The sequence below is a fragment of the Drosophila gunungcola genome, unplaced genomic scaffold (genome assembly GCF_025200985.1).
Source record: "Drosophila gunungcola strain Sukarami unplaced genomic scaffold, Dgunungcola_SK_2 000106F, whole genome shotgun sequence".
Lineage (NCBI taxonomy): Eukaryota > Metazoa > Arthropoda > Insecta > Diptera > Drosophilidae > Drosophila > Drosophila gunungcola.
Genome location: NW_026453268.1, coordinates 1 through 265883, shown reverse-complemented (window position 1 = coordinate 265883; position 265883 = coordinate 1). Strand labels below are relative to the sequence as shown.

General features: G+C 38.8%; 4 protein-coding genes across 9 annotated transcripts; 1 reads left to right on the top strand and 3 right to left on the bottom strand.

Moving 5' to 3' along the window:
• Nucleotides 1-74378: 74378 nt before the first annotated feature.
• LOC128265263 (uncharacterized) lies at nucleotides 74379-76856 on the bottom strand. Its single transcript, XM_053001145.1, has 3 exons — nucleotides 76560-76856; nucleotides 74971-75225; nucleotides 74379-74865 (listed from the first exon to the last, which is right to left on the bottom strand). Exons 1-3 carry the CDS (start codon nucleotides 76654-76656, stop codon nucleotides 74744-74746), a joined length of 474 nt encoding a protein of 157 aa, XP_052857105.1. The 5' UTR covers nucleotides 76657-76856; the 3' UTR covers nucleotides 74379-74743.
• A 21567-nt stretch (nucleotides 76857-98423) lies between these two features.
• On the top strand, nucleotides 98424-107803 carry LOC128265266 (trithorax group protein osa). Its single transcript, XM_053001154.1, is given in 4 exon segments — nucleotides 98424-98786; nucleotides 104005-105192; nucleotides 105357-106803; nucleotides 106806-107803. Coding segments are annotated over 4 exon segments (2997 nt in total). The 5' UTR covers nucleotides 98424-98783; the 3' UTR covers nucleotides 107165-107803.
• An 11344-nt stretch (nucleotides 107804-119147) lies between these two features.
• On the bottom strand, nucleotides 119148-241788 carry LOC128265264 (zwei Ig domain protein zig-8). 4 transcript variants are annotated; one of them, XM_053001147.1, is made up of 9 exons: nucleotides 241706-241788; nucleotides 205350-205418; nucleotides 192865-192958; nucleotides 182764-182895; nucleotides 166574-166743; nucleotides 141375-141585; nucleotides 131211-131338; nucleotides 129906-130074; nucleotides 119148-122360 (listed from the first exon to the last, which is right to left on the bottom strand). In XM_053001147.1, exons 4-9 carry the CDS (start codon nucleotides 182810-182812, stop codon nucleotides 122035-122037), a joined length of 1053 nt encoding a protein of 350 aa, XP_052857107.1. In that variant the 5' UTR covers nucleotides 182813-182895; nucleotides 192865-192958; nucleotides 205350-205418; nucleotides 241706-241788; the 3' UTR covers nucleotides 119148-122034. The 4 variants fall into 4 exon arrangements, with proteins under 4 accessions (XP_052857107.1, XP_052857106.1, XP_052857108.1 ...); XM_053001146.1 differs by lacking the exon at nucleotides 192865-192958; XM_053001149.1 differs by lacking the exon at nucleotides 192865-192958 and having other exon boundaries at nucleotides 122220-122360; nucleotides 129894-130074.
• LOC128265265 (uncharacterized) lies at nucleotides 213555-214526 on the bottom strand. Of its 3 annotated transcripts, none has more exons than XM_053001151.1 (2): nucleotides 214443-214526; nucleotides 213555-214368 (listed from the first exon to the last, which is right to left on the bottom strand). In XM_053001151.1, the coding sequence occupies exon 2, from the start codon at nucleotides 214364-214366 to the stop codon at nucleotides 213617-213619; it is 750 nt and encodes a 249-aa protein (XP_052857111.1). In that variant the 5' UTR covers nucleotides 214367-214368; nucleotides 214443-214526; the 3' UTR covers nucleotides 213555-213616. The 3 variants fall into 3 exon arrangements, with proteins under 3 accessions (XP_052857111.1, XP_052857112.1, XP_052857113.1); XM_053001152.1 differs by having other exon boundaries at nucleotides 213555-214375; nucleotides 214443-214519; XM_053001153.1 differs by having other exon boundaries at nucleotides 213555-214371; nucleotides 214443-214517.
• Nucleotides 241789-265883: the final 24095 nt, after the last annotated feature.

The following is a 265883-nucleotide window of genomic DNA, read 5'->3' as shown; positions in this document are numbered from 1 at the left end:
GTGTTTAATAAATATTCTTAAATGAGTAATGCTACCTTTTGTCAAATCATTGTAAGCATAGTTATTTCATTCAAGTTATACAACAAATGGTTTGTCATGGTTTAAATAAGGACGAGTTAATTCCCTTTCATGGTCTGATAAATGTAGTCATGCAATGAATCCGGCTCGTTTATATTAATTTTCGGTAATCAGCGAAGTGCGTGTACATTTATGAGCCTATTGAAGACGGTTTTAACAACCTCATAAATAATTTTTTGAAACGAGTCCAACGATTTATATTATTGTTGGGAAGTGAAACGGCAAATTATCGATTTATGAATTCCAAGCGAAAAGGAGTCGAAATAAGAAGAAGGATGGCGAATGGCAAATGGACGCGGGATAAAATGCCTTCAAACATTTATCGATTTCATTTTCGGGGGATTTTAATGGTTACGAGTACATCGACGGCTGTTGCTTTTCTTCGTTTATTTGGGGCCCTCGATCTATGGTCCCCGTCTCCCCTCGATTTCCCAGACCCCTCGAGCCATTTCAATGGCCACTTGACGCGCACCGCATGTTTAAAATTTTCATCGCTCCAAACACACAAATTGTTGGTAAATTAAACGCAAATATTGCGGCGCTTGGCATTTGATTGAAGTGGCTGAGGGGGCAGAAGGGTGCTTTCGGACAAAAGGCGCCGCTTTTTTGGGTGGCAGCTTGTCGCTTCGTTTTCTGATTTCTCTTAGCTACCCACTACCTCGACGAAAATGTTTTTCCTGCCCCCCTCCTCAGTTTCCTTCGTGTTGTTGGCCCAACTGTTTGGTGTTTCGGCTGCCATAAATTTTTCTACAATATCGCCCGTTCGTCTTTAATGGCCTCTCAATACTAATTACAACATTTTTGTGCCTCATGCTAATGAAGTCGTCAATTAAAATTTAATTAAAGACGTTAAGTATTTAAAGAGACTCAATGATACTTAGAGAAGAAGTTATCCCATTTAATATTTGTATATAATATTTACATAAGATTCACTAGCTTGTTATTTTCAAATCTTATTTATAAAATGGACAACTGTATCGAATGTGTTCAATATGTTTATTTTCTTGCAGTTTATTTTGTTGAACAGTTTATGTGATTGTACAAACATAAAAATAGTCCTAAAATGTTGGCCATGCCCTTTTTAACATAAAACTTATTACCTTTACGGTCACTGACAGAAATACATTTTTTCAAAGCATTAATTAGAAATAATTTATAATTAAAATTAATCACATCAAATATTTTGCAACTTAGCGCCTTGTTTTGGACAGTTCATTATTTATATATACATAATTATTTATCTTATGCAAAGTGGAATTATAGGAAATAAAAAAGTGGTTAAAGAAATGTATAATTTGTTAATTTCATATTTGATGTCTTTGCTAGTTTTGTAATTCGTAGCTTATTACCCGATTTTCCAATGCCCCCTACTTATGGTCGCCCTTTTGTTGGCTTAATCGCAATGGCAATACAGCGGGCAAGCCTCGGTAGTTATGTATAATAATAATAATAATAACAATAACAATAATAATAACAAGGGCCTTGGGCCTTGGGCGGTGGGTGGTGGGTGGTGGTGCTTTGTGGTGGGTAGATGGAGCATGGGTGGTGCAAGGTTGGTTCGTGGGTGGTTGCAGCTTGCACATTTACGCCATTTGCGCTAATTGCGCGCCACATGCACTTAACAACGCCTTCGCCATTGCCATCCGATGGCCAAATCGGAGTGAACCACAGCCTGCCAAGGCATTGCAGGATGTGGGGATGCAGGATGTTGGATGTTGGATGGAGAACGCAGAACGCAAAACGCGGAACGCAGAACGCAAATCGAGCTTATTTGCCATAATAAATTTCTCATTAACATTTCATGTAACATGAAATGGGCGGCACAACCACAAGGAGGCGGAAATGTATGGGTGAATTGGGTGAAATGGAAACTATGGCAGCCACATGAGCACTGAGCACTGCGCACTGAACACAAACTTTGAATTTGACGAGTTGAAACCGTTTTCGGGCTTTCGAAGAGTACAAGACTTTTGGCTTCCAGTGTCAAGTGGCAAGTGGCAAGTGTGAGTGCTTGTGCTTGTGCACGTGAATGTGCTGACATCTAAGTGCATCATCAATGTCGAGTGAAGTGGCTGAGGAGCTGTTCCTTGCGCTCCATCGAGTGGATTTGTGGGTAATTACCAAGTGCTGGCCGAGCTCCCCAACAGCATTTCTGGCTGCAAGGACCAAATCTGGTTTTTGAACACTTACAATCAGATTGCTTATGGTTATACTATAATTTTGTATTTATTTATTTACTTACATGGCACTTCAGCGGAAGTTTCTTAACATGATTTTTATTGAAAACATACAAATAGCAATACTAAGAAATAAAATAAATATGTTTTTACATACATTTTTATGAATAGTAGCTGCTTATGTAGAATGAAATTTAATTTAGATATTTAAGGAAAGAGTAACTAAAATAAATATTACATATTCAAATGTTTGCATTGCATTTCTTTGAATAGAGGGTACAAAATAGATGTGCAGTCAAATTTTAAATTTAAATTGACTTATTAAAACAAAAAAAATGTTTTTTTGAACTAATTAAAAAGGTAACATCTATTAAAAAAACGTAAATATAGATAGATATTTATTTTTTTAGAAATCTGCATAAAACACACAAAGTCCTCTTTCCTGTCGTGGCTAACTAAACATTTAATATTTCATATGATTATTAGGAACTAATTTTATTAATTTCTTTGTTCCCCAGAAATGCTTTTAATCTTAAATAAAAATAAAAATATAAGTACAGCTCTAGGTCTTTTAAATACGAAAATGTATACATACTTTTAGTAATTTTTTAGTCAAATCTAAGGAAACATAAACTAAATCAAAATGTATTTCCGCCCCAGAATTTGTTCACCATCCACTTGCCATAGTGACCTGCTACGGTTTCTGGATTAGTCAGTTTTGGCTAACTAGCTGCAAGTGGAGCGCCCCGACCTTCGTCCTTAAGAGTCCTTGTCAATCGCGACAAACGGCGGGCAATCAACGCCAGAACTAGGCTCACATGTGGATGCGGTGTGTGTTTTATGAAGATTGAGACACAATCGACTCGGCAGAAGGCTGACAAATTTGCCAATTTCCGACTGGTCATTGGTCCACGCCCCATCATGTCGCCGCCTTCTGCCTCCTACCGCCCCCTGCCACGCCTCCGCCTGCCAATTGCAACAACGTAGGGCTACGCCACATCATCTTTGGCCAGGACCCGCTGCTGTTGTCCTCGTCATGTTAATTTCTTGTTCGGCTTTCAGCTCACGTTCCCGCCGACAAGAGGCAGTCAAATTGAGCCGAAATTGGGGGGTGACTGTACTGTGACTGACTTCTGTACCTGATATCTCGAATGCTGTTTCAGTACCAAGAGGCGGTGACAGGTACACTGGAGAGTATCTGAATTTCTGTATTCAAATGTTGTGTACTCAAACTTGATTTCTTTAAATAGCAACATCAAACAGATGGATGGCTGGATAACATCAGTTAATTTAAACCTTTCCTTTTATATCTCCATATGTAATTTATGTATCAATGCAATAAAAGTTAATAAATAATTTGATTTGCAAGCATTTATTAAGTTAATAATTAAGTTAATTAAACATTTTTGGCAAGTAGGTTGCATTCCGCCCGTAATTTTAAAACGCCATAGAATATATTACTCTTTTTCTAGTTTTTAAGAAAATTTTTCAATCAAAAGTGAAAATGGTGAGATTGAATAAGCATATATTTTTTTCTAAGACTGAAGGCGATTTTTTCTTTATTTTATTACCCTTGCAGAGGGTAGTTTTCTTAAAAATTATGTCGATTTCCTTTTATTAAATTAACGGCGAATCCGCTCTTGATTTTCGAAAATTCTATAAAGAAGAAATTATCCTTTTTTGTATATTTAAGCGTGGTCTAGCTGGTAAATACGGCCATTTAACTTTTGTGTAGAAGACCAAGAGCTCAAATCTTGTCGTGCCAAGTTCCAAATTAAAATTTGTCTACTATATTTTTTGGTTAAGTTAAGAAAAACATGTAATTCTTTTTAGAAAGGCCTTTCTTATATTTAAGAAAATCATTTTCTAAAATGAAAGGCGATTCGCCATTGGCTGAAATTCGTCGGCGATTTTCTTGAATCAGTGGCGAATTTCTGGAATCAAGCCCGATTTTTTTTCTGGGTTTACTTTATAAAACAGTTCTCATAAATTTTAAAAAATATATAAGATTTTATAGTAAAAACTAGAAATGAAGTTTTCATCGCAAATCGAAAGTTTTAACCATTTCATCTTATTTTTAGGTTATCCAGTTATCCAGTACCTTAACAGATACTTCCCATCGCTACTAAAAATTGCGATGCGTTGCCTTATGCAGCGCCTAGTTGGCCAGCGAACTAAAGTGGCCAAGTTAACAAAAAACTCGGCTCGGCTAATGGGCAGCGGAAAATGGATAGTCGGTGGATTTCGAGGTCCCAATTGGGCGGTGGGTGGCAATCAATCAAGCGTGGAGTGCACTGATCAGCCAAGGAGATCGATCGCTTTTCCCGCGGACACTGATTATCCATCCGATTGAAAGTTCGGGGAAAACTTGGCCCCAAGTCCCACCCGAGAAAAATCAACTTTTCACGGACAATATATTCTGAAAACGTTTTGCATGTACCAATCTCCTGCTGAGTGGCTTTTTCACCCGACTTCGCTTTTCGCTTTTTTCGTTTGGTCTTTGCCCAACAACTTTCTAACTTTCACCAGCTTCGGTCCGTATCTTTGGCTTTGGCCTTCGCCTATTTGTAGATACTGCCGCTGCCAAGGCGGCAAGTTTATTAGCCACATCAGCGTTGCTAATGCCAGGTGAGCTACACGCAATTAACCCGCATGCACACACACACACACACACACACAGAAGCTGGTAAAGTAGGGGGCGGGACAGACAATTGGGTGGTAGAAGTACGGTCAAAAATGCTCACAGACGAACCAAAGGGGCTATTTCAAATTATTTAATATCTGAGTATTACCATAGACTCTTTCATTTAAATAAATATTTGTTTATAATGTAAACGATTATTAAATGTATAATACAGATCCGCTTTAAAATAAGTTTAAACTTAATTGAGCAAATTTAAAACAGGGTGATTATATTAAAATTGCAGTCACTAAATAAAATTAAAGTTATATATTTATAGTATCATCAAAAGTCTCGCTTTCTGCCATCATTACTTGATTAGTTTCAGATTTAAATAAACAGTTTTCAATGTGATAATCATTAAACACCAGGTTTTATGCACAAACTCAAATTTTATTCATTTAAATATGTTAGGACTAAGAGCGTGATATTTTTGCATATTTAACATATTTTGCATACCAAGAATATGTCCAGAATTCTTTACCAAAAAATAAACAGAATTAAGATGTTATTTTTGGAACCAAAATCTAGATCTAGCGTCATATAGAAAAACACGAGCAAGGTTGTAACCATGTAGTTCTCAATATTTGCGGCTATTAAACTTAGATATATTTTGCAAATTATATTTTGTATTGTTTTTTATTTGAACACAAATGAAGTATAATATAATGTTTATATCCAAATGTTGGTGCTATTTCTGGTCCAAGGCCTAGCCATCGCGTTTTAAACTTACCGATTGTTTGGGTTGCCCATTCGAGGCTTCACTGTCCCATCGTTCGCTTCTCTGGTACAACCTCTCAGGTGTGTTGTGAAAGTGAGGGTTCTTCCTTGTGCTGCAGCTTCCTCCCGTTGAAAGGATTTGTTGTTGTGCTCCTGCTTTCGCAGCTAATTAGAAAAGCAGTCACGCTGCGCTTCGCACACACTAACAGCTTCAGTTGCCACATCATAGTGTTATTAATTCGCAGCAAAAGTTTCGGGACTTCGGACTTTCACAGAGAAGCCGGTCAAAAGTATTACGGGCCAAAACATATTTTTTATAATTGCTTTCACTCATTTTACAGGGACTCGTCTTGAGCAGCTGGATTGAGCTGGAGTTTTTGCCTTTAAGCCGACAATTAATGTGCATTTGTCTGGCAGCGCAAAGTTTTAACAAAATACCGTGGAATGGACGGCACTTTATTGTTATTGTTGCAAGCATCAGAGCTGCTAGTGTTCTACAAGTAAAACAAAAACCTTTTTGCTTTTACATATTTATGAAATCCTTCTTTTAAGGCTTCCTTTATTTAATAACATTTTTGTTTTTTTGTTCATTTGGGATCGACTAAGTCGAATAACCATTTTGTGCATTGAAAAAGTAGAAGATTATTGGAGATGTTTGAACAAGAGGAAAAGAAATTAACATCAGTAAAGAGTTGTTTATAGACACTTTCTTTTTAAAATAAATTATATTCAAACTAGCCAAATAACGTGCAATTAGAACACTAACATCAATTATGAAAAATATTATATATATTGTAAGTACTGTTAAAACTAAATATATATTTGTACACTTGTACATTTTATAATTTTTCTTTTTTTCCTTAACTAACATTTTAATTTATTTTCCATTGCCAATTAAAGTGTGCATCTTAAATAAATAAAAAAAAGATAAGTGTTGAAAAGGGGGTATATAACATAAAATGAATATATTCGTTTCGCACTCAACTGTAGCACTTGACAGTAGAGATTTTGCTCTTCACCTTGAATTATTTTATATGCTTATGCACTTGATTCAAGTTTAGGTCTCAGCTTTTCTTTTCAGTGTCCGATCAGATCAGACTTTGTTTTACTTCCCATTTTCCTGAAGAGTTGAGCTGAGTTGGCGATTGCAGACCGCAAGTAAACTACCAAGCGCCTCAGCTTATGCAAGGTTTTTGCCAATAAAACAAACTGTTCGTTGCAATGGAAGGGGGGATCATAAAGAGGGCGGTGGGCGTGGCACGCCGCATGCGGTTGGCTTCCCGCGTCGACATCGTAGTCGCTGCTGCCAGCAAACTAATTAAGTTTAGCAGCCAAAGACATTGCTGTAGCAGCAGCCGGATGGGGAAGCCGATGAGGAGGAAAGCGGGAAGGGGCCTCATTTTGCTCATTTTGGCAGCGTGCATCATCAAGAGCGGCAGCATGGCTGCTCGAATTTACTTGCCAACATTCACAACTAAATTAGATGCATAAACTTTTGTTTATTGTTTGGTTTATGTCTAGCTGACGTGAGCCAACTCGCTCACACAAGCCGATTCCCAAGCACAGCCAAAGTCCTTTAATCCAGATTGCGATAGCAGCTTTAAGGTGCACAGTAAAAATTTTGCTTAAGAAATTTACTTATAAAATTTTCGAAAAACATAATTATTTATCCCCAAAAATGACTCAAAAATACTTTTATCGCATGAATCCATTGAGATCAGTTTAAAGTAAGTGAACAAGCATATAATATGTGTGTCAAATTGACCAATACAAATATATTCTTAGACGAATTTAAATTAGTTTTTGGTTGGAAAGAGGGACAAGAAATATTTATTAACATTTATAAGTTTCCAGTTTCTTTAATTGTTGCAGTAAAATAGAAACTTAAGCTGTTACGCTTTAAAAATATTCAAAAAATATTGGTTATTCGCAATGTTGGTCCGATAGGCATCAAATTATTATATTGGAAAAAAATATTGATAGGCAGAAAACTATTGCATTGGTTAAAAATATTGAAAAGACGCTAAATATTGCTTATCCGCAATGTTGGTCTGATAGACATAAATTTTTATATTGTTTAAAAATATTGAAAAGACACTAAATATTGCTTATCCGCAATGTTGGTCTGATAGGCATAAAATTGTTATATTGGTTTAATTTAAGAGTTTCGGGGCCTAACTAAACTTTTTACCTTTCAGTTATTTTCCTTTCAAAAGCAAGGAGAATAAAAAGTAGTTAAATTTTCTGACTGTGTGCCATGCATTCCCCTTTCTTGGCAGCCTCTCAATTAGTCTGCCTGGCATATTGTTTTCGCATTACAAACTGTCAACGAACGGCGTTCCCAAACTCTTTCGCCGAATTGCAAAGGGGAAGAACAACAGGGGAATCGGCGGCGAGGGGGTACAGTGCGTGCCTGTGGTTCACAGTGCGTGCCATGCACATAATTCAAAGCCAAAATCTGCCGCTGACACAAAAGCAACAGAACAGCGGAAAAATGTGCAACTTGCTATAGTTTAAACAACAAACTTGGCAGGACGCACATGGGAGCCCGGGCATGTGCGTTTGCGTGTGCGAGTGCAAGTCATTTCGATTGCAACAGTGTTAGCCGTGAAGTTCCGAATGCATTTTCGCGCAAAAACAGGGCCAACTTGGCCGGCGACCACAATGTTGCCTGCCGGCGGATCAGCGGAGTCAATCTCTGACGGAGTTGGTTCTGAGTTGATTTTTTGGACTGATGCCGGAAAGAATACCCGTGGCCATTCATCCTGGATTTATCCCAGGTTGTCCCAGGGTATTTCCACTTCGCCACCAGTCTATGAAATTGCTGCAGTGGCTGCAACAAACTGCTGCTGTTGCCGCCTGTTCGCCAAGTGGTCGGCCATTTGAGAAATGGCGCCCAACGTGGGGCCTTAAAGGGGGACTGACGTGAGCTGACAGGCGCCAAAAAAGAAACGGCAGCCGTCTATTGAAAGCGACTGCTGACTGCGCCGCAAGTGTGAAATATTTCCCAAAGCGAGAAAAGCGAACGTGCTGGAAAGGATTGCCCCGAGCCCATTCCGTTCCCATACCCATTCCCTACCCAAGTTGCATCATAGCCCCCACCATTCCACTGGCAACCGCAGCAGGTTGGTGGCATAAACTGGGCAAAAACGTGACATCTGCAATCTAACAAAAACTATAATAATATAGCCAAATTATACCTTTTAGTTGGAATTAGGCATTCAAAAAAATGGAAATACTTAGATTGCATTGATCATACGAGGAAATTGTCAAGCCTATTAAACATAAAATCATTAGAACATCTACAAATTCGTATAAAAATAAATAAGTAGCATAAAAATAAATTAAAATTAGTAACATTAATGCAACATAGTATTTTGATAGATTAAGAAATATCTTAAGTTATCAAATCAATTTTTTTTATGTTTTGACTAGTGCAATTAATTAGGCTCAACCTTTTCGCACTAGGAATGTAAATAAATAAATATAAATATAAATAAATATATACATATGTATATCTGTTAAATCTGAAAACAGTATATTTTCAATTAACAAAAACAAAATAAATACATTCGAGTTTTTCATGCGAAATGGTCCCAACTAATCTAGCAATGTCAAATTGTTATTGAATTAATGGCTTATATAATACGTAAAACAAAAAACAAGGCATGCATCAAAGATTTTAAAAAACTTTTTATCAGAGACAATTTATGTGTATTGCAGCCACATGTTAAAATAAGTTTTTTAATTTAAGTTTTAAAAAATTAAAAAAAAAACAGCTTATTGGCAATTTATAAAATGTGCTGGAAGAAATACTTAAATGTGACGCATTAAGAGTTATTACTATATATGCCGCCAGCACGATCCCTGACCCTTTTAGCGTTGATAAAAAGTTATATCATAATTACAGTTTGATTTTCTTAACGAAACCCACAATTTGTTACCAAAGCAGTATAAATTTCGAGAGAACTTGAGAACTTAGTTGATATATCCAAAACAACTATTCTGGTTCTCACAATTCTTTTTCTCATTTTAAGCATAACTTGACTTTTTTTATAACACAATTTAAACTTAAAATTGTTCTCTGAAATTATTTTTCTTATTTTTGCCAAAACCGCATTTTTATATCGGTTGTTTCCAGTGCAGCTGGCAATGCAGCTGCAAGTGGAGTCGAAACTAAAACTGAAGCCGTGGCTGTGGCTGTGGCTGTGGCTGTGACAAGCGGCCCAATGCCTGCCGAATCACGGAAATTGTTTTGCCCATGCCCCGCCATCTGGACTCGTGTGGCACGTTTTTCCGCCCGCTGTGCTGGTGCCATGTTCAAGGTTCCTTTTATCCCAATCCCTCCCTCTTGGCACTTTCCAGGACCTGGCCAGCGTCAAATGCATCCCGAATCGCCAACAGTTGCAAGGAAACAGACACAGACACAGACACAGACACGCACACGGACACGGACACAGTTACAGACACAGACACAGACGCTTTTTGACAGGACACATTCAGGGACGTTTGTGTGTGTGGGCCATTGTTTGTGTCGCGCTGGCAAGGACAGCAAAATACAGGGGGAAAACCGTTTTCATTGACTTGATTTTGAAGAGGGACTTTCGGGTTTTGGCCATGCACTAACATTGTTGAGATAATTACAAGATTCTACCACCACAGCACGGACCACTCCCCTGCGTTGGGCGCCATTCGACAAAATCCCTGCCTTCTTTCAGCCAGCACGCCAAGTTAATTAAAAAATCATTTTGCCACATCTGCCTCGAGTAGCAAGTTTTTCGTGAAGTAAGGCTATCTATTGTTTTCGTGCAAAAGTAAGTGCAACCATCCTTGAGCATTAAAATACAGATTACATTAGAAAAATGAAAGAAATTATAATAAACGTTAAAAAAACTTACCTGAAACTATGCATTTTTGTATCATACCTCAACGAAATAATTTCATAGATTTTGTGGACATTGATTCCCATTTCAAAACATGCAAAAGAACTTAAAATTTTCAGCATAATTTGTTTTAATGTAGGCCTTCTTTAACTCAGGATACGATTAGTTAAGGTATTGACTCTAAAGTGTAACTTAGGATCACAATTTTTCAAGCTATAGATCATATGGAAAATTGGGTTAAACACTGGCCAAACTGAATATCATATCACCTTGCTGCAAGCCATCAAAATCTTTGAAGTTGCTAACTTATTTGTTTTCTAAATTTAGAAATTACCACCATAAAAACAACACTTAATAATTAAAAAACTTTATAGTTAACATAAATATCTGACTATTTATATTTATAAATATCTGACTTTTTTATATTGTGTTTAAATTAAATTTATAATCATTATATTAAATACAATGCAAATTAAATTGCATGATTTAGTATTTAAATATTTCTATGGTAAATATAAGATTTAAACTAGTTCATATTTAATTTAAATGGATTTTATTTATTTTAATAAAATTTTGTATAGTCCAATATACAACATTAAAAATTTGTCATATATTAATTTTTAAAATAATTTTAAACAGCAATCAATGAAACTCAAAGCGAAAAATATTTAAGTTGAGTACAAAATATTTGGGCTTACTACGTTTTTTTTGTAATAATAATAACAATTTAATTATCTGCTCTGGAATCCCATTTCTTGGATACTGATAACGTGACATTAGTAAAAGTAATTTTCTTAAATTGGTTCCATTGGGTCTATTTGAGTCCGATCAAGCCTGCACAGTGTGGCTAACTTGCAACCGCTTGTTGCACAACTGATTGATTGGACTTGCCCCATTCACTTGCCATTTCCCATCGTCTTTCAGCGCCAAATTGTCGGCCATCAATGCGAACGGCACTTGGCACCTTATTGGCCCGGCTTAACCCCTCGTCCCCTCGGAAGTATGTGTGTGTGAGTGCTAGTCCGGCAGTGATTGTGTTGTGCTAACCCCCTCGAATCTCCCCTAGAATCTCCATTAGAATCTCCCCGAAGGAACTCCCCTTCTCACTGAAAACGCCCTTTGACCTGCTCTAAGCATTCCAATTAGTTTCAATTTGTTTAGCGCGCTTTGCGCTGAACTTGAACTTGCTCGACTCGGGCAAAATGACTGAGCTGAACGGAACTGAACTGAACTGAGCAGCTCAGTTAAGTTAAGATAAGTTTCCTGTTCGCCAAGGAGCAGCCCCTTGCAGTGCACTGGAGGAAACGTCTGGTTCTTATTGGTGTTTCTGGATTGAATTTATTTTGTTTTTTTGTTTATTCGAGTAGTTACTTTTCGTTTTTCATGCCTCATACATTCTGTTAATATAAAGTTTTTATGCCAAAGGGTTACAAGGCCTTTAAATAACGAACGTTGTGGCCAAAATTTTAAAAAAAGTACAAAAATTGTGTTTTTGTTGGTTAAAGTTCCACAAAAATTTCAAATTTTGTTGTTATTTAATTTCTCAGATCCCCCTTATATGTTAAGTTATATTATTGCTAATTAACAGTCTCATTTTCATTAACAAAACGATTTGTCACTTTTTGTGATGTGACATTTTTATTTGGCTCTTGGCACAAATAATCCAAATTTGATTGCAAGCATTTCATTAAAATACTAAGCAAGCATGTAACTAACATAAAATATATAACTTAGAAATGTTATTTTAATATTACCCAGAGTAAAAATAATTATTAAAAAAGTGCCGTAAAACTATTTTAAAATGTAAAGAATGAGCCAGATAATTCATTACACAGAGTGTAACAGTATTTGATTTCTGTATTTTAATAAGTCCATTTATCTACCACTTGAAGATAACTGTTAGTATTATTTTATTATAATTAAAACCTTATTGTTTGCAACTTATTTGTATTTTAAATAGCTTTTCAAAGCATAATTTTTGATTTTTGACGTACAACTTGGTTTTATTTTTGCTGTTAATAGTAGTCAAGATACAAATCCAGTTATCTTTCCTCTTTTTGAGTAGGAAACTCCAAAGTGCTGGCGAATTTCGCGCGGTGAGGATGCTTTCGGTCGTTGCGGCTGCTGATAATATGGCGTCTAACAAAGTTATGGGCCAAGCCGAGCAGATGCGGACAAGAATGGAAAGCCAAGTCAAAACTTGGCCACAGTTGAGCGGAGGGCGGGCGGAAGGAGCTAACTAAATTCATTTAGCTGCCAGTCTACTGCCATGGGCCACAAGTACGAGTACGAGTGAGTGGGCGAGGACGAGGACGAGGACGACGATATGTGAGATGGCATCGGTTTGGCCACGGCCAAAGAGTCGAGTCTGTTTGGATGGAATTTATTTTCGTGGCTAAAGGTGCAACCGAGCAGTGCTGGCCTGCATCGATGTCGTTGCCACATCATTATTTCACTCGGTGAGCAATTGTTGTTTGCCCAAGGACACGAGGACGAACGGACGCAAGGACGCAGGGACACAAGGACACAAGGACACAAGGATACTCCCCTCTGTCGTCCAGACATTGCGCATCATTGGCATCAGAAGGAGCGAATTTATTTGCTGTGATCTCATTTTTATTGCCACCAACTAAGCCATGACTACAAATCGCTCATTTCTAATGGACTCGCATTTATTCCGACCACATGGCAAGCGGCTGCCTGCTTATTACAAGTGATTTATTTTCCTGGGCCAAGGACGATTAATTGAAATTTAAATTGAAAAGGGACCACTTGGAGTCGGTGTTTGATTGAGAGTTGCCTTTAATTAGACTCTTATTTAGATGGAACCTTAAAGATAGAACATCACTCAATTCAGAAAGCTCATGTCTGAAATAGCCAGAATATTTTGAGAAATGATTAGTCAGAGAAGGTAGTTTAAACTTCGACGGACTTACCTTTTGATCTTCGACTGTTTTGAGGAAAACATTTTCAATGCCGAAACAACGAGAAACTCTTTACTCTGTTAACCAATTTATTTATAAATATGCTTTTATTATAATGGTGTCAATTGAACTTGTATTATTATTATTTTTATAATTTATTATTAGCAACGACATCCCAAATTTTGGCGAAATACATAAATAAGATGCGGTGCATTAAGGCGTATTAATCTGTTCTGTTTTAATTATTGAGTTAATAATAAAATATTTGTTCGGTTTATAAAATTGCCATTAAAATAAGACAATATTATCACCTAAGCAGAGTCATTTTTACTGAATTATTTTTAGCAAGATTTTATTTTTTTTTTAACAAATATTTGAGCTTTGCAATTGCATTTGCAAATTGCAATTGACTGCACATAACATACTTTACTTAAATTTAGAAAGCAGGAATTTATTCAGTATATTTTTAGCGCCGGAACATAATACGACCAAACCGGCAGTGAAAAATTGACAATTTTGTAATCAAACAAATTAATTTTAGTCAAAGAAAACGGCTATGCCGAAGACCAAATCAACTTACGTGCTGCGCCACAATCATCTTGCGTTCTCGATCCACAATGCGTCTTTAAGGGGCCTTACCAGAGTAGCTTTATATATTAAATCCAATTTTTTTTGCCTTTTTATCTTTTGAAAGCGGCAAGTCTTTTCTAAAAAGCTTTTGAATGGAAGCGTTCTAATGAGCAACCGCTCGCAGGCACACACCGATGCACCTGAAACTTAAGCCGCATTTATCTCGAAATAATTACATTATAAAATATATATTAAATAAATAAAAAAAAAGTTAACAATTGTATATTTTTCCTTCTGTTGAGTTTTATAACCTTTTATCAATAATATTCGTAACTCGAGAGTTGACAAAAATTTTAACTAAGCAGTCAAATGTCGTTTGACGACAAATAGAATATGAATTACTAGAATTTGTGTTCAAACAAAAAAAGCTTAAAAAAAAAACTGGACGATAGTATGTGATATACAAACATTAAATAGAATTTAATTTATTTACATACTTTCTGAACAAAACTGACATATTTTTCATATTTTTTATATCCTTGTTTTTCAGCTGAAGCAGTCAAATCGAAATTAGAAATTGACAGGAGAACTTGAAGTATACTTTTGAATCTACGATTCAAAGAGTAGGATTGTGACTATATATATCGTTATGGATATCCTGGCTTGATGGTGTTTTCTAAGAAGTGGCAGCCTGGTATTCCAGTGGGACATTTCGAGTTACATCTGTGTGCTGTCTTAGGAGTTCGATATCCGGAGCTTGGGGTTCGGAATCCTGATGTCGGAGTCTCTGACTGGCTGGCACTCGATTCAGCGTGCTTTGTGTCGTTGCCTTAATTGAAAGCAATTAATAATATCGATACTGGGCCAGGTGGAAACATCTGCACATCCGCACATCCGCACACCTGCGTGCGCCAGTCACCTACAAAAGACACAGATATTTTCTGTCGCGAGTGTGTGGGCGCATTGACAAATGGCGTTTTTAATTAAAGGTAATAAATATGTTTGAGTCGTGGCGAAAGAAAGAAATAATGAAAAAAATTGCAGAAAGAAATCCAAAGCGATGTGCATGGCGCCCGCAGGCATAAATCATAGCGGCCAGCGATGTACTATATAAGAATATGTACAATATACTATATATCTGCCTGCCCATCTGTTTGCAATGCGCACGTGTACATATAGAAAAGTCAACGTGGAATGGGAGCGCCAACGGTGACGGCAATCGTGTGCAAAACTTCAAACAATTTCCATTAAAAATTAAATTTCCTTTGCATAATTAAATAAACTGGCACCACACACCGACGGTTTGAGGTGGTTGAATGATGGCATTTTGATGCTTCAAAGGATAAATTTGTTTTGCCATCACCGTTTGTGTGTTGTGAGTGGGTGACCAGGAAATCTTATAAAACATCAGGAAGCTGGATTGAATAAGTGGGAAATCCATTAGACTGGGGGCTTATAAACTACTTTTAAGTCGAGATGTCAAGCCAGTGGATAAGGAGGGATTTCCTTTTATATCTCGAATTTATTAAAATATAATTCATATTGCAGAGTGATTAAAACTATGTTCAAAATTATAAAAAAAATAATATATACTCGAATGGTAGTGCTAATTAAAAATGGTAAGTTATATTAAATACTAAGTTGAAATGCCAATCCAGACAATATATCGTCTTTGCCTTTTAGTCCTGAAATTATATTTATGTGACAAATTTCTTTTAATTTAAACGGATTTTATTATGTGACACCGCTGGCACCATACTATGAAAGGGTTTTCTTTTAGCCTTGGATTTCTAATTGAGCTATGAATTATTTTTGTTTATTGTATTAAATATTTGTTAAATTTGAACTGATTACAAATGAAATTAAGCCCACTAAGAACATACAAATATTCAGTCAGTCACTGCGATCAACTTATTAGTAACGACTTCCGGATTTGGCGTTCCCAATTGCAGGTCTGTTATCCACATCGTCAGGCCTTTGAAGGACCCTCTGCCACGCCCTCACCGCCCCCTTAAGCCGGCCAAATTCTGATGCACAGCCGAGTGGAAGCCACTCAGAGTGACGACAAGTGGGGACGTCAACAATGTCGGGTCGCCAAGTGGAAGGGTTTTTGGGGGCAGGACGAAGGATGGAGGTCGAAGGACGAGGGACGATCTCCCAACAGAACGATGGAGTCATTGCACTTCGTTTCCGTTGCACAAAATGTTTCAATTTGCTGGGGCATCGCGCAAATTAGAAACGAAATAAAACTGCCGTTGCACCGAGAATCCATCCCCTCGCAGGATGCCCCCTCATGAACCCCCGAGTGAGAGTGTGGCACTGCCGCGCACTAGAGATGTCTCGCAAATGGATTCGGATGGCCTCTGCAAGTATTTTTGGGGCGGAAAACTTTGGCAGGCTCACGGGAACAGATATATGTATGTATGTACCTCCATCCGGCCCCAGAAGTCCAGTCCTCCCGTTGTCGGCACTCATTCGATGGCAGTGCCGAGTGCCGGTGCCGGTGCCGGTGCCGCTTTCAAATGCGTTTAATATTTAAATGGCGTAACGAAAACGGCAATGGCCGAACACTGCAGTCCCTCCTCCATTGCGTCGTCATCGGTTTTCTGGAGTTGCCCGGAGGCCAGGGCCAATCCACCGCTCACATGCAAATTTGCTTTTCGAGTTTGCCCCAGGAAAGCACTGCGAACAAAATGGGACGTAGAAGTGTTCGGCCAAGGCGTTTGCTATGGAAACACCAGAAAAGGCAGAAGTTATTGCTCTGACAAAAGAACTACATGGCATACTTGTATCTGGAGGAAGCTCTCAGCCATTGTTTCTTACAGCAACTAATCAGTCGATCGACTTCCTTCGCACTTATTGTCGCCGCCCATCGCCCAACTGATCCTGACCTCCATGAGGTCCATCATGACTGAAGATTGCACCGAAATTGGCCGACGTCTGGCTCAGCTGGAAGTGATCACATACGGCAACGAGGACTCTTGTGGATGACTAAAAAAAATAACTCATAACCATGGCTGTATTGTTCAATATCAATATAAAAATCAAAATAATTTTTATCGGTTTAAATCAAATGGCAAGGCTTTATATATATTCTAGATAAATATTTAAACACATTTTAAACATAAGATAGATGTTTCTGATATTATAGAATATTCAGATTATACAATTTGGTTTGACTGGGGTCAAACTAACCAAAAGGCATTTATTAAATGTTGTAAGTCGGTATATAAGTTATTAAACTGTAAATAGTTTCATTTTGCAAATTGGAGGCCTAAATTCTGGTAATGAAAACGATCTGGTCAAGATTGAATCACATAAGCTTGTTTCTTGTATGTTGGTTTTAAAATCAAAACTTGACTGAACAAAAAGTTGCTAAACAGAAACAAATTACATCATATTTCTGTTGAACGAGGTGTAAACTAGACACGAATCTTTACATTTTTTACACAAAAAAAATAAGTTTCAAAACGACCTACAATTTAGGAAAAATTACCAAACATATATGCCAAAGGTAAATAGTTGTTTATTTATTTTGTTGCTCATTTGGTTTTATTTTTTGGCATTTTCGGCCAGTGCTGGCGGAGGCCACAAAGTTCGTACTTTGAAACAAGGCTGAGCGCCTCACAACTCCGCCCCTGGAAAACCAGTGGGGGTTTTCTTTACCTCCCCAACCTGCCCAATCTTCCCAGCCATGCCGCATATCTAGTGTGGCATTCAGTTGGCGTGCTTAAGCTGCTTAGCGGCAACTGCTCGTCGTCATTTCCGGTACAGTGGCGCACACTTGCCTTTGGCAATGGCTGCCATTCCCGTTCTCCCTTCCCCCAGCAGGCCACCGCAACTTCGCCGAAATGCAACTGACCACATTTACTCAATTAAGTTGCAAATTCATACGCACAGAGCGCAAAACCGAAAAACCGAAAAACCCGAAAACCCCGAATGTCCGCTGAGGAGGAGAATGGAGTTGTTTGAGCCTGACCAAGGTCCTGGGTCCAGGACTCCACATCCTGGCCGGTTGACAGGGCGGGGATTACGCTTAATATGGTGTGAACATTTATTTAAATGCCTTAAAAGCATTGCCACCGAGGCAACTAATTGAAGGTGAAGCTGCCGACCCAGAAGGCGGCGGTCATAAATAAATGGCGAAACTTTAAAGGCCACTAATCCCCTGCATGGAAGTTGCCCCAGTCGAGCAAACCACGACTCATATATCATCGGAATAATGTACTGGATTAGGAAACTCGAGGCAGGAGCTCAAAGTATCAAGTTTTGGTATAAGTATTTATATAGGGCATTTCAAATTAAACCAAAACAATTTAAAGGCGAAAAAATTAACATTTAGAGTGGTAAGATTTAGTAAAGGTATTAATTGAATTTTTATTGCCCGGCTGCCAAGCTATTTCAAATTATGCCAAACATATGATCTTACATTCTTTTAATGCTGAGCCATAAACGGGGTCAAATAATTTTCAATTAATTATGGTAAATAATATCTGTTATTTGTAATGTTCATAATATGTAAGAAATAACACGATATAAAATAATAAGCCAATGGAATTGTACATTTTTATTTTAGTTTACTGAGTAGAGATGCAGATTTCTGTTGACTTGATCTACACGAGAAAACTTTCAAAATTATCGAGTTCCAAGTGCTGGAATTGCATTTGACATGGCTCCAGTGGCCTACAGTCGTCAAAGTTTCGAATGCATTGTTTTTGGTCCTTGGAAGCTGGGGTAAACTGTGGCCAAGAATTCCGTCTTGAACATTCGCTCACCTTTTCGGGGCAATGGCTGAGGAAAGTCCGGAGAAAGTCGGTGGGAAAGTGCGGGGAAACTCTGCGGAAAAGGAGCGAGTGACTCGAAGACGAGGAGAGTAAAAGTTTCCCATGCTGCATTGTTTGGCGTAGCACAAAGTGAGCAGCCCTGAAAGTTTCTGCGTCCATTCATAGAACATTTCCCTGCAATAATTATTTTGTGGCCGCAAGTTGGCAGGCGCATGCAGAGGGCAGCTGAATGGACGTGGTCCATTCCATTTTACACCGAGCCAAAGTGTTTGCAACATCAATGACAATCCGGGATTCAAGTGGACTTTCCTTGTTGTTTACCTTCGTTGTCTGCTGAAAATGGCAAAAACAAGGTTTTTCATTTAAGCTGAATTTGCCTGTCAATTTTCCACTTCTCGAGTTTAGCAAGTAAATAAACTATGAGCCATGCCTACATATATGGTCATAAAAAGTTTTAGAGTACATCGATAGCTGATGTGTCTGTTATTATGATGTCCTATTATTGTCAAGTTCACCAATTAGTTTTTGAAGTGTGCTAAAAGCTAATTAAAAACCTTTTTTTTTAAACCTATAATCCTTGAGTTTAGCTTAGCTAACACAAAAAATGTTTTCTTAAGTAATGACCCGTTGAAATTTTTATTCCGTAGATTCATAAATTGGTTTTTGATATCTTACAATGAAAAGCTAATTAATAACATTTTATAATTAAAACAGTGATGTCTAAAATATTTAAGAGTGTAAAAGAATAAAATAAAAAAATCTTGTATGTTTAGGAACCTCTTTTAAGCGTGTGTTTTAGGCTTTTCTTACTTGAAATATAAAAGAAAATAAATTATGTATTGATTATGTTTTATATCAAAGGATTTTTTTGTATTAAATAAATTAAAAAAGAAAATTATTGGAGGTTTTAAATCAAAGGACTTTTTTATATCAAATTTAATAGAAAAACCAAAGATTATTGGAGGTGCAAAGTATGCAAAGTATGCAAAGTATGCAAAACCAAAAAGAACAAGAACGTCATCTTTCGTTTAAAGTAAAATATATTAAACATTGCATACTTTTAGAAAGTGATTGCAAAAACCTAGTAATTGCCTTAGATCCCCTCTGTAAAATAGTTTATTTGAACAAAGTTTGATCGCACTATGTATTTAGCATCGCTCTTCTTTCAGTGTAGAGCTCCGACTCGTTTATGTGCTTTTAATTAAAATAACCAACACAACACGCAGCAGTGGCGGAGGAGGCACAATGGATTGGCATTGGAGGAGGAGATGTAGATTGAGACGGAGATGGAGATGGAGATGGAGAAGGCCAAGATGTGGGAGTGAAGTGGAGCGGGAGAAAAGGAGCCGGGCCAGAAACCAGCTTTGTCTTACTCTAATGAACTTTTTGGCAAATTTAGAGGCCCACAACGGATGGCGGCTGTGGCAAGAACATGTTGAAGGACCCTTTCTTCATTTCCACTCGGACTTGCGGCCGAACGGCAACGTCTTCATTGCCACATTGCCACATTTCGAGAATTTCATTAATTTTTCGTATTCTTTGCGGCAATTGTTCATTTGTGGTGTTGGTCAGCCGGCCGAAAGGAGCAAGTATTGCAAGTTAATGTGCTGCATTCGTTTGGCATTTTATATGCGGTCAGCGTCTCTATTTCAAACACAATGGCATCATTTATTCCGCTCCAAGGGATCTAAGAACTCTACTTTCCTATTTTCAGCCCAATTTCGGCCCATTTCCATGCCCTTACGCTTCCCTGAGTGAATCGAAATTAATTTGCATAGATACATTTCATAAATAAATTGCAGAACTTGTCGCACAACATCATTCAGCATGTTTCATGCTTTAATTTCAAAAAGCCAAAATGTGCAACTGATTTATGCAATAATTTGAAACTTATTTGTCACCGATAGGGATCTTAAATGAAAACAGAATTTCAATAAGTGAAAATCTGTGGCTACTTTATTAAAGAATTTGCATTTGCATTCCCATCCACACTTGTCTGCTTATTGTAATTAATATTGCTGTGGAGCAACACATCACAGCGCCTAAATTATGTCGCCTCCAAGGAGAAGGCATTGTGATATTTATTAGTCATTTGGAGCGCAAAATTTAATGTCAAAATAATGTTGGCCAGGTTTGCCTAATATTATTGTATAGAAAAGATACAAAAGAACATCAAGGATTAATACAATACATGGGGTGACTTTTTGAAAAGAAATTTGAAAAATGTACCACTGTGACTTTAAGCCATGAGCAAATTGGCACGTAGAACTCGATGATATATCAGCCTATAGATTGGGGCTATCGCAAGATTTAGAAACGGTCAGAAGTTCATACAAAAATGAATATTAAATTGCATCAGCCAATTTCAAAGGAAATATATTCAGCCAAAATGAGAGGCAAACTTGTGTGTTGAATAATATTTGGTTGCACCTTCGATGACTTGTCAGCCTATAGATTTGGATAGATTTGATAGATTTAATCAGAGGATTTATAAAGGGTCAGAAGTGCATGTTCAAATCAACTCATGTTTTCATCACTTACCAAAAGGAAACACATATCAGCCAATATATAATTTTAGTTCCTGTGGGGCAAACATGTGTATTGAATAATATTTAACTTGCCCTTTGTGAAAGAAAATTAGAGGTGCGACATTTGAGAAATTAAACATTAAATCAACAAATCTAAAATTATTTTACCGCTGCATTTACCTGCTCGACGATTGGAATTCAAACTTGACTCTAAATGTAATTAATGCATTTGAACAAAGATACTCGACACTTATTAGTTACGAACACAATAGCTTGAAATTCTCAAGGAAATTGAAACTAATACTCTTTAATTAAAATAATGAATACCGACAGAAAACATACATATATTTGCATTAAATCTTTGAGAAAGCTGAAGTTCAATTATGGTTTTTAAGAGTATGTGGTGTATATGATAGAACCTAAAAGCAACACAAATTATCCTGACCATGCAATAGATATGCGTTAAAGTGTTCATATACTTTTGTGCCACAACTGATGCACATAGGATTTGTCTGTTTTTTTTTTGGTCTTTTCAAAAACCCATTAGTTATTGCTGCCTATTTGTGGCAGTTGAGTCGCCTAAATCACATCGTGTCATAAACAACTTTTACCGCATCGTATCAAATTTGAGCCACAAATGATATGTCCCCGGTTTTCTGTTTCCACTTTCCAGTTTCCAGACCCGTGACCCCTGACCCCTGACCTCTGACCCCATCCTTAACCCCCTGTCGGGGCCATAAAACATGCGACATGTTTGGCTGCTGTAAACAGTTACAATTACTGGGAGGGAAACAGTCAGTTAGTCGAGTGGACGATTAATTGCCGGATTGGCTGGGTCTGCTGGGTTTGTTGGGTCTGTTGGGTCTAAACCCCCTTTGAAAACCCCTCGGTTGCCCCTCGGTTGCCCCTCGGTTGCCCCTCGCATACACTCCGCCACATACTGGCGCACTAAAAATGCTGTTAAGTTTTCAATTTGCATAAACGGGAGCGGAGAAAAAGGAGGGCGGCAGTGGAAAAGCAGCTGCCATTTTGTTTGGCACTGGCACACGGCAAAATTTATTACCTCTCCATAACAATAGAGAGCGGAACTAGTTTGGCCACAGAGAACAGGGGCTAAATTCTGGCAGAGATGCTGCGACTAAGCCTGCTTTATGACGCACACATGGCACTCCCTTAATTTCAGCCATAATTACCTGGCCTAATGATGGATTAGGCGGTCCGGAACGTGGGGGTTGGGCTTGAAATGGATCTGTTTTGAAGCCCATCACGTATTTGCATTGTTATCGTTTTTATTATTGCCACTTTTACGTGCCCAACCAGTCGCAGTCGTCGTGACCCCAACCACTTGCACCCAACCACTCAACCACCTAACCCCAATTGTCTGTGTCTGCGTCTGCGGCTCTTAAATCTGCCCCTCTTATGGAACTCCCCACGTGGTTTTTTGTGTTTTTGTGGGTGGTGCTTCATAATCCAAAGTTCCAAAGTCAATTTTTGCATAATTCCCGACCGGGTTTGCTGGGGAGCAATATGTGAATGCCAAGTCTCTGACAAACCCACACAGTTTGGCTCTATGGTGGCCCAAAGAAAAACATGATGGACACACTTTTTAAGCCATGTCACTTTATTGTCAACGAATTTGACAGGTTGTCACAAAAAAAAAAAAATAATCACTAGTCTTGGGGAAGCTATTCGCAATCGCAGACACAAGCTGAATCAGATATGCCCTGGAAATTGTAACTTGTCATACAAAATAAAAATGATAAAATCCAGTTGATGATACTTTAGTATTTAACAAACTCTACAAAAAATTTGTTTTAAATATTAAGAGATAAATTGCTTAGAACTTAAAAGGCTAGCAAAGTAAACCATAAAGACAAGTTAAAATAAAAGCTATTTGAACCAAACGTTGCCATAAATCACTACCGAACTGGACCTCCTTTGAACTGTGTTTTCTTTAAACGCCGCAAGCCAAATGGCTCAAATGCTAATACCCCAAGCAAAGGGTGGAAAAATAAATTTGATCCAAAGGTTAAACGCATCAGGAGCCGGGCCATGTGGTGAGGGGAAATCGATGGAGTGAAATTGCGGCGCACTGGGATTACCAATCGATGAAACTCAGACGACGCTGGAGGCTGTATGGCTGTATTTTTAAGCCAGACATGTAAGTAGCAAATCGTAAGTTTTAGATAGTTTGAGTTTTGATAATGATGCCTGAGCTTTTCCACCTGCAGTATTTCCAGAAATTTACAGGCAGGAGGCTCGATTACGGGATAATGTAAATTATATTTAATCGGATTAACAAATAATACAATTTTCTTACATATATTATGATTATGGCATCATCACCATGCCTGAATCAAACAAAAATATCTCCTAACAAGGTGAAATTAATCGTGACGATCGCACTTCCAATCCACAAAATTGCTGATATGAACTTGTGTTTGATTTGTGACGAAAAATTGTTATGCATTCTGCTTCGTCGCGCTCCAACAAAGATTTTAAGCTTTTGTATCTTTCGAAGGAGCGTGCCGAATGTATAATATATATAATGTACTGCCGTCCATAGTGATATTAAATTGTTATGTAGCATTATTGCTAATCAACGAAAAATATATCCGGTTGTGTTTCTTTTGTTAATAAATTCACTTTGGATTTAAATTAACATATTTTATTACGCACGCTAAATATATGTATATACATTGTATAATGGCTTAAAATCTATTCACACAATCTGTTGACTGAAATGAATTTAGCTATGTTGAAATGTTAATAAAGGTGGTAAATCTGATTTAAAATTAAAAATTTAATGCCAAACGCGTTTATGTACTTTTGAAAATGTTTCATGAGTATACGAGTATTTAAGAAGTTAAGAGCATTGTTTCGTTTAAAATGAATTATCTCGAAGAAAAGTATTTTAAAAAACTAAGAGAACGCTTTTTATTAATGCCTAAACCTGGAATAATAAAAGTATAGAGGGAACAAATTTGAAAACTTTAAATAGCACACATACTTTGGTCTAGCCTAGACTAACCCTAATACATTAAACATAAATTTTATTAAAAAGTGATTCATGACTTCAGAATATGACTAAATCGCCTTGCTTGTGTATTTTGCCGAGTAACCATATTTCGGCAATTAATCTCCCGATTTGCCGATTCGCGAACATTTTAATGCCATTTGCAATGCTGTTCGGTTGCGGAATGCTTTTGGTCCTTCTGCCACTAAAACCCTTCGATTTCATTCCCTTTTTCCCGATAGCTTCCTTCAGATGCGCGCCACCAGCAGCCAGACAACTTGGCTCAAGAAATGAACTTAAAAGTTACTTTGGCTTAGGGCGGCTTAAAAGCGGGCCATGTGTGAGGATGGGGCTGTTCCTTCTGCTCGGCTTCCCACTTTAATATTTTAATAAGTTATTTATTAGAAAGTTTTCCCCGGCTGGAGTGTAGGCTTGTTTTTCCAGCGCAGTTCAGGCAAAAGTTTCCATCTGCCAGTTGTCAACACTTGGGGCTTATCGCCAGCTGGCCCGTCGCCCCCTTTTTTCCACACAACCGCCTCATTACAGCAGTTTGTGTTTTTATCCTTTTGTTCTACTATCCATCCTTCTATTTTCCCATGGATTCTTGCTATTTATTTTCTAGACCGTTTCCTTGTTGATTTTGCCTGTGTCAAGTTATTGACTAGGGCTAAGCTGATTTTCAAATGATTTGCCGGGCGTGGCATAAATTAGTATTACCATTGCCATCACCATCACCATCGAAAAAGAAATGGAATGCATAAGTAAAAGTAAATTGTGAAATGTAAATGCAACTTAAAAAGCTCGGCTAATAAATTTAAATTAATCCGCAAGCACAAAAACTACAAAGTATCTCTCGCACAGGGCGATGTCTGCTCAAGTGCTGCTTAATTTCAATTAAAGCTGAGCAATTTTCACAGTTTGTTAATCTTAACTAGAAGTCCGCGCTTATAATTAATTTTCCTTTTGCGAACAGAGTGTGGACAGTCGCTTTGCAGGGGGAACTTCTATGCCCTCCCATTTCCGTTCCCAATTGCCATCTTTCATTGGGCTTAAGGTACCCAGAGCTACTTGAAACTTTTAGCACTTAATAACGAATGTTTTCCCCGCATCAAGTGCTGGGTAAACGTAAGCTTGGAGGGGCCGGCGCTTTTTGTTGTTGGTCCGGCTTGAGTTATTAGAGTGCATAAAACGCACTTTTCGACGCTGAAAATTTATTGGGGGCGCATTAGAAAGTTCACCACGACATACGAAGGAAACCAGCATCCCATGCTCTGAGTCCTCCGATCCCCAAGCAAAACACTTAAGACAGTGGCCCACATATCCGAGGGATGGGGGATGAGTGGTCATTGGGGTGATATAATTAAATGGAAGTACTTTATGCACACTAGGGAGCAGGTCTGTAAAATTTGGATTAATTACTGAAATTAAGACCAAAGCCAGAGGTACACAATTTTAAGGGATTTAATTTTGTTAAGTAACATACACTATTTTATTACTCAAAGGATTCGAAATTTTTTATGTCACATAAGCAATTAAACTTCAGAAAGTTGAGGTATGGATTTAAATGAATTTCTGCAAATAATGCTTACTGTAGTAATTTTTAATAATAAAATAATCAATTAGATTTGACAAACAAATAAAAAACTCCATGGACCTTTTAGTAGGAAGAGATACGAATTTAATTGATATAAAATCAGAATAAGTTAAAAATATATTTGCTCTTTTGATACTAATACAAAAATGATGCAGTTAAAAAATATATGATTAAAAATTATTCCTTTTTATAGTTGTCAAACGAAAAATTTTAAAAATAACTAAAACCTAAAAATAATTAAATTAAAAACAACTTTTTGGACTTACTATTAAGTTTCTTTTTTTTTTTACCAGTGTAGGGTTATATAACAGAACTATCTCAAAAAATCGTCAAAGATTAGCACAAGGAGTCTTATTTTCCATAAGAAAAATACAAATTATCGACAATCATTACTTATAATATTTTTTTGCTCCAAAATAGTGACTATATTCAATACTTGTGTCGAACGTTATAAAATCCACAATATATTGTTTTTTTTTTGTGAATTTTCTAAAATATAAAAACTTTTAAAGATTTACGGTAAAAATAATTGCTTTTAATAAGAAACTAAAATATGTCATTAATGAAAAGTTAAGTAATGGGACATGCTATGCTATTTAACGCAAATAAGCATTAATGTCCTCGAAATTTAAAGAAGCATTGCTATACATTTGTTTTATTGAAGAGGTTTGTCATTGTTATGTTTTCTTAGGGATGTTGTTCAAAGAATCTCTAAATGTTTGCCAAAGTGTTTCGATGGATGAGTGTAATTATTCGTGTGTGTTTGAAACTGACTTGAGAATGGCTTGGTAGAATGATCTGCACAGTGGGGCCTGTAAAAAAAACGCACGTTTATCTGGGGCTGTTTGCTGATTTTAATTTTACCTTTGACAAGGTGTTGACCACGCCCCCAGACCGCCCATTGCCCCCTAGATCGACCAAGTTTGACACCAAATGTCTGCGTGCGAAACAGTGTGTGTGAGTGTGAGTGTGTCTGGCCCAAATCCTCTTAAATGTCAAGGCATTTGCCGTTAGCTGCTCTCCACCCGAGTAGTCCTGGATTAGTCCCGGCTCTTTAGCAGTCAATAATAAACTAGGATACGTTGGTGCGACTGTGACTTAGTAGTGATATTGTGTGTGTGACGGTGTCGGTGTGTCTTAATGCATCATTTGAACTGTCATCTGTTTTGAAGCTAAGCTCTGCTATCAACACAAACGGCAGGGAAATAGATACGGCAAGCGGATGTGGACACCTGGCCATCTGGCATTCCAGCACTCAAGAGAATAACACAGTTTTTAATTCTAAAATATTTTTAATTCCAGTCTTTCAGATCTAAGAAATTTCACCAATTTAATTTATTTCTTTCTCATTTCCTGGTGCTTCAAGGACTTCCTTATAAAATGATGCTCTTATAAAATTCAATAAAATAAAAATGTGCTGTTTTCTACTTAACTTAGTTGACAGTTGAGTTATATGCTTATATCTTACATATAATACAGGCAATCGCATTGTAATAACTAAATGCTTGTTAATAGGAAGTGTTGATCTTAAAATACATATATGCATTTATAACGATAGAGTAACTGCAATTCTGATTTTACTTTCTAAAATAACTTTTCTAAAGTAGGTACTTCGAGCCCATTTGAATTTTTCTGTCTATGCTTGCGTTTGTATAAGGAAACGTATTAAAGATTAAAAGCCATATCAGCATCAAAATAATAAAAAAACAAACTTTTCCAGAAAAGGGTTAATAGTGTGTTAATATATATTAGAATTTCGGGTAAATACCATGTAAAAATTTTAAGTCAATGCAGCTTGTTATTTTGTTTTAAATTTTTAATGTTATATATTTACTGTTTTCAAAAGGTTTGTTTTTTACAATTCGGTTTGTTTTTGTCCATATCTAATATTTAGTTGATGATAGGGCTGTTAAAAAATGAAGTTAAGTTCAATCCCTTAAGTCGCTTAAACATAATAATTTACTTGTTTCCAAAATTTGGAAATAAAATTCGTACTAATTATTAATTTAATCATAAAATCAGTCAAAACTGCGTGTCCAATGAATGCTAATGTACATATAGTACATATAGTTTCCTTGACTTAGTGATGATTTTTATTCCGAGTGAATGGGACTTCCACGTTCAATGCGTCATATGTTGACAGCTTGTAAGGCATAATACTTGCTGTCCATTCCACGCACCCAATGAGCTAAGGTCCTGCAGCTTGAAGTTTTGGCCGTTCGTAAAAGCGTTTCAAAAATGTCCTAATTAAATGCACAAAATAATCAATAAGTTGCGATGGAGAAAGTGCAACAAAACGGGCAACAATTATGCCTGATTGCCATTAGTGTGTAATTAAAGTGTGGCAAAACTTATCCAATTACGACTTCTCCCTCGCCGCCCAAAAAAAGCATGCCAGAGAAATTCTAATTTAAACAGCAATCACCGCTCATGGCACTTGTGGGCGATTAAAGCTTGGCAATTATTATTTAACCAATTATGGCCAGGAATTTGCTGCCGCCCGATTTTCGATTCATCTTGGCTTTAAGCATGGGGCCGTGCTAATTGCCGCTTTGCCGCAAATGCGATCTCTGCAAATAAATGCCCCAAAAGTGTGCTGCACATATTGGCATCTCCATCCCCATCCCATTCCCACCGTCCAAAAACCAAAACATACTGGCTGGCTATAGAAAATTATTTGTTTGCGGCAAATCACGTTTCAGTTGGCTAAAAGTTAGCAAACCGACAACAGCAGCCTCTCATCTCATCCGCCTGAAAGCGACATTATTTGCGTACGTGAGCGGCCCTTAAACGGACCGAAAAGGGGGCGGTGGAGCGGGGGAGGCGTGGCAGCGGCCATTAACGGGCAGCGCGTGCGCCATTGTCCTCCACCGTCATCAGCACCAGTTTCCCATCCAAGGTCCCCATTCCCATCCCCGATTTCAGCCACGGAATTAGCCTCGTCCCTACAGTGGATTACTTACACTCGTTTCGGTGGTGAAAATCAATTGCTCCATTGCTCCACTTTGAACTCGCCATATAATTTGATCTTTATGCGAAATCGAAAATATCACTAATCCGCAAAAATTCTTTCGTTACATAAGGCCAAGCGATTTTTCGCCCTAAAGCCATAAAGTGTAAGTCAAACGAAAAATCATTATAGTTCATGAATTTTCAATTAAACCGACTTAATGTCTTAAAAATCACTTATAAAGGTGTCTAAAAATATGCAACATTATATATTGAGCACGGTAGTCCATTGAACACAAAGTTATATATTTCACTGCATACTTAAAGGTAGCTTCTATGTCATTTCAAAGCACTAGTGACTTCAAAGCCAAATTAAAAGACTTCGTTTGATTTTTTATTATGTACTTTAAACATTTTGCATTTTGTAGCTTAAATTTTGTTTTTAAAATTGATGTTTTCAGAGATAATGCATTGATTAGGAAAATAGCTTACGCAAACAAAATTTAAACTTTCTCAAAAAGAAACTGTTTATATTTACCAGATCATTTTAAAATTATTTTAAGTCAAAAATATATGACTTTGCTAGTTCTGTTACACCACTGTGCGCCGGGATAAAAAACTTTCATGTTCTTGTGGAAATTGGTAGGTACACAAGCCGTCACAAATTACCCGATAGGAATCAATCGCTTTTTGGCTACATTTTAAGTCAATTTTTCAATTAATTTGGTTTCCTCGATGCCGGAGATTACCGTTACCGCTTCCTTCAAAACAAGCCAATTCTGATCACTATTATATCTTGTTTGTATTAAGATTCTTTTCATTATGGCTGCTTTAGAAGCAATAACAGGACACATTTTCAAACCGCTTCCATTCAATTTTTACCATCTTCATTTATTAAGTGGTTTTGTTTGCAACACATTATCGTTCTATTTTTATTTTCTTAGATCTTTAGTTGCACTTTGCTAAAGGGGGAACTATTTTTTTCATTTGCCTGAAATATAACTATTTAGATTTGATTATTTTTATTTGCGATTTTGCACATTTTTTCAGAAAAACCAGCTTTTTAAGGCCCACTGTTTAAGTCAAATGCCTGCAGCTTCTGCGGTGCGTGCAGACAACTAATGCATGCCTCAATTTTGTTTGATTAGCGGATAAATGAATGAACGAATGAGCACGACTGGCGGGCGGAGAATCCAACCCACTAGCATCCCATTTGCAATCCAACTAGCCGACTGACTGACTGACTGACTGAATGGCTGACTGACTCTGACTGCTCAAATCGGAGGACGAAGGCAGTAAATTCAAATTTGAAAAACGAGGCAACTTTTCGCCAAGCGGGAGAAATGGAGTATTGTTGGATTGCAACACTAGTGGACTTCAGGACTGGGAACTAAGGACCAAGGACTAAGCCTGACCAGAACCATTTTAGCTAGCCGCACACGCGACTGGCATACTAAAGAGGTCCTGGCCGAGGAAAACAGAGCGGTGAGCAGCCATCTGGAGGTCAGTCAATCAGTCAGTCAGTAAATCCACAAACAGCTGAAGTTTCATTCCTCAGCACTTCGGAGCGAGGGGGCAAGCTTTTGGCTTTGCTTTTGCCTTAGACTATTGATAAGAATGGGAAACGTGCAAATTGAAATGGGCTACAAATGGGGGCGTGGTCGGGTTATATGTGAGTGCACAGTGGAACTCAATTAAATAGCACTCTTTAGTATTTAGTCAGCCCTTTAAATTCTCTGAAACCATTTCCAGGCTTACGCAATAAAAAAAAGAAGCTATTAAGTGTGTTCTTAGGTCTAACAAATATAAAGTGGCAATTGATTGAACTTTCTTAAAAACATTAAAAAAATTAAATGATGAAGTGTATTCTTGAGTGTGTGCAATATACAAATTTATTGATTAAGCTTGTCTTTATATATTATTAATAATTACAGAAAAAACTAAAAGAAAATTTTTCTGTTATAAAATGACAAAAAGAGGTGCCTAAAAGTATGCAATAAGAAAAAAAAACGGAGGCTTTTAAAATTAGTCTTACGCACTTTTGGACTCTAAATATATTTTTGCATATTTTTAGTCTTCTTTTTAGGTAACGTCAAAACTCTAGAGATTACAGTTGTTTTTCCTGATTTTTTTATATCTAATTTATAGCTCCTCATGTTCAGTATTTTGCTTTTATATTGCTTTAAACAAAGACATTTTTATGATAAGAATATTTGGTGCTTCTGTTTTTACCTCTTCTGTGGATAGTCCCCACTTCAGCTGCATGTTTGTGGGTGTGGTTTTGGGGGAGAACACAGAATGCTATAAAAATCCTGTGGCTCAAGGGGTAGACAAAGCCAACGGGTGGGCACATCTAACTATTCGGAATTTACTTAGGGAAATTACTTTGACTTTGTTGCCATGCCCTATGGTCATTGTGGACGTTGTTTCCCCTGCCATTCCGTGTACACAAATATGCAATATAAATGTGCCCGACTGCAAATAGGCATTATTTGACGAACAACTCGAGTCGATGGCCCGGCAGCATAACACTTAAGTGAAAATCAATTTCGAATTTACTTCGGTATCGGGCGGGGTGGAAGTCGACAGGTTTGCAATTCCCTCTGGGCATTTGTAACTCCATTGCACATTTTCAGCGATTCAACATTTCACTCACATCAGTTTCACGTCAACGGATTTTATATGTGTTGGACAGTATTGCAACACTTGAGAAATTGTCTTTTTGCATTTTGTTAAATAAAGTTGCCACAGGTTGGGCACATCATTCATAATATTGCCGGTCAACAGGAGATGGAAAAATGCATAGAAGATTTGCTGAAACTTAAAATATGATGGATCGCCTAGAGGAGTCAAAGCCTAAGTCTTTATTAATTGGAAAACAAGAATTTATTCATAACTAATTTTTCTGATTATGATATATTGTTGTATAATTAAGTATATTGATTCTGATATATTCGAAAAGAATTAATGATACTCGTCATATATTTGCAAAATAACATATATTTAAGAGAGCGGGATCCTAGAATAATTATAAATGTTGGAGCTTTAAATAGTATAATAATATGTCTACTATAAGAAATTATTCATGCATAATATTATATTTCTTAGACCCTTTTCAGTTTAAGCTGTTATTTAATAACATTAAACGTAAATGAATAATTATGTTTATAATTTTTATGTGAGCTCAAGAGACAAATTTATTAAACACAATGTTGTCCGCCTTAGAAACAGTAAAATAAATTTTTTCCCTTTTCGACATAATTGCCCCCTCTGGTGGAGTGTCCTTTGATGTGGCCAATATAGCAGCACAATCTTGAGGGTGGCTCGACTAATTAATAAAATTGCCACTTGTTGCGTGAAAACAATTCGAAAAGCAGTCGACGCGAGAGAATCGCAAACAAACCCAAACTCAAACTTATGCCAATGATCCTGAAGTGGCCGAGAGAACTCTAAAAATTTTATGATCCCAAAAGTATTGCCATAAAATACAGCGCCTCGTATTCGCCGTTCGCCAATCCGCTCCTTCGAACAAAAGGCGTGCGAATGCTGTTAATTTTTATTTGAGCCTTTTGTTTAGTCTATTAAAATGACATTCTGCGGTGTATTTGCCTGTCAGCCAGCTGTCAGCGCCGCACAAATGAAGTCATTAAACGGAAAGAGACAGTGCGGCCCACATGGCGTGTGTGCGATTTTTGATGTTTGCTTAAACTCTTTATTTTCAATTAAAAATTCTCTGACGGCATAAACATGGCCATCAAGGCGGTGGGTGGCGACCGCCCACTCAGCCCCCTTTGAAGCGAATATAAAGCGGCATTGGGGCGTGGCCCTGGTGCGTGTGTGTTTGCTTTTTAATGAAATCGCGTCTAGACGCCGACGACAACGACAACGACGTCGTTTAATGACCGAAAAAAAACAAACAACGAAATATAAGATTTATGAATTCATAATTTAAGCTTCAATCTTTGAATTTATCCGAGCTTGATTACACTTTAGTGGTGGAAACTTACACCATATAAGTTAATAACAAACTGAAAGTCATCGGAAGTGGCAATTTGTTGTTATGACTACAAGGATGTACATTTATGATAAACTTATGAGCTAGCACTACAAAGTGAGCCGAACAATCAACTTTTTTAAGGAATCGCCCCTCCCTCGCTGTTTTAAAATATTCAGAATGCACATGACTACGAAACTTATAGCCGATTTAGGTATGATAAACAATATAAAATTTGTATTAGTTAAGGTTAAAATGCTTCCTTGTGTGTACCAATTGCAATTGTGGCTGAAATATTTTATTTTTTTTTTAAACGGACCCCAAAAGGTTGTAAAATATATTGAGAGAAGAGAATGAAAAATTGGGACTTTAAGTAACAAAAACCTAGAAGCTACACCACAATATTATTTTTTTGTACTTTATGTAACGCTGTGAAGGACTTTAAATTGTTTTCTTAATTAAAAAAAAAGTTTTACATTTTCCACTTCAAAGAACAAACAAATTTTTGGAAATAATTGTTATGAGTTTTGAACAACTTTGCCACCGCCAATGCAATGCCAACTATAAAAAACTGTACAATTTAATAAAACATGTTTCCGTGCTTAAGCGTCTTTTCTAAAAACATCGATATTGGGAAATAAACGTCGATTATATCACTGTTTTCAATTTTGTATCAATAGATTTCCAGTCCTGCAACACTGTAAATTCATTATTTCATTATTTAAAAAGGGGATCAGATAAACAGACATTCAAGAGAACCGAATTGATGTTTTTGCTGGTTGGCAATTAGCTTTTATGCTGTTGACTGCCTAAGACGATAGAGGAAAATGCCACGCTATTTTCACAGTTTTCCCATCCGAAAATACCCTTCCTCCCCCTCCCCCACCCCATTCGCTGTCCTCCAATAGTTTCATGTTGCCCAATGAATATGAAACTATGAAAGTTTTGCGCCAGCGAAACGCGAGAGTTGTGAAAGCGAGAGGAAGCCGAAACGAAAAGTTTTCAGGCAATTTACAAATATTTTATGCAACTATTTATTTTACTCATTATTTGCGCATTTAACGTGGGCGCCAAAGGGGGCGTGGCAGGCCATTAAGCGGCGCTTAAGTGAGTTGTGCATCGGCCAAAGAACTTAACAGAACAGGAGTCCTCCCGGATGAGCAAAAAGGACGAACAATGGGGCCAACTGAGGCATCAAATTCAAAGCATTTAAGAATGCAAAATGAGGGGATTTGGCCAAAACATAAGCACCGGGCCAAGGAGGAGGATGTGGAGGAGGAGGGGGAGAAATGCAAATGTGAAAAGTCACTGAGGTGCCGGAAATGGATAATGCCGGAAGCAGAGTCCCGATGCGAAGGACTCCGGATGAGATGGCCAAAGTTTGGCTAAGTGTGGACAAGCCTGATCTGCGATGCAAACGATTTGTAGATGAAGTTTTTCCCCTCGTAATCCTGTATACGGTTGCTAGTACGGCTGAGAGTTGAATGGCCGGATAAAGTGAGGAAATGAGTGTAAAATTCAACGAGCAGAGATCACTTCGTGGGCCAACGCAAATTTTAATTAGGGTGAATAATCAAGGTGCTGTAATGGGGAATGAGGCACTGCAATTAAGGACAAATCATTTTCCAAAATGAAAATAAGAAGCTTTAGGCATTTTCAAATTGCAATACTCCCTAAGTCAACATTTTTGTAAATAAACCAGGGAATAAAAGCGAATCATCTGTTTTGGTGAACGGATCCGTTTTGGCTCACGTTCTGGAAGAATTTTTTTTTTAAATCTGTTATTAAAAATCGTTAAAATAGCGATTTACGGATAGAGAAATACGTATTCAAAAAAAAAATGTTTATTCATTTTATGTCAAGTTCAAATATTTTGGGTTCTATTTCTAGAAAAGGAGCCAAATGCAGCGTTCATTTTTTAAACGTTTAGAAGCTTAAAAACATTTAGTGAAAATATTTTTTAATTGTATCTTCGCTTTCATAGAGTGAATGAAATTTGTACTCAAGACTTTAACCTCTTCTGAACAAATTGTTGCTTGGTATTTATAAATTGTAACTAATGGGATTTATATTGATTTTTTAATGTTTATTTCATAACATTATTTAAGTACCAAAGATTGTGTGTGCTATATGAAAAAAATAAGCAAAATAAAAAAACGCTATCAACTATGTTTAAAGTGGCTTTAAGAAACTATAGTATATTCGGGCCTAAAAGTAAAGAAAATCTTTTAAAAAAAGGCAACTTTACATGAAACCGACGAAAAAGGGCAAAAAGGGAATTTAAGATAATTGTAATAAATACAAATGAGCAATTTTTTGTGAAGTCTAAGGTTTTAACAGTGAACAATAGTTAGTTGATCAACTGTCAATAAATCTGCTGAGTTTTCCCTTAGCTGCAACGGAAAAGCCGATACAAATATATAGCAAAGTCGAACTCGATTGCGGGCTTAACCCGGCCACGAACACAAATTGGAAAGCTTAGCGGAGTAAGCCAACCACCACCACCATCAGTATCCTGACCCCGGAGAACATGCTTGTGGTCTAGAAACTCGCATCTCGACACGTACGCACGGCGATATTTACAACTTTTGGCTCGATTTTTATTGTGTTTTGCTTTTAGCCCGCACTTGTTCTTTGGGGGGGTGCATGCGTATCAATGGGTGTTTGGATGAGACTGCCAATACCCAGAGTATGGGTAGTATGGCAGTTTAAGTGCAGGGCACTTTTAATTAAATTGTTTTGCATTAAGTGCGGCGTTTGAAAAGGGGACAGGCACATTAATATTGCACGGAGGCTAGATGTCCTCGAAAGAACACATCCTCCTCAAGCTGCTTAACTTTCCAGGACTTTTCTGACCCCTGTCCGAAACTATTCCCATCCCGAATCCCAAATGTTTTGCCTATTTTAATGCCGCCCTTTCAGAGCCTCGGCTCACTTCTAGCAGAAAATGGGGCAAATGCCTTTGTTTGCTTTTATGGTGCGGATTTTCGTGACTATTGAATTGAAAAGTTTATTTACTTTATTTTGTCTGCCGACCCAACTCTCGGACCGGGGGCTCCACGCTTCCTGGCCCTCAGAACGCACCTTTCCACCATCCCATTTATTTCTATTTCCACCTTCCTTACCTTGACCATGACAGTCAATGTCCGATTGTGGATGCAGACTTATGTATACACACCCGCTTTTGGGCATTCATTTTGCCGGCCTCTCGGCCCACGACATTGTAAAATTTTTTGGCATAAAGTTAATAGCATTTTTGATTACTATCTAAATAGGTTTTTGTCCCATTGACCACAAAAATGTTTTGCCATGCTCTGCTTAGTGGTGGCTGGTTTAGATGTTGTTGTCGTAGTTACGGATCCATGCATGTCCTGCGTCCTGTGTCCTGCGTCCTGATTCCTAGGTCGAATGTCCTGTGTCCACTGCACAGGCATAGCCAGTGAGCCGAGCCAAATTGCGATTCCTCTTCTTTGCAAAAAATGTAGAGACACAAACATACAACGTAAAAAAATGAAAAATCTGCAATAGGATTTAAAGGGGATGAACTGGAGATACCCTCACTAGGGTCCTATCGTTTTTTGGGGCTCATATATTTTATTCACAGCTTTTAAATTCGATCTCTTAGTTTAGGTATCTAAGAACTCCTATTCAACGATTAAGCTTAAGATTACTATCAGGTTTTCTATTAGGTAAAAAGCATTGATTGTTTACAATCTCAACGTTTTTGAATCTTATTAAACAGTTTGGTTTTATATGTGTTTTTATTTATATTTTATTATATTTATATATATTATTATGTTTTTATTTATATTTTATATTTATATATATATATATATATATATATAATAATAACTAATAATGAATTTAAATTTTAATATGCTTAGATTTCTTATCCACAATAATTCTTTGCCAAAATTTAAAAGTGTTTCAAATCTTTCTAACACAGATATTGTTTTATGTTGCGAAAAAAAGCTGAAAATCAATTAATTTAAGTCCAAGCTAAATCGAATGGAGCTACTTAGTATGCCTTGTGAGATGTATGCAGTTATTTGTTTTAATTTTTAAGATTTTTATGTAAGGACCTCTGCCGAGTTTAGAGCATTTGAAATCCAAAATAACGAATACAAATATGTATGCAGGAAGGAAAAGGGACTGCGGAGGATGAAATCTGTGCCTAAGCCTAATTTTGACTCTGTTTTTGGGACAAAGGTTGGGTGGCTGTTGGAAAGAAGGTCACTGCCACTGCTCCCATAATGCCAGGACTGCCGATATATCCTGCATTCCCACTTTGCCGTTTCCCCGCCAGCCTTTTGTTACTTCTCCCTTTGCAGTCCATTTGTTTCATTCATTCTTTTTATTTTCGAGATATTTTTGCCTTGGGTATTTTTGAGTGAATGACTGAAGCGGATTGGCTGCAGCTGCAATTTGTTGGCCATTCGGAGGGATGCGGAGTGCTCGCTTATTTATGGCATTGCTGAAATTTTTATGTATTTTAAATTGCCGTCAATTGGCGCCGATAAAGTTTGCGAAATTGCCTTAAATCTTTGACAAACGATCGACGGGCAATGCGGGAAAATTTGAACTATCTGCGGGAAAACACGCGAAACTTTTTGTTAAATCTTGCGGGTTCTTTGATGGCTGTTTTAAAGAGGTTTTTAAGTATGGGGTAATGTTGATGGTAGCGAAATAAAATTCAATGAAATAAAAAACGGAAAAGAACTAAAAGTGCTTATGAATAATGTACAATAAATACTTGTTTAACATAAGAGCAGTTAAAGTTCAAGGTTGAAAACTTTATGAAACGATATATTTATATTGTTTCTTTTGTGATTTTGAGACTCGACAATTGAAGTTGCTCAGCACTTTTGCGAATTTAAAGCTTGATTCTTTAAAAGTAATTATTTCTTGAATAAGATTTTACCTCTTAATTTAATTTCATGTTTGGACCTTGAAACTATAGTTTCCAGCTTTTCGTCAATTGTAAATTTATCTGGAATAAATTGGAGCATAAAGAAGCTTTGATGCTTTAAAAGTAATTATTTCTTGTATAAGATTTTACCTCCTAATTTAATTTCAAGTTAATTTTTCTAACAAAATTGTGGCCAAGAAAATACTCTGTCAACACCTGTAAGCTATCCCATTATGAATTTGAACCCTAAAACTATAATTTCCAGCTTTTCCGTCAATTATAAATTTAGCTGAAATAAATTGGAGCAAAAGGAGTACCTTTTCGCTTTAAATCTTAATGTCAGACTGCTCAATCCAAGAGCTGAAAGGATCGTAACGGCCAGAGGCCTTTCTCTTTCAATCCCATGCCCATTTCCCATTTCGATTCCCGTTCGCTCCTTTGCCTCCTGGTGAAGTGGCATGATGAAGACCCTCGCCAAAGGTGTGTGTGTGTATCTGTCAGTGTGTGTGGGTGTGAGTGTGGAAAGAGGCGCACGTTTGTGAAAAAGGCATAAATCTTATGTGTTTAAGTCGGTTTAACATACGAGATCCTAAAGTGTTGATAGCGCCAGACTATAAACTATACGAGTCTATGCCTATTTGCAAGTGTGTGTGTATGGGTGTGGGTGTGTATGTGAGGTCCTGTGTGAGCCTGTCTCAAACTTTTCCAGCTTCTGCCCCTGTGTGTTTGCATTTATAACAGACATTTCATTGCCTCACTAACGAAAGGGAAATATTCAATGAAGCATGCAGCAAATAAAGGTGAAAACCTTTTTCTCTTCGCCAAAGGAAGTTCGGAAAATGGAACATCATTGCGAGATGGGATTGTGAAGTATATTGGAACCCCCGGTGATCGAATCACGTTAGAATTGGCCCAAATTGCTCATGAAATGAGCAGAGGAATGGGTCATGTGGGAAAAGTGCGGTTGCGATGGCCTCTGATGCAAATACGCTTAATAAAATAAATAATTCTGATGTATTCTACTTGATACCTGCATTGATTACCAGTCTCACGAAATACTGGGCTCGTTTTTTTAGTGTCAGACAGCAAATTAAATATCTTGGTAGCAATTAAACTTGGTTTGGCTTTAAAAGCAGACAGTTGATAAAAATACCAATGAAGTTGATGTTTGCAGTCCATTAGAGAGATTTTTTGATTAACCAACTTTTGTATTCATTAACTTCAAGAATATAAATTGTGTCCATCCTTAATTTTTATTTTTATTATGCAGTATATTAAATGCATATTATTATATAAATTTGAGATTTTGTATGCAAAAAGAAACTAAATTTAAACAGAAATTAACACAGTATTTTTTTAACTCGTTTGGGGAACTTGAAATAAGTTGTGAAGAATTGAATAATTTTACAAGCTTCCGCACTACAAAATAGTTCATAAAAACATAATCAGATTATTTGTGGAGCTAACTTTTTTGGAGAAGATAATAATTATAAAAAAATTGTTATAACTCAAAGCTTAAAATCAGATTATTTGTAAATTTTACAAAAATGATTGTTATTATTTCAAAAAAATTTTTAAAATGTGTCCGAAAGACTTGAAGTAAAATTCCTAGAAAATTTTCAATCGACCCAGAACTCCAGGCATAGCATTTGCAACTATTTGGCACATGTGGACCGCCCCCCTTTGACACCGTTGCCTCTTGCGCACTCGTTTGCCCAGCCGGCATCTACAATGCGTATTGGGCCATATTATTCACACCCATAATGAATAAGGGAAGTAAGTAGAGGGGGCGGGAGACAGAGGGGGGCGTGGCAGGTCAGGGATTCCAGCCACGATGACACAATGAAAGCTGTCCCGACTTCCTCTTGCCTTTGCACCCACACTCACGCTCACACTCTCCAGATGGCAGATATAGGCTTGTTGTACGGGCAAAAGCTAAAAATGCACCCAGAGAAACATGTCCTGGCCCAGCCGTCGTCCGTCCTCCGTCGTCCGTCGTCCTCCGTCCTGGCTCACTCCACTTGGAGCCGCTCAGTGCGGTCCCAGCGGCTCACTCACACAGAATGCGCTCAAGCGTTATTTAAGACACTTTGAAATCCTCTTATATCGTAGCTTATCAGTTGCTCGAAATAAAAATGCGAGACATGAGGCGAGGGCCCAGGACTCGCAGGACTGGCAGGACATTCCGGGAGAAACCTCAAAGGATCAGGAGGGTGCAGATGAGTGGAGCTTCGTTCGGCGCTGTCCTGCTCGGTTCGGTTGAGATGCGACGAAGGTAAAGACAAAGGCCGAATCAACTGGAGGCGAACAATGAAATAAATAAAAAACCGGAAACGGCCGAAACGGAAGTGTTAATCTGTGTGTGTTGGTGTGGTGTGGTGTGGTGTGGTGTGGGTGATTGCCGCTCTTTGTTTGTGTTTGTGTGTGGATGACCCTTGGCATGCTTCTTTTGCACAAGCAAAGCATCCTGCGCTTTAGTGGAAAGTTGAAGTTGCCGGGACTTGAGACGCGGGTGACAAAGAACCCACACACTCATACTCACACACACACACACACTAGCACTCCCATACAAAGGCGATTCGATTGTGAGCCCCCAAAGGTCAATAGCCACCCAGCAAAACCAACTATTTTGAAACACGCTGGAAAATACAGTGCAATATTACCTAAGTCCTTTTTAAACTAATTCCCCGTTTATTAAAGATGGCTTTTTAGAATTCAGTGGGTATTCTTAAACCTCTACAAAAATCTCTAGGGCTTTAAGAATACCAAAAAATGGGTTTGAGAGATCGTCGCAAAAAAATAAAAAAGAATAAAGTGATTTAAAATTTCCTAAAAAATTCTCGCAGTGCACCCCACAGTTTGGCTAGGCCAAGCAAATAAATTTCGACTCCTGCCAAAGCAGAGCACAATATTTATACGGCCCCCTGTGCTGGCCCTCCCCCCCCTCCCCCCTTAACACCCACCGCCCCCTTTTTCAGTGCATTGCCAATAAAAAGCTGACCAAGTGAAAAGAAAGCAAAGAATAAATGTTTCGCTGCGCTTTCACTGAGGTTAAAGTGTGGGTGGATCGGTGACGCGTATGGAGAAGAGTCTGCTATAAATCCATATTACTTGTGGCCTGCCAAGCGCTAGCTTTGATTTAATAACATTAAAGACGCCACTCCAATAGGGTCCCTTTCCTTATACATTTCCCAATTTGCTGTCCCTTCCCAGAGCGTACTTTTTCACCAACTTTGCCGCAGATAAAAGAACAGTGCGTGTCTTAGCTGTGACAATAAACCCAAGACAACCCCTTTGCCGAGGTCCTTCATATTTGGTTCAGACCTTTATATAGCCAAGTTGATTAAAAATCCCTTTTAGTTTATTTCTTCCAAGCTTAATTATTATAAGCTTTTTTGTGGACTTTAAAAGATAAATGGAAGTTTTTACAAGTTAATATACAAACTAATTAAATATTTTTGTTTTAATGTCATGAAAATTTAAAAAAATGGAATCATTATTTTTTTTTTTTCAATTTGTTTGCCATTTCAAGCTTAGTTTTAATAATGGAAAGGGTATTTCGACTTCGGCCTTTCTCAGTGAATACTTTGTGGCCCCTGAATTTTCACTCATTCACTCGCTTCTCTTGGCATTTGTATGCAAACTTGAGTAAATAGACAGACAACAGCCTAAATAAAGCAAACAAAGCCAAAAACACACATGCCCATAAAGTGGAGATGGGAAATTGGGAAAACTGATAAAGGAAGGGCAAGTACGCGCTCCTTGTGTCTCAGTTGCTTCTGTTGCCCCGGAAAATTGACGCTGAAAATTGATGCCATTGGCAATGTTTTTGTTTTGCATGCTTTGCCATTTTTCTAGCTCGCTGACTGTCGAGGCCAGCCCCCAAACCCCCCTCCCTTCACACACTGGCTGCCATGCACTTGGCGAAAAATGTACCTCTCAACAAAAAAAAAGCTTGTTCCTTTTATATTTACTAATAGCCTCACAAAAAATAGTAAGAAGATTTCAAATAATAAACTATTATTATTATTTTCAAAAAAATATGTAAATTAAATTTTAATTTAATTTTCTTTTGTATTTTATATATAACAATAAATTTTATTTAGTGACGTTTTTAAGAAATATATTTCAAAAATCAACAAGAAAACATTGCTCTAAAATAATTGACCCCTATAATTTATTAAAATTAAGAAAATGATTTTTTTAAAGGAAAATATATTTCATAAAAAAAATATATTTAGCATATGCTGCGGATAAAATTATTTCAAAATTGTCTTTATAAATTTTGTAAGCATATAAGAAATCACAATAAATGTTTTTAAATAGTGTTTTAAATTCCTTGCTTCCGACTTCCATTTCGTATGTTAATTAAGCGATTTTCTTTGACAGTGCATGTACCCGTCTCAAGATTCCCGCGAATGTGCCAGTTCGCGGAGGCTGCCTGTGGGTAAACAGACAGAGCTCATTGACAGTTTAATACAAAAAGTTCACTGCCTAGCTCACTTGACACGTGCAGAAGTGGAAAATTTTGAGGTGGGGGCTTTGGATTGGGGCAATGGCTATGCAGAGACAGAATCCGGAGTTATTGCCGGGAAATCTGGTCGGCCCAATTTTACAATTAGAAAAGTTCACGCTCGACTTTGGCTCGTTTATGCCGCAAATTGTTGTGTGTCTGTCAGCTGCAAAGGGATGGGGAATGAAACTTACACTTAACATGCAGCACTCGTGTGCCTCGGCGTTGTCTAGAAAGTTTTGCATTTGCAATTCACTCGACACAGCAAATAAATCAAACTGCTGGGCGTCTGGGTCGAGATGCACTCAACCATACAGCCAACGTCAAGATATTCGGTATTTAACTATCAAAAATTTGCAGCAAACTTAAACTAACTCAATTTGAGTTTACCATTAGCTATACTGATGGGGCAGTCGAAAGCACTGAGGAAAGTTAAAATTATTATAAATTTCAAATATTTGCCAACAACTTAGTTTTCAACTGATAATCTAAATATAACGAAATAGTCAAAGCTTAAACTACTTTTGAGCCAATGCAAATAGATTTATTTTAGGAATTGTTGATAAAAATCGATTACTTTTTTAAATCTTAAAAATGCACGATATCAAAGCTGTCAGAATATATAAGTCTATTGAATGCCGCTGTCTATTTGGCTAAGAAAATTGATGGGTCAAAATAACAAATGATCTTAATGAAGTAATACGTTTTTTTTTTTAAAGCCTTTTAAATTGAGTGAGTACTCAGACTCTAATTTATGTCTGATAAAAAAAAAGTAGGTATTTTATTTTTAACTTATTTGATTTTTATATCAACATATTTTAGCTCTGTCTAAATTAATTTCACTTTTGCCATTTTGTTATGAAAATATTATATTAGCTTTATTTTTTTGTTGAAGAACTTTTTTAAAAAATATTTAGACCATGAAAATTAAAATGGGAAAATTATTTTGTATCCAAAAACCAACACAAAAACGCTTATCACACAAATGGCAAATTGTTCTAGCAAGCAAAGATTTTAAAAGTTTTGATGTTTTAATGGCATAATGAATTAACTATGGAGCCCGCAAACATCATCATGTAGGAACTTTGAGATTGAATCGACTTGGAGTCTAAATATTTTAAATATATTCCCTAGGATCGCTATCAATTACATCTTTTGGTACTTAAATTGTACCCATTTTTGTATCAAGAGGCTTTCCTCTTTTGGTTGATTCTTAAGTCCAAATGCTATTCCCTAGTACCAAACCAAAATGGCAATGCAGTCTCCTGGAAAGTTTAATTAGACAACCCAAGAGGGGAGCTCAACAGCTAATCGATGAAGATGGTCGGGGGCGGAAATACTTTTCCTCTTGTAAAGCCAAGGCTGCGGAATTTATGCAACTTTGCTGTTGCATCAGCTTAGGCAACAATTACTGCTCGCAGTTGTGTTCTGTTCGCCATGCAAATCGCTGGGATCTGCTCGGCTGCCCTCATAAGTATGCAATGCTTTTTTGCTCCGCTGCCTTTTCCCCACCGCTTCCGTATAAATCATTCGCATTTGAACTTTTGGTCATTTGCACAATTTTCTTACCGCCACCGCGCAATGCCGCTTTCCCCACCTCCCTTTTTTTTATTTTTATTTTCTATTTTCCATTTTCCATTTATTTTGTGTTTTTTTGTGGTTGGCCTGCATATTTCGCGCTCTTTTGGCTCAATGGGAATCAAGAGTGCATAGCGGTAGCGGTAGCCGTAACCTGAAGCCTTGAGCGTTGCCGTGTAACGTTAACTAATGTAAAAAGTTGCCCAGCTTGATGGAGGGGAACGGGAGGTGATGGCTGGAGTGTCGGGACGGACTCATTAAGAGTTTGTGGCATTTTAATTAAATGCAAATTTAATACGCAAAGAAAATACAGCACACAAAACTCGCAAGTTGCACAACCTGCAAATGGCAGCGAAACGAAGGCGCCATGGGTCAGCGAGGGATCACCGCGGGGTCAAAGGTGGCCAGTGGTTGGGTGAAGGGGGGAAGTAGCTCGTATCAAAGCTGATTTCAGCGCTCAGCGCTTTAGCGGACGTGGAAGCTCCGCCTCTTGTTACAATGCACTTCCGACCCTCCATTTCCCGCAGGTGAGCCGGGCTACAAATCACCTTATCCACACGTCAGCTTGTCGGTTAATGTGCATAAGCGAGTGCTCCTCCTGTTTGTACACTTGTGCAATGTGGTCAAAAACGGGATTCATTAGTGAGTGGGATTGCAAACAAGTGTGGTTGCAAATAAGCAATTGTTTCCTCATGCAGCGACCGTTTGTTTTTATGGATATATCTTTAAATGCCGACTTTAAAAGCAGTAATGCTTATGACTGTCTGATTATTCTTTATATGGTCTATGGTCAAATACACGGCTTATTTAATATAGCTATATCAGTTTCAAGACACCCAAACCATTAAAAACAGATACATACATAAAGAACAAGAGTCTTTTTTTTAATTATCCGTATCCGTATCCGTATCCGTCTTTTTTTTTGTACAAGTATCCGTAATGTAAACCTTGTTTGTACTTAAACCACCTAGGTCAAAACATAAAAACATATAAAATGGGAGAATACAGAAAATCAAGTGGCATCGATTAAACTGTTTCATTCCTCAGTCAATTTCCGATCCCATTTGCAGTTTGAGTCATCTGCCCGATCACGCTTTATAATGCCTGGTAGGAAAATCATTTGCAAAAAACGAAAACAATTTTTAATTGCAGGCAGCATTGCGTTGCCATTGCGACTGCCATCGAATTTTTTCAGCGTTTAATTTGTAATGCGGGCGCGGGATAACGTCAAAATATGAATTAAAAAATAATTTCGAGGTTACTTACAATTATTTACTCACAATGACATCGATGATTATGATGTCGATTGTTATGGCTTTATTAACAGCAGCGCGCATGGCAGCGACATCGCCGGGGCGTCGTGCAACAAAAGCATGGAAGTAGCAATAATAATAATATTAACAAAAATGACACAAGCTAAATGAATGCCGTGGCCCGGTTCTGCGGAGCTGCGAATCAACCACATCTGCTCGTCTGACAATGGCCTCATTACAAAGGGCAACCTCCGTGATCTCGCTGAGCGACTGCACATATTGTTTATACAAAATGCATTTAAAACTTAATTGCATTTAAAGTGAAATAACAAAGCCAGTTGTCTCCTCTTGGCGTAACTAACCCAATTGGTTGAGTTTTAATCATATTTAAAGAGATAGTGCTATGGGAATATACAAATGGAAGGAATAATAATAATTACTATGATTAAAATACAAAAATACACTTTTTTTTCCAGCTTGTAAAATCCATAACAAAATCGATTTACCTCGTATAAGCTTTTTAAAATTAAAATTTTTAAAGAAAAAGTAACATTTATTTCGCATTATAAGTTTAGGTTAAATTAACCTAAGCTAGAGATTAAAAATGGGAATAAAATTATGCATTTTAAAAAAATCTAAGTTATGTTCCTAACGTAAATACTCAATTTTGTAAGCATCATCAAAGGTTTGAGTTTTATTAGTACCAATATTGAAAAATTAACACATTCCCTTATAAAAAAGTTTTACTTAAAATTTACTTATGTTTCTCTTCGAGTTCCTGCAGAACAATCGACACTAACACTGAAACGTTAGGAACAATATTTTTATTCTAACCACGACATCTTTACACTCCTTTTATTGTGTTTTTATGGCACTGGCTTTCATTCTTTTCAGATTCCTTCGTCGAATTCGGTAAAATTCCATGCAGATGCATGCCGTTCCGCAATCGATTTCCACTTGTACTATTCTTCTCATTTCGATTAACTGGCATCATTCATTCACTTCACATGCCATGCTGGAATTCTTCAACCCATTTTTGAGCCAACTTAATTCACCTGAAAACCATCGACTAGCAAAGCTAACGAACAACCGGATGAAACGAACATTGAAAAAATAGAATAACAATAAATGAAACGCGTAAAGCAAAAGTCCATGTAATCGTAAACAAATTAATGGCCATTGTGGGAATTGTGCGTCAATGAGCACGCCACAACATCAAAATCAACATCAACATCAACATGAGCATGAACATGAACAATAACAATGGAGTGCCCTTCTCTATTGGACTTTTGGGCTAGTAAAAAATAATGCAAAATTTGCAATCAGAAGTTCTGCCCTGCCCCCTGGCATTTGTGAAATATTTGCGGCAATTTGCTTTATGCAATATTTGCATTATGATTATTGCGATTATCATTACTACGCTTCGAATCGAATAAATTTAAAGCTTGCCCTGCAGAGTGGCAGCATTTTTCTTCTCTCCGCTGGGTTTTCCCGTTTTTTCCTCCCCATTTTTTATTTCCATTTCCTTTTTTTTGGCATATTCCAGCAAGTAGCAACCAGCGACAGCTGCAGAAGGAGGGAAAAAAGGATAAAAAGTCCTGCAAGAATCTGACCGACAAGATATTAACTGTAGGTGTAAGCCCCAAGCCCCTGGGGCCTGCTTTTGAATTATGGCTGGCCGACTCCAGATCCTGAATCTGCTGGCTCGACTTGAGAAGGATGCTCTCAAGGCAGGACGATGCAAGGACATTTTTAAGGGGCTTCGCCGGAGTCTGAAGCAGTATCCCAGCCCCGGGCCAGTTGGGAGTGGAAGTGCAGAAGTACTGAGTGCAACTTTCGCCGAACTTAACTATTTATTGGCCGCGGTCATCAAAATTAGATTGCCACAAAATGGACCCTTGATTGTTAGGATAGGGTGTGGTAACTGCTGCTGAACAAAAGGCCATGAATTATTAATAAATGTTCACGTTCTTTACGTGAGTGTGGGCAAGTTCTTTTTAATTAGCTCGAAAGGAAATTTTAAAAGGGTTTCTTTCTCTATTTCTTTATTCAATGTGAATTATGTTGTTGTGCTTGATTAAATTAGTTATACTTTGACCTCTAAAATGTTGATATTATTTGAAATTAGTATTAAGCAGCGCCTAAGAAACTTTCAAGGAAATGCCCTTTATTTTTTTTAAGTTTTAACATATGTATCTAACTATTTAAAATATTGTATAAAAACTATGCAAATAGGATAAAAAGTTGTATTATAATAAGAAAGTGGGCGGCTGACATGCTAACTTTGTCAACATGTTTCCATTGATATTTTTTGGCTCAATCTATTAATAACTGTTTTTTCTTTAAAAAAAAATACGATTTTTTTTTAATTTAGCTATTCTGAGAAATCATGCTTTATCAATCAATATGTAAATGGCAGACTCAAAAATATTCACCTTTATGAATATAAGAAAAACCTTTAAAGGTTTATCTATTTTAAAATCTATTTTATAAATATTTATTTATAATTGTAATTTTGTTCATAATTGCATATTTTTTTTTTTTAAAACCATTTTAAATAAATACAATTAGGCAATCCAACATAAAAAAGAGATTTAGCTGATCAAAGTAACTAAAAGCTAATTAAAAATTCGATGACTCAGAAACATTAAGATTTCTACAACTGCTGTGGCTTTTTCTTCAATTGAATTTGAGTTAACGAATCTTCTTGAGGACTCTAATGGTGAGAACTCTTTCCCATAGTACAGAACACCTATAGTTCGGTCTACATTCGACTTCTTTGGGTTATTTTACTGGTTTTTGTCAGCTCTTTGCAGCTCTTTTTTATGCGACTTCGTTACTGGCCGTGTCTGCGGAGGACTATTATTTATGAACTGAGCGCGCCTGCAAGCATGCAACGATTATAATAATTTTAGCTTATAATGTGTTTTTCCACGTCCCCGCGTCCCTCCCATCCCCCATTCCTCCTTTCCCCCCCCAGTCGCCGTCTCGTCTGGCAATTTGCTGATTTATTCGCACTTAGGTGACTTAAAGTATCCTGTCTAGAGGCTACATCCTGGCATCCTGGTGCTGGTGTGTGTGTAAGTGCATTTAGCAGCTCATAACTTTAGTGCTTACCTTGTTGTAGAGGCCAGGTTGCCCCACAAAAAGGGCGTCTGCATTTAAAAATGCATTAGCGTAAATCAATGAAAGCCATGCCCTTATGATTGGCACTAAATCTCTTTGAGCGGACCTGGGGCTTGAGCTCTGGCCAGCAGACTTGTGTCAAAGATCCCTGTCCCTGGGCAAGTGCGCTTGCACTTACAAAATTTTGTGGGAAATAAACTTTCCAGTCGAATGTATAGTCGTTTGCTTTTGCTGTTATGTTATCGAATTCCGGTGAAAATGAAAGTGTTCTATGTAACAGTTTGCAAACTATACATTTTGTTGCTCGAAATAAATGTTAAGTCCATAAAAAATCTTATTGAAAAATATAAACAATGGTGCAAGCTAGAAATATTGAAATCAAAATGGTTTATTTGTATGAGAAAAAAATTATTATTTGGTAAATATTTATACAAAATTTGTTTTACAATTTTTAGTTAATAATTATATATTCCTTAGAATATACATATATATTTTGAAATTTCCATAACCGAACCATATTGTAAATCCGAGATATTAGCAATTCAAATTATAATGTGAAAAATAATACAATAAATATGTGATTTAATATTTAAAATGAAACGTAGTCTAGGTAAAACAACAATTCTCCGGGAACAACTAAAATATTCTGATTTATTCCTGGTGATTTTTGATTTTATTTCGAGTGTGACTTTGTTTATCCTGGCTAATGCATTTCTTGGCTGAATTCATAGGAGCCTCTGCTGGCGTTTCAAGTGCAGCAAAAACAAGCTCGCTCGTAAATTCTGGCGGCGGTCAAGTGAAAAATTGCGAGGCGGTGAGAAGGCCAGAAGCAGCTGGCCCCGGGTGTGAAAAAGCCCATTTATACGAAAGTCTAACAATGGCAGGTCGACAAAGGGTTGCCATTGCCTTTGAACCCTTGGTTGCAGTTGGCAGACTTGCACTTCCTCCGATCGGGCACTTTGGCAATTTGATTTGACCAACTTTCGCCTGGCACTTTCACCTGATTGTCGCCACTTTCTGCCAAAAGCATTTAAAGTCGTTTAAAGTCCCGGCTTCTGTCGCTCCAGCAGATGGAGGCGACAATGCAATAAAGTTGTTAATTTTATTATACAACACGAACATGCCACATGCTCGCACACATGAAAGTGTTAATGATGCTTTAAATTTGGTGCTTCAAGTTTTCATAAGCTTAATTGAATTGAGCGGAGGTGGAGGCTGAGGCGGAGGCGGAGACGGAGTCGGAAGAGCAGAATGGAATGGGGCTGAGGCGAAATTAATTGAAAATGAGCGTGCGCATAGCTGCTACAGTGCGTTTCGGGACGAGCAATTCGCCCCGGCAAGCCGCAGCCACTTGGAAAAGCCCCAACCACAACGGAATATGCTGGGTAATTTTTGGAGATCCACAATAAAGAGCTGGTTAAATCATCAAAGGCACAGCAAATGGCTGATTTGGTAAAACGCATTTTACTATTTCATAACTTTGCTTTCTTGTCGAGAATATTTCTCTCCTTTGTCAAAGTATATAATTCATATTTGATTTTATTTGACCCTAGATTGGCAATTTTCCTAAGGCTCACACAATTTAAGAATTTCTTAATTTGACCTTAGTATAAGTATAAGTATGATGTCATATGTTTAGTATTATATTAACATGTGATAATATCTGTGAAAGCACAACTTTTGCTATGGCTAAATTTATATAAAAAGAATAAAACAAAACAAAAATAATGTTAAACGTTTTTTTTAAATTTATAACGCTTACGACGTATTCGTGAGACATTAAACTAAAATTTAAAAATTGTTGTACCTGAAGATTGCTTATCAATTTGCCGTGCAAATTGCTCCCAGTATACACTACCTAATTAAACTTGGTGGTCTTCGAGTTTGTGAGTAGCGTTTGCTCGTTAGAATTTCAAAGGCACCAAGCCGCACTCTATTCATGTAGTGTCTACATTGCGTGATAAAATATATTTATATAATCCAATTCGTATGAATTTGTTTTTGTGTATATGCCTACAGGGCGCTACCTTGAACACGATTTACAAGGGGCACGTAGCCAAAGAAATGCAATTGAAAAAGTTTTTAATTTATTTCGAATATCGAAAGACAACGAACATGGTTGCCTCTGCCTCTGCCTCCACATCCTGGCCCTGTTCGATTCGAATGCCTTGACTAGGCCTGTTGGCGCATCACTTATTTATCACTCATACGCCGCGTGTGGCGCACGTTCATACGGTGTAAGTTAATAGCCAGCACTCAACATAATATAACAAAGTAACAACAGCTTATATGTATACACGTATATATATATATATATATATATATGCCATATGCCCCTCGAATCTGTATGCCATAAAGAACACGCTTATTATGCATTCAAGCTGAGTTTTGCCAACTGAAAAACAAAACCAAACTTAAGTGATTCCAGACACACACGCAAAAAGGTGAAGGGGAGAAAGAGACAGGGATAGAGGCCAGCAAGAGATAGTAATAAAGCCAATTGAGACATTAAAACTTATGCTTATCTGCTCAAGCTCAAGGTAGAGCTGAAACCCAAGCATCCAAGGATGGAGAAAGAGGCCGAGGCTGCGGCTGAGCAGATGACCCCAGCATTGCCAAAAGGTGACACAAATTCACCAACACATGCCCACCTGCACACCCACATATGCCCACCATTTAACTCTCTGTCGCTCAAGGACATTGAGAAAAAAAGGACTCATAAACTATGTTTTTGATTCATGCTCAGTACTCAAGTGAATCGAACAAAATAAAATTTTTAATACCAATATATGCAGATGTATTTAAAGATTACATTTCTTCCCAGACAGAGATTTCGATTATGGTTTTATTTTTAACTGAAATAAATGAAAATTATCTTAGTTGTTTTTTAATTGTTATTCCAAATATTGACAGTATTCGTTTGAAAGCAAAAATAGCAAAAACTTAAAACTAAAAACCCTTGCTTTGGCTATTGTTACATAGTTATTGTTATTGTTATTTTGTTCTTGTTTGAACAAAAATTGCATTATTACATCAAGCACATAATCGCATTTTGGAAAATAAAAGCTTTTTTCTTAGATCAAGAAATTATGTTTTAATTTAAGAAGTAAGTAAGAAGTGATAAGAGTATGTACAAATGGGTTTTTTAATTGATACTCTAGATAAATGTATATATTATATTTGCGCAATTAAATATTTCAATTCAGATCCTAAAAAAATGTACTTAAAAATACATTTTTAAATACGAAATACTTAAATAAATTCTTAAATCCAGAGCTGTGTCCTGGCAACCATTTTCTCTGTGCATTATGGTCTACACTTCTTCATTTTTGGTCGTTGGGGATCCTGATTCGGGCTTGGTCTGGCATTCTGGCTTGGGCAGGCAGCTCCGTGGCTTCGAGTGTCCCAGGATGTTGGCATTATTTATGAACTTACTCAGCACACACACACGCACGCACGACGGTGTATGGAAATACACCCACACAGAAATGTGCACCGAAACACGTAGCACGACAACAATAATAACTCAAATATTCATTTATACGCACGACAATTCTGACATGAATCATATTTTTGGCTCAACGCCTCTGGCCACGTTTTGTTGGTGGTACAGGTGGTGCCCCGCACTCGCAGCACGGGAAAAATCGAAAAAGGAGGACAGTGGTCCGGGTCACCTTTTCGAATAAACAGGTGAATGAATGGTCATTAGGAGCTCGGTTCGAGTCGCGAATAAATCAACTGCGGCCAAAAACTGAAGCAAAACTTGGTCGCATTCAGTCCTAGTAACGCTTTTCTGCGACTCCGGGCAAAGTTGACACCTGAGCTATCTAAGCTGTCCCTTTTTTGTCGCTTTCTTTCTTTTAACTTCTTAAGTACACTGCGAAAAATGCAAATTGGCTTTCACTAATATATATTGAATATATAAATTTAAGGTAAATATATTTAATTAATATATATTGGGTTATGTAATATGTAGTTATACCCGTAAGTCGTATATTACATTCTTTGAAAAGTATGTAACTGATAAAACGTAGCGTTCAGAAACTTATAAAAAACATATATTCTTGATTAGGGTAAATAGTCGAGATTCATTCTTAAGACCAACCAATTTCAATAGCGTTTTTTATAATTTTTACGTTTAAAACTCGTAATGATAGGATGAAAGATTTAAACTCAATATTTATATAATCAATTTGAATTTGCAACATTTGTTGGGGGCATATTCATTAATTTAAATTGTATGTCTTATTGTGTTGCAAATGTAAAGGATAACAAATGAATAAGATGAAAAAATGTCTTTAAATATTGTTTATATAAGTCAATACCATCACTTTTTTTTTACATATTAAATGTATAGAAAAGATTTGTTGATATTTTTTCTGCGTGTGCCATGCCACTGGGATTTTCTCAGACTTTTCTGGGATTGCATGCAGTTAGCTTTGCCGAATTCTGGGTGGCTGCAATTGCTCGGGTCAGGTCACGCCAAGGCAAATTGCCGAAAGTTCGTCCTTCGTCCTTTGGCCCGCACAAATGAGCGCAATTTATGTAGCACACTTATTTGCGCGCAACTTCTATTTGAGTTGTGAACGTGTGTGTGTGTGTGTGTGGGGGAGTGGTGGGGGTTTCTTTTGGTGTGTGAGCATAAATTCGGGCTTCAGGCTCCTTGTCCCAGGATCCAGATGCGCTGGAAAAATCCACAAAATGGGTATTCGCCCAGGACCCAATCAGACCCGCTCCATAAACGCCCAAAGTCAGGAGCCCAGCCGCACCTTCCGTGACAGGAGGCCTGATAATTGCCCGCTTACACTTGTCTCCGTTTCGGGAGGCAGTTAATAAAAACCCAAAGCAACTGCCATCCTGCGTTCCGTTATCCTGCCATCCTGCCAGCCTGCCATCAGTTTTCAGCCTCCGTCGCGTGACGCGTTGTAATGCCAACTATTACCAGGATATGCCACATATGTGTGCCTTGTGTGTGTTTTTGTGAGTGTGTTGGTGTGTCTAAGAGCGTGAGTGTGTGTGATTGTGGACTGGTGTTTCCTTTGCCAGCGTGTCCTGTTTGTTGTCGCTGCCGTTCGTGCCGGTTATGTTATTGTACGCAGCTACGTGCTGCAAACTGTCAATTGCGTATTTGTCAATAGACCCAGTTCCCAGTTAGAGCCTCAAGCCAGCCCGATGAGAGTCAGTGATGCGACGGATATGAGCGACATTTACCTGTCCAGCATCATATCGAAGTACTAAATATCCTAGCTAGAGAGGTGGAGGAACCACAGCATGACTACTTTTGTTACTAGTTCACCTACAAGGCAACACTTGTCGCACCAACTAAATTAAAAAATTAAATTTAATAATAAATAAAGGTACAAAATTGTCAAAATGAATCGTTGTTTTAAAGGACTAAACATAGGAAACAAAAGCCAGTTGTAATTTTACTACTATTACTAAAAGAAAACTCTCATCATGAGAATTCCACTGATAATTATTTTGAAGGACTTTATAATTATGGGGAGTTAAATTAGAGAAACTGGCAATTAAAGTAACTAACTCTAGTGGCGGGTTGGTTCGTGAGTAAGATTTTCTGGTAATTACTAGGGAACGTATTCAAAATGATTAACACTTTGTTATTCGCAGATTTCCTCTGACTTTGTGATCATGAACATGGTGCCCAACTGAAGTAAATGGGTACCTAGAACTACAGTACTTCCCATCACTGACGATAACAAGGTGCCGGAGTCTCTTTGTTTTCCGGTAACTTGCGTTCGCATCTGGGTGTGTGAAGAGCCTGCCAGTTAAGTAGACAACAGCTGCGAATATGACAAACATGTGCGACCGTGTTGGATTGAGGAAGCCACTGGCAGCTTCCTTTGGAGCTCAGTGACGTTTTTCAGTCGCGGCGCCGTGAAGCATTGGCCCATTGAAAAGAGCCTGTTAATTCAGTTGTCTTGTTCACTGAAGTGAAATCCAAGCTGAAGATCAGCCATTTCCGAGACTAAATTGTACCCATTGTGGACATAACACCATTTTGAGAAAATTATGCCAGTATCACAGCAACAAATCGTTGATGAGAGCCACTTAGCCAACAGAGTTAAAAATCATGTGAATTATAAAATTTTACAATAAATTAAATATTACTTATGAAACTCGAGTACCGTAAAGAAAGATAAATTCCGAAATTGAATTGCCAAATATTAAACGCCGAATTGTCAACTGCCACCTGTTTCACACCTCCTTGTAAACAGTGTTAAATTGTCCAAACCTTACATATATTTGTGTGTTTTTCGCCGCCCTTTCAGTTTTTTTTACTGCTACGAGCGGAAAAGCGGAAATGGTGACTGCAGACGGAAAGGAAACATATTGTTGCTGCATGCCTGACCACGCCCCCTTCCAGATATCCTTCGCCCCGCACTACAATCGGTCCGTGACCCCTTTTCCCGATTTTCCCTTTGTCATATGTCTCTCGTCCTTTGTCTCTAATATGGCCGGCAAACCACTTCAGACTGGAGCAGCAAATTTAAGCTCGCTTTGCTCAGATCCATCTCTCCGTCAGGGGCGCACAAGGGGATGCTGCACCTATCAAGGACTTAGGATGGGAAAAAGTTAAGTTACCTAATCAAAATTTACTATACAACTGGCAAAAAATGCAGTTAAAAGTTTTAATATTAAGTAAGCATATTACTATATGCATTTTAAAAAGCAAAATTTCTGATGCTGCTACAAGTTTGGAATTAGGTGTTTGAAATATTTCACAGCAAGATGATTTCTTTGTACATATATATTTTATACATACCAGTTATACAAAATCCCTGAAATTGAAATATGAATGGCCTCTGATAAGTTTTCTAGGTAGTATGTTTCTTCCATATACAAGTGAATATATTAACCAATTTTAAATCGTTATATCATACTTAAATTTATATAACACCATAAGATAGTAGCCAAAATAACTGGTTAGTTAACTGAAATTTTACGTTATAAATACTGTTATTATAACTAACCCCCTTTTTTCGAAATCAAGACGGCCATAGAAAATTGAAAAGGAAAGCTTTTCAATTCATAAAGTAAATAATAGCGCACAAAAATAATAGACAAAATATTTGATAATAATAATAATAAAAATTAAATCCATTAAATTTCGTTGATTTCTCTATATAGAATTTTTTTCATATTGCCAAATAAATATATTTTGTACAATATATTTATTAAATTCGTATTGACAAGCCAACCCCCTTTTTCCCGAAGCCCAGCCTACGCCACTGATATTTGCCTCTGGTCTTTGTCTTCGTCACTGCGCTGCATGAATAAATGGCGCATGTTATTGTTGTTCTAAGTGTTTGTGTCAATTTCGAGCGAAATGAATAATATGTCATGTATGTCGCCGACGTTGTTGGCTTTTGTCTTCGTTATTTCCATACGCCGAGTCGAGTCCTCTGATCCGAGGACGAGTGGCTCTCTCTCCAGACTCTGGATTCCGTGGTTGTGTGGAGTCCTGCTTCGAAATCCTTTGGCCACGCACAGTGGGCACTCGCTCAAGTGGACTTGGCAGGATGGCCGCTCCTCGGGCATAATTTAATTAATTGGCAATTTGACATTTTCTTGGTGAAATTTCCGTGGCCACTCGGCCATTTGGCCATTTGGCCATTCGCTCGGTGGATGATTAATTGGCCGCTTTTGGTCTGACCCCCGCTCGATAACTTATCGACCAGTGTCCAGTCGTTCCAGTTTCCCAATTGTTGTTGTCCTAGTTGTCCTTGTTGTCCTGTCTGATGCTATTGTTGTTCTTGTTGTTGTAGTTGTTGCTGTTGCTGTTGTTACCCATGCACTCGAGTTGGCTGCTCCGATGATTTCGCTATCCGCTTTGTTTGACTTAGCTTTTGAGCAACTTAAGCATGCTTTTCATTACGTTCCATTTGCTGTGAAAATATTTATCTAATTCATTGATTGGCAGCCCACAAGCAAGTCCCTGGCGACCAGAACGGGGGGCGTGGCAGGGGCAGGGGCGTGCTGCGGGGCAGGCATTGTTTGTATCTAGGTGCTCGCTTGGTTACGTCTCACCACTCGTATGCTTAATATATTCTTAGTGCCCTTTGGACTAAGTATATGACTTTGGAGTTTCGCTAAAAAGGTTGACTTTTGTAATACTTGTTTATAGTATAATATACCTAGAACATACTCGCAAAATGTAAAATCGATCTGTTCAAAAGTTTCTGTATATCTATGGTACACCTATGGTACACCTATTAAATTTTGAAGTACTTCTTTTCAATGCCCTTCTTCTCATTGCTTGTATTCTTGACAAAACCGATACCAGTTCGAAAGGTTAAATGTGCTTTAATAAATATGCTAAATCGTTGAACAACATACAAATATATACATACAAATATGAGTTAAAAAATAATTATAGAAAACCACACATTAAAGTTTTTATTATTTAAGAAATAATTGGCTACATTATCTAGCAAAAATTCTCTTCCTTTTAAGGTGTAATCAGCTTGGATAAAATGTCAGGTAAATCAAAAAAATACAAAGCATATAGGCGATGGAGAAGAACTACCGATACTCCTTCCAATACATATCCCCTTTGGCCATATGGAAGGTCATTTGTTGCTCCTGCCGGAAAAGAAGAGCAGTGTAGGGAAGTGGAAATAGACGGCAGAGCGAGTGGAAGTCGAAGCAGATTTATAGCATTCAATATGTTTTCAATACTTCCGCGAAAACGTCAACGGCAGCAGCGAGAGCTAAATAACCGCTTGAGATGAGACACGCAGAGCGAAAGACACAGTACACTGAACAAAAATTCTATTTTTTTAAGTTTTAATTAAGTATTAGTCAAGTTCAGAAAAAAATAAGGTTTATCCATGTTCACATCAAGTAAACTATTATCTTGGCCTGAAACACATATGAAGTCATATAACTATTATTTATTTGTTAATTTGTAATAGGTACATAACAATTTGATTTATACAGGTACTGGTTACTTAGAACTAAAGAAACACATATACATTGCCACATTAATTTATTTTTACAAATTATTGAAAATTAATTTAAAATAATCAACATTGTTATTACAATCTATCATTTAATGTTTTAAAGTAAAATAATAAAAACGTATCAATTAGTAAATTAAATAATACAAGTTAGCCATTTTCATAATGTTATTGTTTTTACAACTATGCTCGTTCAAAGCAAATATAGTCCTGGTTTCTATCTGTGGATTTAAATAAAATAGTTGCCTAGGAAACATCCTGTCATTAAATTAATTTGGTAAAATAGTCCATATAAATATAAGTAAATTAATTGATAAATATGTAGCTACTACTATCCGATTTCTCTCTGTGCAGTCAACGGGGGTGCAGTTGGACACTCTGATATATTTCTAAGCGCCTCGTATTGCAACGCATCCTTCATGGAGTGCTGCCAACGGCAACAAGACAGAGGACCGCGGCAGAACGGTGGCTGGGATGGGGGGATCCTGCCCAGAGACGGATGTGTGGATGTGGATGGGCTTCGGCGGATGCGACTTCGACACATGTAAGCACACAATGTGCCCCAGTGTGTGTGGCAGTGTGTGTGGCAGTGGGCACTGTTGCAGGCTCCATCGGATTCACTGCTCGATGCACATGAATGCATTTTTCCACAAAATTTAACTTTTATGGTGGGGAGCACGATGAAGGGTGGGAATGTAAGGGGAAGGGGGATGGAAGGGGATGGAGCAGGGAGGACGGCTTTTGTCCTAGTCGCAGTCCTCGGCCCAGCATCCTGGCAGCCTTTTCATCCTGCCCCTGCCTTTTGTTCCTGTTGCCGTTCCGCTTTTTGCCAAGGACTCTGCGGCGGCTGTCAGGTGGTCGACATTGCCCAGACCCTGAATTCCTTGTCAACGCGTTTATATTGCAATTGCTGGTTGATTGGATTTGCCAGAAGCCAGACAGGACCCTCCCACCCCTCGACCCATGCATTTTCCCTTTCAGTTTGCTTATGAATTCCGAGCGATGCGGGAACTTAAAGCTGCGAGCAAAGGGACGAGAAACTATTTCTGGTCCTGCAAACGATGTGTTAACAAGCATGAAATCTAAATCAAACCGCAAACACGCGGCCCATTCCGTTGGGTCTGCTGAATCCCCTCTGGTCTTGCCATTGCAAAATGCTACAATTCATGATTGAAATTTAAATTGAATCTGTAATCTGAAACAAAATCTAATCGAATTATAGCAACAACAACGCCGCTCGCACTCTGAGAGTTGGGATTCAGGATCCTGGATCCAGCATCCTGGAGGTTGAAACTGGTGTGAGGGAAATGGAATACTCGACGAGGGAGCAACGCCACGCAGAAATCAGCAAAAGTTAAACCAATGCAAAAAGCAATGGCAATCAACCAGAGCCGGGCAAAAACAAACCAACACACATATGTGCGACAGGCGGATGCCCTTGATAAATTGGCAACAGATGGAGCCGGAAAAGGACCCGGCACTTTTAGTCCTGCAAAGGACTCACTCGAATAGAGACTACAAATGGGAGAACACAGTCCACACATATATTTCTGAGAAATTTTACTCACTCATTTCCATTTGATTCAGAGCATGAGGGGTAAAAGTCTAAGACAATTAAATCATCGACTTATATATTTCTTAGAAATATTTAACTTACTGTCAAAGAAATACATGAGAATTTCGTAAAGTATGATATTAAAAACTGCAATGTTAGCTCTAAATAATTTTTTTAGCTATACAATAAAGAAAAAAATTTAAAACAAATAAATATAAGTATTACTGCTAACATAAAAACATTTAAGAATGTAAATAATGGATAATTTTCTGATAAGACATCAAAAATAAAATTAATACACTTTTTCAAAATGTTTACGCTGAATAATTATATCTTTTGCACCCTTAGGAAATAGCTTTAAACGTTTACTTATGCGATTAAAAAATCTGAATAAATAGTAAGCTAAAGACCATGAGATGAAATAAAAATCCGTGAGTCTGAATACATTGCAATATTATATTGCCTGGGTTATGAGCTGGTAATTAAAAATGATGAGTGTTGTTTTCACAAATAATGAACCGGTTAAGATGCGGTTACGACTTAATTTAAATCAGTTTACAATTTTATACAGCTATTATTATGATAAATGCTCACGAATGGTTTTAAATAATAATTTCAAAGGCTTGAAACAAGTGTTAAGCAGCAGGCTTTGGCCAGTCAATTATTTTAGTGCCGTGGAATGTTAATCGGAAATGAGTGTGAGTCGTTTGTATGGAATAAAACTATTGTTATTTTCTATCCCCAACATTTCTAGTGTATTTTAAACACTCAACGCAAATGGTAGCTGCATCTATTAATTTTACCAAAAAAACCAAAAGAACCAACATAGCCAACAAACTCTTTTCGTCGAGTTCGAAGTTCGAAGTTCGAAGACATTGTGATGGAATGGGTCGCAGTCAAAAGGTTGCTTCGCCCCGAAAAAATGCCCATCTGCCGCTGCCCTTTGGCCAATTTAAGCAGACAAGCCCAAGATGGCAGCATCATCAATGCCAACTACCAGCAGACAGAATCTTCCATCTGGCCTTCTGTGCGTGTGTACTTCTGGTTGGGTATGGGTGTGGATGTGGGTATGGGGATTGGGGGTACCCAAGCCATATTTAAGTCAATTTACATGCAACAATCAATATTTTGGGCAAACAGTCAACCTATGCCAACCAAGACCAAACCAAGCCTAAGCCCAGGCCAGCAGTCAAACAAAATCCCACAGATTTGTACACAATTTTCAATCTCGACCGAAAATATAAATGGGCGGGTGCAGTGCGTCCTCTTTGATGGCCGCTCCATTTTGGTAGCCAAAAACTTAACTAATAACTCCTCGGTGTATCAGGAGACTAAAGCCACTCCCCGAGCGACCGAAATACTCGGGATGGGCAGGCCGGCACACAGACAGAAAAATAATTTACCCTCCTAACCATTTTTGTAAAATACTTTCATATCAATTTTTCCAAATTTTCTTAATTTGGAAATTAATTAATATTTTTTTTTTTTATAAAATAGAACGAAATATTAAATATCAAATTAATATTGGAAAATATCAATTTGTTTAATCAATATTAAATTTTAAGAACAATGTGATGTTTTTTTTTATATTCAAATTTCTAAATTAGACCAGAAAAGATTGAGACAATGTGAATAATGTTCAAAATGATAAATAATGAGAAATGATCAAAGACTTTTTAAGATGTGAGGCTTTACTTTTCACTTAAGACAATTGGCTCAAGCCCCAAAATCTTTTCTAGCTTGTTTTATTATCTCTATAGAAAATCCCATGTTATCATGTCTTAAATATAATTAAATGTTTTGTAAATAACAAAAATTAACAAGAATTTCTTAAAAATGTGATATTAGAAAATAAAATAGTATATATTTCAAGAAAGCTCATTATATATCTGGCTTTAACCTGGATACATTTTTTTTTTTTTTTAAAGGAATATGAACAAATTTAATGTGAAAAAAGTTGCAAAGCAAAATGAAAATTGGATTGATAATGGATATGCTCGTTACTATGATCAGTAAATACCTGTTGATAAGATCAGCGCCCAAAGCCCTTCCTTACTTTCTTTACCCCGCATAGAATCTGACTTCCTTTTAAATTAATTAAGTTTTTTAGGGAAATTCAGGTGGGATTTTTCTCCCAGTGGCGGCTGGCAGCTTTTGGCTCGAGCCCTTGCGAGGGTTGCCACAGCAATCCCAATCCGAACCTGCTGGATTGCGAGCTGGCCCAAACATTTCTCCAAGTCCGCCTCGCCAGCCAATTGTTTTCCTTGCAGCTTGGCCAGTGTCGGCTGGCAAAATGTGATTTATATGCTGGGGAAATTTATTTGGCCCGAATACACGGGGCTAAAAAGGCAAAATGAAATGAGAACTACCAGGCAATGTTCTCGTTGCTGCTGTGGTCTCGTTGTCTGTGCTTGGCCATTGCCTTTTCGTTTTGCAAGACAAGAAACAACAAACAACGAACAGCCGGCTCACAAACCGTCGGTCGGAGGAGGAAATGAAACTTGTACAACGTTTATCGTGGCCCAAAAGTAACACTGACCCAAATAGAAATCACCAATCTCCAGGCTGAGGGGACAATGACTGAGGAGAAGTCTGATGTGAAGGATTCAGGTAGTACTGACTACCGGATAGTTTTGTTTTTAAGGGTCTTTTATCCCCTCAAAGTATTTGATTATTATTTGAATCACAGGAGTACTACTCAAATCAATATGGTTTTAAAGCAGTTTCTAAAGGTGCCTAAAAGTATGCAATACAAATCTATCAGACATCGGCAGGAATTATATTGTATATTTCAACCGCCTTTAGACGCCTTAAAAAGAGATTCCATTCAACAAATAATTTAAAGTACAATTTCTCCAAACAAAGAAATTTTGTATCTGTTAATCGCTTCCACAACAGGGTACCCTTTCCATCGCTTCCAAAGGCTCCAAATGTTTAGACACTAGTTCAACCAAACAAACAATCTTGTAGCAGCTTCCACATGGCGCATTTAATGGACACTCTCCCCCACCGAGGAAATCCCAGATTTCCACCCCGCCCTCTCGAAAAATTTTCCCACCTGCTGCTCGACACATGCCTTTGTATGTTGGGCATTGTAAAATCCGCTTAAAGTGTAGCATTTAACGTCCGCTCGGGGCAAAGGAAGCTCGGTGAAGTCCGCTCGTGGATTGGTGGCACTCCAAAATGCCTTGTGTGTGGTTATTTTACGGTCAGCGGAGGGGAAATATTCCTGATGATAACTGCGGAGTGCGCTCGTCGGCGGTCGAGTGTATCGTTATCCTTCCCGGCTGCTAAGCCGCTTACCCAACACGTTTCTGGGCCAGGAAGCTGGGAGTCTCACCGAAATTCGCGACATTTCAATGATCTGTTGAAATTTAACTCAACTGAATAAGACTTATTTAATTGAGTACGCGACCAGGAATCAAAGGTATTGCGCGGCGATTGAAAGTGTTGTTCGTGAATAATTATATCCATAAAATGCGGGGTGCCACAGAAATCAATATTGATTTGAGCACTCTTTTAAAGTAACTGAATGTATGCAAGCATATTTTTTTTTAAATCGAGAGTTCCAGAAATACATTACAAAAAGGTAAGGCAATTATTTTACTGCAAACTTTTAGAAATACTGTAATTATTTTCATTTGCCACCCGCTTATATCTGATCATCAAAATAATTCCTCTGTGGGCATTTCCAGACAACTTCTAGTTTAAAAATATTTTACATTTTTGTTTTTTGCAATGAATGCACTGAATTATTGACTGGAAGTGTCCATATGCGCAGAACGATTGTCATTCGGGTCCTAAACAATTCGCATTCGATTTTGCCGCCTCGCAAATGGAGCCAGCTCGGCGTTAATCATGCGGGGAATTCAAGGCAGTATCTCCTATCCCTCGACCGCTGCAATTAATCGGCCGAGCACAAAAGTGCACACGATGCAAGGGCGAATATATTTCCATGTCGATCGCGGCGGGGAATTGCAATTTATGCCCGCCCCTCTTCCGTCGATGCCTGGATCCAGTATCCAGCATCGAGTTTGCAGTATGCGGTTTCGTGAATCAGGGCAACCTGTTTTGGCCAGGTAGCGGCAACGACGTTCGGCTGCAATAAAACTGTCAATAGTGTCAAAGCGAGCGGGCCCAAAACGCCAACCTTCGCCTTGCAGCGCCAGTGCACACAAAAGTTGGTAAGGAAAATGCAACGATTTATTGTGGTTTGGTTGCCGACGGCCGATTGCCTTGCAAGGACCTGTTCGCACAAAGGAATCCGACCGAAAGATTCATGGCCCTGCGAATTTAACAGCCATTCGCCATACCCAAGGCCTCCAATCCGCAGGAACTCGGCCAGAACACACCCGGGAATTGCCAACTTTGTGCTTCTGGCGCCACATTGCAGCGAATTCGAGGGCGGGCACTACTCGAGGTACCCTGTAATTGGGTCGTCATCTTCATCTACCCATAATTTTTGGAACTTAACGCGCAGGAAACTTATTCAAAAGTTTTACTACTCTTAAATAACAAGATATTGCTGGGGATATGAGTTCACAATAGTTAGGAATGGCTTAGTATTGATACATTCTGATAAGAAAAGTTGGAGGGGCTTTAGATCATTTACAAATACGCAAAAACATAGAAAAAATGTTCATTAATTTCAAGTTTATTCGACATATTTTTATCGGCAGCTCACCTACAAGCCACACCTTTAGACACACCATTTCCATACACGAAAACGAGGTACATCATTGATTGGTGTGTTAAGCAAGACCTAAACTTACTACAAGAGACAAAAGAATGCGTTTAAGAAAAAGTAACTAACTGATAAAAAAGATTTCATTTCAATTCCCATAATAAGAATAATGCAAATTATTATGCAAGTATAGTGTCAAAAATAAAAAATTTTAATCAGCTCTTTTAACTGAAGTGGGTTCAAAAAATCGCTGAATCCATAGCAACTACTAAATTGGCAGCTTATGACCTTAATTTTTCCAATCTAAGCCTATCCAACTAAAATTTCAGCATTTATCGATTTTCATACTATATTTGGGGAGCAAATACAAAATATACAATGGGCAAGGTAAATGATAGTCAAATGGAATTGGATATATCTCTGGCTCACCTACAGATGTATGGATAATTGATATGTGTCCATCCAAATGCAGAGTTATTTCCCCATAACGGTAAATTTAAACATCAATTTGGCTTGGCAGAAATGAAGTTGGCCAAAGAGTTTATGGGAAAGCAATGAAAACAATACGATTACCTTTATCAGTTTCAGGTTTCGTCCGCCTCTCAGAGCATGAAAATTCCAATTCTATTTTTTGCAAATTTGTTTTGAATGTTTGAGATTTGTATCAGCGCACACATACATGCATACGCATTCGCATACACATACGCACACTCACGCAAGGGGCTCAAGTTTGCCGTTTTGAATGCTGTTGCATACTTGTAGGCGAGGAAAAGTTTTATGTAACTTTGCCTGATTCAATGATATGAAAGAAAGTTTGACATGTGTAGCAACCGTCAACGACGGCAACGCCGGCAACGCCGCCACCATCGAATGCAGCGGCAGCGAAAAAAATCGTATTCCATTTGAGAAAAGAAAAAAAGGAAAAAACGATGAGGAAAATATGGAGAAAATGCTCAGGCGCAGGCAGCGGAAACTTTTTTCGTCATTTTCCTGAGGGAGGCGGAGCAGCAGCAGGCAATTGTCTCGTGTTCCGCCTGATAAAACACAACAAGAACATAATTTATTTCCACAAAACTTGAAAATAACATGAACGCAGAAAATGTATAAAAAAATAATAAGACGAAGGGGAGCCAGGCAATGAAATTTATGGCCAAGTTTGAGGCAATTCCCTCCCCTCCCCCTTTCTACACCAAGTACACCGAGAAATAAAACATATATTGTGATCTTATGTTAATTAATACTCGATTAACATAGGAAACTTATGCCATTTATAAATGTATTTCTATATACTTGTATTTCGAATTTCGGAAATGTACTTATTATTTTGTTTTTTTCTTTATAAAACAGAAGTCTGCAAGCAAAAAATTGTATGACTGGTCTTGTTAATCAATGAAGCTAATTATCCTTTGTGATTAAAGTCCTTATCTTTATTAAAATTTACTTGATGTTACAAAATTGTTTTTTAATTTTTCAGCATAGGAAAACAAAAACAATAATCTTAAAAATGAAGCCTTATAATTAACATTAAGGTTTTAAATTGTGTATATACGTTGAAAAAAGAAAAATAGGTTAAGCAAAGCATTTTAGTGAAAATATTTTAAGATATTCGAGATGGAGTTGGAAAAATAAAATGAGATAATAAATTACAAGCCTTATACCACATTTCCTAATTAAGAGGTATTCATTAACTGGATTATGAAATTTGAGATTTATAAATACGTATTTTTCAGTGGTTTTCAGCCCGTTTATGGGCCATCGTCGATTTCCGCCATTTGGTTTTGGGCGTGAGTCGTCGGACAAGAAGCCCACGCAATTCACGCACTGCGAGCAATTAGCACGGGATGGCCAAAAGTGGTGTGCTGCAATGGGCGCTGGGCGCTGGGCGGTGGGTGGTGGGCGTGGCCGGGCGGAACGGTGCTTGGGCAAACGGCGCTGACAACTTTTGACAATTAAGTGCAACAACGTGACCAGCAAACACAAGTTGGCAGCCGTAGCTGTAGCCCACAAAAATGCCGTCCGAGGCTGAAACAAAAAAAAAAAGAAGTTGCAGAGGACTGGCCGAAGAAGCGGCTTAAACAGAAGCGGCAAATGCAGTTTTTCAGCTTCAGTTTGGGTTTCAGTTTTCAGGATCTGGTGGCCATGGCATGGCATGATGCAGGAGCAAAGGAAGCCAATGCGAAACGCGTGCTGAAGGCATCGCCCAAAATGCGAAAATGTTAGCCATGCATCAGTCAACCGGACGGAGAAAGGGAAGAGACGGACGGATGGCTGACGACAGAGACGGAAAATGAGAACTGACCCGGTCCTTTTGGTCAGAGCTTAATAAACTATGGCAACTGACTAACGAGGCATCGCTGTCTGACATTAGACGATAGCCCTCTGATATTTTCCGCATTGATCCACAAACTTGATATAGTCAAAGACATTTTGGAAAAAATCCAAATTTAATTACTTGCTAGTTTACCTGCTCTTCTTATGCAGTTTGTGGGGTTGGTAGCTGATGTTTTTGCAGATATACAAACTTTACTCATTTGCAACATGACTTGCTAGGAAAACAATTTTTTTGTATAATAAAAAAAGATGTAATCAAAATAAGCGGTTTTCAAACAATTTAAAATATATGAAAAACTTAAAAAAGCTGTAGAAAATGATTATAATTACGATATATATAATTGTAATTACTAAACAATTTTTGCATGTAATAGCTGAAAAAAATATATATTATGAACTTTGCATTACAAAATTAATTTAGCAACAAATGAATACGCCACTGAGCCCAGCCTCCGACATTTTGTAAAGTTAAAAAATAATGAAAATTCAAAAATCTTGTAAAACTAAAATTCATTTCCGCAACAGTTCGGAAAAATAATAAGTAAATAAGTAATAATAATAAGTAAGTAAGTAAGTAAAAATTAGTTGGAGTATTCAGGATGAGCAGTCCAGTCTGCTTGAAAATTTCTCAAAAATGCTGCGATTGAAAGTTCCTTGTGAATTTCCGCGAAGCTCTTCCACAAGAACTATTTGACAACAGCTCACAGCGAGCCAAAGCCCAGCTTAGGTCCACTTTTGATTCGGCCTTCGCCGGGTGACCTTTTATCGTCGCTCTTTTGTCCTTTCGGTGACATTCGCCTGTCATTCTTATTGTTTATGAGACCAAACAAATTGTATTTTATTTGTGTAACTTTAGACGCGTGAAAAAGAATACGGAAAATAAGCAAACTTTGGCCGAAGTGGGGGTCAGATAATCAAAAACAAAGCAAGACGCAAGCGGAGACAAAAAGCGGAAAGAAAATGTAACGTAAACTGATTTGCCCTGGCCGGCGAAAAGGGGGGTGGGTGAAAGGGGGAGATAGTCGTCGGTGCAGGGCTTCAAGCCAGCGGTGAAAAATGTTTGCAGCTGGCGACTCGCAGGACATGACAAAGGACATGGAAGAATACACCGTCCAAACGAAACAAAACATAATAGAAAAATGAAATAATAATAATGCCTTGGCACTCAGCCCCGCCAAACATGAGCGAGGGGAGAGTAAAGGATGCAGCCGGCGAGGAGGCAGCTAAAGCCACTAGTCGTGTATTTGCTTAGTTGATGTCCTTAGGAGAAATTACATTCAGTCAGTCTGCCAGTTGTTGTCTTTGTTTGCATTGCTAAGCTCTTTGAAAAACACACGGGGTGCGAGGGCTGCAACAACGAAATTGCAGGCTGCACTGGGAGAAAATATCACCAATATTGGTTGTTATTTACTTAATTACATTCTGAATAGGGATTTAAAATTATAAGTTATTGAAATCATATGTTATTTAAAATACATTTGAAAGTTGTCAAAAAGTATGCAACAATATATTTGTAGTCTGAAAGCTGGATAGATTCATTTCAAAACACCACAAATATTTTTTGTTGCATACTGTTAGATACTTTTTAAATGATTTTAAGTTATGGAAAAGCCATCGTGATATTTGAATTCGGTATGTTTAGTTTTGCTTATTATTAATTGATAAAAAATGATGAACAATTTAAATAATGTCACTTTTTGATCAAGTTGACAAGATACAACTAAAGTTCCAATGTTTTTTCTCCCAGTGCGGCCAATTGTCCTTGTTAGGACCCTCAACCCAACCTCGACTCGCGTATGCACAGGGAAGAAGAAGTAAAAGAAGGGTCAAAGAACAGGCAAACGGCTAGAAAATGAGCGCGCCGCCAGGAAAAACTTTCACCCCATACCCATTATCCCCTGCCCCGAAAAAAACAAAATACAGACAATGAACATAGCGAAAAAGTATCTACAACTCAGGCTTTTGTTGTTGCTTTGTTTGGGTCAAAACAATTGCAACTAACAAAGCCAACGGAATACTCGAGATACTCTTCCGCAAGAATGATACAATGGTGTATTCGGCTGTTGCAAGAAGTATTTAAAGGTGAGGAACGCATTTTAATTTAAGTTTAAACATAATTAAGATAATAAATATACATAAAAGGGAGAGCTCTCTTATAACTTAAGTATTAATATTGTTTTAAATTCAAAAGAAATTAAATTTAAGTGGACAATTTAGCAGAAGGAAACAACTAAGCTCAGTTTGCTATTTTACTTGTCTCTCTTCAGTATTACAAAGTCCAGCAATTCCTGATCTGCTAGCTGCGAGGTACCCACTTCCGCACATGCTTCGGCACAGAAAGAGCCAGCGACATGTGCACCCACTTAGGGACGACTTCCTCTCCAGGACGACCCCATCTATATCTATATCTAAATCTACCCAGGCCCCAGACAGTTGATCTGTCTTTCAGCTCATTGTTATTGGGAGTTTGATGCACCTCCGGTCCAGGATGCTGTGTCTGCCCAGTTCCCCTTTTCATTGGTCATTGGCCAGGTCCTTTTGTGTTTTTGGACCTCTCGGCCATTAAGTTTCATAATTTGCCAAGGCTGACTCCCTAAGGCTGACGGCTATTATCGATAAGTGAAAGAGAAGCTTTGTAGAACTATATCTTAAAGCAATTATTTGATTGACCTAAATGCAACAATTAAACGTAAGTTTCAAAATAACAAAGCTCAATTAATTGGCCCTTATGGTTTTATGCTGTTCCGATTTGTAAGTCATTAATATTAAAACGTAAACATTTAGAGTAAGAATTTCCTTAACTCTTAGAACTGCATGCAACATTTTTGACACCCAATTAAATTTTTATTCGAAAGAGATTAAGTAAGCTTAAATACAAACCCTTTAAAACAAACATTATTTTGATTTCGTGTTTATTTTTTAAAATATTTTTTTGGATAAATCAACATAATTACAAAAACACAAATTGTTTAAATTAAAAAGTAAATAAATTTGCTTTATTAATGGTTTTATGCAAACGAAAATGGTTGATAACTCTAAAGAGCACATTTAGTGGTTATAATTTTCTAAGCTCCTTAAACTGCATACAAAATGATGATACACAAAAGCTTTTTGTCTGAAACATATTTGATTTGGTAAAAATTTGAATGCTGATTTAAGGTGTTTAATTTAAAAAATAATTTGTTATTACAATTTTTTAGATTGTTGAATAATTGTCGGTAGACAATTATAATTGAAAATTCTAGTATCAATTAAAGCACGGTTTCCCAGATACGAGTTTTTTAATAATTGCAGCATTTTTTACATTTAGTCTGATTACTTTTCGCTTGATTTGTATGCAATTGTTAGTTTAATGATTCATTCAAAAGTTTCGGCATCATTACTTTGACGTTTTTGCGTCTGTTTCTTTGCAAAGTCAAACAGCTCTCCTCGTCAACAATATCGCCGTCATTATCATCGTAGACGCTGGCAATTTTGCTGACTCGGCGCGATTGAAAGTGGTTATGGCCAGCTTTAAATGATCCCCCAAACTTACCAGCACCTAAAGCTTTTTGCAGTCTATGGTCATTTTAATGTTATCTAATTTTTTTTTGTACACAGGGAATTTGGTAAGCTGAATTAAATATATCGTAAGTTAAATCAGATGAAACCTTTCAAAGGAAGAGTTTTAAGAATTTTGTTTTTTAGGTTATTATAACAATTAATATTAATCTACTACGATATCAACGAATTTTTTATGTGCTTCTCTTTTCTTGGCTGTCATGGGCCATTGGAAGCAATTTGCTTTGTTTTGTCCAGTTTGTTTCGATTCGTTTCGGTTTCGGTTTCAGTTTCAGTTCGGCATCGTTTTTCTTGCTCATTTTGCTTAAGCGAATTAAATGTACCGAAAGTGAGAAATGGTCATGGAGACGACCGTTCCCGCATCCTTCACGCGATCGTCATTATAATGAGCGCCAATTATATTTATATACGTCTATATATATTCCAGTTAATGGAATCCTATTGTGGACCATTTCCCATCCGCCCCGTTGGCGATTTCTTTGTCAAATTGCACAGACGCAAGCATAATTTGTTTTCAAATGTTTATTTACTTTTTGGGGCGAATGAGAGTGCGTGGGCCTGTAATTGCTCGATGGGGTTGCATAACACCATTTGTGGTGTCTGCTCGCTGAAGATGATAACGATGTGATGCCTGATGTCCAATGTACTTCCCTCGTAATAGACAGAGAAAGCATAGCGGAAACCTAAAGCCTTAATAGGAAGTCGTTGGAAATGGAACGCCAAATCTTTGGTGCCGAATCAAATGCATAATCGACCGAAGTGTAGCTCTAAAAATATTTAAAAGGCATTTAAATCATATTGGGGTATTTTCTTTATATAACAAACAGGTGTATTTTATTTTCTACCAGAATATATGAGTTCTTATCAGTGATATGATTGTTAAATTGCTTCTTGTGGGACTTATAATAATTTGATAATTTTATATTTTTAATAGCCGTTTCACTTCCTTTTTTTACCTTAACTTATCCAGGTAAAAGCTATAATTTAACAAATGCCTTTATAACAATCCATTTTTTACATTCTAATAAAAAAAACATTCAAAATATATCAATTTTTAAGTTGCAACCTACTAATTTAGCATACTGTAAATCAACTTTCCTTTTATATAATTTTTTCATGCTTTTGTTCCCTTACCCAAAAAAATATTTTTTTTACACAAGTTTTTTTGATTATTTATTTTTTATCTTTAAATTTAACTTTTGTTTTAGTCAATATAATGCAAATCTATTCATAATCTGGCCAAAAGTGACCCTTAGTAAATTAAATCAATTTCCAGAGGTATCCAGTTTCCTAGATTTTGCTATTCTTCGCCATGTTAAACACACTTCAGTGCCATTATCCACAGCAACCTTGTTCAACAAATTTTCTGCATCAGATACCTGTCCAAATATTGTTTTCATTGTTTCGCCCGGCACTCGCAATCGCAATCGCATTTCTGCCCTCGGGATTGGAACCCTTTGACATTTTCCAAAAATGTTGTGAAATTTTTTCGCTTAGCCCGAGAAACAGCTTCCATCTGCGACTTCACCTGAATTCCGCTTTTCATAGCCAGTTACCCAGTTACCCAGTTGGACATAGTTCAATGCCGAATCATTCGCCTTTCCTGGGGCTCCGTGTTTTTCGCCTCGGCACTGAGCCAAATTCCCCAGCAGAGCCACATTCCAATGCTAATTCTAATTAAGCGCATTTGATGAAGTAAACGTGTCCCGAGTTTTTACTTCATAAAGAAGGCAACAAAAATCCGAAACGAAACCGAACTGAAACTAAAGAATGGTGGAAGGGACGGGAAAACCGGGAAAGCGGGAAAGCGGAAAAGCGGAACAGTGGGAAAAAGGAAAAGCGCAGAGGGTTGAGCTCACAGATAAAATTTCAACGCGCGCTCATTAAAAACTTTTGAAACGGCAATAAAAAAAAAAAAACAAAAACAACAATAGGGGCTGAAGATGAATAAATAAAATGAAATGTGTACGAGAGGCGAATAGCGGAGGAAAATTCATTGTCATTGTCAAAATAAATTTTTCTTTTGAAATCCATTAAAGGTTTCATTTGAAGCGAAATTGTTAGAAAAGTGCAAACGGCAAGCAAAAAATTCAGTCTGAAAAAAGGAAACACACAGTGCCAAGGCAAACCGAACCGCAGATGAAGGAAAGAAGTGGCCGGAAAAAATTGAAATTATTACAAAACTTTTGTGATTATCTCGAAGGCCCCTGCCGCGACCATGTCCTTTGCCCCGGACCTCTCCAATCAGCCCTCGTCCCGCGAAACTGGCCAGAAAAAAGTCAACTTTGTTTCGCCCAATAACTGTCAATGCGGCAAGCGTTTGGGCGTGGCCATTCGCTCAATTGCCCGGACAATTGTTGCGCCAATACGCCAAATCACCAAATGTTGCCCCAATCTAGCCAAAACAGGAAATTCCTGCAAGGACACAGATTATAAATGGTAATTAAAGATTCAAGGGTCGGCACCAAACGTTAATCCGAAATAAGGGTCGAGGATGCATCCTTTAGCTAAAATTATTATATTATACAAATTAAAATTATAAATGTTGAGCGAAAAATAAATGTATTAATTAAAATTGAAATCGTATTGCCAATGAGCCTAAACTTATTTTTCTTACATAATCTTACAATCACAAGCGCACTTAAAACATGTACCCCTTTCTGCCCTGCAAACTTCTACAAAAATTATTTTATTATACAAACTAAAATTACAAAATTATTATATTTTCTCACACTGAAAATAGAAATCGGAATTGCCAATGACCAAAATCTTATATATCTTATATAATCTTATAATCACAAGCGCACATAAAATGTACACCGACAAAATATATATATATATTATATATACATATATATATTATATACATATATATAATTTATATATATGATATATATATATATATATAATACCTTACCACTAGTAAATAGGAAATTTTTACCTAATAAATATTATTTTTTTACTTAATAAATATTATTAATAAGTTATGATGTTTGCGACCCACCTGAGCAAGTAATTTACTTTTTTTGTGCAAAGGGCCTAGAATGTTTTATAAAATGAGAGTAAAGCATTTATCCCGTAAGCCTGATATTTTCTATTAGGCTTACTTAAAGTTCATGCAATATTCAGTTTTATTTTGGTAAATTCATTGGATATAATTAAAAAAATAATATTATTATGTTGGTTTTAAATACAAGCAATTAAACGTCAAGCATTTCAAAATTGATGGTGGATGATAATTTATTTATTTTCTGAGTTGCCAGTTGAACTCATTGATTTTTCGAACGAGGAACTTGATGATATAAAAATCAACAGTTGGGCCGAAATGCGATCGAAGTGAAACGCGGATCAGCCTGCTTACTCTAATTAGTCATCGCACTGGAATTGGCTGAAACTAGGTGATAAACCTATTAGCGGATGCGTGGCATAAATCGTTGGATACAAATCTTTAATAAACAGCTGGCCGGTGGTGGGTGTCGCAAGCGGGGACCCAGTGTCGTAATGCCATAATACCCTGTGGCAAGGCTGTGGAGAAAGCTGAATGGCCTTGCCGCCTGTCGGTCGACCTCCCCTCACCCCACCCTTCCGTATTTCCAAAAAATTGGGGGTGCGGCAAGACGAGCCACTTAATATAGAGATTTATGCTAATCAAGCAAAAAGTATTTGCCGACGAGAGGGGTCTCAGCTCGCCTTCGACTTCGTCATCGCAGTGGCTTAAATGGAATGGAATTGAGGGAAGTGGAGTGAAGTGGGGTAAAGTGGTGGCCTCGTCACACTAAATGAAAGTGAAAATTCTTATGTAATATGCTAATATTTTTTGCCGCGCCTTGGATTTGAATTTTTGCTGTGTGGATTACGAGAGATTTTTATAATTTTAGATTTATGGAAAGAGGCTGCTGAAGAAAGCGACGACGCAGAGGAACTCAGAGAAGTTTTGAGCTGTTGTTATTATCTTCTGAATGCTTTTGTTGCTGTCATCTAATAATCGACAACGAAATTTCCAGAGATTTTTAGCTGGATTTGTTTTTATTTCAAGAGATGCGGAGGGGGGGAAGGCGAAGAAGAAATTATCGTATTTTTGTTTATTTGTTTCGGTTTCTTGGGCCCTGATTTATTCACAATTTGCCGTGTTTGTGCGCAAACTAATTAATTTACATTTAAATGTGCGTGTAAATGGAAAGTTTTATACTTTATGGCCGGGCTCTTGTTTATAAATACATTTATGTGATTTTTTCGTTAATAATTTATGGAGCCACATAATTTGGGATTAGATAATAAAAAAAAAAAACTGTAGTATCTGCATCGCCGTAGATTCGTATTTGTGTTCCGATTATGGCTGCGTATTAAAAATCAATTAATCTGGAGAGAAAACCTTCATTATGCTAATAGCATAGAGTGGAGCGAAACACGACAATTGATAAATGAGGCAGCGAGTAGGTGAAATGAAAACAAAAGCCATGAATTAATTGAACACATTTTTAATGCCGAATAATCCGGCGAACAAGTTATTTATCCATGTGCGACGCAGCGGAGAATGTATTTAATTAACGGCTTAGAAAAAATTAAATCATGACGAAAACCAACCAATGGCTAAAGTTTGACCAGCCAATGTAATTTTTCTCCGGCAATTTTGATAAGCCTATTAAACAATTATTAAAAGCTTTTTAATGTTGTTAGTTTTGTTTAAAAATATTTTCATAGCAAGTATTTTTTTTAAACAAACAAAACTATGTGTGGTTTGTTTACTTTACGAACCTATTAGCCCGTTTCCAAGTATTATTGCTACCTTTTCCGCATGTGATAGGTAAAGGTCAACGGTATAACAAAAAATTCAAAAACTTAAAGAATGTAGCTTTTGCATTTTTAAATTTTCTCCATTTAATCTGACGTTCTCTTAAGTTTTTTAAGGTAAAGCTGTGTTTTTGCGACAATAAAAATGTTTTCGTCGTTGTTAAAAGTACATTTTGATTGGCAAATGTAAACAACCAGTTATTGTAGCCCGCATAAAATAAGTTTAATTGTTTGCATTCCAACTAGTAATCCTTTTTTAGTAACTATGGTGAGCTTACTCTGACATTAGTCCTGAAAAGAGCATTCTCAGGTAAGCCAATTTTCAATTCGCATTTTAGTGTTCCGCCAAATAGTCCGTAGATAATGTCAACACAACTAACGTTCGGTTTTTCAAATAATTTACTTAATTTAATTTAGCGTCCGCTTGCATTAAGCAATCGCATGAATTTGATTTTAACATTGAGCTGTCCGCAGCGCACATGCATTTTAAATGGATTGAATAAATAAATTAGGCAGAAGGGCAAACAAATCACTTGGGTTGGCCGCTTTTCCGATAAATGGTCGTCAGTAGGGATTATTGCAGCAGCAGTTCTTGATGAGGGCGTGTTCGTAGCAGGATTTGGCATACAGCAGCGAGCAGTCGTAGTACAAACACTGGGGCGGTCGCAGTTGGGGGCCGGCGGAGGCTGCGGGTGGCGCCAAATTGAATAAAATTAATAAATGCAGGCGATTAAAAGCGTGCATGAATAATGTCGCCAAACGGCTTTGGGCCAAAGTCCTTGATTAATTACCTGGAAAATCGCAGCAACAGGCGTCGTGGACCATCTTGTGGGAGCAGTACGTGTACACCGACGAGTCGCACAGCGGGCAGCCTGGCTGCTGCTGCGGCGGTCCGTAGCCCTGCCCCAGTCCCTGTCCCGGATATCCCGTAGCTCCAGGTCCGGATCCGGGGCCCAGTCCGGGTCCTATTCCCGGCCCGAATCCAGACCCGCCTCCGAAGGCGGGGCCCAGGCCATTGCCAAAGTTCTGGCCACCAAACTGACGAGCTACACGGAATTTTGGAATGAAAAATTTGGAATTTAATATTAAGCTCACAGGTCATTTATAGAACACAAATAGGACTCTTGTAAAACAAAATATTTTCCATCGCAATTCAAATATTGTAGTATATAGCCCTGGCATTATTTAATTATATATATGATATGATATATACATATGATATTTATATATATATATGTCATTTTTATATATATCATACCATATGATGTTCCTTAACCTTTTATACAGTTCGTTTCTTAATGGAAAGCTTTTTTATTTTTTCTATATTCATTCAAACAAAACCACCTCTGAACGAGGTAAACAAGTCGTGACGATCGCACCTTCAACATACAAAATATCTAATACCAAATTTTGTGACGAAAAATCAATAAGCATTCGACTAAATAAATACACTTTTTAAATGTTCCCATTCGGACCGCTTCATCCAGGTCTTTTGCCTACAAAGGCATTTTTTTCTCAGCGTTACCTCTCGATCACTTCACTTACTGTCATCCATAGGATATGTCATCATACAGTATCGAGTCATTAGTACGTAGTCTATATCGATTCAAAGTAGATTCTTTAAACACCAATAAACTAAAAAAAATCTATAAGCCTATACTGATTAATAAATTACAACCCTTTTTTGTGTCATTCAAAATGCTCGCGTCGACCGATTAATCCGATTAGTTGCGCTGACAGTTTTTAATGTGTTGTTTATTATGAAACAGGGCATTAGTTTTTATATATAAAAATAAAATAGCTAATAATCTTTTGAAATTAAAATAATAAAATTTGAAATGTGTGAAAAAAAACTTTATTAATAAACTAAAATAAAATTTAAGGCTTAACATAAAAAAATTAACCAAATTAAGGAAACACTAAATGCTCATTTCTGAAAATAAGAATTTAAGGTGTAATATGGTAACACGTGTTGTTCAAAACGTGTTATTGTCTGTTATTCTGAATGAAAATAACGAAAAAATTTGAACTTCGAATTTGTAATCTTTAATGATCTAGTGATTGATGATATTTTTCCCTTTTTGTATCTTAAATAAAAAGTATATAACATAAAATATTCGGTGGTTAGTATAAAAAATATAGACTTGTCTGCATTTTATTGCACTATTCTCAACTTAAGTCCGAACACCAAATATAAAGCTCAAAGATGAACTTTTTCAGTGATAAATATGTTTATATCAAAAATAGAGTTAAGTAAAAATAATGCAAGTAAATGAATAAAAAAATTGTATGAGTTGGTTTATCTCATCAGAAGATAAACTTTTTTTTTTTTTCCGGCAGGTATGGTAATAGCTTACGGTGTTTTTTTCCACCTACTCACCTGCAGTTTCCTGTTTCGCTGTGACCAAGACAATTGCCACCAGCACGAGCAGTAGCACGTGGTCCACACTGCGTATGCGCAACATCAGTGATTTCATCGTAGAGCTGTCCTTCTACAAAACAATCGAGTGCCGAGTGATGATGATGCTGATGCTGGGACTGCCGTCCGTCGACTGCAACAAAGGAAACCTTTATAGAGCCACGATCGAGTGGCGATCGACGAGGCTTTCGATTTCAACTTGTGACAAATTCATATATAATTTGATTTGACATTTGATGGCTCTTCAGGCAGCACGACAACAAAGCCAAATGACACGACAGTTGATGCTCAGATCTCGGATTTCAGCTTTCCAGCACACCCAACGAAAAAATAAGAAAGAAAGAAGTTGAGTGAGACTCTAACGAAAGTTACGGGGGCCGTGATGTGAAGTGAACCAAATCGAAGCAGCCCATGCCGATGCCGATGCTGGGGTTTTATTTGTATTTTTATTGTTCGATTGTTCGATTAGTCTGACAAGTTGATTGGCAAAACTCAGCCGAAAACTCCCACGCAGTCAGATTCAAATTTCTGACGGTTGACACATTTCTCGATTGGCAGCGAAGCCTCGCCACCTGCAGCTGCAACCTTTTCAACTTTTACTTTTCCACTCCATCTTCTGCTGTTAATTGCTCCGTCTGCCGCCGTCCCAAGTTATTTTCCCAGAGACGCGGAAGCGCTTATGTAAAATTAATAAGACATAAAATAAATTTCGAATTATGCGCATAAAACAAACATCAAAATTGATTTTTGTTGGTGTTTTTTTTTTTGTTTTTTTTTAGTTCGGTTCGGTTCGGAGCTTCATTTGTTAATCGTTTAAAGCGAAACACGGAAAGCAAAGTAAAAGTGTTTCATTTTGATTGAGTCCGAGTTGCTAATTGATTTCTGGCCATTATGCTAATGGGTTGGGTTCAGAAATCACATTCTAGGAGGTGAGATGATCTCCACCCAATCTCGAACTCAATCTGAAGCTGAAGCTGAAGCTGAATGTGAATCGGCATCCCCATCCACTTTCTCCTGCAATGAGCTCGAAAGGCGAAAGTCCCTTTACCGCTGGCTCACTCAAAACTGCCGAAATGGCTCCCAAATGTAATTTCATTTAATTAACTGGCCCCGACAGCTGCTTCTGGCCAGTGAATTGAGCCCGGTTTGAGCCTGGTCAAGCGCAATTTGAATGCAGCAGACGAAAGCGAGCAAGAATTGCTCCCCCCAGGCCCTTGGAAAACAAATATGAAATGTTCATTTACATTTACATATACATTTTCATTTTCATTTTGATTTTATTTTCATTTTGATTTCCATTTGCATTTGCAACTGACTCGACTGAGTATCTGTCGGTACGTGTATCTCGTTATGTGCTCGTCGTCGCTCTGCGTTGATTATCTTGTAAATTTGTTGCACGTTTCTGATGCAAATCCGCTTGTCATGTCTACTCCACTACACACTATACACGCTGCACACAAAAAATTACACAAGTGATGTCATCACCTGCTGCAGATGCTGATGGCGATGAAGATGGAGATACAAAGATACAAATGCATACTTGTAGATAACAAGATGGATGGACCGCCCTCTATTTGGATCTCACGCACGCAAATGTCACAACTTTATTGCGGGAAAAGTAACAAGGTTAATCAGTAAGCCAGACAGCTTTCTCAAGCCCTTCCATTTTGTGTCTGTATTTTGGGGTGTACGCAGAAAAAATGCAACTTAGTTCGGCCAGTTTGGAATTCACTTAACATAGAGGTGACGACGGTAATTTGTGAAATGGTTATACCATTTGCTTATTTGATGGAAAATTTTGGATCAACTTTTTATTACCCCCTTTAGGGGAATAAAATACCTTTCTAAACACTATTTTAGCACCTTTATAATTAAGCATATAACATTGTTTCAGCTTGGCCATATTCTGTATTTGTATCCGCTTCCATATCTCAAATGCATCTAGGGTCATGCATCTCAAGTTGTAAGCTTAGCTTCTCCTACCCCAAAAACAATAGAAACAACAGAACAATGCGAAACCCTCTGCGCTGAACAGTGGATGCACTAGAGAATAAATATATAAATATAAAATTATCTATTTATATAAAGAACGCATTTTCAATTATTATACAATAATTTATTGTTATGATTGGTACCATTTTATAAATAATATTAAGCCTTTCAAATCTACCAAATGTTTTTTTATAAGTTTTTATGCTCGAATAATATTATATTCTGATGAAGATTGTCTACAAATAAAGCGGCTTATTATATATTTATGAATTACATCTGAACCTATAACAATATTTGGCTGCACTTATTTTCGTGTGTCCTTCTATTGTTATTTAATTTTTATTTATAAAAGTCCCAACATTGCGGTTTATTTGTAAAAGACCACTTAATTTATATGTTAATGAATTTATGACTTTGTACATATTTGGCAAAATGTTTCATACCTGGTTTGTAAAAAATAAACACATTTCTATATATGGTTGTCGGTCGGCAGAAAATTTTTTTTTTGTTGTTTTATGCAAACTAATAAAGGAATGGAATAGTGAAAATAAATTTCTGACTATTAAATGCACAATGTTATATTCAACATTAAAAATAAATATTAAGCCATATTATTAAATACCATTAATAATAAATTGCATAATTTTTTGATATTAAATATTAAATAGTTTCTATGTGATTTAAAAGTATTTGGGTTAAGTTTTCAATATATGAAAATCAAAGCGAAAATTATTTAAATTGAGTGTCAAATATTTGTATTTACTAGGTTTTTCACAAGTGTATAACGTTTTTGTTTTGTTTTTTATCTTAAAAAACTGTGTAGTAGTGAATATTAACATTAGTTAAAATATAAATACTTTTTGTTTAAGGCGGAACCAGTGTGCGCTTGCGATCGAGCATACGTGCGCGTATCTGATAGATACATGTGACGTAACCGCCTGCGAGACATTACTTTTACCACGCACGTCATCGCCATCGCGCCATCCCTCTCCCTCGCGCCGCAGCTTATGTATTGGACTTCGTTTCGCTGGAATTTATCTCACTCTCTCTCGTTTTGTATCTTTAAGTTCGTCTTTTGGGTAAACAGGTCAGTTCTGCTTCTTATGGTGGCTTGTGCGGCCACTTTCCAGCCCGCGACGAGTGACCTCAATTAAACGCCCGCCACGCCCAGATACCGCACCTGTACCGCCCCCCTTTCACCGCTCACCATCCCCCCTTCACCGACTACCTGTTACCACCTTCGATTGCTCGCCCATTGTCGACTGACCACAAAAATTAATGCCGCAACTGAAATTCCCTTCTGGCCACTGCCGATGGGCGGATTGGGAAAGGGGGTACTCGGGGGCGTGTCGCCGGGGCATATGCAAAATTAAACTCGTAAACAATGCACGCCGATGAAATGGCCATCGAAAACCCATTTGGTTTTGTTTAAAATATGTATTTTATTTGTGGGTGCTTTGATTTATATGCGGGCTAATAACCAATTGGCTTCCACCGAAAATGCAATGGGAACAAGTCATAACTTCCGCACGCAAAATTTTATATTTTAGAGTGTGAATAGAGATTAGTTAGTATCTGAGTATCTGGGTAATATATAAATATAATCAGAGTATATAGAGTCCACAAGCTTTTAGAAATCTGGCACTTGATTAATTAAGCTATAAAACATAAGCTACAAAAACTGGTCAAACACTGGTTAAGCAAAACGAAGTAAATTCAAGTGTTTTGTATTCAATTTAAATAGTTTCCCTTTGATTTTTATCCATTGCAGTTTTAAGATATTTTAAATATGAACATATCACAAAATTGTTAAATATTTATTTTGATTTAAATATCTGAAAATTTAAGTTTAAACCATATTTAAATTAAATATAATGCGCTGAAATTAAAAAGGAACTATTTTCAATCAAATATTAAATCTACATGATTTAATATGTATTTTATTAAATATTATAATTTCATATTCAATTTTTAAATGTTATAAATAACTATACATTCAGTAGTCAGTTATTTATTTTTACTATTTCTTTTTTTATCAGTGAATAATAAAATTATTAAAAAACATGCAGTCCCGTCTTTACTTTTGCTATAAATTTTAATTGGGTTTTGATCTCTCTTTTAGCTTAGAGAAATAAACCACAATTGAAGCAACTTCTTCAAAGCAAACTACCTAATCCAAAAACAATTTTTCTAGCTAATAATAATTAAAGCGTTAAAATTTAATATTATTTAATTAAGACCACTATTAACTACGCTGTTAAAATGACCAAAAACACCTTCTGAAAAACTCAAATTAGTGCACAATATATAATTACAATGCAAATTTAGTTTATTAAAAACATGTTGCCCAACAAGTGCTTTTGTTTCGCTGCTGTTGCCGCTGTTTTGTATTATTATCATTATTATTGTTATTTTTATTGCTCTAGTTCCCTTTGTTGTTGCTGCCGATGTTGTGTGCGGCACAAAACCAATAGTTGTGCTCGAATGTGTCGATGGTGCCACTGATGGGTTTGTTGATGCTTGCGCTATATTTGCACAGCTTATTTGCAGACAAAATGTATAAAAGACAATATTTAAACAATTTTAAATGATAACAAGGGCCGTTGTGATAAATTCAATTTTCAAAAAACCTCCAGTGCCTCATAAATCTGTTTTTATAAGGTAAGATAGCCAGGATTAGGAGTGTAAATTAAATTTAGCCTCATCTCTAAACTTGCCATCATAAAGATCCTTTTTTCACCCTGTGGGGGTTCATTATTAAGGCAGGCAGATAACAGTGATGAAATAATAAGTCGAATTCATATATGAAGTCCCGAGGAATGCGGAGCATCCTTAAAATGCCAGCAGTTGCCTGCAGCCGGAGATAAACTGAAAAACTGAACACTGAACACTGAAATCTGACTCATACATAGTTTTCCGAGAGCGGAGAAAAGAAAACGACAACGCTGCTCTGCGGAAAATATGCAAATTAGCTTTATTATTTGACAGTTTCTATAAAATGCAAAAGCCACAAAAGGCAGCAGCAGCTACAACTTCATCAACGTCAATGAAAACTTTCGGAGCGTTGGGGGAGTCGTAAGCTTGTCCATCCAAGTGTTTTGCGGCCCAAAGCGCCGCCCATTTCCCCATTTTCCCATTTCCATTTCCATTTCCCATCAACCATCTACACATTTACCATTTCCCCGGAAAGCACCCACATCGCTCTGGCTTATATGACAAACTGAAATGCAATAAACAAGTTGACAACTCTGACAATTTGGACAAGAGAAACATGTTAAATGCTCAGAATTATGACAAGAGACGAGGAGTCGAATCCAGAACGAGCAGCCAAAGTCAGGACCAAAAAAGGACGGGGAGGATATGGCCAAAATGAGAGCAAACAAACAAATGGCATAAAGAATAAGTAATAAGCATGCAAATGCGTCAAGAGAGCAACTCTCGAGATGCAGATACAGAATAATACAAAAGCTCGGTTACTGCCACAGCCGTTACAGCGTGGCTCCAGTGGATATCTCATGGATACGAGATACTTTTTCGGCTTAATTACTTTGAGTTGAGGAAGCCAGGCAGCCAACAACCAACAACCAACAACCAACAACCGGCAACTGACTCTCGGGACTGACTGCCATTGGCCCGTATCTCTTCATCCAAGTATGTGACTATCAGAGTATCCAGGCATCTAAGTAACCAAGTATCTAAGTATCTAAGTATCCAAGTATACAAGTATCTGCGTATTTGCCGTGGGCCCTGTCTGACTATAAAGGGAGCTTATACTGTTTCCATGGCCTCACCTCAAAAGTGACTTTCGAGCTCACTTTTTCTTTCTGGGCAAATTTATTTTCCCAAAAAAACTACAAATTTTGATTGGGATTGGTAAACTAATTAGCAGGCTTGAAAGCGAGCTTTAGACGGTCATAATTCACTAAAAAGTGTAAAAGAAAAATATGTACGAGCTGACAAATTGAAAGACTGCTATTAATAAAACTACAACATTAAAACATTTATTCAAGGTCCAGCTGTAAGCACGTAGAAGTTAAAGCACATCAAAATTGTCAATAATTCATTTTCTGTAACGATAACTAATTTGCGAGGCAAATTTTTAAAAATTGCAAAAATTAATATAAATAACGAATTTTTTTTTTCAGCCTCCAAACGAAAGTCTCACAAAATTCCAACCGGCAGACACCATTCGTTTAAGAGATTGTCTCAAGTGACCTAATCCTAAAATTTAAATCAAAGAGTTCGTTAATATTATTAGGAGTGCGAGATAAATAAATGTGTCATTTTGGCTATTATTTATAGAACCCTGCGACTCAACTCCTAATTCGTTTCTTCCAATTTTCACCGACATTCCCATAACTTTCTCATCCTTCGAGGTTTTTCCAAGTTTGCTTGTTGATTAAATGAACAAAAATGTACCCACAACAAACACATTCGCTCGAGATACAAGACATAAGATACATTTACGAACACGAGAACATGGACATGACATCACATGGGGGCCTTTTACGGCCACCGATAACAAAGAAAGTTGGCCTATCTCTTGGTCGGTTGTACTGAAGGCTGCGGGAATTTATTTGCAACTTGGGTCAAATTGATTTGCCGATTTAAGTGGCCTACTTGAGGACCGATTTATAGCTCGATGCAGGGCTACAAAACTATCACAGCCGGCTACTAAATAATTTTATTTGCCCACTATTGTTAGCTGATTTGTTTGTTGTTCGATGCTGGTGCTGCTGCTGCTGATGATGCTGCTGCCATTACAATGTCAACACAATAAAATTGACCAACGAGCGCGTTGTCATTGTCATCGCTGCCATGTTGCTGTTGCCACCGTCGCCGGGGGCAATATTTTGTTTGCCTTTTAATTGTTTGCCCCCCTTGTGTCACCAATAAAATTATGCAAAGCCCTGCCGCACAATCGATAGGCGGATAGGCAGACAATCGGCCGCATCGATAGCTCCGTCGGTTGCACAAGTTCCGGTTTCCGTTCCCCCGAGGGTTGAGCTGAGGCTCTGGGCTAAGAGAACCACTAAGTGCAGGACAGGGAATCATCGGTTCGAGGCTTCTAAGAAGTAGCTATAAAAAAATAAATAAATAAATTTATGACTAATTTCTATAAATAAAATAATTCTATAATAAAATAAAAAAATAAAATTGAAAATAAAATAAATAAAATAAAATACCATTGCAATTGTCAATAGACCAAGAGTTGTAGTAATACCCGTTACTCGCCAAGGTAGCGCAATATTTGGGGACGGTATCTACTGATTCAATCAACATCTATTAACACACAAAGAAGTTCCTAAATCGAAAAAGTATTTTAAAAGTTATTAAGAAATTAATTTTAACATGGTCAATGACGTCATCTTAATCTTAATATAAATATACCTTACCGCCAGATGGCAGCACATTTAGTTGTTTACTTTAATTTTGGAAAAATAATATTTTGTTTGGTTTAAACAACAATTTAAGGCTTTTGAAAATAATATGCACTTGCTCCTGTCAAATAATGTAGAAATTTGCAAAAACCCATTTGTCGCAGCGCCTCGATCCATGATTTCAGTACTGGTAAACTGTTAAAAGCGTTCGTTTCGAAACCACTATTTTCAAACTGGGAGGTCACGCTACGTCTAGATTCTAGACTATTGCACGGATCGATTTAAAATTGTGGCACCTTCACAAATACAATATTTAAAGAAGTACGTAGGCGTTTTTTTATTGAATTTAAATATGCATTTTTTTACAAGACCTCCCTGCGTTTTTCCATAGGCAACACTAAGTTAATTAATAATACTTTTGAGATATGTGCCTGCCCGTTTTGGAACTAAAAAAAGTGCGATTTAGTATAGCCGCCATTTTTTGTATAATTTCTAATAGAAAGTTTGTTTTTTATACTTTACTACATTTATACTTCCATAAAACACTATTTAATTTTGGCCTTTTTCAGCCGCTCGAGTAACATGCATTTCTCCATTTTATAAACATTTATTATTGTTATTATTCGAAAAGTAATATAATTTTACATTTAATGTAAGGCTTTTATAATTTAAAATAATAATAATGAAAGCGTATCATGATTGTACCTTAAATGTGCTATAACTATAATTGTATAATTTTGTTTTCAACTGTTTATCGGAAACAAGCGTTATAACTGTGATCGGTTGATTTGATTAATGGCAAATTGTCATTATTATTTTATTTGTTATGTAAGTTGAATGCAAATCAATTACGGTTTTAGGCCAATTTCTAAATAAAGTTAAATAATACATATACATATAATTTTTTAAAGACCACCATGCGTAGCCAGCTCGGTTGTAACATCTTACAGTTCACTTATTTCAGAGTTATGAAATGCCGCTGCCCGAACTCTTTTCCCATTATCGTTAGGCAGTTGGTCGGCTGATTGCCAGCGCTTTTCTCTTGACCAATTGAACAACAAACACGGGGATCGCTGGATAAACATCTAACAAGCTGCGCAAGCGAATCTCGTTCGTTTATCTTTCGGCTTAGCCCCTTTTCCCCAGTGAGTACTATACTCGTTTGTGGGCCCAATCCCGGACATCATCAGATCAGCGCATCGTTTTATGCAACGCAACCCTTGTTTTGTTTGGACGCGATCACGCCCAAGTGTTAAGTGGCCCATTGTGGTTAATTGCATCATGGGGATCGGCTGGTAGGCGTTGGGCAACCTACGGCTTGAAAAAATGAGCGCTTGCACTTGATTTGCCGGGGTCTGCTCTTCAGTTTTGGCGTCTTTTGCGGCGCTGCCGTTGCAGCCCCATCCCGGCGTGTATTTGCATTTCAATTATGCACTGCGGCCACGGCCAAAGACGAGGGTAGGAGGCTCTCTCTGAAACTGCCACCCAGACCAAGACCAAGACCAAGTCTAAACAGACAACAGGTAGACAAACAAAACAGTCGGTGGGAAAGCGTGTCGAGGCATCTGAAAGGGGTAATGGGATTGGGGATTGGGGACCGGGGCTACGATGCAGCATCCCAAACATTGCGAAATTTGCATACACTGACCTTTCGTCGATACCTTATTTGCCCACCTTTGGGCACTGGGATAAACCAAATTATGTCTTGGATAACTAGGTACTTAATGTCTTTCATTTAATTTAGTTCGTAGAGTACTTAAGATTGTACTAGAGTGCTTGCCATTTGTGTATATTTATTGTTTAAACTTGTTCTTGATCAGCCTCAAAACAACTAGTCGATCACGGCCTCTCTCCATTATGTATTTTCACATAAACTTAAACTATAAAAAAAGGTGGCGAATGTTATAAACGTATTGACGAATCGAAAATAAATTAATATTTTTATTTGTATTAAGTTTACTAAACAAAAATACTATAATAAACTTATTAAGTTTAAACTGTGTAAAAGTTTACTCAAAGTATCCATAATATTATTAATATTTTTCAGAAATTAAGACTCATGTTGAAGTAAAGCAAACAATTATATTGTACAGAAAATTTGATTTTTGGCTTACAAAAAGTTAAATGAGCAAAAGATAACAATATAAAAATGTTTAGAAATTATAGTGTTACTATGTAGGAATGTTTTTATAATTGTGGATTTTTTCAATATTTGTAAGCTATTTTGTTTTATTTAACATTGCTATAATGACTCTTTAGTAATTCATTAGTTAATTGTAGCCACAACTACAATTTCGAGTAAATCAGGCTTAATAAGTGGTATATCTTAAGATGATTGTATAAGTATTACATAAGCCTGAAAATAGATAAATAACTTTACTCTCTTTATTATTTTTCATAAAGGTATTTTTAATATCTTTTACCTGCAAAAGCACTAGTGTTCTGGCAATTATTATTTGCAGAATATTACGCTAGTAAAATAAATGAAAAAGTAAGACCTCTTAAATGTTGTATCTCAAATGACTTGGTTACGTATGCCCAACTGTCATTGCACTCAGGGCATTCGTTGGGCGAAAGGTGCGGAAGTGCCTTGAGATGAGAAAATATTTGCATACACAAAAATATGGCCAGGAAAGTGCTGACACTGGGGGGCGGGGGGTGTGGCAAAGGCGTCCACAATGGGGTGGGGTAGGGTGACCCCAGTTCGGGCACCAGAGCTGATCTGAAGACATCGCCAGCAGCTTGTATGCGAGTGCGCAAATAAACAAGCATAAATATAGTTGAGTACTTGTGTAATTATGGCAAATGTTATTTGATTTTGGCACCCATGCCAACACCATCCCCTCCCCACCCCATCTGTCATTCAAGACCGAAAAGACCGCAGTTGCGTGCTCCAAATGATAGTGGGATATAGTGGGGAGAGGCTGATATTTGCACATTTCGAGAGCGCTGCTGCTGCTGCTGCTGTTTGCACTTTCGCCCAAATGCCGACACAACAACAGCGTCAGAAAAAGATGCGAAACCGAGGAAAATAGTAAAAGCAAAATAAAATTCGCATGTGGCTGGTGCTTCTTGGACGGCCCACTATCTACCTCCCGGGCAGTACGGCATACACAGAAAGAAATAATGTTAAATGCAAATGCTTGCTAAGGCTTGTGAATTATTTGTAATGTATATATAAATTTTTAAAACAAAAGTAAATAGTTCAAATTTCACGGCTTGCATAACTCCATACAAATTCTTGAATGTTTCTTAACACTAAAATTAATATACCTAAAAAAGATATTCTAGAAACAAATGTTAATGTTCAAGTTTAACATCTTGTATAACTTCGCACAAATTCTCCAATGTTTCATCACAACTAAATTAATATACCCAAAAAAAAGTAGTGAAAAATGGTTAAACTAAAAAAAAAAATCTAAAATAGGCCTAGCCCATAACTTAAGTCCATTTCGCACATGGAAATTTGTTTGGTCATAGTTTCTAATTTTTTTGGGAAATATTAGCCACATTTTTTTTGACCCCGAAATCTTTAAATTTAATATGGCAACTTCGATTGCATTTTTTCGAAATGTTATTTTAATAGATAAAATATCATGTTTACCCTTTTCAACTAATTTTATTGTAGTATATTTAAACATTTTGTTTTTGAGTGAATTTGGTCTGGCTGCGACAGTTTTTGAACTGTATGCATGCAGAGCAAACAAACAAGCTTATGACATATCAAACACAAAGCATACAGCGCATAATCAGCTGCTGCTCGATGCTCGATGCTCGATGCACGATGCACGATGCCAAGTTGGTGCGGCTCTCAAAAGTTGCTATGACAGCGAGGCCCCGATGAAATGGAGGCGGTGCACAGTGGCACAGCAAGAATATAGGACTTATTGCACAAAAGTCCACTATTTGTATGGCCAGTTAAAATGAAGTCAGAGGCTTAACAAATACTGACTTATCGTGTCGTGACCGTTTCAATACCTTAAGAAACATTAACAAAGATAATTTTACAGGAATATAAAGATTAATTTAACTTTTAAACTCCAGCTCAGCCAATATGTAGTTTTTCAAGGAATAATAAACAATGTTTGATGAATGATTTTCACCCTCATAACAAAATATTTATACACTTCTAAAACTTTAACGCATCCGCTACATTTTAGTTTAAGGTTTGAAAATTCGTTAATAGTTAAAAAAAAAAACGTATAAGCCAAATAAAATTAAATTAAATTAACTTAAATTACTATGGATATTTGCAATGCTGTTTTTCAAGTTTGAATTTCTAAATAGTTTTTGTTTCAAATTTGTTGGCTCTCCATTTCAATGTGCAGTGGGTGGTTTCGGGGATAAGAATGGTTGGTGGTGCTGATAGCAAATAAAATGCCGCACGTTCGTTGTGCGGCAAGTGCAACTGCAGCACCACGATGAGCATTAGGTCCTCGGTTTAAGCTATGTGTGTACTATTGTTTTTGAATTCCAGCCAAGAGTCTCCGGGACTCCACTTGTTCCAGCTGGAACATACCTGACAAATTAAGCGTACGTCGAAGCGAAAAGCAATCCGAAAATCGTTAACGAATTACGATTTTGTAACATTTTTATAACAACATCAAAAATTGTACTAGTCATAAAAAATTGAAATATATATAAATTTTTTATATCTTAGTTTTTTTTAATGATAACTAAGTTTTAGAACTAAATGTTCTAATAAGTGTAGTTATTTTTGTTGAGGTTGTACACCTTTCAGTATAGCAACAATAAGATGAACAACAGCTCGAGTATGATTAACTTTTTTACCAACAAGGCGGAATAATTTGTGTGTATGTTTTTGATTTTAAAGCAAGTAGTTTTTAAATAAATTGCAGATAACAAGAATAGCATTGTCTGGAAAACAATTGTTGTATAGATATATACATATGCTATTGCATTAAACTCCGACAGATTATAAATCTTAAAAGCTCCCAGTAAAGTTAAAAAAATGTGGTCACTTCAGACTTCAGACAATAAAACAAAAAAAATAATTAATTAAATGCTGCTTTCAGAATCGTAGAATAGCCGTTTTATTTGTTTGGAAATGCTGACCATTACTTTAAATGCGCATTTGAAAAAAGACAATTGTAGAAAACATGCCAGTTTCATCTCTTTATTTGTGGTGCAGGCCATGTAAATATTAATTGTTTTTATTGTGTTTACAGTTTAATCAAGAGTCGCCGTAATGAGCTTATAATTGATTTTAATTATTTACAACTTTCGATCGATTTCAGCATTGTGTAATACCCATTGATCCGCCGTGGTATCTCGGAATTGGCCACGCCCCTGGTCGCAGATCTCCCCAGGTATTCATCTCGGATTGACGGGTTGTTTGGCTTTTGAACCGATGAGTGTTCATCAAGGCATCCGGGGCGGTCCCAACTACCTGGCCGCCTAGACAATAACCCCTGGGCGCCACGCACAATTGGAGGTGATGACCCCAAAGGTACCCCGCTTTGGGCCTTGTGTTGATTGTCGATAGCCGCTAATCGAAAGCAATGCATGCAATAAAATTCATTTGAGTCGAGTTGGGTTGAGTTGAGAAGTTGAGAAGGGCGCCTGGAGGCGTTGGCCAGCGAACAGTGAGCAGTGAACAGTGAGCAGTGAGCAGTGAAAGTTAATTGAACACACAGCCGAAATGAAATGGAAAACACGGCCAAAACAACAGGCTACCGTCGAGCTTAAGCTGGGCACTTGAGTGATTAGCGATCGCAGGTGACAGGCTTTGCCGGAGGGGAGATTGGAAGATCGGTGATCAGTGCGATTGGGATTGGGATTGGGATATCCGAAGATGGGATGACGCAAGCGGGACAAGTGCGAGACTTCCCCGGGAAATAATTGACCTCACAGAGTAACGACACTTTCTGCCTTTCGACCCTTTTCGCATGCCACAAGCCTTTATTTGGTTTATTCGGCCAGTGAACAGGGGTTCGAAAGGGCTTTTCAGCTAAAAATGGCAATAGACTTTTTTTTAGGAAATAAATTTGAATTTCTTCAAGAATTTCTATGATATACGATATTTACTTAAAACCAATTTTATAATATTGGAATTTTAATACGAACGTAATATTGATACTTATAACAACATACCTCTTAAGACTGCAATAATGTACAATATTAAAGTTTGTTTTTATTAACATGCAATTATTATTAAGAAAAGTAATATAAAAGTTTATTCAATTTCAAAAGCTATCAGTGAACTAATAAATTTGGCTTTTGTTAAAATACAAAACAAGAAATGGTTTCAAAAATATTTGAATTATTAATTTAAATTTATACATAATATTTGTCTATATCTTAATACGAAGTTCTGCAAGCTGTTTCTTATCACATTATATTTTTGTAATTACTTTTACAATAAATAAATAAATATATATATGGCAAACACTGTTAATTTGTTGATTTTGAAGTATTATTAGTAGAATTTTAAAAATAACTATGCTTGCTTTTAAATAACATATTAAACTTCTTGCTAATAATGTTTAGTATTAATTAAGATATTTGAATGTACCTATAGCTGACTAGTCTTGAACTACAGTGGTTTGGCTCAGTAAGATAAATAAAATATTCGAAGAAACTGGCAAACAAAAATTAACACCGCTGTCGCAGGTAAACACTATAATTTAAATATCTGCTAAAATATGCAAAAACATATATAAAGTGGCTGGTAAGTTCGAAATACGTGAGTTTTTAAGAAATCTGTATTTTTTAAATGTCTTTAAATTAAAAAAAAGGTTTATTGGGATACACAATCACTATAAACTGTTTAGTTAAACATATTACCTTCTTATGGGAATATGCCCATATATTTTGAAATATGTGTTCAAGGAAATGATTTGCAGTTTGAATATAGTCCTAAGTGCTTTCACTGAACGGCTTGGCGATCGATCGGCCCGAGATCTGTCTGGTTGGCCACGTTTTGCGCAATGGGTGAAAGTCGAGGGCCAACACTTGCTGTACGGCAGATGCGCGTTTCTTTCTTTTGGCCAACTCGGAGTCAGTCAGTCAGTCAATAGCCATACGCCGCCGTACGCCATACACGTTATGTTATGGGCATGGCCATTATGCAGCCAGCTGCCCATGGGCTCATCTCATCTCATCTCGTCTCTCGTCTCGTTTGGATTGGTTCGGGGTTGGATGGACTTCGTTTTCGTTTCAATTTCGGGGCTGGTGCCGTTCGCTTCCGAGTTTAGCACCTCTCGGCGATTAATATGGTAATTTATGGCCGTCGCGGCAACGCAACATAAATCTGCAGCCACCGCCAGTTGGCTGGGAAAAGTGCTCACGCCACATGAGCACGGAATCGGGAGTGGAGTCTTCCGCTTACACTTCCACTTCCACCGCCATTTCAACTTCTTTTGGGGAAGCATGAGCCGCAGTCGTTCTAAAGGCGTACTCAACTGTCATAATGAGGAATCCGCCCAACCACCCAGCCACACAACCACCCAACCATCCAACCGCCTTCAAAGCTTCAATTTATTGGGAATGCAAATGAGATGCGTGCGCCCAAATTGAAATGGCAAATGTTGACAGCGCCAACATAGCGCCCAAAATTCAAAGTTAATCAACGAGATATTTATGTAGGAAATGTTTTGCGAGGATGCGTTAACTATGCGAGTGTCGTGGAGTCGTGGAATCGGAATCGGATTCGGAGCCCCCATCCATGAATACTGACATATAAGGCAGGTTGGATCAATGGGCTGCAGGAGTCAAGTCAGTTAATTCACTAGCTTTTCGGCTCATATGGCTTTGTACGCCAACGGGTTGATAAATTAGTTTGGAACACCCTGTATTTGGCTTAGGTTTCAGCCTTCTATACATATAGAATAATGGATGAGTCGTTGCCATTAATATTCATTTAAAATTATAAGAAAATAGCGTTGGAGGGTACTTGGTACTTATTTATGAATAAATTTAAAAAAAAAACTAGAATGAAAAAAAAACAATATATTATATTTAAGCAAATTTCAGGATACGACACAATTTCATCGGATAAAATGAGAAACAGTAATAGAAAAATTAATCTATTAATATCAACTGTAGTTTAAAGTCGGCAACGTGTTTTTATTAATTCTGAGGGTTATTTAATAACTTACTTGATAGGATCACCAATAATGTGTAATATGGATAAAGAAAAATGTTGACACTTGAGTGATTGAGAACCACTCGTAATAAATGTTTCAAAAATATAATAAATTCAAAAATTCTTTGCCACTGGTATTTAAATTTCTCATAACTTCAAAATACCTTTTGATACTTCTCAAACCAACCTCGTGCGATTCCTAGCCAAAAATGTGCCAACTGCTGGGCTCGGCATAAACATATTTATGAATTTTCTATTCTGCATTGCGTTTTTGATTGTCATAAGTACGAGTATGAATGGAAATGGGAATGCTGCAGACTTGGCTCATTTGCATTAGCTGATTAACATAAAATTTGGGCTTTCGGAGTGCGTATCGGGACCTGGGGGAAGTGGGGCATCGGATCGGGATCCAAGGGAATCGTGGATGCGAATCCGAATCCAAATCGGAGTGGGAGTCGGAGTTGGAGTTGAATTGAAGTCGTAGTGCTGGGCGCTGGCTGATAAGACAAGGCGCGGCGATAAGCGCATTTAATTAGCATTAATTAAGGCCAATTGCGAGACTCGGGTACAAAACTAACAGCAGCTACGGAAATAAACATGGTACCCTATAAGGAGGAATCGTCGTAGACTTGTGAAAGTGAGGCAATGGCAATGGCAGTGGCAGTGGCAATGCCAATGGAAATGGAAATGGCAATTGTACTTGGCAATCAATGGTTTTTGGAGCACGGCACGCGGCATGACAAATTGCAAATCGCTTTGCCCTCCATCTGTCTCCATCCCACTGGGTCTCGCCCTCAAGAAGCGGATGCTGGGATTGGGATTGTGATGTCGAAGCCCAAGACTTCGATACACGGTAACGTCAAGTGTCATAGCAACAGTGCACAGTGGAACAAAAGCGGTGGAAACTGGATAAAATCTCTTAAGCCCCCTTTAAACGAATGACAAAATATTTTAATATTTAGGAGTTAGGAAACCAATAAATATTAATTGATATTTGAGGTTTGATGTTTTGAGTTAAACAGGAGTTTACTTTTTTAACTCTTTATCTAAATTTAAAAAAAAATTCAGATAAAAAACAACATACATATATATAAGTACGTATAAGTAATTAAGAGCTTGAGCTCTGATATCAAAGCCATTAAGGGAAGTCCATTAAGGGATGGCCATTAAGGGAAGTATTGTATTTTTGTTTTTAGTGTACTTTTGGTAAAGCTGTAGAGAGCATGTTGAGGTGTAAACAGGTATTTAAGTTTGTGATGGCACCTACAAGATCGGTTGAATGTGCGTTTTGGACCACTGTGCGTCTGTGGGAGAAAGAAAGACGGCAAGAAGAAAGCGGATTGCGTAATACCTGCGTCATGACATAAAGCCGGAGGCCTCGGCGATGAACGATTGCGGAGAAAGGGAAAGGGGTGTGGAAAGGGGGTACGAAGGGGCCACAAATGGGGGACGGACGACTGGGAGACTGGACCCGCATAATTGTGCGGCTACACTTGAAGTCAAGTTAAGGGCTCTCTCCGTCTGAGAAACTAAAACTGAAACCGAAACTGAAACTGGAACCGAAACCAAAGCCAAAAACGCAGGCCGAAATGTGGGCGAGGCCTAGGCGCAGCAGCAGCAGGTCCAAAAAGCGAAAAACAACAGCAGCATCAGCTTTAGCTTTAGCTTGAGCTTCAGCTTCAGCTTCAACAGCTCGACGACGGCTACACCTCATGCCATTGGAATGCAATTTCACTTCTTTAAATATTTTCCCAATTGTTTTTTGTGCGTGTCTCTGGCTCTGCGTCTCGGATCTGGGTCTTCGGAATGCCTTGGATCAGGTTATTCCATATTCCATGTCCGCGATGCGAGGCATTCAAGTGCACTGAAAGGCCCCTTCGACATTTATTTCATTCAAACACTTACAATACAATGCTTAACCAATGATAAATTCATAGATCCTTTTGCTTTTCCGCAATAAAAAACCAATAAAAGCAGTTAAAGCTGTATCACTTTAATTAGCTCTTTAATTTTACGGAAATATTAATTGCATTGTCAGGGGGAAAACGTTAACTGACAATTATTTGGTTAATGCAAAACTTGACAGCTTGTCGATTGTTTTAACAATACAATCAACTTAATCGGTCCTTTCCTAAATTATAGTTTTTCAACTATTTATGGCAATTGATGTAAAACAAATTTACGGATACAATTTATGGAAACATTTTATTTACGATTTATTGTTACAAAGTGCTTTTTGTAAGACACGATTTTAAAAGAAAATTTGTATGAGGTATTTTGTCAAAGTTATATTTATTGGATAGGTCAACAATGTAGTTGAATTTAACTTGACTGCTTGGACTCAAATATTTTTCAAAACAACTTTTATTGAAATGCTCCATGATATTTAAAGATTATAAATGAGACTTACTAATTTTTCGAATATTTGTTTATTTATTTCTCAGGCCAAGTTAATTTTAAAGTTTTTTGGTTTGGAAACATTTGGCTTACGATTTATTGCTACAAAATGGTTTTATTAAGACTCGATTTTTGAATATACTTTGAATGAGGCCTTTGTTGAAGTAATAAAGAAATTTATTGGATAGGTCAACAATGGACATGCCTGTTTGACTTTTATGTTTTTCAAAATACCAACATCAAATTTTAATACTGCTTAGTTACAAGTGCAGTGAATTTTTAACGTCATAATCTTAACAACAAGTGCACAATTATTCCACAGTCCCAGGAAATTTAAGAGTTGTGTTTTGGAAAGGTTAACTCATCAGTTTGAGATTTGATTTATTTACATTTAAGATGACTATATTTGGATAGCCAAAAAATAGCTCTTGACAAAGAAAGTGATTTTGCTCCCATAAAAAAGCCAGCTTGCCAAAAGAAAGTTACATTTAATTTATTGTTGAGTTATAACCTAATTTGTATTAATGGGTGTGCGATGGGACTAATTTCAATAAAAATATTTGAAAATTCAAGATCGTATTATATTTTAGTTTGTACAATAGGTTGGGCTCTGATATTTTTTAAATAATTTATGCGTCATATCTTAACCTTACTGATTCCACTAAAAAATATGAAACTATTTATGGCTATTGAGGACATATTGCGATTAAAGGGAATTGGCAGTTCGGTTTTGGATGCAAGGCATGCCCGATTGGCTTCGCTTTGTGGACCCTTATCACCATCGAGCTGGAGGGCTCTTTCCGATGAACCCATTTAGAGCTCGAAACGAAAGTAGCCATCAACGCAAGACTCGAGGAAGTAAAAGCGCAAATAATTGCGAGCGACGAAAAACAAAAAACGTATACCCACACACTCGCGTGGCACCAATAGATGTATATGAATATATACTATATAAATAAGTGTGCAGGTAGATGTATATATTGGGGGATATTTTAAATGTGTAATGACAACAGATGCGGCCGAAAAATATTGCCACTCTGTTGAATGTTGCTGCTTGCATTTGCAGTGGCTGCTGTTGTTGTCCGATATTGCTGCTGCATGTTGCTAGTTGCTGTGACCAGTTGTTGTTGCTGTTTCTGGTTGCTGGTGGCTGCTGCAACTGGTCACATGATGGCCATGCGGCACCCGCAAGATGCAACAGCAGGAAGTCGAAACTTGGCAGCAGCAGCAACTGTGAAGTAACCTGGCCAGGAGGGAAGAGGGTCACCAAATAGACGGCGTCTGGCGACCGGGTTGTGCGAATTTTCGGATTTCTTTCATACCCTAGCTAAGAGAATATGGCGTTTTTGGGTTTGCCTTGGGTTGCATCAATCATCATGTTATGTCAGGTAATATGGTATTTATTATTATGTAGATTTAAAACAATTATAACAAAATCTGGGTCACGGCCATATAACCATTGCATCCAAACATAAATTGTCATATAAACAAAACTATTGTTATATGAATTTAAAGCGATAAATATAAAATTTACTTATTTGGCTTAAAAATAAAACCTTGGATTACAGTTTTAGACTCCTCGTTGTAAAAGATGAAATTAAAAAGTATTGGGGTTACATTATTTATAATATATAATACTTATAAGTTAATATTGGCGGAGTTATTTTTTTGAAGACATACTTTTAAAAACAAAGCTTTTAGTTTTTTTTTTTGGGTGAGTTATGTTTACTATATTTAAAATCCATTGGCATCAAAGTTGTGTTTTAAAATATCGATGTGACCATTTCGAGAAAATATTTCAGCTTTGTATTGTATTAGAGTAGTACGCTATTCAGTGCCAAATTCCAAGCCTCTTTTCATGTTTTTTGTTAGTCAATAAGGGAAAAGGAGTGGACTCCCAATTTCATTCCCCAATTCGAGAAAGCCAGCGCGTTTCTTTCCCGTTTTCTGGGTTTTGTTTTGGCTGGAGTGTCTTGAGACAGCCATGACGATCATGATGATCTCATGACGATGATTACGATGATGATGGTGCTAGTGCTGGGATGGAGTTGAGGATGATGATGATGATGAGGTTGAGGATGATGGCGTGGCCGCCGCCAAGGCAAAACACAAATTCAGAGAAAAGAGTGGCCCAAGAAATGCAAATGAAAGCGAAATCGAGTCACGCGAAGGCCGCGCATCTCCATCGCCATCTCCATTGCCATCTCCTACAACCCAAAGACTCAAGACTCAAGACCGGAGACTCGAGTCTCAAGACTCAAAATCCCCCTCTCTGGTCGCCAAGATGAAAACTTGATCTCTCGAGCGGCTGCAACTTCTTCAACAAGTTGCCTGGCGAAGCACTTTTATGACTCAACTTTGTGGAAAAGCAGCGACGAAAGAGGAGAAAAAGTGTCGGACATTGTGGCAAGTGTGTTGACATTGTTCTACTGCCAGTTGGCCCATTAATGTGCCTCATGAATATCGCTGCGCTCTGCAAGCCAGAAAATCTGCCTGGCTTTCAGCGGTGACCAGACTATTAAGTAATATGAAATGGAAATTATGTAAATACCACATACATATTAATCGGAATAGAAATGGAGTCCATACCGACGTTTTAGTGGGCATCAAATGAATTTAACATCGGAATTCAAACAGGGTAGAAATGACATTCGATGAATGAAAGGTTGTAAAAAGTGGAAGTGTTTTTAAATTACATTTAAATTAGTCGATGTCGGATAATGATTTGTTTTAAAGGCAATTGTTGCAGCCATTTTTAACAAAAAGTTAAAACAATAATAAGAGAAAGCTAGCTTAATTACATTTGAGCAAGTATGTGTAATTTAGATACTAAATAATCCCTTGTTTACAATAAATATATGACAAAAAACTGAGTGTAGTGAGAATATTAATAAATTATTAGATTGATACCAATTATAAGAAATGAAACAACTTCAAAATCTTCATGACATATTCAATTAAATATGCCAATTTTTAAACATCCACATAACTTGGTTTAAATTTAAAACATGTTTTAAACTAAAATTGCCTTTATTCAATTCAGTAACAAGTTTTAATATTTATGTTTACTCCTAACAAAAGGATGTAAGTCACAAAAACAAAAACGTAAAAATATGCTAAATAAATAATTACCAATTTTAAACTTTTATTGCCTGCATTTTTTAAATAATTAAATAAATCTTTTAGCAGTAAATGTATCAAATTTTACAAAAGCCAAAAACCATTAAACAAATGAAGCAAAAATATAGCGAAAAAAGGTATTGTTTGATACATTTTCCTCAAAAGGCTGCGGAAAAATAGGACAAACAAACCCCAAAACCGCCCAGTTTCCCGGATGGCACTTGCAGTGCCTTCACTTTTCGATTATGAGGAAGCGCGGTCGTTTGGAAACCCATTAGGTCCGTAATATTTACACTGTCAACAAGCAGAGAAGCCAAAGCCACTCGAAGATCGCGTCTGAGGCGTCTGAGCGGCGTTCAAGGCTCTGAACTTTGACAAGGATCTTCAACTATTCAACTCTTCAACTTTTCAACTCCGACTCGCGAATGACACTTGGCATCGTCATCAGTGCGCCGGTGAGAGATTCATACTCGAGTGCCCCATGTGGCAAGGTTGTGGCTGTGACTCCGACTCCAACTGCCAGATGCTCCGATGCCAAGGTACCGATGTGAAAATGCTGCAAAACTAGTCGCGAGAGGGAAAATCTCTCGGCTGCTGTCCCTTTCGGCTCGGCACCTTGCTCCGGCTCATTTGGGTTTTACGTCTTTACGTCTCTGAGTTTACAAAATTTCTTCACTTTCGGTTTCGATTCGGTTTCTTCAGCTTACTCGGCTTTTTTTATTTTTCTTATTTGGTTTCTTCGGTTTCTTCAGTTTTTTAGCGGCTGCGCAGCGGCAGAGAAGTCGACGTTTGGCCGGGCTATTACCTATATGAGCTGGCGTTATCATCTGAGCGGCAGCATTTTCAACTCGCGACTGACAAGCAGCGGACGAGCGTCGCCGATCCGTTGTCGAGAAGAGATCCGATCAGATCAGATCAGATCCCAGATCCCTTGCGATCCTAACCGATCCAAACCGATCCAAACCGAACCGAACCGAACCGATTCGAACCGTTCCGAACCGATTCCGCGTTCCGTGAGTGCCGCGAGTTTTTCGAATTCGTTTTTTTTTTTGTTTTTGTTAATTCCTACAATTTCCAACGGATCCTTTCTGTGTGCAGTGTGCCGGCCTTTATCGAATCGAATTAGTTGCGTTTTTTTTTGCGAGTGCCCAGTGCCGAGGATAACCCACAACACCATTAGCAGCTGGCATGGTAAAGAATCGTGTTCCTAATTGGACTCGAGTGCAAAGGATTACGGAAGAAACTCAAACACAAGCCCAATTAGGAGAAAAGTCCACGCGACTCAAGGGAAATGCCAGCGAAAGTAAAAGTTACCCATCCCCCGGGGCAGATAGATTTCGAAAACTTTGAAAAAATCCCATGCACAGAGGATAATTCTGACATTTAAATAGATAGATATACAATTTTGGAAATTATAAATAGTTGTAGTAATTATATCAGGTTCAAAATTATGCATTTGAACTATAAGGTTAAATTTGATGCAAGGATTTATGTCTAAAATATCACAAAAACAAAAAGAAAGAAAGAAAAAGTTAAGTGTTTGTTAGATGAAAATATCGTAGGTACACAGAGAATAATTTTGATATTTTGTTAGATAGATTTGAGGGTTATGAAAAAATATAAATTGGTGTATTACGATATTTTATCACAAAAATATACAAACACAATAGGAAACACAAGGTTATTATTGAATGTGTAAATATACATAAAAAAAGTATTAATATGCTTTTGTAGTTAAAAAACTACCATATGTTGAGAATTGGCTGACAAAATACTAATACTAAAATATGAGTTAGTAATTTTCCGTGCAGATGTTTGTGATTTGGCTAGGCACGCATGCGCCTTGGCCTTTGACCTTGTGAACCGACCTCTGCTAATTGATGAGGGTTGCCCGGCAGCAAACGAAAATTGATGCAGGACCCGGCTCGGCTGGGAATGCCTGTTAAATCCTGGCCCAGATTATTCATTTGCTTAAAAGGGGACAGGAACAGGGACAGGGAAGCCTGCTGACATAATTTATTCATTATCGAAATTGATTCATAAATAATTTCGCATTCACATTTGCCCGCTTTTTGGGCTTGGCGGTGGGGGAAATTTAATTAACGCAGATTACGATTCTCGACGTTTGGGCCAGAGCAGGCAGCTGTGGCCAAAACTTAGGGCCCTGTCTCCCGGGCAACCCTTTGGGCATTTCCGAAGTTCGCTTCCTGAACTGGCCCGTTTTCCTGCCTCTGATTTTTGTGGCGTCTTGTTCATCTTCGAACTACATTTTCGTCTTCTCAGCGAGAGTGAAAGTTTCGCCGGGCCGTCTGTTTGTTTTTTATTTGTTTGTTATTTGTTATTTTTGGTGTGTGTTTTTTTTGCCGTTGTTGCTGCTGCCCGGGCCTGCTTTTCATTTGTTTACCGTCTACCGCTGTTGTCAATTGTTTAGCATCAATAACAAATATTTGTGGCCTATGCTAATGAACAGAAATCGAACGCCGGCCAAAGAAAGCGGCCTCACAGCCCGTGACTGAAGTGGTGATCGCCCGCGTGAACTGTGACCAGTGACAGGTGGTGAATTGAAGTTGACATATCTATGTTTATTGTCAAGCTGTTGAATTTATTTTGAATTTTAATTAATTAAATTTTAAGTTACTTTCATTTAATAACCGTTTTTGCTAAAAATATATATGGAATAATTAATATATGCATAGATTTATAAATATAGAAAACGGTTAAAAATGAAATAAATTTTAGATGTAAATTACTTACAGCTAGGGGCATTTAATTCACATTTAACTTTATATAAATTAAAACACACAAACATTGAAGTCCTCAAATAAACGAATATTTTGGCTCAAGGTTTTGCCTTAGTTTATGCTTAAAGTCACTTTCTTTTTAATTGGGCGGTTTTAAATTATATATATCAATGTAAGAATAGATTTTATTAAGTTGTTTGTTAATGCCATTAAAAGGTGTTTGGGGAAAGACAATTTTGGTAATCGTTGTTTTAAATATCTTTTCAAATTAAAGACCAATTGCATTGGCAATAAATATATATGTCGGTACCGCTATTTTGAGCACAACTGTACACATGCGACCACTGACTTAGTAACTCATATACAGGGCACAATGTCTATGGAAAAGCACTTGAATGGAATTGAGTTGCAAATGCTGGCCACATGCGGGTCACTTCACACGCTTCACAGACAATGGGCACAGTCGACCCCCTCCGCCCCAAAAAAAAATACCCATCAGCCCCGCCAATGCCCACACCATCACCCCCTTTAATTGTTTGCCATTTCTTTTATAATGTATTTTCATTATGCGGCGCATAATTTCACTGCCAACATTTGTGACACCTACTCATCCCATCCCATCCCATCCCATCCCCACGAAACGAACCTCACAGATACGCAGATACATGGAGAAACACCACCCGGAGCCAAGTGAAAGTTACTTTTTTTTCGGCTTGTCGTATCTTCTTCTTCTCCGTTTCGACCGCTTATGACATTTTAACACCGCCGCTGGCCAAAAAGGCAACAAAAAAGTAACAACACATTTTGTGGCTTATTGTGATACTCGTATTCAATGCGCATCGCTGACCATTGAGGTGCACTTTTCCATTTCCAAAGATTGCTGATTGCCGACATTATGCAATGCAGTCGTAGCAAATGGCATAATAACCTGGCCATTACGGCTGCCACGCAGATTATGGGTTGGTTCTTTCAAATTCGGGTTTCGCATCTCAGGCAGAAATGGCTATTATGTAAGGTAGATGCTTAAGAGTATTTGGGCCATCATTTCAGACTAAAAACATCAAGTCAAATGAAGTGTGGGCCTTAGAATACAAACGCTTTAAGGAAAAAAAGATTTTAACTACATATGACTCTTAAAAACTCTATTATAAAATAAATTGTTAAATTCTCTATAGATTGAAGAGGATAGAAAATATATGTTTACTATCTTTACGAAAAGGCCAGAGTTTACAAAAAAAATTTCAGTAATCCAATTAATTTCATAAAATTGGAATTTACACTTTTGGAAAACAATGAAGGTATAAAATTTCATAACTAAGTCTAAATATGATATTAAATCATTGAAATGATATAAATAGCTAGCTCTATTCTTCATAATTTAACTCACTTATCTAAGATACCTTGAATAAAAGAGTTGTCCGAATAGATATGCCTTTTAAAAGCCATGATTCACTGGGCCTTTAACTTACTCATCTCAGATACCTTCACCTCTTACATCACTCCAATCACTTTCTTATGTAAGGGCATTCAGCTTCGTCACCTTTTGTGGCCGATCCGCGTGCTTTTGCTATTTTCTGTATTTTTATTGGCATTACCGGTGTCGTACTGCGGTTAAATCGCGTGTTGTGCGTTGAATTTTGAAAGAAGCGCCGTTTTGATATTGTTTTGGCCCGTTTTGAGTGGCTATGCCTGTTTGTTTTGCCGCAGCATTTGTTGTTAAACATAAAACCAATTAAATGCCCCCGTCCGTCTTGGCCAATGGTTATTTTCGGTTATTTCTGTGCTTTTGTTTTGGTTTTTGAGTTTTATTTCACTGGCACGAAGTCGCCATTCGCCTGCTGAATTATTGATGATCATTATGAGCGGCGGCGACATCCATGCTGATGACGATTGCGATGATGATGACGATGACGATGATGATGATGGTGATGGTGATGGTAATGATGGTGGCGAGTCTGCCCGGGTTATGTTTTAATTAGAGCGTAATACGCCAACGTTTTCTGGGCAACCGCAATGCCAATTACACCACGCAACAAACTTGGCCTTAATGGATCAATTAGCGCGTCCTCGTTGGCCAAAATAATTAATGAAAATTGTGTTATGGCAATTGCAGATTTAGCAATGTTTTTTTTTTTTTGCTTTTTAAATAGGAGTTAACTCAGTTTTAGGTCATGTAATACAATTTAAGTTGAATTTTGAAATGAAGTGCACAATTAAAATATTTTAAAATATAATTGTCAAATATTTAATTAATGAAAACTGTTTTGTGAGACTCGCAGGAGGTTTTTAATAATTGATGTTAAATAGTTTGTAGGTGATAGAAAGAAAACATTTCTTGACGCTTCTTGTTTAAAATATGAAATTAACTGCGCAATTAAAATGATTTGTAATAAACTTTTAAGATACTGGCCAAAGTAGTCAATGAAAGCTGTTATTAATTTTTTTTTTATTTGAGTTTAAAATTTTTTTAAATTATGGGCGTAATGAAATATTTTGAACAAAAGTTGTTGGCCAAAATAATAATAAGACATTTAAAATCGACTCGAAAATGATAAATACATATGATATATTGTGCTTAGCCTCTCAACTTAATTCTTTATACTTCTTTAGATAGTTATGAAATTTGGTTAGGAAATCTAAGTGCTTATTAAAAATATAAACCTAATGGTTTCTGCCTAACTACGCACTTAACCTTGTTGCACAGTGTTGACGGGCCAGGTAAATGGAGGCAGGTCGGAGGTTTGCAAATTAGCGCAGATTATGGTTACATACTAGGGCGGGGGCAGCACACACACTCGCACACCCTCATGCTGGCACTCTCGGAAAACGACACCTGGCAGAGGCTGGCGAATGAACCCAGGACCTGTGACCTCTGAAAAGCCTTGACAAGTTGCCGGCGGCCAAAAAGGTCACCGAGACAGCTGATAAATGAGACGCGGCCGAAGGGGTTGACAGCTGAGGTCGTGGATGGGGATTCAGATTCGGATTCGTACTCGGATGTGGCTGAGGATGGATGGAACTAGAGACACTTTGCGTGAATGCTACTCCATGAATATCACGCAGTCGGTTGGCCGAACAAACCGTCACATAACATATTTTTCTCTTGCAATCATTTGTTATCTCTCAACAAAAAAGTGTAACCGAAACAATTTATTTATTTAAATTTTACATTTTTTTTTGGCTTACTCAAATTTTTTTAAATTTACGCTACATGACCTGTAATTTTTAAAGCTAAAAAGTTGGCTGGTTCTTTAGTTGGGGAAATCATTGTAATCAATTTAATATGCAGTTTTAATGTTATATGAACTACGAGCTCAACCCAAATTACAGCTTTTATGTGCCCATATATTTCTTAAAAACTTTTATATGTTGATTTTATCTCAAAAATCTTAATATGGCTATGAATACGTGAAAAAAGGGTACTCCAATATATGATGTCCCATAAAGCAACGAATGAGTAATTTTTTTTCTTGTCATTTAAGTAGGGTTAAATATTTGTTACGTGTCTTATGAACTGGATATTTTGAGTAATGTTTCTGTGAGTGCGTCCCCTTGAGGAGTTCAACTTCCGGTCCAATCGCTCGTGGCCATTCGTTACCCGGCTAGATGCCATCTTGACAAATGACCTACATTGACCCACATTTTCCGCCTCCCTGTCCATTCCGCAGATGCTGCTCCGCCTTACTTTGCTGGCCGCCTGCTGCTTCTGTGCCGCCCAAGCGGTGCTCAGCGGCAAGGAGCTCAAACGCCGCGAGGCGGGATTCGATACCTACGGACCGCCCCCGCGCCCCGCCCCCCAATACGGACCCCCGCCCACCCAGCACGTGCCTCATCGGGAGTACGGCGTGCCGCAGCAGATTCCCTTCCGGGAGTACGGTCCACCTGCCCTGAAGTACGGACCGCCCAAGCTTAACTTCCTGGGAGGAGGCGGCGGCGGCGGCGGCGGAGGTGGCTCCCTGCACGAGCAGATCAAGACCCACTTTGGAGTGCCCAAGCCCTTCTACGGACCCCCTCACATCCAGCACAAGCCCGCCCAGCAGTACGGTCCACCCAAGCCCGCTCAGCAGTACGGCCCACCACCTCAGCCCGCTCCTCAGTATGGTCCGCCCAAGCCAGCTCCTCAGTACGGACCGCCACCACCGCAATACGGCCCACCACCACCGCAGAAGATCCAGCACCGCCCGGCACCACAGTACGGACCCCCGAAGCCCCAGTACGGACCGCCGCCACCACCGCCGCAGCTGCTGCCCTCGCCACATGCCGCGCCCCTCTTCAAGCCCGCCCACCAGCCGGCCACCTCGTACGGACCGCCCGCCTCCGGACCACTGAACCTGCCGCCCAAGCCCATCTACGATGCCCCGCCGCCGAACTACGGACCTCCGCCCCTGCCTGTTGCCCTGCCCGGCAACGGACCACCGACCACCAGGATAATCCTGAGCGGAGCCGGACACTCCGGACACTCTGGCTTCTCCGGACCCAGTGGCCCGGGGCCCCTGAAACAGGTGCAGATCCAGATCGACGCCTCGGGACACACGCACAGCGTGAGCGGATCCCAGGCACCCTTCCACACGGCCTGTGACGGCTGGAAGCCGATTCCGGCTCCAGTGGGCGCCTACGTGGAGCAGAACCACATCGAGACGCAGGGTGGGTACAGCCAGGTGGCCCAGGGACATGGCGGCTCCTTTGGCACACAGTACAGCCTGGGCGCATCCACTGGATCCGGATCAGGAGCGGGAAGTATCATCGATGGACTCTCCGATGAACAGCTGGTGGCGGTGGCCCTTCAGGGAGGAGGCGATGGCGCCCATCTGATCACCGGACCCGGAGGCAACTCCATCGAAGCCGAAGCTCTGCAGGTGAGTTGCTGGAACAGTTGATGCGTTGAACCGTATTGAACAGGTAGAAGGAGAAAAGCTCCAGCCTATACATTAAACTTACAGAATAAAAGTGTGTTTAATATGTTTTTTTTTCAAATAAAATTTTTTTTTGGATAAACATACTAATTGTGAATTCCTTTCAGGCCGCAATCGGTTCACTGGATGACTCGTACTCCAAGCCACCGTCGGATTCCTTTGCGCCCGGCTCAGTGCATGCCCAGAAGTACCAGACCATTGGACACTCCGGATCTTCATCGTCTTCAGGCGGCAACTATGGACCTCCACCCCCTCCCCCGAGTGGTAACTACGGACCACCACCTCCTCAGCCCAGCGGAAACTACGGACCACCACCCCCTCCCCCATCTGGGAACTATGGACCACCACCGCCTCCTCCATCAGGCAACTATGGACCACCACCACCTCCGCCCAGTGGAAGCTATGGACCTCCCCCGAGTGGCAGCTTTGGACCACCACCACCCCAATTTGCAGCCCTCACCAGCAGCAGCAGCAGCAGCAGCAGCCACGCCCACTCCCAGTCGAATGTGAACATCCAGTACGGACCGCCTTCCGGAAATCCGCAGCCATTCCCGCAGCACGGAGCTGGTCAGCCCAACAAACCAGTGGCCTATCGTCCGCCAGTGCCCGCTGGCCTCTTGGAATCGATTGGCGCCACTGTGCAGCATCTGGATCAGTTTGGAGTGAAGCCGCAGCAACAGCCTGCCACGTACATTCCGCCGGCGGCCAATGAGATCGCTCTGGCCGGATCTGCACCGCCATCGCTGCCTGCCCCGCAGGCCCTGTATCAGCCACCACCTCCTCCGCCTCCCGCTGCTGCTGCTCCCCAGGTGATCCTGCAGCAGCAGCTGCCTGCTCCTCAGCCAGGACCCTCGTTCATCCACCAGAAGCAGTTCGGACCACCGGGACCACCACCGCCGCCGGAGCCACAGTACCTGCCGCCTCCAGTGGCCAATATCCGGCTCGTGGGACCACCCCCACCGCCACCACAGCAGCAGTACCTGCCCGCCGCTCCACCGCCGCCAATCTTCTTCCAGCAGCAGCAGCAGCAGAACCAGCACCACCATCATTCGGAGAACAGCTACAGTGCCTCGCAGTTCCATGCCCAGGGACTGCCACTGCCGCAGCAGGCGCCCCGCTTCAATCTGCAGCAGCAGCAGCAGTTGCAGCAACAGCAGCAGCAGCCCATCATTGTCCATGACTGCGGACATGGCCCGAATCTAGTGAGCAGCAATGGCTACCAGGTGCAACAGCAGCAGCAACAGCAGCAGCAGCACTTTGGCAGCATTTCGGCCGCATCCGCGGGAGCTTACAATGCCATCTCGCAGAGCATTCCGGTGGCAGAGCAGCACACCCAGCAACTGGTGACGGGTCCGGCAGACAGCTATGGTCCACCACCCTCCGGAAACGATTTGGACTACGATCACGCCGGCTATGCCTCGCAGAAGAATGCGGTGGCAGCACTGCCCGACGGCACGGATCCCCAGCAGCTGCCCGGATTGGATGGCCTAGACGTCCTCTCAGCCACCAAGTCACAGAGCATCCAGCTGAATGGACAGCAGCCAACGCAGAACTTCAGGTGCAGTTTGGGGGATCCCTGAACAACAACCCCAGTGCTTCCAATGGCGATGCCAACCACGAGGAGATCTTGTCGCAGGGACTGCTGCAGTCCATCCTCACGGCCATCGAGCAGCCCAGTCAGCAGAATCTGCCCCAGAACCACAAGGCCCAGAGTCGCTCCGACGAGCATGATCAGGTCAGGGATCACAATGAGGATCTGGAACAAGGCAATGATGAAGATGAGCCCAGCTCCAGCTCCTCCAATCGCGTGGAGGTGCGTGTGCTGCCCGAGAATGGCGACAACGAGGAGGAGACCCCCGCCGAGGTCAAGGAGATCGAACCCATCGTGGTCAACGAGGAGGAGGCCAAGCATTAGTCAGCCCCAACCAACACTAGTTACATCGAACTCATCAGCGCCGCTTGAACCTATTTATTGCTGCCTCATCTTCATCAACTGTAAGAGCTGAGCCCCAGCTGTCCCCCAGTTGCCATAAAGTGAAAGTCCAGGGGACAGGTGGGGGGTACACCCCGCACTACACTACACCAAACATACACACACACATCTTACACACACCCACAATGAGAACAAAGAAGCTACCATTGACATGCGCTGCAAAGTGCCTTTTCATGCTCGCAGCTCTCGTGTATAAAAATTATTTAAAGTAAATAATTTATTTATTATAGCATTGTATTGTATTTTATGCTTTAAACAACAAATAAATATGTATGTATACAAACAGAAAAAAAAAAACGAAATGGCCGAGAAAGCCAAGTGCAAGTCATCCGAAATCGCAAGTGAGATAGGGCCAAACACAAAGAGCCAAGTCAATGGCAATGGCCAAGAGGCGAAAAACTGCAACGATGCTCGAAGGCAAATCAACTGTGGGCGGCAGGGGCGTTCAGGAGGCGTGGCTGCCATTCAAATGCCGCCCTGTGGCCAAAGTACCAGTGTTAACGAACTTGTAATACCCATACCGATGGTACACTGAAAGATCAAAGCTGGAAATTAACATACCTCAAACTGTTTAGCTTGGAATGTCATTAGGAGTGAATGAAATGTTCAAATTATGATATTAATTTCATTATTAATGTAATAAATGTATTCTAGGTAAAATACATCTTTATTTCAAAAATAGGCGCATCAAAATTTTGACTCATCTGTCTACATAAATAAAAAAATTAACTTTTTTTTAGTTATTATCACAAAGCTTTAAGGCACTATAAACTATTACGCCCACAGAAAAGCAAAAAGGGTTTTTAAAACCAAGTCAAAAATTAACTTTGTAAAACCAGTACCTTATATTTAAAGATGTTATATTTTATTGGCGCTATTAAAAAACGTTTGGAAGATATTCTTATAAGAATCTGGCATCGTAAAATAAAAATGTTATTTAATAGCAGGGTATAAGAGTCATTAAAATGTTTTAACAATTAAAAAGTTTTTACCCAATGAGTATTTAATCTTAATTATTTCATAGGACATTATTGCATTTTTTTTCATACTTCCCCTTTCGCTCTAAGGTTAATAAACCATTTTTCAACTTGTGGCAGAGGTTAACCCTTTGTTTTTTCACGCTCAATTCCGATTCCGCTGCCAATTCCATTTCAATTCCAAGGTATCCGCATCCGCATCCGTATCCGTATCCGCAGTGGAACGGACTCCCAATTTCGGCCGGCCAAAGAGCAACAAATAAAAGACATAAAATTAATTAAATTAGCCATAAACAAAGAGAAAGGTGATTAATTAACTAGAAATTTATACCGTTATATAACCGTGGGGAAAAAGGCATGAAAGACGTGCCCACTTTCTAGGGTAGAGTTCCGCCCCAGGGGGTGGTGGTTGGGTGGGTTGGGGTGGTGCTGAGGGCCGCTGAGTGGGTGGCTGGTTACTTACCCATTCATTAATATTTGGTTGCTTCAGTTTGGGCCTGAACCTGGGCTCGCCTTGCTGCTGATTTCCTTTCGTTCACCTACACTGAGACAAAAAAAAACAATCTCAAATAAAAAAAAAAATATTCTTTTTTCCCAGAAAGTGACATTTAACAAGATAAACTTTTAGTGTCGACTCTGGTTATAAAATAAAAATTATATAAATGATAAAATTAAAATAAAGTATTGGGTTATTTACAGCAATAATATTTGTGCCATTTTTCTAGTGAAATAACGCCCATGAGCGTTATAAACAAAGATTATTTGTAGTTTTGGTCTACCAAAAACATTTTCATAAACATTTGGAGTTAGTACGCTTAACCAAAGTTTTTCCTAAAAATGGTCTTTCAAAAAACTTCTGCATTAATGACCACAAAACCAGACCGCTAGATCTAAATTCCTCAGACTTTTTTCTCCGTGTATACTATCGCGGGCTGTGTTCTTACTTCTACTTCATTTTTGCCCCATTTCGCGTTTCGCGTAGCCGCTACCTTTGTTTGCCAAGGCGTCGAAGGGAATGCCGGACGGAAGGCTCTTCAGACGGGTGGACACACAGACGGACGGACAAAAATTCGGACAGAAATACGGACGGACGGACGGACGGACGGACGGAGAGGCCAATGGGTAGTTCGCGGACGGAAAAGGCGGGAGGAAATGGTCCGCTGGCAGCGCTTTCATTCAGTTTGCGCACTTTTAATTAATGTTATTAAAAAGTCAAAATGAGCAGCACCTATAGAACGACTTTGAAGGTGTGTGGAGGGCCCTATTTTGGAGAATGGCAAGGGCAATTGCATGCAATGCTTGTGAATACAGCATCGATGACGACTGGAAAAGCTCGGATTTATACAGGACTTAATTTAAATCATTTTCTATTGCTCAGCCCAACTAAGAATTATCCCGACTCAGAAAAACCAAATTGTACAGATTCGATAGGTATTGCAGAATTTTTAAAAGTACTACGACAGTTTTCAACATTATCGGTAACCCTCACTTAAAGTCTTAGGCAGAATTTAATAGTGCGAAGGAATTTTATTTCTGATATTTAATTTTTGTTTAATATTAGTATAGTTTTAATAAGTGTGTCTTAAAAACATTCTTCGACAGTAGTAAAGTATAGGTATGAATTTGATACTAAATAGCTTCACTTTTCAGTCCCATTTCTATACCGAAGAGTCTAAAACTGAAGCCTAAGATCCTTTTGGAAACCACATAGGTTTTATTTCTAAACCTTCGTGGTGTTAATTTAATCCTCATCCCATTGAGATATTATTTTACACCCAATAGTCTTAAATTTATGTAACAATAGTTTAGTTTCTATGACAATTTTTAAGTTGATTTTATACTAAATAATGCGTTCTGTAACACTGGTCTTCTAACGATTTGCGAATATCCCAAAAATTGCATTGCTTTTCTGACTTTGCAATTTGTATAAAAATATTCTAGCATTCTTGTTTTTCCCATCATCTGCGTCAACGTTATATCCTGTATTTAACATTTGAAGCTTTTTCTTTTGTACGTTTCCAACTGCATTGCGGCTCATATTCGAAAATTCTTGTATGTCTACCTTAAAGTCATGCAGCAAGCTTCCAGACACATCACTCACTTTTGTATCAGACACGTTCAATCTCACTGCAAATTAATGCTGGTAGACTTTTCCATCCGAATGCCCTTCTTGGGAATAATTATTCCGCAAAACAGTGGGGCTCAAAGGACCCACAGAAGCCACCGCTGCGCCGAAATACTCTGTATTGAAATTCACGAGGACCCATGTGGACAAGTTGCATGTATTTGCTGTGGTTTCGCTCGAATTTCACTTATTTCCATTAACTTTCGCAATTTGACTTTCGCCATCGCCATCGCCATCACCATCGTTGAAGCCAATGCCTGATCGGCTGCCAATTGTGTAAATTTGTCATTTCAGTCAGCGAAAAACGCGAAAATTGTAATTTGCAGCAACAATTGAGGGAAAGTGGTATTTTGATTAATCGTCGATTTGCATGCGAATGCGGAATTCCAGCAAAAATCCAGACAAGAAAATCAATCCATATAAAAAGGAAAAAATTGAATATATACTTCGGGTGGAAACGGTCTTTGGATACTCTGAAAACTGTATTCAGATATTAAAATATTTTCCAATTGAAGCAATAAATTAAATGATGGCCTAGCTATCGTTAGCCTTTAAATTATAAACAAAAAAAAAGAACATCTTAAGTGAATCGAATAAATATTATAAATAACAATAATTTAAGAATACGTGACGTCTAGGTGCAGTTTTCAATGCAACTCCTCGTCAAATAAAACATAAAATCATTTTGTAGATGTTTTGAAAGCCGAGTTTATCCCCTTTTTGCTGAGTATAAAAACAACTTCCGGCAATATAAAACTATTGAGAGTGAGGGAAACCAGACCGTGCGAGTGGTAAAATAAAAGAACAACAGCAGGCATAAAAGGGAAGCGCGTTGAAAATGGTGTTGATTTTTCTGCATTTTATTGTTGTGTTTTTTGCCCTCTCTTGATTTTTATTTGCCATGCGGTGTTTGAAGGGGAGTCCGGCCTGTTTACACGGCGTATACGTAGTACGCATTACGTATACGCAGCACGCATACGAGCGGTGGCTGGGAAATGCGGGTATCGGGAAGCGAAAAGCGAAGAGCGAAGAGCGAGTGGTGTTGGTCCTGCACTTAGGTATTTGCCCAGCGCCAATGCATTGGCCATTTTATCTGTTCGCCTCGGATCGGTTTCTTGGCTATGTTTTTGGGATGTTTTAAAGGGGGGTCAAGGCAATCGGGCAATCGGGCAATCGGGCAAACGGTCCGCCTACTTTGGCGAATGGTGGTGTTTGTTTGCTCTGGTCACGCAGAACTGGGCGACCCTAATTACAGTTAATTGGTGCCTGCTGAGGGGAACGGGAAGGACTTTCCCGGCTGATGGGCCAAAGCTTATACGCACTGCGCGACAGGGCAAAAATACACAATTTTCCACTTTGTACTAATCAAGAACTCATTATCCTTCATTATGCTTTTCAAGTTGCCGTGTCGGCGACGCCCTTCTGCCCTCCTCCTGCCCACATCCTAATGTCGCCGGAGCAGCTGCAATTGCAATGCGTCGACGCCGGAGACGTGAACCTTGCCCCGACACTGGAGAAAAAAGAATTACCAACATTGGCAATTAAGTTTGCCATATTTTAACACAAAAGAAACAATGCCTTTTATTTAGAAATCTCAAGTTATGGTGTATAATGTATTTCATGTCAATTATATAAAATATAAATTGGCTCCGATACAGTGCATCTACATTCATCTGAATGTACAAAAAATAATCAGCTCACTTACGAAGTTTTCATTTTATAATTTTTTTTTAAAAATTTTTAATAGCCTTACAAAAGTTTTGTTGATTTTTTGAAAGAAATATGATTAATAAGAGTGCTACAAAAATATCTAGGCTTTGTAAAATTACATTATAAACATAACTAGCTTTTTTCGATAGTACACAAATGATTATTCGAAGAAGTTTTTCTATTTATATATTTTTAAAGGCTTTTTTAGGCAACTTTTATAAAAAGCCAATGATTTTGTTTAACGTCATAATAATCTTGTTTCGATAGTTTCCTACTGATTATTCAAGGTAGTTTTTCTTTTTGTGCACCTCTCTATATTATTCTTTAGCTGGCTCCACGGGAATCATCATTCATGTGGTCGGTCACTCCGGTTTGGCTTGCTTTGCTCTGCTTTGCTTGGCGAAAGGGAACCCGCAACTGCTGAGCTTAAATTATGCACAATTTTATAAATGCCACTGCAAATGTCGACACAAATACCCCCGGCGAAGCAATTGCGGGGAGGGGGGTCGAAGGGAAGGGGAAGGGGAATGGGAAGGGACACACATGAGCACTTAGCCAGGACGTGACTGCGGTCAGCATAAATAACAGGTCAAGGCGCTCGCTGCGCCAAAGAACAAGGATCTTGGGGCCTCACATGGCGAGTCCGGCTCATTTAGACCTTTTGACCGATTACACCCGGCTCCAAGCGACTGCATTTGCTTGACACTCTGCTGCAACACTCATATAAACAGAAAATATTATGCACTGTGATGGTTGAAAGCACTTTCTGAGTTGAAACAGGCAAAGTGCATTTTATTGCTAAGCTGCAGGCCTTCTTCTTATTTTTAAATTTTAAATATTGGTCTCCAGCTGCACAGAACAGTCAGTCTTATGGGTGTGTGCCTTGTGTGGACGAAGTTACAACAAAAAAACTCTGAAGAAATCTCTTTATTAAATGCCAAAAAATCCAAAAACATCTTTGAAAATTTGGGTTTTTTATCAAAAAACTGGAAAGTAATGGTCGTTATTCATTGAATTCGCCATAATTCCAATCGAATGGCATTCACAGATACTAAATTTTGTGTCGGAAAAAACTCGGAAACTCGGTTTTTGGATCGAAGCCCTGGGACATAATGGTCGAAAGTGGAAAATTCATACATCGTTGAATTCGTCACATTTGTCAAAATCGAAAGGAAAATGAATAAAATAATTCGCATACTTTAAAAAACAGTCAGTTGTAAACATTTACAAATCTACGAAAAGCACATTACAAAATCTGGTTTTAATAAAACAAATCACATAAAAGAAGTCATTAATAACACGATAAAAAACTCCTGAAAGTATCTTGTCAAATATTGCAATGTCATACCTCAGATCCTCAGAGCAAAATGCAAAATTGGACAATGAAGTATTAGCAATTGGTCAATTTACTTGACATCTTCGTGTCCATTTATTTGTTTGAACCTTTTTCACTTAAGCTTCTATGTAAAATCGATTCATGTAGTGCTTGCAATAAATCGAAGAAATGTGTCTATACCAAGAAGCTTGGCTACAGAACGACATAAATAGGCTTCCATTGCGTAAGTGCTGCCCTGTCCGTGTTCCTTTCCCCACACTGGTTGACCCACTGCCGCACCGTGTCAATGTGCCTTTAATGAACGCATTTATGCCAAATGGCTCACTGGCAAGGAACGAAAACAAAAAAAAAAAAAAACAAGAAATTACACCCGTTCGCAGCAGGACACTAGGAGGCTTCGAAGGAGCGAAATGAAAAGCGCTAATAAAGTGCACTTGTCGCCGCGGCAATGGCCATTGGCCAGCACACTCCAACCTCCACCTCCTTTCTCTCGTTTTTTTTTTTGTTTGCCAGGACAGGGGCGTGGCACCGCCTTGTTTACTGCTCGCCAAAAACAAGGACCCACGGATGGGGAGGGAAAGCGTTTCTAATTTCAGTCTGTGGCGCATAAATCTTTTCCTCCTGGCAAGGCAGCCAACTCTCCATTGTCCACCCACTGCAGTCGGTTAAAATTATTGTTATTGCTGCCAGTGTTTGTTAAAATTTTTGCAATTAAGTTTCAATCCCGGCAGCCAAGGCGTCCATTACAAACCGTTTAGTTGGCCATTCAATGGAGGAGATGGAACCACCTCCCACCTCCCACCTCCCACACCGATTCCCGATTTGCAAGATGAGTGGAGAGCTCGCCTCATGCATTTATTCATTTCATTTTGTTTAAGTGACCTTTTGGCCCGGCCAGCGCGTGACCTTTGACCGGGGGAACAGGTGAGTGGCTGATGGGTGGTGGGTGGTTGGTTGGTAGGTGGCTTCACTGTGATGTGTTGCCCGCTTAATGACTGCACGTAGTCGCATGTGTGAAATGTTCGTTTGTGTGCGTGGCACACTTCATTAAATGCGCATATAATTTGTGACTCGCTCTGAACTTCGAACCCGCTTTTAATTGCCTTACACGGCCCGCAGGTCACAAGGGCACAGTGGACACAAAGGACCTGGAATACCTTTTAGAAGATTGGTTTCCACCCCAGCTAGGTTCAAAACGAATTACATTATTTATTGTGTAATATCACAAAAAGTATAAATAGAAATTGAAAAAAAAATTCTAAGTTTACAACAAATCTTGAATGCCTCAAACTAATTTGGTTCACGGTTCTGCTCTTGAATTCGGATCGGGTATTAATAAGGCACAGGGCATTTCACAAACACAAAAAAATAACTTTTACAGAATTTGTTTCGATCTTAGGCAACTTTAAAAATAATATAAATATTAAGTTTAAAAAAAAAAAGAAATATAAGTTAAAAAATTATAAATTTACAACAAATCTTGAATGTCATAAAACAAATTTTTTTCACGTTTGAAACTGTTCTGTTTTTAATTTGGAAATTGATTTAATTTTCCTAAGGCACACGGCATTTCACAAATAAAATCTATCTAAGTACCTTTTAGAAGATTGGTTTCGATCCTAGCTAACTTAAAAACAAATAATATTAATATTAAATTTGTAAGCAAAAATAAATAATAGTGGAAATTGGAATTGGAATAAATCATATTCAACAAACTTTTTATGTTTAAATTAAATTTGATTCAATTTGCGAAGACTCTTTGCGTAGCAATGTCAAATTAATGAAGATTTCTGTGAAGCTCAGTTTCTTGTTGCCTTATTGGACTTATTTTATTTTGTTGAGCTCATCTGCTTTCATTCCACCCTTTCTTAGAGCTAAATAAGATTTTCTTTTACTTTGTCAGCTGAGCACCGCTCTTACTTTGTTTGCCCCAGTGATTATTTAGAGCTGCTTGCCATCTTCCCCATCCGGGGAAAAACTTCTAGCAGAATTTAGTCACAGATAGCCGCCATTTGGCCCACTGTCCCAGAAGCCAGCTACCTTGTGGTCCACCCATTTCCCCACCCAACACAATTCTGATCCCCGTGGGCTTTCCTTTCGGCCCGCCGGCCATTTTGTAGTTTGTTTTATTGCAATTGCATTACAGAGTCGCAGCTGCTGACAAGTTTGGGGGCGGGGGTGAAGATCCTCTGCCTAAAATGTTATTCATAGCCGAAGCGGAACAAACGCTTATTACACCTTTTAATTGGGAATTTATGGCAGACTTGAGTGGATGGACGAGTGGTTGGGGGTGGGGGCGAGGAAAGGCGGTTAATTTACAGCTGGGGCGGACAATGAGAGGCTTCGTTCCACCCACCACCTGCCGACTGTGAATTTATGCCGCCCACCTTCGACCCCGCGGGATAAGCAAATAATCCCCTTATAATTAGCAGCAAACAGGACACGAAAAAAGAATGAAAACGGTGACAACAACAAGGCGAAGACCCAAGGACAACAACAGGCCGCCAAGTGGTTAATGTTGAGCAAATTATTAATTTTTGGACCGCTGGGCTTAAGTGGACAGGGGGTTGTGCCTAGTCGGGCCATAAAAAGATTATACAAGCGAGCGGCGTGTTAATTTATGGCCAACAAATATGCTCGACAAAACGTTTAAGCAAGCCTCTTCTTTTCCCCCCCGATAAAAGGGCTCGCCACCAAAAGCCAAGGCCAAATGTCCTTGCGGGGCCGAAGGGCCCCAAAAAAGGGGGCGTTGGACGGTGGGTGGTGGGTGGTGGGTGGTGCGAGGGCAGTGACAGGTGGCCGTAGTCGCTTAGACCCGCTTAAAAAGTTGTAAAATTTGTTAAAATACTCGAGCGCGTCGAATAAAGAAAGCATGCGAAAAATTAAACGAGCGTAAATAATATAAAAAGCAACGACAAATGGACAACGGAATGGGCGGCAGAATATTCGTGGGTTGGGGGACCCAAAAAACAGATAGCAGCTGCATGAGACAAGTTTCAAGGAAATATCAGCACAAACGAAGTCCTTTGTTCAACTCGGCCCAGAAAGGTCAGTTGAGAAACAAAATGTTCAGCTACAAAGGTTGAGTGAGAGGTAAATGAAAGGCAAATGCGAGGCTGAAGTACAAAAAGTATTCAACATAAAATAATTAAGAGGAAAGTGCAAGAGCACTTTCGTTCCTTTATCTTTACTATTCTCAAGCATATATTTTAATTTAAAAAAGTCAATGGGGTTTTTGTTATGTATATGTAATATTGCTTGTTTTATTGTATTTCTTAAGGTAGTACCTTATACTTTTTTGTAACTTCCTTATAATTTTAAAATAGAAAATAGGAAAAACTGATAAGCCAAATGCTATTTCGTAGGGTTGGTAAAACATCGTGTGCACTATCGATAGTTTTGGCCATCGATGGTGGCCACTATCGATACTATCGATGGTAACAAAAATGCAGCTTTAAAATGCATGCTTTTTCTATAGTTTTGAACATTTTGATAAGAACGAAGGAAAAGTAAACATTTTGGTTTTTAATTTTTACTATTATCGAGTAACAGCCATATGAACGATTTCCAAAAAATCAGCAGCAACATACCAAATTAAAGAGAATTTAAAAAAAATGTATCAGCTTTTGTTAACTTTATCATATTATCTTTAAAATCATAAATGTTACCCAGTTCCGCCGCTCGATCCTATGACAGTTAAGGGATGTAGAACTCCATATCTTTCAACGACTCTCCATTTAAACGCGATATTGCGGAGACGTCTGGTCTGCTTTTTACCGATTAATGCCCAATTAAGTTTTTGGCCGGGCCTTTCACTGAAGCCCTTTGCCATCCGCACTCGACTTGTCCCGAGAACGGTTCCATTCGCCGCGCTGCTGGCACAATCAGATGGCTTTCAGTCCGCGCGGAATGCAATCAAAATGAGCTGCACAAAGCCGGAGCCGCATTATCCGATGTCTCTGACATTGTTTGGCCGGATGTCCAGGACTCCGAGGACGGACGTTAGGGTCCTTAATGAAAACTGTCAGACAATGGTAGCGATTGCCAGCGCTCTTCGCATGGGACGGCCCATGCCCAATCATCGATCTGGGAAATTATTATTAATATTTCATATAGGAACAGTCTCCGGCTCTGTCTCATTATAAAAACATTTAATAAAATTGCGATTAAATTCGCAAATAAAAGTGTGTGGAGCGACGGAGTGAAGGAATAACGTTCAACAAATTAAGTTAATATTCCGAGACAGAGGGCCGGGCGTAATTTATGGCCATTTGCATTTACATCGATTTCTGGAGGATGGGTGTCTGCTTTCGTGTCCACGTCGTCCATGATTTAAAAGTGACATGCATTATGCAAATTAATTTGACTACAAACAACGAGGCAATATGCAAAAGTCCTGCAAAAATGTAAAATGAAATAAATGGAAATAAAAGGACAAAGGAAAAAGAGGGGGAGCCCCACAGCGGGTGAAGACAATAAAAGGCAAAAAGTGCAAAGCAATCATGCCCGACAGTGCGAAATTAAATCAAATAAAACATTCAATGCAACTAAAGAGTGCGGCCGCGACCACAGAATGAGATAGATAGATTGGGCCGTCAGTTGGGCAATCGAAGCCTTCTAGTAAATTAAATATTAATTACAATAAATCAAAATGCAGTGAACAATCGGATTCCAACCGAAGAGATTGGCATCAATTCGTACCGACTTAAATTTGACAGATCTGCCAAATGCATATCCTTTTTTTTTATTTAAAAATTGCTGGCGACATTTAAATATAAAATTTATGGCATCTTTTTAAGTGCAAATATTCAGGACAGTGGAACCTGGCAAGAAAAAATAGATACATTTATATTCAAGACTTTTAAATATTTATACAAATCCTACTTTTATTGAAAAACTTAAAAAACTTAAAAAGAAAGCTGTTTAAGCTATTTTTACAGATCAAGTTATTGATAGTTGCATTTATTATTTTCAATCAACCTCTGCAGTCCTCTCATAATTTGTTTTGTTTATTATCTGGCTTTAAAGTTTCGTGTTTTTAAGAAATTTATTTATTTATTTATTTGTAATTTTTTATTATTACTTATTATTATTTATTATTATTTATTTATTATTATCAAATTAAATTTTTTTAACCCTTGAAAATGGATTAGAAATTTGCCAACGCGAGTTGTCATATATTGCATATCTGCATCTTCGGTTATATTCAAAATAGTCTTTTACTTATTCACAGTAATCTTGTTACTTTGCATACTTACTAAGAGAAGGAACTTAGCCCAAGAGCCGTTTCTTACCTTTTTCCAAGTCGCCTTGTGAGCCTCATAAGCCATATTTTACCTATTCTGCAGTCCTGCCACCTTTTTTTTAGCAGTTTGTGTCGTGCGCTAATCGATTCGGTCGCAATTTTAACACCTGGGCCAGACTGCAATAACTTAATTGCCTAGTTGACATCATTTTATGCATGCACACACCGGCAAGCATGAGACCCATGTAGTTTTAATTGCACATCATCAACAGCTGGGTGGAAAAAAACGCCGTATGCATAAATTATATATATTTCATAATATTTTTTCAGCGTCAGTTTGGCCAGCACTCTAATTCTGCTGAATTCGTTTGGATGTGTCAACAAATTTGTGAGCTATCAAATTAAAGGCTGGCGAGTGGGAATTCCCAAATGGAAGGGAAATGGCCACAAAACGGACACAAAGTGCTCACATCTGGGTGACAGAACAATGGCTGGAATTGAAAATGCAGCGTTTGAGTTTTTTTTTTTACACTTTTATTGAATTTATATTTGGTTTTTCAGATCGAATCTCTCGTTTTTCGGTTCAAATTCACTGGTCAAATTGCATGGTTCTGAATGTGTGTGTTTTGGTGTGTGTGTGTGTCCATGTGGGTGTGCATATGTCTGTATGGGTGTTTCGGTGAGTGTGTGTGTTAGTGTGTGTGGCGATGCTCAGTTTATTTGCAGCGCCTTCGTTAATTTTTGCTTAGACCTATGCAATTTAATCCGCAACTCTTGTTCCACTTGATGGTAGGATCCTGTTCTCGTACCCCTTTCGTAATTATAGTTATTATGAATTGTAATATTTCAAAGTGTCCCGTTTCAACTGGAACAACACACATATTTTCCATTGAATTCGGCATTTTTCTTATTTAACCACATTAAAATTGTTTGCTTTTTACGCCATTGTTTATGCTTAAAATTGTATTTAACATATTTACTTTAAAATTGTTTTTGCTCTTCAAGCATTTTCTCTGTTTACTTTTTCCTTTAATTAACTCTACCACAATAACAAAAAAAAAAAAAAAAAACAAACCCTCACAAAGAAAAGGAAACAACGAAAAAACGGGCTTCATAAAATTAATATACACATATCGAACGAACATAATAGTGGGGTCAACACATTTTTAATAATCTCTTATCATGTACATATTTATATCGGTTTCATTCAATTACAATATACCATATATTTATAGGTTTAGCATCTGCAACATGGACTTTATTTCACCTTATTTTATACATAGAAATTGTTGTCGTTCCTTTTTTATATTTATTTGTTTTATTTTTTGTTTGCAATGCGCCTTTTCTCTTTTTCGGTTCTGGTTTCGGTTTGATATTGAATTACATTCAATTTGCCTATAAACATTTAAACACTCTTTTCAAGTTTTGCTTAAACTAGTGCATGCGGATAGATGGATAGGAAAATCAAAATCCTGCCAGATACATATACACATACATTAACTTTAAATGCAGTTGCAGCTCCCTGCAAAGGGAAAATCGACTGTGACAAACTTCGAATGGAGGTGATGTAACTGGAATTATGTTCGGGATGATTCTGATTTCAATATTGATCCCAGAACTTGTTGGCCTTTGAAAGGAGCTTGGAAAACATTCAACACTATTATTGAGAAAATTAACAGAAAAGAAATCTTCTTGATGAGATTTTTTCTGAATTTTTTGGTCTTTACTTTGGGGTTTTCAATATACTTTTAATTTGCTAAACGTCATCACATTCATAAAATATATTTCTTTGTTTTTTTCTTCTGTTCTTTTCTGTTCTGTTCCATCTTTATCATTATAGTTATGCGTACCATATATATATCCATATAATTACGTGTAGTATGGAGAGTATTTTAAATATTTTCTTTTGTTTTTCATTTGGAGCGAAAGTGTATGAGAAGTTTGTTTCCAGTGCCTGGCTCACCAGGTTTTTGGGGGCTGGGATGGGACAGGGTTAGACCCTTTCTCTGGGGTGGGATCGCGGATCTGATTCTGATTCTAGTTCTTTATTTTCCGTGTATCTCTATCTTTCCACTAGCTTGGCTTAAAGTTACCGTGTTACTGCGTTTTTGTGTTTTTTTATTTTCTTTTCTTTTTTCTTTTCTTTTCTTTTCTTTTCTTTCCTTTTTTTTTTTTTTTTTGTTAAGAAAGTCAGTTAGAGAGTTGTAGAGAAATAGAGAGAGATAGAGATAGATAGAGAGAGACACTTAAATACACAAGTTGAATTAGCAATACGCTTTATTGGATAGTTGGTTAGTTCTCTATGTCAATATCTGCTCTCAATGGCATTTGCGTTTTGGATTTTCGTTTCGTTCGTCAAACATACAACAATAATTAATGTCGCTTAGGCCCTAAACACATCAAAATGCCCTATATATATAGGTAGAGATTATTCTGATCTGATATATGGGAGTAGCCAAAAAAAAAAAAACAAAAAATCCATAGACTAATTATGCTGATTTGCTTATATGTACACATTAAATCCAACAATCAATCGCTAATCCTAGCCTCCTCCATTCGTTTTTAGCTACTCCTCTGCTTTGCTTTCTCCCGTTTTTCTTCGCTTACATTTTACTATAGTCTTGAACTTATGCTAGTTATAAAAAAAATTCATTTTCGTACTCTTTCTTGCCTTAAATCGCAAGAGGCATCCCGTCGATACTTCACTCTGCTTTTTGTTTTTAATATGTTTAGACACCTATAGCTTATCCTTGTACTAGAGAATGTTTCAATGTGTGTGTGTGTGTGTGTGTTAGTGTGTCTGTATTTCATTTATAAATTGGAACCAGCCGAAAAAAGTTGAACAGATGTCGTTTTCTTTACCAGTTATCGTTGGAAGAGAAATCTCATCTAAGTTGCTGTATTTACAAGGTGTGTTTTTGTTTGCCTAGCCCCTTAAAAACATGACTTTACGAAAATCATCTGCCTAACTTCATAATGTTTCATAATCATTTTTACCTTACTTGAATTATCTTTGGAATCCATTTTTGTTCCACCTTTTTTCCCCTACTGCATTGTCTATGTATGTATCTTCGGTAATTTTTAGTTTTTAGAAAAATCTGATAAATACAATACGTTCGTCGGACCAGCTCTGGCTACTTAATTTAGTGATAACAGGATAAGCTCCAGCGGAGAAAAGGCCCACAGGTGGGACGAGAGCAGGACCGAAAACCGAAGGCCAAAACCCAGGAAACCAAGGAACAGAGGGGTGGGTAGGGGGAATAGGGGGAATAGGGGAAATAGGGGGAGTTGGGCGTTAGTGAAGGCCAAGAAGCAGGAGGATTTTCCCGAGCCTCGATCCTAAAATGCGATTCCTGTTGGCAATTCGGCAGCGATTCCGTGTCCCGATCCGCCGAAGAGCTATGTCCCGGGCACCGGACGAATCTCGAATCCTCTCCGGCAGAGGTCCTCCTTCTGGAAAAACCCAGCCTCACCGAGAGTCTGGCAGTTCCGGGTGCTTCGTTGTCCTCTTGCCGTGTCCTTGGTCAAGGTCGTGCCAGGTCGATGGACGTTGCTGCGGCCGGGGGGCGTGGCCGGGACGAGGGCGGCGGCGGAGCAGCAGCAGGCCACCAGTTGCAGTAGCATCAGCGTGCCGCAGGTGAGGAGGACCAGCGGCAGCAGTACCGGCGGCTGGGGCGCCGTGGAGTTGCCGTTGTTGCCGGTATGCATGGCCGCCGGATGCTCGCCTGGAACGAAACGGAAACGGAAACGGGAGAGAGCGGTCAGTGGTCGACTGGTGGAACAGTAGTAAGTGGAACAGCAATACGAACAGCGATTGGCAGGCAAGGATGCAACCACCCACTTACATTGGAAAATATATAAAGTTTTTTTTTTTGGGTTTGTATAAAGCCCCAAAATAACATACGTTTTTCTTCGTCTTTAGAGATCTAGCAAAACTGTATCAGCTCAATACCTTCGAAAATATAGGTTTTTAAGCTGGTGATTTTGAGATAGTTCGGAGAACGTTTCTCAATTAAATCATTTTAAATCGGTAGACAATCTAGTTAAAAAAATTATTTAGCGATCTTAATGTTCGCACGAAACCAAGATAAAATTAGTAAAAAGAAAAATCCTTTACATTTGTAACATTTTCAAAATATAATATAATTAAAAAAATAAAATTCGACAACAATTCATGCAAAATATCTGTTTTTTCGTAAAAGTTCCGTCAAATCTTAAGTGTTTTAATTTTTTCATCTTAGATAAGTATATCCTAAAAAATGTATTTCTTGGTTATAACTGTAACTTAGCTAAATTAATTAGTTTAAGAATTGTTCAAAATTTGTAATGCAGTTATATACCGAAAAATTGTTATTATAATTATAATTTGATTTCAGTTGTGAAAACTTTGTAACACTTTAAACCTATTTTAAGTTGACCATATCTACATAAAACGGGCCTTATGATTTTAACTGCTTTTCACATTCATCAGCGATATGCAAAGATGCAGCCCCATTAAATTCACATTTATTTACACTTTTTCATATACATGGTTAAAAAATATAATATTTTCCAATCTATTCTTTAGAATCATTTAATTATTATACTTATTATAATTATAATTCTTGTAATATTTTTGAAATTTATTTTATAAAACCTTATAGATCACTTTGTGGAATAAAAAATCTTCCTAGCAATTTTCAGTGTTAAGCACAACATTTATTTCTGAGTTTTGTGTAGTTATTCACCACAAAGCTATTTAGCTTACTACACTTTTTTAAACATTTGGTAGGCGGTGCAAAAATAAACAAAACAAAGCTTAGAGAAAGCTGATACAACCGCTTAAATATACAATAAATAATTTTGGATTCAAGAAAATCTCATTGCTCTTTGATTTACTTTTTCGCAACCAAATCGAGCAAATAAATGGCTCGCCAGACGAGAGTATATGCAAGCTATTCATATAGTTGCAAAACAATCAACAGACTGGATGCGATGGAAATCGCCGCAGACCAATAAAAGGCAGCACAAGAAGTTAATTTGGAAGTGGACTGCATCTCGCAGATCCACTAAAATACATTGATTTGAGATACGAGACGAGAGTGGAGAAGAATGGAGTAGAGTAGTGGATAACTTGGGCCTGCAGCCGTATCTGCATCTGCTGCCACTGCCATTGGCCCCCCTGGAAAATCCAGAAGCTTTATTGCCTATTAACTTAATTGCCGGCAATAAAAACGCCAAGACTGGCTAAAAAAGAGCAGCAAAAAACAAGAGCAGCATTCAAAAACTGCCCAACTACTTCGCGGTGGGTGGTTTGGGCATGGGCTTTTGGGTGTTTTTTGGATGGTTTTGGGTGCTCATGACTGTATTGGGTGGGTGGCACAGATGGCAGATAGGGAGCCATAAATTCTGGCATGAAATGCGCGATAGTCTGTCGTCGATGCGGATACTGCTGCCATACTGCTACTTCTGCAGCCCCTACAGCTTCTATGGCCTCAGCCGCCGCTTCAATTATCATGCATCGTTCGTCCTTTACGAGTTCGTTGATGCCCATCATGAGCTGTTACTTAAGAGTCCGTCTGTGTCTGCATAGGCTCCCCTGTCTGAATGTGCGTGCGACTGGGCCGCACTGTGGTGCTTGTACACCTAGTGAAAGCACTTTCTCCGCGACCTGAATGCTGATTATCGTGCCTGCTCGCTGGCAATAAAACTTCGAAAACCAGGAAAGCTGAAAGAAAAACGGCTACACATATATTCAAATTAAAAATGCGATGTCTTCGGAAAATAGCCAACAACTATGTACTTGAATAAGAGCCACAAATGTATACCTATTTTCTATTGGATACTAAAGAACCCTTTCAAACCACAACATTTTATGCACAAAATATTTATATAAAATAATACCAGCTGGCAATAAACATTTTAAAATATGCTTATGAAAATGTAATTTATTGACATATATTTTCTAAGTAAATTTATTGATATTTTATGTATTGCTAATGGCTTACCGAAAAAAATATATCTTTAAACTTTAGCCTAGCTAAACCCTATATGTTTTATGTTGTTATAATAAGTCTGTATTAATTTGTTGATAAACAAGAAATTCGTAGCTAATCAACAACATAGAAAATTGAAATTTGGAAAAAAAATAATAGTTTTTGTTTTACAAAAGAATTTAGCTTATGTATTGATTGAAAAATATAAATTGGCATTGATAAGCGTAAAAATCAACAAGATATATTTTACCAATTCCAAGTTACTTAATTAAGAGTGTGCATATAATATAAAACATGGTAAAAAGTTAAGTAAAAGTAAATGTATATTCATTTAATTCAACAAACTTTCGGCCTAGCTTTGAAATTTAGCTTTTTTAAAACGCAAGTCAAATATTTTGGGACTAATAGTGCTTTTCAAGCAATTTTCTTTTGATTATATTATTCTAATGAGTTGCAAGGCCAAAGGATCAAGGTCCAATTTTCCCCACTGTACTCGGGCAGCACGTGGCTGTGAGTATTTCCAAACTTTTCCGTGCCGAATGCTAAACGAGAACGCCAATAACTCGGCGCAGAGCGGATCGTCCAACGTCACTAATTACTAGGGAATTCGGGAAGGGAGGCAAGTGGGGCCCCAGTGGCCCCCAGTTAATATGCTTTGACATAATTAAGCGCCCAGCCAGGAAAGTTGCAAAAGACAATGAATCGTCGCCAGAGCCTCACTTATGACAGCCGGGGCCCCAGTTTTTTGCATCAGTAGTCCTATGCTCCTTCGCTTCTTCCCTCCTTTGAGTGCGTTTAAAGGCAAGCACTTGCAGATAAAAGCGCCATAGAATGTACACTTAATTGGATTGGGGGTCGGGTTCTGTGTAATCCAGTGGACCAGTGGTCCAGTGGTCCAGTGCTCCACTTCCAGTGGACTACGACTTGACCACGGAGCTGAGGCAGCAGTTCAATTAATGAAAATGACTTTGATGTGCTGCCACAGAGTCGACTTTTGTGTGGCTAGGTGTAATGATCGCCTTAAATGACCAAGTGCCGACAACAGGACCATCATGGCAGAACAAACAGCTTTAAGCGGCTTTGTTCCAGCTTTGAGGCTGGCCGAAATTATCAATAATGCAACAACCAAAGGAGGCTTACACAGGCCAAAATTTATGGCTAATACTTCCCGATACATTTTTCGCCTTATCTGAAATAACCATTTCACGTTGATTGGATGAAATTATTACTTAGCAACTGCTTGAAAGAAATGGTTGTTTATGAGTTTGAGGTATATACAGGTGTGTTCTTCTTCAAAAGGTTATTGCCAGAAAAAATATCAAACATATGCTTTCTTAAAAACTTTTTGTATTTTTGAAAAGAATCTTGTAAGATATTGCTAAGCAACTTTGATAAATATTAAACTTTAACTCCCTGAGTGAGATGTTAAACAATTTAAAACGACGAGTTTTTATATTTTAGTGTAATATCAAACTTGATATAAGCTATTAAACTATTTTAAATCAAATTAAAATTTATAATGAAAATAAAATGAAATGGATCATCATTCTGTCGATTTTTGTTTCATTTTTAAATGTTGTTATCCCAATTCTTTGCTACTGGTAGCAATCGTATAGTACAACAAGACCCACCCACAATTCCAATTTAGCAAGGTATTTAACTTTAACGTAAATCAAAAATTGTAATTAATTTTGAATTTGAAGAGTTTATTTTTCAAGTGCAGCAGAAAGTGAGCAGCAAAGACAACAATCGCCCGAATAAGGACTCAGAGCCAAAGGTGAACTCTGATTTCGAGAGTGGATTTCGAGTGATGACGAAAACGAAGGCGAACGAATGAATTCGAGAAGACTTTCGAGACAATGGAGTAGAAGCACGCTTCTGTGGAGAGCGTAGAAAATTAAATTTAATGCTAAATGCACTTGTCTGTTTGATTTGGACTCGTAATTGTTAGGAGGAAACACAATATAAAAACTCAAATTTAATGAGATATTGATTTAAAGAACTTTTATATGAAAATTCTCTGATTCTAAAGAACCTAAATTCATAATTACGATTTTCTCGTTGAGGACAAAGAACAAATCAGTTTTTGTGTAAGTCTTTGACTAAATATTAAATGTTTTACCACACCCAACAAACTTCAGCAGGCGAAAATAAGCTGAAATCGAATCCTCTTCAACATTGGAGCATGAAATGGGATTCAGTTCGACAGTCGGAACGAAATGGGAAACCAAAACTTGCCCGACTTCGTGTTCTTGATTTCTGTACTAATTTGCGGAGATGCCGCTGAAAGCTCATTTACCGACTTAGGTATGCTTCGCCGCTCAAAGAGTTCGACTCATCCGGAAGGGGAAATAATCCCAGAACCCTCGCCCACCAAAAATATAGTAGAAGTTACCGGAAGAAGGGGGTGATCTCTATATTCACTGGCACTTGAACGCCTTTGTGTCGATTTCAATTTGGCTGTTCACATCCAGCGGTTTCAGCACAGAAAACAAGCAGTTTAGTAACAAACAAGGTAATTATTAAAAAAATATAAAATATATAAAAATAATAAATCAAACAATTAATGAAAAATTAAATATCGGGGGTGGTAAAGAAATCACTAGAAATTTCATAAATCTTTATAAAGATGTGTATGCAACAATATATTTTAAGCCTAATCTGTTGGATTTAATTTTTTTAATTTTTAAGTGCATTCGGTGTTGAGAAATATTAAATATTATTAAATATTAAATTATTAAATAGCAATAAACAATAAAGCAAAGACTGCAAGATCTGACATGCCGACCATAACATGGTCCACATGTTTATCCGGTTTGCTTATAAAATAGTCTATTTTTATATGAGAAAACGACCAATTGCTGATGGATTTTTTAGATATTTTTGGGTGGGTGGTTGCGCCCCCTCCATAACATCAATACCCTGTCCTGCGGCAGTTTTGCCCAAAACGTTGAGCGCAAACAACTTGTGTTAATTACTTAAGTTTCAGCAGTTGTTCCACTTAACAAGTTGCCGCTCCTTGCTGCTTCTTCCACACTCTCAGCTGCCATATCTTCTGCTCCGTTGTTGTTATTTTAGTCTAATTCCATGGCGTATTTGTTGTAGCGTGCCGCTTACACGCCAAAGTCATTTGCGCTCAAGTTGTTAAACTTTTTGCTTTGTAAGCGCTTTTTTCCGGCCTCAGCGGAAGCGGCGAATGCCGGGCGGAAGGCGGTGGGCGGTGGGCGGTGGGCGGTGGGCGGTGAGCGGAGGGCTGCCCAAAAAGGGGGAGTGGCAGTCAGCAAAAGCCGGAGAAATCCTCCGGCGAACTGAACTGAACTGAACGGAGCCCGGCCAAAAAGAGAGAGAAAGGCATCTGCGGCATAAACGAGTCAAAACTTGCGCAAATGTTGGTACCCAAAGTTTTTCTAACTAATTTTCTTTGACTTTACCAAGTGTGTGTGTATGTGTGTGTGCGCGAAAATGTGAGATATTGGCAGCAAATTGAGAAGATATAAGTTGCAGAGCCAATAAAATCGGACATTTATGGAACGGCGCATGAATATGCTTAAAATAAATTAGGCATCAGCCAAACTGCCCTTACAGAACAAATATGGAAAAGTTTTGAAAAATTCAGTAAAATACAGGAAACCATTCTACATGTAGCCACCAAGGTTTAAATTTAAAATCCAAGAGGGTACTAGACTTTCTTAATACATCTATATATGAACTACACAGGCTGGCACTCGAAATTTTGCAAAGCATTTTAAATTTTGATCACCATTTCCTTCTAAATTCTGTGAGTCCCAAGCATCTTCAGATCGGCAAAAAAATTCTTTATTTTCGAATATTTTTTAAGAACGGCAAGGTAAAACAGCGACCGGAAATATTAAAATTGTGGTTTAAAAATAACTATTAAGAACTTACGATTCCGCTTCGTTGGGAACCTTTTTTTATGTGAATAGTCAAAGGAAATTATTTTAAAAATGTTCAAATATTTGTTTACATGTATGCAGATGTTCCATTTCGCAAAAACTAAAAAGCAGATTGCTCATACGCAAAGTTGTCGACTAATTGTTGGCAAGCACCCCCAGCTTCTTTTTCCACCCCGGAAATTCTCCACTCGCCCACCGTCTCTGCGGGCTTTTAGAAAAAGTTGTCGTCAATCACAGGAAGCGCTCGTCTGTCAAATAAAGCCAAACAAGCTTAGTTGACTTTGGGGCGCCGCACATTTGTCTTGCTGTGCTGGGCCATTCGGAAAGTGACCCCCAAAACCCTCCTCTTAGCTAGCTTCTCTGCCCAACTAACCCCTGCACTGAGAAAAGCCTGTCCGAAAACCAGATCCCAGCTTAGACAAAACTTAACGTTTTGGATTAGAAAGAAATATTATTTTTCTTGAAAATATGGGCTAATTTGTATGAGGCATCTTAACATTTAGAAAAGGTTCAAAAGCTATTGGTATTAAAACTTAATCAAGATTTATCATTCTTAAGCTTAAACTGAATTTTTAAAATACTTAGAACATTCAATCAATATATGAAATTTTCTTAGTTCAAATTAGTCTAATTCAGGCATCACGAGAAGCTTGAACTCTTTTGTAAAGGTCTCCAACAGAATGCAGTGAAAAAAAGAACGTCGACTTTCCAAATGAATCCAAAAACATTTTTATTTTTTAAATATATTTTCATATAACTTTAAACATCTTTATCTGTGAATCCCCTACTCGTTTCTGTGGCACTGCCACATAACTTCTTTTAAAACAAATATACTGAGTCGCTATTTTAATATTGCCAAACTTAATCCATTTGACTCCTATGGTATGAAATCAGAAAAGTATCTATATCTGAAAATGAATGTTTTTAAAGGTGGAATAGGTAACTGGCACTTAATATTTTTAAAATAAATGTAACTAAGAGCTGCCAAGTCCACGATCCAAAATTATAACAAACAAATCGTCCCTTTGCATCTGACAAATTAAATGAAGTCGCGGTGCATTATTTTTAAACTTATTTATAAGTGATGTAATTAATTTCAATTATTAAAAAAGAAATATGTAGTTCAAATCTGAGTAAGTCAAAAAAAATATTATCTTTTGTTATCTCTTCATATAGCTAATTAAATTAAACCAAATTTGCACTCATTTTTAAAGAATCTAAGCCAGCTAATTGTCTTGCAGAGCCAAGGTTAAGCATGCTATTTTGCTCCCCAAACTTTCGTCGGGATCAAAGTACCTTCCCGTTTCTCCCAGTGCACGCACAGCAAGAACAACACTCATATTTAGGTAAGGCAAAGCGTTTTGCATACCGGGCTACTCACCATCGACGATATGCACGCGCACCGACGACGGATTGGCATTGGAGGGGGTGCATGTGTAGAGTCCCGAGTCCTGCGTGATGGCCTTCTGCACCAGGAGCCGGCTGGTGGTCAGCACACCTTTCTCGGTGACTAATGATATGCCGCCGCGAGGTGAATCGAAATTTATGATCTGAAATAAATAACGCCGACGAGCGGCGGCGGGGGAAAGGCAAACAGCTTAAGTGCCAGGACACAAATTTTTTGGGGGCATCCCTCCGAGAGAGATTGCTAAATTCCAGTTGTTGTGGCTAGTATTTCTGTATTCTTGTATTCGTGTATTTGTGTATTTGTGTATTTGTGTATTTGTGTATGTTGTTCCTTTTCGGGATGCTGTGATGCTGCTGCCCTGGCCTGGCATGTTAGTTAAATTTTTATTAATGACATCGTGTTAGTCAAGCCAGGGTGCGCTTTAGCTCCAAAGCTTAGTTATGCCAGGCAAATTTCTTATTTCGCCAGCAACTCCCGAAAAATAACAAACATAAAAAATGGCAACCGACAACAGTATTTCCTTGACATTTGCACAAAAAAGGGAAAAACTCGGGTGCCTCACAAGAAACATGGTTTGGTGGGTTGAGATTGCGGCTAACCGAAAATTTGGTACCTTAACAGGGGTTCGGCTTTTTAGGGAGGGGATAAAGGTTCGTTGAGTTAGGACTCACTGTAAATATTTATATTGGTATAAAGAAAGATAACAATAAATCGATCGATTTGTGGCATTTTATTGTTATTTATTATTATTGCTCATTGGTTGTTCCTTGAAATGGCCTTAACATTTTTAAACAAATGCGTAGAGCATAAAGGACTTTTACAAATAAAACAATTTAATTGGTTAAGTTAAATTAAAAACAATAATAAGCCAACAAATCTCTAAGCTATCATAGAAGACTTGACATATTTGGATTATCCTTTAAACCATTTTTAAAAGTAAGTTTTGACTGCATCAGTTTGTGATAGTTGGGAAAGCGGCAAGTGGAAATTCCCAGGGGAACGGGTGGAAAGACTTGTACTTTGCACGGACATGGACTAATAATCGTTAAGGTCCAAGAAGTCGACCGGAGGACCCTTGTCAAACGTAGTTATTGATGCCGCTGCTGGGCTCCATTACGACTGTATTAAATTGGTGTACCTGGGACAGCCATGAATATGTATATCTGTACATTTGCTCTGCAGACACGTGCACATGTCAAGTGGTTTAGTTGCGGTTTTGTGGTATTTTTCGTGATTTTGTGTGCGTTTTTTTGGGGGGGGGCTTTCAGCTGGGCTCACCTCGCGATTGTGCGACCAAACGACGGTTGGCGGGGGCTCTGGTGCGAATTTCACAATGCAAGTCAAATTGATGGTGGATCCCCGGTTGATGTGCAGATCGGGGCCTCCGATGATGTCGGTGACGGGCTCTGCAAGACAGAAAAAGAAAAGCGGGAAAAAATCATTCCATAAGCTGTGCCGCACACACAAAATGGCGCATAAAACATTTTGAAAGCTCATTTCGGTTAAGCCCGAGCAACAATAAAAGTAAAAAACAAAAGTACCCGCACACATTCAAATGGCCAAGGACACTCGGAGTCGTCGTGAGCCTGTTTAAGAAAAGTTTACCTACCGTTGCGTTAAATTGTTTTCTTTCCTGCTGCGTAACCAGAGCGTTTGTACTTACCATCTAACAACAACCCACCCACCCACAGCCACCGCCCGCCCATTCCAAACTGTTTGTGTATTTGTATTTGTATCTGACATCTACACGTTTGTTTACTTTCTTATTCATCGTAAAACAATTTCTGACTTTCGAGCAGGAGAACAACGGACAAAACATAAAATCACACACACACAGCAAGATGGGAATGAAGAGGGTAAAAAGTGAGCGGGAATAAATGCAAAGTGACATCGAAAATATGAAAAAAGGGAGAAACTGAACAACGGAAATCTCAAATTCAAATGCTGAGGCAAAGTAAACAACAAATTGTGTCATTAGTTCAAGGACATTGATTGAAATCTCGGTTGGCCGTAACTAAAATTGGACATTTTTAACTTGCTCTCTTCGTTCCCTTTAGACACTCTTGAGAATACAGTCGCACAGTGGGCCAAATAAACGTTTAACACCAATGAAAATCCTAACAATTTTAATAATTATTGCTTAAATATTTTTTAATCAAAATTCCGATACAAAAGAAGGGCTAATATTTTACAGCTTTAATGCGACTTCAAAGGTTTTTACACAAAAACAAGCAGCATAAATAATTTTTGACATACAAACAAAACAATTTAAAAAGGTAAAACATTTTCTTTTCATTTCACTTGGCGAACGATAACAAAATACAGTAATTTTAAGCCAAAAATAGCGATATAAAAGTTATGTTTATCTGGTTAAAAAGTCGAAGCTTGTTCATTAACAACTTTAAAGTGGCTTTAAGCAAAATCAGAGGGGACGAAACACTTTAAATACTTAAGTGAGCTATATTTATTGTGGACAAAATGTGTTTTTATATACTTTTACTTGACAAATGTTAATAATAGTATTTAACAAGCTTAAGCGTTTTTATTAAACTTGTAATTTATAAATATTTGAGTAATTATTATATTATTATTGGTAAATCGCTTCTTGTGTACATATTCAAAAACTCAATTTTATTTTAGATTTATTTTTCATATTTTCTCAGTGTATGAAAAACTTTTCCTCTGCTCTGTTTCCTTGTTCAATGCTAATAAATTGGGATTTCTTTGCCGTCTTCTAGCCCTCTTCTTCTTCGACCCCTGCTACTTTCGCCCCTTTCTTCTCCTTTCCCATTGTCGCCATTTTGGGAGGCAGCAAAATGGCTGCTTTAGCGCTTCCGCTTCTGGAACAACTTTCGTCAGCGTGTCTATGTGTGCGTGTCAGTGTCTGTCAGTGTGTGTATGTGTGTGGTAGTGTGTGTCTGAAACTGCAGTTACTGTAGTCGGCTAACGGTAATGTGCTCTCTTGGCAGAAAACGCCGCTAAAGGTTAGTGAAAGTTATGTACTGCCAAATGGCTGCCACCCGCATGAAGAAAGTGGGCGGTGTGCGGTGTAGAATGTGGGCGTGTGTGTGGCGGTTTTTGGGTTATGCCCCATTTTCCCTTTCCCAACGGCGCGTATCTCTCAATCTCCATTTGAAGTTCTTTATGCGCCACAGCTATCTCTCGGCGGTGCTGCCTCAGTGCCCCATTTGCCACAGATTTGATCTCCGGATATTCGGTCAACCTGATGTGCATTGCTGCCTCCACTTAACTCAGCAAGTAATCCGAGTTTTTCTAAAAGTTTACTTGCATCCTCGTCGCCACAAAAGAAACTTCACTTGAAGGTATTTTGGGGAAATGTCTCGCGAGTGCCATAACCAAAAAGTTAGTAAAAGGGGAACATTTTTATAGGGAAAATTGAAAGCAATTGAAACATGCTATGCAAATAGTCGCTATTAGCTAGTGACTTTGGAAAATTGTCTTTCGGCATTTATTCGTTGAAAGTCTTGGCTTTAAGTCAACTGTTTTACATTTTTAGTCGGCTTTTAAAATGATTTCCAAGCATTAGTTGTTGCATAACAAATTTTAAATTGTTTAAAAATATTGAAATATCCCGAAAAAATCCTTTACTTAAGGACTAACCACAACTAAAAAGGGTTAGACCTCTTGAAAGTCTCTAACAATAGAATTATCATTCATTGTTTCACCAGCTAACAATTACAAAACCCAAAATTGTTTTTAGTTGTTTAAAAATGCAAATCCTCTTGAGCCATTAACACTCCCGATAATTTGACCTGCATTTTTGAGTGTCACCTTGGTCTGGAACTTTATTACTTGAATATTCAGTCAATCGAACAATTGGGTTCGATACGTGTTTGTCCTTTGCATAAATTCCTGCCCTGCAAGCGTTTATTTATTTTCCTTGCCGTGCCTTTTGCTTCATACGCTGGCTGGCCGACAGCTTTTATGGCAATTTAAACTTTGCCGTTTGCAACACATTAAACTTATTGATCCAAAACTGGTTCAACAACACCGCCCACAGCACCCTTTTGGCTGGTTTGAAGCTGAATTCGGCCAGAGAGCCTTTAAAAACAATGCCGAGAAGGCCTGGAAGTGGGGAGGTTGCGTAGGAAATTTCGGGTCATTCGGCACGTGTGGGCGTTATGTGCGGGCGTAGGCGTGGCTGGGGGCCCTGGGCGTGGCATATGTGTGTGTGTGTGTATGTGCGGCGAGTTAATATTAAACAAATATTACGCATACGACACGGGGGAGCAGCTGAATATCATCAAACGCTTTCGCATTGTGTGTGCGTGTGTGTGTACCGCCAAGAAGTATGCAGCAGGTTTATTATTTATGCCATTCATGCGGTGGAACATTCAAATAATCCGACATACCGCTCCGACCACCCCATCGCTTCATTCTCTATCCAATCGCCCTTCTCACCACATTCCAGCAGTCCCGCGAGGAATTCATGACCTTTTTACTTTTAATTTGGACAAGATAGGGGGCGATCTCTGGAGGAGAATTTCATGCGAGCCGGCGTTCGGTCATGCGCTCCTTGGAGCATTAACGGATTATCTTTGGTGATTTTTAGTTTTCCTTCTGTGCCGTACGCGCCCCATCACCCCATTACTCCTTTATCCACCCACCAACTCAATTACCAGCCGAATCCGACTTTCAGCACTATACAGCTGGGGTCAATGCAAGAGCACTCAAAATTAACAGTTTTATGTAATATTAAAATATTGATACATTTTTGGAGTCTTGCAAATCTTTTCCAAAGTTTTTGATCGTGCTATTTAATTTTTCTTTGTAACTTAAGATAAAGCTTCTCAAAAGTATTTAAAAATTTTATATTTAATCAAAACATTTATTTTACTGAATTGGCTAAAATGTTGTAACAAACGAAAATATTTTTCTAGTATTATTCAAGTTAAAGTTATATATATTTACCCCGTAACGTAACCTCCTAAATTTTTTTAGTTTTAAATAATTTCTTTTAATGATTCTTACATCTTAATGTTTTAGAACAAATGTCTAAAATTTTTTTCTGAAATTAAACAGTTTGCAAAGTTTATCAGTTTGAAAATATCAAAACAATCTTTAAATGCGAGTGTTAAAGCTCTACAATGACTACAGATAAAGTACAAGGCCTTCCCATAAGTTTATAACGAAGTGCTGAGAGCTTAGGAACCACTAAGAACAGCTTCAATGTTGACCTCGACTGTGTTTACCTTGGCCTGCTCCAAGTGCGTGACCAAACTGCAAACGGCAATGGGAGAGATACTAGGGCAGTCCGAGGGGCTGGCCAACTTCAACTCATTAATCAACGTAATTTGGAGTCCTTGGGAGTGTAAACGGCGCTTATGAATGATTCATGGCCCACTTTGGTATCTCCAGGACACTTATTTCCGCCCTGCCGCCAATCCGCCCAATTTCTATCCCCATTCCCTTCAACTCGACTACTCTTATCGAATTAGTTGCTGCATTTGCGCCTTGCACTTTGATTAATCGCCATGTCAACATTTGAGCCTAATTTGCAACTTTTATGCCGGGGCTTTCGAATGTGATTTATGGCCGAAAGGCAAACACCAAATTCGCAAAGAGAAACACACACACACACACACACACACGGGTGAACTGGCGAAACAGGCCCGAAATTTAAACACCACAGTGTGTTTCTGCGTGTGTGGCTGCCTGTCACTTAAAGGCATGTAAATCAAATAATAAATTTCAATAAAAAGACAAATAAAACCTATCAAACGTGTATGTGCATGTGCCCAAAAATGATTCCCAAGAGGTCGCCTTCAGGACCCGCCCACTTGGGTCTCTGCTGGTTTACAAGCCGATTTTTAATGCCTGCTGAAAAACATTCGATATTTGATATGTGCTTCTGGGGTCTGCTGAATGTCTAGGACCTCTTTAAGTCGTACTAAAAGCGGAACAGTCGATTTAAGGGTAGATATAAACATTTGTGATTCGATATTATGAGGCACCATTAAAGATCCTTTTTTTCTGAATCTCTCTATTTCTGAGTTCTGGTAATAAAACATTGTGAATAAACACAAGTCAATGGTTTTTGAAAATTATATAGTGTCCTTTAGTCCTGATTTATCATTTGCCATAGGCTTAAATTAAACATAATAATTTGAATCATAAGAACCCTTTTATAAATAATTTTTAATTAATTTCCTGTTGGTAAGCAACTAGTTTCTTAAATGTCCCCTGATGCCTACACTATATGAGCATTTATTAATTAAGAATACACTCTAAAACTAAAAGGATCTTATTATTTTTCTAAATCACTTAGTTTATGGATGACAATAAATCATGTGTATATAAATTAAAGTCGATGGTTTAAAAAATTTATCTACAAAATTCGACAATAGCTTTGCTTTAAAATGAAAATAAATCTTATTTATCATTTGTTATAGGCTTTACACTTTTTAAGCATCTATTAATTAAAGATACACTAAAAATTTGCCCTGTGTTCCAGTTGTGTAAATAACTTGGTAATCTCTAATCCGAACCATAAAAGTGTCACCATTTCGGTGTGGATTTTTATATGTTTTCGTTACTGTCATAAAGGTTAACGTAATGCCTCCTATAACAACACACAAGCACCCACTTAGAAGAACTCGGGGGCACGCCCAGTTTGAGAAACTGAAACTGAGTTTGTATTCGAGGCTGGGAGATGGCAAAGGCTTACACGCTCATAAACCTTTATGCGTTTTCAATTGAATTGTCCCGAAGTTCGGGGCGTGGGTCTCGACCTTCATTTTTGCGTTGGCTCTGGGTTGTGGGTAATAAAATTTGTTGCCGTTGTCGCCATTGTTCTACGAGGCGCGATTTTATGATACCGTCAACATATTTCAACTCCACAACAAGGAAGAGCGCTAAGGATAAATTAAAGAGTTTATTTTTTGTTCAGGTTTGAAAACAATTTGTTTAGAAAAGAAAAGGAAAATCTGGGGGTGTCCAAAAGTATGCAGTAAAAAATTAAACATCGTCTTTCGAAATAAGTTCGACGGACTTTAAGATTTTAAATATATGGTTGCATACTTTAACGAGTACGTACACACCTTAATAACAAGTTTCACAACCCTGTGACTTCTATTTAAGTAACTACACCCCTTTGTAATGACTTCCATAGCTGAATATTTAAGTTTAAGGACGCGGATACTCAAGAGTTTGGGTCAATTGAAATGGCAAATGGTAAATGCTAAATGCTAAATGGAAAATTGGTCCCTCGGCCAAGCGCAACAAGCTCTTGGGCGGTGAACAATGGGACATGGCAGGACAATGACATGGGTGAATCGGACCGTGGCACGTACTCGGTTCAATAGTTGATTGGGCGACGGCTTATGAACTTCCTCGACATTTGCATATATAAATGCCAAACCAAATGCGAATTGCGAATGGCGAATGGCGAAATCGACTTTTGTCCGTTGATTGACTCCGCCTGTCCGAACAATTGGGACAAAAGGCAGTCCTGGCAAACAGCTTGCAGTTGCCAGGATGCAAAGCCAGAATCTATCAGCCGTGCATTATAAATTCAATATTCAATGCAGCACACACGCACCCGAACTCCGTGCATATAATATGGCACTGGAATAACTGATGGATTCGATTCGATTTGGTCGGACGAGAAATCATTGCACATTTGCACATTTGATAATCATTGAGGGCCGTCGACGCACGGAATTGTTGTGTGATTACGGCCCACGACACGAAAAACATGTTATTTGGCTTGAAATTCCATAAAAAAGGGTGCTCCCCAAGTTGCTTAGATTTCCATAATGTATAGGTGTCTAAAAGTATGCAACAATATACTGCAAGACTGCCAGTCTAACGAAATCATTACAAAGAATGACGGTTCTATTTCCATGCATACTTTTAGACACATTTTTAAGTGATTTCAAAACTGTAGTGTGATGAGAAGCAAGATTATTTCTCAAATAAAGCTAGAATCTATTTAAACACGACTGAATTACTTCCTCCTATTCTTTGCAGTTTGTGCCCCAAAAATGTTTCCATATGTCTGCATATTCATTACATATCTACTCTATTAGATGACGTCTGCTGTACCACTTGTAATACGCTTCTGCCCCATAAACCTACCAGCGTTGGGTTTGTCCAGGAAATTGACTTGAATTATTTGGCACTCGGCATTCGGCATATCGCATGTCGCATGTCGCACCCCACAAGCCAATAACTTAACCGGCGATTGCTGCGCCACCCCACGAATCGCCCAATTTCATGGCGGCTGTCGTCACTGACAAATGCTAAGAACTCACCCCCTCTCCCCACGATAAACTTTCGTCACGAAGCCACCGACAGGCGGACGCACTTTATTTGCTGGCATTTGGCATGACAAGGACGACGAATACCAACGGAATGCCCCTCCTCTCCTTCCAGGATACTGTGGCCTACACTCCAAGCAAGTACTATTTTATATATAACTAGACGTGAGAATTGATATCTCATTAATGAACATTATCTTTAATGAAGATCCTTCTTTTATAAAAAGCTTTTTAAAATAATCGTTTCAAATTCTTTTTTCTTAATGTATCTATTTCCATTTTGGATACGTTTTCCAGAATTAATTAAATTAAATTAAATTAATTATTTAGTGAATTAAATGTGATTTAAATGACCTTAAGTTATCATAACGTGGAACACCAATTGCAAAATAAATAATTTATAGCTAAATTTGTAAATATTTAATTGTTTCTATTAGATTATTCTAAAAAGGAAAGGTGATGGGTTTTGAGATACAGGACCAATATTTTTGCATTGTATATTATATAGAAAATAATACAAACTGTTTTTTAATAAAAAAATTCTTTTCTGAGTGCAGGAGAGTCTATTTCAGGGTGTGATCTACAGCCAAAACCAGAATCAGAGCTTCAGCCTGGGCAGAAATACTCCGGCTCTCTGGCAAACAACCGCAAATGTGTTTGTGCGTGACTGCGGCCAGAGCCACGCCCCCAACCTCATAGCCGCCCCTATGCCTATGCGCATAAGCACCCCACTCGAACCCCGAAGGCAAAGTGTTGAAAGTGGAATTATGTGTGTTTGTGTTGACATTATAATAATGGTTTGGTTTATGTTTATAGTCTGCTTCATGCAACCGTACACATGTACGTCCTTTCGTCCTTCGAGCTTCCCCTTGTCCTTGCTCCGACTCATATTCCGATTCTGATTCTGATTCCTATTCCTATTCCTATTCCTAACGCCACAGAGCACCCCTTGCAACTTTTGCTCCCATGTCCATGTCCTGGCTGACTGTGTGTGTGTGTGTGTTTGCTTTGATTACTATTCAAATATTGTGACAGTGTGAAAAATAAACAAATTTGCATTATTTATTTTCATATTTGTTTGCTTTTGGGCCCGACAGACTCCCAGTGTGAGTCTGAATGAGCCTGCCCCGAAATAAGCTCAAAAAGCGAAAACTTTTCGTTCGCTTCTCCCCAAGCAAAGTTCCCTCGCAATTTTTCCAACAATTAATAAAACAAATTATGCATTGAAAAGAGGCAGCGAGGGACGTTTTAATTTGAATACGATGTCTACAAAGAGCCTAATAAATGAGGCGACTGCCCAAAAGTGTTTCAAAAATGACGGATAGAGAAAGCTGAATAGCGAAGAATAATCGCAAAACGCAGATGAAAATTAAGTATATAATTGCAAAACGATTAAGAGTAGAATTTTTATGCAAAATATGCATATATGAAAAAATGTACTGTGTTTTTTGTTAGTTTTTATACAATGTTTTCTATTTAAATAGGATACCTTCTGTAAAAATAAATACTTCTTAAACAATTTTTTAAGTAAGTTTCTAAATTTATGTGAAAATTAACGAAAGTATAGTTCTTAACACAACAAAAGTCTCAAATCGGATGTTTGATGGTTAAATAAAGGTTGGTTCTTGCTTTCACAATATGTGGTTCTTTTGCAAAATGTATGTCAAATGCCCCCCAGTCATCCGCTTGCCCCGAAACTAACCACAGCTGCGGTCATGACAAAGTAAATCTAAAATACGCAAAATATTGTGTGTCGTGTCATTAGTTTGCGGCGCCTGAAAGAAGGCAACGTTTTCTTGGCATCGCCTCTTGCCGCATAAGTTGTGATTTATGAGCCGAGGCAGCAGCAGCACCTTCGGCCAGCAGCAGCAGTATCTATCCGACATCCTCTATCTCAGATCATCATGCGTCCCCTGGTTGCTTGGATTTCATCGGTGAGGGGAAAAACTGAATGCTGGCGGCGGCGGCGGCGGCCTGTGAAAAGCCATAAAGTGCAAATGGTGCCCAGGGGAATCATCAAACAGCAAAAAGCTGCCATAAAACGACACAAACATGTGCGCAACACCAACACCACGCGGCAGAGTGGGAACGGGAAACGGGAAATGGGAAATGGGAAATGGGAAAGTGTGGGCTGGAGGGGGGTTTTGGATGTCTGGGTAAGGTAGCTGAAACGGAGACCCGGAAATAGATACGCCATCAAGTGGTCAACATTCGTTGGTGTGGCTGTCCGTTTATCTGTGCCTCTGTGTGTCTGCGTAGCTGTGTGCCTGTGTATCTCCGTATCTGCGTATCTGTGTCTGTGGCCCGCTGCCAGATTGGATATCAGTGTAAACATCAAAGTAGTTGGCAAATCACTCACACGTAGCCAACTAAAAGCGCTATGGACCAGGAAGAGGATGGTTAAGATGGAAAAGTTGTGGCCCGTCCGTGTGCATGGCATACAAATTGGCGGCAGTTTTGGGACCACACTGAGCGAAATAACTGGCCCGGGCTTGATTAACTCGCCGGCGGGAGAGTGGGAATAAATACAATAATGGGGACAGCTAAATGTGGCCGGCATCTTTTGTGCGAACAACTAAATTTGCCACAAGATATATATACGCTAGCACTGCTTGAAATGGGGGCCAAAGCGAATTGAAAGAGACTGATACTGAATGCTGTAGGCTTTTACCGAAACTTGAGACATCATTTATGGATGCTTTTGTAAAAACTCAAATTTGTCAATACACTCGCGTTTTGGGATATAAAAGATGTCTGGCAAAAAATATTTTTGTTTTTTTTTAATTCGCTTATTAAGCTAAACCGTTGTATTATATTTCAGAAACTAAAAATATATAAAACGGCCTACAAATCGATACATTTTAATGCAAATTTATACATCTAAACCGAAATCCGATTGATCAGAGACTTGGAAATAACAGGGTTGCTACCGAAAACACTACTTTTCCAATAGTTTAAAAAGGGGCCAAAAAGTATGCAATTAAAAATTGGGTCACAATTAATCCACCAGACTTGCGGACTAAAAATATATTGTATGTTGCATACTTTTAGACATATTTATATATTATTTTAAAACCCTGTTGAATTCGACTTGTATTTTTCTTTGTACTCTCGGTATTTGCAATCGGACTGTCACCAAATCTTTAATTTTCGCACTTACCAACAATGTTGAGGTAGACGGAGTGTCCTATGGGGGGCGTGGTCGATATCTGGCACTCGTAGATGCCGGAGTCCTTGCGCTGGGCGTAGCGTATACGCAGTGTCCAATCCTCGGCGTGTGGCGAGTGCATGGCCTCGAATCGCTGGTCGGAGGTGTACGTGTAGCGGCCCACAGTCAGCAGGTGTATATCCCTGTGCCGCACCCAGGATACCTGCAGGGACGAGAGAGGGGGTGGAAAGGGGGCACTTAGTACGGCGTCTGGGTGACAGGTGAAATGGCCACGATGAGCAGCCAAAGTGCAGCGCCAACTGACTTTTGGGGCTTTTAATTGCGCGCTTAGGTTTCGATTTGACTCCTGTGCATGTGTGTGGTGGCAGCTGCTCGATTAAAGGACATGCCGCACAGCACATCCTTACCACCACACTAGCACACTCACAAACTCTCACACACACACACACACACCGGCCGCTGGAGACAGTACAATAAACAATTTAAATGCCAAATTGAAATCGAATGTGGTCGTTGGTCCGGTCTGCACTGAAAACAAACTTCTTTAATTAAGTCAAGCAGAGCCTTTTGATTTTTAATTAAATAATTTAGATCTTGTTTTTTAGCTTTTAACTTTTAAATTCTCCAAAACAACGTTAGTCTGTTACTAAGCAACTCATGATCCCTGTTTTTTATTGTCAAAGTTTTCTTAAGTTCTCAAATCAAAACAATGAAAATATTTAAAAAAGGACAATAAATATTCTACCATCTATATTCTTTAAAAAATTAAATACGCATATTTTTTCTGGTCTTTTAAGTACTGGTATTTTTTAATTACTCAAACAAAAATACAAAATATTTTCTAGGAAAAATATAGTTTATCTGTTGGTATACCTTTGACGATCAGCAAAGGTTTATTATATTGATTGGTTATTCAAAAAAGCTCCACATCTATGTTGTACTATGAGATTTTAAAAAGAAGTCTTCCTTTTGGCTGGAAATTTCGAGGAATTATTGATTGTTAAATGATTTTCCCAGTGCCCGATGGCTGCTAAGCTTGGCAGATCGCCGTAGCAGACTGGCTTTTGGGGGACCCTGTGAAGAGTCCTGAAAGGCTGCTCGCTCCTTGCTTCTGCATGCTGTTTGAGTTGCGTGGTGACTCCCCAGAGCCCCCCGTCCACTTCTGGTAACTGTTGGCCATAATTACGCGCCGCTTAACCCGCTGGCCGGCGAGGGGGTTTAAATCGGACGGCAGACGGAGACAAATCAACGAACGCATCGCATTTGGGTGCGGGCAAAGGATTTTTGGCTGCGTAACGTTGACATCGCCTGTGGTCTGCGGCAATGGCGCGAAACAATCGCGTGTGTGAGTGCATGTGGGTACGGGTCGCCATTGAGGATTTGGGATTGAGGATTGAGGACTGAGGATTTCAGGACCCTGTTGACTTTGTCCCACTGCCCGCATATACATACGCATATGAGGCTGACCAACATACACAACCACCCATTGACACACACGCCTGGCTTCTGCATGTTTGAATGCGAATTGCAATCGAACATTTTGGATGATTGGCAAATTTTCGATGCAATTGGAGCGGGCGGGAGCAGATGTCCGCCATCCAATCTCTTACCCCCTTACCCCCTTTTCCCCTGCATACTTTTGATATTTGCAGCTTAGAAAAGACACCGAGAAAAAAATGCAGGGATCATTTAATATGTTTTTGGCACATATGCATGTCCTGAAATAAACTCATTATTTACTTTAGAAAAGTAAGAATATTTATATTAAGTAAGGGCAAAGTAAATGCCATCACTTCAATAGATTAACAAATTTGTATATTTTATATTTTAATATTAGTATATTCATAATTTATATGCAGCTATCAAAGGATATATTTATTTACTCAAATGTACATTTGCGAAAGGCATACAAATTATAACTTTATAAAAATTTCAAAAGGTTATATGAAAAGATTGAACAAGATTTATTTGTACTTTGTGGGTATTTTGAATATAGAATATAAATTAATAAGCCAAACTACCTTTAAGTTTTTATGTTGTCCTCAATAATCTTTTCTTATTGTGCAGCCACTCACATTGAAGTAAATACAGTCTCTACGTTCTCCTGCAGTTGTAATTATTTTAAGGGACCTTCACTGGTTTTCCCTCTTCCGAAGCAGCTTTTAATAATGCTTTTGTTTCAAAACTCTGTTTGCTCGAGTCCCACTCGAACTCATGCTCATCCACATATGGGGTAAACACATATTATTCCCTATAATTATTTGTTTCGAGCTGCTGGTCTTATCCATTGCCACCAACGATGGCAGCATGTTTGAATTTGTTTTGCTCTGGGAATCGAAAATCAGCAGTGGGAAGTATTGATATAAGTCTGGCCTACTAAAGATCAACAAAATTTAATACATGCCCAGATCTTAAATATATATGTTTGTTATTAAATAGCGCTGAATCACATATTTCATAAAAATATTCAAGGGAGTTTTTGATTTGTAAAATATGTTTTACAAATGTTTGTCAAAGGCCTACAAAAAGCAAAGCTTGAGAGCTAATTAAGTAATTAGCTTTGGCATTCCCGCAGCGCATTTAAAATGTCCTATTTAAATATAAAGCATTTTCAATTAGGCAAAGATTCGTGTAAACCCTAAATTTGGCATGTTTGGGCCATCAGTTAGGCTGTTTTTTTAACTGTTTAAGTAAATATATTGGGTTTAGTCATTACGAACAGTCTGTAATTATTTTGTGCGGCTTTTGGTCTGTTAATGAATTTGTTGTACGATTTGCACCAATCACTGAGTAGATTGGAGTATAGGTTGTCGAAGTGTGTGGGGGAATGCTGCATACTGGCCATTCTGGGCATTCTATGTGAAGGCAATTAGATAATTACGACAACATTATTAGCAAATTAATTTTGATTTTATGCGGCGGATGCCAAACGCCAAAAAGAGGAAAATGAAGGGATTGCACATTTTGCCCACTCCTAAATTCCACCATATATAAGGAGATATTCCCACTGTGTTCGGTGCAATTGCAAAAAGCGCATTTTTGTTGCATTTACAATAGTTGTTTTTGCCTTTGCTGTAGATTGTGTTGGCGGCAGGCCAAATCATTTGGCAAGGAAACGTGTCGGGGGATTTGCGATTGCCTTGGCCCATTTAGCAGAGCCAAAAATAAATCCCCAGCAATATAAATTAAATAACAGCCAAAGGCGCACCTAATGAACACCTAATGCCGTGATAAGGCGCTTCCGATAGTCGATATTCAATTTAATATCGATTTTTAGCCCAACACGAAAATCAACACCCTTCTAAGCCCTTAAGACAAAGTGAGCAGGCCAATTAAAAATCAATAAATATGAAAAGCCAAACTTTAAAATACGAAAACACAAATAAATTCAAGCTTTCTTCAGTGTGTAGAGGTGAGCAGAAATTTGAAGTCTTTTTCAAATTGATATTAAAATATCAGAGCAAACATTTGTACTGATAGTCAAAAATAACAGATTTTAATTTGGGCGAAAGTGAGTATTGGGCCAAAATTGCATTAATACACAATTTTATTGGAATGTGAATGGAAAATGTATGAAAGCAACCCCAAAAACAGAATTCCATGAGCTCTCCAAAACTCACAAATATCTGTTCAGTCTCTCAGCTCTCCATTGTAATTGGCGAAACACTCACATACTTTGCCAATCGAGACAGAGCCCGAGTACTTGAGCTCGCCAAATATTGCATGCATAAATTTGATTGCATTTTGATTTCAGTTGGATTCGCTCAGGGCCCCCCCTTCACCAAATTCCCTTCCCGCTAAAGCGAAGCAATTTATGGGGCTCCAAAAATGATTTCCGCTGCTCATGGCCTCAACATTTGAGGGGTTTGAAGGTACTGGGATGATCTGAAGACTCGACATCAGCCCCATTATTGTGTGCTACAATATTTTCATTCAGATTCAGATTCAGATTCCGATTCTGATGCCGATTCACTTCGACTGCAGCAGCTGGCACAATTTCGTGTTGCCCTTTATCCAGGCCCCAAATGAAGTGACCCCCGTCCCAAAAACGTAGCGAAATCTCAACCCAAATTCGACCCGGGCTAACTCGGTATATAAAAACAGTTGCCGTTACAGCCATTTCAAATATGCCGCTGGCTTTTTTGGCATCCGCGGCTCCCTTCCGCCAAAAACCGCCTCGCCACCCACCGCCCACTGTTGTGTGCCAAAAGGGGCATGGCCGCTGGCAGACAAAACGGCAGGAAGCGAAAATCTAGCAGCAGCAAAAGCAAACGCAAGAGCAACAGCAACAGCAGCAGAAATGAGCAAAATTATGAGTGCAGAATTTTCTAATTTAATGTGATTATTATTTGCACTATCTTGCCGGGCACCGAGCTCCGGGCTCAGTTTATTTTAGCGAAAAATGTCTGGCCAAGATCACGGAAGTGTCATTAGTCAGGTTTCTGTGCCATCGGAGGAGAGGTATTTATATTGCCAGCAGTAATTTTGACTCTAGATTTAAAATCAAATTAAAAGGAACGCAGCAACACGCTAAATTGAATTTATTAGTAATTGCATTTGGCCTTAAATTTTAATAATATGTGTTGAAATCTCCAAGAGTATATGTTTTGTATTTTAACTTTATACATAAATCGTATGCAAATTAATTAAAAACTCAATAAGCACAGAAGTTACCAAAAAGATAAATAAATAAAAAGTGCTTAGTTAAATTAAATATATTCGTATGCAGAGCTATTATTTGTAGCCTTACAAAGCGCGGACAATAACAAATTGTTACTCTGAAATGCTAGGAAATGAGTAACAGGGAATAATACAATAAAAAATATGCTTTGTAAACAGCAATCATCAAATATTTCTCTGTAAGGCAGCGGCAGAGGATTGTTAATCACGAGTCCCGGGAAATCTTAAGTCAGTTTTTCCCCCGTTTCCGTGCAGAATGCCGGAATGACTTGTGAGTTGGCTGCTGTCTGTCTGTTTTGTGTGTCTATTTGTGGGTGGGTGGGAAGATGGGAAGGTCGACCTGTGAGCCCCCTGCTGAGAGGGGGCCCTGATTGGCACTTCATTTCGGCTGCAGTCGGACTCCCAGCTCAGTTGCCAGGTAGTCCCAATCAGCAACCTCTCACGTGCAGCAACAATGGCAACAATAAACTAAGCAAACAACTCGCCAAACAGCTGGGGAGAAAACAGGGGGGCAAAATCGAGGAAATCGGGGGGTAATCGAGGGGAAATCGAGGGAAAAGCGAGGAGAAATCGGGGAAATGGGTCTCCGAGTGAGCAGCTCCTTACATATTCAAAAGCAAGGACTTCTCATAATTTGCGCTCGTTTCTATCGCCCAGCTCGGTGCAATATAAACCAACTAAAAAGTTTCACGCAGCGCAAACTTTAAGCTTCCCATACCGCCCCACCACTGCTGCAAAAAATAAAAAGCGAGCAACAGTGGGGCTAACAAAGTGTCGCCGGAGCAAAGAAAAACAACCAGCGAGTAAAGCGTCGTGGAAAAAACTTGTCAGCGCGGCTTTGGGGACACATGAAGCACATGCCGCAGTCCCAGACTAAAGAATCCCCCCAACCTCCCAAAAAACCCCCTTTCTAGACCCCCACCCCCCATCCAGCCAATCATCAGAAGGGCGGCATCCTGAAACCTTCTAATGTCCCCGTTGTCCGTGATATGTGTGCCACCAAAAAACCAAAAGGCCAGAAAAATCTCAAAAACCAAACCTTAAAATACCCTTGACTTCTATGGAACTAGTACAATTAGAAAATATATAGAAATTCGTAAAATGTTTGCAAAGGCGTTAATTACCTCACATCTAAGTATAACTAACTTTTAGTTAATATCATTTGCGGAAAACAATATCAGAAAAAAAACAAATTAAAAATATATAAATGGCAAAGGCGCTTAATCAATAGCTTAACAACTGGAAAATAAGTAATAAAATGCTGGCAAAAAATACTTCATAGACAGTGTATTCTAAATAAAACAAATCATTAATTATCTGGCAATATTTTAACTAAGAAATGAGAAAGTGTAAAAAGACATTTATTTCAAGAAAGATAATACTTAGGTTCGATTTCACAATGTCACGTTAACGTTCTTAGGCATTTAATCGTTTAGTTAAATTGTTCGGAAACTTTTTTTCAAAAATTCAAAAAAATCTCAAAAAATAAATTTAATTGTGTTGAGAAACAATTAGAACATGTTATAACAACTTAATTGTAGGCTAATCAATCCAAGAAAGCTAACGTGTTAAGTTGTTTAGAAATGCAAGTTCCCTTTCTCAATGATATGTTACTTTTTAGAAGGAGAAATCTTTACATAAATCCTTGTCATTTTTGTTTTGCGGTTGACAAATTTAAAATTAAGCATAGCATCTAGCTATGAATTTGCGGTTAGATATTGGAAAAGTACTTGTAAGCGAAAAAGCATTTCACTCAATGTCAAAACTTAACATGACATAAAGAAATCGGCTCTTAACACTTGGGTAGTATTTTAATAAGCGATAGTGAACCTGGCTGTTATGTTGCTCATTATGCCTTTTAAAATTCTGCAAAAAGTCAGGGTATCAAAGGAGAAAAAGTGGAGCCAAGCCAGAAATCTTTTTGCCACAACAGAGCGCCCAGTTACGGCGACTTTATCGGCGCTCCGGACGGAAGACGCGCCGGACAGATCCAGTGCAAGAACAAGAGGATGAACTGGAGGAAGAACCATGCGTCTCATCCCCGCTGCAGTTTCCCCTGTAATGCGATTTTCATTTCTTTATTCGCCGCTGCCATTGGCATTTTCTTCATGCTGCTTTCTTTCCTCATTCTCCTCTTGCTCCTCACACTTTTCATTCATTTCGAGCAGGGTTTTCCAGCGCAGTGGGAATCGGATCTGAAACTCCGACTCAAAGTTAAAAACTTTCCAAGAGTTTAGAGTTGGCAAACAAAACTGCGAGTTTTCTCGACGCAAATCGCAAATTCAATCGTCAATCATTGGAAGAACTAGCTGTCTATCTTAAAAGCTCATAAGAAATAATCTTTGTAATATATTGAAACTACAATATGTAAATGTAATATGTCAAATATATCAAATCGAATTTTTTAATTTTTTAATATTTGAAAATTTTTATTGAAAATACTAGCTGTAGAGCGTAAAAACTCATTAGAAATTATTATTATAAGGGAGTGCAAACGGAATCTAAAATGTTTTAAATTGATATGAATATTTCTTATAAAATTACTTTCGAATGAAATTACCTTTTAAAGTTGAGCTGATAAATGTAAAATAGTAATTTTTAGTCATAAAGTGTACAGAATATTCCCAAAATAACGTTATTAATACAAGACTTTATACGATTTACCATTGACTAATGGAGTCAAAAAGCGGCAAAAACTTTTTGATAAGTCCCTATCACTCCCGACTCCGAGCTCAGCTCAAGTTTATTTGACTTTGGCAATTGAAACCTCCTCGGGTTTTCCGCGTTTTTTTTTTTTTTTTTTGCCGTTTGGTTGGATACCGCAACTGATGTTGGAAAATTCGCTACAACTGGCGCGGGGAAAAAAGGCGAACCAATTTGCAGCCACAACTCCCAATTTGCAACCACCTACGCCACAAGGCTGCCCCCTTTCCCCAATCGGTGTCTGGGTTTTCCCGGCTGCATGTTTATTTATTTTCACTCCAGCTCGTGTCGCTTTGTTTTATGCATGTCGCGCATCCAGCCCCAAAAAACCAAAAAAACCGGAGAAAATAACGATGGCGGGCCAGAAGAAAACTGTGCAAAAAGCCACTTCCGGCACTTACAACGACACCTACGCATGGCTACCCCATCCAAAGGGCTTTCGCCGCTCAGTTTTTCCCGCCAAAACACACTTTTTCCCCACATACTTCATTTACTTCGTGCACTGCAAAAATTGAGCTAGGCATTTTCTTTTGACCCCATTCCTGAGATCATCTTTTTAAGCCCTTCGAGAAGAAACATCTATTTATGGGTACTTTCTACTATTTATATCTTGTTCCAAGTACCGGATTTAAGTAATTCACAAATTGTTATTAATTAAAATAAATTTAAATTAACAAATATATGAAAGTTTTATTTTGTTTAAGGTACTCAAAAACCAAAATGTGTATTGCATTTTAGGTAACTAAGATTTTTTTTATTTGGATTTTATATACTGGTGTCTTAAATTATGCAATTAAATTGCACTCAAAATATATGTTCCAAAACCTTTGTGATTAATTTTTATTTTATTTCGTTATGTGTTAGTAGAATATGCTATATGATTGCAAACTATTTAAATAATCAAAAACCTGTTAGATTTAGGTAAATTATATTTTATTCAATTTGATTTTATATAGATGTAAAATCTTTAATATTCTAATTTTATTAATAGATCCAAGGCCCAATTTCTTGATTTAAAAAATACAAACTAACAGAAAATGTACAAAATAGGAATACTGTAAAAACATTATGTAAATAATAAATAAATAAAAAAAAACAAAAAACACTTCAAATATCAATTTTTTCAATCGTAACTTATGACTGATTCGATTTGATTTTAGAAACTTGTAGATTTGGTTTCTTTATTTCCTTTGTATTTGTTAAGGCCAAATTCCTTACTTCAGAAATAAATAGTAACAGAATTTTAAAGAATATTTTAGTATCCTGGGGAAACATCGAAATATTTTTCCCAGTGTACGGGGTCGGAGGTTTTGCCGCTGCAGCGGCTGTCTCTTGTCATCGCAGCAACAAAACTACGCAGTCAAGTTGAAAGTTTAGCAACCCCCCACCACAGTTTCGGCGCCCTTTTAAGCTAAAAAGTAAACCAATTGTTAGTTTTAATGGAATTTATTGGGTAAATATTTGCTAAGCACAAGAAATTGCTTGTGAACATTTGTCGTCGTTTGGTTGATTTAAGATTAAAACTTTTTAAGGGCTGTCCGAGAGTGTGGGGGGTGACCACCCCAGTGGCATGCCAATCAAACCCAGTGCCTCAATGGCATTATTGCTTTTAATTTATTTTGAATTTCTTGCCGCCCTTCTGCCCATCTGCACACCCATCATGCGATGGCCTTTCTCTCCTTTTTCCTTTTTCCTGTTGTCGTTGTCGGCTCTGTTAAAAGTTTTCATTACTGTTTGTTAGTTGACGACGTCGCTTTTAGTTAGTAAACGTCTTTCTCCGCACCCCCGTCCCCGGCTTTTATGATTTATGCTCGACCAAGTTTTAAGACAGCTCCACCAGCAGCATGACAAAGCTTTTGTTATGCATCTTTTAATTTGGTCAATAAATGTCGTCCCAGGACTGGGTTTGATTAGGCCATGGGTTTATGGGTCGGGATAAATGCCGTTAGGGCCAATTTGCTCGAACACGTTCACTCATTAGTTTGCCATCCTCCATCCATGCTCCATCCGCCTTTAAAGCGATGGAGGCAGGTGCGGGGCATGGAGATTGTCCCTGTCAAACAATGGCCTTGAGGGACCTGTGGTCGACACTTGGTGGGTGGTTGTGTTTGGTGTTTAGGGCTAAGGTCGGATCAGGGAATTTCCCCCCTTCGTCACTGCTCGGATAGCTCGGAAACTTATTTCCAAAATCAAACAAGTATCAAAATTATGTGTTAAAAAAAATTAGTTCATAAATTGTTCGAGTTCATTGGTTCGGAACAAAACATGAAACAAATGCTTTAGCTATTGTTGGTTATTATTTTAATATCATGGAATTCTCCACGTTGAATTTTAAATTTGCCAATTGCTTGGTTTTAAATAGTATTAATTCCCCTAATAACCACATAACCACAGAAATCTCTAGGGTTTTTAAAGGCCTTCGACATGAGTCTTAAATGAATAAATGAATGTAATGAATCCCAAGGCCTTTTAGACTCCTAGTGATTTTAACATGTTGTTCCCATACTGATAAGCTATACTATTAGTAATTTCTTTTTATTTTATTTAGTTATTTAGTCAAACATGAAAACTTTCAATATTGCAAACTATTAAAATAATCAAAAACCTGTATCAAAAACCCTTGTATCACACTCGCGTAACAAGTGAGACAAACACAGTTGCCAGACTGTGGTACTAGACAAGGCAACTCACTATTGACCATGTTCTCCGCGTTGTATCTGTAAATACCTAAACGTTCATGGCTTACCAATGAAGTCGCCATCCAACATTTAGTGCCCCTACCCCGCCAAAGAATTGTCGACGGTGCTTATGTGCCCCTGGCACTTTGCTCAGCCTGTTGTTCAATTATTTTACAATCAACTTCTCTGAAAACATCAATAGGTATCGCCCAGGGGGTTCCACACAGCATGAACGTGTACCTGCCCCTTCCAGTTGACAATCTTATTGCTGCTGACAGTGCTGCACCAAGGCACTGAGAGAAAAACAGGGGCTTAAGAGCACTTACTACTTAGCATGTAAATATTTTAATTACAGATTCACGTTCGATCTAGAACTTAAAATTTATTTGTGTTTTTCGAATAAAGCAATTAGTGCGTTATTCCTTAGTTAAATTTTGTTAACCTGTTATGTTTAGTTTTTAGATATATAGTTGTAGCCAGTAAACATTGTTTTAGCGAATAAATAAATATACCTACATAGCTGTTTTTAAAAACATTGACTAGTGAGATACACATTAATAATAATAATAATAATAATAATAATAATAATAATAATAATAATAATAATAATAATAATAATAATAATAATAATAATAATAATAATAATAATAATAATAATAATAATAATAATAATAATAATAATAATAATAATAATAATAATAATAATAATAATAATAATAATAATAATAATAATAATAATAATAATATTAATAATAATAATAATAATAAGAATAGAAAGCAGCCCTACAACTGAATTTAATAATCACAATTTAATAACAAAACCTACATATTTTAAAATTGAGTTCAATAGTAAACTTCTTATAATCACTCTGCTTTATTGTTCATAACTACCATAAATATAATTTGTTGTAATAAAATATTTGCAATACCCATATCGATTTTTTCCATAATCGATAATTTGGAAATTGGAAACCTTATGGCGTGGAAGTACTTTTTTTCCAGTCTTTCTGAGGGCTCCTCTTCGGGGCGCACCTTTTGTTCGGCCTCTGACGACGATGCTGATTATATCGAGTCGCTGCCCCCTCTAACCCCTCCCCCTGGCCACGCCTCCGAGGGCACAAGCTCGCATTTGTTCCACTTATTCCACTTGAACGCTTCGTTAAGAGCAAACTTTCGCTCTAATGTTTTTCAGCGCGTTTCTTTTGTTGCCGCTGCCGCGTTGAACTGCTTGAAATGGCGGCCCGCCCAGGAATGTTGCTCGGGAAAACTTCTCCGCGGCGGCAATTGTCGAGGACAGCGGGAGATCGGGGACATGGGGACATCATCGGGATGAAGACAGGGACAGCGTTGCAAGGACGAAGCCGAGGACATGGACACGGGCACGGACACGTTCCACGCGAAGCCTATCAAGTGTAAGTACAACCAGTCGAAGGCACACGGGGCTGCACACGAGACGAAAACTTATCTAATTCTAAATTAATCTGGCGGAAGGAAAATTGGGAAGATGTATGCATATATAAGCCTCAAACACTTGAAAACGAACCATTTCGATCGACAAAAGAGCCAAAAACACCCTAAAATGTAGTTAAACAATCTTGAGTGTTGCCTTACAAAAACAGGTAAGTTTAGTTACTTCAAAGTAATTTTAATTGCAAAAAATTAAGAAAAGGTTTTTGTTTTTTGTTAGTCTATAATCATTTAATTATTTATAATCGTGCTCTTTCTGGAGCCGCAAGCTAAACTAAGCCTTTTTGGTATGACACCAGTCACGATAAAAAGTCATATTGACATAAAAAAAATAATATTTTTTTAAAAGATTCTTTTTTTCATATAAAATATTGATTTATAAAAAAGTAATGTAATCTAAAACACTTTTTAAATTATATCAACAGGCAGTATAAAAAGTTATTCCTCTATAAAAATGTTGTTTTATAAAGCAAGGAGTGTTTTATTTTGCAAAGTTCTTTATATAATAAAATGTTTTGCAATATGTTTAGAAGGTATTGAGCTTTTAAAAAATTCTGCCTTCTGATGAATATCTGTCTATGGTTCCGCTGATATTTTTCCAGACAGTGTGTTATATTAAATTAAATATTTATTTAAGTAATTTAAGTTGAGTTCCTTCAGGGATACATCATTTTAAAAAGAAAATAAATTGTAATGATCAGAACTATTGGCTTTCCTTATTTGTAATTTTAGTTTTCTATGTTTCTCACAAATCTTAAACTTTGCTAAGGCTTATGCTGTCTTTTTTCTTTTAATTTTTTCGCTGAGTGAGGGTGCTGGGACACCGGCGGAATGACAACGAGATGGAACCACCGCAAAGCGAGGCGACCTTGCCCTGCGATGAGTGGGCCGGCGTACGTGTTTCGCTTAACGATCGTCCAAGGTACTAGAACTGGATTCTAGTTCCCGGATCCTGGATTCCGAGTAACACAAGTCCAGCGAAGACCCCCGCCACCCGGCCAAGATTAGCCCGAACCTAAAACCCAGCGAAAGCGAACGACATTGACAAAGTTTGCACAAAAACGATGTCTGAACTGACAGCTAAGTTGCCGCTGGCGACAAACGGAAATCACCTGCAAGGACCCACCTTCCATCCTGCCCCCACCCCCCTCCTTTTCTTTACCTCATACCCTCATACCTCCCAGTGCAGAGCAGAAAATACCCCCTACGCTGTGCTCAACTTTTATGACAGTTTTCATTTGCTGCAGCCGCCGTTCGAGCTCTCCTCGTTTTTCCTGATTTTTTGCTATTTTTCCTGTGGCAGATCCTTGCGGTTGTTTCGGTTTTTAGTTTCCAGCGCATTGCTGCGGCAGCTTGTGTTTTGTTTACACGTCTTCTTTTTTCACCGTGTAAATGTTTTGACTTGGCCAAGTTAAAAGGGGACTGTGTGTGTGTGTGAGGGACGAGTGCCGCTGACAAGCTCGTCGTGTAATTTATGATTTATGCAATTCGGACTGACAGTTGCTGGCAGTCCTGGCTCGGCTATATAATTGCGACCCAAGCCCTTTTACCCCCCAGTTGTCGTGTGCAGTTGCTGTTCAAATTCCACTTCGTTTCGTTTGACTTTCGCTTTTTGAATTGGAATTATACAATTAAGTCGCCAGGTCCTCACAAAATCAGTTGTTTGGGGCAGCCAGGCGAAAGGCCGTCTCTTGGCGACCTATTTCTGGCCTGAATGCTGCAAATTATATAATTTACATAGTTACGAAGACAGCTCCATGTAAGCCAGATACTTGATATCAACGTTATTCGTGTCAACAAATAATTGATATACTTTTTGGAAGAACAAAACCGGCTTCCACATGAGTTTTAAATTAAATTATGTACATTAAAAATTAAACCAAAAAAAGTTGTATAAATAACAAAAATCAAAAATCACCATGTGTCACTAAAATATTTATAAACGTTATATATTGATTGAATTTAACTATAATTATATAGTTAGCTCAAATAAAAAAGCTCTATACATCTCTATATCTGCTCGTAGTCACAAAGAAAAAGACAAAATTAGCTTTTGTGTAATAATCCTATTTTTTGTCAACTTGTTAATCTATGCCTATAATAAGTGTTTTAATTTTAAACAAACCTTTTTTAACAAAGTTTTTTCAAAGGAGTTCTTTGTAGTATTACCTATAAAATCCAGACAATTCGTTAAACTTAGTTATGTTTATTCATCGTTATCATTGTCAAATTGGACTTCCTCCTGTTTTGCCCAGTTTGAATTAAAGAAAACTTTTTGGTCCTGTTTTCCCGATTGATAGCTCCTCAGGTGTAAGTAAATTACAAAAGGGTTAAAACTAGTCACATGAGAGAAGGACTTGAGACTTTTTTGATTGAAGGCGTTAAAATTCGCAGCAGAAAAGCGAGTTTTCCGAGGAATGAAGTCCGGTTTGGGCCATTGTTTGTTTTGGGGGCTTATGCTTTGGTTTCCGTTTGCCATAGTGTTGGCCCCATTTTACTGATTTTTCTTTGTCTGTCCGTTGCTGTTTAATAAAGCAATAAATAAGATGCACGACTGATGTCGGGGAAGTATTAGGATGAAGGGGGAAAGGCGGCCAGGCGCGTCGAGCACGTAAGGAAAAGCCAGAAAAGCCGGAAAAGTAAGGGGGCCCGGAGATTTAGCCTGAGCCTGATTGGCAAGATTGTTGGCACTCGATTGGCCCGGTGATGTGTTGTGCAATGTGTTTAAGGATGATTGATTGCGGGCCTTAACCAACTGGGCGTCTCAATATCTATAAATGCCCGTGACGACTACTCAATAGGTGAAGTTTTTCCAAATAAATCATTTTTTTGAACCAAAATAAGGAAATTAGAGTTAATAGTGAAGAACTACATTTGTTTATGGATATAATGCAGCCTATTCAGACTATTCGCAATGATGCAAGCGCAAGTCGAAGAAGTAGTAGTTACAAAAAATATAAATACATGAAACAGTATCTGAAAGAACATTTTGTTTAATTTTAAAAGTTGTTGGAAGAATTTCTTCCTTACCAACAATTTCTTAAGGAAATTATTTTAGATAGATTGATTCTGGCCAAGCTAAAAATATATTTAAGATTATGTTTTATTTTGGAAAAGAGAAATGTCTGTACACTTTCAATGCTGTAATTGTCCACAGAGTGTCTTACAACCCATTAAAGTGCTTATTTAAATGAAACTCTTGCGTATTTTTATACACTTCCAAAACCTTTGTCGAATACATAGGAAATTGAATCCTTTTTATGGGAAAATATTTAGAATATTCTAAAGTTTGTATCGGCCCTGTCTTAGCATACTCCTAAATAAAACAAAACCTAAGCTAGCTATATTATTTAATGCCAAAGGTAAAGCACCATCGGTACCAATTACTGTTTGGCTTATTATTAATGATTAGTAATTTGGAATTTTGTGTTTTGTGAATCTAGTCATAGTTTAATCCGTTTAGATAACCATACAAAGACAGAAGGATGTTGAAAATAACGTGTAAGTAAGATTGGCTTCACGCAAATACTTTCAATTTGAATTCAAATACACTTTTTTCTTCAAGTTGAACCTTGTTTTTTTTATCCTTGCAGAGGGTAATATAATTTCAGTCAGAAATTCGCAACGCAGTGAAGGAGACGGTTCCGACCCTATAAAGTATATATATTCTTGATCAGCATCACTAGGAGAGTCGATCTAGCCATGTCCGTCTGTCCGTCCGTCTGTCCGTCTATCAGTCTGTCCGTCTGTCCGTCCATCTGTCCGTCCGTTTCTACGCAAACTAGTCTCTCAGTTTTAAAGCTAACTGCATGAAACACTCTCAAAAGCCGTCTTTCCATTGCAGGTAGTATATAAGTCGGAAAGAGCCGGATCAGACGACTATAGCATATAGCTCCCATAGGAACAATCGGAAAAATAAATTTAAAAATTTATAACTTTGCTGTTTTTTAATATTTTCTTAGTTCTTCGACATAAAATAATGGTTAAATATATCATATTTACGTTTTAAATTTCATCAAAATCGGACGACTATAACATAAAGCTCCCATGGAAACAAAAAAATATTGAAAAAATAATAATTTTAAAAAATTAAATTTTTATTTAATTTAATTTTAAGAAATTCTTTTGGCCTAATTTATAATTTGATAGTTCAGAATTACGCTTTTAATTTTATTAAAATCGGAAAACAATATCATATAGCTGCCATAGGAACTATCGAATAATTAAGCTGCAAATCATCATAGCTTAAAGTTTTTAAACATATAGGCAAGTAAATCATAATTTTAATGTTTTCAAAAATATTATATTTTTGTAATAGCTGCAAGGGTGTATGAACTTCAGCTTGCCGAAGTTTGCTTCCTTTCTTGTTTTTTTTTTTAATGTAAGAGCACACTGTGTAATGGTCGTGTTCTCGCACACATCACTGGAGTCCACTAGTCAGAGAGTAGAAAGTAGTCATTTGGGGCACTTTCCCTCTTTCACCAAATCGGTTATTCCGTTGACCCTCGTTTGAGTTTCCTGTCGGGCTATTTTGTATCGAAGCCAAGAATGCTAATAAAATGTAAGCAAAACAAAGCTGCACAAAGGGGTGCGGCATCGTGTGCTGAAAGCCAATAAATATGCAAAGATAACGAAATAGCCCTCAAAGGGGGCGTGGCACTCGTACCTGGGCAGATAGCTCATACATATCCCATATGGCTACGCATTTTTTGATGCGAATATACTACGGGTAGGTGTATATGTGTACATATATCTGAGAATGTTCCGGCGTGTGGGTGGATACATATTTGTTATTTGTATTTGCTTTAAATCACTCATACGCAACGTTTTGCATTTTGAATAATTTATCATTCTGTTGCGAAAACGCTTTTCCATTGCCTGCCAGCTGGCTGTGAAGGCTTCGAATTCTGGTATGAAGATGGAGATGGAAATGTGTATATAATATATCGTATATCGTATATAGGATATGGAGCTGAGCGATGCAAGTCGCATGAATTTTTCATACAGACACGCAAAAAATATTACTCATACGACTCATCGGTCACACAAATTGTCTTTGCAGCGGCAGGGCCATAAAAAGCCAAGAAGAGTTTCGCTGCCAGCGGAATAAATATGAAAATTTCAAGGAAATTAGCATAAGAAGGCCATCAATGGCGCGTTCGCAGAATTTATGGTTGGCCAGGATTGTTTGATTTGCCAGGGTTTCTGCTAATGACACTCACAGGACACGTTCCAGGATGCGTCGGCAACAGCTTTTCATAAACCGCAAGTGTCCGATCCTAACGAGCTAAACGGTGACTGGGTAAGTGGGTGGGTGTCCTCTGAGTGGGTGGCCAAATGGGGGGGGGGGGGGGTTTAAGTCCTTTCCGGCAGGTGGTTGTTATCCCTTGTTGTCGGCTGCCGCCCCTCCCCCCTTCGTCACCGCCTTGCTTTCCGGCTTCAATTGCCGGTGGCGTCGAAAATTCGTAAGCGAAATTGAATGAAATTGTCCGGGCCACAACAACAGCACGATGAAAAAATAATAATAATAATAATAATAATAATAAGCGGGCCCCCGCCCCCTTTTGCCACCCTGATCGGGGCACGTAACGCAATTTCGTTAATATTTTATTTTTTTTTGTTTAAGCTGCGAGCGAGGGAAATTGTATTTAAATGCCTCGATGGCCGCGCCTCAACCTTTGATCCGGCACATTAAGGTGCAGGGATAGATATAAGGTGAAGCAATCACCGGGCACGTAAATCAAAAACCATTGACGAAGATAAACGACGCCGATATAGGGTGCCCACCACCTGCCGACCCGCGTACATATGTCACCTGGCAACCCTAAAAACCCTCTGTAATTGCCGCATCCGAAACAATTTATTCTGTATTATTGGGTTTTTTGTTTGTTGTGCTGCTTACCTCGGGAAATACATGAATACGGAATTCATTGCACATTTGCATATCCATTAGTCGAAGACTATTAGTCAAAGGTTGTATTTATTTGGAACCCCATAAAGTTTGCCCGCTTAAATTGAAGATCTCTGAACTTAGTAATTTGACTCAGGTATTCTGGTGTAATATACGAAAGCGTTCTCCACTTTATTTATTGATGGAATGCTTAATTTTTGCTGATTTACTTAAGATGAGAGAATTGATACCTGATCTCTAGTTTGTACAACATTATGGAGATAATAGTAAAATATCTATAAGAAAAAAATCTATAAAGGAATTGAAACGATTTTAGTTGAAAATAACTTAATGATCCTCAGGGTGCCACAGAAATCACTATAACTTTGACATTGCCTAAAAATAAACCACAATATGTTTAAGGTCCAAATATACGAAAGCTACGGTTTTGTTTTTAATGCAAACTTGTGTCACTTCAAAACCTTAGTGATTTGTGTGGCATTTGTTTTTTTTATTTATTTGTTATTTTCTTTAACTAATCAATTCGATTTTTCCCTCTGTAAAATATGAGTTGCTTATGAATTCGCGATGGGAAAGGGTCAGCACACTTCAGATCATTACCTGGTTTCCTTTTGTACCCGCATAAACACATTTTTGTCGCGTTTCCCCTACCAGCTAAGTAGTCGCTGGAAATTTGACAGGTGGCACATGGGCGAACCATTGTTGTTGCCACCTGCGTTTTTCCGGCTGCCATGACAGTCCTTTTGGCTCAACTTTTTGACTTTCAGTTTCGGTTTCGCTTTCGATCGAATGGATTTTATGTCGGCGCGCCCCGTCAAGCGCATAGCGAAAAATATTAAACATTTCTTTGATTGATTTGCTTTTAGCCAGCAGTGTGCCACGCCCACATCCGCCTCCTGCCAAGCGCCTCAGAAAAAGCGATGACAACACACGTTTTCAACAGATGGAAAATGTGATTTTTTTCGCTTATATTTATTTTGTTTTCTGATTGAATGGGCGCATGGCGACGTCTTTGTGTGGGGGCGTGGTCCTGTGGGCGTGGCAATTGATATGTTCAAAGCGTTTCTCCTTAAAGTAACGCCCTCAAAACTAACGTCCCAGGAAAAGTGATTTTTTAATGAGTCCAAACGACTTTGTGCAGGCTGAGTATTGCAACTAATTTAATGAATGCACTACGAATTCCCTTTTTGGCACAGATTTTTCGGGCGAATCTGGGAGAGGGTTCATTTGGTTGACATTCCTTAACTTTTTTGCGAGGGAAAGCCAAAAGTTCTGCTTTATTTCTCCTCCCGATTCAGTTGCTTTTAGCCTCTGTGCCGTTGAACAAACAAACAGACAGTCAAAGCAGTCAAAAAGTGGGTGGGCGTGGCATTCGCACACAAAAAGTCGAAACACAATTTTTAAATTTATTTCTGTGCGTGGAGGAAGGCTTTAACTTTCGCCAAAGCGAAAAAAGCACAAAAAAATAAAGAAAAGTTTTTCACCGGCATTGGGAAAGTGCACGGCAAAAAATGTTCACTCAAATATGCACAGAAAATATATATTTACATATCTATATTTGCGGCTATCAGGCTGAAATTTGATTAATTCGTTTATTTCATCAATCGCTTATAACGATTTTAAAATAATCTCGCAGCAATAAAAACCTTCTGCAATGAATGTTATAAAAATATATTGACTCGTCAAAGTTAGTTTTTTCGTTATGTTTAAGGAGGTTTATGTAAAGAATAAAGAATAGCAAGCAAAAGAATATATAATTATAATAAAGTATATATAAAATAAGAACGAAAAAATAACTTAAGTGCACACCAATCAAGTTCACAAAAATATTTGTTTATAATTGGAAATATACCAAAAAAAAATATCACAGAAATTGAATGACAAAGAGTACAGCTAATAACATTTTTTTCGCCGTGCCTTCAGCATATTTCTTTTTCAGGCCGCACGAATGAAAGCGAAACGAAAACGCATGGAAATCGCGGTGGCAGCCGGGGAAAATGGGCGCCCAGGTGATGGACCCACTGCGGTGTCCATTCGGATAACAAAAGGCCAAAGATTGGATATGGGGTTGAAAAAGGATGCAAAAAGGCTGCAAGACTCGGCGGAACAGCGGAAACGGAACTGACGAAGGACGAAGGACGAGGTCGGAGTGCAGCGAAACCTCACACGCTAAATTGCATTTTCAATTGTTGCGGCGCAAAAGAGTGAACTGGAGTGGAGTGGAATGGAGGTTTGGTTACAGCTGGCAGTGACAATTTACTTGTAAAATCAACCGCAACAATTTCAATTGCAGTGGCCCAGCTACAAACGGGGGTCAGCTTGTGCCCCCTGGACCAGCTTCTCCAAAAAGAACAGTGGTTATTTTTAACAAATTCGGTGGAGTTTTTTTTAAACAAACAAGTTAACAAAGCTCAAACTATAGTAAAAATGGCAACGACATCAGCCACACAAATATTTTCTACATAAAAATAAAGCAATATAATTTTAATTTGAATACACCATACATCCAGTAAAAAATCATGGAAAATCCAAATATTTTCACTTTGAACTAAATATTTTCGGTACCGATTTAGCCTCGCAACACCCCGCGCTTACAAAAAAGTGTGTTACACTTGCAATTTTAGTTTTAAGTATGAAAAAATGTAGTTTTAAATGAAAAAAAAAAAAAAAATCTACATTTTTTCTAATGGATAAACAAACCAACTATGTTAATAATTACATTATCATGTTTCTGTTTATTTGAAGTAATTTTATAATTTGAAGAACAATGTTACATTCAAATATTTTAATGTTTGATTTTACTATGAGGTTTTTCCCTAAATAAATCATTTTTTAAAAAAATTGCATTGTGACGAAAAAATAACTAATTTAACTTTTTGCTTCCCTTCTAATCCGTTTTTCTAATAACATACAAGAATGATATTTTAATAATTATATTGAGCATTCCATTAAATGTTTTTTTGGGATAAGAGCTAAAGTAATTGTTTACTTTTCTAGAACAAAGATACATTTTGTTGCAAAGTATCTCGCTATGCATCTCAGCAGAAGTGGTCTTCAAGATTTCTGTCAAGTGATTTTCTTAACCAAACAAGCATTTAAAATACGACAGAATTTCATCTTGCCGTATGCCACTTGAAAAACAGCTGAGGACAAAATCAATATTTTTGGAAGCCATTCGAACTCTTGTGGTTTTGGCCACTGTACCTGGGCAACTGGCTCCTGGCTCCTCAGTCATCTTGGTCACGATGTCGTTGTCGTTGCCGTTGTCCCTTCTGCGGCTGTGGTCATTGCTCAGGACATTGACTATTCAATTGATGCAAATCGATGCGCATTGCCCACCCACCCACACATACACACGCTCACCCACACAATTACACACTAATGAACTACATGAAATGAGGATTTGGAGCACCCATTTCCCCGAGTTCCACTTTCCACTTTGCAGCCTGCAGCCATTGGGATTCTGCGGTGTGAAAGGAGCCTTGACTTGCGGTCGTCGGATCTCGAAGACCGCAAATGACATGCTCCTTCAGTCAGCCCTATTATCCACCACCCACCACCCACCACCCATTTGGCACCCACCATCCAACACCACCCACCAAAAACCACCCACGCAATGTTAAGCAGAGGCTTTGTTAATAAACATTCGGATGCCGCCAAATCGCGTTTGCTAATGAATTGCAAAGGGAAATTTTAATGTCGCCTGATTGCCCTGGCATCTCGCATTCTGAATCTCGTAGGAATTGGCCTAGTACAAAGGATGGGTTGCAAATGTGGCCAATTTTCAACGGCAATGAGTTGGTTTCCATTAGAAGACTCCCTAGATAAAACGTTAAGCCATGGCATATAAATTAACAGTTAACTTACTTTATAATTAAAACCAATTTATAAAATAAATTTTGTTCTTAAATTTTAAGGTATGCTTAAAAGTATGCTATGGTACATTAGGCATTGATTTTCAACATTTCCCCATTGGACTATTGGATTTTTAAATATATAATTGCATACTTTTAGACACTTTCAAAAGACCCCTGAAGAACTTTATTTCAACGGTAGGCAATATACAAAAAACCAAGAAAGGAAGCAAACTTCGGCGTGCCGAAGTTCATATACCCTTGCAGCTATTTTAAAAACAAAATACTCTTGAAAACGTTAAAATTATGATTTACTTGCGTGTATGTTTAAAAACATTGAAGCTATGATGATTTTCAGCTTAATTATTCGATAGTTCCTATGGCAGCTTTACGATTGTTCCTATGGGACCTAAATGCTATAGTCGTCTGATTTTGATGAAATTTAAACCGTAATTCTGAAATATTTAACCAATACTATATCTCGAAGCACTAAAAAAAAAAATTTTAAAAAACCAAGGGTATCATTTTTTTATTTATTTTTTCGATTTTTTTTTTCATCAAAATCGGACGACTTTATCATATAGCTCCCATAGAAATAATAAAATTATATAAAATAACTATCTAATAATTGAGCTGCAAATCATCATTGCTTCAATGATTTTAGACACATACGTAAGTAAAGCATAATTTTAATGTTTTCAAAATATTTAATTTTTGCAATAGCGGCAAGGGTATATAAACTACGGCTTGCCGAAGTTTGCTTCCTTTCTTGTTTTAAATTTATTTTTCCGATTGTTCCTATGGGAGCTATATGCTATAGTCGTCCGATCCGGCTCGTTCCGACTTATATTCTACCTGCAATAGAAAGACAACTTTTGGGAAAGTTTCATGCAGATAGCTTTAAAACTGAGAGACTAGTTTGCGTAGAAACGGACGGACAGACGGACGGACAGACGGACGGACAGACGGACAGACGGACATGGCTAGATCGACTTTCCTAGTGATGCTGATCAAGAATATATATACTTTATAGGGTCGGAGATGTCTCCTTCACTGCGTTGCAAACTTCTGACTGAAATTATAATACCCTCTGCAAGGGTATAAAAACTATTCAGCTCAAAAAAATTAGTTTAGAAAAGGCACAGCTTTTCTAAATATAATTATATAATATAACATTTAAATTGATACAGTCCTTTTCACATTTCCAGCTAAAGTTGTACTTTCAAATTGCCTAAAGCATTGATAGAATAAATTTAGAAATTCGCAGCATTTGAATGTGCTTTCCGAATAAATTTCCCCCAGAGCGATACTTCGACCCACCAATTTTAAATTGAATTTGGAGCGGATAATGAAGCACTATACCATACTTTATGGCGCCATTTATTGTTTTGCATAAAAACTAGCTTGAAAATTGTTAAATCGCATGGAAAATTGTGGCCATTAAGAAGCATGTGCAAGCTGCATGAGACCCTCTGAAAAGTGAACTTGTTCACTCTGCGGCTGTCGTGTGCTGATATAATTCATGGACTAACATCTTCTGAGTAATTAGGCGTCTGGGAGGAAATCAACTGATGTCTGAGTAACGGGAGATCGGGGTGAACGGCGAGTAATAAATGGCAGGCTGCTCGGCCTGTGATTAATTACACAGTATTTAGCCAGCTCATCAGCTTCGATGACCAACGCACTTCGCACTTAGTTTATCGAAAGTAGCCCATGCCACAAATGCATACATCACGTTGGGACTTTGGCTAGCACAGTCGGTTATACATATATGGATATTTCGGGACAGAAAACCATAAGTCTCCAGTGAAATCTGGATAACTGCCAGTCAGGCAGCTGGTACTGCTTATGGGAGTAAATAAAGCTAAGTAATGAGAAAGCTAATTAAATCGAATGCTTGAGTAATATGTTCAACTCACTGCTAGTCATAAATAATCCCTGAATAAATAGTACTGATGGTTAAGGAATTGACATTTTAAGATTTGCCTATCATGTTTATTATTGTTGTTCATTTTTTGCGAAAATTTGAAAAACTGAAAAATTGTTAACTGTGAATGCAAATTTATTGACAATTTAATGGCGAATTCCGTGGTGTATGACATTCCATCTATTGACCATTATTTCTTAGCGTTTTGATAGAAAAACTGATTTTTTAGGTGTTTTTTTTTTTTTTGTTTCCGTTATTTATAGTTTCCCAGTGTCATAATCATGTATCTTATATACTGCATTATTCACAAGGTTTTTCATTATGTTTTCTGAATTTAAATAATGTATATATAAGGTTACATTGTTCCTTATTTACTAATTGGTAATTGGTGCCAGTGAACGGTCATTTATGCCGTATGTTAATTAAAGTTTGGTTTCGTGTACAATTATACAATCTTTTTTATTAAATACTTTAAAAACATTTTTAATTAATTTTTACATACAATTGATTTATATTTCACCGATCTACATTTTAATTCTCGAAATGATTATTGATTAAAACGCCAAAACAATGAGTTAAACTATTCTTAAAATCAAACTGAAGGATTGAAACACAATAAGCGTTAGTTAACCAAAACTAAATAATACTCTTAGGAAATCCTTTAAAATTTAAGTTAAAATACAAATTAAAGCTTAAACCAAATTATTTAAAATGCCCACAGCAATTATTCCGCAAGCCTTTAAGGTGGCTTTCGTATGAAAACAGTATAAGGAAAGTTTTTGCCACCGTGCAGACAGAAGTAGATGGAAAATCAGAAACAAGCTCTGACAGCAGCCAGAATGACTTCTGATATTAAATATTCCGGGGCTATAATTTCCCCTTTGTAATTCAATAGTTTCTGACGGCAAAAATGAAAAGCAACAGAAATAGCTTGGGAATAATTGATACCAAGACGGCACTGTACTTAATTGTCGCTTGTTTGCCTGAGACTCGTAATTAGCTGGACGCGTCCATTACTAGAGCTTGGTAAAAACCCCCCTTCAGAGGCTGAATTTCCCACGACGAGCACCCCTTTTACCCCAACTCCCAGAAAAATAGAACTCCTGGGACTAAAAGAACTGTGAGCGGAACTCGAGCTTCAAGTCATTCATTCACTTTGTCAAACTGAAATTAAAACGGGAAGCGAGCGGCGAAAACTTTTTTGGGGCAACAACAACAAAATGGGGGGGGGGGGGGGAGGGGAGGGGGGTGGGGGGAACAGGACTCGAACTAGGACTTGCAGGACGCCACTCACCTAATAAGCCAGCAAAGCGTAAAAATTTTGAAAGTTTTATGGCCGCGCGACACTTGAGGAAAAACTTGCTAAAAGGCGGGGGCGACGTCACTCATACGCAGCGTTGTACCGAACGAAACGGAACAGAGCACAGAACGCAGAGCACAGCGAAACGCAGAACTCAGTACGCAATGCCGAGCGAAACATTCGTCCCGGCTGTGTTTTCGCATTGTTTTCTGATTTCGCTAGCCGGCTGCCCGAGCGAAGGTTGAAAGTTCAGAGTTTAATTTGCTAATTGTTTAACAGCTGCAACAGCAACAGCATCGAAAGTCGAACTGCAACTGCAGCGCAGCTGCGTTTCATAATGAAAAGTCGGCTAGGAACGGGACGATGGGGATTGGGCTTACAACTTTTCACTCAGCCCTCGGGGCTGGGGCTAAAATCCAAACCAAAAACGACAAGCGACAGCTGCCGTCAGCACACTGGCACGCCCCCTTTCCGGGGGCGGTTTGGAAGGCGTGGCACAACTGCAGCACCGCCGCACTCGCCGCCCTGTCAAGCGTAACGCCTTTTGACAAGTTTGCACTGCAAAACTTTTACTTTTTATTCCCTCTCGTTCCTTTTTGGTCAAGTACTTTAAAAATTATTATGCGAAGCTTCCACCCCGCATCCCCGCGGCATTTTGGTGCGTACTCACCGTGCGATTGCCCAAATTCTTGACGCGGCAGGTCAGCTTCACCGTCTTGCCGACGAGTCCTGTGATATTGGTGCCTATGGTCGTGTCGAAGGTCGGTCCTCCGGTTCCGGGCGTCGGCAAATCCTGCAGGAAGTCTGTGAAGAAGCGCTTCGAGGCGCCGTCCGTGCAGCCTGCAAGTGGGGAAAACAATTTAGTTGGGCTCAAAGGTTGCGAGAAGGGGGGAGAACTAATCAACTCAACTCCTAAGCAGAGAGGGGCATAATATTGGACACCAGTTTGCAAGGCACTGCACGAGGCATACAGTTGCGGTCAAAATAATAGCAGACTTTGGCTTTGGGAAATATCAATCAAAAATAGTCTGGAAGCAACTTTTGATCATTTATATATAACATAAACTAAATGGGGCAAATAAAACAAATCCACCCTAATCATAGGTATTATATTTTTAAATATTTTTATAAAGTTTGGTAAAATAAATATTTTTTTAAATTTTTAATTTAATAATTTGATTGGTATTAAAAACATTTTTATTGCAATACAAATTGCAGATGAACGGCGATTATTGGGTTTTTTCTGCCCAAAAGTGAATTTTAAAATAATTATTAATTATTATCAGGAATTATTATTAATTATAATTATTTTCTAATACTACTTATATTGAGACCGCATTTGTATATAGATATATGCAAGCATAAATCTTTTTAATTCGGGCTAGGCCGTTAAAATCTTTTTAATTTACATTAAAAATATTCGAATTTGTATTATTATTCCGTTTTTCAAAACAAGATCATATTCCGTCATTCTTTGCATATTAAATTGATAGGAATCGTACAAAAAAAACCCTTTCTCCTCTTGCTATAGATTAAAACAAAAAAAAAACTGATTGTTATCCTGTAGCTTTAACTATGTATAAGGCCCAATGTAATGAGAAATAAACATTTACCCCAATATTTTTAGATTTTCATATATAGTCTTTTCATAAATTTTTTCTAGAAGTAATACTTAAATGCAAGGATAGTAATTTAGAGTAAATAATTTACCTTAGTAAATTGTTTACCCTCAATTAGAATAAGTTATTCTGGGGGCGTCTTAAATATAATAATACTATCTATATTTGGGTAATCTATGGTCATCTGTAGTCTTCCCCATTTTAGCCAGCAGACAGCAGTCTTTTCAATTCAATATGTTTTTAATATTCCTGCTATTGATCTCAATAGTTAATAGAAACGAACTTGCCCAAAGATAGCACCGCATTCACAATTGGCAAATAGAGGCCAGCAAAAAAGGCCAAACGGTATTGATATGTTATATGAATGCATATGCGGGTTGTTCGACTGACTACTCTATAATTAACAAAACCCGTCATGGCTTTCGAGCACCGCAATAATACTTATAACAACGACCTGCATGGGCACATGACAGCCATGACGGGCTTATGTCGAAAATTACAAAGAGCCACCCCTCCACACTTTTCAAAAATCCCAGCCCTCAAATGACTCGAAATGACAGGTGGGCGTGGCCGGCGAATGGCTGGGAAAATGGTTTTCTTGTCGGATTCTATTCGTCTTCATTGCATTTGCGGCGCACACCTCTTCATTACTTGTGGCTCAGACATTTTTCCTGGAAATGCGAATGCATTCGTGTTGCTGTCGTGTCTCGGGTAATAATTTAAAAATTAGTACAACCGAAGCACCCTGGCCCAAAACCCTTTGAGCTTGCCCCTACTCCAAAGCCCCGGGGGCATTGAAAAATGCACTTAACAAGTGTTGTAAGTGTCCCACATGACAGTGTGTGTGTGTGTGTGTGTGTGTGTGTGTGTGTGCGAGGGAGTGTGTGTTTTCATGTGGGTATGGATGTGCGTATAAACTATGGGCATGGGTATGGGCATGGGCATGTAATGCCTAGCCAGGGCCATTTGTTGACAGCGTCATGTGGCGTTAATTGCCACTTTACAACGAGTGGCAATTTGGTGCCGATCGAAAGGCGGCTCTCTATACACACCCGCACTCCCACACACACTCCCACACACAGCCTACACACACATAAGCAGATTCCGCAGGACCAGCATATAATACATATATAAGCAAAACATGTATGTACTCTTATGAGCACGCGAAAAAATGCTATCACTTTCTTATTGCCATATCCAATTTTCAAACACAGTGGTTATTGTTCGTGCAGTTTGAATCTACTTGATGTTTTTTTTCAATGGCTGATACACACTCTTCAAGATTTTTAAAGCATATATCAATTGGTTATAAGCACTCAACAATTCATTCAACAAATTTTCTATACTTGGTTTACTTAAATCATTGAATTTATATATTTTATGTATATTTGTGAGTTATTAATTCAAGAAGATGTTTTGTGGTATATATTGAAGACATTGTCGGCCCTTAAATATTCATTAAATATGTTCAATGTGTTTATTTTTATATTATTAAAAAGTAAGTAAGAATTGATTAATTTATTGTAAACATTCATTCAATTAATGCTCTCTTATTTAATCACAATCATTGTATTCACAAAAAAAACTATATTTGTAGTGTTGTAAATATGTAAAATCAAAATGTTGTAAGCATCCCCAATTGAGAAAACAAAGCGTGACTTTATTTGTAAACGCAAGTAACCAAAATTAGGCTTTCGAGTGCCATTGATATAAATTGAATTGAAAAGCCAACACAAAGCAGTCTTTAATATTATCTTAAAGTCCCCTCATATATATCGAGCTAACGACAAGTGTTTTTCTTTCTGTGCATCTCCAATAAGCACATATACAAGCTGGCGAGTACACAGCTGTTGCTCCTCCTCTCGTGTATTTTCCCACAGCTTTTCTCTTTGAATCGCAGTGCAACAAGGAAAGCAAAAAAAGAAAAGCTGAATTGCGGAAGAGCGAAAGAGTGAAAGAGTGAAAGGACCAGAGCAAGCAGCAGCGAAAGGCGAAAATTACTTAATGAAAATGGCTCCGAAAGGCAATTAATTAAATGATAAACGCCCATATTATATGCCCAATAGCTTGTTTGTTGTTCTGTAAGCAGTTTATGTAACATGGTGTACTCCTTGGTGCGAATATTCTGCGATGACTGCCGCGGGGAAGCAACTTGGGCCCAAGTGCCGCTGGCCAGATAAGTTTCGCCCCGAAACCGGCAAAACCAGAGCGCACAAACTCACAAACGCACACACTTTGCCAGCTTCCGTTCCGTGAACAAATAAATAGCGCACATCCTGCCGCCTGACCATCTCCGAAATGCCACTTGCAACGTGCCGCCGGCAACCTGAAACCAGACACTGCGCTGTGCAACCTGCAATGTGCAACTTGCAACTTGCAATATGCAGTGTGCAGTGTGCAATGTGCAATGTGCAACAGCAACCTGCAACAGACTTCACTGTGCACTGGCTGTCAGCAGATTAGCTCGAGTCGGCTGTATTTTGCAAACATCCCCGGCAAGCGAAAATGACGAAATGGGAACACGGGCTCAAATGCACAAATAAAGAAATTAAACGGCCAAGTGCCATGCGGAAAGTTGGTCTGTGTGAGCATAGTGCAGAAATTTTGCATACAAAAGGAGCGCAAATATGTTTTAGGCGTCTATATTCGAGCCAAAAAATAAAAAAAACGACAGTGCGGTTTTCCAAACGCATATACCTATTAACCCAGATTTAAAACTAAACTAAACCAAAGCTAACAATTATTTAGAAGTCCACATTGTGGCTTTTATTTGTTTTAAATATGAAAATATTAACATTTCTTAACATTTTTCATATGGTTTTTTTCGGAATTGATTTTAGTATCTGAAAATTTTACCTTATATTCAACCCATATTTTATTTATATAATGTGTATATATTTGTTTTCAACATTAATTAAAGCATTTAAAATGAAATCATCCATTAATATGCATTGTATTTAAAATAATGATTTAATATAAATATTAAGTATTGAATTTTGAATTCAATAGTCAGATAATTTTTTCACTGTTCAATTACCTTTCAGTGTAGACTAGAAAATCATAAACTTCCTAACATTACCAAGCAATAAGTAAATTGCAATATATTCACCCATAAAGCATTTTTGTTGATTTTAGATATTTGGAGTTAAAGTTACTATTTCTGGCAATGTCAACAGAGAAAATCTGTGTATTGGAACGTTATATTTTAAGTAATGCCAGTTGAATTCAATGGGAAAATGTACGAAATACGTAAAGCCCAAAGTATTTAAAAAATTTAATGAAACAAGAACTCATGCTATTCAATTAATTAAAATAATAATTGTTTAACATCAACTAAACCTTGGGCAACAAAAGCCTCATGGCATATGTTCTAATTGAAGACCTTAAAAATTATGATATTCATTGTATTTAATTACATTGATTTTCAATTAATTTTACAACCTTAATATTTAGCTCAGTAAAATAAATATTAAACCAAAAATCTCGTTCGTGTGGTAGAGCCAAGCAAAAAACACTGTTAAAAGGAGGAAAATAGCTGCCCGAAATGGCAGCGACATTTGCTAAGTGTTAAGTGCCATTTTTGGCATCCATGATCTCTGGGCCAGTGGCACTTTTCTATTTTGTGGGGTCTGCTTTGGAGCTAGGTGTCGCAGAAACGAGAGCGCTTTTGCGCGACGATTACACCGACGATTATGCTGATGAGCAAGTGGGTGGTGGGTGGTGGATGGTGGTTTGCTGGCGTTTTTCGGGGGAAAGGGGATGGGCAGGCTGCCCAAGGCCTTCGGTGGCTGCAAGCCAATTAAAGGCGAACCGTCAGTCCCGTCAGTCCTCTGGGGTGACACACTCACACCCACACACACACCCACACACCAACACCCACGCCTATGATCCTGGCCGCCCTTGGCTGTCGTCAGCTGATTTATGGCCGCCATTCACATGCACGTATCCTTCTCACTCTCACACCCTCTTGGCACACTCACACCCCCAAAAACAGATAACCCAACACCAGTGATGTAGGCTCCCTACGGCTCAGTACTTACTCAGTACTCTTCACTTTACCCGACTTGTAAATATATCCTGATATACATAATACGGAATATTGTAATATTTGTTATTTTTATTTCCCTTTAACTGAAACAAAAGAGTTTAGCTAATTCGTAAACACATTTAACATTTAATATAATGCTTAATTGTAAACACACTTTCACATTGAACATAACAACTATTACGAGGTTCCGAGTTTACCCTGATATAATTTGAAATTTTTTTCATATTTGTTTTTTTTTATTTTCCTTAACAGAAACAAAATAGTTAAAGCAATTGATTGGTATTAATGGTAGTTAATTATTAATTGAATGGTATTTTCACATTGAAAAGTCTGGAACGTTTTGCTTTTGTAGGCATTTTATTTGGCATATTATTCGGAAATAAGTTTCATTTTATATCTTCCTTCCCTTCAATTCAAATAAAATATATCAACAAATTGATTTTTTGTGTACTAAACATTTTTGATATTAAACAGGTACTCTGAAATGTGGAACCGTTTTCAGTGACCATGTTTTCTAATTTAATTTTCACTTTATTAAAATAAAATAATTTAAACACCCTTGGTATTTAGTTTTTTAAATAATAAATACCTTACACATTTGATAGGTACTCTGAAAATCTGTGCCGCCCTTTTTATCTAGGTAATATTTAAAAAATACCTTTAATTATTATAAAATAATTCAACTTACAACTAATACGCACTCTGCGATGCCATTTCTTGCTATAATATTTGCAGCTTGGCTTACTTAGGTGAGAAAGTAAAAGTACCCTGGCCATCCCTGCCTTTATGACACGTCCTCGTTTTCGGTTTACAACTTTGCCAGAAAGAATTATGTTATGCAAACACAAACACTAACACATATGGCCCTGTTATCCTGGCTGCTGTTATTTGTTCAGCGTTTTATGCACTCGCTGCGGCGCCTCAACCCTCGCTACTCCTGCGTAATTGAAGTTCATAATTTTTTTATTAAACACACATATACGGGCAGGCGAAGGACAGGGCGCTCGGCAATCACATGTCTCTTGTCCTTTGTCCTTTGTCTTTTGCATTTTTATGCTTTTTTTACATACGCCCCCATCCCGAAACATCCTGGGATCCAACGACTTGTCCCGCTGTGCGTGATAATGTTTTGAGCATGCCATTCAAGGAGCAGCCAAGGCATCGTTAAGTTGTCAATTGCCAGAATAACAAAAGTGATGGCCCGACGTCCCTCGAACAGCCTAAATGGCCGCTGACAGTCGAGCAACTTGATTAAGGCGCCACTGTCTGGGCATATGAATTTTTCTAACAATTCGTTGGAGATTTTCCAATACCCACCGACCGAAAAATCGAAGGAGAAAATATAAAAAAGCATGAAAAAATACATTCAAGTTTCCATCAACACAATTGATACAATTTTAGCTTATTTACATATTAAAAACAAGTAAGGACTAAAAGCCCTTATATCTGTTCATGCTGAAACGTGCCTAATGAAAGTTTAATTTTTTACATAAAATGTATTTTCGGGAAACCTCAATAAATTTAAAACGTATTAATAGAGAAAGCCAATTATAAATTATATTTCCCAAAAACATAATCCCTGCTACTCAGGCGTAATCCAATGTGATGGTAATATTAAAAACGCAAGTCTATAAAAAGCACAACTTCGGCAAAGATCAGCAATTATTCGACAGTCAAACTCCTGTCGGAAATAATGAAAAGCATTTTTCGCTTGGCCCTAAAAACTTTTGCATCCCCATCTGCATATGAAAAAGTGCAAAACCCGACGATTACTTATAGTACCCCTATCAGATTTATATATCAAATTATTATTTGTAATTTCTTTATTTGCAAAGCCCGCGGGATATTCGAGTTCTGGTTTTCGAACAAAAAATTGGCTGCAATGTTGCAAAATGGTATAATAAATTTGAGCGTTTTTTTCCATTGAATGCTTGGCGGGGCCATTAAAATGTGCTATTGAAGCATCAGCTATGGCCTTAATGCCCAAACACATTGTAGGCCCTCAATCGATTGTCTGCCAGCCAGCCAGTTCTGAACCCTTTTGAAATACTATACCATGCCGATTGCATATGCATTCACCTCGGTCGATTTTTGCAAAACTCAATTTAACGGGCATTTTTATGTTACCGCCTCGCGATTTGAGCGCTTTTCCTCCAATCTCATTCATTTTTATTCCGTATTTCGGGTATCGTTTACCTGTTGCTCTGCCTTGCGCCAAACCAGCGAACTGGGAAATCTGGGCACGGGAAAAGTCCCCCGCAAGAGGCTTTCGAAGTGCGAGTGCCGAAAAAGGCTGACTCTGTGGTCCAGTGAGCGCCGAGTTGGCCGGCTTGGCCATTGCTTTTAACATTTATCATACGCAGTGTGGGCCGGGCTAAGTGTGCACTTAAGCGCTGTTCGCAAATCGACTGTGCGAGTGGAAGTGCGCGTGGGAGTGGGTGGGGATTGGCATTGGGAGATTGGAAGCTTGGAGCAGGGGTCAGGGGTCAGGAATCAGGGGTTAAGGGGTCAGGGCTGTGATCTCCACTGTGTTGCGTCCATGTGGCATGCCAGTTTTATGGTTTTTAAAGCAAATCATATAATTTATTAGCATACGGGGAGTGGCTTCGTGCGGCCGCACCGGTTCTCGGGATTACCACATTCGATTTCAGACTTTGGTGGGAAAAGTCAGCGACTAAGCCAAGTCAACGCATCAAGTGCAGTGTGTTCGTGACTGTGGCAACCCTGGCGGGCACTTCCGGCCACTTGGTGTGTGTGTGTGTGTGTGTGCCACACTGCCGAAAACTGCGACCGTGGGGACACTTTAATTGAGTTGGCTGCGAAACGAGAGCGATTGCCAGCCAGCAAAAATAACACTGGAGTGAAATTTCCCCCCAAAAACGCAGACAAACAAGGGCGGGAAAAAGGGGGAAAACTTCGGGGAAAGCGGCACTCGAAGCGGGCACAATCATTCCGTCATGCGTCATAAGTCCCGTCGCCCTGTGCGCCAAGAAGTATGCAAATAAAATTGTCAACGGGGCTAAGCATCTGCCTCTGGCTCCTTTTCGTCCTCTCCAGCTGCTTCCACTTCCACTTCCCGGAGGTCCTTCTCATCCCCATTCGACGTCGCTTTCTTATCGACATCAGACCCTTGACGTTTATGTCGCGCCGCCTTTAATGCCTGCCCATCGAGATAGATTCGCTGCTTTTTTCGCTTTCCCATCTCCGGGCCGTGTGTTGGTTGGCTTTCGCTGCCAATATCCATCTTATGACATGGAACAAAATGTTTTACCATTCTATGCTAGAAATCTTCAAATTGAAACCATATTTTAAGAGCAAGCTTAAGAGTAAAAAGAAAATAATCAACCAATCCAATTCCTACCTAATTTTTTTTCTGCATTAAAATGCATATGGAAAGGTATACCATAGTATTGCATGTGGTTTATAATTGCCTAACAAAAATGTCAGAAATGGCAAAGAAATTAATTACCTATCGGGGTTTTGGCAGGAATGTGTAGATTTTAAAAAACTTGATTTTCTAAAATATATGCTATTAGGTATACAAATTTAAAGATTTTACTTATTCTTTCATAAGTGTCTAGTTTTCATACAAAACTAAGATACATTTTTTAGTTTTATGAAAAACAACATCGATTTAAATGCTTTTAAATCGCTCAGGCAAATAACATTAGCAATCAAAGTATTTGTTTTTCAGTTTTTAAGCATTAACCTAATTTAATGTTTACATTTTTTCTGAGTGTATCTGAGGCACACATGAGTCAAGGCCTCGTCATAAAAATGGGAAAGGAACAGCAGATGGGAAAGGAGAAAACTCAAGAAGTCGGGCCAGCTGATAGGCATTTATGTAAAAGTTAATCGCATGATGTGCTGATAAAATGCACAAAAAAGTAGCTCGAGATGAAATATATCTATGGGAAAAGTGACTGCAAAAAACTTGTACGGAAACTTTTTAATGCTGAGCTTCAGCTTTTTCTTTATATACGAGAACGGCTAGGTGGGAAGTGGGCGGTGGGTAGTGGGCGGTGGGTAGTGGGCGTGGTCCCAAAGATTAGCATTCAAATGGAAGAGGAAGCAGCCGCTTTGGTTTGCCAATTGAAAGTTTGCCTTTGATTGAAATAGTTTCAGCAGAAAAAAATAATGCTCAGATAAATCAGATTAGTGGAAATCAGCCCCAAGGTGCCCTGAAAGAGGCCATAAGTTGTCAACTTGTTTACTTAAAGGTGAAAAAATTGGACACTTATATTTTGTATTTTTTTTTTAAGTATTACAAATATACATTAGTAACTTAAAAAAATAAAAATATCACATAAAATGTATGGTATTTCAGCTTATAAAATTTGTAATTATATGAAATAATATTTCAAAATAGACTGAAATTATTAAATCGCTTGCTAAATAATGGCAAAGTAACAAAAAGCGAGTCACCGATTTTTATAATAAAGGTGAGTAAATTAAAAAAAAAAATGGTATATAGAAAATTTAATGACTATATGGGCATCTTAGAACTGGTCCGACCTAAATGAAATCTTAAAAGGCAAAATAACATGTCAAGCTAAGCACACGCAAACTTTCAGAAGAAATCTCAAGTAAGGACAAAGTAATACCCCCATTTAATACGGGGTAAAATGAAGTTGGTCAGTCGAGCATGCTTTTGGGCAGCTTATTTTGGGGTTTCTTATGCAAATTTAAGCTTTCCCCGTTTGATAAGCACACCACACACACACCGAACGAGCACACACACCCACTCAAATCCATACTGGCGGCCAGCAATTTGCTCTCCCTTTTTCCCTTCGCATAGATTTTCAATTTTGCCCGGCATTTCCGTTTCTGCCGTTTTATAATTCACTAACTTGGCAATTTTCTTCAGCCACCGCCGCCAACGCCGCCGTCAAGTCCAGTCCATAATGCTTTTTCGGTTGGTCAGAAATTGAACTCATTTGCATATAAGCGTGTAATATATTGTTGAGCCGGGCGTAAGGGGTTGGTGGTGGGGGGTTATTTCTATCGGGTCTGAGAGCCTGTCGCCTAATGGCCCTGGCAGCCCATCAAGCCGTGACATTTATCAAAAGAAAAAAATAGCAAAGTGGCTGGCGGAGCGAACAAGAAACTAGCCAAAAGTGAAGGCGGCGCATTTTGCCATTCATTTTTTTTGCGAAAATCGAGTGAGAATGCCACACCCAAGGCCACCCAAGTACCACCCAAAAACCACCCCCTCAACTTCCTTTCCACATGCCATTCAATGCGTGCTCTTCCCCTTTCCCGTCCAACTGCCATTTGAATGTCAAATGAGTTTTGTGCCAAGTTCAGCAATTTTACATTTTCAATTGGCTCCTTTTCATAATTTCCGGGTCATTTTTTATTGGCAGCGCACAGATGAAAACTATTACCGAAATTGGCCATCAACAGCAAAATCTAAGTTATAAGCTATATGATAATGTTGACCTTATGAACTTTTAATATTACAATTTGAGTGTCACGAGTTTACCTTTTACATTATCTTAGAACTTTTAAAATATGCATATTATTTTAACATATTCAGTAAAGCGTACGAAAAGCATATCATACCAATTGCTTGTTTTATTAGTTTTTCATTAGTGTCACCCGTTTTGAAAATGGTTGTGGCCAGCCTTAGGACATACAATCAATGAAACGAAAATGAAATTATAATATTACACTATTTTACTTTTCAAACCATGGGTAATGAGCTAACAAAGCAAAATGAAACAATTGATTTTGGTTTTTGGTTTTTCTGGTTATAAATGTTTCCGCGTGTGTGGCTTAACAATAAATAATATTTGTAAATTTTAGTTAAGTATTTCAATGTGATTGACTGGCAGCTTTGCCATTTTCCAACCAATTCTGTTTGTCTGCCTCCATTTTTCTTTCCTTGCTCGTAACATAACTCACACTTTTCATGACTTCTGCCGACAGAAACAAACGGTTCTTTGACTTGTTTTCAATGCTTTTCGAAAAGTCACAGTGAAAGCAGCAGAATGATGTATGGCCAGAGCAGCAATATCGGTGGAAGCCGCACCAGCAGCAACTATAATTGCAATGGAGCGCCATCAACAATGGCACAGCGAGCACAGGAGCAACATCAGCAGAAACTCGGGGTATGGAAGTGGTAAAAGTAAGCGGAACAACAACGACAGCACGAAAAACAGTTCGTATAGTATGTATATTTTTGCTGCAACATCGAAAACAGTTGCAGCCGCAACATCTAGTGCCAGCAGCAACACGAGTTGCATCCTTGTGGCAAACGAGGCACCCCCGTCTGTCCGTTTTATGTCCGCCTCGAGGACCTGTCAGCAGCAGGACCCTGTTGCAAGTGCCGCTCTGCGATCCCCGGCCCAAATGGCCACGCCCACAACGCATGCGCAACAAGCTAATCATGCCGCCGTTTTTCAGCCCACAAGTGGACATTGGATTCATGCTTCTCGATTCCTGATTCACGATTCCTGATTCTGGGACTGAGAATGAGACTACTGCCACCCGATGCGCGTTGCGCCTGCCTGATTTCAATTTCAATTTGGACGATAAATGGGCACGGCTGGCTGACTACCCCACTGCCTTTCCTTTTGCATCCTGACAGCCCCGAAAAGTCCCCTTTGCTGGACGAAAAACCCTATCCCAGCTCGTTTATCATGGACGCATATTGCTGACCGCAGCATGCAGCTAAATTTATGCTCAGACTGCCCACCCGCTGTCCACCCACTCGTGCACCCCCACCCCACAGTTTCCCTTCACTGTGTTCAAATTTGATTTCTTTCACGACCCTTTGGCGGGCTGGATATCTCGAAATGTTGATGAACTCCATAGGACTATATATATATATGCATGCAAGTAGCCGAAAATATATTGTTTGTTTTTTACTAATTATTTATGACTTGAAAATGTTGGAATTATTCATTCAATATATGACAAGAATATAAAGAAAAGAAATAAAGATATTTTAGTGTAATGTAATATCCAACTATTAAAAAAAAAAGTTAAAGTCATAAACTTTTATTTTTCTCAATATATTTATGATTTCTAAATTAAAAAAAGTATTCTTTTAAGGATTATAAGAATTATTTAATACCTAACTAGTAAAAAAATGTTTGTTGTTCTCATTATATTTATGATTTGTAAATTTAAAATATGTGTTAAAGTCATAAATGTTTCTTATTCTCAATACATGCAGGCTACAATATAAATTTGGTTATAGTAAGTAATAGCTAAATCATGTAAATTACAAGAACAGGAAAATAATTATGCTTTAGTAAAAATGCCTTTCTAAAAAGTCAATAAAATATTGCTAATGTTGATTTTGTCTTGCCAGAAGAAATTTAAAGAAAAAATCATATTAAGAAACCAAACAATGAAGGTTAAGGTGCACTTTACTCATAAATCTAAAATCCTAAATGGTTTCGGTTTTACAGTTGAAAGATCTATGTGAATTCGATAATCCATTGTATTATGAAGAACTATTATGACCAAATACATATTGTGCGGTTTTAAAGCTTAGAAAAAGAGTGCCCTTTTAGCCAGCATGCAGCTCCTTAAGCTCACAAAAGATGAACAACTTCTTTTGTGTGTGATGGTTGAAAAATTTGATGCCCGATGTACTAACAGCTACGAGAGCTTCCTTTTTCAGATACTTTAGGGTATTACAGCTTCTTTATGGCCAACATGGAATTTCGTTGTACTCGAAATTCTTTCGCTTTTTTTTCCGACTTCTTGTCCCCGCCACCCTGCCACCCCGCCAACCCGCCATCCTTCACCCTCAAGTCCCGCCCGGCATGTCATGTCAGCGTTGTCATTGTTGTCAGTGTCATCACAGCAGCTGAAGCTCTGGTTGGCAACACCCCCAGGACCCCAGGACCTCCAGGACCTCCAGGTCCTCCTGCTCCTGGCGGTGGTTCTGCGGTCGCCGTTTGCCATCCGCTATGCGGCCATCGTCGTCAGCGTCGTTCTGCTTGTCATTAGACTTATGTCATTGTTCAGCCAAGTGCGCCGGCGACGACGACGACAGCAACAGCAGCAGCAACAGCAGCAGCATCAGCAACACCAGCAGCAACATCATGCAACTATTGTGCTATATTTACTGCAGTCTCACTAAAAAAAAACGTTTCCGCATCTAAAAATTTTATCAATATCTAAGTAACTGACAAGCTTACAAGTCTTTTGTTATTTAATTTGAATAAAAATATCTACCTAAATTAAACCCGTTTTTTTGCAGCTTATTAGCTAAGTATGTAAAATTATAGAATACTATTATTCAATTAATAATTTTATAGGATATGGCTTTACGTCAAATGAGCATTTGCCTGATATACATTACGAAACAATGGAATTTAAACAATAGGTTGAAGATTTGCCTGACGATTTGTATTTCTAATTACATTTAATAATTTCGCTAGAAAGCTTTAAATATATTCTTAAGTCTGAAGGCGTAAAGAGGGAGGTGAAATTTGAAATTACCTAAAATTATGCAACATATATGTTAAGTCCGAAAATTCGCAGGGTTTTTTATTGCATACTTTTAGACACCTTTTTAAGTAATTTTAAAACCCCAAATTTTCAGGCCCAAAAATGAGATAAAAGTGTAAATAGGAAATGGATCCCATTTTTGTTCGAGTGCTGCTGCTGGGCCTGCAACATGTGCAGCTGGCACGCCCCTCACTGCGTTCCAGGGGCGGCGTCGGCAATGGATGTGTATGTGTCGCTTTGCGTTCGCTTTTTACGTGCGCGCATCTAAACTGACATTCCAATTATTCTTATCGCATCAGGGGAACATGGCCGCCATCTAACCCAAGCTCAAAACCGAACCTGAATCCGAACCCGAACCCGCAGCCCGGTAATAAATGGCCCAGCGTCTTTTCAGTTGAACTAAGTCAGTCATTCGGCGAGTCAGTAAGTCATTCAGTCAGTCAGTCAGTCAGTCAGTCAGTCAGTCAGTCAGTCAGTCAAGTCGGAGTCAAGCATCCTCGGGAGTTCATTTCGCGGCGTTTTGATGGCATTTTTCATATTTCCCCTTCATATATCCCGACCCCCGACCCAGCACCGTTCCCATATAATGGCCGCTCTGGAAACTATTTAGCTTGTGGTTGGCCAGTGCGGAGCGATGAGATTTTAAAGCCGATAGGGTTGCCGAGGAGGTGGCATGCCCTGATTTATGTCATTCAAGTCGAGTCTCCTCCAGATTCTGACCAGGGTTATGAGCAGCCCAGCTGGCGGGGTACGCAAGTGTTCGGACTTCTTGCAGTCGTTCCAGAACTTACGACGATTGGCAATCGCCATGCAATTTATGAAGATCCCACTCAAATGATATTTTGAGGAGCTCAAACCACATTAAGGTCACCAGGTTTCATCAATGTTAGGGGAAGTCCCATATATTACTGATTATATAATATTATGTTATAACGAGATTACAACAAGAAATGAAATTGAAAGCAAATTATGAAACAATTATCCAAATATTAATAAAAACATAGTCTTAAGACCAACTAAACAAATTAATTAGACAGCAATTATTAACAATCAAAAACACAAAGTAAAATTTATATTTAATAAATTGTGTGGTAAAATTTTTATAGCCTAAATTATTAGTGTCAAAGTAGGCAAGGATGGTGTAAGTTTCAGTTGCTTATTTAAAAATAAATGCCAATTATTTCCAAACAATCAATAGCACGAAATTAAACTTACAGTTAAAGTTACAAGATTTTTTTCTTTATTACCGAAAGCAATGAAACTATAAATGCCACTCAAAAGTTGAAGGCAATCAATAGAAAGTTATTTAAATGGAAGGTATAATAAGAAGATTACTTCTTTGACTACCGAAAGGAATGAAATAAAAAGGAAAAGAAGCGTAAAATTAACTTTTAATTGGTCACTTTTTCAGTCTTATTTCAAACCAATCAATTATTATTTTATTGGCCAATAACTGGTGACCCCATCGACCTGTTGAATTTATTAACGTTAATTTCAATCAATGGGGTCACCAAAGCGATGGCCCGTTCGTTTAATCGTTAAGCGTGGAGACCTCACCGAACTTTAATTGCTGTTCAATTTGCTCTACTCATGCAACCTGATGGTGCCCGGTATTCGTCACAAAATTATTGATTACCTTCCATTTAGCGCTTGTCATTAAGCTCCCAGCATTTGCCTAACAATAGTCCGCTCTTTGATCTTTTCGGGGAAATCGAATGGCAATGGAAATGGGAATGGCAATGGGAATGGGTTGGCCCAAAAAAGCGACACGAAAGTTACGAAGGCACGAACTGCGGCACGAAAAGAACGGAAACCGGCTAAGCTGACTTTAATCAGACCAACAATTTTTCCTTGGCTGACATTTTATTGATTGCCATCAGTTGACTCGAACATTAATTTCATCAAAGCGAAGGTGTTGGTGCGGTGGTGACCTCGAAAAGCTATTAAGGCTGCCTTTGGGAGAAACAAAATGAAGTGAAATAAATTTGTTAAGCAATCAAAAGTGCCGTGTGTTTGTTTAAAGGCATCACTCCTCTCAACCCGCTGCACAAAACTCATTTAAAACGTATTTGCCAAGAGGAGAAGGGATTACTGGGGTGCACTTCGATGGCTACATCCATATTCATCCAACCATTCATCCAACCATCCATCCATCCATCCATCGACATCCAAATGCAATTGAACTACTCATATTTTAACGAGCATTGTGTTGAGCTCGTCGTATCTTATGGATACACTCGTACACTCTGCGTTCACCTGCAGTCGTTTAAAAGAGCGATTCGCGAAGACCGAATGCTTTTCTGCTCAATTTGCAGTTTGCCAAGCGCTGAAATGCTGCCCCTGTTTTATTTCTATTGCGCATCCAATATTATTTCCCAGTCCCCCCTGCTCTGCCAGCCACGCCCACAATAATCAAAGCACGCTTACGGCTTGTTATTTTAAATTTCAGTTTATAAAATAGACGGCGGAGTAGATGATTTAAAACAATTTCAGCAAGGGGGTGCTGCTGCTGAAGCTGCAGTCGCGAACTAAATTGTTTATACGTGCCGCGCATGCAAAGGAGATTCCATTGGGGAGGGTGTTTTGTCGAGGCATCTGCTGCGATCCCAAATCCCCCGAAACGGGTGTCCCCAGCCCATTCCCCAGGAATGCCGAGGATGGACCTCAGTGGGCCTAGGACACGTGGGCAGGGGGATGGTATTCGGAAATAGTTGAACTCACCTGCCAGCAGACACAGCGTTCCCAGGAGAATTAGCCAGTGTGTCGACATCTTGCTTGGAGTTCCTCTATTCACGGAATGGGAATTCGCACTGCCAAGTCTGTAGGTCAGGAACTAGAGTTAGCTTATGCCAACTGAAATTAAATAGGAACAAATAATTAGGGTGATTAAACCTTTTTAGGGAGTTTTATAATGATGTATACTAGTTTAACTGTCGGCTTCTGGTGCCATATTTTCTTTAAATAATTCATATAAGAAAATTCAAAATTATTCACCATTGTTATTAAGCTTAAGTGGTTAAACAACAGTCACTAATAGACGTGCCTAAAAGTATGCCGTGAAAAAGAGTAGAATGTTTCGGAATGAATCTATGGGCCTTCCTCATTAAATTTTACTAATTGCATACTATAAAATGGTCTATATAAGCATACTACTACTATACCAACGAAATAATGGTTAAAATGTGGTTAAACCAAAATCACGAATAAATGTTCCCAAAAGTATGCAGTGAAAAGGAGTATCATCCTTCGGCATGAAACTACTGCCCTTCCTTTATTTATTTAAAGTAAATATTGATTGCATACTTTTAGACACCTTTATAAGTGATTTCAAGAACTTAGAGTTTGCTATGTATTTTTATATAGATATTATATTATTTTTAAACTCGTATTTTTTAATTGGTCTCAATTTAAATGAGATATATAAAAGTCCGGTTTACGAGTTAGCCACCTTGCTGCAGCGCACGCCCCAAATTTGAATGCATTTTGCCTTACTAAAACATTTTTAAGCCAAGCTTTGCTGTGAACCTTACAATTATCGTATTGTTTTATTCAGAAGCACCTCTTCCAAGGGCTAGCATAATCCCTCTAGTTAGATATTTTAGGAAAGGTCAGTAACATGGCTTTACCGTCCGAATATTCATTATAAGTAAGGGCCTTAGCTACACTCAGACCTGTAGCAAAGCACAAGCTCAAATTATAACTAAAACAAACTCTCGGCCAAATGAGCCCCGCAGCTAAGTGCAATTAAAAGCAAATCATGACCTACACAAACAGCCAAAAAGTTCATAACCAGTCGAAACAACACTGTCGGCAAACAAGCTGACAAATGGACGAACAGGCAAACAAAGAAACAAACAAACAAACAAGCAAGCAAACAAACAAACCCGGAAAACCGCAGACAAAAGTGTTGCCCGGAACTGCAAAACCGAAGCGCAACATAAAAATCCACTAAGGCAAATTGGTTTTGTTAACCAACACAATGCACAATGGACACATTAACATCGCCCAGGACACACGGGAGCGCAGATATCCTGCAGGCTCCAGGCGGCCTGCAAAGGATGTGTCGGCGACGTCGACAACGGCATGCAACAATTAAAATTTTTGCCATTCTGTCGCAGCTCCCGGACTATTTTAGCCCACTTCACAAATAGCAGCGCAATGCGCGAAATTGTTTTTATTAAAATGTAGTACATGCAGTCGACGAAAAACTAGTGAGTAAGAAACTGAAAGGGTGTTCTGAAAACGCTGTTAGCTCAATTAGGAATTGAAGCTGTTTCCATGTCGAATTTCAATTAAAAGAACTAATTTATTATATGATATTGCCATAAATCTCTAGCGGGTATTTAAAAGGCAGTCCAAAGCCGTCTTGAGTATTAATTGTAGGAAAATACAAATAAACAAATCGGCTGTTTTAAATTTTATAGTTGGAATTAGAACTACTTAATTAAATTTATGTTAAGACATTTTGAGTATGCATTTATTTTATGTGAGTAATAAAAAAAAAGCAGAAATTAAAAACTCATAGATCAAAAGAAGCTTATTTTAAGAAAATAAACAAACTTGTATGACACCATCAATTAAATAAATTTCGCCGTGTGAATATATTCTTTAGAATATGAATGCCCAGTTCTGCGAATATTTTTTGGTTGAAAGAAAAAAACCTAGGTCTCGTGCTCTTATTTTATAATGACTTTTGGAATCACCGCACTATTTCGTCCACTTTTCGGAGTGTAATAAAGGGAAAGCGGCGGTGTGCCGGGGGATTTTGGTGCTTTAGTTAACAGAAAATTATGGACTCCATCTTGCTCGGGGAGCATTGGCACATTTTAGAAAGTTTTTTGCTCATTACACGGCTTGATTTCATTCAGTTTGGCTAGCAGTGGAGCAGAGGGGAGGGACATGGGGAAGCCCCGTAAATTAGATGAGATAATAAGCCGGCCAGGCTGGGAAGCCACTGTGGATGCTGGCTCAAAGGATGTATAGTTGTGAGACTGCTGGTCCTGCCCGTGCCCGTGCCCGAGCCCGTGTCCGTGTCCGTGGCCTCCTGCATCGCTGGTCATCTTAATTAGGCGCAAAAAAGCAAACTGCAAAATGCAAATGAAAAGGGCACCCGAATGCCCTGCGAGGCAGGGGTCAACACAGTCCAGCGCCAAAAGAGAGCTGTCAAAGGCAAACATTTCGGGTCAAATCAAATCCTAATAAACCGACCAGCTGGAGTGCTTTGGGACCTGTGAGTCTGACAATAACCCAGCCACCAAGCCGATTTCTGGCCGGAGAATGAGGACAATCTTGGCCAACAAAACCAATAGAAATTTCGTAGCGTAGTCCCACCACAATTAGTATCCTTTTTGCACCTTGGTCGGTTCAAGTTCTCCAAGCTGATTGGGCAATCAACACTAATGACTGCCTTTTTACGTTGTTTTCTTACATTTTCAGAGCTTATTTTATTTTATAATATGGTCATGTTCATAAACATAAAAGCATACACTTCTAAACAAAGTTAAGTTTTTTAATTTTTTAAAAATTTGGTTTAAGTCTAAAACAAATCAAACGTCTAAATCATATAAAAATAAGAAGCTAAATATTATCGTTGGTTTGCAACATATACTATACGTACTATGTTTTTTTATGATTACAAAAAAAAATGAAAAATAAATGAATCGAAATAAAATTCATAAAAATCAATTGAGTTTATTCTGTAGCTACCATAGAAACCAATGAACAATTCATTCGAAAATTGATTAAATTCGATATATTGTCGATTTATAAAAAAAAAACATATTAGTTAGAGCTTTTTCGGGTTGCCGATTTCCTTATGGTCTTAAGTTACATTAAAAGTTTTGTTGTACCTCCCGAATTTGCAGAAATATAGGATTAAAAGGCTATTTTTACAGCTTTTCATTTAGCCGAGAAGAGATTGGTTATAAATGTCATGTTGTTTTAGTTAAGCACTGATAATGGTATCAAAATCTCAAGATGCTTAGACATTTATTAATCAGTCCTTTCTTTCTGTTTTATACTGAAAACTCACAATCAAAAGCGTTCACGAATCTACAAGGCTTATACATATTTTATTGAATACTTTCGGCAAAGTAACCATAGAAGAAACTTTTTTGGCAGTGTTTAGCTGGTATTTCAAAATGGTATTTCGTGGGTCCAAACACAATCGTTTTTACTGTGTTTTTCTCCCCTTCGGACACTTCAAAACTAAGCTTTATTTATGGACGATCCAAGTGCACCGAACCCCTTGTCAGAGTTATGTTAATACCTTTGCCCATGCACAAGATAAAGCCGGAGAGATTGGGAGAAGGGGACGAAGTGCCGGCGAGGATTGCTTCCATTTAATCAAAGCTAATTGAGAGCGTTTGGCAATTGGCGTTAACTTTACCGCTTTGACAGGCGAGTCGTCAGTGGGGGGCAAATAAAAGGTGATGGATGGGGGCCTGGCCTTTTCCCCCAACAACTGACCACAACATTTTCCACGCAAATCGACCCCGCCCTGCGTGAATTCCTTCCGCTTTCACCGGGATGAAACTTTTCACCGTTTCCGCTCCGTTGCCCCTCGCTTTTTGGGCGAGAACATTGAAATTAGATTAAAATGTTGAGGCAATCGCAAAATGGCTGCCACTTCGGCGAGGTGTGGGAGTCGATTCGAATTTCATTTAAACAATATCAAGCGGGTCAGTGCCTAGTCGAATGCTTTGCTGCCCTTCGTGTTATTCGACTTTTGTTTTATTTTCTGAGTTGAAAAAGTTGGCCACCAAGTTGAAAGTTCGATTAGGGGTTTAGGGTTAGCCATTCGCGGAATTGGATGAAACATATTTTGAGGGATTACCGTGGGGCGTTGGCATTTCTTGGCGCACGCCAAATAATTGTACTTTGATTTGGTTTCCCAGAGACCCAAATAACATTGAATGTCCATTTGGCAGTTGCCTAGAAACTTTTAAACACAAACTTGTAATAGAATAAGTTGCTTCTTATGGAATAGATATATACACTAATTGATATTGCTTCCTGTATTAAAAGAAAAAAAAATAAAATTTGTTAACTATATTATAAAGTTTTTAGTGAATTAAATTTATATTAATTTATTTTGTGTCGAGTGTTCTCATTATAAGACAATCTAATAAATATATAAATATTAAAATAAATATATATTAAAAGTTACATAATTCTTTGCATTATATAGTACAATATCTTTTTGGTAGCTCGATCTTTTTTTAAGTCAAAGCTAATAGTTAATATTCATTGTATACTATGTTTGGCGGCAAATTCTATACTATATGTTTTATCGTCAGATAATCCATTTTAAAATATTTATTTCAAAATAAAACCAAGCAACAAAATATTTCAATTCGTTGACCGATAATGTGTGATATTGATACAAGACACATTTAACTTTAAAAACCTCCATGTACTTGAAACATTTCCATGGCAATTTTTCCCAGTGCAGATATTGGACTCTGTGCCGACGTTCGTACTTATACAAGTCGTGTGAATGAACTTGGCTGGCCGACTGTACCAGGTCCCCTCCCTTTTTCCACGGGGCTTGGCTTTGCCGGCGCCATTTATCATGCGAATCCCAGGAGAGTGCTCAAAGCAATGAAATTAAAAGCTGAATTGTTATTTCTGCGCGCTTGCCTTTTTGCTGTTTTTTCCGTCGAGTCGAGCTGAAGAATGGTGAAGGAGGAAGAACAGGAGTCCTTTGGCCGGACTGCAATGATTGGCATTTATGGCCCCGGCCCAGGAGCGGCTGCATTTGGCGAGGGTGGGCACGTGAGTTATGGCCGAGCGGCTCCGCACTCGTCAACGCTCAATTGGTTTTTAATTTTGTGTGTGGGCGCATTCCTTTTCATTACGATTAGACGCTCTGCAAGCGAATCCATTAATTAAATTTCGTTGTGGAAATGGCAACAATGCGCTGCGTGGCAGGTAAAGGGCGAATAAAACTCAAATGGCAGGGTATTTACAAGCCAAATTTGACATTTTAATGTTCGGTGACATGTGCGCGCGCATAAATGGCTTCAGGGAAAAAGTATTAATTCCCTTCTGTCCAAAGGATTACAAGCGGCACACCCACGCGAGCACACGTGCTCTCTTTCCGAGAAATTGAATTGCGGAGTGGCAGTAGACATAAATATCGAGTTTCATTTTTGAGGCCCTCCATGAGTTGCGCTCCATACCCATATCGCCCACATTCATCACATGTGTGTGTGTGTGTGTGTGTGTGTTTTGTGTAGGGGATATTAAGAAAACATTAAAATCCAATTTTTAAAAGATTACGATATGGGGTAAGGGGGGGGAAATCGAAAGCAGGGGCGGCCACAAATCAGTTGGAGATGAGCAAAAGTCACCCTCCAAGCCTAAATGCACTTTTGCCCGGCGAAACAATTAGACAATCAATCAGGGAACCCCAGCCAATTGAAGCGCAACGAGGCGTATACGTAACACGCCACTCGAGTCGCCGGGAAAGCGGAAACACACAGATTCGGGGCGGGGGGAAACTTTTCCCGGCCGGATAAGTGAACAGAACTTAATTGAAATCAATACAAAATGCAATTTAAAACGCCCTTCTGCAGCTCACAAAAACTCGGGCCATCACATAAGTACACACACACTGTGTTTATGCGATTGCTATTTCATGCAATCATTTCATGAAATGGGTGAGTACGTGTGTGCATAAGCACCATTCTCTTACACACGAAAGTTGACTATGAATTCAGACGAAATGCTTTAAATGGTCAGGCGCAGCCAACTTAGCTAGCTATATATAAGGTGGCAACGCCGATCTTAGAAGTAAACAATTGAAATTAAGTTCTTCTCCCTCTTTAAAGGAGATTTTTACTTTCGTCTTCACTCGACTTAATTTTTGAATAGTTTTCCTGTTCGCTTTGGAGATGGCTAAGATTAGCTTAACTAATAAAACTAGCACAGGTGCCAGACAAGTAAACTTACTTGGTACATCATTTTACACGTCTGGTATCTCTGTTAATGTTATTTCATGCATTCGTCTGTTTCGCATAAGCAGGAGAGTTCATGAAATTCATTGCATGAACATAGTAATAGTACACATTTGCCCACGAGCACATGCATTGCATACTTTGAGGCGCCGTTAGTTTATGATTACTTGAGGGGGAAGGAAGGGTAACGGGAATGCAGCGGGGAAGCCGGCACTCGAGGAAGTTGTAAAGTGGGTTGCAGCCAGAAAAGCTGAGCAAAAAATAAAAAAGCAGTTAAACGGAGGGTTTTCAGGATGGCAGCAGTATGCTCATTGCCTCAAGAAGGATAAGAGCTTTATTATCTCCTTGGCGACATTTTGCAATGTTTCAGCAAACGGCAACTGATCCTTAAGCAGCACAAAATGTTTTGATCCTGCATCACGGTGCATCTTTAGTTGAATATTCAAATCGCAAATTGGCTTATGAGCTAGCTCCTAGCTGTTTTTTCCCCCATAAGCATCTCAATTTACTTGCACAAATTATTTCACATGAATAAGATACTCAATAATTTTAATATATTTTGAGTGAGGCAAGACATCCCGTTGCAAATTGAATTAAATATTTAAGTCGTAAATTGGCTTGTCTTTCTTGATCTAATATGTCTCATCTTATAGCAACTGGCAATATAATTCGGATGAAATAGACTTAAATTGGATTTAAAGTAATTTAAACCTTATTTTCTGCTTATTTCTGTTAATGATTTAAATTGATTTTATGAAAGGTAAACCTAAAAATGGTTAAATTTCACCAGGAATTATATACTTTTATGAAGAAAATAAACATATATACAAATTAAGTTCTTAACAAGGGTACTAAATTCATTATTGCTAAAAGGAATAGTACACTTTAATATATGTAATATCGCATTCGGAATGACAATGAATGAATCCTTTCCCTAATTAAATGATTACCGAGTGTCCTAAGGTCGGTAGTCCGACCATAGCGCTCGCTTTTTTTATTTCGATTTGGGTACGTCGCAAAGCGAGTGTCTGCATCTAGGGGTATGTAAGTCAAGTGCTTGTCGTTAAGCTGAATTTGATTGTTTCTGTTGCTCCGGGAGCTTGGCCCACTGAAAGCGAAATCAACGTTGAATGCCCAGGTATTTGTTTTTTATTATTTTTTTTTTTTTTTTTGGGCGGTGAGGGGAACTTATTGCAACCGACTTCCTTCTTTGCCTGTTGTTTCCAACAGTTGACCGGGGCAAAAAAAAAAAACAAAAAAAAGAAAACAGAAAATAGGAAAATGGGGGGGAAAAAAAAGAAACCCTGAGAAACTAAGAACACGCGACGCCTTTTGTGTGTTGAGTTTTCTTCTGCCAATTGCATGTGCGAGGAAAATGGCAAGGCGCCGGAGGCGGGGGCGGAGTGCAGAGGGCGTGGCATGTCTCCGACAGTTCAGTTTATTATGTCAGGGGAGCGACAAAAAGGGAAGGGAGTGCTATTGCGAGTGGGAGTGGCAGACTGAATAGTGTTTAGCTGTCGACTAAAAAAGACATTTTCCTGCTCACTTTGCGGTTAAGCAGACAATACAGCCAAGCCCACTCCCTTCCCTTTTGGCCAAAACGCCGTTCGAAACGAGAAAACGCATTTTATGGCATTCAAATCGTAATGATTTTGCGCTTTTCCCCATGTTCTTTCCTAACCATTCTCCGCAAATGTGCGTCGAAGTTGGCAGAAAATTGCACTCCCCGTGCCTGTGTGTGTGTGTGCGTGTGAGTGTGTGTGTGAACGCTTGTCATTGGATTTTCATTTGGTGGGCGCCTGGAAAATCTCAACAGGACAAAGCGAATGATGAGGACGTCAGTTGCCCCATCATTGTGTGTCCACTGCACACACAAATGCTGGCCGGACAACCGACTGACAGGCACCAGGGGGTTAAGGAGCAGGAGGGTTAAGGGTGGCAGGAGCCGGATCAGGAGCCGGATCAGGAGCACATTGATAAACAGACTGTTCGACCGTCTACCGATCCGAACTCATCTCTCATCTTTGAATCCGCAGAGATGCTTATGTCGTGTAATGCATATCCAATTAAAATGTTAGGTCTGGTGGCTCCCAATTTACCCAGCCCCTTTTCACAGGAGGCACAGACAGCAGAAATCAAGGAGCAAGGGCACAGGAACTCAATGCTGGATAAACAAGACTCCCAAAATTGTCAGTGCAAGAGAAATTTCGCAAACATCTAGAGGAGAGTCTTAAAAGCTCTTGGCCTTTTCAATTTTGTACCTTTATCATATTGCATTTTATTGGACATTGAAAACAGATGCACGTACCATTTTAAAAGTGGTCTCCCTTCGCTCAAGTTATGCATTTAATAGTCTTTAATAATTGACAACCCCACAACGCAATACAATTGATGTTAATACACTCACAACACGCTCTTGTGACAACTGAGAAACCATAATAATTGCAATTAAAACTCGTTTAGAGCTTCCGCCCAACAAATTTCCGCAGCTGTTCACACAGATGTTGTATGCAAATTTAAATTAACAGAAAAAGAACTAGATTCTAAATTGCAAAATGGAAATGCAGTCCATGGCAACGCTGCGTATGTGCAATATATTCTCATTACTGAGTAAACGCACCACTTGATACCCAGTTGAGCGCGTAAAGTTCCAAGGGAAACATGAAAATCGAAGTTGCTGGCAGCGACTTTAGTGCAGCTGTCACTTATTTATTTGATCTTTTAATGGAATACTAACAGTTTTCATGGGTATACTTCAATCAAGCATATCCAAGTTTGTGAGTTGAACGATATTTTTGTCCAGGAACCATTAGTTTATCAATATTGTCATTAAATAATAATTTTTAATAAGCTAATATGGGTATACTATGACAACAAATACAAACATAAAGTCTTAGCTTAAAAAATTTTCCCTGATATATATTCTTATACCTTATCCAGTTGCTTCTATGTTATTCACACGCTCTATAAAAGTTTTCTTCATCTGGCTTGAGAAGAGCTTTCAGTGAACGCGTTTTATTGAATAAATTTGAAGAATTAATCTGAATCAATGTGACTTTGCAGGGAGGAAAGATATCGCCCAGCTCATATTGTCTTAGGTTTTCCCACCTATACACTACCACAATCGCTTTGTGTGCATATGCAAATTACTCCCACATATTTATTCACACACACACATAGGGTATATGGCATATAAAGTGGCATTTTTGCAAATGATGGAGCCGGGCTTAATGTGGGGAAAAATCAAAACAGTCAGGCAAGCGAGCAGAATATGAGACAAGGACAAAGCCTTTTGTGTGCCACAATAACTATTTTTTATTGCCGTTGCCGAGATGGGACAGCTGTGCAGGATGGTGGATTTCGAGGGGGGTTGGGTTTTTCACAGCAAAGGTGCTGTCCGTTCGTCTGGCTTTTTTTAGCCCCTTCACCAACCACCACGCACCACCCACCACCCACCACCCACCACCCACCATCTACCATCTACCACCCATCAGCCGCACTACATTCCACCCATGATTTCGCTCACTCGCTGCGTTGTCGACCGCATAAAAGTTTTTCAATTAAGTGCCATGCCCTACTTTGGACTTTTTGCTGAAGCCAACCCACACACACACTCACCCCAAACACCAATGCACACACAGAGAGCCCAACACCCATAGAGCCAAACACAGGACTCTCACACAGACAGACGAACATACATGCACGGCATTGCTGCATGCATAATGCGACTGCTAAAAGCGTCGCCAGCATCGCTGTCGTTACCGTTACCGTCGCTGCGTAAGTGGAACGCACGTTCGGATCCCCATCTCCATTCCCATTCCCATTTCCATTCCCATTCCCATTCGCAATCGCAATCACATACCCACTTTTCCGGGCGGGAAAATTCCAACTTCGATATCCGGGATAGCAAGTCGGTAAGATGGCAGATTCGAATCTGGCTACAATAACCCAAGGCGCTGTGAATGTATTAACAGAATCTTAATTTATCATATAACTACACTGATAAAAAAATGGAATAGTAAGAATAATATATATTGTTTCATAATATTGGATACAAGCCTATTCAGCTACATGATTAAATATTAAAATGTTTTTATAAATGAGGAAAAAATATTTGTACATAAAACATTTACACCAAAAGAAATAACTAGGTTTTTGAAATCACATATCTAAATAAAGGATGCAATATTCAAAGTAATTGTCATCTGGAAATCCGATGGATTTATTATTTATTGCATTCTCTAAGTTAATTTTATATATAATATTAAGACCCTGTTGATTTTTGAAGCACACCGTAAATTCTAGCTAACCTATTCAAAATATTTATTAAAAGATTTACAAACTAACTTTGCTATGCTATATTGGCAACACCATAAAGTAGTCATCTTGCTAAAAAATTTGTAGCCCACCCGAAAGGAATGAAGGAGAATTTGTTAAATATTTCAAACAAATAAAATAATACTATTATTTTAATTTGCAGTTATTAAAAGTATACTTGAATTTCACTTTTATTTAATAATATATGAACGTATGAAAAATGTAATTTATTCATTTTTGGTATTCTTTTTTCGTATGGGTTGAGGAAAAACAATGTTTATTTAATATTAACTTTTCTTTTGTGAATTTATTTTGTGCTTTGATTGCACATATTAAACACATACCTAATTGAATTGCCCCAATTATTGAAATTTAAGAAAAAGCTTTTAGTCATGATGAATTATGTGACATGAGCAGAAAGTAGTCCTGCACCGACTTATATGGATATTTGGACATTTTGGCTCCTAAAAATCCTGACTTTTCATGCACCTTTATACCCTTTTGCTACCCCTGGCCAGTCTGCTGCGGCTCTGTATTGAAATGGGTGCGCAGCAAATTGAAAGATGAGGGAAATTGGAAAAAGGTTGCAAAATATGTGCAGCTACGGTTTTAATATGCGTCAAGCGACTGGGGACAACGAGGTCAGTAGTAAGGAGCAAGAAATCCAGAAATGCGAGAAAGGGGAAAACAAAAACGAGCAGCTTTTTGCTGCAACCTGAGCAATTTTGATTAAGTACAGAAAAAACGAGAAAATGTGGAGAGGTTCCAGATAAAGACCAGACAAGATGGGACAATTTTGAGCAACTGCAAAACAAATACGTGACATATGCGTTGCCTTAGCTCACCCGCACACCCACGCACACACACACACACCCGCACTCACACAAACACACTCGCAGTCACGCACACAGACGCACATCAAACGATTTTAATGAAGTAGCAACGCTTTGTTACACATTTCTGCAGCACTTTTTTCCTCCTGCTGTTCATGTGTTGGTAACAGTTTTGGTTTGCTCACCACCACCACATTTACATGTGGTTACACTCAAAAAAATAATATTCGCTTGCCCTTAGTTATTTCGTTTCTATTTAATAAACATTTTCTAAAAAAACATTGTACAAAGTAGAAAAGAAATTATAAAATTTAAAAAGAAATATTTTCAATTTTAAATGAGTATATTCCAGTTTAAGTTTTTGGTTCAGTTACTTAAACTTACGCTTCTATTAATTTTAACTTTTAGTAATTTTTTTAATTTCGTAAATATTGTTATATGCTTCTTTATGCTTCTACATTTGCACATAAGAAATGATTTTTCTTTTTTATACACAAGTGGATTTTAAATGCTCACTTTAGTAATTTAAGATTGCGGATTAAATTTAATTGGCGCTTCATCTATAAAATTTCTGCTGCAATAGCTCTTCTTCAATTCTTAACTTCGAATTAAGCTTTTATTTTGAGTTCACAGCATAGATATTTTCAATTACCCATAATAACAGCCACCGTTCTAAAATAAAAACTCAGACAATCGAAGTACACTACAACATATATATTGTATGTTATGAAATTAAGTTTTTAAACCACAAAATGAACTCCAAATTAAAGCATTAAAATAAAAGCGCTCTCATTGTAAAATGTTCTACATTATTATTGCATAACGTGCTCTTAATAACAAAAATGATTAAATTTCACATGAAAATAAAATGTAAATTTATTTTATGATTTTGCCAGAATTTTTCTATTGCCCTTGGCAACAGTTGGGTATATTTTTGTTCAGGGTGTATGCTGTTCGTTTAATTCCTCCAGCTGCCGCCTCTATTTTCCCCAGTTTCTTGGGTTAGCTTGCTGTATTTAATTTGGCCAACGCTTGAACTTCAATCAGTAAACATAACGTGCACGCATTCTGTGGTCTACTCCGAGTTCCGAGTTCCGAGTTACGAGTCCCGAGTTCCAAGTTCCGAGTTACGAGTTCCGTTCCCCTCCGTTTTCAGTTCGCTGCAGGCAGTCAAACAAGGACAGCAGCCACAATCAACTTCAATAACTTAGACACACACACACACACACACACACACACACGCAGGAAGGAAAGAGTGAAAGTGGAAGTGGGTCCTGCAGATCCTGTAGCTCCTAGCATGCATGTTTATATTAGTTACGAGCCACAACAACAACAAACGGCTGAGGAAAAACTTTGCCCGGCAACTAGGGGGAAGACTTGATTTAAGTTCAGTCAAACACGGTGAAAACTGTTGCCGATTTAGGGCCCTCGCCTCTGATTGACTAGCAACTGATTGGGAGGCGTAAAAAGCTCGATTTCGTTTCCCGGCCAACGCCAGTGTGTGTCTGTGTGTAGCTGTGTCCTTGAGCCTGCCACGTGAAATGATTAAAACACACGCATAAAAGCAGCCGGAGCCCACCCCCCTCCTGGAAAAGACATGGAGATGGCGGCTTGAACCATCTTCCCGGACACACCGCAGCACTTGGCGCGCTAACCGAAATCCATTCAGCAAACTTAACCAAACCGAACCAAACCAAACCAATTTAAAGTGAAAACCTCAATTCAGAACTCACACACTCGGGTGAATCCCATACCACACCATACCACACCGTACCACATCATGCCACACCATGCCACACCATACCATACCTTTCCATTCCCATTGATTATAATACGCGACGGCTCTTAGTCTTTCATCAAGTTTGCCAGCGTTTGCGGTCGGGAAGTGTTCTGTTCGGCGAATTCTGAAGTCGATGCCTTATATGCAAATTTGATTTAACCCGCACAAAGTGGAATAATAAATACAAATCTCAAACACGATCTATTGGGAAAAAAAAACTCTTTAGGGCACAGAGAGAAAAACATAGTACCAAGGGCTCTTTGCCCAGTCCGATTTGTCAGTTGAGTTTATGGTATTTTACATTATTGCATCGAAAACAAAAACAAAAAATGAACAGCTCATATAAGAAACAACACTGTTTAAAGAGGCATTAGGATTCCACTGATTGAATTTGAATATTTAAAAATAGCCTTAAAAATATTATTAAATAGTCATATATTTGAATTATTTCAAAAGTAATAAAAATAATAACAAATTTAAAAAATGAACATAAACTTAAGCTTTGATTGGTATGGCAACCATTTACTTTATTAGAAAATGCATTTTTTCAAATTTCCAGTAAGATAACAAATAACCTTTTCATTAGCAATAAGCATTAGCTCTTTCTAAAATAAACATAAACATTTGTTCCTTGAACAAATTTTACGTTTTTACTGACAAAAGATGATTTGCTTCAAAATTTGAAATCTTCTCGCTTAAAAAAAATTTTGAGCCAATGGCCAAATGATATTTTTCTCTGTACACCTTTTACTTCCTGGTGTGTGACCTTAAATGATGGAAATTTTCGCAACAGTGTTGTGCGAATACCTTGACATTCGGCGAGGTTGCTGAGGAGGAATATCCATCAATGGAGGGCATTGCCGAGTCGTGGCTGCACACATATCGCATATGCGCCGGTTTGTTTCTGTATAGAAATTTGATTTTCATAAGCTGACTCACGTGCCACGTCAAATGGCTTATGGCTGTGCGGCGTGTGTCGATTTTTGGCTTACCATCCCGGCACGCACGCTCGCATATGCCGCGAGATTGAGCTGGATCCTGGATTCAGTATTGAGGTTTAGGATCAAGGATTCAGGACTCTGGATACCGGATACTGGATACTGAAAACTGGACTTGGGAAGCGTGGTGGCAACGCATGAATTAAGCCAAAGATATGTTTGACAGGCAATATTTCCTACGCCCACACACCCTTGCACACGCGCACACGCGCACATTTACCTAGGGCACGTAATGCATATGCATGGGTCCTGCACAGGAGCTTAAAATTATGCAACATGCTTTTAGGGGCAGTCATGAAGCAGGTAGCAACGGAGCAACGGCAAAACGAAAATGCTTTTAGTGAGTGCCAGCCTGGCCAAGGGGACCAGGTGCGTAAGCACGGCAAATAAACCATCCTCGAACCGAGTTCGAGTAGTGGTGTAGTAGTAGTAGTAGAAATCTCCCCCTCTCGCAAAGGTTGAGCTTGCATTCAGAGCACATTTGGGCATTCAGATGTCCGAGTGCCGGACTTATCACTCACTTGAACGCTAGCCCCTCGGCCATTCGAAAGGTAAAGCGACTAATCCATATTTTTTCACCCACATGCAGATGACAATTTCTGAACTGAATGCATGTGCATGCGCACATGCGAATTAAAATGTGAACGCGAATATGGGACCGAGTGCCTGCGGGCTGGCAATTTAATTAAGTCGCCAAAAATAGCGCCGCGAGCACTGAAAAATATGATAGATGATGATGAGTGCAATTTCAATTAAAAAACTGCATGGCCAGTACTCGCCATTCATTTTTCGCATTCACGAAACTGCACCACACCGCCACCGCCATCGCCATCGCCACCGCCACCGAATTCAAATTCGATTTTAATTTTCTTTTGTTTGCCGCCGTTTTTCGTGTGGTCCTGCCAAAGGATATTTTAATCCTATGCAAAAATCCATTGGGGGAGGCGGTGCGGCAGGCAGCTCAATTAACTGACGTTAAGTGACTGGTTGGGGGAAAATCTTTTTGGCATTGAACAACGAACACGGACACGAATACAGCCGTATACACATGAGAAAATGGATTTCCTTTAAGTAGGGGCTTAGGCTTAACGTGTAATTTAATTTTAATTTTATAAAACCGGCATAGTACATGTTTGAATATAGTATCTTCTTAGTGAAAAACCACAAGGCTTTTGAAATAGTTTATAAAGTTGTCTAAAAGTATGCAATATGTTTTTTAGCCCATATTTCCGATAGTTTCATTGCAAAAGACAGGGCTTCTAAATTTCATTGCATACTTTTAGACACTTAGAAAAAATGTATTTTAAGACACTAGTAATTTCTATTGCACCTCTTTTTTCCTTTCTATACGTATGGGATAATGGCCTTACTAATTTAATTTGTTGAAGAGTCCTAATTTATGGCAAATATTTTCCTGCGTGTAGCACCACCACAAGAAAGCCCGGGGAAAGTGACAGCACAAGTGACATTTCAATGATTTCGCTGTCAGTCAGTCAGTCAGTCAGTCAGTCAGTCAGTCAGTCAGCCATTCAGTCCCTCTATCTGTCATTCGGGCACTCAGTGTCTGAAGAATCCAGGGGCGGTGGTACTCAAATGGGCGTGGCACGCGGGTGGGGACGAGACAAATGGCTGTCACGCAATGGCGGCTCAAAACAACAACTAAACTCGAGGCGGGACTGGTGGAAAAGTGCTAGCCACAGCAAAACTGGGGGCAACAAAACCATCAAACGGCTGTCGAAATGGCAAGCGTTGTTTTTATCAGTTTCGAAAAGGCAGCAAAGCGAAATAAAATAAAAATAGTCTTTCTTTTTATGCCCACCCCCCATTCCGAAAACTTCTTTGACATGCCCAGAAAAACAAAACTCGAGTCCTGTGGTTGGGCCAGAACGGCCTTGGCAATTAGTGTTAATTCGCAAGGACTACATAAAATATTAGATTCACCATTATTTATAGGAATAGATACCGCAGCAGCAACTGAATACTGCCTGCATGCAATTGGAGGAGCTCCCTCCGTATGCTAATTAGTCATCGAGTGGCTTTTATCCCCTGGAAGCGGATTGTAAAGCATGTGAGCGCCTGTATCACTCATTTCGCATGGAAAATGTATTAAAAACTAATTAGAAAACAGCCAGTGATGCAACGCAGGTCAAACGGGGCGTGGCACTGGGCGGTGACTCATTATAGCCATCAGCCAGGTGAAAGTTTCAGTTCAATAATTATGGGGTGAAGGGTGGAATTGCGACCAAGTTCGTCCTTCGATCCCATGCAACGTTTCTTTTCCAGGACTGGACTATAATCAGTTCTAAACTCGGCTTAAGCTCAAATATTGATTGCTGCAAATTTAAGTTAAAGCTGGTTAATGCAAAAACTTTGTTTTTTTTAAATCAGAGTTTTATTAGTTGGCTTGCAGCTGTCTTTTGAAGCTTAAATTGTTGAAATTACTTGACTTACTTATACTTATGCATATGCTTAGACTTAAATAATTGAAGTATGTGTACAAGCAATTACATTTATTTGACTGAACGTTTTAAAAAGTTTGTAAAGCTTAGTAATTACTTATAAAATTGACAGTACTGTTTATTTCTGAGCTTTAGCAATAAAATTAGTAAATTAATAAAAAGTTTTGTATACTTCATGAGTGTATAAAGCTTTTTTTCATGATACCCCTGGATTTCCTTGTGCTAGCCTTTTTTTTTAATAAATATAACGCAAAGCATTTGTGAACTGAATGCGTTTTCATTCATTCCTGTTTCTTCCTTTTGAGAAGATGATTACTTGTGAGGGAACTCGAGCTCAAATGCCTGACATAAAAAGTTTGACCTCTGCTCCTTGCACTGACTCTTCATCTTGAGATCCCTTAGTTCTCTGGTCTCCATTTCAATCATCTTTACTTCACGCCTTGTGATTTGTCTAATGCAGGCCACACACACTCACACACTCACACTGCTCAAATACAGCTATTAGTCGACGGGCAAGGACAACACACATACGCCCCGTTGCCGAGAACGCTAACTGGAAACGAGTTTGTCTTTCGACATGTGCACTTTCGTTTAATAGACACTCTTCACTCGGCGGCGGCCCTTCCCCGTTCTTTCCCCCCCGTCTCTTGATCTCGTCCTGACAGTCCTGGCCATATTTTAACTTAATTAACTTGCAACTATTTAAGTGAACAACACAAGTGGCTCGTTTTCGTGTCGCAGCTCGCTTTCCCGCGCCCCGCCCAAGGATTTTTCCCATTTCTCCTTGTGAGAGAAATCTGATTCCTCAGGTCGCTTCCTTGGCACACTCAATGACTACAAATTGTGGTCATCAGAGAAAGCGGAGAAAGGTGGAAAGGTGGAGGGGCACCGCCCGAATTAAAGGTAGAAATAGGAAATAGGAGATTTCGTTTGTCACGTTCCAATGGGGAGACAGGAGAAAGGAGGGGAAGAGCCATCAGTACTATAAAGCCAAGGCACGTATGGCGTCGGTGCCCCTCCCCCTTTAGCCCTCCCCAGCAACCACTTTTCCGCAAGTTTTCCGCCCTCCAGCTCCTCTTTTGCCTTTTCGCCCAGCTTCACTTGGCTCCAGCGATTGCCACTGCGATTTGTATAAAATTACAATTTCATTTGAAGCCAGAGCCCGTGAATTGAGGTCGATAGAAGGCCTCTATCTCTGGCTCTTTCCATTTCCCAGCGACATCGGTTTTTCTTTTTTTTGTTGCTCTCCCAGTGGCTTTTGCTTTTATAGTATTACCATGCCTATCGAGTGGAGCACATCAGCTATGTGAAGAATAAGTGCCTTTGAAAAATAAATATATAAATGGGATGGAAAAAGCCCTTTGAATTTTCATCATATGATTTAAAAAAGTTTATTAATAAATATTAAATATATATTTTATAAGTGTGGATTTGGTGGGAGCTAAAAAAAAATTTATTTTTGATTGATTATATTAAAAATAATTTATTTTTATTTAATTATTGTTTCAGTATTTTCTTTTTTAAAAACTTAATTAATGTTCTTTTTAATTTTTGATTTTAGATCTTTTATCAGTAGTTATTTTACTTTGGTTTTAGTTTGTTGTATTATTTTTTAAGGACTACGAATATTAGTATATAAAAAAAGGATTGAAATAAAGACATTTGGTATTAAATTGTTGTATTATTTTTTAGAATATTTGTCTGCCATTAGTTTTGATATGCAAAATGGAGCATGTACAAGTCGAGCATTGTAAAACGTGAGACTAACAGTTTTCCATTTCCTTAAGCGCTGATTTTCCAGCGAATCGCGGGTGCAAATGCAAGTGCAGCGACTCAAGTTGAATCCGGAGCTCATTATGCGAATGGCACCCGTCGCGACTTCTCCCGTCTCATTGTCAATTGCAATTCTCTTAATTAGTTTCTGATGCTGGTGCGTTTTCTGAGTTTTTCCAGACTCTGAGTTTCCCAGTTTCCCACTTTCCCCGAGTCCCGGGTCTCCTGGCTGTCCTTTTGCTGTTTTTGGCATTTTCGTTCGACTTTCGGACAGTCGCTGATGTAATTTTCTGCTTGTTACGTTTCATTCGGGTTTTTCCTCATTTTATTTTATTTTATTTTTCCATTTTCTGGGACGAAGACAAGGGCAATGGTAAGATGGAGTTTGTTTTGGTTGCTAGGAATTTATTCAAATTGGAATTTAATTGAAATGTTTGTCATTTGGAAGCATTCCCACACGCCCACATGCAAATATATAATATATATATGTATTAATATATAGCTATAGACATGTACATCTCTCGCTTTTGACTTTTTCCAAATCGCTGCGGTTCCCAATTTCGCCGTTTGCCATTGTTCGTGACTGTCTGTTTGTTTATTCTGCGGCTTACGTTTTCCCCACAGCTCGCAAGGCGAGTAATTCTGGACTTTCAAGAATTTTAACTTGGAAATTTCTTGGTGCAATACAAATTACCTGCTCCCCAAGAAAATATCTCCCGGGTTCTGTGGTATTGGCCAAAACTAAGGGAATTCCCATCGGATTTCTTGAACAGTCTCAGCGTTCTGCTGACTCAACTTGAAACGATTGCATCCACGAATGACTAACAAGTAAATACTTAATGCTTGAATTCAGATCTTTATAGTAAGTCTATAAGATATAGTGAAAAAAAACTTGTTTCGTTACTTCAGAATTAAGAGAAAATATATTATTTATTTTGCATCTTGTAAAGATTTGCATTTCGAAAACTATTCTGTTATAGTTTTGTTAAATAACTTACTAAATAAAATAATAATTTAATTTAAAATTATAACGTTTGCAAATAAATGAATGTAGTCATATTTGATATACATTTCATTGGGCCAAAAAAGGTCCAACAAATTAAAATATTGTTGTCGTAAAAACAATTGTGAAGAAGAAACTTAATCTGCATCATCCGCAAGGGTACTTAAAACTTTTGACTTTGTTATTTTTTTTTTTTTTTGTATTATGCTTTGCCTTTCCGGGTTGTCTCATATCCGCCCAGTACATGTGTTTCATTTCGTAAGTAGGAAGTGCGAAAATCGTCTGGTTAACAATGATTCGCAGGCAGGAAAAGCGGAAAAGGGGTGGAAAAGCGATGGGGAAAATTCGAATAGAGTGGTTGGGCCAAAGTGAATCACAATATGCTATAACAGATGCAAAAAGGCAGTATAAATATTTTGCCAGCAATCACAACGACAAAAACAATAACAATAACAACAGCATCAGTAGACTGTTCGACGCAGTTTTCTAGCCTAAGGATATTGTTGTTATTGATGTTGTTGTTTCTCACTCTCTTTTTCGGCCTGTAAACCAATTTGCCAAAACCGAACAACAACGGCAACGCAAAATGTTAAAAACTGACCAAAGAAGAGCACGAAAAATGCAGCACAACACACAAATGCACATGCACGCTAACACAAACGGCAACAAAAATTGGCATTTGAAACATTTTTTGCCCAAAAAATAAGAGAAAATAAAACAACACACACACACACACAGCAGAGAGAAGAAGAAGCAGTAAAAGCTGCGAGTTAAAGGGGCAGGAGAAAATTTTCATAGCGAACACGGCTAACGAAATTGAGCTGCCGCAATGCCCACAGAAAAATGGAGTGGTCGAGTATGCCATCTCCTCCCTCCCCCCTCCCCCCTCCTCCCTCCACTCACCACTACCCACCCCTCCAGCTATGCCCCACCCACCCCACCACCCACCGCCAAGCTTCTGCAACATAAACCAAAAATGCAGTCAATACAAATATAAATAACTGGCAGGGCCAAACAATCAAAAGCATTTTACCCTTCCCTTCGTTGAAGAGCCACGCCCACCGCCCCCTTGGACACACACACACATGTACAAACATCGCGTGTCCGTGTGTTTGTGTAATATATGGAAACGAATTTTCGGCGTGATTGCATCGCGAATACACGGCGTATACGTAATGCATTCGTAAAATGCATCATGCACCTTGCAATTTGCAATGAAGCCGGGGCAACCTTAATGAACCCAGCGGACAGGTGGCATGCAAAAAGGTGGACCACCTCGGACCAACTAAATGGGAATTTTGTGTTGGCTTGTTGAAGGTCCACAGCCGATTCACAGCCACAGCCATTCCCTTCTTGGCCTGGAAAGAAGGAAAACTATACTATCGACAGAAACGTTTGCTCATTTCATCTGCAAATGCCCATCAAATCAGCGCAGTCAGGCACGTTTCCACGGGCCATTAGCCATTACCCGTTAGCCATCTCCCCGCCGCACTTTCATCAGCGAAAGGCCAGCCCAAGAACTTTGGGAAAACCCAGCGAATACCCAGTGAAAACTCAGTGAAAACCCAGGAAAAACCCATCGGAACCACGCTCAACTGTTTGTTTAAATTTGCAGCGCGCTGGGGGCCAGAGCCGCGATCATTTGACCATTTCCATTTCTGTACTTTATGCCTTCCCCACGTGCCCAACCATTTTTGGCAACAATGAAAAACTGGTAATAATATTGTGGTAATATCATTTCGCAATTTAGTTTGCCCACAGAAACGAATCCTCGAACAACAATAGAAGCTAACCGAAAAACTAATTTCATATATGTAGCTATCTGCCGACGAATAGTCGGTGCAATAAAAGTGCGCGCACGTGGTTGTGTGAGTGTTTGGATGTGTGGGTGTGTTGGTGTATGGGTGTGTGTATGGTGTGTAAACTTCGGTCAGCAATGGAAAATTGCAAATTAAATTATTGCACACAGAGCGAGGAGCAAAGACAGCCTCCTGCTCGCAAAAAATTTCCACTCAGTATACACAGCGGTTGGATCAGCATAAAAATATGAAAATAAATATTAGTATTGAAATCTTACAATTTTCCACAGCATTAAATTTCACTTAGCATACAGAAGGTATAAGTACAGAAAAAATTGAAAATATATAAGGGGGAGACGGGGCGCACGAAGATGAGCGGAAAAATAGTTTTTTCCCAACGCGAAGTGCAGCTCGTTAAGCGTCTGAATCTCGACTAGCCACTGACAGACTTACAAGATAAAGAAAGCCTTCATGCCTTCAAGGAACACTCTTTTAAACTAAGAAAAATGATCAAAAAATGTGAGTATACCTGTTTTGTTATGTCATGCTAAAAAAATGGTTAAACAAATTTAAAAATATTCATAAATATTCATAAATGTTTTGAAAATATTTTAAAAATATGATGCAAAATTTAAGTATAAAACGGTTTCAAGTTTACTTAATAAGTTAAGTTATAAGTCAATCCAAGTCAAACGCGACTTCAAAAAATATACTCTAAATATTTTGAAAACTGAGCCAAAAATAACAGCCGGCACACGCCATTTTTCCAAATTATGTATGAAGGGCAGGAGCTTAAAAACCACTCAATGAAACTACATTAAAGGGAATCTTTTGATAAAACAGTTTAAAGTTATGAACTTTCTATTCAAAATCGAATTAGTTAATAATATATCTAAAAAAAAAAATTTGTTATATTAAATTAAGGAAGTTATAGGCATTTTGTACATAACAAATATTTAAAAAATAAAGTTTTAAGCAGTTTTTTATAAAACCAATTAAAAGTTTTAAGCATTTTTGAACCTAACAAATTAAAAAGCAAAAAAAATAGTCTTATGTTGCCAGGACAATTCTAATTTGCCAAACTCTTAAGTTAAATTAGTTAGAATTTTAATTATTTTAAAAAATTTTTAAGGTAAATAGCACTTGCTTTGGCAACTTGGGTAGTTTTCCAATTTATACTTTAATTTTCGCAAAGCCCAGGGACTTGAGCAGACCAAGGGTATACGAAATTTCGATTCTAGCCCAAACACCTTCGCCCACTTCGTGGCCAACTAAAATAAGTGGCTTAGCTGGAGCATCGCTGAAGTGCACGACAGTTTTGTGGGGCTTTGAGTGCTCCGGCTGCTTAGGTGGCCACACCACGAAAGTTTCGAGGCCAAATTTACCTTTTGTGTTGATTCCAGCTGCAGTTGCCTTGGGGCTGCCTGGCGTTGTCCTCTTCCTCGCGCCCTCGCCTGCAAAACAGAACAGAACAGAAATCAAATGTTTGCCATATTAGTTTTTTCACTTTAAAAGCTTAAAAGTGTTTCGCTTTCAGTCGGCGGGGGAACTCATTAGAGAACATGCGCTTTGAAGGCATTGCAAATGATATTTACATATTTTATTCGGCAACGTTTTATTTACGCAGCACTCAAAATAGAAACAGAGGCAGACAGGCGCCTTTCATTAACTTTCGGTTATTTGTGTGTCATCAGATGAAGCGACCAGGGACATAATTATTATTCTTTTGCCCCAAACAAAAAGCGTACACAAATTTCTGGCGCTCTCGAAAGTCCCCGGGGATGAATTCATTTCAAGACGTTTGCCTTATCTTGTTTCCCTCTTCTTGTTGGCTCCCCCAAAGATACACACATAAACGCACCTTATATTACGTATACCACCTGTATACATTTAAATATCTTTCTCTGTTGTTCTGGTGGCTTTGTAGCCTGGCTTGTTGCAGCCGAAAGATAACAGAGACTTATCACGGAGTCCTGGCCGAGAGACAGACACCTGGGAGCGCAGGACAATAGAGATCCTATCGCTGACTCAGGATGGGGGACTCACAGGAGCGGGAAACGACGAGGAAAGTTCATTGGGTGACGATGACAGCAAATTGCATTAAATGAACTAGAAGAATGCCTCCAGGCGAGACTGATTGGAGACCTGCCGAGCCATTCAAATGTAAAACAGCGAGTGAGCAGAAGCGCAGGAGCCTCTTGAGACTAAAAAGGAGCTTTGCTGCAGAAATATAGCTGGAAAAGCTTGGTATTTGGAAGCATGTACTAAGCAAATAATTGCAATGTACTTCAATTTCAAGTTAACAATACTGTATCTATTGGGAACGCCACTGTAGTCACTAGGATTTTCAAATTAGCTATAAGGGTGCGTAACAGTATGCCACAATAAATCTCAAGTCTAGAATGCCCTGGGATTTATTCGAAAGACAACGTTCAGTTTTTGACTGCATACTTTTGGACAGCTTTCAAAAACAGAGTTGATTTCTGTGGCACCCCCAATATTTGAGGCTTAATATCAAACATTTTGCTTAGAAAAATACATATACATTTTTAGATTGTGAGCCGCTATGCAGATTTTATATGTTTTCAAAATCGAAGTAAAATTGAAAACAACACAAAAAGCTCAAACAATTAAAAAATATATTTTCCAAATAATTAAATGAAATTAATTTAAGCCTCAAAAAAATCGCAGTCTGTTTGAACTTCAGAATCTCTCATATTTAGGCGTAGGTCAAGTTTAAAGTAACTATATGTAAGAAAAGCCGAAAAAGAAGAACCTCCTTATGAAGTATATGATTTCGAGACAGACCGACAATCATCAAAAGGTAAACATTTCGGAAAGCAGATGAAAACGGCTTAATGAGCTAGCTGTCGGAAAGGATCCCAGACAGAGAGATTCGTTTTATAAGCCCGGCCACCAGACAACCACAATGTTTCCCTGGCAGCCAAGCAAATGCTGGGTCGGCCAAGTTATTGCCAATGTCTTGCCAACCACCACCCAAGCACATATCCAAAATCAAAAAATCCAGGATGACGAGGACCACCTCCTGACCGCAAAATTTTCATCCTGTCAGCATTTCTGGGAACAAACATCGTTTATACTTCTACATTGCTCATGTTGATATGTGTGCCACCAGAACTCGGAGCCCAGGACACAAAGCTTGCCGCAAATTGTCACTGCTGCTGGCTAATCAATTTTCAGGCTTCGAGCAGATTGCCTTTCGTGACCGATTTTCGGCGAGCTCAGCCTGTGGTTTTTCCTCGTGTTTGAGTTAGAAATTTGCAGGTAATGAAGCTGTTTAATGCCTCGGCCAGAGGCGAATACGGCGGGAGTCGGCGGGAGTCGGGCGGCAGTTCTGCGGCCAGGCACTCAACTAACTTGGTCCTTTTTCCCTCGTCCCCAAGGACATTGCGGTTGGGGCAGGTCCTTGTGGAGGTCCTTCAGTGGATGTCATAAGTAGCGAGACGTAAACTAAGGAATCCTGCCAGTTGCCGTTTCTCAAATGTGGTTGTGTCAGTGAGGACTTTGCTTGTTGATTCTATTTTAAGGACAATTTTCCGATTGAGCGGGCCCAAGGCAATTATCCTTTTCCATTCGCAGGGAATTTGAAACACCAATTGTCACTGAGTGTTTGAGTATCTGAGTGTGAGTGTAAGCTGCAAGCTGCGACTGGCAACTGGCAACTTTCGCCTCGAATTCATTTGCAATTAAACGCATAAACATTTTAATTATGCCAAAGCTCCGCCCGGGAAAGTTTTCCCACCACCCCAAAAACCACTTCTCAGTCGTCCACCCCAAAGCGCTCTTTGTTTGCCAAGTTTTTGGCGCACATGCATAATGAAAACTTTCCACGGCATTGTGAGTGCAAGGCAGAAGTCGACTGAGCAAAAGTCTGGCTATCAATTTGTTTGTTTGGGCTCCTATTTGGGCTGGTCCGGGGGTAGAAGGTTGCAGGTGGGCAAGTAAGTCGCAGCAGCTTAGGCAGCGGCTTAATGAATTTACATAACGCACACAAATCAAAAGCCAAAAAGGGAACAACTCTCAACTCTGAACTCTCAACTTTGCCCCACCGCAAGCGGGCTAATCAGCTTGCCAAAGTTTTTCGGTGGGCGAAATTGGGCGAGATCTCAGTTATTAAAGGGCAACCTTAGAAAAATACGCAATAAATAAAAATCAAATTCGTCGTCGTTTCATGTGCAAACACTTGGACAGGAAATAAATGTGAAATGTGAAATTTGAAAGGCGAAATAAGTAATGAGAAACTTTTTTGCCCAGCGAGGCATTCATCAATTACAAAATTGGGGGTCAGGGGTCAGGGGTCAGGTGGCAGGATCAAGCTGCTGCTGCCTTCAATTGATGACAATGAGCAGCGAAATTGAATTCAAAATTAATGTTAAAATTAAAATGAAAAATGGTACGTGGCATGCATGCTGCCTGGCAGAGTTGACATCTTTTCATTAGACCACCCCCTAACCCAACCCCCAAAAAAATCAATTGGGGATCTTGTCTCCCCGTAATTCTTCCATAGCATACTTATGCGGGCAGGCAATTATTTACAAGGAAGCCAGTGATATATGAAGAGCCAGCCAACTCCCAATTATTAGCTGACCCCAGCAGACAATTGGCCAGCATTTCTGTGTGTGTGTGTGCGTGTGTTCTTTCCACCCCATCGGACCTTGGCAATAAAATTAAAAGTCGCAACCGCCGAACTGGCTCCGCAAAGGACCCCTCTTGCACTGCCATTCATGCCCATGTGCTCGTATATTCCGGTGTTTCTGTTTGTGTGTGCTCACTCACACATACCCGGCTAAAAGTTAAATTTATTGCCCCACCTCCTCACCCTTTTCCTTCAACATTTCCTTTTAGCTTTTTTTGTATCTTGTGTTTGTGTTGCGCCTTTGTTTTCGACCCGTTTCGTTTCTGTTTTTCCACTCCGGTCCAGATTTGCCGCAAAAAGCATCCCTTTTCAGCGCCCCACTTTGGCCACTGCATTTATTTCACTTGATTTTCAAACAAAATTTATAAGTTGCGCGTCGCGTCGTTTATTTTGTTTTAATAGCAAAGCAATTTCAAATATAAAGACATTATCCAGCGGAACGTGTGTGTGTGTGTGTGTGTGTGTGAGTGTGTGTGCCGGCTGAGTTGCCAAGGCCTGAAAGCATCCTGCAGTACTTCCAGGCAGGTTAGTGTTCGCCCCAAAAACACCGGGGGCAAGTTGGGCAAAGTATTTTGGCAAGGACAAGAAATGGGAATCGAGAGGGGATGCAGAGAAGCTGCTAAGAACTCTTTGCCCAAGGCGAATTGAAAATATTGATATAAGAGCCCTTAAAATGGATTACAATAATTGAAGAGCACTCTGAGGGCGAACTTTTCCTTTCATTGTGAACTTCGCGCCAGCTGGTGACCCCGTGACCTCCTTCGGTTTTGTGAGAAGCGCGGAGAAGGGCAGTTCATAATTGCCGTTCCACAAGGGCCCCGCAAATACACTTCGCATTTGTTCTGTTAACAGAATAGAGTCGAATCGAAACAAATCGAATTGAATCGAATCGAACCGAACCGTACCGAATTGAATTGAATGGAGCATAATGGAATGGCTGTCTGCAAGGACTTCTTTTAAATCCCGCGTATTCGCGTAGTGTGACCAGCTGTTGTCTTCACCCAGCCCGATAACAATCACAAACGGCTCGTTGCAATAACTACAGGCTGCGGCTCCGATTCCGGCGAATGGGACGTAATCAGTTACAGCTACGGCAAAGTCAATTTGGGGCCAACACATGTCCGGGTTCGCACGAGTCGATATTAATAAACACTTAAGCCGAGGGACAGGGCCGGCGACCGCAATACAATGTCCTCGAATCGGGTTCGCTTCCCCAGGATGCGCCAGAATGTGCCTAGATGACACATGTGACTTCAAATGAATGGCATCGTTTGCGGATGACAGGCGACGACCACGACACGACACGATACGATACGACACGACATCAGGACCGGTTGCCAGATATTAAATTCGCCATACCCAGCCCGGCCACACGCTTGCCAAATAATGCGTATTTCATCAGAGTCCAAACAAAAGTGGCGACAAACAGCAAACAGCACTAAGGGAAATGGCGCTTCAAGTAGGTCTCCTCCTGGCAAGGTCTATTTTTCACTCAGCCTAATGAGATGTTCTTAGGGCCCATTCATCTTCATCCATCTTCCGGCGGGGGGCCATGGCATAAACCATTCTTTTATGAATTATTGTTGATAATGTTCGACAATAGTCATCAAATCGAAATGACAACTTCTACACAAGAAAAGCAACTATTTCCCGGAATTCCCAGAGTCCATCAAGTTGTTCGGCCCAAAGTCCAAAGACCATCTGAACGTTTTTTAAGCACTTACATTACGTGCCAGGCGAAGTGAGGCATTTGGGCACATGGTGGAATGGCAACATCTTGGACTATTGGAATCACCAAAAAATCGTACATTAAGCTTTTGCCGGCTTTAGTTTAGGCAACAAAGAACTTCATATGCCATAAAAGTAGCAGCTAGATAAGCCTGAGAAACTTTGTCCCGACACTTTAAACTTCTTTTCTCGAGCATTTGGCGTGCCGAATTTGGTAAAATGTATATTAATATTAAAATATTTAAATGCTTAGTTAAAGCTAGTTTACAAAAAAGCCAAATTCATAATATACTTGTTGAAAAAAAACCTATTTACTACATTTTTCAGGTGTTTATTTTTGAGCTTTCTTTGTTCTAGTCAATTGGATATAAAAATGATAAGGTCGGGAATGCAAAATGGCTTAGAAGATATTGACGTTCAAAGATTTAAGTTAACTTAAAAAAATTCCGGATGGTTTTGTTAAATACTGTTGCATTGATAAATTTTAAATCCAGCAAAACCCAAATGGGCTTTTGCTAGTTTTTAGCATCTCAAAACGACTTTATTGGTTAATGACTACACTGGTAAGAAAACGTAGTAATTCCAAATATTTTGTACTCAATTTAAATATTTTTATCTATTTTAATATGAAAATGTTTAAAATGTTTAATTTGAATATTCGCTAAATTAATTTAACTATAAATAAAATGCATTTAAATCAATTAACTAAAATATTTCAATATTAATATACATTGTATATATTGATTTGATTTTATTTTTAATTGAAATATTAAACATACAAGTTGGAATTAAGTAGTCAGATATTAAATTGTAGTATTATCAGTTACTGAAAAGTGACTAACAGAACCTGGTCAAGAGTGAAAATCGCTGCGAAGGATGGTTTTGAGGCCCCTGTACCCATCGTTCAGATCATTCAGTGTTGGCCACATTCAATTTGGCTCTCCAAATGCATTGTGAGGCGATTTGTGGCAAATTAAAGTGCAGCTCCCAAAAAGAGCATTTAATGGGGTTTCGCTGTCTGCTTCTTTTGTGGGAAACTCTGGCAATTTGGCCAGAATGCTGGCACCCAGCTCGAACCATTGTTCCCCTCTGAAGCGAAAGCAGAGGAAAAGCAGAGGAAAAGCGAAAGCCAAAGCGAAAGCAGGGGCGCTGATCATGGGGATGTGGATCCAAGGGTGCAAAATTAATTATACACGCATGCATGGACAAAGAATGGGGGAGCGAGGAGGACAGCTCATAATAATCACTGGTGGCATGTGCTAATACGATAATGGGCGACCAGTTGGCAGATTCCACAACACCCTCAACATCCCCTCTTTTCCAAGCCTTCCGCCAAACACTTTTTCTGCTGGGTTTTTGCTTTTCCCTTTTTTTGCTATCTGTTTTATTACCTTTTTGCTATTTATTTATTACCACTAAGAACACACACACACACTGTCACGCACACCTATATGCCATGTTCCAGATATTCAGCATATCCGGCACGCCCCCTCGTGTGTGCCTCCGCCTTCAACCCACACACACACACACATACACTTTGGGGCCCCATAAACAAATATATTAAATTTTAATGCTTAATTTATGTGCAGATTAATTTCGTACATTTTTCGAGGCGCAGATTAGTTTTCGCCGCCCTTCCGACCCTTTGAACGTTAGTTCCGACAGTCTGATAAGTCAGGGGGAGTGGCATATTCCCTTAACGCTTATTAATTGCATTTTGTATGAATTTTGCGTTTAATAAGTTCAGAAATCAGCTGAAATTTACAAAAGACAGCAAACGTAGAAGCAAACACTGTGACAGCAAATTATTGTAGTTGTTAAGAAATAATTTTATTTTTAATATGATTAAAAGTGTTTTTTTTATTTATACCCGAAATATGATTTCATAAAAATGTGATTGCAATAAGAGCATTTAACGTCAAAAAAAATATTGTCAGCTTATATTTACAGCTGAAACAACTAAATATGACAGCCAAAAAAAAATGTTTCAATGTTTATCGACAGCTGAACACAATCAACTGAAATTGCTGACTGGCTAATTTTTTTCATTTAGTCAAAAGACAGCCCAAGAAGTAATCGATAAACAAATTTATGTAAAACTGACCTTTTCAATCGATTATTATTTTTTTGGCCTTTCAAAGGGATTAAATTTTTATTTGGTTCTATATTGGAGCTTACAACTAAGCGGCAAGACAAAAACGGTAGTGTTATATGGCCCAAAAATCATTTTTATACGTTTTTTTAACTTTACAGACTAAAGTTTTAATAATAAGTACTGAAATACAATAATAAGAGGTACTAAACGTGCTAGTATTTTCAACACTAAGACTCGATTGACAAGAAAAAGCGTCTAAAAGAAAAAAAAATGCAATAAAACCTTTCATAATTAATAATTAAAATTATTAATGATAGTTATTATTTTATAACTAAGTTGGAATACGGTGATTAAAAAGTTGAAATGGGCTCTTAGAGCTTTTAGTTTCTTACGAACATTTTTGGATTTTGATTGGCCAACACTTTTGAAAAATGCAGCTAAACACTATATTCAATGGTATAAGTTTCAGTGTTAGTATTTTTCAACACTAAGATTCGATTGGCAAGAAGAATAGCTTAAGGAAAATGACTTGCAAAAAGGTAACGTAATTTAACAGCCCGATAGTTCGGAAAAACGCAACTAAATACCATATTAAATGGTATTTTCGGTAGTGGTAACACTATGGTGTTATTGACAATTGGGGAAAATGAATTGCAAAAAGGCAATGTAAATTGATGGTATTTGACTGACTAATATTTTTGAAAACTAAAATTTAATTGACACGAAAACTAGTTTAAGGAAAATGACTTGCAACAAGTTAAAGTAATTTATATTCTTCTTTTGATATTGATTAAATTTAGTAGCCATGAAAAACGCAGCTTAATACTGAATGAAATGGAATTAGTATCAGTATTAGTATTAATCAACACTAAGATTCGATTGACAATAAAAATGTTTTAATCAAATGACAGCCCGATAGTTTGGAAAAGCACAGCTAAATACGATATTAATTGGTTGGTATTCTGGTGATTTTCAACACTAAAATGCAACTGACAACTGGCGAAAATGACTTGCAAAAAGGCTTCTCTATTTGGAGAGCAAAATAATTTGGCACATTTATTATTTAATACATTAGCTTTAACCATGCCGGAATAAGTTAAAGAGACGACATGGATTGTAAATGCTTTTTATTATCTGTTTTGGACTACGGGACCTCTGGCAAATGCGGAGAACTAGTCCACTTCATCGAGGTCGCAGTACTGGTCGTCATTGGGTGTCTTCTGGTCGGGCTCAAAATCATCGGTTGCGACGTCATCCTCCGAGGAGATGTCGCCGTCCCCGACCAGCGAATCGTTTTCGGGGTCCGAGCCCACTTGGGTCTCGTTCGGGCTGTCGCTCCAAATGGGGCCATCGCCGCCGCCGTCCTGTCCGTCCTGTCCTTCCTGGCCGTCCTGGCGGTCGTGGTCGTCCTCCTGGGACTCGCCCTGGCTGGAGCGGTCGCGGCCATCCTTGGTCGCAATGTCGCCAGCCTGCTCTGCCCGCTCGAGCATTTCCTTGGCCAGCTTGTTGCGATAGCGAAGGCGACAGCGCGGCTTCTTCGGCTTCTTGGCCTTCTGCGGTGGCTCCATCTGCATGCTCGCCGCTGAACCGGACTGCAAGCTCTCCTTGGGGCGCTCCGGCTGATGCTCCGGCTGGTGCACCGGCGGATGACGCCGCATCTCGCCGTTGATCACAAACAAGTTGTTCAACGTCGAGACCTGGACCTTGGGCATCAGCACCTGGATCTCGCTGGAGTCGGCCATCTCTATGGTGACCTCGTGGACGGCCGGCACCTGGCTGACGTTCAACTTGGAGAGAGCGGTCTGCAGGCGCTTCTCCTCGATGGCCGGCGATGTACGGATGTGCTTGTGCTTGCGGCGCACCGATCCCTTGCCCCCAATGCGCACCTCCATCTCCATCTTCTTCAGCTTGTTCAAGTCCATATCTGCTGACTCACCGGGTGGAAAATTACACTCATACACAAAAAAAAAAAAATCTATGCATATATTTCCTATTCACCTTTTTTCTTCTTTTTTTTTTTTCCTTGGAATTTTTCTCCTGTTCAACTTATCGGCTCGAGGCTGGTCAGCAAAGTGAACGTGCTAGGTGAAAGTCCCAAAAAGGTAAACTTGACATAAGGAGTCAGAGCCTACCATTTTGTAATTTCCCACTTAAGTGTTTATTAACACCAATAAATAGTGACGTGCATCACTTTAAAGGTGGCAGCGCCAAAAAAAAAAACGGTTTAGTAAGACCATAAAATGACTTTATTCTGCCTTCAATGAAACGAATAAATTGTTTCTTTATTGTAAATTTTAAATAATAAATTTAAAAATATTTTAAGGCTTATATTCTCACATCTGCCATTGTACTTTTCAAGTTCTTCAATTCGTTTGTGTGGCCTTTTTCATTCTAAAAATTTATTACAGAATTGATAAAAGTTATAACATAGATATTTAAAAAATTTTACAAATCTACAATTGCTAATTTTTTTGATATGCTAAACTTCTTTAATCAGATTTGCTTAAATGTTGCCACTTTTCAAGAGGCTTTTACATCGATTACTTCTTAGAGTTACCACCTTCTAAATCTTAAGACTTGCAAATATGGGTAATTTTTAAAAAAAGAGTTAATAGATATGACATATGGTTTTAAAAGCTTGTACAGGGAAGAAAATATTTAGAGGTCAAACATTCAATTGCTAAAAACAGATGTTGAAATGAACCACTAAAAAGCCCAATAAAAATGCATTTTTTTTATTATGTTATTTCATAATATTTACTGAGACACGATTTAACTCGAAATAATAGCTAATGGGCTTTATTTATTTGTTTAAACTGTAATTTATTCATTGCTGTTTTTGCATCCTTATTTGTTTATTTTAAAGACAACCGAATAACTGCCAAGTGGGGGGCAGGACTCTACTCCTTCCCAGAGTATTATTAACCTACAAGGTCTCCTGCTCCGGCCATTTGTTCATCATTCGCTGGTGGGCTGATTAAATTGCGATATTTTCGCTATAGCTGAAGCTGAAGCTGGAACTGTCGTTGTTGTTGTTTGTGGGCATTCGTAAACATTTCAGTGCAATAAACGTTTATTTGATTTTATTTGTTTTAATGCGGCGAGGTGACCTCAAGCCAACCCACCTGCCCACCTGCCCACCTGCCCACCTGCCCACCTATCCACCTTCCTACCAACTCTTAACTGGGCTCAGTTTGGTTGAGCTCGGCTCAGCGCTTCTGCCAATTGCCAGCGGCTGTTTGCTTGGCGCAGAGGAATGTTTTTTTCGCAGTCACTCGCGGCATTTTGGCTGCTGCTCGTTTGTGTGGGGGCGTGTATCTGTGTCTCTGTGTGTGTGCGTGTGTGCCGGCACGCCCACTCTTTGGCACAAAAGCCGCACAGTTGTCAATAGAAAAACGGGGAGAACTTTAACTTTGTTGCTGCACTTTCGGCGGCTGGCAAATGGAAAAGTGGAAAGGTGGAAAAGTGGGTGGTCCTGCCTCGAGGGCAGCCAAGCACAACACACACACACACACACACACACACAGGCGCACAGTCACAGTCACAGACACAGGCACAAGAATGCGGTCATTGTTACGTTTATAAACAGAATGGGGGAAAAGAGACACACACATCTGAACACATCCTGACCGCATTACCAACTGCCAAGCTGACCAGAAAAAGGTGAAAGGCAAGAGCCTCAGCCTCCGCCTCAGCCTCAGCATTTTGGTTGAAATATTTTCTGCAATGCTGAACCTTCAATCCAGGGTAGAGGAAAGCCCAGCTCACCTACCCATGCCACGCCCCAGACCTTACGAGGCGACTATATCTTTGGTCTTCGAGTTTTTCCGATGCTCCAGTAGCATTTCGTTAGATAATTTCGGTTTTTTTTTGTACTTGTTTTGTGATTTATAACAAGTGCTGGGATGCCAGGATGCCAGGATGCCAGGATGCAAGGATGCAGGGCAGCCAGAAGGGAAATAAAGAGAGTCCTCTCCTGGCAGTGGCATAATCTACAGTTTGTGTTTTCAATGACTGTCAGCAAGTGCATTTGAAGTTATGTCAGCTGCTGGAGGATGGGCAAAATACAGGGAGCACCGTGCGGGCCAAAACAGAGAAGGTGAGCAATGGAGTGCCAACTGGCGATGACTGCATCCTGATTGTGTTGACCACAGTGCCAAAGTGCCCTGGCTTCCTGGGGAGCGGAACTCAATCGCCAGTCACAAATGGCACAAAATTGTAGCACTGCCCAAAGGCCGAAGCCCAAAGCCCAAAGCCCAAAGCCAGCCAACGGAATTGGAAATCTAAATGCACGGAAGTGTTGATAGGGGTTTTATTTCAATTTAATTGGCATCTTTCATGGTCCTGTGGATTTCTTTGCAATCAGATGGAGTGCAGGAACAGCTCGACTAAAAAGTAATAGAACAACTCAATGGCACTCTGTTGGACAAATTCGTTTGTTCTACTCGGTTAGAACTAACGTTACCCAAATACACATGCGATTGGTTTTATTTACTTTTTTGACATGATGATGTAGATAAATGGTACAAATTACAACATTTGTACACAACATGTTACACATTTCGATTGTCATGTTTCACGCAGAGTTACAAATATCACGGGACTTTAAAAATCAATTAACATGGTGCCCAAAAGTATGCAACAATGAACTGGAAAACGGTAATCTAAATCTGAAATAAATTCAATACGAAACAAAACCTTCCCTTTTTCACTGCCTACCTTTAGACGCTTCCAATCTAATTTCAAATCTCTAGTAATTTCTGAAGTATGACCATTTTCGGCATTTTTACACATGCATAACCAAACTGTTATACCATCAAGACTGGGCATTTGTGCCCTAAGATTTCAATAGTACGCTTTTGAGACTTACACGTTTGCAAAGAAGAATAAAACGTTCAATCTCCAACTTCCATACAAAAAATCGTAAGCTTACTATCTGCAAGCTGTCAACAATTGAAATGGCAAATAGAAAACGGAGATAAACTGCACATATTTCCCCAGTTATCCCACTCCCCATCTGCCTCCCTCTCAATTTTCCCACCATTTTCACAAAGCAGCGGAGCTGTCAACTGGTTAGCGATAAACAAAGGACAAACAAATGAACAATTGTCACCTTCTCTGGCTTTGGCCTTCAACTTTTGCGTTGGGCTTGCACAGCATTGTCACCCCCATTCTTTCGTCCTTTCGTCCTTTCGCCCTTTCAATTATTGCAGATGAGCGGTGGAGCTCATCGGTTGTAGTTTCCGCCGAGCACAATACACATCTACTTTGTTCACCTGAAAATGCAGCAAATCTCACATTCTATAAGCTGCTCAGAGGTAAAACCCATCATTAAATCTAGAAAATCAGTGCTTTTAGTTTAGCACGTTAAAGTTTAGTTACCACTACAGATATACAGATGCACAATACGCATCTACTCCGCTCATCTGAAAATGCTTCAAATGACAGTTTCTAATGGCTGCTCTAAAGAAAACCAGATTACCAAATTTAGGAAATCAGTACTTTTAGCGTAGAACGTTGACGTTTAGTTACCACTACAGATATATTTTCTGTTCAGTTTGTTTGTCGAAGGACACATTGGTTTGAGAGACACAAAAATTACAATATTTATTGGGTGTTTCGATTAAAAGTAACCTAAAGAATTTAAACATATGATTTCTTAAGAAAATACATGACTTGAGTCATTAAAAAGAATGAATAATAATTATATATTGGGAAGTTATCACACCTCTACTAAATGAGTACATGTTTAAGTCTTGCATTTGACTGTAGCATTGTTGATTGATTTATGGTCGGTTACATTTCAGTAAATTTGTGCAGTGTAGTGGCTTAAATTGCTTTTGGCGTGCTTAAAGAGCTCAGATGGAGATCCCTGGTTGGACACGTTAAGTTGATTAATTGCAAATTTTAAGAAAACAAACTGCAAGTCAAGACAGCCACTGAAGCAGGCAGACGGCCAGTCAGGACTTTTCCTGATGTTCTGTGGAGTGAAAAGTGAAAGGTGGAGAGAGGAGAGTAGAGAGTGGAGAGTGGAGAGTGGAGAGTGGGCCATCGAAACAGCAGCCGTTGAGGCAGGCAAAATTAAATTAAGCAAATGCTTGGCAAACTGTCTGCCACACACACAGCTACACACACTCTGAAACAAAAGGACGTCGACACTGTGTGTCTGTGTGTGTGTGTGAGTGAGTCAGTGAAATGGATTTTGGGTTTTTCTGAGGCCGAGTGAACGATTTGCTGGCCGTTTTTTTCCTGTCACGCGCGCTTTGTTTGCCATTTTGAAAAATGCCCGATGCACACATGCAGAGTTGGCCAAGAATTGTGGGTGCCTTGGTTGGCTTGGGTCTCACAGACACCCCCCTAATGTGTGCATGTGTGTGTGTGTGTGTGTGTGTGTGTGTGTGTGTGTGTGTGTGTGTGTGTCGAGAGACACTCACGTTCTCCTCATAACTGAAGTTCGGACTTTAAGGCCCACCGACTCCTGGCCGAGGGCTTACAGAAACGGAAAACGGATAAACCAGACAATGTCCGACAGGCAGGACTTTCAGGACTGGCAGGACTAGCTGGACTAACTGGACTAACTGGACTAGCTTTCAGGACACCCAATGTTGTTATTGCCGTTCATATTTACGTCACCAAAATGCTTAACCCGTTTATGCCGTCAAAGGATTTCACAGGCCGCTGGAGCCGAAGCCAAATAGGAAATAGGAAAAGGAAGAGCTCCAACCTGCAGGACAATGGCCAGAAAGTAAGGTTCGGTGGAAGAAGGAGACCGAGTCAGTTAGAGCTTTCAATGGAGGGGGGTGAATGAACGTGCCTCGCCACCGGCAATGGCCAAAAACCATTTACCACCAACAAAAATACGAATTTTTGTTTGCTAAAATCTTTGTTTTATAATTTTATTGCAAAACAAACTTCACTGGTAATTAAACAAGTTGTAAAGCATAGTTGTCTATAATTATTGAAGGACTTAGTATTGTAATGATTGGAAATTCCATATGTTATAATTCATTATTTTAATTTAACTGGCTGGAAAAAACTTTGTGTGCAGAGCACCTTAGACTTTACAAAATTTAGCCAAGCAATTGAGGATATTTAATTTATAATAAAACAAAGATTTTTCACATTTGCATGACCACACGATTTCGTTTTATGCCATGAATATAATACCTTTACAAAAAAATTCCCGTATAACTTATAACTTATAATTTTAAAAGGCCTAAATTATTTAATGGTTTGGTATTCATAACAAAACAATTTATTATCCCAACCAGAAATGCCTTGTTTGGCTCAACTTTTATTGCAAGGCATTTTAAACTTTACGAAACTTGACAAAGCAATCAAGGAAATATAAAACATATTTATTTATGATGAAATAAAGATTTCTCATATTTGCATGACCTTGCCAAGGTCATTCGTCAGTAGATTGTGGGCTGGCCGCATTATTTTCCCTCAAAAAAAACCATCCCCTTTTTCAGGGCAGGCCACCCCAGCGATTTAAGCAACTATTTTTAGTGCCCAAGTTTCTTAATAAATTTCCAGCGTCGTTCTTTTATGATTATTTGAAAGTGGGCGGCCCAAAAAAGGTGTGGCAGGGGTTGGAAGTTGGGGATTTCGATTGCGAGGGGTGTATGTCCGTGTGTTTGTGGGTCCGTGTGTGTGTGAGTGTATGTGTGTGTGGCGGAATGAAAAGTTCACCGACGTGGCACACAGCATGCACTTGGCCCTGGCGCGTGGCGAGTCAAATGAAAATGAAATCGGCATAAAACACGACAAGTGGAGGCCATTAAGCGGGAGCCAGAGCCCAATAGAAATGGGAAGGGGAATGGGGTGATGGTGACCCAAAGAGCGGACTCAAAGTGCTCTGAAAGCAGACTGTGCGTGGTTATATTCGTATGTCAGTTAAATGAAAATGGTAACGGAAATGCAATCGAAGTTTTTGAAAGCGGAATACATATAATGAAGGGCAAAATTGAAAAGGGTGCAAAAACTATTGGAGCATCAGTATCTGCTCTGTCCTTGCGAAATCCTCTTCGATAAACTAAAAAGCTCAAGGCTATTGAGTCCTCAGTCCTGCACTTCTACCTCTGCAATTATTAACTAATTTAGAACTGCTGACGATGTATTTCCTGGCGAAAGCCACCTACCTATTCGCCCTGTCGCAGCACATTACTCATACGCCCCGTCATTAGCAGCACAACCATGCTTTTCTTGGCTTGTGCTTTTCTCTGCATCATTTCTTTATCATTGTGGTGCTCCCTTGTTGCCTGCACTTTTTATTTATGTATTTGTTTATCTATTTCTCTTGCTTTGCTGCTTTCAGGATAAACAAGTTTTTTTCCCCTCTCTGTGTGTGTGTGTGTATGGTGGATGATGATATTTTTTCGGTCAATATCAATATGTGGGCAGGCCACCCACGAAAACACACCTGTACTGGAACTGGAGGGTGGGGCCTGCCTCCAGGGTGCCCACGAAAATATTTTCGCATACCAAAATCCAAACCAAGTTGAGGGGCGAAGTGGGCTAAGGGGCGGAACTAAAAGCGCATGAAGCATAAATTTCGCATTAACGTAAAGCGCGAGAAAAAAAAAAAAGAACACGGTCAGGGAGGACGAGCGACACAAAATATGCAATAATAATGCCAAAAATAAATACCAAAAATACACCAACTCACACACACACACACACACACACACACACACACACACACACACACACAACAATATCATCACGGGCTTGGGCTGCCGGAATAAAAGTAAATAAAAGGATGCAGGAAAGAACGGCTAAAGAGCGGGGAAAAGCGCCGAAATGCAAAGCACAAGCTGCCTAGATTACTCATGCGCCCCGTGTGCTTCGTCGCATAGAAGAAAGGGAATAGAAAGGGGGTTGGGTGGTGAAGAAAGTGGCAGGTACAGGAGGACAGCTTAGTGGCAGTGATGGCAGACCGGCGACAGCCGGGTATTTAAAAATAAATATGAAATTAATACATAAAATGCCAACATAAAGTAGATTTACTCATAATTGACATTCTATACAATTTTTGTTTGAAAAAATTATAACTATGTCTATAACATTGAAAGAGTCTAGTGAATGAACAAAATTGCTTTGTTTTTTTTCGTAAATATCTTTAAGAAACTATATTACTACAACTAACACAAACTAATTCGTTTTATCGCTATAAAAGCTAAAAAGTCATCATTAAAATATATTTAAAAAGAAAAAATATTAAAATCTATTTTATTTTTTACCAACAAAATAATGAACTTTATTTTATGTAGCCTTAATACAGTTTTTCATTACGGTATAGAATGTGTCGATTAATAGTGATATCAAAGACGCCAAGAGGTTTTATTTATATTTATGAATTTAATGAATTAAACCAAAAAAATTTGGGGCTGTGATTTTTCTTTATAAACGTGACAAATGTTACTTTTAAGTTTAAAAATTAAGTTTTATGTTTTCTTTTATTGCCTTCTTTTAAATACTATGTAAATTCCTGATCTATTAATGTTGTTGTAGTCTTGAAGGATAACTTAAAATTAATTGTACATGGTACTTTGGTATATAGCAGGTCCTCAGGATTACCGGCTCCTGTCATTGTCTTGCCTTTTGCGGACTTTGTTCCGCCATCGCTGCTGTTCCTGATAGTTTTTGGAGCGCATTACATACACACTGGCCCGTGTGTGCAGACACATATATTTATGCATATGTGTGCAAGTGTGAGTGTGAGTTATGCAGTCGGCGCTTAGGCAAATCCGAGTATGCATGCGAATATTTCTCGTCGCTTGTTGACGTTGAAACACAGTTGCTGATGCTGAGATGCTGCGACGCTGCGATGCTGCGATGCTGCGAAGCTGGAGCTGATGATGTGGTCTCGTTTCGAGCTCCTCCTGCTCCAGGACCTCATCCTCACAAAGAATGCGACAGCACCGCCCCGACTTTTGCCCACTGCTAACAACGTTTGACAAACAACAACAGCGGCAAGCCGCCACTACGTATTTATAAGCCGTCTCTGCCTGATACGTTTGTGTTTAAGTTGGCAAATAACACGCTTTTTATGCGCTGATATCATTATAAATGTGCTGCAAATAATACACTTCACTCAATGTGAAGGTGTGCGCCGACGTCAGCAAAACATTATCATTGTCCTGCGACAGGATGCATGTATGTCTTTGGGCTTGGGCTTGGGTTTTGGCTTGGTGACTCTTCAGCTTGGGACCACCCACACAATACACAAACATCAGGGGATAAAGTTGGTCCCTTACAATATTGTTTCGCTTCAGCACTTTTAGTAGACAGAGAATAAGAGTTATTTAAGTGCTGCAAAACATTGATACAAAATTCTTAGAATTTAAATGGTGAGTAATCGGAAAATTTCCCTCCAATTCAATTATATTGTTTAATGGATTGACTATGTGGACAACTTGTTGAGCAGCTAAGTGAATTTAAAACAGTCAGGTACTTACAACTTTTCTAGAATTCGTTGGCCTGCAAACTTAATGTCTCAACTCTAAATCTGTGAGAAAAGTAAGCAGCACTAGTTTGAAAAAACATATTCAAATTGTATTTCATGATTTATAAGTCATTCTCAAATTTGGTTGCCAAAAACTCAATAAAGAAAAAAATACTACAAAAATATTCAAAGAATAAGAGATACTTCAATATATAAAGGTATAAATTAATGTTAAGTCGATTTTTTGTATGATATGTTCATTAATATACAAGAAATTCTTCGAAATTTGAATATGAACATGATGATAATGACTCTACATATGTTCCGTTGATTGATATTTACTCAGACAAGATAAGCTTCTGCAGCAAACCAATAAGAGGGGAACCATGCTCGATTCCACCGCTGGGGCTCATTCATCAGTCACTGCTCTAGTCAATTGCCACTGCGTCCCACTTTGGTCGTCTCGCGTTTTCTCATTTTCAAATGCTTCGCGCGTGTTTATGGTCGCTGTCGCGTTTTTAAACGCGTCATTTGCCAAATAGCATGTGGCATATGGCATCTGGCAGCTGGCATTTGGCTCTGGCGCTAGCTGCTTAATGCAGTGCCAGCCAACTAAATGCGACATGTGCCAGGAGTAATGAGTGCGCCCTATCTGCACTGGGGCCCCCCTCTTCGACGTCCATGGTGTGCACAAAGTATTGCCTACTTTTTGGGGCCAACTTTTGTGGTGAGAGGACAACTTTAATCACTTTGCAGTCTGATTTGTGGTTCTGGCGTCGTCACCGCATATTGTCGACTGGCCACAGGTCACATATAAACAACAGGGCTAATACCCCTCCCCCCCCCCCTCATACCCCTAGTACCCCCCACTAGAATGCAAATGTAAAATGTAAGTGGTACTCGCTCGGTGCGAGCGTATTACATGTGCCTGTTAAGTAGTTAACGCTGTTATTGTTGTTGCTTACATTTCGGCTTCTAATGCGTGGCAGTAAACTCCCCTCAGTCGAGGGGCGAAGGGGGCGTGGCATGGCCCAAGGAGCAGGACATCCAAGCTGGCAGCCAAGCAACCAGACAAACAACAGTTTTGCATTAGTATGCGAGTCGTTTTGGCTTTGCTGCACTAGCTTTTGCCACTATTATTGTTGGGCCAGACATTTTTGTTAATTTAATAGCAACGCCGGGCGACCCAAAAACGAGACCAAATTAACTACGAGAACTAAAACGAAGGCAGATACTAGTCAACTAAGCGAATGAAGGCATACCCTTTCCTATGAGGTATTGAAAAAATCGATTAGTTTGCTTAAAATTTTGTTTTATTTAAATGATTTGTCTTCCTATAAAATATATATAAATCTAATATATTATCAGTTTAAAAGAAGAAATTTATTTGACATTATTATTTTTTAATAAAGGAGTTGAACCAAAAACTTCATACCTCTTAACAAATTTCTAAACAAGCAAATGGTTGTCCAAAAATGTTCAGAGTTCAGTGAGATTATCAAAACTATTTATTTGCTTTCCGAATTATAAGCTGGGATTTAGTAAACTATTTCTTTTCACAACTTGCCCAAATACTACTAAATATCCCAGAAATCCAATTTAAGCCAATTAAGGCCTTTGAGCTTTTTTATTTGCGCTTATGAGAGGAAGCCAGGTTGTACATTTTCCGCCTTTATCGAAGTCATATTAAAATGTTTGGCAGAATACAAAAGCATTAGGCTCAGGTCTGCAGCGCAACTTTGGACCCTTATTTCATATGCTTTTTGCTGACAGACGCCCGAACTGTTGTTATTCTTGTTGCTATTAAAACGCAATTTTAATTTTGCACCAACATTAAGCACACATCAGAGCGTCTGTGTGTGTCAGAGTGTGCGTGTGTCTTAGGCGGCCTTGACTCTTTTTGTTGCACCCCCTCAGCTTGTGGGCGGGGGGCGGAAAATGGGGGGAAAATATGCCGCATTTATATGAAGAACATCTGAACAATTTTACAGCATCCAAGAAAAAGACATGGAAACGGAAAGCAGAAAGCAGAAATACGAAGATGGAAAATTATGCCAGGAACACGGTTAAGCCCAAAAATATTGGGCTCCAGCTGCCGGGGCAGGAAGATGTGAGATGTTCATGTTGGGAAATATTTAAACCCCAAATTTTGACGCGTGCCAAGTAAATAAAGCACGAGAACGAAGGTCGCAAAAGGAAACAAAAAAAAATTAGGAGAAATAAAAATAAAAGGAAACCGAGAACATGAACATTAATTAAGGTACATAAGTTTGATTGTGGGACGGGTGGGTGTGCTATCCGGTAAAGGGTTCGCCCAGGGATCGGTCGAATGGAGCTTGGCACTCCAGTCAAGTCGCAGAAGTTTGCGGAATGAAATGTGACAGCTCCATCAACATCGAAGCTGCGAGATGTGAACGCGAGGAGCGAGGTTAATTACATAATAACCTTTGAAATGTAATTAAGCGCAGACACCACACACATGTGTGTAAGTGTGTGTGTGTGTGTGTGTGTGTGTTTAGTATTTATGTGTAAGACAAGCAGCCCAAATGAGCAGCAACAATGGAAAGCGCAAAACCCAGGGCGCCGCATGAATAATGCATCGATACACGAAGGACCGACCAACCGACCAAACGACCGACTGACTGACGGACTGACGGACTGACTGTCTGACGGACTGTCTGACGGACTGTCTGACGGACTGACTGACTGACTTGACAGCCAATGTATCAGTGACTGGGCGTGTTGTCATAAGTGCTCATGTCATATTGCCAAAGGCACCGCAGCCACCAACGGCCTTGACAGTCGCCCCCAAGCCATCACCCACACCACCCACACCACCCAAGTGTCTCAGGTCGCGACTCCGGGATCCCACTTTAAGTTAATGACGGAAATTGATGAGCTGCGACTAATTTGGTTAGCCGGCAGCGGTTTTAGTTGCCTCAATGAATAACAACCAAATGAGATTCCCAATTCAGTTGCGAAATATCCCATTACTCAGACATTTGGGCGGCTAGGAATCGCATGGCTAAGCAGCGATGTGGATAATAATCTGTCAAGGAATAAGTGTAATCGTAAAATGTTGCCTCTTAGACACTGATATTAAAATAACAGAATTGGGGCTTCCCAGAGATCACTATATATTCTTACATATTTTGTTCCATACTTTTATGCACCTCTTGAACTATTTTTAAAACCTTTGTGAATTCCTTTAATTTAATTTCCGTATCTGACAGGCAGAGTTTGGATTTATTTTGAAACATGACGTTTATTTTTGGACACTAAAGTGTTTCTGTGATTTTTGTGGCACTCCTAAATATGTATACAAATATTTATAGTGGTCAAACAACTGAGCAATATAAAATAATATTTTCAATGCCAACTATTACATATTATTGTTGCAATAAAGACTGTAGTTATGTGCTACCTTTTAGCAGGCCTTTATCTTTTTGATATAATTAACAATTTTATGATTGTTGTGGCAATGAACGTTACAGTATCACCTACTATCACATTTTGCCAGTCGTTTCGATTGCAGAATAAAATGTATTCGCTGGTATCTGCTGGCATCTACTTTAACGCGCCGCAGCCGCAACTACTGGCATTCCGCATCGCTCATTCGCCGTGGTGTGCGCCTGCAATCAAACTGCAAGCTGCCAGCCTAATGTTTAATTAAACAGCTCACCGTCTGACTCGCAGGATAAGCGAGTCCTTGTTGCCCCGTTGCCCCGTTGCCTTGTTGCCTTGCTGCCTTGTTGCCTCTTTCGCCGCCGCACACAACACGGATAAGAAGGTTGTCCTGTGGGGAAGTGGGTGGCACTGGGTGGCTTAAGGGTGTTCTAGGCTGGGCAGTGGGTGGTATGGGTGGCAGTAGGTGGCTCGCGCTATCTTTCGCCCGCTTGTTTGTTGATTTTGTTGTTGTCAGCACGTTCGGCGAGCACTGCGTTCGCGTTGTCACGGCTGCTGCACTTATCAGCAGCAGCTGCTGCGCCGACAGCGGCGTCGCGTAAATATGCCGCACAAATATAGCGGAAGGAAGCAGATTAACACGGCAACCAGATACCAATAACTACGGCAACACCACGGCAGCGGCAAGAGGAGCGAAAACAAAAGCAATCGATGGTGCCGGTGCTGGTGCCTTAAGCCTCGTTGCCTGCCACGCCTCCACGGCCATCCCGCCCTCCACCACTGACAAAAAATGAGCAACCAAATTGTCAGGTCTGTTAAGGAAACCAAAAGCTATGTCTTCTGAAAATGACTAGCCATTTCCTAAATAAATGTTTCAAATCATTTAAAGTGTTTTAACCATACTTTTAAATCTCCAAATAACAATAATTTGCCGAAAGCCTAATTTAATGAAACTACTGAAAAACAAACAAAAAAGGAACAAACCACTTTAAATGTTTTTTAATGGGCTATTAATATAATGTTTATCTTTCATGTACTTTGTTTTGAAACTGAATACTGAATATCATTTGAAATCAATATATCAGTCCGTAATTTAATATTTTATATTTAAGAGCAGGTTTCAAAGATGACAAATTGTTCAGCTTTTGTATATCCACCAACCTAAGATCGTGGGCCCAAGAAAGATTTGAAATGATTTATGGAACTTTAAAAGTTATTCTTTTGTAAAAAGATCAACTTTTTGGACAGTGTACTTATGGGCTGTTGCGGGGCTCCTTGTTCATTCGAATCCTTCTCATGGCTCGCCGCTTTTTTCATGTCTTCGTTTGGCTGCACAACCGCTCACACACACATGGGCAGATAGCGCTGTATTTTTTTGTCATTGATTTCAGTTTATCTCCGCCTCCGAATGTGTTTGTGAGTGTGAGTGTGAGTGTGAGTGTTGCGTGTGTTTGCGCTGGTGTGTATGTGTGGTGGCACGGTTTAAACTGTTCAGCACACTTTTGTGGGCGAGCGACTTTTGAGAAGGAAATTTCATTTCATTTAATTGCCGCCCGCGATTTAATTCGAACTCATTTCCAATCACGCACATCACGCCAAGGGGGCTTGGTCTGTCCCCGCACGCAACTGCAACCCTTCTGTCCCTCGGAGGCCAGCGCCTCAGGACCTCGTCCTTTCAAAAGTGATGCGAATATAACTGCATTGGCTTACCACATGGGTTTAAACACCTGATTGCGACTAGTCACCGAGTAGGATTAATAGAAATGTATACCACCTAGATGCACACCTATTGTATGTTTGTATACTATTTTTTTTAAATATACAACCAACATACGCGAATTCTTCAGGCTTCGTTTTTTTTTCTTTTAATTCAAGCTTTAACGTATTTTTAGTTGACTACCAATTTTACCATACACACGCGAATTCTTTAGCATTTGTTATGGCTGCCTATTATTCAAGCCCAAAGATGACCCAAATACTTATTTTTTAACTTAATAGCTTAAAGTCTACAATCTTCTTAAATTTCTGAATCTTTTTATCAGTGCACTTAAGAATTGTAAATATTATATTATATATTTTGTAACACAGTGTAATCAATTCGAACTTCAGTGCCATTATCAGTAAATAATTGCGATAGTATATTTGTTTTGATCTTTTGATTCACAAAACAATCAGTGCATTTCATTGAATTTAATTAATTTTTTAATAAAAGTCAGTACAGAACGAACATAAATCCAATATTGCTACTAATTAAAATTAATACTTCGTAGATTTATGATGATTCGGTGTTTATTAGCGTCGAGTTATTTCCCTACTATAGCATTCGCACTGAACCCATCATAATAGTAGACTAAGGCCAGGTGAATCGTGAAAATTCGGCAAACCGGCAAATGGAATGCACATTAGTTCAGCCTGATAACGAAATTAATCGGCGACTCCGTTAAACCAGCCAAAAACGCACAAAAAACTTACAATAAATAAACAAAAACGAAAGCCAGTTTTCAATGTGCTCGTAATGACTGCGAATGATCGGCTAAATGGCGCTTTCGTTCTGATTCTGATGCCGATTTTGATTCGAATTCGGATTGCCATGGTCCCATTGGATTTGTCCACTCCCCACCGAACATGCAAATCAAATTGAAAATTGGCCCAGCATTGGATGAGCGTTGGCTGTCACATCATTATTTTGCATTAAATTCCCCAGCAACTTGTTCGTGTGTGGGCACAGGCGGCAATAATTTGCGAAAACAGCCAGATACAAATGCCATTAAATGGACAAAAAGCGCAAAAATAAGGCACGAAGGGAATAGCAACGAATCTGAGCTGGGATTCAATGTAATGAACGGCCGCCACAGAGTGAAGGCAAATTGAAAGCATCCGGTTCACAGAAAAAAAAAAATAATACATATTTATTTCAAAACTAAAATTGAAAATAAAAATCAACATACATTAATTTTATTTCTATTTTACTTTTAGAATTGTAATCTTACAACATCATTTGAATTATTTGTAAATTAATTTGAACACTTACTGGTCTTTGTTCGGTTTCAGTTGGTTTTTGCTAGGCTTAGAAAAATGGAATGCATTAGCTTTACAGACGAAATAACAAAATTTAGATATAACAAAATTATAATTGAAAATAATAATCCACATTTTAAAGCTGTAATTTTATATACATACTTTTAAAGTTGTATTTTCACAACTTAATGAGCATTCATTTATTTTGCTGCATGATTATTTGTTAAAATACCCAATGTTTTATGTTCTGCTTTAGTTGAGTATTCGTTAAGCAAATTTTTATTGAGGCAAAATGCATTCGCCTCCCAGACATAAACAATAATAATCGACATAACCAACTGAAATTGCAAATGCAATGATTTTCTGTGCATATTTTCGTACATTTTTTTTCAAATAACCAGCATAGATTTATTTTGAATCTTTAATGCTGTTTAAAATATTTACTTTATCATCTAAGTTATTCGTTGGTTGGTTATTTATTTAAGAAAATAATGTTATTTATCTTAATATTCTAAATAAAGAAATTTGATTCATCCGGTTCACAGACAAAAATTATAACTGGAGAAAGCGAAACTAATAAAAGGGAAAAAATGCTAACATTTATACTTTTTGCTTACCACGTAGGCATAAAATATTTTTATTTTGAGACATCAATACTTATAAAAATGGATAATGGTCTTCGTTTTGCTTTAATTGGGTATTTGTTATGGACATTACTTTACACTTAGTAGCCTTGTTGATTCATTTTACCCATATTTATTTAGTTTTCAGTGATATTTCTGTCACTGTACCCACGCACAGGTAGCTCCGGGCTGAACTTTAACTACCTGCCAAGGATAAACCAGTCCTGTCGATTAGGGATTACTTTAATTGTTTCAATCAATGTTGCATACTTTCGGGGGAATCAACTGACTGCAAAGTTTCCACTGCGCCACTGCCACTGCTGCTGTCTGTGTTTACAACTTTCAGTTAAACTTTACTTAGCAATTACCCCACCATTCTGCCAGGGAAACACTTGTCTCCGACCCCCTTTCTTCTGTCTTCTGTCTCCTGTCTTCTGCCTTCTGTTTTCAGCCATTTTGCACTAACAGTTGTCTTCGGCTGATGAGCAAACAAACATGAAGCCATCGCCATCGCCATCCGCCATCCGCCTGCCATGAATATGCAAAAAGCGAGGGACAGTGTCGCCCAGCTGGTAGGCGGAAGTGGGCGGAGCAGGGGCATAACTAGCGTTTAACATTAATAAAAATTTGTAGTCAGCAGGTGGCGCCCAAGGATGAAAAAAGGAGTAATAAGAGGGGCAGGGGGTTGAAAAAAAGTGTCTCGCATTAAATGTAATTAAAATCAGTTGCAGCACAATGGGCGGACAGGAGAAGGCGTTGGAGGGTGGGGGCGTGGCAGCTGCTAACGATGCCCGCGAAATGAAGTGAAAATGTTTGTTGAATATTTCGCTGCATAATTCGAGGCGCGCGGCGGAGCAAAAAGGAAATGAAAATGGCGAAAAAAAAATGGTAAAGAACAAAAGCGCACACACAGACATATGCAAACAGATCACACGTACAGGGCTCCCTGTATTTGCCCTTTTGGCTAAGTTCCCCCCACCGATTGTGTGCCGTCTCTATAATTTTTTCTAACTTCCATCTCCTTTCTGTACTGCATTTTGTGCTGAGTTTAGAATTTAATTAAATATGCTGGCGGCTGTGCTGCCTCCGGCTTCCAGTTTCCTTCTTTAATCGCCGCCCAACCACAGTGGCGGCCAACAAGTGTCAGGCCACCGCCGCCTCATTTGTCCACCCCCCACCACTGCCCCTGCCTGTTCCCCTCTCATTCGGGAAATTACAAGCCAAAACGTGAATAATTAAGCGGCAAGAGCATTTCCTGAGGCCGCCAACCTCGGTACAAAATGCCACAAGGAGTGGAGAAAGCACAAGGCAAGGAGAAAGCTGCAAGAAAGGGGAGACGCCCACTAATGCGTTGATAATTATTAAACGGCAGAGAGCAAACAGAAAAAAATTATGCGGCAGAAAAGCAAATGCCGGCTAAAGCACTCTTCCACACACTTTTGCAAATTTTTCTCTACAAAAACGTCACCATCAAATTAAATCTAATATTTAAATATGTGCTTTATATACTAAATATAGTGCTATTATATATTTTGTATATAGTATATATTTAAATTTTAGTTATAAATTTATGATGATGCTTAGTTTTTATTTTAGTGGCAACATAAAATGCTTAAAAACTTATTTTTAAAGCTCAACACCATTTTCTTTTTGAATAAAGCTAACTTCTTACTAAACACAACAAAATTTTAAGATTTCTAATGTAAAAATCAAATAAAAAGTGGTCTTTGACAACCAATTTTAAAATGAAATGCATAAGCAAATTATATTTGCTTTTACAAACCACTAATGTGTTAAGTTACCTTATTTTTTTTAAATTACCTTTAATAATTTGTCAATAAATATTTTCAAATAAAAAAAAATAAATTCCGCCTTAACTTTGCTTCCCTAAAGACGTCACCACCAGCCAACGTGGTACCATTACCATCCAGACAAGGGTATTACTTGAAAAAAAAATGAACAAACAGAAATAGGTCCCGCAGAAAATTGAAAGTAAAAATAAACACGAATGCGTCGATTGTTTAACTTCGGCTTCATTTTTTTCCGCCTTTCCTCCGGTCTTGTGTGGGCCAGTGTTAACACTACTAACGCTTTGAGCGAGTCCCACAGCCGGGAATCGTAAATATTTTATTAGTTGAATTACGGCAAAGGCCACGAGGCCCAAGAAACGAAAACAGACGCCAAAGCTGCCAAAGGCCGCAAATATCACGCACGGAATCCAATGGCAATGAGTATGGAAGTGCGTTTCTGGGAAGGAAGAAAGTGGTAATCGGTTGGGTTAGGTAAGGGTCAAAATAAATTCAATGTTTTTAAAGTTGCCACAGAAAAATTTCCGAAATTATTTCCAGAAACCAAATAGAAAAAAACTTTTATAAAATGTTTAAACAAAACTCAATCCAATATTAATGAATGTAATTTTTTTCGTAATTTTATACTAACAAAAATGAACTATTTACGTTTTGAATTTAAAACTAATTAAAATTTTCAAAGGCTGAAATGAATAAATAAACTATGAAAACCAATTTTTTTTTTGATTATATAGATATTTTTACTCAATAGAAATTTTGTATCATAGAAATTCAGCAATATCTGTTTGGGGTCGTTCCATTGACATATTTTCTGCGTAGTTGTTGCTTCTCATTTGAAAGTATCGAACTCTTTGTGAATCGCAATCCATCTATCCGTCCGACTATCTTTTGTTAAGCTTCGATCCGTCGTTTTGTTGATGGTCAGGAGTTTGTTTACCATTTTTTGTTTCTCTGCGACTGTGATACATGCCCATGCACATGCACATGCACATGACGATTTATTAAAACTGACAACGCAGAAAGTGTGTGTTCGATGTCCTATGTCCGAAGTGTTGTTGCTGTCGTTTGTTTTGATTGTTTAAAGCATGTTTAGGGTGGCAACAGATCGAGGGACACAGAGGACCAGAGAAGCCGAGAGCTGTCAGAGCCGGTTGGGAGCCACAGCGGAAAGTGGAAATTGTCAAACATGCCATGGTCAACATCAACAAGCAAAAAGAATGCTGAGCAAAAATGCTTCAGCTGTCTGTGATGCTTAAAACTGAACTATGGCCGGCACTGGAAGACACGACATGACAGGCCCTAATCCCATGTCCCCGGAGTCCTGCCAAGGACGAGCAGCAACAAGTAAAAAGGTTAAAGGTGGCGTATCCCACCTAAGGAGCTCCCTTCACAAGGCCACCAGCGAACTGCTTCAAACTTCGCAGCTTCCCTGTCATGTCGTTATGGAATTTCCGCTTCACATTTTTTTTTTTCCCAAAAACTCTGACAACAAGAACAACTGGCGGCTAAATGCACTTAATGCCCCACACTGCACAGTGGTGCAGTTCGGTGTTTGCTCGGCGTTCTATCATACCATACCATACCATACCACACCATACCACACCACCATAATCCGCGTTGAAAATCTCTTGACATTTATGATGAACGATTTACCACGCCGTTGCAAATTAAAGCAAAACAACAGCACCAATGCCTGGCTAGAGTCCGGATCCCAAATCGAATAAAGCACTCCGACAATCATCGGCATGGCGCTGCCACGCCCTTTGCCATTTGTTTTTATGCACAGCTTGTTTTTGGCCATCGCTCACCCTCCCACAATATAAATTCCGTTTTCGTTCAGTTGACGGGGCATATTGTATTCGTGGTAATATATATAAAAGGTCTATTTTTAAACTTGGAAGAAGGCAAAACCTGCGGTCCTCATAGGTATAAAATTCAATTCAATTTGATCATTGGAAATATATATATTCAATCAATATTCAATATTCTATTTTCAAATTTAATAAAATGTAAATCACGAGATTTATAGTCATCATAGATCAATATGGCCATTGAAAATGCATGTTTGTGGAAATAGTCTATTTAAAATTGGGAAGAAACCAAAACAGAAAAATTCTTATAGTCACGTAATGTAATAAGTATTTTGTTAAATTTGGAGGAAGACCAAACATAGGTCTTTATAGTCACTGTACAAACAATGGTCATAGGAAATACATTTTCGTTAAAAAACATATATGAAACTAAGGGAATTTGAAATGTAAGAAGAAGCCAAAACAGGGGTCCTTAAAGTCGTGAATCATTGGAGATATAGGTTTGCGACTGTTCTTAAAGTCATCATAGATTAACACCGCTATTGGCTACTTAAAATCCAACAATGTCAGATGTTTGTTTTGTATGTCCCTTAGTTGGGGTAAAATGTGTTAACTACTGGGTATCTCAAAGTCGTTGCACTCCCCTATTTTGGCTTCCTGCCTTTCTCTTTTCAGCAGTTGCAACATCAGCAAGCGAACAAGCAAAAGCGAGTCCCGAAACTGCAACTGCGAGGATGGGGCGGTGGCCAGAACAAGTGCATCATCCGGAAAGCAAAGAAAATGCCCCATAAAACAAATGTGCAAATAAAAATGTTTATAAACAGCGTCGACTGCGGAGAGCACTTCACAATATTCGGGATGTGCGCGACAGCGATTCACTTCGAGGAGCCTCAGGCGGAGATGAGTTTTGGAGAGGATTTGATTGGGGTTGGGTTGGGTTGGGTTCGTTTTGGTTTGGTTCGTTTTGGTTTGGTTTTGTGAAGACCTCTCCCGAGAAAAGCGGGATTTTGGCAACAGGATAAGCTGGAGGTCCAAGCGGAAATTCTGGGAAGCTCTGAAGATGACACATCCCAAGTGAAATGGCCGATATTTGATGTATACTAAGTTGTGGTATTTTACGTAAACCAAATTACACAGAAGTTCTTACTACTCATATACATAAAAACACAGAGCTTGACGGTTTTTTTTTTCTACAGAAAATAGTGTAATGATGGTAAATAAATAAGCCCATTTACATTTCTTGAGTTATATTTATAAACTAAGTTTGTTTTCTTTTTAACTCAAGTGACTAGCGCTTCAATCACAACTTACGTGCTTGACTAGTAACTCTGTGTAAATAAAATAAATAAATAATGTGTTAAAAAAAATAAACAAGTTGTTCAAGTATCACCTTTACTAAATTACTATAAGTGATTTTAAGTGATTATATTTAGGGAAAGTCCTAGGTGGCCTGCTTTTATAAAGTTACACAAAGTAGTTTATGGCTTTAGATCAATTTATGTTGTTACAAAAACAAAGCTTGTAAAACGCTAAATTTATAGACCTTGCTCTGATAAAAAAGCATTTATGAAATTTGTTATAGCATATAATCAAACCTTAACTGAACGTCTTATATCCCTTTATACTTGTTGAAATAACGCATCAAGTCTGTATATTACTTTTTCATGGAAAAGTTAATTGCTTACATAGTCCTTCCAATAACACTGCATCCGAATTGAAAGCCCTGGACTGAAAAGGGAAAAGTCGTCCTCATAAATGTCACTTATCGACTGACTTTTCCGCTGCCATTTGTGCCCTTTGCACACGTACGATCCTCCTGCAGGTCAGGATATTGAAATAATTGCCTCATGGCCCAGAAAGTGCCTTATTGACATAGCAGCTCGTCGTCCCTCGATCTCCCCGAAAACCCAATCAGATTTCTGTTTTCTGCGAAAGTGACCAAAAAGTGTCTTTGATTTACATGCCCGGGAGCTGTGACCTTGCCACAATTCGGTGGTGGGTGGTGGGTGGTGGTTGGGGTAGGCGTGGCAGGCCATGGGCACTGGCGATTATAAATGACTCGAGTCTGAAGGGCTCCGGCCTCCCAAACGATGGCCTTGAAGTATGCTACACAAAATGTTCGCACATAATTAAGTGCTTTCAACTATGGCAGCCCAGCTGTTGCCATCCTAGAGTTCTAGCTGCCCAAAAGTCCGAGCATTCGAGCATTGGAGCACATCATCGCTGTGTGTTAGAGTGTGTGATTTTTTTATTAAACAGCCGAGCAGCGGCCGCATGTGGCATCTGGCCACTGGTCACTGGCCACTGGCAACCGGCAACTCATGGCTTTGAAGCTGCTCAAGTGGCCAGCGAAAATGAACTGGCCAAAACCCTGGTCAAAAACTGGTCAGCGGCATGACTGGCACTTTGATTGCCCTCCATCGTACACGATGAAAAAAAAGAAGACCAACTTTGAAAGGGTTTCAACACATTGCGAAACTAGCGTTTTTGAGTTGCACTTTAAAAACTGCACAGCAAAAGTTTTTAATGCAACTGAAGAGACCACAACTATCATTATGATTTCTCATTTATTTTACATTGCATCACATTATTTATACAACAGATTGAGACTGTTATAGATTAGAACTTACTTAATATTTGTGTGATATAAATTAATACTGATTTTTCAAGTATTTATGTTATCGACTTGCCAAGACTTTAAGTTTGGGAACTTCGACTGCAGATCTTAAAGTACCAATATTTTTTATATACCCTTCTCGTACCAGAGATCTCAGGAACTTGTGAAGCAAATACCAACATTTATGAACTTGTCCGCCTTGAAAACGTTTTAAAATCTATGACAACACATTTATATCTTATATGATCTTTCTTTATCATAATATAAGTAAAAGTTCTCCTAGAAGCGTACACTTCATCAAGTGTTTTGTTTGCCTATCGAATTTACAATCCAAACATGATATGTTATTTATGCCCTTGACCTCCAACAGTCAAGATTGGTCATTTAAAATTTACCCAAGGCACATGATCGCTGCTTACATCTTGGGTAGCACAATCATGACTTCTTAATGCCTTTTTCTCCCTGTACTGTCGGACCATGGAAGTCCATGAGCATGGCTCAGCATTCGGAAGCGGAAATGAAGGCATCCATTATGTATACTCTAACAGAGGGCACAATAGCATTTGTCAACGCAACTGGGCTGCGAGTGCGGATTTGAGGGCTGTATCTAGAGGAAGTGGCTGCATTGTTGTCTGCTCACCTTGGAATATGCACCTGCAACACCAGGACTGATGCCGCAATGGTATCTCCCATTCCATTGAATTCCCAACCAGGTAAAGATGTTCTTCCTTTTTTGCGTTTAAGTCGATTCTTCGGCACTCCTTTCAATTCTAGGGTATGCCCTTCTTCGCCAAGTTGACAAGTTCTCTATGGATTTTTTCCTGTTTTTTTTTTTTTTTATTTTTTTTTTTTATTTTTCTTTCTTTTGCTTTGGTAATAATATTCAAATATAATGCAAACAATGTGCCAGAAAGTCGACGCAGAGTTGTCGCTTACTGGGGTCGGGGTCGGGGTCGGGGTCGGGGTCGGGGTCGGGGTCGGGGTCGGGGTCGGGGTCGGGGTCGGCGCCACGCCCCCTTCCGGCCGACATAGCTCATAGTTTTCACTCAACTGTTTGCATTAATTTGATTCCTTTTTCCCCGCCACTTTTGTGGCTCGTTTTGTATTGTAATATCCGGCCGCTTTGGCCACGCTTCCTGGCCAAAAAGAAGGCGTTCATTTTTTATTCAGAGCACTCTGGCCAACAGTCTTTCTGCCATTCTGCCACGCTGCCAACTTTATGCAGCGCTTTGTTTGCATTTTCCAACTCATTAAGAGTAATTCGCTTTGCTCTTCGCTATGTATTTTGCCAGCGCTTTTTTTCAATTTGCTTTGCGTTTTTCAGCGGCGGCATTGGAGGTGCTCGAGTGGAAATTAAACACGCCTGGGCATCAGCTAGCCACCAGCTAGCCACCAGGTAGCCCACCAGGTAGCCCACCAACACCCACTTAAACTGGCCCACCTTGACTGGCCTAAATATTTATGGGCGTCGGCGGGCCTAAATAATGGCCAGAATAGTGGAGGATGGCCAGAACAGGCCAGGACTTCAGTTAATTAATCATCGCATGAAAAATCACTGTATCAGTGGTCGGCAGCAGCATCGGGATGTGGAGTGTGAGTGTGAGTGTGAGTGTGTAACTGGATGCGAAACTAAACCTGAACTGAAACTTGGACTCGGACCGGGGACAGCCTAAGCGGGCCCATAAATAAAGTGACAACAAACACACTCTGAGGGGGGTGAAAATTACGCACGAGATTGTTGAACAAGCCAACAAACAAGGACGACGACGACGACGACGACAGCAATGTGGTCAAAACAGAGCTGAAACAAAAGTAGAAAAAAAAAAAACGGGAATGTGACATGAACAACAAGGCGACTGCCGACTGCCGGCTGCCGGCTGCCGGCTGCCCACTAAGTATGCGCAAGTAAGCGATAGCCTATGAAAAGTGGCAGACGGCAGGGACAGGAAGGGACCCGGAAAAGGCACAGATATAGCCGCCGGAGAAGTCACTCACTGCACAGTGGCGAAAACCCCACAAATAGCACTCAAACAGTGGCTGAGGCCTAAGCCTCAAATGTTTGAGCGCTTATTCAATCGCCTTTGCACATGCAGTGTAAGCTCAATTGCCCGTTCAATGTAGTCACCTAAAAAATATATATTGTTTTCACAGAAAAGATGGCCAAGACTGAATAAAGCGCGATTAATTCATTTCATGCTAAATACACATCAAATATACTCATACAGTTTTGTTCAGCCGTTTATTGACTGCAAAAATAATATTTTTTTTAAAAGAGTCAATAGCAAATACAATTTGTGTACCAAACGAATGAAGGGAATGCATATATAAATGTGGAAAAAATGTGACTTGGATTTGTGTATATTTTTAAATGTTAAAGCTATGGGGATATGGTTTTTTTCACGGAATTTTGTGAATTGGTTTTTAATTTAAGCAAGTTAGGTTGAGTTTTGTTGAAAGTTTACTTTTGGGCATGCTAACTGAAAATGGAAAGCAAACCCATTTATATTCGATTTCTCAATGTCATGTTAAGGTTCTAGTTTGTTATTTGTGAATGAAGTTTATAAGAAGTTTCGTTTGCCGATCTACAAATATTTTCTAAGTAAAGTATATTTTCTTTCAGATAAGCTCATATATGTCAATGTTAAGACTTAACTTGACATTGAGAAATCGCACCTTATGTTTTGTTTTGTTTCAGTCTGCTGGCGTTGCATATCATAATTGGTGGCAGAAATCTGTCGCCAATTTCCACTGTGCAAACAGCACAGAGAAAAAAGAAGACCCAGAATGGAGCATGCAACAATTTGTGGCACTTGAAACGCAAGTCGCCTCCAACGCCTGACGGCTGACGGAAGTCCGTTAGCGTGGCCGAAAACTAATGCTAATGTATGTGTGAGCAAGTGTGTAAGTCCTTCGGCGAACACCGCACCTCACCCGCTACTGCTGTCTCCTTTCGGTAGCAAATATCGTTGTTGAGCTATAGCCAGCAGAATGTTGGAATAAAATAAATAATCATAAAATAGAAATAAAATGACAAATTATTTCCGTTTCCGTTGAGCGAACTTCGAGGCGTGGTTGGCTTTGGTCGAGGTAAGGTGGAAGTGAAAGTGGGTGTGTGTGTGTGGGTGTGGGTGTGGTTGTGGCTGGTGGCTTCTGGTTGCCAGTTGGTAGTTGAAGTTTTCTAGCTTCCACGGACGTCGTGCCCAGGCTGATTTCGAGCTCGGCTCGTACATGCCAGGAAAAAGTGTAACGAACTGCGTGGAGAAAACGTGAGCAAGGGCCTAGAACGAGGGCGAAACTTGGCTAATATATGCAGCTGCCAGTTGCCAGTTGCCGGTTGCCGGTTGCCAGTTGCCAGTTACGCCCAGGACCTTGCAGGACCCAGATGATCCTAGCAGCTTGGGTGACAGGAGCAGAAGCAGCAGCACCAGCAGCAGAATCAGCAGCAGCAGCATCGAGTGCATAATGTACTTAATGCGCCCCTGGTTTCCTTTGCCGCCGGCATAAGTAATTGGCCTTTCGGTTTTCCCTTAACCGCCCGTTTTGTCATGGGAGTGCGGAACATGTGGCGTATACGTGATACCCATACGCACTCGTACGTCGAGAAACGTTTTGTAACCGGTTTTTGTTTGTTGGGCTCAGCAGCCTAGGTGGTAGGCCCTTCAAATCGATAAACGAACATTGCCAGGTCATTTCTGTGATTCTCAATTAAATGTTTACACACGCCGCAAATATATAGTCTTCATGTATGTAAAAGTGTGCTTATGCCAGTTCATAATTAATAATTATTTTATTACTTTCACAAACAAACGGAGAAAAAGGGCAGTGATTAAAATTTAGCAACTGCCAGCCGCCCACAGGATACTCTATAATTTGATTAAGCCAAAAACTAGCAGATGGGAACAAACAAACAAAAATCACTTTCAAATGGAAATCTAAAATTTGCTAAGAAATTAACCAATGTCACAAGAGAGACAAATTTTTGAGCATTTTAATTTATTTGAGATTGCCAAACGCGCAGACCAAATCAAGCAGACCCTATCACCACAAAGAGCAGGCCGTGAGCTACAAAATTATGACCGCAATTTGGGAAATGAAATGCATAAAGCAAAATAAGCAAATGGCACGCAAAGTGACCCGAGGCGGCGTCAAAGCGCTCTAATTGGCCGCACAAAGCCAACGACAGGGGCCGATGAGGAGCTGGGTTGGAGGTGCGATGAGTAGTTGTTCCTAAAAGGGCTGCGAACGGCCTGCGGAGGCCAATGAGTCGGGGATGTGATTCGGGGTACGTGGAAAAGGCTAGCAGGATCCCTGCTCGGCCGCCATTTCAAGCTATGATCTATGGACTTAGCGGGGCCTAAAGTTCCGACTAAATAAATTTATCTTACCCTTATTCGTTATTTCTATAACCTTTTACTTAAAAGACTCTGCAAAGATTGTTCTCCATTTGTATATCCTTTGATAAGACTAAAAGTCGTTTCAAGCTATGATCTAAGGACTTAACTGGGCTTAAAGTTTTGACTTAATGTATTTATCTTACCCATAATCTTTATTCCTATAACCTATAACCTTTAACTTAATCTTTAGCCTCTCGAAAGATTGTTCACCCTTTTTTTTACCCTCTGATAAGACTTAAAGTGTATTCCATGCTCGGGCTCCATATCATTTCTAGTTCTCCGTATTTTGAAATACATGATCACAACAATTTTCTTCATCACTAATCTCTGTTTTTCAATTTGTCAATAAGTTCTATAAGAATTTTGAGTACTAAAGGTTGTTTTACGACTCACGAAAATGGCTTAAGCATTTTGAATGTATTCAACTTGGTCTTAAAAATGGAAGCACCTAAGCTATTAGAATGAATGGACTTAATTTAAAGCAAAGAATATAAGTATTATCACACATATATTAACTGCTCTTTGTAAGTTGAGGTACGGCCTTGCCTTTACCTATCGGATATAATGCGAGCTCGACACATATCAACAGCGGACAAATGTGGGTTCTAAAATGATTCCAATTGAGGAAACCGACCCTAATGGCATTCAGGGATAACCCCTTATTTGCAATGGAAAAATCGCTAAAGTGAAAACATGGGTGAGTTCAAGGACTCAACCTGCCAGGGGCCTTCGCAGGACGAATCGCATTGAACTTGTTTCAGAGTGTGCACAACCTCGTTCCGTATTTATCAACGACTCATCATTGTGATTGAGGGCGCCTGTCAGCGGGCCGCGCCCCGCGTCGAATGTGTATTAAGCCGCCGCCCTGGGGAGCTTGGAGCATGGAGCATGGAGCATGGAGCATGGGACATGGAGCATGGGACATGGAGCATGGGACTATGGAGCTTGGACCGCTCCCGGCGGCCTCTTTGGGAAAACGAGCCCCGAGAGCCCGCCGCCATAGCCATAGCCGTAGCCGTAGGAATCTCAAAAATGGCGTGCCGAGCAAAAATTAAGCAAATAAACTTGTCAACACATTCAACTTCATTATCGGGCCGCCGCGGCCACGGCCACTCCCCGATGGTCTGAAACTTACCCGTCTGCAGGGCTCTTGTGGTTTTCGCTTTTTTCCGCTGCTCGGTTTTGGGTTCGGTCTGTCCCTCCGTCCTTGTGCGGCCTAAAAAACAAAAAACAAGAAAGGGGAAAAGAGTGGGAATGAAATTATGACCTGGCTCAAGCTGCGATATCCCAAAATGGCCGCCCAGGAATATTCATATATGCGAATATTTTGTGGTTTAATTTGGAGTGCCCGCGGCCAATGAGTTTCGGGATGAGTCAAGGGTCCAAGCAAAATACGATTCGCAATCACGCACCCAGTCCAGCAGCCTCCGGCGAGGGTCCACACTCGGCAAATCCCTTTCAAAATCTTATAAATTCCTCTATCCACCTCTGCACTTGAAAAACATGTCTTTGCGAAACCCAATTTTCATTCATATCTGCAGCTAATTTAAGCTTTTCATGTCACGTTGTTTAGAATTCAATTTTTTTAAAAGGTTATTTTATTAATTAAATTAAAACATCCTGCTTAGCAAACAAATCTATGAAATTCTGTGGGTATTGTGTTTGTACCTAATTTTGTACATCATCTCAAAACATATTTAAGGCAAATATAAAAATTGGTAAGTAAATTAAAGAGATATTTTATTGTAAAAACATCCACGACAGTGCAGTCTTAAAATAAGATTCCTGTGATTTAAAATTAAATATTCTCAGCCGAAAAATCGCACATGCGTTGCAATCACCTATATTTAATGCGTAAAATAATGTCACAAGGCGATCGGGCTGAAGCCACTGCAGAGTGAGCCATTTTCCACGGCTCGAATGCCGAATTCATATAAATCATGAAACTTTATAGTTTTACAAGCAGTTGGACACACAATGCCCAACATAATCGGGCGAAGCAACAGTGGGCATCAATTTTACAGCCCCACCCGTGCGGGGCTGCAAACAATTTGCGCAAATATTGTTGTTTGCATATCGAACCCTTCTCGCCATCGACCATCGACCATCGAGCATCGAGCATCGACCATCTAGCGTCGACTATGGACATTGGCATTCACCATCGACATCGACATCGCAGCACAATGAGCAGGGCGAGCAAACAAATTTATGACCGTCATAACGGCCTGGCGAGGATGGAGTCGAGGGTCGAGGGTCGAGGGTCGAGGGTCGAGACCGGCAAACTCGGGGCCGACAAAATATCCATAGTGCTACATAATAATCATAATAATAAATAGCAATAAAAATGCTACAAAGGAAATTAAATGTCTGTATCCGCAAAGAAATTCAAAAGTGCACACGGGAAACGGCAGCGGATCTGCTTAGTTGGCTTGGGGTTGGGTAGTCCTGTAGTCCTGTAGTCCTGGCAACGCTTTGCGGTCCTTAAATTGCCCATAAGCTGTTTAACTGAGTTATTAGGGCGTAGCCCCCATCCGCATCCTGCGAGTCCTGCTGGCCACCTACTCAGCGGAGCAGGATGGCTATATTAATGTTAATTAATGTTAAATGCCTAGGCGTTTCAAAATCATTTGCAATTTGGCCGCTGCCCAAGCAGCCGAACCAAATGGCTTGGTCCTTGCGCCTTGGTCCTTGCTCCTTGGTCCTGGAGTGTCCTGGAGTGTCCTGGACAGCTTCCAAGCCTCCGATTGCCAATCAACATCATCAACATTAATAATTTGATAATTAGTTCGAGTTGTGAAGTTGACACCCGGCAAGTGGGTTCCAAAATGCAATGGCGAATGTTCTAGGCAGGCAGATTTTCGGATCGAAAGGCCTTCTCACCTTAGTCCTTTCCAGTTTTCCAGTGAAGCATTTCCTTTGGAGGGACAAACCAATTCAGTCGCATTTAACGGGCTGACAATGGCGCATATAAAGCGCTTTGTTCCACTCGGTCGGCAATGGTGGGCAGTAGGCGGTGGTCAGTGGGCGTGGTCATATGACGTGTGACAAATTTTTGCGGTTGGCAAAACCAACGAGGGTCCAACGGAGCTGTAGGTGGAATTGGATGTGGATGTGGCAGTCGGAGGTGGAAGTCGGAGGTGGCAAATATGTGTTGCACGTCTCCTCGTCTATGGCCGGAAAATTGTCCAACATATCCGGGAGCGTTGAGGTTGGCTGCCCATTGTGAAAAGCGCTCGGTGTACGGGGCATTTTTCGTCCGTTTTTACTTGCAGTTAAATAGGGCGGAAAAATAATTGAACCATTATCAGGCAGTCTGGCGCAACGGACACTCAATTGGTGTGGTGTGCGTGTTTTGTGTGTGTGTGTGTGTGTGTTTATATCCTATCCTCTTGCTGTGAATAAATTTCGAGGCTGGTGTGCCTTTGGTTTATTGTGCTTATTACAAAATATTTAACACCCATTGAGGGAGCACCAAGAACCGCCACTCTGGGCTCCCTGTTCGCCTGAAATCGTTGCCTCATTGTACAAATTTATGTTAATATTTTAAATTTTCATGCTGCCAGCCCGGCCGCCCTCAAGTTGTTTGTTGTTTGTTGTTTGTTGTTGGCCTGGATGGCCCGAGAACGCCCCTTGTCGCTTGTAAAATGTAATGTAATTTCTACGCTGCCGGCTCTAGGCCACGGATGTTGGCAGGGCACCCAGGATACACAGGACACCCAGGACACACAGGACATGGCAGTGCCCAGTGCAGAACAGAAAGGAGCAAACAGGAGCCGCTTAAAGAGCGGCCATATTTTTAAAAACCCGCAAACTGCAATGACAGTTTAAGTTGCTGGACACGCATGTGTAGTGGGGTTTTATAAATATTTTACGCTCATATTTTATGCGCATTTTTCATACTCCATACTGGCCGGAACAGCTTGAAAGGACGACGGACGAAGGACGAAGGCCGTTCGGCATCATTAATTAATCGCAAAACGTTGATCCTGATGGACCGCAGAATCCATGGCGGCACACACACCGGTTGACAGGCGGCTCTGGCTTTAAGTGCTGGGAATTGTGAAGGCAAAAACAAGCGGACACCAGCTGGACGAGTAAATGCTAAGGCTCTGCAGCAGGAGGAATTGTGTTTAAACGGCACGTCCTGCCACCGCCCACCCATATTTGGTGCGGCATGTTGTTGCGTCGAGCCTCATTAAGCGCACTTTGTACTGTGTCCATTTAAAGGAAACTGGAAACTGGAAACTGGAAACTGTAAACTGTAAACTGGAAACTGGCAACTCCGCCGAAAGCCCGATTCATTCCTTCCCGTTTACCATAAATTATTTTTAAATGCATACTTATGTGGAATTTTGCCACGCGCTGCTGCGACAACTTTTCATAATTTTTATTTACATGCTGCGGTTGTGGGCGATGGTCCTGGCCACCAAGGTCCTTTCTACGTGGCTCCTGGCAGTGGCGGTATGAAACCGCATTAAAATGATTTGTAACGAGCGATGGCGGGCCTGTCTGAAGCCCATGCCTTTGCAACAAAAAAAAGAAAACAGAGCTGGAAAAGTGGCCAGGATGGGCAGGATGGGCAGGATGGGCAATGGTAGCTCACCACACGCATTACTTGCCATGGCGCCTGCATCGGACTCCCTGACAGCCTCCGATGTCAATGGCCATCCTCGAATGCCGTTGCATTGCTGCCGGAGGTCATTCCGAGGTGAGAAGTTCAAATGCGCATTAAAGGATGTGGCGCGGCGAGAACAAACAAACAGGAACTTTACAGTGCTTTCCGCTTCCTTAATCAACCTTTGCGATTCGATTGAGGTCACAATTTAAAATGCCGCCTCCGTGAACTCAAAAAGTGGGCACTGACGACTTTTGAGACAAAATTCTGACTGAAATCAATGTGGAATGACAAAACCCACTTTTCGAAACTTTTAAATATTAATTACTGTTTAATCTCAATTTATTTTTAATCATTTGTGTCGAATTTTTATAGTTTTCTTATTAAATTATTTTTCATTGAAATATATACATTTTGTGGTTTTGTGTTCGTGTTGTGTGGAAACACAATACCAAACTATCCAGGTCTTATTAAATATTGATTACTGTTCAAGTTAATTTTATTTTTGAAATTTTTGTAAATTATAATATTTTAATTACACATCCATGTCATTGCACGCTGCATTACGAAAGTTTTAATTCAATATTAACAAAGTAAGCGTCATTTATGTGATTGACACTAAATAATTGATGTACGTGATAATTGAGTACAATTATTAACTCTGTGAACTTTAGGCATTGAAAACATGATGTAGACAACCTCTGACTCTGTCATCACACCTCCAGAATATTGCATTGAAAGCTCAAAACAGGGGGCTTAAGGCTATGACGAATACAAAAATTTATATGTTTAAGCAACAATTAAAAATTACCAAATAATTATTTTACTACACTAAAGTCTTATGCTCCTGTAAAAGGTAAATAAGACTAAAAAACCAATTAAACTAGATACCATTATTTGTACAAAATCCTATACAAACTACAAAATATTAATCTCCTGTAAGCTTTAGGTTTTGTTGCTTAGTCAAGTTAGAAAATGAATTTCCAACTATATCCCCAGAAAAGCTGGCTGGAATATACATTTGTTTTCAGAAAACACCAGCCCTCACATAAAAAAATAGTTGTAAAAGTAGTATACAAAATATTAACTCGATTTCTGACACCAAACTTTTCGATGAACTTTTTGTTCGTTTGGATTTTAGACCGAAACATTGTGAGCATGGGAGCATGTGAGCATAATCCCAAGTGCAGCTTAGTGGGTTCCTCATTCGGCTGGACGAGTGTGCTCCGAATAATCCACTTTGTCGCCCATCAGATGAACCGCCCCCATTGTAATCAATCTAATTATTATCAACTTTGCATTCGCAAAACCCCTACCGTCTGTCCCTTTCCCTTCTGGGTCCAGATTCTCGAGCCATATGGCGAGGTTTCAGCAATCTGCTCAGTTATAAATAATAAAATCGAGCATATGTTCGGCTGAGCCGGGACACCCATCTCATATTTACTCGCATAATCTAAATGCAGCCATTTTGTGGAAGGCAGTCCTGCTGCAATGGGTTTTTAATTGAGTTTGCTTGTGGGATCGTCGTATCCTCGTATCCATTGCACTGGAGTTAACCAAGTGTCTGCTCAATTCACCTTGATGATGACATTTTAAGAGTCCTTCGCATAGACAAACTCGCACAGGAATTACCTTAATTATTTATATTTGGGTTTGGCAAGCCTTTGTCACATGGTTGTGTGTGTGTGTGTGTGTGTGTGTGCCGCCCACTTTTTCATCGCTCCGACAAAAGTGGAAATGATGAACTGGTAAAATATTCAGATTTGATGACAGGCCCACAACTCCACAATTCCGCCCCCTCGACCACTCACTCAATCAACCACATCGATCGATTTTCAATCACAGCCCGAGTGGAAATTGTTATGAAGTTTGTTTATTTATTTATTTTCTGAAAACTGTTGCAACTCATTCGTCTCGTTCTCTGCAATTTTTAAATGCGATTTTTGTATTTTGAACTCAAGCCATTATGCATGACAGCTGACATTTGCTTCGGTTCTAGAGTGGACACATAAACAAATACGTAAATAGCTGGGTACTGGAGCACATAGCTTAACCATTTAATTACTTAAGCAATCCATGTGAGTCTGTGTGGATACGTGGCCAATTTGCGGCGATTTGCTGGGATTTGCACGAAATCACATTTCAGTTGCAGGAGGAATTCGAAATGAAAAAATGCGTTAAATGCTGCAAATTCACTGATAAATCTGAAGACAAGTACGGGTTAAAAGAAAATGTTAAGGATAAATGTGTTATGGATGTAGTGCTCGGGGTAAATGGATATTCGTTTTAATTAATTTGACATGTACATATATAAATAAAAAATAAGCGAAACTAACGAATATTAACAGCAATTTGCTAAAGTAGCTATCCTGCCCTAGAAACCTTTTTTTCAAATTAGAATGTTTAAAAATAACATTAATATGGGCTTTTAAGCTTTGCGTTTCCGACACCTCCAGCTATATCTTAAATCAACTTTATTTATAAGCGCATATTTCTTATAAAATAGTGACAAAAGCCAATTTTAAGTTTAATTTTTAGTTTGAACCGATTTATTAAATGTTCTCTTAGTAAATTCTGACCTGCTTTTAAGAAACTGTTTTAAATTACACTAAATTTGCACGTGACACTAAATGATTGATTCGTGGTAAGCACAGAGCAACAGGGAAATCGGGGCTGAGTTTAAATGAAGGGGCGGACCGGGGAGATAGGGGGCGTGGCTGCAGAACCTCACTTAGTTCGCAACTTTGTCTTTGACATTTTAGCCATCCACTAAAGCGTCGAGTTGAACAACAACAGCAAACGGCGTTTAATGTTAACGCTTTGTTGCCGATGCCAGCCAACAGATCTTTAACCCCCTTTCGCCGGTCGGTTCACATAATTTAAATTCCATGCCTGTTTCGCTCTGGTCGCTAACCAAGCTGTTTTACCATGCGACTCACATACAAAATGCGCCATAAACGAAAATGGCCGCCCCAGGACTTTATGCCTATATGTGTGTTTGGGTGTAGGTGTGCCAGTGTATGCGAGTGTATATGTGTGTTCATGAAAGAGTGTGCGCGCGAGCCGCTGGAAATGGAACTGAAACTGGAACTTCAATTCAATCAATTACGCGCTAATGCACTTCAAAGTGTATTTCGTTATACAAAACAATATCGCGAGCCAGCAGCGTAGCAAAAAAAAATTAATAAGACCAACACCCAACCACTGACCGAAACAAATTCAAACATTGGATTATGCAGCCACACTCAGAGAACAAACTAATCAGCCTACTATACTTAATCAGCACACTATTCTATACTATACTTATACCATTAACATCTAGCAGCATCTCAAAAAAGTTCTAAGGTTTCATTTATAAGTTAATCCATTATCTACATCAAAATCATTCGAAATTCCAACATTCAAAAATGGCATAATATTGTCGAAATTAACGTGACTTTTGTATTATATTCTTCAAACTATGAAAACAAAGTTCTAATTCTAAAGAGTATATATTAAATAGAGTATTACATTTTTGTTCTTTTAGTTCTCAGGAAAACTTCGTGTTGTTGATAATTTTATGAAACAGTTCGTGTTTTAAAAAGAATATTGTGAAAGATACGGTCATTGCAATAAGGCAAACTATTTTGCTAATTAACTATAAATATGCTATTGATAAGCTCTCTTACCTATCCGAAAAATAGAGAGTATTAACTGATAAAATTTAAAAATAATAATAGAACCAAAGTATTTTATAAGCCCTGTTTTTTCTAAGAATTGTAAGTAATTTTTTTTTTTGTGCAATAGAGCGCCAGGTGAGCTTCTGATGAAAAAGGGGCCATTGCGTGAGATCTGTTTGTTTGCCGGCTCGGATGTCAAGCGAAGGTGGTGGGAAAAAGGTAGAAATGAGTGGGTGGCAGCTGCCTAACCCTTGTAACCCGTGACCTTTTCAGCACCCAAGCCACCCGAATGTGTGTGCCATTGTTTGCGTGCGTTGACAAGCGAAAGGAAAATCCATTGAAATTCAATTTAAAGAATGTTGACAAACGTTTGTCATGAGACTGAGCCGCCAACACAGCACGGCTACCATTGGCTCGACGACAGCTTAAAGAGTCCCGGCCAGGTGCTGATTTCCAGGTACTGCAATGTCATTGAAAACTCTCGGATCAACCTCAAAAATCGCTTAATCTGACGAGAAAAGCCTGACGGGGATTTTCGCAGGGGCTCATTACGGATTGGTGTGTCATTCGAGCCAATGAATTCCACCCGAGGGCTTAGTATTCCATTAAAATATGCAATAAGTGTGCAATCAATGCTGTGTTACTTCGCTGATATTGTAACACGTGGGTCGTTCTTTTGCAAACGAGACGGATTACAATTATATTGTTTTTCACACTTTAAATTCTTTTGAAATTTGTTTACATAAAAGAATCAATTTATTTTTCAGTATGCGAATTATGCGCAAAAAATTGTTGGCCAAAATTTAACACATTAAAAAATTCCATATCTTGCAATCAAAAAAATCACTTTAACAAACAAAAAAGTGAGTTTGTCAAAAATAAACCATATACCAAAAAACTTCGTTGTGGCCTGAAAAAATGTCTTTTCAAATTGTATTGTTATAGAGTTTATTTTAAAAACAATTACAAAATTAGTTTAAAAAGTTTAAGTGATTAATGGATATGCAGAAATATATATAAAAATAAAGTCAATCGTATCAGAAAATCCACGCATATTGTTTTTATTAAGGGGGTGTTGCAAATCAAAAATGTTCAGCGCATTTCTGATACAATTGCTTATTTATTTGCTCACTTGCAGTTAAAAATTCGTGAGATAAATACAAATTTCGACTTATTTTTATTATGCATAAATATTCTATGCATAGTTATTCTTTGAATTTGTTTTGGGAATCATATTTAAAATGGGTGTTAAGAGTATTAAAACCAGAGAATCCACCCATGTCATTTCACACATATGTTTGCCAACCAATTGTGAAACAACGCCAGCACCCAGCACTATTTAATCAAAACACAGCACACAATATCGATTACACATCAGTGGCAGGACCAACAGGCCCTCAGCCATCAGAAACAACCAGAACCGGGGTTGCACCGCACTTATCCCAATTGGTCATCACAATAACTTCAATATATTATGTTACCTAATTACAGCCAACACTTGGCAAGGAACTTCAGCCCCTTCTCCATCCCGAATCCTTGATGCCAGCGTGGTCAAATCATGTCCATGAAAATTTGAAGCTTTTAAACTACTTCAAACATAGAATAAGATAGACACTCGATACGAGGAAGGAGATTGGGATTGGGATTGGGTTTGGAACGGAATGGAAACGGAAATGGAGCGGCGTGATGGAGCACTCGAAGAAGACCCTCGGAACAAAGGATGCGGGAAGTAGTGTGGTACACTGGTTAAAAAACCCAAGTATTAAATCCAAGTGTTACTCAATTCATTTATTTAATATATTTAATTATTTAATTCACTATTTTCGGAAAAATTATATTTAATACTAATGGGTCGTATTTTAAATCTAAGTTTTCCACCATAATTAACATATTTTAAAATTAAATCACGCAATTCAAGACACATTGCACCTATAATTTATTAGTAAAATAAATATATTAAATTCACTCTTTCCGGAAAGGGCTTTAATGTTCAACAATTTTATTTAAAGCAAATTGTTTTTTTACTCTGTTTAAAATATTTTGAAATTTTTACAAAGCAATATAATATGTAATGTATTAAATATTATGATTTTATAATAAAATACAAATATTATTTTAAAATTTTGATTTTTTATAATAAAATACAAATATTAAATTCACTATATTTGGAATAGGCTTTAATATTTCAAAATTTTATTTAAAACAAATAGATTGCATTTTAGATCCAATATTTTCCTCTTAAATTAAAATATTTTAAAATTAAATCAGGCAATTTAGTTCGCATTGTATTTCATAATATGCTTTTTTAGTTAACTTATTTAAAAAAAAATACAATTATGAATCCAATACCCACATAGTTATTGTTACTACCCCAGTTTTCTTCCAGTGTAGGCTTGCGAATTGTAGGCTGATGGGTTGTAGGTCGATTGGGGTGGCCAGCGAAGCGTTGACAGTGTTTGAGGCAAAGGAATCAACTCTGGGCTCTAGTTGAGTCAACTTCTTCGTTTCCTTTCTTTGTGTTTCTTTCTTCCTTTGCAGTCCTGCACAATGGAGGCACATATCGCACCTCCAGGTTGTGTGTGTGTGTGTGTGTGTGTGTGTATGTGTGTGTGTGTGAGTGCTGGTTATGCCACAGGGATCTCAAATTAACACTTGAAAGGCAATGGGGCGAGACAAAGGACGAGAAGCGAACCTGAGTTCCTCAGTGAACTGAGAACCGGAGGAGATTGGGCGGATGAGTGGGCTTCCCCGTTTCTGTGGCTTGTTACGAGCGAATCGAGCGTATGACTTAACAAGTGTTCCAATCTGCAAGGACGCACTAATACCCTCTCACAAGCGCACACACTCTCACTCACACGCGCACACACACACACACACACACACAACTGCGGAATGTCCTTTACGAGTTGTCATCGGTTTTGCTTTGGCCCAAAACATTCCCAAAAACGGGATTGGCTTTGTTAGTGTGTCAGTCCCTTTCCTAACTTTCGTTTTAAAGCGTTTTTTAACACTTTGCCCGCCATTACGCGGGGGAGAAAGTGCCGTAGAAAGTGCCGGAGAAAGGGTCGGAGAAAGGGCCGGAGAATGGGCCGGAGAAAGGGGCAAAGCGGATAAAGTGGCGTGAAGGGCCTGCATGTGGTAATTGCCAGAGGCCTTTAGCGATTCTCCTTTGCGTTTGGGGCATCGTTTTCCGTTTTGTTTGCCCAGCTGCCTTTCCCCGCTTTTATTATTTATTTTCCCTTTTTATTTTTATTTTATTTTTATTCTTCTTGGTCGCAGCCCGACTGCCACGCCCCCTTTACCGCTCCCCATTTTAGATGTGAGATTGTGTTTGTCTTTGCCACAAACAACCGTCGGCACAGCGAGTTTATCTACGAGTGTGTATGTTCCGGGGATGGTCGTGTAATACGATTATTCGCTGGATTTGCCAAGAATTTCACATTTTTCAGAGCCTGCCCAGCCGGCAAATCTCTCTTTTATTCGGCTGGCTTCCACAATTCCCTTATCAAAGCCGAACATTGTGGGGATGCTAAAAAATAATTGATCTTTAGGCATCAACTTAGCAAAAGTCTCACGGCCTGACGAAGATCTTTCAGTTCGAAAAAAGAAATCTCCACAGAGCCTTTAACGTTGTCACAAGAATTCTTTGTTCATTTTGGATCGAGTTAATACAAAAGTCTAATGCAAAGATTTAATCCCTTGATGTCCAAGTTTATACTCTTACGCAATTATTTTGTAAAAAAAAAACTGAAAAATTGGAGGTCGATTTATGTCTATATTTATGTCTATAACTAATTAAATGAAGTGGTGATTTTCTACAAAAACCATTGGTTTGCAACAACCATTATATCATTCAGTATTTTGGCCAAAATAATTAAATTTGGTGGTAATAATGTCAAAAATGGCCCTTAACCGAAAAGTTAACATTTGATAACCTCAGCTGTCACCAGGTTTGGCTTTTTTCATAAAGAGTTACGCCATATTTTTTTGACAAAATGTTCTGAGTGGTAATTATTCAAGAATTTTATTATGATTTCAACGAACCATAACATTACATATTCAGACCATTAATAAGATTGTGTATGCTGTGAATTTCATTACCTCTTAAATATAAAAAACCAAAAAGGAACCACATTTAGCCAAATAAGTAAATTAAATTAAAAGAAAAGTTTATTGATTTAACACCCAAGCTGATAATTGAAAACAATTTTTAGTTGAGATGAATATTCCCAATATATTCACCAGAAATTGTCTAAAATTGTTTGCACGAAATGGGAGTCGCTAAGACACCAATATGAAAATGTGGTAAATTGTGTGCTTGATCTCAAATTATTGACATGCAGATGTGTACATATGCCTTGGCTTGTGTATTTCCCTACGAGACTTCATGTGGCAGCGGGTTAAGCCCGGATGTTAACCCTTCGCTGGAGAATACATAGGTATCAGATGGCCCAATGACGGGTTAACTTTGCCCGCTTGACTCTTTTCAGCCCAAACCCCTACCAATTCTTGAGTCTTGACTGTTTGCTTGTCGCTGTTGTCTCGGCCATGAAAGCCAAAGACTTATTTGTGGGCTTTCGCAGCACTTAGCGGAGTACAAACAATGCTCCGTTACCCCGCTTTCTCCGGCTTTCTCTCCGCTTTCACCCCGCTGTTTCCCCGCTTTCTCCCCGATTTCTTCTGGCCCTAAATCGTGCAACTCATTCACCTTAGCCTTGGACCCAGCCTCAGTCAGCTGGCTTATGTGTCTAGACTGTAGACTCTAGACTCTAGGACTTCTCTATTCAAACTCAACTTCGCCTTGGCATAGTCCCACGCGACTTGTCAATCAAACCGAAACGGGCAGAGGCATCAATCAGGCTTGCCAATCATCCATCAATCAATCAAACCAGCTGCCGTTCGTTTGTCGAGGGGGAAAAAAAGGCCTTCTTTGTCTAGCCAAGAAGTGGGCCGTATAAAAGAAATAATTTCATTCCGGCTGACTGTCGCGATGCGTCTTAATCTTGAATGCCAATTTCGTGGCTCCTCCTTTATTATTTTGGAATTTCGAATTTCTTGTATCTCCGCTGTTTACGTAGATTTAATTTTGATGCGTTGGCCAAATGCAGGCACAATCAATTGAAATTCATCATTCATCCGGTTTTCGGGTATGGGTGTGTCGCAATCGCAATCACAACACCACGCACACCCCATCGCTCATCAAAGCTCATTAGAGTGCGGAAAAGTGCCCGCGGAAAAGTGATGATAGAAAATGTGTGTTTGTGTGTGTACGAGGGGTGTGCAATCGAGGGAAAAGCGATGACTAAGTGCTCAAGGGAGGTGGGAGTAAAATGTAAATTGATAAGACAAGTGCTAAGATGTGGCTTAGTCGATATGTGGATGGGTTTCACAAGATCCCATTCAAGCTGGAGCTTAAATATTTATGGATATATTTTTCAAAATACATTTCCTTCGTAAGAGTAAATATACGTATATAAATTATTTGGTCTGCAAAGAAGACAGTTCTAAGAGAACTGTAATAATTTCCTTTAATGCATATATTGTTCTTTACAATTTCAACTCTTGATTTAATGCATTTTTGATATAAAACGAATTTAATGTAAAACAGCTAGAAATAAATTAACGTTTGAGTTTTCCCAAAAAATCAATATAAGTACAGTGGCGCTGAAACTTGGATACTCAGTTTGTAAAGCTTTTTTGAATAAGAATGAAACAAATAATTTGTTATAAAACCCCACCACAAAAAGTTTTATGCACGCAGTTTGAATACATTAAATAGTTATGAATAAATTTCAGAAACGTCAACTAATTAAATAAATTTGTAAATAATTATTATAATTAAATGAAAATGTACTATTGCAGCATCGATATGCTTGTCTGCACATATTAACAACAAAGAGCTTTGAAGACGTCGTTGCCGATTATTTGTTGTGCGACTTCATTGCATGTTATCGATACCTGGCATGTAATGTATCCGGGCCGGGGGCTTTTCCAGTTCATGACATCTACTTGCTCGCCCGCTTGACTGGGCCAGGACATCAGGACATCAGGAGAACAGGACGTCAGGACAGTGGGACATCAGGACAGGGCTTCTTGAAGAAGACTGCCATTCGGGTATTAAAACAATGCGACAACGGCAGAAATGGCGACGACAACGACGGCTACCTGACAACCCTGAGGTGTGTCCTGTCTGCCGCTGCTTCTTGTCCTTGTTCTGCCCTCCCCCTCCTCTCCTCCATCTCCGGCTCCTTCCTGCCAGAGTTGCCCCCCAGCGGACTGCTGCTCGTCTGTTTGTTTGTTGCTGGCTTGTTTGCCTGCGCCATTGAGTTTTCCATTTCATATTCAAGGGCAAACACAGGGCGAGTGCTGACAACAACGACAAGCTGAACAAGTGAGCCCGGAAGGGATCGCCGAGTTTCGACCTCAGGATACCCGCTTTTTCAATCTTTAAATGGAGCCCAAAAACTGTTAGCTAGTTAGCTAGTTAGCTGAATTGCGCCATGTTGACTAAGCGAGCTCCCTTGACATGCTCTTAAACTTTATTATCAATGTATTGAAATACAACCAATTCCATTTATATGTATGCATATCTTAAAAATGTAAACTTCTTAATTTATGAGCAGAAAATTTGTTTAAAATTCTGCATTGGCGACATAGGATTAATTTATTATAGCAACTGACCCTTTTATTAGTTATAGCAACCACCTTTGCACTAAGAAAAAAATCATCTATTTAAACTCCAAGGAAAGAATATGAATACTGTTTAGTATGATTTAAATTGCGTTAGTTCCCTAAATATATATTGTTCTTTATTTAAGCAAAGAAAAAATTTTATTCCACACCTTACTTAAAAGCTTTATGTTTTGTTATTTGAATTAACATTATGTTTTATTACTTTTTTATGTAACATGTTTAGCAATGTTAAAAAAGTATTAAAAAAGAATAAAAACATACATTGAAAGACTGCTGCCCATACGGTTTTAAAACCTACTACTATATTTCTAAGTTGTACTTTATTTGAGTTTACTATAGGCAATAATAATATCGATTAAATGTAAGTTATCTACGGATCATTAAAAAACAGTTTGTTCGGCTTATAAAACAATAAATAGGTTAATGGATGTGTTAAGACAATGCCACACCGATAAAAAACGAAATACTTAAATTAAATATCCGAATATTGAATTGTAAATTTTATATTTAGTATATAAATTAAATATGAAATCATAATATTATATTAAGTTCAATGCATTTTAATTTGAAGCTCAGGGGAAAAATTAAAAAAAAATATATATATTTTATAAAATAAATAAAAACCAATCAAAATCAAAGCAAAAAATATTTGAATTATGTAGAAAATATTTGGACTTACTACGTTTTCTTTTACCCGTGTACCTTTGACCAATTAGTGTTGTGTCTTTCTTAAATCTCCATTTAAAAAAAAATTTTATTTTCGGTATATGTATGTATTATTGAGAAATTATGATATGATATTACCATTACTATTTTGCAGGATCCTTGCACCCATGTCCTTAACCCTAGCATACCCACAAACCATACAAGTGCAGGGTATGCGATTCGACCGGGAAAGCCAACCCACACCGACACCACCCCCACCTGCATTTGAGCCGCGGGCAGTGACTTGAGTTGAGTCGACTTGGCGACTCTTTCAATTGCGCTATTAAAATCATTTAGAGTCTGACAAATAAACAGCTGCAGGGCGTCCTGTTTGGATAGCACCCTGCTCAGACCCCCTCCCTCGAATTGTGCCCTTAGCTCAGGTGGGTCGAAGGTCCTTGGCCTTCTTTTTCCGCTGTGCAGGGGGCATGTAGATGCCTAACAGCATTTATTTTCAGTAACACCGCAATTTAGAGATACTTTTTAACAAGGGAGTGAGAGCTGTAAATCAACAATGAAAATATTTTTGCAGCTGGCGTAAAGAAATATGGAAATTAAAAATGGAATTAAAACATTTTTATTTAAATAACGCAAACACAACACACGCACACGCATTTCTATTTCGCTGTTGCACAAGAAAAGTTAATAAAATATGCAGCTGTGAAATAAGAATAGAGCGAACAGGGCTGAAATAGCAAACGCGGGCCACAATCAAAATACGATGCCACCGCCCGACGAAAGCGATGGGCTGGAAGGGCATTAGGAGGGGGGTGGTTAGGGGGTGGTTCGCGGGTAGTTAGAGGGTTGTTAGTGGGTGGCCAAGTGGTTGGCGGACACATACAAACACACACACATGCCACCCACGAAGGCATCCCGGAGTTGACTCAGCTGTGCGCCAAGTGAAATTTTCACACATCTCAAAAACAGGAACTGAGCTGGACGATGAGTGTGGTAGAGTGGTGTGTGTGCTTTCTCACCATTACAAATTTGAAAACTTACTTCAGCTAACTAAGGGAGAAGGGTGCACAAATTAGTGCGTCCTTTCTGAGGGAATTTAAGTCTGTTTTGGCAGGTATTAAGTGGGTAATGAAGTATCTATTGTTGCCGGATTGCCAGAGCTCATAAATAATTCGCAACACAACACAACGTAACGCAACTTGTTTTTTTGGGGCAGCACGAATCCAAGAAGCAAAATCAATATCCAACTGATCCAACTATTTAAAGTAGGCGCGCGTTGGCTTTATAAATACGCAAGCGAAACGCCGCCAAAGTGCAAAAATAGAACATAATTAATGGGAATAAAGGCAGCCGGAAGAGGTCGATTGCCGGCTTTTTAGGGGTTGCACAGGGTCTATAAATAACGGGGGAGTAATCACCCCTTTGAACAAGAAATAATTTAAGCACACACACGAATTAAGAAATTGTCCATTTAAAGAGCAGTGAAAAGTGAAAGTGCCTGTGGAAAGGGTTTAATGGGGTAGCCTTTCATCAAATGTCTAATTATGCGCTAGACTTTTCGGGCTTTTCACTTGCTCGCCCCGAAATCGAAGCCCGAAATCCATTTTTAAATTCCACCAGCCAACGCGGCGTATACGCAATGTACAAATGAGTTTGTGTGTGTGTGTGTGTGTGTGTGAGCTAGCCTTGTTCGGTTTGAGTGTGTGTGTGAGTGTGTGTGGCTGACAGGCCTGTGACTTGTGGACACTTCAGATGGCATTCGCAACAACAAGTGGAGAGGGCAAAACTGCTAGTGAAACAGAAATAGAAACAGGAACCGAAACTAAAATTAAAATAATAACAAAACGAGTCAATTTTCATCGTTTGATTGTTTTAAATGTTGCAATAGGCTTGTGCCATCCCGTTTGCTTATTTATTCGTTATTTGTTCGCTTTTGCTCTCTTGCACTCCGTTTTGCCTGGTTTTGTTTTGTTTTCTCTTCCATTTGTTTGCTATGCTTTGCCAGCGCATTAAATGCAATTGGAATTAGAATTTAGCTTTCGGCGGTTCGTTTGGGGGGTATCATCTGCCCCATTTCCATATCCCATTTCCACAACTCCTTGATTTTCCCCAACCCGGTCAAGCCTTGCGGCGTTTGGCGGCGATTGGCAGTTTAATTGGCCATTTTGTATAACAATTTGTAGTCGGCGACAGTGCTGAACACTGTATTTGCAGTCGGGCTCAGGCAATTTGTGGTTTGTTTTGTTATTGGCCGCCATTGGTGCTGTTATGGCCAACTTTTGTTGCAAATTTAATGAAAATTTCGGGCCTGCCCCTGCTATTTTCCCAGTTGTTGTTATGAATCAAAATTTGGATAGGCAATGAATTGGAAACATTACGGAATGCGATAGCCACAGCGAATGCATAGAGAAAAATGTATCTCGTTTTTAAAATGTAATTTGCAATTGTTGAACGATTTTATTGATTCTTTACACATAATGTATTATTTTTCTTTAAGTTCATTTTATAAAACTAAAGTGAAATCGGTTAAATAAAATAGAAAAATAAGATAAGTTCGTTTATTGACTACATTTTTTTTTATTGCGTCAATATATTATCCTTGATTATAAAATAAATTAAAGTAAAGTTTAATAAAGAGAAAAAAGGTAGCTCCTAAATGAAAAGAAAATTTGCTCCATGTTTGACTACAATTTGAGCCCTTTCTGTTTCTAAAACCTGTTTATAGTTTATAATTAGCCCCTTACATTTTTGCAAATTTTCTCAGTGTTCCCCAAGCGGGGAGAAATTGAAAGCGAAATAAAGCTGGCAACTGGAATTGAATGAACAACGAATTCGGATTCGGCCAAGGATTCATGGATCAGAGAGCCAGTCAAGCCGGATGATTTCGGGCCAAGGCTGACGGGCTATTAGGGATCCAACGCTGCTCACGAGCATATTTTAATTAAATGCCTCGGCATAAAAATATTTACGTATTTAACTGGCAGCGACGGATAGATGGATGAATGGATGGATGGATGGATGGATGGTTGGATAGATGCAGCCAGAGCGAGATGTCTGCGGACTATCACATTAATGCAGCTTAATTACGTGACATAATTTAGAAGGCGATGACAAAACGGCGACAGGCAGCGACAATTCGCCTTTGTTTACGGCTAGCAACCGTTCCACTCCGTTCTCTGGCATTGTAACTTCTTTTTATAGCACTACCTGGTCCAAAACAGAGATGCCATCCCACCGAGACCACCCGCTTCCCAGCCTCTGTCCTGAGTTATGAGCCCTTCTCCGCCCGCCCGCCTTCCCACTCACTCGCTGGCAGTTATGCTAAGCTCTGCAAATGAACATCATAAATAAAGGACCTGCGGGGGAGGGGGTGGTTTGTGGGTGGTTTATGGGTGGTTTATGGGTGGTTTATGGGTGGCTTGTGGGTGGTACGCCAGAACCGCTGAGACGCACGTGTCAAAGGGAGCTAAAAGACAATGTCGAGCAACACCAAAGTAAGTAAACTTTAACTCAAAAAACATGACAGCACTCTCAGGCTTCACAAGGGGTCGAATTGGTGGTACCCTTTTAAGTTCAAATAGAAAAATGTTGTAGGAAATACACAGACAAAACAGAGCTCTAAGACTCAAATTTTGAGCAGCAACAAGATAAAACCTCTTTTAAAAAGTAAAACAAAATATTTATATTAGAGGCACTAAAATATATACTTTAGAAGGACTAAGTAAAAAAATTATTTACATTTTAAATAGTTTGGACCCTGTTTTTGCACCTTAAGTCTTTGCTAGTACCTTGAATATTTGTACAAATTTGTCTAGTTAGGAATGGTTAAATATTTGTTGTTTTCCATCCCTTAATTTTTTCTTAAGACTTGTTACTCTTAACATATTTCAATAAAATAATAGCCATGCTCAAATATTTTCTAAACTATACAAACAAACGAACTGAATCATTATACGCTATATTATTATTTAATAGTTTATCATTATAGATCGATTTAACATAAAATTGGCTGAGCTAAAACCCGATATGCCGCATCATACCGTCAGAGATGTGACTAAAAGTTGGTTTCGAATTGCGCGCATGTTTAAATGTTGTTATGAATATGACAGCCGAGCAGACGGAGGGTATAGTCCTGGGGGAAGGGGCACAGTGGGCGTAGGTGGGCGTGACGGCTTAGTGGGGCTGTCAAATCAACCGCATGAATCGCTGTGGAGGGGAGTTGAGTGCGAAATGCTCATGAGCATTTTTTGTGTATTGGGCCCGGCTCTTCTCTCATTTCGCGAATTATTTTCGTAATATCCAGCAGCCCAACAGCCCAGCAGCCCAGCAACCCAGAAATACCGCCTGTCGCTTGTAAGACAACTTCCGCTAATGCAAGCGCCCGCTTCCGTTTCCGCCGAGCCCCTCTACCCCTCTACCCCTACAAAAAACCCCCTCGAAAAGCTCTTTAACGCTCGGGTTCTGGCTCCGGTTCCGTTTCTTCTTCCGCCGCCGGTTTTTGTTTCACTTTCGGCTCATTTCTTATTTCACTGGCATCGCCAACGCTGTGTTTGCGTTTGTGTTTGTTTTCTGCTTTTTAGAACCTATGAAAATGCAAATTGTGTTAAATGTTGATGTGTTTGTAATCAAAGCCCCGCCCCAAAATGAGCCAACGAAATATCAACAGCGCCAGTGACAAAAGACCAGCGACGACAACTGGCGGCACGGTGGCGTATGAGCGATGTGAGGGGGTAGAAATAACATTTCCAATTACCCAAGTTTATTGCCAGCGATATGAGTGGGTAGCGCTTTTGGGGACTTGCCCTGGATCTAATCGCGCGAAGCGGGACTGTAGAGAATTGCCTTAGATCAAATTAAAATGGCTTTTTATTCTTGTAATTTTCCTGGTTGGAAATAATCATCTTAATTTACAAATTGTTATTGATTGCATTTCTTAAAAAAATATATATATAATTAGCAAGTAAATAAATCAATTTTTTCTTTAAACTTTTATGAAAATGTTACAAAAGTAACCAAAAGAAAAATTTCTGATACTAAATTTGTACCACATAATTTCGTGTAATATATTTCGAATGTTAAGGGTGTGATCGTTCCGACTTTCTTACCTCATTTAAAGGTGTATATGTTTGATCCATAAAAGATTCATAAAATCATATAATTTTAAATGTTTTTAAAGCTGATAGATTTACTATCATTTTTGCAATGGAATGGATTTACCAAGTATAATCCATTGTGGCTTAGGATCTGCTGATTCTCTCAGGAGATTTCGCTCCTCGAATGCGACAATCAGAGGATTGATCATCGGACCCATCCGCTGGCCCCGAGATGTGTGAAGTCGTAATGCGCGTTCATTCACAATTTTAATATTCGCGATTTCGTTGATTATGTGCCATTGTCGGCTTGACGGGGAGCCGGAGCTGGAGAAGGTCCTTGATGATGGGTCCTACCGCTTCTGCCACTCCTGCTTCGCCAACTCAAACAACGCTGGATGGAGCCGACGACAGGTGGCCAGGGTTGCCAGGGCAATCAAGTAAATTACGGAAATTTACAACTTGCTGGGGTCACATCGCTCACACCCAGTGCCCCGCCACTTCCACATCCACTTCTCCTGCTTATTTATTTTTTGTTTATTTGTTTGATTGCGTTTCGCAAATTGGCAGCGCCTCAGTCATAAAATTTTATGCTAGTGCGTAGCCCATGCGGCAAAAATGGGGGCTGGGTGTGTTTTGGGGTTAATAAAGTGGGGTGGAAACCCCTTCCAATTGAATGCCACAGCAAAGCCGTAAAACCGATATCCTATTAAATTATTGAGCATAAATTCAAACAAGCGGCAGCAAAAAATGAGGTACGGACGAGATAAAGCTGTAAGGCGAATCGTCGGCGGCGGGTGAAAAAATCGACTCAAACATATCAAATAAATAATAAATAAATGACAGTCGATAAAAAATGGCATCGACTGTAGTTGTTGTTCTGTGTGACAGGGCGACCGGGTGCGTAAGTTGGGGTAACATCACTGAACAGGACATCACAGAACAAGGTCCATAATAGAGCGATTCATTTGCAGATTTTCCCCTATCCCCCCATCCTCTTATATCCACACTTCCCGATTTATTTATTGTATATTCAAAAAATGGGGAGAAATAAACAACACAAGGAATAATGAAACGAATCATTGAGGCAAATATTTGAATGGTGTTCAAACAAAACGACTGTCGGAATATTATAAAAATATTATTGCTTTTCATTGCGCTGAAAAATGTCAAAAGTGTACAATGTGGGAATGAAAAAAGTGCTTGGGAGCCCGTTTAGATTTCAGAGTGGGCGCCCCTAATGAGTTTTCTGGCCAGAGCCAGATCGTCGCTTTGTGCATACTTCGAGACCCCATTATCGCAGCTGCCTCTGACAAATTGAGGCAAAATGCAGCCCAATAGTCTCAGGGGCTCCAGGACCCCAGACTTCAGACTCCAGGCTCCTTTCACCGCAGCAGCAGCAGCAGCGCTGGCAAACCCGAAAAAGATTCATTAATCAAAAAAACACGAATGGAGCGAACTGGAATAAGCTGGCGAACAGAAGGAGCAAGTCAGTCAAAGAGGCTGTACTCGAAGGAGTAATAGAAGATCCTGAGCTGAGGTAAATCTATGAATATGCAAATGGAAAAGGAGCTCATGTATTTATTACGGGTAAGCCACAAATAAAGAAAGGATTCTCTCCTCCAAACAAATGACAGAACGAATTCTTAAGAAAACCTTAAATAAATTAAGAATAAGCGGGTTAAGCCAAGGCACAACTTAAAGTAAATATTTATAAAATATATGTGCTTTGTATATATTTCATAAAAAATTAACAAACTATTGGAAATATATAATCCCATTAACTTAAAATTAATTTAAATGTTTGGGAAGACTGTGGCTACTCCCTTTCGAAAATAATATAAATGTGTACCAATTTTATAGAGTTAAATTAAATTGAATAACATTTTATGGTTAGTGTATTGACCAAATGCTCATTAGAAATTTTAAACAGCTTTTGAACTGGATTTATTTTTGCCAAGAAAACTTTATCGTAAAATTAAAAAATAAAAATTTTGTTGTGAAATCTAAGTTTCTTAAAATTAATTGATGACATTAAATAATTATTGTCAATAATGAAGTTATTGATTTGAACATTTGGGAGCATTTGCTAGGTATATTTAACTAAAAAAACTGATTTTTTTTTCTGCAAAACGTATGTAACTCCTTATGCAACCTAAAATCAGCTCTTAAAGCACAGATATCCTTTAAGCCAAATATATATTGTTTTCTTAAATAACTTTAAAGTTTCATTATATTGTTAACTCCCTTACAAAATATTTAACAATAATAAAGAATTTATACCATAATATTACTAACAATGGAGTTTGTAGAACATCGATTTTAAATAATAACAAATTTATTTATTTAACATTGGCTATGGTGCAATTAAGGGTTTGAAGGGAGTGATGTACGACACAGCTTCCTTGTCGATGACATCTCCTATCAAGGGGACACGCAGCTCTTTGGCAATATCCCTGTTGCGGACGTACCAAATATTTATCGAGCAAACGTCATTCATCAGCGGCATACTCTCATTGGGATGGCACAAATACAAACAAATATGCCAGCCACCTTCGGAGTCGAGGCTCGGTAACTGTTGGCTAATAGGAAAACTTGTCGCATTGCGAAAGTTATTGACAAATGCGAAACCCGAGTTCCCCATTCGACCCCTCAACCCGCTCACTCCATTAACCAAGTTCACTGGGGACAGGACACGTCAGGAAGTGAAAGCATTCGCAAAATTCACAAATTTGGCAAAAAAAAAAAGAAAACCAACGTAAAAAAAGGAAGAACCCGGATGAAATAAACGTGAGAGGGGAAAACTAATTCACAGGGGGGGTGGGTGGTGTTGGGGGGAAGAATTTCAATAGGGAGAGAAAGAGAGGGGTGTGGAGGGATCATCAGGACAAGCAACTTTACAGGCAGCCACAAGTTGGCAACCCTGGCATAACCCTAAAACCGAAACCTTTAAAACCATTTAACGTAACTTTCAAAACCAGGCTTGCCAAATATGTGTTACCATGTGTGAGTGTGTTATGTGTATGTGTGTGAGTGTGTGTGTGTGTGTGTATGACTGTTATATGTTATGTGTGTGTGGGCAAAGTTTTTAAAGTGTCAAAAAGTTTGGGCAACGTCACCCGGCATCATCAACAGCGCCACTTTCAGTGGCCATCGAAAGATATTCGGGGCGAAAGGGTTTTGCACAATTTTGCATGTCGCACTTTGCATTTTGGCCCCTGGTCATACACCCATACACCCATACACCTACACACCTGCACCGACCTCGACCTCAGTCACCCCCTCTCACATCCACAAATCGCTACCAATGCAGGCCGCAAATAGTTGCGGCCATAACTTTTAAATAGATTTGGAATCTGTTTCGAATTTTCCACTCCCCCCTTTTGTTTGGTGTTTTATTTTATTTTATTTCGGTTTTGTTTTTTTTTTCTTCTTATTTATTTTTTTTTTTCTGAATATTAAAACGACAGAGGATACGAAAGTTTATTCCCCGCATATACACACTCGTGCATATATTGGGCCATCGACAGACAGCAAAGGAAATGGCCAGAAAATATTTGAGCGCTTTGGCAGGTGACTAGCCCAAATCTGAACTCAATCCGAGACCCCTCTTCCTTTTCCCCCGCCACTGCAATTATTTCGAAAGCAATTTGCATTCTAGCCAACCTGGGCCATCATGGATGGAAGGCTGGGAGGAAAGTTAAACGGAAGCGGGAAGCGAGTAGCATGCACAGCATTGTTTACCCCGAGGTGGGGATTTTCGGGCAATGATTGTGCGATAGGGTCAGGGATAGGCCTGACAAAAGGCCGTACTTTAGATATGGCCGAAAGATCGATCGGCTAAGCTGGCTTAGAAAAAAAAAGCCGCCAAACTAGGGCATCTTGTGAAATGTGTCAACGAAGGGGTGGACTGACTAATGCAATTTGTTAGAATTTATTAACGATAAATAAGCTGTGAATCTATTTGCATAGAAATGTAAATAAATCTGTTTGACAAAGTTTATAAATTATATCACCAAAATACGTCAGGCCATAATTTTGACCATTCCACAATTTTTTTCCTTATTTTAAGATCTAAAAAGAAAAACACACATTCGGTGGATATCATAACGATTTAGAGACCTACACAAAATATAAAGAACAATTTTATATAGGCACATCTTTAAATAAATAAAGAAAAATGAATAAAAATACAATTTCAATTTTCGCCAAACATTTAAAACGAAAAATTGTGTTATAATCAAGCCTTTTTAAGATTATAAAATGAATACTCGTTAGTTTAATCAGTAGTTGTAAGTATTTTTAGGCTTATTTAACTAATAACAATACTGATACAATGACCATTATTCTGTTAACTGGGACTTAAAAAAATTATAGCTACCTGCAAATTTCGTTAACAGCTTTGATTAATTACCTCTCACAAATTGGACCTTGAATTTTGTTTAATAAATGCTTGAATTGGGAAATTTGGAAAATGCGGTAATGAATTGCAATCCTCCTACCGACAACGGCTAAATTCAATAATGTAATTAATTAACTTAGAGCGCCTACTCGGCGTCAAGAGTAATGAATCGCATTAATGACATTATCCCT

Coding starts and splice junctions, on each gene's coding strand:
- LOC128265263 (XM_053001145.1), bottom strand. CDS start 76,656: ATGAAATCACTGATGTTGCGCATACGCAGTGTGGACCACGTGCTACTG. Junction 75,226..76,559: donor AGCGAAACAGGAAACTGCAG/GTGAGTAGGTGG, acceptor AATTCCGTGTAG/CTCGTCAGTTTGGTGGCCAG. Junction 74,866..74,970: donor CTGTTGCTGCGATTTTCCAG/GTAATTAATCAA, acceptor CGCCACCCGCAG/CCTCCGCCGGCCCCCAACTG.
- LOC128265264 (XM_053001147.1), bottom strand. CDS start 182,812: ATGTCGACACACTGGCTAATTCTCCTGGGAACGCTGTGTCTGCTGGCA. Junction 166,744..182,763: donor AACGCTGTGTCTGCTGGCAG/GTGAGTTCAACT, acceptor CCCCACTTGCAG/GCTGCACGGACGGCGCCTCG. Junction 130,075..131,210: donor TTTGGTCGCACAATCGCGAG/GTGAGCCCAGCT, acceptor TATTTATTTCAG/ATCATAAATTTCGATTCACC.
- LOC128265265 (XM_053001151.1), bottom strand. CDS start 214,366: ATGGACTTGAACAAGCTGAAGAAGATGGAGATGGAGGTGCGCATTGGG.